The sequence below is a fragment of the Poecile atricapillus genome, chromosome W (genome assembly GCF_030490865.1).
Source record: "Poecile atricapillus isolate bPoeAtr1 chromosome W, bPoeAtr1.hap1, whole genome shotgun sequence".
NCBI lineage: Eukaryota > Metazoa > Chordata > Aves > Passeriformes > Paridae > Poecile > Poecile atricapillus.
In genome coordinates, this window is record NC_081288.1 from 21,048,521 (window position 1) to 21,297,420 (window position 248,900).

The window sequence follows — 248,900 nt, forward strand, 5'->3', positions numbered from 1 at the left end:
TGGAGAAATCCAACAGCAGCCTTTGGGAGTACTGCAGGGGAATTTTGGTGTACGTGTTTCTCCGAATATTTTCAGAATTAAGTGATGCCTCTGGAGGGAGTTTTTGGATAGTAACTGTTCTGTGTAGACCCTCATCCTGTTAACATCACAACAGTGGTAATGGCTGCTGCTATACAGAAGGGGCCCTGTTGAACATCTGAACGGGTGTGGTTGAGGGCTATGTGCATGTTCATTGTAGCTCTCAGTCACGGGGAAGAAACTGTTTTTTTCCCTGACACTTGAACAAGAACACTCTTTTGTTACCAAATGTACTAGTAATGCTTCCTGCTGAAGACTATTAGGGTAATGGAGCATGCTAGGAATATTGTTTTCATCAAGAAAACACCCACCACCCACCAAATGTACAGTTTAGCATGTCAGTTCACTCTGAGATGGGAGTGAAAGGACAGGAGGGGGGAAAGATAGAGGGGATGCTAAGGAGCTCTTGCAGCACTCCACAGCTATCTTCGTCCAAGAGCTTATTTGTAAAAGTGCACAATTCTAAAAGTATATCTATTACAGCTGAGAATAGTTTAGCTATTAGCTGTTTAGCTATTTACATGCAGTACAGAGGAAAATACTATCAGAAATGGGGCCATCAGTCAAAGTTTTGCCTGAATAGGAGTCTCACAGACAGCTCCCCAGAGCATCCTCCAGCACACAGACTCACTGCTGTGTAATAGCATTTGTTATGGCTGGCAGTTTTTCAAGACTGGTTATATTAAACTAGATTCCAATGTCTATTTATGTGCCAACATATTGAAACAGCCTGTTTTCTCCTCTTTCCCCCCCCACCCCTCCTTCTCTAGAGCTGGTGAATAGCAGAACTTTGTGGGTGCCTGCCTCTAAACGAAATTACTTTTACCCAGGAGCTGAAACATAGAATTAGGCTTTAGTGTCAGAATGAGCTAGAACTTTGGGATGATGTTATGACAGGGCAGAAAGAGGCTGGGAAATTCAAAGAGTCAGAAAGTAACCAGAAGACATTTTGGTGTGCATAACAAGGGAAGTACCTATCAGTAGAGATGCAGTAAGGGCAAAATGCTGAAGCTTGAAATAAGGCTAAAGTGAATTTGAGTTTTGTAGGTTTCTAATGAACAAGGCCTTGTCTGGTAACATAGGAATGTGTCAGTTTCCTAATTGGTTTGCTATCTAATTGAACATTTTTTAATTTTTTTTTTTTCCAGATGAACTTTTAAAATGAGTATTTTAAGGTTTTGCTCTTCAGGCTGTCCTCAGCCGTGATCCATGTGTTTCAATGAGGGTCATATATAGGAATTGTTCTAGTACCTGGTGAAGGTCCTTTCAAAACTTAATATTAAAGCTGAATTTAATGCTCTACATTCTTATTCCTCCTAGGACAAAACCTATCAATGCCCCAGAAATTCCCAAGGAAATGAGCTTGACATCCTTCCACATTGGGAAGGAATCATGCAGTCACAAATGCCACCAGGTGAGCATCCAAGTCCTTCTGGCTTTTGTAACTCCCCTGCAAACATCTGTGCTGTGGGTATTAATGAATCCATGGGTGCTTCAGGGCATGTTAGAAAACTGGGCATGCTCCTGAGAGAATTAGGAAAGCTGGTGGCTGCCACTATCCTGCTTCCAGCGAACAGCAGACAAAGCTGGCACCTCTGGGCAAAGCTCTCACCACAGAGCACGTCAGAGACCTGAACGTGGCAGAACTGAGGGGCTGTTAGCAGCAATGCTAAACTATGTTACTAAAAATCTTCTGGCACTTTCATCCATTTCCCTCCCTTATCGTGCCTAGCTAGGGTAAGAGATAAATTTTCATTCATGTGGCAATACCATAGACTTCTAAACCATACGAAAGCTTAACTTCAGAAGTAATGAATAATATGACCAAAATAGATTTGGACCAGTATCCTGTCTTTGATTTTTGTTCTTTTGTCTTCTTAAAGGGCATTACAATCCCTTTTGCCTTTGCTCACATTTTGATAGCTATCCCTGGGAAATAAGAGCCAATTGTTAAATATGCAGCATTGTGACTTTGTTCTTTGCTTTGTGCTGCAGCTGCCACGGGAGACTTATAGCCCCATTAAAATCCATTATTCCCCCTGAAGTCCTGAACTTTCTGGACCGAAAGAAATCTGTCTAATTGTCATGGCCAGCTGATGGTGTGCGAAGGATTTGGACTCACCAAAGAGTTTCTGTGTGATAGAGCACTCACATTAAGGCTGGAGTGAGAGAAATGGAGGAGCTTAACCAAGTTTTTTTTGCTGACAGATAAGGGATTTTTACATGGCGCACTTCCATGCTTCTGGAGGGATTTCTGATAACACTTGGAGTTATGTCAGCTAGCCTAAGACCTTTCCCTTCCTAGAAATACTTTTGCAATCAAAACTGTTGGATACGAAGTCCTAATCATGGCATGGTTGTGCCTTGGAACTGTGTGAGTCTGTGTAGGATACTCTTTCCCAGACTTTAACTTTCAGGAGGACAAATTTCAGTGTATGTCCAAAGCTGTTTTCCAAGGACAGCAGGTCAAAAAAAGGGGGCCAAAGCTTTTTCTACAGCTCTGCTGAGTGTGAGGAGGTACCTACCTGACTAAAGAGGTGTTGACTTGATTATGTAGGACACTGTGGGGATAGTGAAGCTGTACAAGTATCCTCTGTACATCAGAAGAAAAAGCATAGACTGGAAATCCCTGTCAGGGCAGGGATTTCTTCTGACCAAAGTGTCCAGACAGTGGGCATTTGCCACTTGCTGTGCTTACTATGGGTGTCTGTAACTATTTGTCTCTTTGAGGAAGGCCACCATTCTGGTTACAAGTATAACCAGTTCTCTTCTGGCCATGTCTAGAGCCTGATGCATGAGCCCAAAGCTCAATGACATGAAGATTTTGTGTTAAGGGTGTTTTAAAGAGGGAAATATTTTCTGACATTGCATTTTGAAAGACTGTCTTACAGCCCTCAAGAGAAAAAGGCTCACATCCCATTGTGGTCTTTTTTCCAGGCATCTTCTGTGGTTGGACCCTCCTGTCTGTCCCATAAAATCTTAAGGTTCAACAGTGACAGTGACCTTCCTTTAAAGGGCTGCAGCAGCCATTGAAGACTTTCTCTCAATTCACTCTACTCAGAAAACCATCTGGTAAGTCTGTTATGATTTTGGGGTGAGGATAGAGAAGTAGAGCTTAAAGTATGGCTGTTCTTTTAAAAAAAAAAATAAATCTGTCTTTTCTGAAGAGAAATGACCATTATTAAGATGATGATATCTATTTGAGATTTTGAGCATTGATGACTGAATGCATAAGTAGTGATCTAATTACTGTACTCATTTCCCAGTGTAAACCTGTAAAAATATGATACTGTCTTAGCTGTTGCTCTCTATCTGCCCCTTTCCATTCTGCTCTACAAAGCCAGAACCCCCTGTCCCCCTGCTCAGTCTGTTAATGCTGCTATAATCTCTCTTCCACTTCTTCCCCCAGTTAGGCACTAATACTGCCAGGTGCTGCTGTTACCACTGCTCACCTCCCCAGCCTCCACGTCTGCCACATGCTCAAGGACCCACACATTTAATTGGGCTCTGAGCTTAAAGACAAAAGGAATCATCCCTCACTCTCCTGTTTCCCAGGCAAGGGCACAGCTGGTGACATGGCTGGACAGTTTTCTCCGTGACCAGCAGAGCTACCTTGGCACCATTAAGCAAATTAGTACTTTGATCCCTCAGATCAGAGAAACTTGCAGCTTGGGAAGATGTGTCCAGTCTGTCTCTTCTGTTTTGTGGAAGCAAACTATTTTGCCTTTCTAGCAATTTGAGCCATGTCTAATCTTCCCCCATCCCCCTTTCTTCTGTCTTATCTGTGCTCCTCACTCCTGGGTGAATGAGCATGTCTGCTTGGGCAATTGTCTTGGGCTTCAGCAGTTAAAGCACAGCAATTAAATGTCTCATAGTAAAATGCATCAGACTTGCAGCTCCATCAACATAGATCTGTTTGCTTTTTCATTCACACATGCATAATAGGGTAAATTTCAAACCCTAGCTCTGAAAACGATGAGGTACCTTCTCCATTCACATATGCCACTGTGTTTCTTTTGGCTGGGGTAGAGTTAATTTTCTTCACTAGAAAGTGGCTAGTAAGGGGCCGTGTTTTGGGTTTATGCTGAAAAGGGTGTTGGTAATAGAGATGGTTTTGTTACTGCTGAGCAGGGCTTACTCAGAATGAAGGCATTTTCTGCTTCTCACACCTCCCTGCCTGTGGGGAGGCTGGGGCTGCACAAGGACTTGTGAGGGGACACAGAGCAGCTGATCCTAACTGACCCAGGGGATATCCCATACCTTGTGGCATCATGCTCAGCATATAAAGCTGTGGGAAGCTGAGGAAATGTTTGGAGTGGTGATGTTTGTCTTCCCAAGTAGCTGTTACCCATGATGGAGTCCTGCTGTCCTGGGATGACTGAATACCTGCCTGCCCCCGTGAGAAACAGTGAATGAATTCCTTGCTTTACTTGCATGCTTGGCATTTGTTTTACCCATTGAACTGCCTTTATCTCAACCCACAAGTTTACTCTCTTTTACTCTTCCAATTCTGTCCCTGATTCCTGCTGGTGGGGAAGCGAGCAAGTGGCTGTGTGGGGCTTGGTTGCCAGCTAGAGGTACACCATGACAGCCACAAAGCAGTGCTGCTGCTATAAAAATGTTTATGTGCTGAATGTGCTTTGCCTTAAGGTACTGTCTGAGATCATTCCAAGATTCTCTTCTAGCTCTGATGTACCTAGCACTGCAGCAAGTTAATTCAGTGCTCACCCCAGGCACTCCACATAGGTGGTAGTCCTCATATCACTGCAGTTTGCACTGCCACCAAGTCAAGTACAGAAACATCCCTGAGGAATGGCTGGTTATTTAAACTTGTTTTTGGGTTGGCTTGTGTTTGTTTAAAACAGGGAGGGATGACTGGTCTCAGCATGGAGCTGACCTCTGATTAATAATAACCACTGTGTGGAACCTGACACTCTAAACGGGAAGTGGAAAAGTAAACAGCTTATGCCATCTGTGCTAACTTTTTCTTGAGAGTTTGGCTGCTCTTATTAGATGGTTGTGCCTTTTCCTGGGGCACACAGAAAGGGTAGATCTGTGGATTTGATGTAGGCTCCATCTGTGTTGAGGTCTGGTGGCTGAGAAGGTGATAAAAATGGGTAAAAAAGGGATAAATAGCATAAAAAGGTGACTGACTCACCTCTGGACTCGCTGTGTTGATCATAATAGCAGCAAAACTTTAGAGTACAAGTTAAGGTTCTCTATCAGAACAGCACAAAGAGCAGTGACTGGGATCTCACTGGTATTCCCAAAAGTGTCCCCGTTTTGTCAGGTTGTAAGTGTTGAATCATGAATGTTTTTTGGCAGCAGATGTTAAAAGGGAAATTTTGACTCTTCCTGTTGTCTGAATTATGGCGGGGTTTAGACAGAAAGAAATTTATTCATTTTCCTTCTTCCTTGCCCAATGTCAGAACAGTTCTGGCAAAAGAAATACTTGTCAAATGTGAATGATGTCAATCCCCTGCTTGTGACACACACTGGTTTGGGTGGGTTTTCTCCTGGAAGTGGCCTGGCACCCCTGGGGCTGCAGAAACCCATTTGGAGTCCCAGCACATCCAGCTGTGCCAGGGTTAATGATTATAATAACACGCTGACAAGTGCTTGTGTGTGATGCTGAGTGAAATGAACAGCAAGCCTTTGGGCAGGCTTGCTTCCTATTATCTGGTTAAAACACAGTGTGAGGGTCAGGAATGTGACTTTAAGGTATGAGTGTAGGCTAGACATGATCTAGAGAATAGCAAAGATCACCTATTCCCAACCTGTCAGAGCTGTGACTATGACATTAAAGTTAATGAGCCAGAAATGAGCAGGCATGTCCCTAGAGAGCTTTTTTGGTTTTTTTTTTCCCTCCATAAAGACTGGTATGCACAGCACTAACATAATATACACCTCTGTGCTGGTACTAAATTAATGTCTGAGATGGCAGGAGCTGAAATTTAAAAGAAAGCTTTTAAGTTGCCTGTACCCATTGTCTAAACCCCAGGATATTCTTATTAGAGGAATATTTTGCTGTGGCATATAATTTAGAATATATATATATATATATATATATATGTAGTGCAAAGGTTGTACAGAGATGAGAGAAATTATCCCTTTCAGTTTGCTGTGCACAACTTGGGGCAAGACTTTGGGGAAAGAAAGAAAAAGAGCTGAAGACAAACATTAAGAGGCAGGGAAATGTGATCTAAACAGAGGCAGTGCATGAGCACAGAGCATGTGAATAAGGAGGTTGTAAAGCACATGGATTTCATCATATCCTCTTGGAATACACTGATGATGGGAGGCTTCTGCACCGAAGGAGTGATGTCCTGGGTCAAACTTGCCTGAGGAAAGTGTCTTCCCTCAAGTCCTCAGATCATGTCTCTTTGGAGGGTCTCACCTCTCATCTTCGTAGAAACTGCCTTCAAAATAAGTTCAGTTTGACTGTGCTGTGGCCCCAGACTATGGTATTAGGAGAAAGCCTGTTCTGATTCATTAAAACAGTGCTCTCAGGCATCCAGCAAGTACAGCAAGGGAATGCATACATTATTAAAGCCCTGTCTCATCTGCTCTGCAGTGGTGGTGTGGGATATTTGGTGGGAGGGAGAGATGAGGCAGTGAGCTAAGAAGGAAGAAAAGCAGTGGACTGTCAGAAGTAAGAGCAGGAAAGCTGTACCTGGGGTTGATGGGAATTTGCTTTCCAACACAGGCAGATCTGTGGTGGTGGGGATGAAGCAAACAGTGCTGTGAGATGCTTAACAGGGTGGGGAGAGACAGGAGCTGGCAGTAAGTATGGGTTGCTCTGACATGGAAGAGCACCTGTGAGTGATTGAGGGCAGTGACAGCTCAGACTGGGAGCACTGCCAAGAGAGATTTCCCCTGCTCCCTAAATGTTGCCTGCAGTGTGTGAAATATTTTTCACCTGGGATCCAGGCTGTCTCTGCTATTGGGAAGCTGGGAAATTTTGGTAAAGGCAAGGCCAAGGTGGAGGCTGAGCAAAGGACAATCAACTCAAGGGAGATGAGATCCCTCTCATGGTATCTCAATGCCCAGGGCCTCTGGCCCATGTCACCCCTGCTGCTGCTCAGCAGCATGGTCAGACACCTCGTGGTGCCAGTGTCTCCTTGGGACACCTCAGTGTCTGGAAAGGAGAATCCTGTCCCTTCATCTGCAAATTGAAGAGAGTTGTGCCACCCCCTCCTTCGGCACAGCTGCTGACCCTCTGCCAGGAGATGTGGGATGCACATGTTTGAGTGCAGCTGGCACTGAGCTGGTCTCTGCCCTGTCTGACCAGCCCCTGGGCCAAACTCTGGCCATCTCCTTTTCCTTTTTCAGGGAGGTTTTTGGTGGCCACACATGTGTTTGTTTGACAGGCATGACAAGCTGGCCAGTATTGCAGTCTGGGGGTTTTGTGTATTTTGCCTCAATGAAGACGTTGTCATGTGCACTGGGTAAATGTTGCTGAATGGGGTCACTTCCCTCCAAACCCTCCCTCTTTGGAAGTGCAGACTTGAGCACCCTGTTTCAGAAATTATCTTTTTACTACAGTAAACCTTGTGGTGCTGTAGTGCCCATATCTATTCAGTTCCAGGAAATACATCCTTCAGCATCTGGGTGCATGACTGGGTGCATGTGTGTCAAGTTCTGTTCAAAAGTGGTGCTCATCTGTCAAAACAGACTTGGTGGCCCTGTTCCTCTGGGATAACCTGAACTACCAGAGGGAAGTAGCTGCTGCAGCAGCATGGGGAGCTAAGATGGACTGCTCTGGCTGCAGTGCTATCTTGCTGGAAAGGAAGTGATCTGGAACTCAGTGTGCTGGCTTACCCACTGTAAATATGCCGTCAGGTTTCAGAGAGATTTATCTATGCCAAGCTCTTAGTCTTGTCTCTCACATTAGGGAGGCCGTACTGACAGGTTTCCAGTTACCAAATGGTTGTTTTTCCTCAGTTTTAAGTGGAAGGGTTTAGATTTACCTTCTTAGGGGAGGGAAGGGTGGTGTCTGACTCAAAGTTTCCTGTGAACTGGTAGCTAAAAGCTAGACTTGGAAGTGAAGAAGGATTTTAATGCTCAGCCCTATCAGCATGTATCAATGAATTACAAGCCAGTTAACCTCTGCTTGCATCCATCTCCTCTGGTTTCAGCACTTCTGTGCACTACATACACCTCCATTCTTTAAACAGGAGATAACAAGCTTTTCTCCGTCTGTCTTGCTTATCATGATCCATGTAAATATTGGAATATAAACATGGGAGTGTGTGTGATAAAGCAGAGTGATATCATTTAACCAAGTGAGCCTGGCAACCATCTGCTGCTGAAAGGCTGAGGAGCTTCAGCCTGCCCTTACACCAGGTCATTCTGCAATAGTTAAAAGATCATGTGGGTAACTTTTGATTTATTAGATGTACCAAATACTAGTGTCTTTGTTGCTTAAAAGAAACCCTTCTTCCTCCTATCCTCATCTCGTGCTGCTTTTGGAAAGAAAACCTTATATTCTAGTACAATTCAGAAAACATCAGTCAGTCCTTACAAAAATAATAGTTCCTCTGAACTAGCAGAGCTGTAAATTGCAGTATTTTGTCAGGCTGCTGTTGCTGATGACTGACTTGTTGTGTTATAACCAACTTTAAAAAACTGCTCTGCCATGGTGACAACAAATGTGTTTGGGTTTTGGCTTAAAGATGTGATTTCCCCAATGTGTCTTCAGCTGTGCAAATAGAGCAGCTTATTGTTTGCAATTTAGTGCTGTATCACAGAGCAGGGAGGCTTCCTGTTGTGAAAATGTGTGTGGCATTAGGGGAACAACATCCAGCAAGTGGGGGCAGGATGGGTTACCATGCCTGCTCCTCGTGGCAAGGAGCTAGGCAGAAGGAAACCTGTTCTCAGATGTGCCAGTCACTTCTCACATCTGGAAAGGGGATGTGCTGCCAAGTGAAGTGACAGCCTCATCCCATACATGGTCCTCCCCATGCCTTGGGAAATGGATGGAGCTGCAGGATGAAACCAGGCTCTCAGGCATACTTGTGGTGGTAACAGAACCCCCTGGCCTTCCACAGGGGACTTTATACCTCAAATTTCACTGGAGGAAGAGGGTCAGGAAAGCTGCTGCCAAAGCTGAAGGACAGCAATTAGTACTCTTCTGAACATTTTTTCTTTTCTGACCTAGAAATAGGCAGGCAGGTGCAAGGGGTGTAGCTACTGATCTGCTAAGGAAGGTGTCATCACATAAAGTAATTTGGACTTCCAGTGCAGAGCTAGAATTTAAATGCAGGTAGGGTATCTGCAGTTTGTTGTCCCTGAAGATCTGCTGCATGGTCTGCTTTTGGAGCATCTATTTGATACAGAGGCATTTGGTAAGAGAAGAATCACACACAATCCAGGGTGAGCTGCAGCCTTTTGTGCAGAGTAGTTTTCCCTCTCCACCTTTTTACAAGTGAGTCTGTCTCTTATATTCTAAATATACCCCAAAGGAAAGGGAACAGCAGAACCAAGAATTATTTACATTTTTTGAAGGAAGGGGCACTGCAAAACTGAGGAGGGAGCCATAAATTTTTAGGGAATGGAGAGCTGCATAATTTAAATGTGACAAGTAATTCCTGTTAGTGTGGATTCTAATGAGCTCTTTTCTCTAGTTCTAGACTTGTTTGAAGCAAAGGTAAAACATAAATTAATCTGCACAGCATTGTTGCCCTTTTTTTGTTTTTTAGAACAGCTCTTGACTGCTGGACAGCAGCTTTGCCACACTGCAAATGTTGTTCCCGATTCATCCTTTCAGAAATACCTCATGCACAAGTCCCACAGCACTGATGTTTTTCAGCTCAGAGAGGGCACAGTAAGTGTTTATTGCACCAGCTGTAACTCTTGTATGCCATGTGACTGCAGTGTCAACACAGGAATTCAAAATCAGGAGAAGGTTCTTCTGACCACCAAATCCTCCACCAGCCCAAGCTGCAGCTCAAGCTCACCTGGCTCTCTGGGTCCATGGGCTCTGAAGATTGTGTACTAAAGCTGTGGGAGAGAAGAAGGGCTTCTGCCTGGCAATAGTTAGATTTGCTTGAAGGTGGCTTTTTTTATGATACAAGGAATATGACTATGAAATCCCAAATAGGCTTCTCATCACAATTTCTCAAGTAGCCATCCTGATTCTGCCAGGAATGTCCTTCTCTTTGCAGTTGCTGCATCAAGTTTGCTGTCCTACCAAAGAGGGAAGTTCTGCTTAATTGCATTAATCTCCTGATTAATTTTTCTCTCTTTGTGTTTTTTTTTTTCTCTTTGCTTAGAAGTAGCTTAGCAAGAAACTCCATCTGGTTTTATACGCAGGGGGTTTTTAAAATTTTAGCTAGTGCTGGATTAAGATGAGTGGCATGAAATTTTGATTACATTTTTTCCCTGGAATATCTTGTGCTTAATGTTGGGGCTCAGATTTCTCCCTTTTCATGCTCTACGTAGCCTATCACATTTGTATTTAGACTGAGAAGCCTCCAAGAAGAATCTGTAACATTGGCATAACTAAAACCTTACAAACTCAAAAGCAGATCAGTATATCCTTGAAGTAAAATAGCCTGCGCTGGTTGGAAGCTGTGTTTTAGCTTCCACATATCCTTGCAAGAACCAGTTCTTTGTATGTATGGTTTTTTTTTGGATGCAGAATGAATGCTCTCACACACCAACAAGGATCAGTTGCTATTTCCATCTCAGGACCCATACAGGGTTTGATCTATGCTGGCTGCACTCTCTGCTCTCCCTTAAATTAGTGGCACTGTTTATGTAATTGCTGCTTTTCTGATTAAAGTGCATGAGTACAAGCTGAAGGTTTGACACAGGCAGCCAAACTTTTTAATTGCCTTTAGCTCATTTGTAGCTGTGGCACATCTCTTTGAATGCAGCTGACTCACGGGAAGGTCTGGGAGAGAAACTATCCCCTTTTTATTTACGCTTTTTTCTCTTGCAAAATTGCTCTGTGAATTTTTATCACCTAATGGTTTCTCTAACACCTTTAAAAACTGTTCATCTTCTCACCATGAGACTTTTTATATGAGACTTGGGCTAGTAAACCATTTCTGTGATCTGGGAAGTGCTATGCTTCCTTCACAGAGCAATCCATTTCGAAATTAGCTGGGCCTGCCTGCTCAAGAGGAACTCACAGTTGCTTGGCTGCTAGTCCTGAATGGACCTATTAAGGGCCATATTTCTGTAAAAAAGCCAGGAAAAATCTATTGCTGACTAGCAGGTCCTGAAATTCATGCATGTCAAGGGTAGCATAAATAATTTCAACATGCAGTTTTGGAGACAATTGTGGTTTCTGGCTTAGTAAATAATAACTTACATCCAGTGTATTGAAAAAGGTGATTACATAAGATAGAAATCAGCCTGTGCTTCAGCAGAACTGGGAGGAACCAGCTTCTCTTCCATGCAAAATGCCTTTTAAAATTCAAAGCACTTAGTGATATGGATGTTAATTGATTTGCCCTGTCCTAACCTATGTCCACGCTTGTTTTGCTTCTCCCAATTGGTTCCAAAGCACAGGTGGATTGAAGCTCCAGCTCTTTTCACTTCCTTGTCTAAGGCATCTTACAGAAACGCTGTCACCCTATGTTGCCCCTTTATGCACAAGGGTGATGGGTCATTGCTGCTGCCTCTGACCAGCCAGGTGGAATTGTGCCAGACTTAATGACTTTGAATTTGGGTCTGAAATTCTGTGTGTTATCGGTAGGTGTCTGTTCACTACAGCAAATTATAATGGCAGGCTCCTGGCCCAAATTCCTTTGTAAATGTCTTTCTCCTCTCCCAGCAGATCCTCAGGAAATACAGCTCCTGTCAAAAGCCTAAGGAGTCCTTACTCTATCACTCCCTTTTCTAGCTCAGTTGAAATTCAGTGCATTCTTTTCATCCAAGGTTAAAGCATGAAAGTTGGCAAAAGTATATGCTGTATCCTGCCCCTCCTGGTCCCTTCTCCCTGGGAGATGTGCTCACAGGTGAGCTGGCTGGAAATATCCACCTGGCCCACTACCAGTTAGAAATCTGGGGACTTCTGGAGACCTGGTTTGTCTATGGGAGCCTTTCTAAATGGTGAGGGAGAAGGAAGAATGCATTCACCCAGCCTGCAAAAGGGAAAGCAGAGATGATAACTTTTTGAAAGATACAACAGACTCAGTTATACCACATAACTTCTTAGACTAGAAAACCATTATTTACTTGCTTGAGGGGTTTTTCTTGTCCACCCATTTTTACTAAGCTCATCTTTCTTTATTCCTGACCTGTGACAGCTGAAAGAGCTTTCCTGGGAAAGAGAAGATGAGTGTGGGCACGCATGTGCTGAGGAGCTGGGAAATAGTTGTTGTGCCAGCTTATTGTGTGGAGGATGCTGGACAGTTTAGGTTCAATCTAGACCACTCTTGTCTTGTGGTCTCCACATGAGGCTGTGAAGCCAAGCAGGTCCCTGCACATTTTTTTTTTTCCATCAGCTCTTCCATCTCACTTGACCAAAGGCAAGTGAGCTGCAGGTTTCCCTGAAGTTGGGATTTTTATTTCCCAGAGTTACAAGCAATAGCAGAGATTCCTTAGGGACAAATGCCGCGTTGCTAATATATGTGGCAGGCTGCACACCTCACTGTGTTTGTACCTCTGGGTACAGAGGGAAACTCTGGCAATCCTTGCTGCCCTTTGCCTGCCCTTGCTGCGCAGTTTCCAGCTGAAATCTCTGCCTGACTTCCAGGTGCTGCTGGGTGTTGGGAGAATCTGTGAGGCACAGGAAGGAAAATCAGCCATAGAATGGTTTGGCAACATTAAAGCTCCATCTTGTTCCACCCCCTCTGCCAAGGGCAGGGACACCTTCCACTAGAAGACCAGGTTGCTAGAGAGCCCATCCAGCCTGGCCTGGAACACCTCCAGGGATGGGGCATCCACAGCTTCCCTGGGCAGCCTGTGCCAGTGCCTCACCACCCTCTCAGTAAACGTGCTTTTATGGCTGGTGGCATGATGTTCTGCAGGCTTAGACATCTGCCTTCCCTCTTTAGGGCAGCTTCACACCTAAGAAGTGCCAGGTGAAGATGTGCTTGTTTATTGCAGTGGTGCTGAGACCTCAGTCTTCCAGCTGGGTTTGGGCAGTCACAGGTGCCCACACGCTGGATCACAGCCCTAATTTTGAAGTTAATCTTGCCCTTAGCTGAGAGATGCTCCAGCTCAGGTTACCAATGTGTCTTCGACCTTCCCGTACCCATTTCCTCACTTTTCTCCTCTGCTGCCACCGCGTGGGCACCTCTCGGTGTTCATTTAAGATTTGTGTTAATCTTTCAGAAGAGTAGCCTCCATCCTTGGTTGTGCTGCAGTTTTCAACTGTGCACAAACATGTTTCTTAATTTTCCATGAAATTCAACAGGGGGGAATCTGATACATTAAAATAACAAAACAAGGAGAGAGAATCTCTATCAGGTCTTCTTTTCCCATTCTTCTACTGAAAGGCTTGCAGGTGGTGTACATTTTTCACCTCTAGAAGAGGTTGTGTAGAAGTAACTAAATGTGCATGGAAAGTGACAAACCTCAGACAGAAGTTTCACAGATATTTCAATCAAAAGTCAGGCTCAAGCCTTAGCAAAATTTTTCCAAAGGGCTGTTCCTGAGGAAGTCAAATGTAGAAGACACTGTGTCACTGAGGGCTGGTTGAGTGGCTTTCATGTGCCATACATTCCACTCTGAAAATTGCACTCGGGACTCAACACTATTTATGCACTTCTGGAAATACTGTTTTGAGAGCAGAACTCTATTTAAAACTACCAAAATGGAGTTCTGGAGTGGAAGAGGGACTATTGGAGCAGCTTGTGCAGTTTCATGACAGAACAGCTTTAGAGCAGCAGTTCAACCTGGATCCTGTTCACCCCGGGGCTTAATCAGGCCAGAGCCAAGTGGATAATTGCATTTGAAACTGGACACAGACAAGGATGGTCTAATTTTAGATTGCACTATAACTTATTTTCCCTTATTTGTCCATTAATATCTTTCAATTTATTGGTTCATCAATAAATGAAACATAATCTGCTGCTACATAAAAAAAGCAGCATACAGATGCAACTCTGTTAGAAGTGATGCACTATGCTGGAGCAGACCCTGCAAATTCAGCTTTTGTGAGGTTAATTTGTATCAGTATTGCATAGGAGCAAACCACTCATGAGGTCCTCACTTTGCCAAGTGGTTGGGCTTCAGAACAGTACTCTTTCCCTCTGCCATCAAGTGTTGAAAACAATGAAAATTTGGGGTGAGGGAGTGATCTTCTCCGCTGTCCCCTTTCAGTCCAGGGATAGTTGCTGGAAGTAAACACCTGAGAGTGCTTTCTTTCTCTTTGTATCAGAGGAAATCCTTGGGAATGGCTGGGGCACATTTGATCATATTACATTTTTGTTAGGGGGAAAAAGGTTTAAATGAAACACAGACTTTAATGCAACAAATGCAGCTCTAGGTGTATGGAAAACTGTGCTGAGTCTAGTTTTCCAAAGTAATAGGTCAGCTTCCAGGACAAATTACAGCTGGATTCAGTCCTTGACATTAGCTACATAGCAGGATGTTCAGTGTGATAACAAGAGCTAAAAGAATGACTAAATATCATGTGGTTTTTATCTGTTCAAATGGCTCTGACAGAAAAAGTTTGGCCCCAGGGCTACGAAATAATAGTGCCTATTTGATAGAGAACTGCTGTTCAGCCTCAGAGAATCAAGAATGACTTTCTATTTTCTATCTCTTTTCTCCCTCTACTGGCCAACAGAATAGGAACATAAAGCATTCAGAGTTTTTTTTTTTGGTCTTCAGAGACATCCTAATCCAGAACTCATCCAAACTTCCAGCTTTGGCTCATCTGGAAGGTAGAATTAAATGAGCCAAAACAGCTGCATCAAGGACCTACACAAGGTGGTACAGAATATGCTGTTCTGAGGATAACTTTGTTTTTAACCCTTGACTAGCAACTGTTGCAGGAATATTCTGAAAAGCTCAGTGTCCATCTGTGCCTTAGAAAATTCCCTGAGAGTGAGTCTGGGATGTCTGGCTGCCTGGGGCCAGGCTGACCATTATCCCCCTGGCACTGCAGGGCCACCTAGGTGTGGAGCCCCCTCTGGAAGTCTCCAGTCCGACCCCTGCTCAGGGCAGGGTCACCTGGAGCAGGGTGTAAAGGGCTGTTTCTAATGAGGTTTTGAATACCTCCAAGGATGGAGACTCCACAACTTTGGGCATCCTGTTCCAGTGTCTGGCCACCATTGTGGTAAAAAAGCTTTTTCTTATGTTCCATTGGAATTTCCTCTGTTTGTGCCCGTTGCTTCTCATCCTTTCATTTGAGCATGCCAAAGGGAAACATCACAAATACCCAGTATTGGTGTTAAATGCTTTTGCACCCCAGAGTTTTAGCCTTTTCCTTCTAGATTGCCTACTTCTTTGTATTTTCTAAGAAGCAACCTCTGATTATAAAATGAGATTATATATCAGCAGACTTTTAAAAAAGGCTGCTTCTGCTGAAAGAAAGCCTGTCCAACTACATTAAGAGAAATATGAGCCTCTTAAAGCTGCTCACCCCTCAGACAGAAGGAAGCTATATTCTGTTCAACCTTAGACAATTTAGAGCAGCCATTTCAAAAACAGCCTTTAGCATCTTGAAAGCAAACATGCTCTCAACAAGGCTTCTAAAAACCGAAAAGGACCCCCATAAAAAGCATGAGTAATGAAAGATATTCTCTTGAAACAGCTGGTCAAATAATGGGAGGCATCCTGGACTAGAGTTAGATTTTGCTATCTTTTTGACTGCTGACACCTCAGTGGATGGGGTTTCTCTCTCTCCTGGACTGTGGAGGAATAATCTGGGCCAATCCTGCTTTAGATTAGCACACTTTTTATACTGACACTGAGAAAATCCATCTTTAACCATCTCTCTCATCCTTAGGAGGGCATTTTGTCTTTCTTCACAGCTTCTTGGAAGTTTTTCCTCTGTGGCAGACAAAATGTTTCACAGCTTTTCTTCTGAAAGACTCTGAAGTATCCCATGTATTGTGCTAAGATGAAATCCTCTGTCTTGCAGGTTCACCCCACTGAAAGCAGTTTGGGGTTGTAACAATACTTTGGCTATATTTTATATGGTGATTCTAATACAGCACTTAGTAGCTGCTACCTCTCCTTCTCACCAAACTGCAGTCTTTTACAGGACAATAGCCCTGCCTCCACAGATCACATGAAATCCTGTGCATGAAGTAGGAATATCCTGTACAGTCTACACAACTGTTTGAGACTGGCATAATTTTCACCACTGCAATACCCGTTGCTCTAAGGTATTTTTTATTTTTCTGCAGAGTTTTTTTGGGGGACAGTTCAATTACCCTCTTTGATTTGATAAAAATCAAGTATCTTGGTACTGATCTGAAATGTTGCAGTGAAGTGCTGCCAGTAGGATAATTAGTCAGAAAAATAAAACGTGGATATTCATAAGAAATGATAACAAATTTGTTGGCCTTTTTTCCTGGTCAAGTATGAAATGTAACTGCAATGTAACAGCAATGCAGTGGGCACCTGAAACACTGGCTATTCTGCAGTGCTTGTTGTGGCTTCAGAAAGCTGAATCCTTTGGAAACTTTCTGCATAAAAAGGAATACAAAGGATTTTAAGATGCAGCAGTGTCTGTGAGATGACATGTGATGAAAAATGCTGAAGTTCTATACAGAGCTTTCAGGTTCATTTCTCTCCAAGCACATCATCCATCAGATGATGAGCTCAGAAGTTATGGACTGCCACATGAAACACCGGAGAAGCAATCCCTGGAGAACTAAACAAAATCCATGACTGTTTCTTACCTATACAAGAAAATATGAAATACTCTGTTTTCCAGTCACAGGGCTGGTGTGTTTCCCTTAAACTGGCTGCCCAGGAGATCCAGGGGTATAATGAATTGTACTGGAAAAGCAGGTTTGGCATTTTGTTGGAATACCCAGGTGCAAGGTCTGGAATACCAGATTTTTCTGGGAAGAGTGATGGAAACCTCCCTGTTTCTGGAAAGCATTGCACCAGAGTGTTGCAGCCATGGGAAGAACTCACTCTTCCATGTGTGGGACTTAGGAAGTCATTCCAATCAGCTCATCAATAACCACTGCTTTCTTTTATTTCTGTTTCTAGAGGTGTGGCCCTCTGAGTCAAGCAAACCTGATTTGTACTTCTTCAGGGTAAAAACTCTTTGCTTTCCCAGTCCCCATCCTGCTGTCCATCCACTTGAGAACGGGGGGAAGAGAAGCAGTCATTGAAGACAGGTAAAAAAGCTGTTCAGCCTTCTCCTGATCTATTGTTACCAGTTTTCCAGCATTGTTTGTATGGGGGAGAGAGCTTGATATCAGTGAACAGTTGTCCATAACCTTACTCCAATGCATTGTTCCTTTGAATTTAGAGGACTTCATTTGTTCCCACATGGTCCCTTTTCCTAAAAATACAGAATATCTCTTTTTCCCAAAAAAACCACCCAACTTCCCATGAGTAGTTTCCCAAGCCTGCTGGGAGCAGGAGGTAGCTGCACCCTCAAGGCTGCTGTATGCACTTCTGTGAGAGCTTAACTCTGAGTTGTGATCACTGCTAATGCATCCATGGAGCAAGAAGTATTGTGTGTGGTAAAATACCCCTGCATGCTAGATTTTCTAATGCTGTTAAATTGCTTTAGAGCATCAGCTTTGACTTTGTTATTAGCAGAAAAGGAGTGAATGAGATGTTTGAGCATTTTTTCTTAAAGACTCGTTTACAATTCTTTTAATCTAACTGCAGTAATTTGTGCAAAGAGGGGCCTGCCTAAGTAGTGGCAACACAGTCTTCTTTCTCTGCATTTATCTGAAGAGTTTAGCTTAGGAACAGTAAGAGGGAGCTGCTACCACTGCTGTGATATTCTGAGAACCAGCCAACCCAGCCCACTAAAAGTGTGAATGTCGCACGATTTCTCCCAGACCAAAGCTGTCAGCAGCTAGGAGTCTGGCTGCCCTTGGAGCCCTAGATACTACCTCTGAGCTCACCCCAAGACACTGGGAGAATGAGTATTGTTTCCCATAAAAGGGCCATTGTTGGTGCCCAGACACCTGTGGCCTAATGTGGGGCTGCAGCCACACCAAACCCCCTGATCCCGCTGCCTGGGGGTCCTGTGCAGGACAGGGAGTGGGGCAGGAACTGCTGAACTGAGCCTCTGCACTCTCCCTGATCAATGCCACAGCCAGGAGAGCCTTGTCCCAAGCCAGGGACATCAAGGGGTCATCAAGTCCTTGGGAATTGTTTGAAGGTGGGATTGAACTTGTTTCTGTACTTCCTGTCAATTTCCCACATGAGCCAACATGTTGGGTCTGGGGAAAAAGAGTGATTAAATAGTTTTTCCTGTCTCACAGGTGTGTCACAGGTTGGCTTAAACTTGAACTGAAATCTCAGGCAACTCTTGCCTGAAACTGGGTTAAGGAAAAATTCCTACACACAAGCACGTTTTTGCAAGACTTTATTAAGAATACTGTCGAGCCATAGGATTTGAGTTGCCTTAGACTTGGAAATAAGTCCATGTTTTAGAAGCTTTCAGCAAATTACTGAAGTTTTTCTGAGATGCAGCTTGTCAGTAGCAGCTTCCCATCCAGCCTGGGAAACTGGGGAGAGTTTTTCCCTGGAGAGATGCTCCAGCAGCACTTGGTAGTGAATGTTGAGGATTAATCCATAGGAAGGGTTAAATCCATTATCACTGCCAGGCTCTTGGGAGCACTGAATTCCCAGCTAAGAGGAGAGGAGCCACCAAAGTTGTCCCTTCCAGTGCAGCAGCTGCATTGTGCCAGTACCTATAACCTGGGTTTTATCCTGGTTGTCTGACTCTGGAGTCATTGAAGTGCTGGAGTATGGAAAACAGGTAAGACAGTGGATCAACCACTTGTGTCATCTGGTGGGTTTTGGGCAGGGCATGGCAACTGGCTGTTTAGGGAGAGGAGCCACTGCTTCCCAGTGGGGTATGGGAAAGGCAGCCCAGAGGATGGAGGAACTGCCAGCTGTGAAATGGCTCAAATCCACCTTAAACTCCTGAAATTATCTGTGTTGGAAAGGACCTTGCAGATAGTCCTGTTCCAACCCCCTGCCACGGTCAGGGACACCCTCCTGGGATGTCCATGGAATACGCTCTGTGCCAGGCTGTGGAACAGATGGGGTTTTCTCCCTGAGCCCAGTCCCAGGCGAGGTTGGGCTTTCCATGGGAAGAAGCCTGTGAGCTGCATTTCTGGAGTACCTGGAAATGTTTCTGGTACTGCTCTTTGTTTTTTTCCAGAACTGGGCATTATGTCTTTCCCCAGAGAAAGGTGGGCTGAATCCATTCCCTGGATTGTTCGGATTACACACTGGGTGTTCAAGGGCTCTGTTGTCTCTTTCTCCTGAATGGAAGAGTGAGGAAACAGGGATGCTTCCGACTGTCACAGAGATGTGGGAACACCCCAGTCCCAGTGAGGAATGTGATACCCAGCTTGTGGTGTGTGCCGAGATGATCTTTCCTGTTGTTTATTCTTTAGAGCCCAGTGGATTGGATTTTGGAGGAGCTGAGGTTTTTCCTGTCAGAGATCCATGATGGGGATATTTTTCCTGGATGTCCCAAAGGGAAGGAGCAACTTTGAAGTTGTTGCAGCCACATGCTGTGGATGCATCCCCTGAAAACCAGTTCAGGATTGTTCATCTGACTCTGACCCTGATCAGTGGCTTCCAGGGAGTCTTCTGGTGTTCTGAATATTCCCAGGAGAAAGATATTCCAGCACCTGCTTTTTAAGCCAGGAATTCCACACCCAGTAAGTCAGTCACATTCTATGTGAGCTGTCCCAGTGGTGGGATAGGAGAGGGAACAGCCCACACTGCTGTTTGAGGCATTGCTGCCTGGGAATTGGGGCCAACTGGGCATTTTAGAGCAGTGAGGCCACAAGGTCAGCCTTGAACTGCGTCCCCAGGGAATGCTGAGGCATCCCACATCTGTGGCACTTGGCAATACATCCCTGATGTGGAGCAAGAAGAAGAGGGGAAATTTTGGGTTAATGGGGGGAATGGAATTGGGATTTCTGGAATGGAATTGGGATAGATGCTGATCATATGGAATCATGGTGTGGTTTGGCTTGAAAGGGACCACAAAGACCTTCTGGACTTTGTTATCTCATCCCATGGCAAAGAACACCTCCAAAACTGCCTCGTCACCTTTATGGAATGACAATGGATGTTGGGAGCTCTGGCAGAAGCACCTGGAGACCAGGTAAGAATAGCAATGGGACTGTTTTGGCTGCTGTTGGATGTTGTTTTCTCTTTTCAAGATGTTCCTCTGAATTATGTTTCTACAGTAGTTTTCTAGGCCTCATTTGAGGATAACTCCAAGAATTTGGAAGTAGGTGGAAAAAACGAGGAAAAAAGGTGAACCTGATCAATTTCTAGTAATTCCAAACTTCTCCTACAACATCATTCTGGGGGAAAGCTAGTTAAATGATAAAGGTACAGAGGAAGAAGTGTTTTAAACCCTCCTGGCTCTGTGACAGAGCAAGCCTTCCTGTAATCCCAGTAGGTATCTCAGAGAAACTGTGGGATCATAAGGTTTTCCAAGAAAGGAAAACAAGGACAGAGGTGAGGGAATAGGCTTCCAGTTAATAATGATTTGATGAGTGTAGGAATGATTGTTGCATGTTTGATGCACACACAACCCCCCCTTTATTTCCCTGGAATAATTTTAAATTATTTCTTTTAAAAAAATATTTACATTTGGGAGTTCAAATTTGAAACGAAATTATTCAAAATGAATGCAGAGAGAGATCATGGAATCATCCTGGAATCATGGAATGGTTTGAGTGGGAAGGGACCCTAAGGATCACTTTGCTTCAGGAGGGTAACGAGCCCTGCTAGTTGTGTCGAGCAAACACATCTACAAGCTCCTTCCTGGGCAGCCATTAATAAGGAAACATCAGAGACTGAAAACAACCTTCATGCGGGACACCAAGCTCCAGCCTTTTCCTTGAGAAGCAAATAGGGATAATTTGGGCCTGCTCAGGATCAGAAGGAGCAGCTGATCTCCTGGCAGGAGCCCAGGGTTCAGCAAAGCTGGGTCTCCATGGTGGAGCCCTACCATGTTCTTCCCCACGTGGCTGCAGAGTCCCAGGAAGTTCCCCTTCACTGGGTCACCTGCTCCCACTTCCCATTCCACACTAATGTTTCATCTCTTCATTTCCAATGCTTTGCATTTTGGTGGGAGCAGGGAGCCTGTCTCCCATGGCAGCAGTGCCAGGAGCCCAGGGCAGGAGAAGGAGATGAATGGAAGCACAAACTGGAGAGGTTTCTCTCCACAGCTCAGCTGATCGCTGCTACTGAATCCCAGTTCTTGCAGTAAATCAATCTCAAGTGTTTGCTCCTCCATTCTGCCACAGCTCATCTCAAATACCACTGGATCTGGAGCATTTCAGTGGCCAGGGCAGCTGCAGGTGCCACAGACAAGACCTTGGTGGGGACTTTTCCTTGTCAGCAATTTGCCAAGGGACCTACAAAACACCTACCCTGTTGCTTTCATTCGTGGAACCAGTGGGGTTCTCAACCCTGCCAGAGGCAGAAGCAACAGTATCCTGGTCCTTCCTCGCTAGGACTTTCAAAACAAGGCAAGCTTTTCTGTGTCTGTTCAAATTACTTTCAAAGGCACTGATTTAACTGAGAGCCAACTTGTGACACCTCTAACAATAATTCATTTGTAGATTAGACATTGTTTGACTCCTATACAAAAAATTCTCATGTTTGCCTGCCTGTCCAGTCTCTTGCAAAGATTTAGGCCGATGTTTTTTGAGGTGACTGAGCTGATATAAGGAGCAGTTTTGTCTTTAATTTCTGCTCCTCTGTGTGTCCCTGGTTTGACATTTTGACTGTTTCCTGCACATTCTCTCCTGCTTTTGATCAGTGGTGGAGCCCTGGTGTGGGGCTGTGCACAGAGCACTGAAGAGACTCTGTGCCTCTGCCGTGTATGTGTGGAATGAGGAAAAGGCCTGGTTTTGCCTCTCACCTGCTGAGTGAGATCTTGCCTACCTGTCTTTGTCATAGGGTGGCACTGCACGCTAAAATATAGAAAAACACTCAGTTGTGTTTGCAGCAGGCCTTTGACATAACTTCTGATCATGTGGTGGATTTTTAGGCTGCCCAGAGCCTTTTTCATTTATTTGTTTGCTTTTTGATGTTGCTGTTGACGTTGTTTCTGTAGTTTTTTTATGGAAAGTTTTTACTACCTGAAGAGAATTGCTTGTGAGACCATCCCAGAGTACCAGAAAACAGTAAAGAGAAGTTAAGGAGCAGAACAAAATAGTGAGGGAGACCATTCTAGCAACATAGGTGTGATCAGTGCATACTACAGTAGCAGAGAGTGAAAAAAATAAAGAGGTGCTGCCACCCCAACACTTGAAGTCTTAAAGATCCAACTTCATACTCAAGTTGTTCTCCCAGTGGAAAATGCTGAGGAGAGAAGAGTGGATGTACTCTGTATCCAGTTACTTACCTGTCTGCTGTAAACTGCTTGGAAATCACTCTGTCTAAATAATCCACTTGAAAACATCTGACTCACCTTTCATTTTGTATTCTTAAATATCACCATAACAATGATCAGAAATCATCACTGCAGTGTGGTTTGAGATCCAAATTTTACTACTTCCATGAGTTGAGGAAAGTACTATATCCTTTCTAGCTGTATCTGCTTTGTGTATTTTTTCCCTTTACCTCAATTCACCTAATGATTTTCCTATTTTTTTTAATATTATGTATGCAGTGTCACTACTGATAGCACTAGAAGTAAAGAGTCTTCTCACAGGAAGGGTAGAAAACCTATGTTTATTGAATCATAGGAAAGGTCCTTGAGAAATTTACCATTTGTCTACACAAATCATAGCTCTTACACTGTTCAGTTGTATTTTTTTATTTTTTAATAATGGAAACAGTATGGAGAAGCAATCAACATCAAATGCAGCTCACAGGAAGCAACAGATTCCAGGGGTTTCTTTTTCTTTTCTACCCAATCCAACATCAAACAATGGGTCTCATTTTACTTGCTAAAAAGGGGGAAAAATAAGACATAAAATTAATAAAATGCACATAAAACCCAACAGGAATGGATACATGGAAATTAATGTGTTTGGGTATTTGTGACAAGCAAGCCCTATGTTTGTAGGGATGGGTTTTTAGATGTCTGGTTTGGAAGCCTTCATAAACCTAGTTTGATCTGTCATGCTCTAGGCTGCTAAAGAATATGGATTATTCTTAGCCTGTGGTCTTGTGGTCTGTACAGGTCAGTCTGCAGAGTGATGCAGAGTGGTGTGATCATGCTGCTGCTGCATGCTGAAAAAATCTCAATGCTGCTATAGCTGAATTTATTGAAATCACAGGACTGTTCACCACCTCCTCTAATTAAACTGGTGTGACTTGCCCATGGGAGACTGCTAAATTTAAACTGTGCCCCTTAATCTTTGGGCTTAGTGCTTTGGCTGATTGCTGCATAGAAAACACTGACCATAAGGTCTTAGCTGGTAGATGAAGGTGAGGCTCTTGCCTTGAATTTGATTAAGAACTTTGGTAGTTTAGGTGCTCTGTACATCTGCTGTCCCCTCTCCTGGCAGAGCAGAGCATGTGCCTGGGAAGCTGCACCTTTAAGTCAGGCTTGGAGATAGATGTAGAGAGGGGCTTGCACGAGCTAAAGCTCACACACATGAGGTGGCTGGGGCTGGCAGCCTGGCTTGTTCTTTCACGAGAAACAAGCTTTGGATAACTGGGATAAGAGCGCTTGAAGCTGCTGCAGCAGCGCGTTCCTGTGAGCGCCTATCAGGCTTGTGAAACCTCAGGAGAGCTGGGTTTGGATTCTGGCTGCATCATCCCCTAACAGCATTTAGATCCAGAGGAGCTCCTGGCGTGCTGGTACCCACCTGCAGGGCCCTGCCCTTGGTCTCGATGGGCAGTGTGATTGCAGAGATGGCACAGGTGATGCACACAGAGGAGAAGAGACACAGGGCCCCCATGAAAGAAGCGCTCATAAGAACCTGCAGGCCAAAGAACATCAAACAGGAGCTCGCTGGTGCGGGGGACTGGCACTTAAGTAGCAGTTAAGATGGACAAAAGGTCATAAATGCCTGAGAGATTCCACAATAGAAAAAAGTATCTTGTGAACCTTAAGTGCTTTCTGAAAGTATCAAATGCTAGTGAGCCAAATTCAGTGATGAGTTACTCAATGCTACAGCTGGCAACGACCACCCAAGTACTCTATGGGGTTGGGAGGGAATGGATTACATCCTTCCCTTTTTTTGGATGAATTTCAGGGACATCTCTCTGTATTTGATGGCAGTGTGCAGCATAATGTTTACCAACATTATCAAGCGTGCTCTTACTTGTGATATAAATGGAGCCACCATTGCTCCCACACGGCACAATGACCCACTTGTCCCCATCCCCAGCGCTCGCATTGTGGTGGGATAAACCTAAAAAAGGCCAGAAAGAAACTGGATTAGTGCAACAGCAATCCACAATAGCTGTACTTCTATTTAAACTTTTTTTTTAATCAGAGAGACACATTGTGTTATCAAGGGTACCTAGTGGATAAGATATGAAAAGAAATAAAAGCTCCCTCGAGCCTCATTTGAGCCATTACAAATCTGTCGGTTTTTTGCCCCAAGTAAAGTTTTAGGGCAAGTCAAAGCTAGATGTGATTATCCTTTGTTTAGCACCACTACAACCACTTTGTCTCCTGGCTCTATGATCAAAGTCACATAGGTTAGGTTGGGTGCTAAAGGAAAAAATCTGTTTATACTGCTAGGCCCTGTATCTGCAAAGCAGGAGGAAAAGATATTGTCTGCGGTTCTCAAGTCTGTCCATTAATTATTATCAACAGCACCTTTGTTTAGAAAGAATAAAAAGAAAAGCAGATCCTCGTAAGAAATATCCAGGCTTAGAAGAAGTGCTTTGTGTAGTTTATTTTTCACACTTCCCAAACATCTGTGCCAATGAAACACTTAAATATAAATTTTACTGAATTACCTCGTAATATCAACAGATTTTAGCAAGCATACTTGTATAAGTCTTTGTTTAAATACTTTACTGAGCCAAGAAAATTGAGTAAGTTAATTCAAGAAGAGTCCAAGCACTTGGCTGGAAAGATTTTGATCATTGATTAAATTGTGAGTAGCACTGATTTATGGTACAGCAACGGTCTTTACATCAACAGCAACTTATTCAAGACTACTAAAATTGTGGTATTAAAACAGGTGCAAATTTAAATATTACACTCTTAAAAGTGCAAGGGAGCTACTTCTGTTTGCTTTGGATGATTTTAGTCAATTAACAAGGAAATCCATTTAACTTCATACAATTGATTTTTTTAAAAAAAGAACAACGCAACCCCCAACAATTTATACTTAACTCACAGAACTCATGGCTCCAAAGTTGTACGAAGGAAAAGCTCTTTAAAAGATTAAAACTTTTTCCAGACAGAACATAGCAATTTCCATTAAGGGAAAATAATTGTATGTATAACCCCATATACTACCTCATACAGACCCTTAAGTGCTGGGAAATGTGCATTTTAGTGGTAGTCTCTTTTCTCACTGTGGGGGTTAGATAGGAGGAAGATTGTGGCTTTTGGAAGATAGTGGCAGCCAACATCCTCAAAGACAGTGTTTTATAGGAGCTGAGCAACAGCTGGCTTAGTAGGGCACTCCTCTTCCATCTACTGCTGTCATCTCCAAGCTGGTTTTCTGATTCCTTCTCTTATCTTGCATATGAAAACACTGTCACCAAGATGCCAGAGACACATAGTTCAAGGAAGGTAACTCTTAACCAGTCCATAAACTAGCAGTCACCATTCCTGGGTATATACAACTAGTATTTGAAGCCTCCAAGCAGCTGAACACACCTCAAGGAGAACCCACCTCTGCTGTGTAAATGTAGATGGTGTTGAAGTTTGCTGAAACCAAGGCACGCAGCATGAAGAGAAAGCCAGCCATGCCTGCACTAGACAGAAATTCATGTGGAGCAGAGTTAATGTCACTGAACAGCATCAGCAGAGATGCCAGAAAGAAAGGAAGAGGAAAAAAATGAATGAAAAATATAACTTCTTTCCAGTGCATGTTGTTCACACTTTTTTCAATTTTCTGGACTGTGCTAGAAAGCAGCTTGTTGGATGTTTAGGGGAAGCCAAGTGGGCTCAGTCATACAAGTGAGCCCCTCTGCACACCACTGCACCATAGAATCTGCTGCCACAGCTTTCCCAGGAAAAGGAGAGCCAGTCAGAGGCTTTTCTCAGACCTACAAGAATCACTGGCCTGAAAGACTAGTGACCTGAGAATACCTCAGCATTGCATACCCTCAAACAAGACCCATAGTCTGAGCCGGAGTACCTCGAGGTGCAGATATTAAGAAGCAGAAAGAACAGAGCTGTACATCCCATGGTGATACACAGGCTTAGACGTCTTCCAAGGAGATTGATGCTGAGAATGTTCACAGGATTTACTGGAAAAAAGGAAAACCATAAAACATTTGATGATCTCACTGCAGTGATTGCCTGCCTTGACAGACCTTATGCAGTGTGACTCAGAGATACATGGCTGCATCCTCAGTGCCCACCAAACATCCCATAAAATGCACAAACCTTATTGTTCCCTTTCTGCACTCAAAGCCTGTGATTTGCCCCCATGCCCCTTTTTTTTCCACCCTTCCCCTCAGATGATGAAGCCTGTGCTTCTCTAAAAGTGGTTGTGCGGAGACAGGACACCAATCTGTCCTGAGCCATGCAAGGAAGGCAGGCTGCGTGAACAGCTCAGGCCTGGGTGATTTTGGTTCCTCTGACCACAGCCCAGGCAAACACCAGGGCCTGAGGTGTGCCCCACTGAGTGCCCTGCTGAGCCAGCAAGCTGCCTGCAGCACCCAGCTCGTGTGGGCCACCGTCACCAAGTGCCTGCACAGCTTGAACCCTTGCAATGAGCACTGAGAGGGGGGTGGCAGGGCAGGGATGGGGGAAGAGGTTACGTGCGATCTCCCCGACTGTGCTGATGATCATGGTCTGATAGGCAGCGGGCCCAAACAAGTGGCAGTGGCAGGGGCTGTGGCTCTCCTCAGGGTCACTGCTGGAGTCCTGCAGTGGTGGGGCTGTGGAGCCACAGACAAGGTCCCTCTCCAGCAACTCAGCGCTGGCCAATATGACACCGTAATAAGCGAAAGCTATGCCGAGCCTGTGGAGAGAAATATTGCAGTGAAAGGAAGGTGAGGAAACTCAAATGCAGCAGGTTTTGGGTGCCCTGGAATCTCTGCTGCTGCTTGCACCAGCTGTGCATGATAGAACCCTTTAGCCTGAGCAGAGAGGTGGCTTGGGCATCCATCAGGCTACTGGTCACCTGTGCCATGGAACTCCCCTCCTACCCCTGTCCAGGCACTGCTCTTTCTCAGTAAACCTCACCCCAGCTCATAGTTCAGCTTTGTATGGGGTTTGCGTGGCCAGGTTTTGGTAGTGGGTGGGGACTACAGGGGTGGCTTCTATGAGAAGCTTCTGGAAGCTTCCTCCATGCCTGACAGAGCTGATGCCAGCTGACTCCTTCTGCTGACCAAGGCTGAGTCCATCAGCAATACTGGTAGTGCCTAGGGGATAATATTTGTCAGAAGCAGAAAAAACTGTGCAAGAGCAACAGTAGCCAGAGAAAGGAGTGAGAACATATGTGAAAAACACCTCTGCAAACACCCAAGTCAGTAAAGAATGAAAGGCAGGAGGTGTTCCAGGTTACAGAACAGAGATTCCCCTGTATCCCGTGGTGCAGACCATGGTGAGACAGCTGTACCCTTGCAGCCCGTGGAGGTCCACAGTGGAGCAGAGATTAAACTGCAGCCTTTGGAGGTTCTCATGCCAAAATAGCCTGAAAGAAGCTGTGACCCCATGGGAAGCCCATGCTGGAGCAGGTTCCTGACAGGACCTGTGGGTCCATGGAGAGAGAAGCCCATTCTGGAGCAGGTTCCTGACAGAACCTGTGGGTCTATGGAGAAAGGAGCCCACGCTGGAGCAGGTTTGCTGGCAGGACTTGTGACCCCCTGGGGGATCCACACTGGAGCAGCTCATAAAGTACTGCAGTCCATGGGAAGGACCCACAAGGGAGCAATTCATGGAAGACTGTTTCCCATGGGAGGAACCCTACACTGGATCGGGGGGGAGTGTGAATGTCCTTTCTGCCTAAGGATTTTCAAGAGGAGTTTTCATTAACTGGCCAAAGAGGCTCACATTGCACCCTGTCTGACTGTCAAAAATGTCACAGCATTGGTGGTGGCAGCCTTGCTTTATCATTATCAGATAATTCAGAATACACCAGATCATAAGCAGGCTGAAAAGTAATTTTCACTTTTTTACCCCCCCCAGGCAGTTTCAGAAATGAGCAGCAGAATTTGGGCCACCTGGGAAGGCAGGGAATGCTGGGGGGGGATGGGAATGCAGACCTGGGAACATGCCAGGAGCTCCCGGGATGACTAGGAGACAAAGAAGGATAAAAAGACCAAAAAGATGTCTTATAACACTCATAGAAATTAAGGGGGAAAAAAAAACCAACATAAAAAATTCAAGGCCTGACCTCACAACATTTTGGGTCAATGGGTTCCCGCAGACTTATTATTTATACATTTCCATTCCAGACAGCAAAGTCAATGAAACATGTATTACCCTTGCATGCAGCTACTGGGAACACTGCATATGAAACCTGTCTCCTCAATCTTAATTTACCCCAGGGAGTAGCACTGGCAATGGAGAAAGTGTTTCTGTTGGAGCCCTATCTCACTGGTCCTTTGGCTGCCCTTGGGGAGAACGTTTACCCCAGGCAGGGAAGGAGAGCTGCAGGCACATGGCTGGTCCCACTTCAGTCAGGTGTGGGCTCTGCCCCGTGGCTCTCCCCTGGCTCCCAGGAGCTGCCCTGTCCTGAGGAAGGACTCACAGCACCATCCTGGAAGTCCAGCCCTTTTCTGCCTAATTCAACAGCAACCAGGCAGGGTGTCTGAGGTGTGGTCTGAAACAGGACAAATCTATGGTGATCCATGTCCTTCCAGCTGCCAAAGATCTGCAGCTACCATCAGAGGCAGAGTGGTGTCCTGTTAAAGGCAGAGTCATTGGGAGGCTTCTGCTCCCTGCACGCTATCAACCAAGAGAATTAACAGCTAATCAAGAGAAAATAAATTACCATATAATCCATATCTGCAAAGTGGTTCTGAGGTATTTGGGGTGGATGAGGTCCTTGAATCTTCCCCTTCTTTCCTGCAAAATCATACAATAGAAATAGAAGTTTCTATAAAGGCATCTTTGATATAGGAGCAAGAGTTCTGTGAGAGCACTTGGTGCTCCTGTGTCCAGTCCTGTCCCCAGGCCGCTTGTGGCACTGACAGAGTCACACATGGTGCAACACAGCACCCACCAAACCTCCAGAGAGCAAAGCCCTGCTTCCCGAAAGATACCCACAGGAAGCTGCACTGTAGAAGGATGGAGGAGGGGAGAAGAGAACATCCTGAGCTCTCCTGGCCCCAAAGGACCCCCAGATCTGAGAAGTCTGGTCCCATTGTGACAGTAATGGTGCCAGAGTGGGGGCCCCTGATTGCTGCTGGGGGGCCAGCATTGCTGGGGCTTCTGTCAGCTCCCACTGCCCCATGTGTTGCTCTGCCTTTGAAGAAAGTTTTGGGACACGTGCATCTTTCTGGGAGGCCTGAAGTGCCTGGGGGCCCTGCCTGACCTGCTTCTCCCCAGGGTCCTACCACTGAGAGGAGACAAGTTCACAGGGATGGTCTGGGTTGACTTTATTTTTATTTTCCTCATCATTTGTTAAGCCTGAGAGAGGGGAAAAACTAACAAAAGCCCTTCCCACATTCAGTGTGGGTCCATCACATAAATTCAATTAAATTACAGGGAAGCTTTAATCCTAACTAATTCCAATACAATAGCACCACCTTGCATGAATTGCTAATAACAATACTTGGTGCCTGTGGGATTGAATATGCAGGAAAAAGATCCAGGAAATGGATTTAAAAGAGCTGAATAATTCTGAGGCCCTGAACAATGGACTTGTCTAATCTTCCTGTCTTGAGGGGTCAAAGGACCCATCTAAGTCCTCCCACCCACGAGTGAGCAGAGCCCAGATTGGGTGAGAGGGGGAGAAGTCTGGGAGGAGACTGCCCCCCCTGCAGCACCCACACGTGTTTTTGGGCATTTCAATCCAGCAGCGATCCACTCCTGAGCTGCTCAGCTCCTTACAGGTACAGGTGGCGGTACTTGTGAAATGGTCTCTCCTGCTTTGACCCTCTTCTGCTGGTCTGTGGCTCCACACTCTGGGATCTGGGGTGCTGGGACACAGTGGGGACAAAGGCAGGCCAGGGGCTGGGAGAAGCCTCTGGGAGCACTGGGTTGACCTTATGGCAGGGATCCTTGCAGCCTGCCCAGTCACAGCCCTGAGAGACACCCCAAGGGACAGTTCCCCAGATCTCATGACAGAGGGAACACCCCTGCAGGGTGGCTGGGCAATAAGGAATAATGCTTTGCCAGTAGCCCTTTTCGTGGCAAAGGAAGCAAATATTTTCTTAGCCCGATATTTTTGTGAGCAAACACAAACTTAGGAGAAAAAAAAAAAAAGCAGAAAACTCCATTCCATTTTGAAGGCCAAGAGTACTGTTTCTCCAAAAGAAAACTGACATCTTCATCATCACTTTTAGCAGTTGTTTGGAAAGGAGCCAGGCAAAGAGGTGAGAGAGGCAGCGCAAGATGTGGTTGGCAGTCCCACCCCCTCCCTGAAGCCCTGCCTGGGATGGATGGGTTGGACAGCCTCAGCTTACCTTGGCAGGCTCCCTCAGCTGTCCCTGTGGCATGGCCACCCCGTTCATCCTGGCTATCCTCTGCAGCGTGGCCAGAGCAGCCCCCGTGTTTCCCGTGGACATGTTGTACCGTGCTGACTCTGGGATGAACTGAAAGCAGAGCAGGAAGCCTTTCTGCACCTCTCTTGTCCTACTCACAGCTTCACATCATGCCCAGGAGCCTGCTCAGGTTGGCACAGGGCACTCCATGAGCTGGAGCAGCCTTTTGCCTGTTCTTCTCCCCAGACATGCCCTGGGGTACCCTGTGTGTCCCAGCCCCCCATTCCCCATGTTGGGGGGCTCACCCTGCCCAACAAACCCCTTTGTTGGTCCAGCTCCCAGGGGTCTGCCACTGAGCCATCTGTGTCAAGCGCTTATGAAAGGTGAAACCAAAGACACAGGTTTAACAAAAAAAGCCCTGAATTAATTGGCACTCTAAAATGAGATGAGGCACATATTACTTGCTCAAGCAGAAGGCACTACAAGGACATTTTAATAAAAAGGAAGAAGGGGTTGAAATGCAGCTCATCACTAGCATTTGATGCTCTTTCCAAAGTAAAATACTTTTTTTATTAAATGGTAGCTCTACTAAATTATGAACAACTACATCTATTTCAAATATGAATTAAAGACTCCTCTTTTAAAGCTATGTATGCTAACTCAGTCTTTTCTTTCCCTGGATTACAAACTTTTTCTATCCAATTTTTCTGGAAAAATATTCAGGGAAACTAAACATCCAGGTTATACGAGGGTATACTCAGAGCAACTTTACGTTTGCCTGCCCAGATGGACTTGTGCATTCACTCAGCTGCAGGAAGAGCTTTTACATCTGCATAGCCTCCACCAGCCACAGCTCAGCCCATGAGCACTGTAAGCAGGGATTTTCCGCATCACCCTCCACAAATCAGATAGTGCTCATGTCCAAAGCTGATTTTTCTGAAGCAGAAGGAAACCTGGGGAAGCTGTGGTTTACCCTGGCACTCTGTGAACACTTTACTGAGGCTACTTTCCTCAGCCCTAGAAAATATAAAGGCTGAAGAGCATGTGCTGTGCCCAGCCTTAGACTGAAGGTATTATTTGTCTTTTTTTTTTTTTTTTAATACGCTATCTAGACTGTCTTCCTCTTGGTGCCTGGCCTGTCGCCACAATCCCTGGGGACTGCTGGAAGCCTGGACACTGGAACCTGGGCTGCTGGAGGGCTACAGCAGACCAGTAAAGCCAGGCCATCACCAGCAGGGTAGCATCTCCCCAGCAGCCCCACCAGGACTTCCCTTACCGAGCCGCTGTGTGAGAGGACTGAGGAGGAGAAAGGAGGACACAAGAAGAGCCCCAGGATGAAGGGGATGGAGGACGATGGTGCCTGGGGAGACATCAGGCAGTACAGCAGGGAGTGGGGAGTGGAGATCTTCCTACCTTGAACACCAGGACGAGAAGGATGCCAGGGATGGAGGCAATTCTGATCAACCACCGCCAGCCGATGGTTGGGTTCACCACTGATGCCAGGCCAATGATTAACAAGGATCCTGCCAGCCAAAACACCTTTCCAAGAGAAGGAAAGGGGTTAGAACATGAACACATGGCAGCAATTTGTTTATTTTCTTCTCTTCTGGTGTGGTTCTGTGGATAGATGGGGAACTGTGCTAGGGAATGCTGAGGTGCAACTAAGCCATCCTGTGGCTGTATGAGAAACTGGGCTTGAGTGAGAGGAAAGAGGGAAAGGCAAGAGTTTGGGGAGGGACAGTGAAGGTAGTCTTAATTAGCTCCAGGTAAAAAACAATTTGCTATGGATACAATTGTACTTAAAGCCACTTTTGTTCTTCCAGTCACTTCTCTGCTAATGCTTATGCTCATGAATTTTCCTGTTCTCTAGGTCTCTTCAGGGAAGCAGCAAATTTACAATCTCAGAAGGCAAAACCAGGCCAGATTTTCACTGCTGAAAATTGGTGGCTCTCCAGTAGACTCAATGCCAAGCTACACCAACAGAGAGTCTGGCCTCTGATCTGCGAGTACATTCCCTTCTGAAGTTTGCTTGTTGCCATTAGGAGACACATCCCTTTCCAGGGGACCACCCAGGGGAACTCAGCCAACACCAATCACAAAAGCTACAGCAAGTTCATGAATAGCCTGTGGGCAAAAATACTAAATTTCTGGGGAGAAATACAAGATTGTTCTTCCATACATCTTTGTGTTTCTGATGACGCTTTAGTAATGATGCCCTGGGATCAAGGAGACTGCAGTAGGAAAGCAAATAATGCCTGGCATGAAGAGTCTGGTTCAGCAGTGGGATGAATTTGTGCATTCAGAGGTGTCACCACTGATCATGTGCACATGCAGCAAGTGCCCACTGCAGAAGTCTGCAGTAAGCAATGACCCATCAAGTGGGCACAACCCTCCCAGCATGTGTCAGGACAAATTTGGGACTGACTGTGCTAACCCTCCCCTGTGCAAAGCCCCTGGCAGAACCTGGACAGGAGAGGACTAAGACCTCACCTGGGTGTCACTGCATAAACCACTTGTTGTCTCTGGGGGTCAAAAGAGGGGGGAGGGGGGATACACCTCAGGTGGGAGTGGGCAGAGAATGCCACTAGATCCAGCGCCTGCCAGTCCATCAGCACTGGCCCCATTAGACCAGGCAGCCCCATTGTCAGTAGGACAATCAAGAGGCTGGGTGTCAGCCATCTCTCAAAGTCCCCATACAATGTTGGGAGCATCAAATCATTTGAGAAGATATTTCCTCTTCCTGTTTATGTCTTTAATGACACAGATGCCACACTCTGAGGCACAGGAGGCAGTGGACTCTTGCACAGACCCAGACAAGTGTGATCAGTCTGGGAGAAGTGTTGATGTCCTGGAGATGTGGCTTCCAAACTGCAGTGGGACAAATTGCCTGGGACTCAGAGCTAGAAGAAACATTGATGTGTTCACTTTTACCTGAGATAAGGGCAACATGTATCCCCGGTATTTGGTGGGCAAAAACTCAGTTTTTATGATAAGTCTAGCAAAAAAGGAAAAAAAAGCAGAAATATAGCTGCAATGAGAATTTCCATACAAATCAAGTAACAGTTCAGCTCAACTCATAGAATGAATACCATCCCTCCTCCACCTTGAGCACCCAGAGACAAGGAATCCCTGTCCAATATGCCTCCCACTCTAGCACCAAATTACATGCAAAGGAAACACAAGGCACGAATGCTTTCCAGCCCATGACTGTGGGATACAAGGAGGTAAACATTGCAGTCTATGCATCAGGAAACCTATGGGAAGGTCCTGTGGGGTGACTGAGGTGTCAGCACAGGCATAGATATGATCATAGAAATTAACATTTTAGTAAAGCATTTTTTTCCATGAAATAAAGAAAACTCCGTTCCGCTTTTTAAACAGTTGGAGTGCCTTTGGGGCAGGGGGCTTGTGGCACAGGCATTTCTCAAGGACCCCAGTGTGACTTGTGTTTCCTTATCTGGACAGAGAGAGAGGTGGGAAGAGACCCTCAGCGGCTCCTTCTGTCTCAGCCATTGAAGTGTTTTATAAAATGCTCAATTTCCTTCCATCCTCTTGAGGCTCATGAGCAGCCTCCATGGCCAGGGAATGGGAGCTCTCCTGTGAGGGAGACAATGCCAGCAGCACAGGAGATGCATGACTCAGGCACAGGTACCTTCTCCTCCCAACAGCACCTCTCCCCCCCATGTCCTTTCTTTCAGAAAATGGCTTTTGGGTCAATGTGACCAGTTTGGGGCTTTCCTTTGTGGGCAGCAACCAGGCTTTGAGGAACCATGGAAGGTGCTGAAATGTTTCATTTGTTTCCATAAGAGAGTCAACAACAACAAAATTTCCAGGCCCCTGGTGAAATGTTTGTTAATATTGTGAATTTTTCCTCCCCACATCCTCCTTTCTGCCCCAACAAGACAAAAATTTCATTTCAGTGGGAACGTTTTACATAATTAAAAAATAATTTTCTACTGAAGCAAAATTGCAGTGATTTTTTCTTTTTCCTTAAGGAGGAAGCAGCCTTTACTCATCTATTACCTGTCTAATTGTTTTTTATATGTGCTTAATAATCCTTCTGTCACCAGCTTAATGTAAACCAGCTGCCCCCTCTATTCCAGGCCTCGGGAGTCCTTGGGAACTGCAAATTAGGTCAATTGACCGGGATTTAGTGAAATTACAGAATGGCTTTTTGTTTCAAGGCCGGGAATTTGGTCCCGTTTTCCCTTCCAGCCCCTCCATTGCCTTCTCTGGGAAGGCAGCTTGCACAGCCTTACCCTTGCGCGTGGCCTGACACGCCACCGCCTACCATGGCCCGCAGGAACACAAACCAGATGTAGGATGGGGCAAACGAGGTCAGCAGGGAGAAATAGGCTGCCCAGAGGAAGGAGAGCAGTAGGATCTGCAAAAGGGCAAGAATTAGGGTCATTAAAGCGCAGGCTCAGCCAGGTGCACAGCTCCTGTGGAGCGCAGGAAAAGGACGCACAGCCCCCGGCAGTCACTCACCTTCCAGCGGCCATACCTGTCGGCCAGGAGCCCGAGCACTATGCTGAACACCATGTAGCCAAAAAACACCATCTGAGGGGAATTGAAACACAGCTGTGGAGGGCCCATTCCCAGCTACATGGGGCAGCTCTGCTCTTTGAGCTGTGGGTGAGCTGTGTGTTGTCAGGGCAGCAGGATGAACTGCAGTGCCCAGAACCACAAGTGAGAGGCTTTTGGGGGATGGCTTCCTTTGTGTAAGCACTCACTGCTGCAACCCTCAAAGCTGGGGGTGGATGGCAAGGTTTTCAAAATAAGAACCTAGAAGGGGGGATTTCTTTGGCTTTGGCATTACTTGCTGTGGGTGTGGACATCTGTTCTCATCAGCTTAATTTCTGATGTCTACAGTCGTGGCAGTCTTCTTGTCCTGTAAGGGAGCCCTAGGAATTTGTTTGGTTCGCTGGGAAATGTGTTTTCCAAAACCCGTGGTGGTGCCCATGACTATGACCACGTGGTGGATGAGCTGTATGAGAGGAACACGAGTCACTCACTGTTGTCACTAAAGCCACCTGCCAGTCTTGTAGCTGCCACTCGCATCGGATGAGAGGGGACACAACAGCTATCAGCATGATCTCCATGGCTTCAGCCACCTTTGGGAGCAAGTGTGTGCGTTAGCAAGAAGGGAAACCACAAGAAGCCCACAGGGGAAAGTCTCTCAGTCCTACAAGGCCTGCATGTTCCACCATGGCAAGCCACCATGACAAAACAGTCCTGTGAAGCCATGGTGCTTCTACAGAGGTCTGAGCCCTGTGCCTGACCTGGAATATCTTGGTGACAGGGAGAGGAGGAGAGAAAGGTGCACCTAGAAAGCAGGTACAGGTGCACCGTGTATCTGGGAAATTTGGAAAGAGTCATCCTTGGCAGAGAAGACTCTTACCCTGCTGTGTTAATAGAAGATCTTCAACTACCTCTGGAAACCAAACTGCTTGGCTGGGTACCTAGCTGTGGATTCAGGCATCCAACATGAACTCTTAAAACTGTTTTTGGTTAAAAACATCATTGCTCCATTGGCTGCTTGCCCCAGCAGCTGGCTTCAGTTAGGAATGAACTGACTGTTTACACACAGCTTCAGACTTTTCACCTCAGCTGCAGCAATCTTCATGGATAGACCTTATTACATCTTTACCCCAACCTGGCTTTTGCTGAAGTTCCAAAACAGGTACACCATTAACCCCAGACCATGGAAGTTAAGAAGTTTTTCAGGCAGGCAAGGGTGAGAAGATGTCAGACTTTCTGATCCAGATTGCCCAGGATTTGGGTGCCATGGAGATGACATGAAAAATACCATTGTGAGGCTGAACCTAACCTTCAGGCACTGAATGAAGACATGCCCTGACAGTGGCCAGGGACAGGGACAAACCATGATGCTCTGGGCCAGCCTGCCCTGAAATAGGTCAGATATCAATAGGGCCAAAATCTACTTTCACCAGTGAAGAAAATAGAAGAAATCCTGCTTGGAAAGGTATGTGTAGGAAAAAAATGGGCTGGCAGCAGTATGTGCTTATGGCTGTTACTGCATGGTGATAAGAAAACTGAAAAGAAAGCTTTTTTCAGGCCAGCACAAATGGCTGCAGATACCTACCCCAGTGCTGCCCATGATGAGGAAGAGCATGATATGGAACCTCCCAAACCCAATGGTTTCCACAGCTTCTTCAACTGTAAATGTCTTTTGCCCTACACATGAAAAGAAAATTAAGACACAAAAACTGTCAGCAGCCAAGTTGTGCCTCCTCTTCATAAAATAACATTTTTCATGCTACTGTGGGACTGCACCAGGAAAAGGCCTGGAAACACCTACCAGCTGTATGTCCCCTGACCAGCCCCTGGATGTCCTGGTGGCAAGTCACAACAGGGGGTTGCTGAAACAGCAGCCAGTGCAAACAGAGGAACAGCCTTGTACAATTTAAAATGCTTTTGAAACAGAGTAACGTTAGACGAATTATCCCAAGAAAATGAATCCTCAAATTACCAATATAATAAAATGTTTACACGAAACAGAGGCCTGAGAAAAGCCAAGCCAGCCAGCTCTTCTCACTGTCACAAGCAGCAGTCACCGGCCTGGCAGGTGTGGTGGGAGGGGAGCGCAGGATGCTGATGTTGTGGCTCCATGTACAGAGGTTTTAAGTAGCTGCAGTGGCACAACTGAGGACCCTCCCTCTACCCCAGCTAAACAAGGAGCCAAATGTCTAGTCCTGTCAATATAAACCCACCTTTTGGTGGTTCTTTTCTCTCTCTGTGGATTTCCTCCAAGCCAATAGCATTTTCTGCCTCTTTTGGTGCAGTGGCCATCTCAGCTCCTGCTGGGATCCACTGTCTCTGTGAGCAAGGCTAGGATTTATCTGTGAAACCTCACAACAGTCATGAAGTCACCTGAGCAAGAAAACAGCAAGGCAGTTTCTCACACTGGAGTGGAAACATTCAGATACAGTAAAATATGAGTGTTCCATGCAGCTACTGGAAGATACCCCTTCCCATTAGGGTTTTGGTGAAAAACACGTAGAAACATCACAGGGTTAGTTGAACTGAGAGACGTCAGTCATCACATCACACTGGCTGTTTTTATGGGAAGTCCAGGGACTGCCTTAGGGAAGACTGGAGACCTGCTAAGGTAAGAGAGCATGTGATGACTTTCCCAGCCCAGAGGTCAGTGAAATGCAGTCCAGCCTAAAAGATGCTGCATCTCCAGGATCCAAGACATGATACAACCAGTAGCTGTTGCCCCTGCTGGAGGCTCCCCAGTGGAGCTGGGTTTGAGTGGGCAGTAGAGGTGCTGTACTCTGCAATTGCTCAGCCTGGTGGGAGCCCCCACTGATGCAGAGCCAGGTGACCCAGCCAGTTCCCTAACCACAGGATCTTGGGGGTGGCAGGGGTAGCACTGAGCTCCACACCCGAGCAGCACACAGCCTCCTGCTGCAAACCAGCCCCTCTGCCTCATCCCTTGCCACGCTAATCCCCATCCTCTCAGGGCATCCACAGACACAGCCATGCATTCTGCATTGCAGCTGGAAGCTGGATTCCTCTGCCAATGTTTCTGGCTTTCAGCACTAGATCTTTTGGCCTTATCACTGTTGCTTTTCCTCATCAGAAAAACTCATTTTAATCCCAGGGCAGGCATTAAGCACACTGATTGCTTAAACCCACAATCTTTCCTGCTGAGTGCATGCTCAGGCACTATGGAGGGGAGCTGAACATATCTGCACTTTGCTGACACCCTCTCCTTTGATTACCTCCCTTCAGGAGTGCTGGGCTTGGCCCAGGCTGCGTTCACAGCCAACCAGCAGAGACCTGGGAGGCTGCAGAAGGACAGGAGCTGGAGGGAATTAATGGCTGAGAGCATCTAATACATAGATGCTCTCTAGAGCATCTGTGAAAGGTGCAAAATTCCATTTGAGAGGGAGGGCAGTGTGAACACAGAAAGCATGGAATTACAGTACTCCAGGATGGATGCCTTGATCCTATACTGAGGTACAGTTAGAAGGAGGTCATTAAGGACTAATGGCAGATTAGATGGTCACATACACTGACCTTGCTGTCACAGATCATTACAGTGCAGCACCCTGGAAGATGCAAAGGATATTGGTTACATCTGTCAATCAGCAATGTACTCAGAGGCAGCAATAGCTGCCAGCAGCTGATTATGATGGCCAACAGCTAGGGACTATTTCCAAGTGGAACTGTCTTAACAGAAACCAAACAAGGTGCTTGGATGAGCCTGTGGGAAGAGGTAGGGATTTAATGTGTCTGAATCGCCAAAGACTTTGCAATAAAATCTGGGCACCTGTTTTTCTCTGTTTCTCTGCCCTTATGATTAGGGGCCTGCAAACACGTTCTGCTGTAAGCTGCCACATCACACCTCTGTCAGGTTAAACAGACACGCTCCTCCAAAACATCTGTGGCAGGCACAGCCCACGGTGCCAGCAGGACAAACATCAAGCCCTGGGCCTTTTCCCACGCATCCTGATGCAGGGATCCCCTGCTACTGCTTGCTGAGGGGTGTTGGAGCATTTCACTGGTGCCTGCTCTGGGCTGCACGCCTTCTTGCTACAACCCTTCCACAAAAGGGGAGGGAACCCTGATCCCTGGTGCTGCTGTGCAGAGCCCACAGCACAAGGCACAAGCACAAGGCTGCAGTGCCACCTCCAGCACCCCACAGTAGCCAGACACCCTCAGAGGCAGCAGGATGGTGGACAGCACCTAATGTGAGAACCACACTAGCCTCAAATAGCAGCTGGTAAGCAGGTGGGATACACTCTCCAGCACCTCAAATAACGCCAGAAATCTGTGCAGGCACAGTAAACCTCCTAACAATTCCTACTAAACCTGTGTATTGCTCATCCCAAACCTGTGCAGCCCTGTTTGCCTTGATGGAGCAGCTACTGTCTATCTTCTGGGAGTCACAAATTTCCCTCTATTTGTAAATCCAACAAAATGCCAATTACATGAGCCAAAAGAACAGCAGTGACAAAGCTGCTGCTGGCAGGTAAAGTAAAAATTCTCCAGTTGAAGGGAACAAGCAAGAGTACATTGAAAGTGCTGCTGGAACCCACTGGAATGATGTTGTGACCCCCACCAGAGGTCTGTGAGGCACAAAGGCCATACAACATGCAGTGCTGCCTTGTGACACCACCTGGAAACTTTGTCAGTAAGGTCAGAGACCTTCTCTGGCTGAGAATTTTCCCTGCAAGTGAGAGTGGGGGTATCTGATCATACAAATGATCAGATGTCCCAACTATTAAGCAAGATTTTACTGCTTTCTTACCTCTGTGGTGTCTCAGGCTCGGGGGAGAAGAGCTTTTCTCTTTTCTGACCGTTTCTCCTCTGCTATTAACTTTTTACAGTGTTGGCAATGCTGTTTGTTTGGGATCCAGGTCCCAGGAGTCAGGTTTCCTCCTTGCTGGGCACAGGCAGGTCCCTCTCCGCCCACCTCCACCACCCAGAGGTAGGTGCTGCAGGCAGGGTGCCCAGGTGCTGACCTGTGCTTGTCTCATTGCACCTGCAGGTCCTTGACAGGCACTGCACACCACGGGTGTTGGTGCTTACCCATCCCTTCTTGTGAGCATGACTCCAAGCAGGTGGAAGGAGGGTGCTGGGACACATGATTTTTGAAACAGCAGCACGATTTTAGCTCATAGGTTTCAGAGGTAGGTCCTGCAGCAGTCAGTGCCCATGTAAGGCACCTTTGCCATCTCTTACCCGGGCACTGCAGCCACCAGCTCTTCTTAGGCCAGATGAAGCCAACTCAGGCACCAGCATCATGAGAAAAATGAGGCCTGCTTCATCCTTCTAAATTTCTTGATGCGGTAGAAAAATGCAGGGAGCATTCATGGCTTTAAACTGCTGCAGGGATCCCAACCTTGTGCAGCAGATCTCAGTGCCATGATAGGTGTGGGCTCTAGGAACGTATGTGCTGACCTTTACTACTCAGTGTTGGTCTCACAAGGGTTTCCAAAATCCTTCTGTTTTGAATACATACACTGAGCTGGCAGCAATGGTGCCATAGTTTTACCAAAGTAACTCCCACGCTGAATCTCATGCTTCTAAGCATCTGGAAGATATTTGCTACCAACCAACATATGCTATCTCACAGCTTTATTTTGTATCTTCTTCTTAATATCTAATATTCAGCTGTTATTGGCATCTGCTGAATGAGCTACACGATTCAAGCTGCCAGATCCATACCATTATGTTTTCATTGCAAAAACTCAGACAGCGTGTGTGCAATGAGGTGAGGTTTCAGCATTCCAGCTCCCCAGCAAAGAAGGGAAAAAAATGACCAAAATTCCCGTAAAGTTCTAAGCCACAAGGATGAGCTTTCAGGCCCAAGTGTTTGGCATTGCTCAAAGGGATATTATGTCCATTACGTTTTTTCAACCACCTCATGGTATTTTACTTATTTGCCATGGAAAGGCACAGGCTGATAAGAGTGAAGAACAAATGGAAATGCCTACGTGCATGAAAGGTCCAGGAGAATCTAAAGAGTGGGAGAGAGAAAAGAAAGGTTTCTATGCTAGCCCAGGACATGATGGAGAGCTATTATATAGGTAAAGATTGAGGAAAGTGCTGAAAACTCAGTCTAAAAGCTAGTTCATTATCACCAGTCCAGAGGACCTAAGAGACTGGACAAGAACTGACACCCGGCTTTCTTCATCTTCCACATCACAGAATTGTCCTGGTAGGAGGGCACAGACACACACAGCAATGGCTCTCACAAGAAGGAATAAAAACTCATGAAAGAATGGCTGTGACTAAAACCAGTTTGCTTGACTTCCTTTCTTTGCCTTTCCTTTCTACAAGGTCATTCAATAAGTTTTGTTTAATGTTTGTTCCCTACAAGATGACTGAACTCATGCCACCAATTCTCAGAAACAAACTTCTCCCTAGAAATGGGATGAGCTTTGGATACAGAAGCACCCATTCTCCCCAGGGCACAGATCCTGAGGGGCATGCTGGGGTCCTGGCTTGGGTCAGGTATTCACAAGTCACACCTCTTCCAGCACTGGGTAAAGTTCAGTTAAAGACACTGGGCTGTTGTACCAAGCAGGTCTATTAGTCTGTAACAGTGGTCCCTGCTGGACCTGACCACACCCGATGGCCACATTCACAGAACCAGCTAAACGACATGTTCCACTCAGCTTAGCAGCTGTGCTCTAAGGCACACTAGACAGTCACTGCTCTACTCTGAAATCCTCCTCATCTTCTGCAGGAAAACCTTTTAAAAGCAAAGAACTCTCTGGAACTTTTCAGGCTTTTTAAAGAATTCTTAAAAAGAACACAGATGAGACCCAGGGCTCTCTTCAAAGTGTATCAGTGCAACCCTGCCTCTCAGCAATCTGAATGCTTCCTGAATATCAGTGGGCTTGGTCCTCTTGTGGAGTGGGGAAGCATCAATCCCATATCACAAATGCTCAAGTGAGACACAAGCTGTGTTATTTGGTTGCACACAGAAAGAGAGAGAACTGAATACGGAATTAAGCCCAATTTTTGAGTTGCTGTTCAGTACAATAAACAACAGACCATCTTGTCACCTGAGGTATTCACGGGATAACTTGTTTTTCTTGCTTAAAATGTAAACCTTAGACAAGGAGCAAACACCAAGAAGCTCTGAAAGGGTCAGATAATCTGTTTCTGGTAATCATCTTCTCAGTTACATTGCAATCACATGGAAGGCTGCAATTAAGATAAAATATGTGTTTATGCAGAAAATCCACTCGCTGTTCCATACAGCAAATTGTTTTCTCTGCATCTGATAATGCATCAAACTACTTTGGCCTTTCTTTCTGCAAGACAGCTTTTCTCCTGAGTAGGAATAGACAAAACAGGCTGGAAGGAAGAAACAAAGGTGATGTGCATATGCTGAGCAGCTGTGACACCATCAGCAGCCTTGTCTGTGTGGATTTTCCTGTACCATAGGTTACTAACATCCAAAGGACTGGTGACCTGGGGCCACACACGGGTCATGGACACGCTCCTGTGCCCACCTTTCTCAGCTGCAGCTGCTGCTCCCAACCCAAGCTGTTGAAAAAGCCTCGTTGTCACTGCTGCCCAACACCAGTATGGCTTCTTGAGGCCACAAGGGACAAACTGGGACAACTGCTTGGCTTGGGGCTGTATTTTCTCCCCTGTCACTGTAGCTGGAGGAGACTCTCAAGCCTGACTACTGCAGAAACATAACCTGTGATGACTATAACACTGTGTGTCCTGCTGGGAACACTCCCACGTGGGATTTTTGGTGGAGCTGGATATCACGGCAGTGAGTTTTGAAAATAAGGGCTTGTTCAGTCACACCCCTTGGAAGGGAGCACTCTCCACTCCAAATCCCTTGGTGTACTCTGTTTTCTTTACATAGTTCAGGGTTTAAAAAAACATAGCCTGTTATGATTAACACTATTCAGTTTGAAGGATTAGTAATTCATGAATATTTCAGAAGATCACAGTACATCAGTACTTCAAATTCATGCCAACTGTTTTGATTCCACTTTTCTTTCTGATCATTAGGTATTAGCATTTCTACACAATCTGCTTTAACATCTTGAAAAATACAGCACAAGGGGAGTCGTCTTGAGTCTTCAGTGACAAACAAGTTAATAGAGATAAATAAAATGGCTGCCAATGTGGAAACTTTTGTTTACACAGCACAAAACTAACACTTTTGTTAAGTGATGATGTGTGTACATTTCTATAATCCAGTGCTGTCAAGCCCTGGAGCAAATCAGATGAAAAAGTGGGATATTTTAGTAGAGCATGTAGAAAATTGCAAGCCTGCAATACGATATGTCTTTGAGATGGTTTGCATTGTGTGCTAAATGAAGGGCTGAAATCTTATAAGGGACTTAATCACATCATATGATCAACCACAGACAAAACATATTTTCCTTGGAAGGAAACATACCACTATGAAAAGGCAGCAAATGGAGCAAAATGCATGTGAGTCGATTGTTAACAACCAATTTAATTCCAAAACTGCATCTCCTCTTTTCAACCACGCAGTAGGCAGCTGACCCCATCAAATGCTGAGGACCAGGTACTTGGCAGACATCAGTGGAGTCTCAGCCAAGGGTCCAGCCAGCCCAGCCGATACAGGTCAGCTCTTGGCTGATACAGCAGTATATTGGAGTGTAGCTAGGACATATTCATCTACAGCTCTTCTTTCAAGGGTCATGTCCCATTCTCTTTCATCCCATGTACCCTACTCTGTAGAGTGAGCCACCACAAGGAAGCAGAGCCTGGTCTGAGGAGGGAAGCAGTGATGCACTGGTTTTACTCTTCTGCAGTGCCATTGATGATGTGACTGAAGGAGAACGGAGAAAATTTGTACCCAGCTCCCACGTAGAACTTGTTCTGAAATTCCACCCTAGGGAGGAGCAGAGGGAGGCATCAGTGTTGCCTGAAGGCAGGACTTACAGCCAGCCAAGAGACTGACACATGGTACCCATGGGAAAAGGGAGGCCACAAGATGTACTCTAAGCTGCAAATTTAGGCCGTTTATGGGACCAGCAGTGAGACACAGGCAGCCCAGGGAGCAACGTGGCACACATCAGCTCTGACTTTCCATCAAGCCAGACTGGAAATGCTCATCATGAGGCCAGTCAGCAGAACCTTGCCTGGCAGCCTGCCTCTAGCAGCTCTGAGAGCTGGGATAACCACCTGCTGGTTGCACACCGGTGGGAGACAGACACCTCCTCCTCCCTGCACAATGCCCAGCAGCAGCAACACCATGGTTTGCATTGGCAGTGTTTATGACTTGTGCTGGGACATTACTCAGTGAAAAAGACCACAGCCTGGGGCTCAGGTCCCTAGCTGAGGACTGATGATCAGTCAAGGCCGACATGGCTAACTTGGAACTGGTTTGCCACGAAGCCTAAGCAGGCTGAAGCTCACCTTGGGCTGATGATGCAAGCTGCCCTTGGCAGCTGTCTTGTAAGATCCTTGGGTGGGATCCACAGCCAGTGGTGTGGCTGTGCTGCCTTTGTGCCTTGTCATGCAGCTCAAAGGGGTCTCAGTGGCTCTGCATTTTTCCTGGGACAGACCTGCAGCCTGCCATTTGCCTCACATGCTGATCACCACCACACGTGCAGGAAGACAAGCAGGTTGCTCCAGGGAGCGGGTCAGAGCAGGGATCTCTCAGCTCCCTTTGGAAGAGTCTCCCTCACTTCATTTGCCAAAGGCAACTAATGGTCCAATGCACTGGCACAGCACGTCTAACACTGTGCCCACCTGTTCCCACAGCCTGTTCTTTCCCAAAGACTGATCTGGAAAAGCTCCAGAGGACCTCTCCACGTACCAGTGCAGGCGCAAGGCGTGTAGGAAGGCTGAGAGCCCCTCCATGACCAGCAGGATGGCTACTGTCAGCACTGCAAATGCTGCGAAGATGATGAAGATGGCGATGAGCCCTGCCCAGCCGCTGCTGCTGAGCCCGTTGTGCATCACCATGGTCCAAAGGACCTCTGACAGCTCTGCAGGAGGAAATAAAGGGAAAACAGTGCTGAGCAGTAGCTATGGACAGACATAGCATGCAGTCTGCCAGCTCACCCATTTTTCCCAGTTTGTAGAACATGTATGCCCTTAAGTTTTTTAGTTGCTTTATTTTCTTTAGGTCTGTTCTTCATGTAAAGCTAATGTGTATCAGCTTTCACCCAACTCCTACTAAGCTCAATTCTGTGACAAGAAGTACAGCTTGCACCTGTCAATCCATGGCACACCACACCATAGCCCCCCTCTTTCTGTTTTCCTTTTTTTGTGTGCACAATTCTTTGGGGCAGGTGCAATTCCTAGCCAGAGGCATTACAGCAATATTAATAAAAAACATTTCAGAAAAACTAGAAGCACTGAAAATCTAAGTTCCAGCCTGAGGCAATTTCTAGTATTTGAGCATCTATTTTTAACAGAAATCAAGACAAAAGACATTGAAAGGTATTTCATTGAAATGAAATATTTCTCATGGAATGTGATGTTCCACTGAACGTTTCTGGTAAGAATCCCAGTGAAAATGACAAATTCCAGAAGCTCTTGAGCCAGACCTTTTCTTTCTTTTTAGCTGAACAAAATGGAAAGAACTGTCTCAATTAATTTTGGCATTCATCTGCATACCCTAAGGCTATAACAAGAGCTTCTTGGGAAAAGCAGCTATGGCTCCCATGCTGTCTTCACCTCCTTGGACTGGACTACACAAGTGGGCTGCGCCTCTCACCGTGCCACACACCATGAGGACTATTCCAGAGGGGTGCCTACAGAGCAGCACAGGAAAGGGGCCCCAGCCAGTGAATGTAATTAGAGCTGTCAGGGATCACCTCTGAAAACTGAGATGCCCACCATGAAAAACTTGGAGTGATCTAACCAGAAGAAAAACATCCTGACACATAAATGTCCACAAGTAGAAATTTGGATTTCATGAAGAAATTTGCAGGAATAGTCAAACACCAGCAGAAGCCATGTCCAGCATGAGGAGACTGAAAGGGGACAATCACTCACGTGCATGGGCCAAACTCAGCGCCCAGAGTCGCAGGTAGGAGGCTGTGTTGGAGATGCAGCCAAGGCAGTATTCAATGGTGTGGATAGCTTGGTGGACAAATATGTCTCCAAAATTGAACTGAAAGAACACGAAACCAAGAAAGTTTTAGTAGTTCTCACTTCAGGGCTTTCTGGCTAACAGCAACACTCCACCAAAGGCTCTTCGTACTCCTTTTCTTGGTATGTCCTCAGCAGCACAATGGTATTTCCCAGGAAAAGAGACTGCTCTGAAAAGTGCCAGTTCTGTATGATCTTCCCACACATTCTCGCTGAAGAAATACAATTCCAGTGAAAACTAAATGTTTGGGGAACAGCTCATGTTCCACTCTTACAATTTAAAATCCTTAAATGTCAATCCAGTTGCTGCCAGACTGTGATTTCTTATAGAGACAGAAATTCTTATGTATAATAGGGGCTTTCAGACTATCTGCCTATGGGCATACACATTTTGGGAGATATCACTGAATAACTGTATCTCATGATAATGAATAAGCAAATCTGTGAAGATTCCCTGTGACTGGGAACAGCCAGCCATATCCACACTCAACATTGTTGATACTCCCAAGTGCTACAAATATTTTTGTCACTTTTTCCTGTGTTGCTTCCTAATGTAGAAGCTTTTGACAATATCTGCCAAAGGAGGGATTCTCTCCCTAGTCAACAATTTTGTCTGCCAGCTTTAAATGCTCCTTCGCAATTTCGAGGTAGGAAAGCTCACTGACTCTTGGTAAAGGGTTGACCTTCTCTGGGTGCAATGTGGAAATGAAACATCCACCCCTGAGGAAACAGAAGCTTTAGGTTTGCAAGAATGCCTGCCACCACCAGGGAAAAACAAAGGAAAAAATTAGAGGAATTAATTCAATGGAAGTTCAAACCCTACTCTGTTTGGAAACACAAACTGTTACAACAGCGTGTGTTGATATCTTTTTAGAAAGAAGGGCGGACAACTCTGCAAAAGTCTTCTGCTTGACTTTGTGTCTTCTACTGTTGTGTTTGTCTGATCAATTTTCTGTCCAAATTTTCTTACCTCTTCATCATCACCCTCGTGTCCTTCATGGCCACCACTGTGGTCTCCCTGGGAAGCTTTCTTGGAGTGATTAGTCTCTGGGACATCTGCCTCATTTTCACCTCCTGAGTTTCCTGAGATGGCTTGAGAATGGATCTTTCAGAAACAAAATGCAGCATGTTTGGTTGATACCAAAATGAAGAAGTCCATGGCACAGAATTCCCTCAATAACCTCATGATGGGTAACAGATGGAGGATTATATCATGAAAACTAAAAGTTTCAGCAGTAGTCATCATGGACCACAGAAATTGAATATTCCCACCAAATGGCTAATATTACCTAAATATTTTCCATCCTAGAGCATATTCCAGTGATTCCAACTATTTTGTAGCTAGTTTCTAGTGTCACAAGGCACTCTTTGTTCCCACCATGAGAAGATCCATCACTTTTATCACCAAATGAGTAAACTGAGTTACCTTTAAAGCTGGTGATCCCAATTAGATGGGTGCAAATCAAAGGAATTAGTGTCAAGTGAAATAGCAACAAAACCTGGGAGGATCATATGACTTGATGAAGGTCACACAGTTCTTGGAAATTGGCAGAAATAAAATTCAAAGCTCTTGACTCATTTTAAATTGACAAAAACCTCATGGCAACCTCTCTGCAATTATTATTTACAGGACTTCTAGAGGCCTGAACAACCTGATCTAATGGTCCTATTATACAGCATAACCAAATAGAGACCTCATGGCTTCTGTCAGGCTCTGCCTTGTCACCCTTTATAGCCTCCAGGAGGTTTCATGGGAAAAGTCTCCTGACAACATATTGTTTCCTATTACAGCAGTAATGATTGTCACACCTGCTTTATCTTTGCTTAACCTGAATGTCAGCATAGAAAACAGACTTTGCTGCAAACATATAAATCTGGGGGAATGTAGGATATGATCAGACAGCTAACATATGAAAATTAGGAACAGAAATATGGGGGCACAACAGGAGGTGGGTGAAACCTGTCAGATGTTCCTGGCATAAAAGCAGGAGATGGAGCCAGCCATGTCAAGCCTTCATCCAAATTCCAGAAGAATGAAAGAAGAAATTACAGAGCAGAGGAAGGGCTGAAAAGGTCTCCCAGGGACATGTCTTTCAATTATAGGTCAGAAGTGACTGGGTTGGAAAAGGTCAAGCAGCAAAACCAGCATCTCCTTCTTCAGATGGAAACATCTGTGCCCTATAAAAGGTACTCCAGGCACTAACTGTGACTATAAAGAGAAGTAAATCTTGACTGACAAGGAAAGTCCTGTTAGTGTAATAAAGGAGAGAATTAATGATCAGCTGGGAAACTGCAGCTGCTGCAGTTGTGTGTTGAGAAGCTGTAGGCAAACCACAGAGCCCATGGGAAGGAGGGCTCTGTTAATGTGAAGGCAATCACTTAAGGAAGAAAGAACTACTAAAAAGCATGCAACAGCTTTTAAATCAAGCCTCTCCTTCAAGCACTGTTGCTCTCTCCAGGGCCAGGACTTTCACAGATGCCCCATTTCTACAGAGCAGCAAACTAATGGTTTGTGGAGATTGTGGACTGACATTTGTATGAGGTATTTTCCCTGAATTGACTTTACCAGCACTTCAATCTTCATTGAATCTTCTTTGATTTTGGGTACAACAGGTGAAAGAGCTTGGTGTCAGCTTAACAAATAGGGTCCGCCCTTGCCAGCAAAGCTCCTGCTTCCAGGGAAATGTTTCCTTCACTGGAGATACTCAAAAGCTGTCTGGACACAAACCTGAGTAACAAGCTCTAGGGGACCCAGTTTGAGCAGGGAGTTTGGACCAGATGACCTCCAGTGATCCCTGCCAAATTTAGCCATTCTCTGATTCTAGTTTAGATAGTTTAGACATGTCCATACACATGTCCTGGGCCTATGACTTTGAAATGGTCAGAGAAAGCCTGAGGTCAGAGAAACACAGAATTACATCACTGCAAAGAGTTTTTGGGGTCTGTCTCCCCAGCTTTTTCTTTGCTGTACTGAATCACCCCCTAACTGATCCACATCCCTTACCATGCGCTGCGCTTTCTGGTGGTTGGCTCTGAGGATGAAAGGTTTAATTAGGAGCATCCAGGGAATAGCAATCAGAGCAAATATGACCAAGAAACTCTGCACTTCTTTCTAAAAGACAAAACAACAAGAGCAAAATGTTTCTTTACTGCCTTTAGCCAACATGTTTATGGTTTAGAAATCTGAGTCTATATAATGGTAATTTTTTCTAATATAACAAATACAACTCCCTGTTGTATTTATTGTATTTGGCTGTGCATCCTCTGCTTGTGAGAAAAGCGTGTTCAGCTAGAGATGGTTGGAGACCTGGAGATGAAAGGCTTTCATACTGAAAAGGGTTAATTTACCAAAATCCCATGCTATGGACTTGAACCTGGCTGCTCAGTGTGCCAAGTGAATGTCCTAACTCTGTGTGAGTCAGTCAGTCTGCCTTGCTCTGATCAGTGTAGAAAGGCTGCAGTAAGAGCCAAGTCACTCGAGTCTTGCCCTGGATTTACTCCACATCTGCAGTTCCAGGAGGAATTGAACCCCCACAGCTTAGGCTTGGTAACAGATTGTCCCCACAATATAAGGTGTGCTTACATTGCAGTATGGCACCCCTATTGCTGTCCTGACATAACTGTCTGTACTTCCAGAAAACAACAAAACAAACAAAGGAAACCTTAAACCACAACTTCTGCATTTTTTCAAAGCTGGTTCAGATGTCTGATCACCTTATGTTTGGGCTCATACAATATTTTCATTCAGACTATCCAGGCAGATAGCACATTCTGTTCCTGGTGGGGCAGGGGGATAGGAATATGAGAAAAAATTGCCACCTTGGGAAAGCTTTGGGTTGTTACAAAGCACAATGTTACCTAAAGACCTTTGAAGGTTGGCAAGGCTGTGTTTTTCCAAACTCCCCTGAATCCTTAACACAGCTACTTGGAGCTGATCAGGGCTGTCTACTAACTCTGACTCACCAGCTTTCCCTAAAACTGAGCTCATGTTGGAGTGCCCAGTATGCAACTGTGTAAATGTGGGTGCACACATGTGGCTGGATGCAGCACTTGCTTGCAGATTTCTTCATTGATGCTGCTGACGTAAAATCAATCAAAGAAAGAAAGGAAAAAAAAAAAATCCATGTTCTGAGAATATAAATAGAGATGACTTTAAAACAAGTTTTCTCTTAGGGGAGATTTTTTTGCTTGCTTTTTATTTTTTTTAAAGTGAACTCCCAAGAGGAGTTATTTCTGACAAAAAGCTGCCAGAAAATCCTCTAGCTACTTCCACTTTAAGTGAAAATATAAAGTATTAAAGTTTTCCAAAGATGAAATAGGAACTTATCAAGAAAGGGAGATGTCTCTAGCATTGTGACCAGACTGCAGGACAGCATGCCTGCAATACAGCTTTGTATCTCTATTCACACTTTGATTTTTTCCCCCAGTAGTATCTGCAATTGCATCATTATTCTTGTAAGAACAACACTAGCAAAGAGATTTCCTCTGCATCACTGACTGATAGCTGCTCTCTCCTCCCTGTTGACAAGGCCAACACAAATATCAGAAGAATAAACTTCATTTCTGTGACTGACACTTGTGATTGAACTTCTGAGCCTGTATCTTTATGCCCACTCTCCACAACACCCACTGCAAACACAAAACCACAGGCTGCTTGATCCATACCTGATGCAGATACAATGGAGCATTTGAAGTGTCACTATAATTGAACAGAAACATGTTGATAAAGTGGATGAGGATGCTTGGTGCACTCTGGGATGAATGGACATCAAAATGACACCATTTGAAAATAATCATGAAGACCAGGTAGCCAAAAAGAGAGATAATAAAAATCATCTCTGGAATGAACTGAAGGATGATGTTTATGTATTTCCTGAAGTAGCTGAAAAGAATCAAGAAAGGAAACTACAGTTAATACACTAGATATTAATACAAGTTTACACCCAAGTCTGGCAGTACTTAGTTTTTGGAAAATAACCTAATAAATTTACAACTACCACTAGCCAAGAAAGAAGTCCATAATTACAGGCTTTATCAATGAAAACCATTGTTTAAATACAAAAGCTCTGTTATACTGATTATCTTCAGATTTTTGTACTTGACCTGCCAGTCTCAGCACCCCAAAAGATTATTACTCTGAAATAAAAGGGTTTTATTTTCAATTAATAATTATCCAATTTTCAAAAAATGTCATATTCACAAAGTTGAGCATTATATGCTGAGAAAGGTGTAGTATCAATCCTGTAGGGTCCTCTGAAACATTCTCTGTCCTTGAAGGTCACTACACACATTGCAGCTTCGGAGAGCCTCTCAACACGACAGTGTCAGCCCCTGCACTCTATCACCATTTTATATTTGTTGTTGCAAAACACAGAGGCAGAGATAGAGAGAAGCACACCCACAAATCCTGACCAAGGGCTGCTAAGCTAGGTGAAATGCACATGCACACACTCTGCAAGATTTCAGTGTGTTTTGGTTTAGGCCAAAAGAGCTTGTCTTTCAAGAGAAAAGTTATCGAAAGTGGGAGGTGCTACATCTTTTTAATTTAGTGTCCTTCAATATTTCTTCAGAATTGAGAATAAATTGAGGGGAAAAAAAAAGGCAGTAAGCTAAAAAGAGAGTTTATTGAAGAAAATACAGCAATGTTATGGCTGTGCTTTGGACTTAGCACTGTATCAACCATTGTGTGAGTCAGTCAGTGTACAAGACATTTCTACTCACACCGGGGATAGGTCAAGTCATAAGTCCAAAATATGGGGCTTTCTCTGAATGAAGGACACCAGTTTAGTGATGAGGACTTGTGTGCTGCTGCAGCAACAGGCTTGGTGAAATGAACTTACATGTGGTTGAAGAGACTGAGTATCACCCCAAAAATCATGTGCACAATCCCTATGACAACCGACATCTTCATTTTGTAGGAGTTCAGGAAAGTCAGCTTGTTCGATGCAACATTCCAGATCTTTGGGTAAAGAAACAGGGAGAGAGAGAGAAGAACAAGATTTGCAGCTGTTTGATCAATAAAAGGTTTGTGGAAGTTGTTGCTTTCACACCATCAATTTACTCCTACCAGTTCTAGGGTAGCAAGGCATGGAAATCTAGATGTTCCTTTTATTACTTTTCCCTCTGCCAAAGTATTCATCTAAAATGTATAAAGTATTAGACTTTGTTAAACAAAGGAAATAACAAGGATTTAAAATGATCCTATGACTTTGCTTCAGTCCTCCAGAAACCACTGCAAAGGCTGGTAGCAGAACCTAAATCTTTTCTGTGTCATTTCCTGTCCTTAGGCTGAGTCATCTTCTTTAGCAAAAGTGGAAAGGCATGAGAAAATCCCTCCTGCTGCAACCAAAATTAGCTCCACCCTCACCAGAGAACTACTGAGGACAGAGCATTTTCAAACTTTTTCTTTGAACAGAAAAAACTCTTTCCAACTCTTCGGCCATGGAGTTCAGCTTATTGCCTGCCCCTCAGCACTACCTTTTTAGTTATGCTAGGACATACATCCCTTCTCAGTCCTCCCTTTTTTATGCTACAGAGCTTCAAGGTTGCTTCTCCTTTATTCTCAAACTTCCTAGACCCCAAAGTCTTCTGTCCTCAGAGACAGTAAGTAGACATCCCTTTTCAAACACTGACTACAATACCTGAAGAGAAAGGAGGAAGACAGGATTATTTGGAGGGTGAAACATTCACTTTTGCATGTTTGACGTGCTTTGCCTCTTTGGATACCAAAGAGACTGCCTAGCTTCCTCATTTCAGGGTGACTTTTTTTCCATAAAGTCTGATACACCTCAGTCATCCCAGCAAGATTTGCAAAATGCAAAGAGCCATCAGGGCAGATGACACAGATTATCTCCTCAGAGAGGGTCAGGCAGGGGCTGGTGCTTCCAGTCCACCTCTTTCCTGCCAGCACTTGTTCAGCCATTCTTCCCTCCCAGACAAGACTTTTACACTCTTAAACAGGGAGAAGCCAGGCTGGAAGAAGTAGTCTAGGTCAACCTAAATTAGCGATGTATCAGGGCAACATGCAGAAAACTCAGCTGCTTCTGAAGTGATTTTCTGAACCAGACTGCCCACATCCTGGGCAGAGCTTTCAAGCTGAGTTTATAAAAAAAGGGACTACAAGGTCAATGTCTCTGAAAACAAGGGGAGGACAGAGTTTCTTTGGGTGACCAATTGAAATGAGAGTGCAACCAGCAGGGGTAGGGGTTATTTGGCTAATATGAAGATTAAAGCAGGAAAGCTTGATGCTAAAAAGTACATTTCAATACATGCTAAAGACAGAGCAAAAAAAAGGGAAATAGGACACAGAGAAGAAAATGTGGCTAAGTTTATATATACTGGCATTTAGTTTACATTCCATGCAACAAACAGATTGCAAGAAATTTGAAAGTTTGCCTTCAAACTGGCGAGGTATCTCTGGAATGGGTCAAGTACTCAAGTAAGGAAACAGAGTCCAGCAGATGTGTGGTGGAAAAGAGACTGCAGCACAAGACCACTCTCCAGGAAAATCAAACTTTCTTCCTACTTAACATATTGCTGCTGTCTGTGCAGAACCAGCAATATATTAATTGCTAAAGGAAAGCATCAGAAGGACTGATGAATGGGAGAGTAAATGGTGCTTAATAAAGTTGTGTTGAATAGTGTGGAACCTGAGCACAATGTAAATAGTATGGAATAAGGGGTGGAATGTGCTGATTTTGCCTGGGTTAGAGATATTTTTCTTCCTAGTGGCTGGTATGGGGCTGTATTTTGGATTTGTGCTGAACACAGGGTTGATGGTGTAGAGATGTTTTTGCTATTGCTGAGCAGGGCTAACACAGAGCCAAAGCTTTTGCTGCTTTTCATGAGGCTGGTGAGGAACCCGGGGGTGCACAGGAGGCTGGGAGGAGACACAGCCAGGACAGGTGACCCAAACTGACCAAAGGAACATTCCAGACCATATGACATCATGCTCAGTGTACAGAGTGCAGGGAGGAAGGGCAGGGGATGTTTGGAGTGATGGCATTTGTCTTCCCAAGTCATCCTTGGATGTGATAGGCCCCTGTTCTCCTGGAGAAGGCTCAATTCCTGCCTGCTCATGGGAAGAGATGACTTGATTCTTTACTTTGCTTCTGTGCACAGCTTTTGCTTTCCCTGTTAAACTGTCTATAACTCCACCCACGAGTTTTCCACCTTTCACCCTTCCAATTCTCTCCCTGATCCCACTGGTGGGGGAGTGAGCACGGGGCTGCATGGGGCTTGGCTGCTGGCTGGGGCTAAGCCACAACAACTGTGTAAGGAACAAAGAGCAAGAAGTGAAAAGCACAGCTTCAGGAGAGAGTATAGGGAACTACTGATGTACCTGATATGTAGAAACAGGATTGAAATACAAATTATCTTAGAGAAATTTAGTTTAATTACCGGATCTATTCCAAATGGATATGGATTTCCAGAGTAGACTCCTGGGACTGCTGGATCCAACTGCAGCACTGTGTTGTCTAGAAGCACATCCTTACTACAAGAGGAAAGGGAAATTACCTTTGCAGCTTAATCTCTCCATTGAAGCCCACGGTATATTTATGTGAGGTGTGCTGAGGACTACCACAGGATATCTGTGGCTGACCCAGCCTTTCTGTGACCTGTTATCCTGCACTTGTGTGCATGTAAATGGGCCCCACACAATGGCAGCCTCCCTCACACTGGTAATTCTCTGTGCATCAGTCCTGGACACCTGCAGATTTTTATGCACATCAGTGCCTGAACAAACAGGCGTGTTCCCGGGGACTCTACATTTCCATTTCAATAGTGAGTTCATCTGTGTGTGTCAGACAAAACCTCTGATTCATTCATGACTGCATCCACAGCAGGGAGTCCTTCCCTTCCCCACACAGGCAGTCTCTCTTTCCAAGACTACATGCTCCATTTGGTGTGTTTTTACTTCCCTCTTACATTTAGCACTTACTTCCAAGTGTTATTTTTAAACATGGGGATGATATGCCAGGAAGAACCAAAGAAGTTGAACGATTTGGAGAAGCAGTCATTGTAGATGAAGCCAGTGTACATGGAGAAAATGCCCATGAGCAGGATCAGGTAGCGCCCGCTGAAAAAGGTGTTCCAGATCTGCAGGGGGAGAAGGCAGTGCCAGTGACCTGTAGTACCTGTAGGTCCATCAATTGTGGGCCTCAACCAACAAGTAGACTTGATTGTACTAATTTGTATATATACAATTATTCATAGAAAATGTTGGGTCTCTTAGGCTCTCTGTTTATAAATAGGTAGAATTGTCAAACCTCTGCCTCTCGGGTGTCTTTGAGCCATCTCCACACAGCCTTTGGGAGGCTGGATGTCCCCTTTATCAGAGGGGGCTGATGAGCCTTTCCCCATGCTGATAGGGCGTACCAGTGCCCTGGTACTCACCTCATTAGTGCTTTTCTGGGCCAGAAGGCTCTTCTCATTAATGACCATCCAGAGTGCGAAGCCCAGCATGACAGCACCATGGCCACAGTCCCCAAACATCACCGCAAACAAGAAGGGGAAGGTAATGATAGTGTAGGGAGCTGCAGGAGGGAAAGGTCAAGAAACTCAGCTCCCTCTAAACAAAAAGGGCTCATCAAAGAAGCACTCTACCCCATCAGGCTGTTCCTTACAGGTACTGCCCTCAAAGCAGGCAGTCAGATCTAGTGCAGAACTAGCTTTACCATCACAAAGAATGTTCAATTGTATGACCTGTATCTTCCTTGAAGTTTTATCCTTTGTTTGTTGTCTTACCATAATAAACATCATGTATAGACAACTGCATTCTGTTTTGTAACACAAAAAATGTATTTAAAGGTTATTATCTTGTTTCTCAACCAGCTCAGCCTCAACAATCTGAGTTAATCTCATCCTTTCACATAGGCCCCCATTTCTAGGTTTCTATTAATTCTCAGTGGTTTGTCTGAGAGTCTCTACCATTGTTTCAAAATTTTCTCAGTTGCTTTTGGCCTTGTTTGCCTGAACACAGTGAGCTCAATTTACATTTTCCTTAGGAGTCTGGTTCTTTTCCTCAGAACAGCTACCTCAACATTTGTTCTCCATCCTGTATTTGTATAGTTCCTTATTTCCATCACAATCATTTACTGAAGACCAGCAGCCAAATTATTTGCCTGAGAAAATCCATGCCTATGCACCAAACAACTCCAATATGGCTCAGATTTCTCAATCAGCAGCAAATATGTTTTTTAGGATAGTGAGAGAGCTCAAACACTTTGGCTCATGCAAACCAGATGCATAAGTTGAGCTGAGTGTTTCCCACCTGGGTTCATCTCCCTGTAGTTGCCCACGCCATATGCATCCACGATGTTCTGAAATCCAGCTGTGAACTTGTTGGTCCTGTTGAAGGTGGGTGGTGCCATCCTGGTGTGTATGGCAGTGAGGATGGGGGCAATCGTGGAGCCACTGCGTTCCTGAAAACCCAGTGACAAGGACAGACACAGAGTGGATAGAAGAACTGGCCCCACAACACCACTTCTGGCTCAGAGGTCTGTCACAAACCTGCTAACATTTAATGTTGACCTTAAGCTCCGTCAAAAGATGAAAGGTCAAACTACAATGGGAGAACTTCAACTTAAAACAGAAAAGGGAGCCCCATATTACAGTAACAGACCTGTCTGAACATATGCTCAACATGTAAACAATTCAGTGCAGGTGAGAGCTTCAAGGACCCAAAATGTTGCTCTCTTACCATTCCTTGATGGAGAGCTTTTTTTATCCGGTCAGCGTCAGCCACCGGGAACCAGATCTCTGCAATGACACACTGCTGGGTGACATCGATGTTACAGCAATTCAGGATGTGGTAGATGGCCTTGATTTTCTTCACCTTGATACCCCAGGACCACAAGTTGGCTGCTGCCTCATGCAGCAGCCGATGGCGGTGGGACTCAGTTTGTGTTATCACCTGTAAGCACAACACAGGGCACCACTCAGGATAGGGAAGCACGGGGGGCATGATCTGCTCAGTTAATTGGAGAGGGCAGGGGGAAGAGGGTTGATGAAGAGGAGCTGTTTGTGTGAATGCATGGGGTATCCTGGAGAGCAGCATGTGCAGGTGTGGACACAGGATCACTCGAGACCAGGTGCACAGAGCTGCTCACCAAGGACTGTCCCTGCATAGTCCTGAGTCACTCTAAGCGTAGAGGAGACCACTGGGAGCTGCTGAGCTGTGGGATTGGCTCCCTACTCAGCTGCTTACAGACTGGCCATATCTCACCACATACTCCCAAGCTGCCATCTCCTGCAGGCAGCTCTGTGCCACAAACTTGGGGCACGTCACACCCAAGAGCAGAACTACAGTTCATGGTCTTGGGACTCCATGCATCACGTGGCCACCACAGTGCTGCTGTGTAAGTGAACGATGGAGATAACAAGACAAGGTGTTGGGAAGACAGCCTGCGTGGTCTGCAGCATGGCTTCAGGCAGGACAAATATCTGGGCAGGTCCCACTTGTAGGGTTTAGTCCTCAGTAAAGCCACTTCCACTCACTGTGTTTAAATCCTCGATCCTTGTGTTGACTCCATCAAGCATTTCTCGGCGCTCGGTGGCAGACTCTGGACAAGGATAGACTGTGGCACGAAATCTAGCCTCAGTAAGAGAGAGTTGAGAAACAGCTGTTATTTGACTGAGTTTTCTTCCTCTCTACTCTTCTCAGCTCAAAGGCAGAAAAACTGGACTTCATTCCTGACCCAGCAGGATAGTCTTATGTACCATGAAGTCAACTTGGTCTCGCAGAAAGGTGCAAGTAGCTACCTTTATCCCTCGGTGAGAATAGGGATCCCTTCGCCTTTTCTAGCAGAAAAACCCTCCTTGTCTTAGGTGATACAGAGGATCTGATGTCATACAGAGGTCAGCACTAACACATAGGGACCTCCCTTCTGTCCACAAGCTGCTTGACTTTCGAGAAGACTCAACAAAAGCCCATCTGGCAAAGGCAGCCCTGCTAACACAGCAGCCAACAGATGTCCCTCTTGCACCGAGGCTGGGAAAATACCATATCCCTGTCTCTGCACTGCTCTCCTGCAGGCACTGGGAGAAGGCTTCAGCTGAGCTACTGCTGCACTGCAAGCAAACTCCCTTTGTGCAGGCAGGCTGCATAAGTAAATAACCCCGTAAAGACAAACAAAAGGACTACATTTCCAGGATAAAATAGGAGAATGGCTGCCTGCCTCTGGTCTACTTGTTTGGCTACACAGCTTGGGAGCAAGGGAAGGATAGGTGAAGGGTTTTAAACACCTGAGAGTGGTATCTGTTACATCAGCTTAGAAAAACCAGCATAGAAAAAGCTTTTATAAGCTTACTCCCAAGGTTCTGCTTGGAAGATTTAGGGGATTTGTTTAGTGTGGTATGACCAATGTAGGATTCTAACGTGAGTGAAAATCTTAGCTCCATGCAGTTACTGCTTCAGCTGTAGCACACAACTTGACCTTCTCTAGCCCAGCTGCAGGTCACTCTGGAGTAAAGGTGTTCCCACAAGAGCACACTGCAGTGTTGTACAGCCACTACACAATCCCCGCACAGACAATTAGAAATGCATGCCTCTCTGAGAAGTGTGCAGCTACCTGTCCTGCCTGCAAAGCAAGTCCCAGAGGACTCTTTGTGCACAACAGCCAGCACAAGGAGCTCCCCCCAGGACCTTACAGCCACTGCTGCTGCTCTCTCCCTGCAAGCCTGAACTGAGCTGAGGTGCTGCAGTAACTAAAATAGCAGACATCCCTCTTTTTTCTCTTGCTTGGCTTGTTCAGTGATATCTAGTGCATGTGCCACTCCTGCCACTTTGATACTGCCCATCGGATCTGCAGGAAGAGATCCCTCCTCTTTGCAGAGCAGGTATCTCCTGCCCCTGACCTAAGGCAACACATTTCCACCATCCTGTCATGGATACACTGAGTTAGGGCTGCTAAAATGCTGTCTTTCTGCATATGAGATGAATTAAAAGATGTAACGGGGTCATAGGGATCTATCTCTGCTTAAAAGACAAAAATGTGCAGGCTCTGTGTACAGATAAGCATCATATTCTGGCTTTGTCTGAGTGCAGGATATTTCACCACCTGCTCCAAAAATCAGTTCCAGCACACATATAAGTGAGGACAGTTGCAAATTGAGCAAAACATGCTGCAATTTCCTAGAGATCAGCCCAGAGCTCTGTAATGACAGCACGTGGTCCCCAGCTAAACTTCCCTTTCCAGGATTGAATTTCTCCTCACTCAACACCTGGTATTCATTTCCAAAGGTTATTCACCCTACCTAATTATTTCCATCTTCTTATTCTTCACAGCTCTTAGTTCATCTTTAATAAGGATTTTTAATCAAACTTGAAAGCTTATTCCTCCATGCTGTACAGTTCCCCCATTCCCAGTAACGTTATTGCAGCAGTGCTGCTTTGATCTTTTAACAGCCATTTTGCATACTGAGTATCAGCTTTGCCCTAATGGCACAGACATCTCTGAAAGCTCCAGGAGAATTCAGCAGGGAATCCTTACATTGATAAACCCAGTTTAGTATTCACATTAGTACTGAGGCAGCCGCAAGAAAAGAAGGAAAAGAAAAATTCTTACGTTTTCCTCCTTCCTGCTCCCTCTACACCTTTCACTAATAAATTTGTGCATGGACTTAATGCTCATGAAATTGGCAGGCTAATGTTACCAATTAGAGTCAAGCAGGGACTACAAGTGTAACCTGAGGCACACAGCTCTGCAAACAAATCTTAGCCTGCCTTGCAGGAGGCTGGCTTAGACCAGTCCCATGATTTTTGCAGGATATTTACTTGTCATGAATGATGACTTAGTGCTAAGCAGAAATATCCTGCTGGGGCTGGAATGACACTGCCATCTGCTTTAGGTATAGTCAACCCTGCCTTAGAGGTGGACTAGACTAAGGTGTCTTGGTCTGGGTACCAGGGGTGGCTGATGGCCCACAGAGCACAAAAGGAGTGTCAGAGGATTAATACATCTAGAAATCTGCCACACAGGAAAACGTCTATGTATATGGGCATATTAGCAACCAAAAAATTTGAAAGTAGGAAGGAGCATAAAAGATGACTTCATTAGCACTGCAAAGAGTGTTCTGTGGATTTGTCTTTGGTAGGTGCATTTTCCTTCGGTTACAAGGAAAGAGAAGAGACAAAGAGAGAAGAGAGACTGAGAGAAACCAGCCTAAGTTCCTTTCAACAAACCTACCACCACACACATCTGCAACACTAGCTCCTAGAAACTTTGCACATCACAACCTTCCTGCAGGGATCTGCTCATATTTCCAGCACTGCCTGACCCCTAGATGCAGAAGATTGTGCCTATGGTTTGGGTGATTTTGGTGTCAATCAACAATGAATACGTTGATAGGCATTGCATCGCTTGTCCTTCTACTCTCATCCCAGAAAAAAAATTTGACTGCAAGGAATTTTAAATGCTGCAGGGGAAAAAAAAATACATTCAAATGAAGAACTTCCAGCACTCCATGGGCAACCCCAGCCAGTTCTAAATGTATGACCTGCTGACTCGCAAGGCCATCGGCACAGGGGAAAGTCCAGTGGGAAACATTCACCACCAGCAGCTGCCCATGCTGAAGAGGAGAAGGGTTCTGAACAGCTTTTAAAATGCAAGCAAAGAAATGAGACATAAGAGGGACGTGGGCCTGGTGAAGCAAGCCCAAAGGAGGGCCATAAAGATGATCAGAGAGATGAAGCACTTCTGCTATGAGGAAAGGTTGATAAAATTGGGGTTGTTCAGCCTGGAGAAGGAAAGGCTCCAAGGAGGGCTTTTCACACAGCCTTCCAGTACCTAGAGGCCTACAAGAAAGCTGGAGATGGATGTTTTACAAGGGCATGGCCAGGTTGGATGGGGCATTGAGCAAACTGGTCTCCTGGAAGATGTCCCTGACTATGGCAGGGGAGTTGAAATTAAATGATTTTTAATGTTCCTTCCAACCCAAGCTGTTCTATGATTCTATTATATGCAGGAAGTTGTAATCCAGAAAGAGAAAAAGGGTTGCTGAAAACTCAAAGACCACTGGCAGCAGCAGACTGATCCTGCACAATGGCTATGGCAGAACTCCCTGGATGTCTGAGCTTCAGGATCAGAAATTAATGACTGAGAGCTTGGAGCCTTCCCTCATGTCCATGACTGCTTTATAGACATATGCCCACCCCAGGAGGGCTGAACTTCTCTCTGGATGGGCATTTCCCTCCACAACTCATGGAAGGTATCTTGGAGGGCACCATTCCAATGCAGGAACTACTAACAGACCCCAGGGTTCTGTCACTTCTTGGGACTGAAGTCAGTCATCCCAGCTGGATGAAAGATCTACCTGCTTTTATTCTGATTAAAGGCAGGATGTAAGGAAAGACCTGCCCTGAGTGCAGATGTCAGGGAAGAGCAATTCCTCAGCCTCTCCCTTCAGGCTCTTGGCTTGTCCTGCCTGGCTGAGGGGCTATACCTGAAATGGGTTTGGTGACAGCAGACAGATCCTCTCATCAAATCTGATTTTCACTGAAACAAAGATCACTGGTCATCAGTGTTGTGAAAGAGTAACAAAATATTCAACCTGAATTATCTTTTCACGATGCTTAACAGGGTGGAAACAAGTCAGGTTGTATGAAGCTTTCATTTCTCTCCTGAGCTCTGTCTCTGATTACACAGATTTTGCTCAAAGACCTTGGAGAAAGGGTTGAATAAACTACAGCACCATCTTTTTATGAAGAAATGCAGAAAGGTTTGAGAGCAAGTTGAGGATTACCATGTTTTCGGTCCTCAAGTTAGGGCCCCTGATTTTCAGGGGAAGAGTGCTGAGTATTTTTTTAAAAACAGTCCCCTTTTAGATGCCCCAAGTTAAAAACCTAGCAACTAAAGCTCTCAAGAGCTGTATGCCACTTTGGAAAATGTAGGATCTCAAGTTCCAAGTGCCAAGGTGATGGATGTCTTTCATGACTAGGAGCAGCAGAGCTGAGGAGTGGAAGGGAGGTTGGTTGCAGAGCTGACAGCTGGAGAGCTGGAGATCTGGTATCTAGTTCCAAATTCAGCCAGCCTAGACTGCCAGTAACCACCTCTATGGGAGTCTTTGTGACTTGCCCACAGGCCTGCCTTACCCATCACAAATCTTCTTGATTTTTAGTTTAAGCTGCTCTCCTTGGTAGAAGATAATGAACACATTCTTCTTCACCTCTTCTCTCTGCAACACACAATTCAAGCAGAATTTAACACACCCCTGGTCCAGTGCAGAAAAGCTGGTACCTTTTTTTTTTTGCAGCCTCTCCACTGGTTGCCTTTATCCCCCATCCCCAGATTCCCACCAGCAGTGTTTTCCCCACGTGCTCTTTCAGGAAACAGGCATGGGCAGCAGCTCTGGGTTATGGGGGAAGGAGCGATGTGGAGCAGAAGGGACAGAGTTCCACTGGGGCATGGGGCTCACCCCAGAGACACGAAGGGGAATTGACCCTCCATGGCTAACTCCAGGTGGGCACAACCACAGTCCACTTCCATGGTGGTCCCTGTAATACAGCTGCCCTGTGAGGCTTCCTGTGCCTCTTGACAGGCGGGAAAAGGAAACCACCTCAACAGTAACAAATGGGGAAAGCAAAGTCAAATAAACATCTCCCATCCTCAAACCATCCCACCTTTCCCCTCTCTCATCTCACCCCTGAGGGTGTCTGCCCTCAGACACCGAGCTCTGGAGAGGCAGCCAGTGCTGCAGCACAGCCCAGCTCACCAGTTTTCTGTCTGCAGGTCACAAGCACCCACACAGGGCAGAGGAAAGCAAGCCAGGTTGGTACCTACTGTCACAGGGTCCTCCATGGGGGTGTCCATTTCTGTGTATCTCAGGTAGATGTTTCCCCTGCAGGCTCGCCACAGTAAACGCTCAAAGGGGATCATCCTTTCCCTCTTTATTACCCCTGCTGTGAATCTGAGCAGAGTTACAAGATAAATAAATTATAAGCCCATTCTATGCCTTTTAGGACCTGTAGCACACAGGAGCCCTTGTTTTCTAGTCTGTGCTAGCCAGGACTCTGCTGCTGCTGCAGGCACTCCTAGGAAAACCTTCCCTGCTCAAGCCTGGCTTTCATCTCAATCTACTGGCTTTATCCTATTGTTCTTTCTTTAAAGAAAACTTTCCTAGATCTTCACCTAGCAGGTGAAGAGACAATTCTGGCTAGAGATGCAAGAATGGAGAGATGTCTAAAGTCACACAAACGAGAGTGCCTGAATGGCACAGGCAGGAGGTGGAAATTTTGAAGTGGTGGTTTATCTTTATTCTCCTGTTTTCCTTTTCTGAGAAAGCATCAGACTGCAGCCCAGTGCAATACCATGGTTTTTTCTGTGGTTGGACATCCATCCATAAGGACCAAGCTGGTAGCCAGATGCCTGAGCCAAGAAGTCATGGGTGAGATGTCTTAAGATAACAATTTTCAGTCAATACCTACTGAAGGATCACTGGAATTGGTGGTCGGGAAGTAGAAGTCTATTTGTCCCACTGACCCATAACCTGACCAGAGTTTTGATGATAATTTCTGAGGACATTCACTCTCTTATCTTCATGAAACAGCTGTGCAGAGGAGGCTGGTGAGCACTCTCTGCTAAGAAGATGAAGGAAGCTGTGCCAGTGCCACAGCAATGCAGCACAAGTGGGAAGGCCATCACCAATACACACCCCAGCTTGGCAGCTGCAGCAGCAGGAGTGCTTCTCAGCTCCAGCAATCCAGATGTGTCTTCACTGAAGAAGTCATCTGGCAGATTGGTTTCTGCCTGGAAAACACGAGTTTTAAAAAACGCTCTTCAGCATTGCCAGTTTGAAAACTATTTTCACATTTTTTCTCTTAATGATTTTTCCCCAAAGGTAGCTTTCCACAGAGATTCAGATGGAAGCAAAACCAATAAAAGTAAGCTATATATTAGCAATGGAAAAGTATAAATGGTATTTTCAAAGAGATTTGTGAGCTAAGGTTTTGAGCCCCACTGACTCACGGAGCAATGCAGACTCCAAAGTGACTGAGGTGTTTTTGCAAACTTCATAATGGCTTGTGGTAAAGACCTCTAAAAGCAACATATACCAAATGAAAGTGCAAGTATTTTTAAGAACCTCTGTTGGAAGAGCCTCTCACCTCAAAGAAGTCCTGGGTTTTCTTCAGCAGATGTTTGAGCTCTGTCAACTCAAGGAAGTTCTGCTTCAGTGTTTGCTGGTTCTGGTTGGCTTCCAGCAGCTCAGCTTCAAGTTTCTCCAGTACTGTCTGTTTAGGGTCCAAGAACATCCAGAAAAACCCTGAAGCAGATCAATGGCTCTTTCCCAAGCTGATACCAAATCTCGAAAAACAATTTTTATTTTTTTTTCCAAGGGAGAATACAGAAGCGTTCAATAAACACTTAGATAAACACTTTTTGTAGGAAGATATTCATCAATGCAAATGCATCATTTTTCCATTGCAAACAATCCCTGATGGGTGTGTTGTCCTCTTCTGGCATTGAAGTTCTGATGCCCCTGACCCAAGCATAGGCAAGTAGGTGTGTGTGTGTGGTGTAGGTGTCTCAGCCTGCCTGGGTACCTCTGTGGCTCCTCAAGACATCTCACACCCCAGGCTGACTGGCTGTCAGCTTACTGACTACAAAAGAAATCTACATTAGTTTAGGTTCCTTAGCTATAGGCCAAAAATTAGGTGACGACATGAGACCAGGAACACACCAGGAAACCAAATTGCTTGTGAAGCTGAAGCCCTTGGAAAGCCTGATTTTCCTTTCTGGTCACCTACATACGCAGCATTTTAAAATTACCCTGTCAGTAAACTGCTCTTCCAGCTGGGCTAGAATAAAGCATCCCTTGCACATCCAAAAGCGAGACCCAAGTATTTGTGTCAGGCCCCAGTATCACAACCCAGCAGGACAGGCAGTCATGGGTTTTTTATGCAGTGAAGTGGGTTCTAACATCAGGTCTCTTGGTAAAACACCAAACCCTTCTTATTCTCTCCCATAGGATGATGGGGACATTCTGTGAAAGCAATATTTTTCATTAATATGTGGGACCAGAGGGATGTTTCACAGGGGATGGTAAAAAGCCTGGGCTCCTTTAGGAATATGCAACAGGACCGGCCTCAACCCAAGTGCTGAGGCAGCAACTTGGGGAGCCCCTCCCTGGGCAGGGAGAGTTGTGCCAGCCTCAGGCACCAGATTCCTCCTTGCAGGGAGGGCTCTACCGAGCACATTACACAGACAACCTGCTGCACAGCCTTTCTCTCCCCTGGCTCCACTCCAAGTTCTGTACCTCCATATCAATCATTTCCCGAGGTAGGGGGGTCTCTGGGTACTTTTCTCCTTGGACTATCTCAACATTCTCTTCCATCTCATTTTCCAGAAAGCCTGCAAGGAGAGGGCACAGCAGTCTCAACATAGAATCATTCCTGCTGCATCATCCTGGTCACCAGCTTGTTGCTCAGCCAGGGCCAAGGCATCCCGTGGAGGTGTGACAAGATTAAGTGATATACAAGGGCCATCACCCCAGTGCATATACACAGCCACCAAGGAATGAACACCCCCAGCCCCCTTTCTCAGTGGAGATGCTGTTTCTTCTGAAGTCACTGTACCCACTCCCCTGTGGGCAGCCCTCAGCCCTGGCACAAGTGGCCCCCTTTATTTGGGGCAATGAATAAGGCATGCAGAAAGCTCGGGTTCCACTGCTTTCCCACCAGTGCCAAGTCCTGCAACCATGGCTACAGCGGTGGGGAGAGTGCAGAGCTCCCAGGACACACATCCACAGGACAGTGGGAATCACAAGCTCTGCTGCTTGGGTTTCAAGGATTTATCCCAAGGCTGAAGCCCTTGGCCACAAGAAGTGCGTGCCAAGAGCTGGTGCACTGGTGTAAGAGTCAGGTTATCTGGACCAGCCTCCTGCCCAGCCCCAGATTTATCTTGTGATTTTATAAATGCTAATTAACCTCCTTTCAGTTCAGTTAACCATTTTCAAAACAGGGGCAACAATTTATTGCCCATATGGGGTGAAGTGGTAATTAGCTGACGCATGGAAAACATTTCCAGGGGCTCAGATGAAAACATCACCATTTTGTCACTAATTCTGCTCCCCAGTGTGAGAGCACTTAAAGAAATAAATCCCACACCACCAGTTGGCAGGAAGCCGATTGCATTTGACAAGCGTTTACTTACGCAGGATTCTCTCCAAGGATTCGCACCTTCTCACTTCATTCACAAACTTTCTCTGGAAGCTGTTGACATTCACATTCAGCTAAAAACAGGAGGGAAAACAAGCCTGGGGCTGAAGGCTGCATAGTGCTGTGCTCATTTTTAACATCAGCGGAGAACGAGTGCCTTTGGTGCAGATGGCCAACACCAGTGTGTCTGAGAGGGTCCTGCTGGCAGGACAATGCCTCATGGCCTGGGACCTGGTGGCCTTCCACACAACCTGGCTGTGACAGCAGGAGTCACACAGGGCCCTTCATGGAGACACTTCCTGTGTCCTGGCGATGCAAAGGATTGTTCTCAGGCTGTGCAGAGGCCATGCAGAGCACTGGATGGGGACTCAGGGGTGGGTGAAGTCTCGGCACGATGTTTGGGTTTCAGAGCAGCCCCGCTCTCACTATGGACTTTTTGGCCTCCCTACAGGTGCATCTTTCCCCAGGAGCTTTGAGGTAAGGACAAGCACACCCTGGGGCACATCTCCAACAGCTCAGCATGCCAGCCAGGCACTACTCACATCTCTGAACTGGACCAGCCCCAGCTCCCCGAGCTCAGCCACGCAGCAGTAGGCAGCCTCCACCTGCAGGAAGAGCTGCCTCAGGCTCATCTCCTCGCTCCGGAAGACAGAGACCATCTCGCCCGTTCTTCTCTGACCTGGAAGGCCCTGGGATTCCTTGTGGTAGCAGCACCTTCTTCCTTGCCCAGGCAGGAAGGAGCCAAGCTCTGCAGGAACATTGGAGGTCACTGAGTGAAAATGTTGGAAGATAACCCAGTGCTACCCATCACGTCCTCCAAAAGGGTTTCTTCACCTTCTAAGAGCCTCCTTGAACCCACATGAGGCTTCACCCCATCAGAGCAGTGATAGATGCTGAAGTATGTGTGTGCCACAGGGAAAGAGGAGGGTCACCAGTCTCCTGTGACAAATGAGCAAACACCCTGCCCTGTCCTCTGCTGGACCTAAGCACTTCAGACCACTGCACTCAGGCTCTGTATTTTGGTTTTGGATGCTGTGATTGGAAAGAACTAGATTTGTCTTTGCCTTAAGCACACAGACAAAAAACAAACAAACAAAAAAACCACCAACAAAACAAACCCAAATAATTTTACCTTGCAATTAAAGTGAAAGAGGCCTGACTGGTTTTTTATCACTTTCATTGATAGTGTGAACATTGCAAACCCATCTGGAGCATGTTACACCGGCGTGGGGAGAAGAGCAGACTCTTTTCTTTAAATGAAAACAAACTTCAAGTTTTCAAAAGAATTTTCTCCCCATAATGTATAAGGGACTGTTTTCAAAATGAGATACATGAAATAACATGCATTGCACAAAATTTCCTGTCATCTCTATGCTTATTATTATTTACTTTGAATAACCTGAATATAGAAATTGTCTTTAGTTGTTCTCACACAAAATTTACTGATCAGCATGCACAAACACCATAATTATCTTTTTCCAGAGGAAAACATGCAAGTAGATACACTTCTTGCATGCATTTAATTTGGTAGCAAGCCTCTGCTTTATAAATAGAAAAACAAAATCCCTTAATAACCTCACTTCTTGTTGACAAGGGTAGCAAGTCAATTGTGTTTAACCCCCTCTGTCTCTATGACCCTTGTCTTTCAGTATTTTTTTATACATTGTGGATCCTATGAATTCTCTTTATAACATCCAAAAGATTCATCTTTAATATAAGAGAAGCATTTCACAAGATATTAAAGGCTTGATTAACAGGAGCATGATAGTCACAGGTCTGTATTTGCTCAAATGTCCTGGGAATTTTCCTTCTCCTATTCTCTGTACCCATTCACTCAAAAATTTAAAATGCTAAAAATACAATATATAATAACTAATAGCTTGTTTAAAGAAAATATCATGTGCCAGCTTAAATGGATTAAGTACATACATTTTAAATTTGGTTGGACATTTTTCAGCAAACTGTATTTTTCACAGGAAAAAAAGACAAAAGCTGCAAGATACTCACTACTCATGAAAGTAAATCTGCAGCAGGTGAATCAAAAAGTTTAAAAGATCATCAAAGTGTCCAATCCTAATTTCTTTAGACTGAAAAGTGTGAAGAAACTATAATCTAAAGCAGTTTGTATTTCTGAACCTGCAGTTAGCTTCCATCAAAAAAGTGCTAAATCCTTAGAAGTAATAGAACAAAACTCAAATAAAATATTTACAAGTATCTTAATTAAGCTGCTTCAAACCATCCAAAGTCAGGGTTCTACTCTTCCTTGGTAATTTGTCAGGGAAAACTCCAAAAGCTCACTTTCCTATTGCTTTGGAATGACAGAAATACCTACTCCAAGGAAGGCAGAGCTTTCACCCCTCAGCTATTCCTGCAGACGCAGGAGGCTTGTCCAAAAGCACCTGCTGGCCACCGATACTTCTGCCAGCATCACCCCCCACCCGCCCGTCCCTACTCTCCCTCGCCCCCAGCTTTGTCTTTGGCAGAAAAAGCGAATTGAGAAATGCCTGTCGTTTCCCATGGGAGCGGGTTAAACCGGGCCGGCCTCGGGCGGGTCCCGGCGCTGGGAGCCGCCGGCCAGAGGGCTCAGGAGGTGTCACCGGGCTTTACCTGCGAGCACCGCGCTCCTTTCCCCGGCCTCTCCCGGCCACCGACCGGCGTCCCCCGGCGTCCCTCCCTCCGCAGGTGGCAGGGACAGCAGCGCACGATGGCCCTTGCCACACGGGACACGGCAAACCTTTGCTTTTAAGGTGAGAACTGGTCTGGACCAGCGGAGGGAAAGCCTTTCCGTCCCAGAACAGCCCCCGGGCGGATGGGACCGAACGCTTTGTGGCTCGGTCACCGCCGCCGTGCGCGGTGTTGTGGCAGCAGGCGGCTTGTTGGGACTGACAACAGAGGGGACAAGCTGGCTGTCACCACCCCCGGGCACCCGAGGCACCAGCCGTGTGCCCAGCCGCATGTGCGAGCTCCGGATGGAGGCTCGGCTCAGCGCCGGGCAGGTGGAAACAACTCCTGGCGGTTCCTCAGCGGATTTTCCTCGCTGAAGGCAGTCTGGGAAGCACAGGGAAACAATGGGAGATTAATGATTTTCCTGGCGCAGGGGCAGAGCGAAAGAGCAGCGAGAGGGCTGGGAGGGCAGGGGCTCTGCTGAGCAGGGGCAGCGCTGACAGGGAACTTGATTCCCACCCCTTGACATAACAAATATTGGGGGGAAAGGGGCTGTATAGATTCTCTGCCACTTCAGCCGCTAAAACAAGGGCTCCAGAGAGGAGTTTGGCCCCTCATAAAACCAAAGGCTTATCTCCCGCTGATGAGGCAGGGTTTCACGGTGTAATAAACGGAATTGATTCGTGCTGACTAAATTGTAACTATTTGGAAAGTTTTTATTAGCAGCAATCAAGAGAATCAGTGTTACAAGGCAGATGTACCTCTTTGGAGATGTTACATACTATAATTGAGGTACAGGATGTGCTTTAGAGGTAAGTGATGTCCCGAGAGGAAATCGACCTTGAGATGGACAAAGTTGGGACAACTTTAGGCAATGGGCCTAAAATTCATTAAATATAGGATTAATTAGTAGACTTACATAACACAACGCTTAGTATGCACATGCAAACCTGTGAGGCCATCCAGAGGACAGCGAGGATGAGTGTAAACCTTCATCCAAAGGCCAGCAAAAGAAGACTGGAGATCCCCTAACAACAAGTGAAGCATGCAGCATAAGGAATAGTGACGTAAAGTCAAAAAATCGGAAATAGAAGGAAACTTACGGGAAACATTAATGAATATGTATAAGCACATAGTATATAAGTTTAGTTTTAGTTGTTTTTTTTGTACGTGAGGCAGGGTAGGAAGCCCCCTCTGTACCCTGGTCATTTTTGCTTATGTTTTAATCATACTTAATTACTGGCAAATTACATATATAAATAGCATTTTTTATTAAATTGTATTCTTCTACTAAATTGTATTCTTTTACTGGCAAATTTTTAATTAAACTGCTGTTAACTCAAGGGACCTACTTGTCAAAATTCTAATTTCATTTATAACAACCCCAATGAAAAAAGGCTGTCTGGGACTCTACTAAATCCAGCACTCAGAAGAAAAATTTCCTCTCAAAAGAAGAACTAATGAAAATGCACAGCTATATGCAAATTGTGAAGTACCCTTAAAGAAATCCTTTCTCAGACCAGTTCTTTTGGAGGTACCCAGTAACCCTGGCTCAAGCCAAAGGGTTTAGTTAGTCCATGGGAGCACTGGCAAAATACAAGCAACAGCAGAGGGTTTCCCAGCCACAGGGGTTTTCAGTTCAAAAGCAACAAAGAGTTCCCCCACTTCACAAGGTCAGCTTGGTGAGAAGGGTCCTGCTGCTTGCTCGAGTCTGGCTGTCTCAAGCTAGGTGACCCAAAAAAGAGATATTAAAAATTACAAGGTAATTTTAGGAGGTGGGCTCAGCAATCCACCCAGATGAACTGGCTGTGGGGCTCCCTGGGCTCCCACCCACTTTGGCTGCACTGTGCTTCTCCTGGACCAGCCATGGTCAGCTCTGCTTTCTCTGTCAGTGCCACCAAAGCAAGGGATTAAAGGCTGATGAAAGTCAGCACCCTCTTCTGGGAAACTGGAAATTTCCTTGATAGGGCAGATGTGAAGTCACTGCCACTGACCATGAATGCCATGCCGGGCCGTGGAGATGCTGGTGCAGCAAAGGAAGGACTTTGCCTTCCAACCCATGCAGTGATACTAAACAACAGGAGTCATCATTCAGCTTCAAGCTGGTGCATATTGCCAAAACAAAATGAAGCAGCCTCTCAGGCTACTCCCCTCACCTCTGAACCACAGCACATTCTTCCCCCTGTGTGCATTTGATGACACCAGGCTTTGCTTCCTCTTTGCTCCTTTGCTGCTCTTACTCAGCCCCCCAGTTACTCTCAGCTACTCCTCAAAAAGCTTTTGGGACTGGGGGAGCGAAAAGGGCCCCAAAACCACACTTCATCACCAAAGCAAGCTGCACTAAGCTGGCTGCTCCGTCCTGTTAGCCAAGGAGTGAGGAGGGCAGCTGCCTCTGCACCCTTCTGGGGTGAGAAGCAGAGAGGAGAGAAGAAGAAAGCATATCCTAATTCCATGCCTTCTGGCATGTGGAAGTAAGAATATTATTTTATAATAATCCTATTAACGCAAGATGAGATGATGATGGTTGACCATGAGGCAGCAATTGGAGAAGCCCCGTCAGTGGGCTCTTTGTTGGTGCAGGCAGCTCTGCGTGGGTGAGCTGAAGGCAGCCTTTCTCTGAGCCCTTCACTGCCTGCCTGGTCTCCAGCCCTCTCTCTGGGGTCTCCAGATGAACAGCCTGGGGTCACAAGTAGGGCCACAGGCTCAACATTTGTCTAATACCAACCCCAGCCTGGACTGGAAAACACAAAGGGCAGGGTTCTGCAGTTTTCCAAAGTGCTAGACTTGCTTTCCTCTGTGTGACAGAAAGCACATTCCCTCTCCCCTTTCATTTAAAAAGTAAAACCTTAGTGGTTTTGACTTTTTTTTCCTCTGAGTTTTAACAATCAGCCCCCTTGTTCACAGGTAGCTTTATCTTAGCTTTTTTTCACATCAATGAAGACAGCAAAGAAATTTTCCCCCTCCCTGATGGGCACATTATTGGCAGCAAGCTTAAGATTTGAGCTTTTTTTGCAGCAGCAATCAGATTTCATTTGGAATTAAAAATATCAACCAGTTGCCTATGTAAACAGAATTTATATATATATATATATATGTATATGTATACACACACAAAGTGAGTGTGTGTGATAATGGTAATAACTTTCTGAGAGCCACACCTGGTGATGTGTCAAGAGCAATACACTTTGGTCACCGGGCAATCTTAGCCATGAAGCTCTCTGTGGCACAAAATCTACTGAACAGTAAATATTGCCTCCTTCATAACCATCAGGGAAAGCTGCCCAGCAGCTCTACACACTGTGGAAGAATCTCCAAGAGGAGAGCTGGGGAAGTACCTAATTTTAGAGTAAACAGTCTTGTCTTGAGAGCTGCGTATGAAAATGGGGGCCCAGGGAAAAGAATCACCATCTCTGCAGGGCCTGCGGTTGTGCCTTGTGCCAGGGCACCCTCGTGGAGGGAGCTGAAATTAGGGGAAGGCTCTGGAGCAGTTATCACTCTTTGGGCAGCCACAGCACTGAAATACAAACGTGTTCCAAAGAAGAAATGAAACAAATCCAAATCTGCATCAGGAAATGATTTTGCAGGGCTCCCATTGTGTCTGAACTTATCAAGCAAAGCCTTCATTTCCAACCTGATCCAAAAATCACTGAAGCCAAGCGCAGCCTGTTCGCTGCTTCAGGAGACTTTGGAGCAGCCCTTTCTGAACCACCGAGGGAACATGTTTTGGAAAGGGAAAGAAACACATTCTGTTAATTGTGCAAATACATTTTCAGTGTCCCTTACAAATGGGGACATTTGCCTACAAGCCAACAAAGAGTGTTTAGTTAATAGTTAAAATTCAAGAGATTTCATTAAAAATTGAATCATTCATGCAATAGCAGAGCAATTTTGTATTTTTGTTCCCCCTTAAGCATTTTGTGCTGCACAGAACACTTTTGAATTAATTTACTTTTACAAAATTAATTGCCAGGTCAATTTTCAGTGGGAATAGAAGGTGAGAAATTCAGAAGGGAAAGGTGAATCTGGCAGACAGCAGAAGGCCTTTCCCACTCAAAGAGTTGAGGTTTAGTTTTGATGCAACAGGTAGCTCAGAAAAGCACACAAATAAAAGACAACCTCCACAAAAGGACAGAGCCACTGAAATGAGCCAGAGGTGGTGATTATGCCAGAGGTGAATTTCAAGCAGCTCTGAGCATTTTGCAGCATTTCTCCTGCTGTGACTACCGAGGCCAAGAGCGGTGGGGTCACCTCCCTGGCCCGGCTGCCAGCGCAGCACACCTCACCTCGTGTCACACCTCGGGTGTCAGCTGAAGGACAGGAGGACGGGGCTGTGCATCCCAGCAATAGCAGGAGGTGGCTGTCACGGACCAGCCAGCACAGCCCCAGCTCCACCAGCACTGGTGGCGTGTTGACATGAAAGCAGGGAGACAGGGTGGGTAAACACGCCCGTCTCAGCTGACCTGCCTCCACCTGCGGCTCAGCGTGCCCTCTGGCTGCCTTGTCCCGATGCTTCGTGCAAATATCCACAGCTGGCTGGAAGCAGAGCATTTTTGGTGGCCAGGAAAAGTGGGTTCACCCCACAGAAACACTGGGCAGGGCTAAGCCTACGTGGGTTTCGCTGTGAAGGTTTTTCTTAAATGAAGGGAGACCCAATCAACCTCATAGGTTTGCAGCGCTGTACCCTGGTGTGTGCCATTAATGTGGGAAGCCTGTTATGTCCTTCCCTGTGGGTTTCAGCTGTGTGGAAGGGAAAAGAGAAAATAGTTAAATGCTTTCCATCCTACAAGGATGCTGCCCCACATGCCTTGTCTTGTCCTCCCCTTCCCTAAGATGTCTGCAAATCCACAGCAGACAGGTCCCTTCTAAGATGAGCACCCAAAGCCACCAGTGACCACTGCAGAAGTGCACCAGCAACCTGCTCCCTGCAGTGCTCACCTCTCCCAGTGCCTTCTTGCCTGATTTAATGCCTGATGCTTTCTCTAACAAGGACATCATCACGTCAAAGATAGGAGCAAGCAGCCAACAGCCTGGGGAAGAACAGCAATGTGTGCTGCTCATCAGAGCAGGATAATGCCACATGCACTTCAACAATGTGGCTTTTGCAGCCAGGATTGCAGAAAAACTCCTGCTCTCCAGTGAGCATCATTTTTGTATCAACCCTCCTGGTCTACAGAGCTATGCTTGCAGAAAGGCTCAGCTTCTGGCTCTGCACATCTGTAGTGGGAGGTGCAACAACCACCAGAGATGAAAGAACAGCTTTTCCAGAATCACTTTGCAGAGGGTGGTGGAGGCAGGGAGAGAGCTATGCTCACAGGGAAAGAACAGCAGCAGACCTAAGGCTGCTGTTTTTTGGGAGTCCACACAGCTATTCCAAAAACCATCACTGCTGAAGTCAAGCCAGTGAACATGCAAAAAAAAAAAAAAAATAGCTAAACTGGGAGACAAAGTCTCTGCTCCAACCCTCTACTCCTTTCCAGCTCTATTAAACCCTCTTCATAAGATCAAAAAGAGACTCAAAAGACAGAAGCTGTCTGGGACCCTGTTGGGAAGGGCTGGCTCTGGAGGCCTTTCCTCCTTCCAGCTGCAGCATATCCTGGGGAGAAACCTTCAGGAGCCACCTCCTGGTATCCACCTCCCACTGAAGCTGTTTTGGTCAGAGCCTTTCCTCACCTGGTTGTTGCAGGAAAGTTCAAGGTGTCCTGGCAGCAGGAAGCTCCCTTGCTCCACCCTCTGCCCAGCACAGCTCTCCCTGAGCTCACCGAGGATTTGCTGCACCAGACCTGCCAGCGACAGCGACCTGCTCTGTGTGGACACCCGGGTGGGAGCGGGACCCCCGGCATGAAGCACCTCTCCTGTGAGCCCTGGGCAGCCCTCGCTGTGCTCCTCCTCACCGCTGCCCTCTGGGACTCCTGCTCCGCAGGTATTTCTCTTCTCTTATGCTCCAGTTTTGATACCCTGCCCTTTCCCCCCACTCCTCTCAATGCCTACAAGCATTGCCCACCGACAGCAATTTGTTCTTTAAAAATGAAGGGGCAATCCTTGCTTCACCTAAAAGGTATAAAGAGCTGGAATTAATTAATGCTAATGAGAGTTACCAGACATGACTGATCACAGCATCACTGTAAAGGGATGTTCTTTTGCCAGCTATTTACAGAGCCACTGTAAATGTGACTGAGTTGCAGGTTGCTCCACTGAACGGCAAGGAGACAGGAAACACTCGGCCTTCTTCTTCTTGCTGAGGCAAAGGACCATCTGCAATACCACCCATTAGGATCACTGTAGCCCGATTTAGCTTTCATTACAAGCTTTTTGCAGAAAACGTGGCTTTGGTACCACCTTAATTGCAGAAGTTGCCTGAAACCAAAATGTAAATGAGACCTGTGAGCTGCTCCTTTCCCACCACCAGGCTACTGCCTGCATTTGTGTATCAGCACCAGATGAGACCTGCCAGCTGTTTAAAGATGGGCTGGCTTTGACAGCCTGTTCTTTGGGCTGTGGGATCTATAAACACAAACCAGCACGCGGCATTCTGCAGTACTTCCTTCCACAGGTCACACACAGGTTTTAATGATTCCTCCCAGTGCTTCCGGGAGGTATTTATTAACTGAAAAAACAAGCTGTGGGCTTGGCCAAGGTCATTCTGCAAATCCAACGGGAGTCAGACAGAAGAGTGGGGAATACTCAGACCCTTCCCTGAAGCAGGTTTCCCAGGGGCCCATTCTGAGCATGGCAGATGCCACAGGCAAAGCTCTGGTATTGCTGATGGTGGGTCAGCTCAAAACACAGAGCTAGGCAGCAGCAGGTGACCCCCAGGGGAACATGTCCCACAGGACAACTTCAGTTTACTTGCTGTTACTTGGAAAACATCAAATTCAAAGCAAATCTTTGGTCAAATGTCTCATTCTGTTTTGTTTTCCTCAGCTGAAACTAATCCTGAGCTATTATTTTACAGTCTTCAGTGAAATCAAGCTGGAGCTGATTTTCTCTATTACATTCCAAATTACCAGCTCAGAGTGATGGCTTGACTGGAAATAATTCTCTCATAGCTTCTGCCTGGTCTGTGGACCAGCAGCGCATTAGGGCTTCTCCTCAGGAAATTTTTCATCTCTCTGTGCAGGGGATACTCTACCCAGCTGAACTTGAACTGTGCTGCAATAATCCCTTCCTTCTGCAGCAGGGGACAGACAGGCGCTGGTGCCCAGGGACCAGTGCAGCTTGTGCTTTTACCCCTGCAGGCAGCCTGCAGCTGTCCTGGTTTGAGGGAGCACGCTGAGGCTGAGGGGCAAGGCAGTATCAGGAGGAATAAGGAGGGTTTGGCCTGGACACCAAATGCAGATTTGGAGAGCTGGACATGAGCCATGGAGTTGTGTCTGTGTGTGTGTGTGTGTGTGCTGATTGTGTAGGAAGCAGGAAAAAGAGGCAAAACCTTCATCAGAGCTCCAGACCTCTCCCTCATGACTTATTTCTGCATGTTGTATTTTCCAGCCTGAGCTGGTTACCATGTTGTTGTGAACTGGAGTCCAGCCAGAGCAGTTTCGGATGCTCTGACCTGCAGCAAAGCCAAAGCTCCTCACTGGGGCCTTGGTGGACCTGCTGAGGCTCCACAAAGGTGGGCTCAGCCCTCGGCTCTGCCAGACTCCTGCACACCCTGGGATTTTTCCAAGGGCAAAAGGAGGCAGAGGAACAGCCTGCTGGCCATGGATCTCTCCATGCCACTGCATGGTGTCTCCCACTTGCGTGCTTGCACGTTCTTGTCCCTGCAGTCTGGGAAAGGACAGTGGTTAATTTGAGCTCCAAGAGAATGGCTCAGCAAGGCAGAGGTGCACTGACTGTCCTGCTCCTGAGGGATGCTGCTAGAGCAAGTCTCTGGAGCTCTGGTGTTAAAAGTGGTGGGAGAAAGAAGCATATCCTAGTGCAGCAATCTTTAGGGGCAGGAACTTACTTCAAGCTGTTTCCATCCCACAGACCTCTACAAGGCAAATGACTTTCAGATTTTCCTGCTTGATGCCAAACACTGTTTTTCTAATCCAACTTACCTTTTCTCCCGTGCTTTCCTTCTGGCAGCAGCTGAAGACATCTCCAATGCTTCAACAACTGAGTATGAACCACCATGTCTTAGTAAGTCTTCATAAATTATTACTACCTGTTAAAGTTAGGTGATGAGTCTGCACAGTGACTGAGATGCTGTCCTGGAAAGGGATCTATCTCAAGTTCTCCATCGTAGGTCAGCCTCCACTGTAAGACTCCTCCACTGTCATGGTATGATACCTTAGGTACCCTAAGGCAGACACATGGTTTGAACAGATTAATTGATAGCTAATTTGTGTCCTAAAGCTCCCTGCCAGACTGCCTGCCTGTAGGCATTACACAGGTTCCCAAGAGCGCCTCTTTCCCCTGCCCTACCAGGTCTTTCCCAAACAGCCAGCCCCAAACAACCTGAGATCCCACCACTACTCCAGAGTCATCCACCAGGTTAGGAGCCAGGTTTAGGGTAAAGGCAGAGGGAGAGGGCAGAAGTCATTTGCCTTACTTGAGCTCACTTCATTTCTCCTCCACCAGACGTGAACTTCTGCAGGCAAGCGGCCGCGTGCTGCCCTTCGGGCATGGATGACTACGGGTGGATCGCAGCGGCTGTTGGCTGGAGCCTCTGGTTTCTGACCCTCATCCTGCTCTGCATGGACAAGATCATCAAACTCCGGCCTGATGAACCCAAATACTTGGTGGCCTGAAGCAGAGCAAGCCAGCAAATGGCAGTGCTGGGGAGCAGTGAGGCGCAGGCAGACTGACAAAACATTTCTAACGCTTGCTAAGAAACAAAAAAGAATGGGAAAACACCTTCAGCCAGAAAAGGCTAGATCTAAGCAGGGCAGCTGCAGAGGCTTCACACTCTCTTGCTGGAGCTGCCAGCCAAGGTGTGGAGCAGGCAAGCCCCTGCAAGCCACCACATATGTGTCACAATGAAAAAAACCCCACTTTTCCCTGAGCCCTCTTGTGCTTGCTGTGAGCAGCAGGAGGAGAGGCTGAGGGCCACTTACTTACCAGCCTATAGCACATTGCCTCCACACAACCTGATGCATGACCTTTGGGTTTGACACAAAGTGGGAAAATAAAGCTATTTTCTGGAGCATCAGCATTACCAGAGCCATTAGTAAGCTATAGGCCATCAAGTACATCAGTAAGTGGAAGTAATTAATTGACTTTATCGAGTCCTTCTCACTCACTAACCTGCGATATTTAAAAGTCTATTAACAGATACATGGGAAGACTTTCTTATGGAAACTTAGAGATTGTTTGGGCTGGTTTGAAAGTAAAAGTAATTTTTCCAGAGCCATTTAGATGTGAAATGTGTTGCAGTAATTGAATATTGGTTTTATTTATTCAGCTTCCACCTGCCTGAGAAACTGAGCCAAGCTGAAGTGTGGTAAGCAGTTTTAAACCAGCATATCCAGTTCATACACAAAACTGTTCCTATTTATACGAGATGATAATAAACACTTACTGATTGAAAGACTCTCACTGACTGGTTTATATGGATAAAGCTTATATTGGCAAGGAATTACTCAACCCAAATTGCTAGAAAAACAATTCTAGGAAGACATATTCATGCAGGAGGGTTTGCCTCACTGCAGTCAAACTCTGATTTGGTGCAGTTGCACCAGCTTTATTTCTTTCTTCTATAAAAAAATAAATCAGAATTAAACTACATAGACCAACACAAGGTTAGCAAACCTGCTAGAGATCAACTGAAATGAAACACTGAAGGTTACTTTTAAATTTAAAAAGCACCATTGGAGATCTTTATTTAGATCTAGCTAGAAAAAATTATACTTTCCCATCAGCTCAAAAGCATGTAACTTCAGGAGTGAGAAAAGACAGAAATCAGTTTAAGACCCTTCCAATTGATTCTGGCACAATTAACACTTTGATCAGGACGATTTGGCCACTTCAAAGTGATGGGAAGTTGTCTCTGATCAACTATAAAGAGGAACAGGGATGAGTTAGACACTGAGGAAAGAAAATGAAAGGAAGTCATTTGATGGAGTCCTTCCCTATCACTACTATCACTTAAGAAGTCTTTCAGGCGAAATTTTGAACAGAGATGCTCATGTCAGGGAAGTAAGTTTTGAAAGGGAAGGACTTAATTCTCAACTTTTCAACATACAGAAATTAAAACAAAAAGTAATTTTCACACAACAAATCTCAGTGTTGGAGACTCTCAACTTCTTTCCACAAAATCTCTGACAACCAAGCAAAACAATAAAGTCCCTCTCATTTTGTACAAACTTACAAAATGAAGGACTTGCAATATGAAACAAAGGACTCTCAATCAACACCAAAATGTGAAGAGCAGTGAGTTGACTGTTAAACCACTGCAATCACTCCCATACTACAAATCTTCTACCTACATTCTTATTTTTTCCCTGCTATATTATTTCTAATAACAGAAAATGTTCATTGGTCTGAAAGCAATGTGAAAGATAATGTGAAAAAAAAATCTCCACTTACTGCCTGCATGTCTACCTTCTGCAGATCTCTTCCTACAGTTCTCCAGACTTATGGGCATTTTTCTCTGGGCTGGGAACACAGAAGTGCCTGCTAGATATGGCACTGCCCTTCATCTTTGAGGGCATATTTTCATAACTTTTGCATGTCTTTGGGTTTTCAGCAGATGATGCAAGTTCTAGACGTCCTACAAGAGCAACAGCCACAAAGAGCTTCCTCACAACTGAGCAGCTGTGGGGCTTCCTAAAGTCTGCTTTTGGAAGCACAGCTTGTTCATCCTTCATATTCTCCAGAACAGTGCAGCTACCTTCAAGGATTGTAGTAGACTTAAACCTCAGGTTTTGCTTCTTCCAGTTTCCTTTAAGAATTCCCACCTCAACAAAACAGGGGAGAAAAGGGGAAAAAAACCCCTATTTTGTCATATAATGTAGTGCCCTCAAGGATTTTGTGTGCCTGTGTTCAAAGGTGATACCCAAGTCTCCACAAAATCAGGTATAAAAATGGAGTACCTTACAGACAATTTCTGTTGTGAAAAGTATCCTCTTTCTAAATCAGTGACCTGTAAACCTCTGATCTAGTATGACAGGGTTGTTTCTTCCTGCATCACCTACTCTGACATCTGACATTGTCAGGTTTGATCTACAGCAGCTTCTTTTCAAGTCATTTGACGGAGTCATGTAGAAAAACTTAGTCCTGTAATGAATCTCATGAAGCTCCCAGTTGTGTCTGGGCTCCTGAAACAAGGTGGAAGCGTTCCACAGGTTCCAAGGCTATCAATGTAAAACATCTTATCTGCTTTTACATAATACAAACCCCAAATTACTATTTTAAAGGGCCTCTTTGAAGTGCACACTATGTGCTGTACTGATTCTATGGGCAATCACAAGTACAATGCAAAACAACCCACGCTGCAAAAGGAGAAAAGCCCCAATGGTGTTGTCAGTGTTCCACGGGTTTGCCCAGTTCCACAAAGCACTGAATTAAAAATTTGCATCTGAAAGACTTGAGAAATTGATATAGAGGCAGAAATCAGTAGGCAGAAATGGATTATAGATACCTGATTTCTAAATTGTAAAGATTATCTGTAGCGTGCTGTTACATTTCCTGGAATAATTTTAGCCAGGAAACACACAGGAGCACAGGTAGTGGGTTATAACCCCTCATTTAAGAGCAATCGAGTCACAGTCGAAGGCTATGGTCTGGTTTTGATGCACAAATTAAACATACAGATGCACAAATTAAACATACATGACTGTATAGTACAATGCCTTATAAAAGTGGTCTGTGAGCAGAACTGCAGACTGATGTTCTCATTCATTGTGTATTATTTAATATTATTTCACACTCTTAATATCACTCACAATTTAATACCACTAATCGTAGATCCCAACTAGTGCATTGCTGTCCAACAACCCCTGCTGACTTCAAGGGAGCTACAGAAACATCCAGCACGTGCCTTGTTTTGTTCTTCGGGGTTTTTTCCACTGTAATTCAGGAAGCCTGTCATTTTTGTTCCCACAGGAAACCTTGGAGGCAAAGCATAACCACTGATTTATCAGCATGCATAAATAATTTTTGTGTTAAACCTAGGTGCCCCATCAGACTGGTATAAACAACCTCATGGCACTGAGCTGGTGTAGGCAGCACATCTCCAGACATGTCAAAAGTAAGGTGATAGCTCCAAATGATGATGGAAATGTTAATGCTCCAGTCATTCATAGCTATTGTCTGTCCAGGACCAAGAAGTTCCTCACTGGAATGAGATGAAGAAAATAAAATTTAAAAAAAAAATCAGATTCCAGCTCTTATGATTTATGAAAGAAAACCAAGAAAGTTGTTGAAATCTGGATAGCTGGGAAAAGAAAAAAAAAAAAGTGTGAATAAAATTTGCAAGTTTGAACCTCAGCACTGCTGACCACATCAGCAGAGCTCTTCCTACTTTCTGCATTAAGTTTCTGAATCTGAGGTATGAAAATACGTAGTGCCAGGGAAGGGAAGGGAACTGCAGAAGGCACTTGGGAAAGCTGCTGGTCTGCAAGTGTTTCAGACAAACAGAGCACTGGGGATATGTAACTGAGCAGCACTTTTAATAACAAAGGAGAAAAACAGCAGCAGCACAGCATTGCAGGGTAACTGCTTTAATTTGCCTGGAGATAATATCAATCACATCCAACTAGTGATTTTTAAAAAAAATTCTTAATTTGAGATTAAATGGATTGGTACTCGATGCATGACTCTTCATCTTTTCAGATACCACTGCTCTGGTAATGACTCACATTACTCACTGCCTTGATCCTTGGGGTTTTAGTGAATGAGCTACGTATTAAGCAATTGCACTTCACAATGATTACACTTTGCCAAATCACCAGAGGAATGAAAACTGGCAAGCATCTGGGCTCCCTCCTCACGTGAAGCACACAGACAAGACAGAGGTTAAATTCATAAGAAAAGGTGTTCTGTACTGGGACTCTGTAGGAATTTTGATAAAGTCATTACAAAAACTAGGATTTCAAAAACTTATTGTCATTAATTACTGCCAAGGAATGGAATATAGGCATTCTTGGCAACCACCCATCCTCTCTTATCCTTACTCTCCAGATTCTGCTTATTTTGTGGCATCTGTGGTACCAGTATCTGTTGTGGAATTCAAAGCTCACTGCAGGTTTCTCTCCCAGAATCAAACATGTTCAATGAGCTAATTTCCAACTCCTAGTTTGCAATAACCATCCAGAAATAAACCATGACATAAAAAATTCAGTATTGTCTCCCAAGTCTGAAAACTGCTTGGAATTGAAAACAGCTCTAAGAGACTTGTGACTTTTCCTATCTAATGTGACAGTATGACCTTGACAGCATGACTTCTGGAGCAAAAATTAAGTACTTTTTCAGGTTTTCCACAGCTCTCTCTGCCTTGTCTAAATGGGAGAAGGGAGACACCTGCAAAGCCCCACCTCTGCTAGACTGCTACCCTTTGTGCCATGGCACTTCAACACATTGTGTATATAATCAGATCAGTTCAAATCAACATACTGTGCACATAATCAGTTCAAAAAGATGCAAGTTCTAATGTAGAGACCCTCTGGACTCACATGCATGAAGAAACCACCTTACTTTAGCTGAGCAATACAAACATCCTGTCACAATGTTAGGTAAGAGAGGTTAGCTCCTCCCTTAAGAAGACTCAGTAATGCTCACTGGCACTATTGAATGCTCTTTCAGCTGCAGGAAAGGGCACTCTGCTCTCTGGGTGAGCAAGATTATTGTAGGCAATGTTGTGTCAGTGATGCTGTCTGCTGGAAGTGACAAAAAACTTCTCCTAACCTCACTGCAGTTCCGCTCTGCAAAAGCAAGAACGCCGTTTCCAGCATCCCAGCAAATTTTCTTCCACACAGCAGTGAAGTGCAGGAGGAGGTAGCAGGAATGGAAGTACACATCTGCACATCTACAGATCTTCTGAACAGGAGATTCCTGTGCCATCAAGCCCGAAGTCAGCATCAAAATCATCCATGGAAATGCTTGACTGGGAGTGTTCCACGCAAAATACAAAGCAACTTACCTGAAACCATTTTATCCGGGACTGCATGGACACAAATTCAGCAATCAGTTCAGAAGTTTGGGGATGCTCAGATCACCTATACTGCACTGAATCTGAACTATTTAATATTTGCTGACTATGCTGAATTACTACTGACAGTGGCTAATCCACAACTCTTTCTCTTATTTCCTCAAGTCCAAGGATAAAAGCTTTCTGTTTTTTCATCATCACGTATTTTTAGAATTTATATTTCTTTAGTCAAGTTTCTTTCAGATCTGTGTTTCAGGACCAAAAGAGTGCTGTGCATTGCCAAATATAACACAGCATTAATTCTCCTTGAATACAAAAAGGTTGTTCCTGAAACACAAACAATATGCAGCTACTGCTTTTAAATCATGCACAGCACTAAAACCTTCCAACAGCCTGGATGAGGAAACCAACTTCTCCAAGAAGCCTTGGGATGGAAATATTTGAGAAGTCTTCCAGGGAGCACTACAGAGCTCTTAAGAAGTGTGTGCATTTGAATATATCTGGAAATGCAAACCAATAATTTTCATCTTTCAACTCTTTAGTTCTCATTTCATTTCACCTTCTCTACAAGTGGCAATAAGATTTCTGCAAGTGAACCTGAAAACCACCACGTCAGGGATCCAAGGAGGTTTAGCATTTGTTTCAAAAGATTCTTCAGAGCATTTGTTCAAATGTGCCAATACTTTATTCCAGTTTAGATGTAACAGCCTAAACACAAATTTCCAGTTATGGAGTAAGAACTACTCAAAACTAAACAGGAGTGGCCATTACAAAGGAAAAAAAAAAAATATTTGTTATGTAAAGGTACCAGGAAAAAGTAACACAAAATCAAGACAAAACATTCCATCTCTACAAATTACAAAGTGCAAAGAAATGTGTATTTTCCTAATGCTAATGTAATTTATTTTTTAATCTATCAGTCTTCGGTGGGATTCATGGGACTGCAGCTCTACTCCAGAAAAGTCTCTTTAAAAAGATAGTAAAACTCTGTGGGATTGTTGCTTCTCAAGTTTCTTACACTGTGTGAGTAAACTCACCTTGGGACTTGTAGGTCAAAGCTAGAACATCTTGCCAAGTGCATCCCAAACTGCACTGAAGAATCTGTAGGATGAATTCTTCCAAAGCACATGTGACCTACATGGTTTTCAGTGGAAGTCATGCAGATGCAGCCAGGGGCAACATGCAGAGCAATGTTTGGATCTGAACTGCCAATCCCATGTCACAAGCTGAGCATGCTCTGCCCTCACTGAAATGTGTCTGCTGGTGACAACAGCATACATCCCCATCCTGTCTCCTCCATTTCTAAACAATATCCAACAGGAAGAGAAAAACATATCCTCCACAAAAAGGAACTGGATTTTTATTTCCACATTTAGGCGATTCAAAGCTGCTGCTTGTCTCTAGGCACATCTAAACAGTCCTGCAGGAACTCTACAGTCATGGTGAACTGCTTTTGGGAGTCTCACTGATGAAAGGAGTTCTTCACCCATACAAATCAGCACTGCAAGTGATGTAGGACTGAAAAGAGGGGCTGTCATGGACTCTACTTGAGTGGGGTCAGGGGGAAACCCTAAGATTTCTTCTTACTGTCACAGGTAGTCCTGGAGACCTGGTTGCTGCCCTTGGCCTTCTGACAATCAGATGGCATCCTTTTTTTTTCCATCGATTTCCAGCTTTCTGTCCATATTCAGAACACAACAAACTGTGTTTGTTTTTGGTTTTGTTGTTTTTTTTTAAATCCATTTATTTCTTTACATCTGCAAAAATATGGCCCACAACATGTCCTCACCTCAAGGGCACAAATGTTCTTCATCCTGCCACTTCAAAGCTCTTGGCCAAAATAGGGAATTTTCAAGGACTGGCAGCTATTTACAAGGAACTGCTAGTTAAGGCATGCAACAGAAAATGCACATTTCTTCCTTTAGGTAAAAACTATGATAGCTAGAAAAGTGAGGAATGTAGTGAGGGCAAAAGTTAAAAAACTGAGTTCAGCTGCCTACTGTCATCCACATCACACAACTGGTGACTTCACTTGGGCTTGAATATACACCCAGCTTCCTTATCTAATCCATCAAACATGTTCTCAAGCCATGAGTTAACAACAACAGCGTGAGCTGTCATGGCTCCTGGGAAGCTACAATTACTGTGCACAGCCTCTTTCTAAGATAATGATGTAACCCTGCTGTTCATGGTCTAATTTAGAGGCACTGGCTTGGTAGGAACACGCACTTTTGGGTGATCACTCTGTGTGTTTACTTGTGTCCATAAATGTGCACCATACTGGGGTGGCCAACTCCATACCAGCCTTTTGGGGCAGGGTGATACACACAGACCTTGTCTGACACTGCTGCTCCCCAACCACAAGGTAAGAAGCCTGATCCAAACCACTGCAAGGACAGTACATTGCAAAGGGTCACTCAGATTCCACTCACTGCTCCCAAGTGGCCATATTTAACATTACCAGTCCAGCACCTATGCAATTCTTTCCTCCTGAAAACAAGGTTTTCTTCCCTGAGTCAAAAGCCCACAGCCACTGGCGCGACCATGAGTTACACCCTGCTGGAAAATATTTCATAGTACTGAAGCAGGCCCCACCTTCCACACTGAGTGTATGAGAAATAACTGCAACATTTCACTTAGCTCCAAAAATAATTGAGAAGCAGGCTGGAGGTCAACATTTTGACCACAAAAAGGAAACCATGCTAAATTATGTAGCTCTCATCTTGCCAAGTTCTTTTATATGCCAAACTAAACACAGACTAAACACAAATGTCAAGGAAAGTTGTGAAGAAAGGGAAGAGCCCGAGGATTCCATGAACCAGATGGTTTAGTCATGGAAATGGATGCAACAGTTGGTAACAGCTTTCTGTGCCTGTACCAACTTTTCATCTGATAGGTGTTTTCAGAAACCAGTAGATTCATTAACAGATACTTAAAACCAGGATACTTTAAGTTTCAGGGGAAAAAATGGTTTGTTTGGTTTCCCCCCCTCCTGCCTTTTAATAGGGCAATAAAAAAAAATTGGCAAAAGAACTCAAGGACATGGGGATGCAGAAGCTTACAGATTTTCTACCCCCAGAATTTTCAAGTGGAAACACACATTCTGGCATATGAATTCCACAGAATCCTTTTGTAGCACATGAAAAAAAACCCAGCCTTCCCTGTAGCTGCAAAAAGTGTGGGTCTCCCTTGTTAAGGCCGTTCTTGGAACTGGTGGCTGGTAACTCGTGTTACTTTTCTTCCTATATGAGGACACAGACTAGGCCATACCAATTTTTTGGACACTGGATCAGGTCTCCAGCCAATCTGAGAACATAACTTCCAAACACAGCTTTCTGACTTCTTATATTTTACTATCCTGTTGAAAGTTTTAAAGAGGGTTTTCCTCATCAGAAAGCCTCTTTTATTTACACGTGCATATTTGTCCTGTGTTCTTCATAAGATTAGGGACTGAAAAAGAAATTATATACATCCAAATATAAAAAGATGGAATTTCACAATAGCATCACCATTACCAGCAAAAAAATGAATGAGAAGTGGCTTAAATCTAAATTTCAAAGCTCTTATTTTACAAAGAACATATTGTTCTTAAATAGCTGGAACCAGACAAAATTAATTTACCTCCTAGAAGACCACATTTTCTTGAAATGAAGTCACAGTAATGTGCTAATATTATAAGCATTGGTCTCTGAGCTCACTACAGAATTAAACTGGAGAAGGATGTGGGGTCTGAAAGAGATGGTTTTAATGGGAACACTTAGCAACAGTCAGTCTTCAGCACTGTCAAAACGACCAAATGAACACTGCCTGGTACACTCTTCATTCTTCAAAACCTGGCATTTTGCAGAAGTATTGGCAACATTCATGTTTACAAAGTTGGCAGAAAACAAATGTTTATTTTTATCCTAGAATTAGCACACAAAAAACTTAAAAAATTCAAATCATAATGACCTGTTGGTACTGCTGTTACAACCGTGCTGGTGTTCTGATTCCTTTCAAACCTCAACCCATGCCCATGAGGGCTGTACACAAAGGCCAGGGAACTGGAAATTAATTTACGCTTCTTCATTACTCTGAGTCCCTCAAAACAGTTTCATACAGCATTTTGATGATCATAGGTAAACAGAAAAATAATTGAGCTTCCTAGTAAGGAGGAAAACATACCACCTTTTATTCTACACCACCGAGGAACTGAGGTTTGGCTTCGGCCATGAGTATGACGTACACACTTCATGAATAAGGGAAGGAGGTGACTTCTTCCACCACGTCCTCCCAACTGTTTTCACTTCAGTCTGAGTTAGTCCTGCTGCTCTTACTGAACTGTGCACTGGAGCCAGGAGCAGATGTGGTAGCCAAAGACCACCATAACATACCACTGTTACACACCTGTACTTCACCACTGCCACTTCTACCCCAGCCCCTGCCCAGCTGCCCAACATTCTCTCTGGCAGATCTCTGTTCCTTAGACCCTTGACCACTACCTCCTGCTCGTGTTTGAAACACTTAGACTGCAGCACCTAATTCTTCTGCTGTCCATTGCCCTAGGGTAGGGCTCCCAAGCCTCCTCACCAACTCTGAGCCTGCCCTCCATCTCTGTGCCAGTTTAGTAGCTTTAGCTCACTCTGACCTAAAAATGAAAACACTTCAAGCAATCATGACTTACGCAAAATGTCCGTATGTATTATGTCAGTTACAGTTATGCAATGGCCAATATTAGTAAATTCGTAGCTAATTTTAAATTAAAACTCTGAAAAAAACAGCGACAAAACAGTTCCATGGCACGTACCATTCTTACCATGGGATAATGCTTACCCTTTGTCCAAAGGGACAGTGGAAACAAGTATAAATATAGAAACTGTCTCAAAACTGCAAATCTAAGCCTATGTTAATGCTCTAAACTGTCACTGACTTCCACTAAAATTATTCAGATCCAAACATAAGCAATGATTTAGGACATCAATTTATAACATAATGCTGGTGACCCTGTACCAGTCAGGCTGGATTGGTTTCTGTCCACAAAGCAAACTACAGAGTGGCAATAGTTTATCGCTGGTCTTGCAAGAGCATTTAGTATGCAAAGATGTTTTTTTAAAGATATACATACACATTTCCCCAAATTCAACTGTGGCTGAGTATTCCCCTTCCAGTTTTCAATAATTTTAAACAAATTAGATACCAAGCCCTTTCTGTTTGGATGCTTTGCTTTGTTTTTCCAGCCTGAATGAGTCTACAAATATTTTCTTAATTATACAAGGCCAATGTTTCACTTTGCAAACATTGAAGATGAAGGAACACTTGAAGCTTCAGCACCAGAAGGAAAACAAGGAAGAGTGCAGAGGGTAGCTCCATTTGGAACCACAGAGCTTTAACAATTATCGTTCCAGTTTGATACAAGTAACTCATAAAGACTTTTATTCTAAGTAGTCCCCTCGTTCCTAACAACCAAAGTGATTCTTATGTGAGATCGGACCTTAAAGACCCTTCAGTTGATACAGTTTGTAATCCTGCAGAACAGCAACACAAACCAGTTCCCCATAAGCACTGGAGAGATAAGAATACTTGTAATCTCTTGCAAAATGTCATCTGAGTTCATTCAAAACTTCACCTACTTCCTTAGAAAAAGGAGTCTATCACTCTTCAAGATTGTTCCTGTCATTTTCTTTTGTTGTTGTTGAAGTACTGAGTTCTTGACCTAAGGTTTTATTTATGTGTTAGCCTGAATGAGGGTAAGGAGAGAAGAGGAGCACCATATTAGCAGACTAATTAATATTACTTGTGATGACACCGATGATTTTTCCTGTTTGTCCCCCATCTCTCCTTACAATTCTCATTTCGCTGCCTTTTTTGATTTTTCCAGAATGCTGTCAACAGAGTTGTGGAAGTTCCTTCTTTTGTGAGAACAACATTGCTGATTTCCTCTAAGTCTTTGCTTCCATAGGAAGCAGATACCTGGCAGATTTGCAATGGAATGCTAAATCAACTATGGAAGTTCTGCACTGTTGTTTGTTTCTGAGAAAGTCGCAGAAGTTCTTCTCTAATTGCTTTGATAAGAGAGGCTGACGAGTGACCTGGCTGGAGATCCTCAGTGGAACTGGTGGTGTAGCAAAGGCCCTGGCCCTGAAGGCTGTTGTGTGGAAGCTGAGCAGGAGGTGCTGAGGGCTGCCTGGCTGAAGTCCTCGGCATCTGGAATACTGGTGAGGAGGAATATTCTTGGTGTCCATGCATATGCGTCTGGAAAAAGGGAGAAACCGTTATTGTACTTTCTGAATAAACATGATTATCCCAGAAAAGACAAGAAAACAAAAAGGCAAAGAACAGGGGGGAAAGCAACATGGATATGCTTCTATCTGCTGCAACGGTTCTTCTGTTACATGAATGAGTGATGTCTCGTACAGAGCACAAAACAACAAGTGTACACAAAACTGCTGAACTGCCTCAAGTTCAGAGACCCCCTTTGCAATCTACAGTATGTTTAGGAACTGAAATGGAAGGAGGTGGGGAGAAACCCCACAGGACTGGAAATCAACAGAAATGGCTTCTCTTACCATCCACTTCCATCAACTTCCTAAAATACAGCAGGCAAATCACTTTTTTCCTGGCTGTCATTTTGCCATACTATTTATAAACAGAGGTACTACTATTTCCACCTTCCCTTTTTCTGCCTGCTTTGCCTGTTCAGACTACACTTTTGAGGACCCTGTGACTGATGAGTGACCAGTATAACACCGTCAACAGAAGAAGCAGCAGAAGAAAACTACTTGGATTTGAAAGATTAGATTTTTTCGTACTCAATTTCTGAGAAATGCTATCCCAGCTTAGGGACAATGATTGTTTCAGGGCAGGAAGGGGTTAATTCTGCCTGTGTTCAGTAACATACATTTTCTAACAAGACAAGAGAGACAGAGAACAGAAGCCTGAGTTTATTATGGCTTTTTGTTTTGCAAGACGACCTGCTTACACTAAAACAAAGCATGGATTTGCACTACACTGGGTGACTGCACCAACGCCCAGCGTGGACACAAACAAGGTGCATTTTGAAAATCTGGATTCCAGCTGACAAGCCTGAATGAAGCAAGTGTTTTTCCTCTTGCCTCATATTGCTGGAGGCTGAGACACAGCCTGAAGAAAACGCTGGACACAGAGGACCCGAACACACAGGTGGGAGCAAAGCAACATAATCCCCTCTCAGGGGGAGCAGCAGATTCAGACCACAGCCACCACAAGTCAGTGAGCACTACCTTTCTCTGGGAACAAGCCTTAAGGAGTGGCAGGGAGAGCAGCCTGATTGGGGAAGAAAGGACAGCAAGGTCAGCTAGAAGAGGATTTGGGAGTGAGGGGGAGGGGAATGAAGACATTACAAAGCAGAGCTTGGGAAGGATATGGGGGACCTAGAGTGACAGTGGCAGCGGTGAGCAGGGAACACAAAAATGCATGGGAGCAAGCTCCTTAACATCTCTCATAATACAAATGAATAAAATTTAAGCCATTTTGTATAAAATAGAATTAATAATAGATTCTGAGTCTCTTGTGCAGCTCATGTACAGCACTAACCCTTTACACAGTTAATTTTGGGACACAGATTAAGGGGAAAAGAGGCTTTAATAGAAGAACGATAGGCAAAGGTTTTCCAAGTAACATTCTGTCTTATTTCCTATAAAAGAGAGGTGATTTCAGTATCAGAAAGGAATGAATGGGTCTCTTGATTGTTCAGAATTATTCATTTGGCAGCAAAACGTGAAACTAATTCATATGTGCAGTCTAGAGTTTGCAAACCTGACAAGTACTCTGTGGGTTTATAGAGAAGAGATGACATAAAAAAATATTAAAAGGAAACACTCCTTGATACATGAGTCTTAACAGCAACCTAAATTATGTTCAGGTTACTTTCACATTAAAATGCACTATGTGATTCAACTCCTCACAATGCACTGAATTACCACCATAAGAATGGCCTCTGCAGGAAAGTTAGGGAGTCTGATGACCACAGGGTCTGTTTTTTACAGTAAGTTTATCGAGGTTTTCTTAAATATCTCCGAAAAAGAAAAGGGTGTGTTTCTGTGATTTCACATTAGCATCAGAATTAAACAGGCCTGTAAAATTTCAATACCACATTGGTTTAGAAACCTAACCTCTACTAACCTACAACAGCAGAATAACAGGAGCAAAGAGACTGAAATAATTTTTGCTGGTTTTTTTAAACTTCTTTACTGACAGAAACACACAGAAATATGTTATATAACATTATATATGCAAAAAGACATAGTTCTACATAATATCTATACATTTTATATTTTTATCTAGAAATTTCTGGATAATTAACAGCAGTATGAAACAACTGACAAAAATATCTTTATGGAATCTTCCTTCTTAAGGAATGAAGATTTTTGAGATGAAAGTGTAAATTAGTTAATCTCCATTTAATACCTGTTGAACTCTGGCCAATTTCAACTGAACTAGATGTATAAATACATACACAGACATACATGTGTATATGTGTGTGTGTATGAATAGATAAGTAAAATTCACAAAACCAGATAGCTAATTAGACATAACCTGATTTGTTATCACCTTATTTGTTATCATTGAATCTGCTTCTGAGGGGCAGAAAGGTCAAGTTAGGCTGTTCTCTGCTGGATCTCTTAGCCAGCATGTATCTCACAGGGCCTATCTTGGGGACTTGAGAGACAACTAAATTTGGTGAGATTTTTTAGAGACACTAGAGTGGGCAGCTGAGCAGAAGAATAGAGTGAAAGGGAAACACTGGAAACCTGGAGGAAAGCCTGGGAGAACAGTGGAAAGCTACATGGGACTGCAGGTGGGCAGGAGGTGATGCCAGGAGGAGGAGGGAGGTGGAGATATGCAAGACACTGAAGTAATCTGTAAGAAGCCCGGCTTCATTTGTTCTGCTGCTCAGATGAGCACTTCAGGATTGTTCAGGATTATATTTTGTGTCAGCTAAGGAAATGCTGTCATTCTCCTGGTTCTCCTGGGCCTTCTGAATGAAGAATTAAGGTGAACTGGTGGTACCCTGCACACTGGCTTTGGGCTAGGACATTCAAGTGAGGTCATATTCCAGCAGAAAATCAGGTATTGACTTCAGGAATAAAGTGGTGAAGATACTGTGAGGAAAAGCACTATTGCAGGAAGACAAATGCAGATCCCTCTCCAGTATGTGTGGAAGAAGAATTCTCTAGATTTCAATCTTCTCAAATGCAGTTTAATTTTAGAAACTTGCTCAGAATGAGGGAACAGTAAGACAAGTTTTGCATAGGACCAGTTGAATAGTGTACCTGAAGGAACAAGACCATCATTAAGTAAAGCCTCCTTGCCAAAACAAGGAAAGACAAATTTAGAGCTCTCTCCTAGTGAAAAAAATCCAAACTGTGAAGGTAATTATTTAACTACAGAAAGCTACTAGACCATGGTTTTGTGTTTTTTTTTTTTTAAAATAGGAAGACTCCTTTAAAAAAAAATTGCTCACACAAAAAATAAATTTCAGGCAATATGTGAGCTCTCCTACAAATGGATGACACCAAATTCAAGTAAGTTTTTCATGTTCAAGATCTCCCCCTTTAGCCTGTTTTTTAATAACAAACTGAAAAAAAAAAATCACATTGCAGTAACAAATGAACTGCAGCAACCAGTGAGCAAAAAGTTCTGGCAAAGCCAAGGAAATCTTTAAACTGACATGAACTGAAAGAAAAAGAGCCTGGTTTGAAATGACCTCAATAGGAAAGCACCCACAGACCTAGAAGAGCCATTTTCAGAAAAGAGACGCAAATGTAAAGAAAGGTCAATAAATGGTAACCCAGAGATGTCTCTGAAAATGAAATTTGAGTCACTGAGATCTCTCAAGCAAGTGCTCCTTTCGATGTAAACTGAAATTTTGATCTTTCATTCAAATGCCACCATTTCAAGCAGAGAAAGCACATTAAATTAAGGAAATAAATTTTTTGGCTTTGACAGTTGAAGTTTTTGAATAGTATCAAATGGTGCACCCAGTTCTCAAAAACTTTATGCTGCTACTCTTGACTTTACCTGACATGGAGGCAGCTCAATTTCATCTAAATCTAAATCCAATCTAAAAATAAGTCCATCTTGTTGTGTTTCTTTTCTGCAAAGCTATGTTACAATCATGCAATACTGCAAAACAACTTGAAGTTGTGTGAACACACACTGTCCTAAATATGCAAAAGGAGGAGATCCTGTCTTCTTTTCTCAAGGAAGAAACCAGAAAAAAATATAATTTAAACTAAGAAGCAGGGTAAGAAGCATAAAGTTGTCACTCTCAAGAGTACTGCAATAAACCTGTCACAGGTCAGTGTGCTCCAGGATGCAAGTACACCAAAGAGCGACTGGTAGCAGGCAGGTGTCTCTCTCCTGGCAAGGCCATATACTATCTTTAACCTCACACATCTGGTTGAATCAGAAATGTCAACCTCTGGAAGCACTGCTGCCAAGAACATGAAATCACCACGGCTGCCTGGGGAACACAGGTAAATGAGTATGGATTCATTTACCACATCCTGCTGACTTAGGCCAGGAAAGTAACTTGTTTAGAAACACCTCTAATATTTAATGCAAGTATGTACTTTTTTCTGCTGCCCTGACTCCTGCTGTCAGCACTGACACAGAAGATAAAAGAACTTTATGCATACAAAATAGGATGGTAGCCTGGGACAATTTAGTTCAATGTTTTCTAATGACAGTGATCTCAAAATACAGAGGCATATTTCAAAGAAGGAATGGAAAGCAGTATCCACCTCTGCTGGAGCTCAGAAGCAGAACTGGATGAACTGCAATTAATGGGTGAAGGCCTCAAGTGAGGAAAAAAAAAGGTTAGGGTAAAATGAGGGAAAGCATTTAGAGAAGCAAAGGTGAAAGAACAGCAAGCAGAAGTCAGAAGAGCTAACAAGGGTTTGAAGGGCAAAGCAAAGAATGTCAGAGAAGCAACTAAAAGTATTCCAGCAGGAAAAAAGTTCCAAACAGTAATGCAAGAAAAAAATACCCAAACATATCACTACTTTGGAAACTATGCAAATGTGTAACAGTACTCACTGCATCTCGCCTAGCACATTCATCCTCTCCACGATACTGGGGCCACCCTGGCCCCCCCGGCTGGCCATGCCCTGCTCTGCCTGAGGGGATCTCCACTGGTTGACCTCCGATCCTGCTAGCAATTCCCACCTGAGTGAGGTGCTGTATCTGAGAACCTTAAAAGCAAATATTGTTTTTTTTTCATCTTTATACACAGTCAAGTTCGCAGGGCAGACACATGATAACATAAAACTTTGTTGGAAGCAGGAGACAAGAAGAAAATGGAGCTCTGTTTCTGTGCAATTAATAAAAATCAGCAGAAAGAAGGCTGTAAGTGTGGAATAAAGACAGAAAAGTTATGTGCATTTTGTGCAGTACATGTGAGTGTGATGCATTTCATGGCACTGCACTGAAAGAAGAGGTTGAGACACATGCATCTCTGACATGGGCTACTCTTCATTCCAAAAACATGCCAGCCCCTTCCAAAAAACAGTGCTTACTGAAAGCTCTGGCAATGCTTTTGTGTCAGTTACTCAGCAGCAAAGAGAAGACATTTGCTCCTGTGGCACACCTTATTTGCATCACACTGGCAAGCAAGACCCTAACTGCTGACTGCCTCCTGTTCCATGGCTCTGAAGAATAAAATACACGACTGTGTATGAGTGTGCTTCTCTCAGCTTTGCTTTGTGGTTAAATATTAAACAATGCTGTCCTTAACTAACCAGAAGGTCAGAACACACTGTATCTCCTTCCAGCCTGAAAGCCAACCTCCTCCTTTCTCCTTTTCCTTCTCTTCCCTCCCTCCCACTGCTTTCAAACATATGCAAGGATAGCTGCCACCATTAATTGCAAGAGATATGTAACAACATGCCAGCTTTCCTTCTTCATTAATTTTCCCCCACAGGGAAATGTCATTTATATTTTTATTTTTAAAATTACTAATAATACTTTAGTATTCAATAGAAATGAAACACATTTAACCCAGAGATACATAAAACTGTGTGTATGTACAAAAGGGGAGGAAAAGACAAGGAACAACAGTGTGATTTACGTGATGGACAGTCAGATCACTTTCTTATTTTCTCTCAAAACCCCCCAATATTCGAGAAGTTCGATATTTACATGTAATTATGCTGAGGGACAGAAAATAAATATATGAAGTATTTCTAAACTTTAAAGCAGAATACCTATGAATGCTTAGACAATAGTGTGAATCAGAGAATAAAATAACCATCATTAGGCTGTAATAGTTACTACATATTCCTACTATTCTCATTCATTTAACATTCACAGGGAGATAGAAGCAACTATCGAAACTGGGCTCCTGACATAAGTATATGATCATATTTCCAGTCTTTTTCAAGGAAGAAAATATTTATCTGGGAGAAAATTAACTGTAACATTTGCATAGCAATACAATATTTTATTTTTAGAAGTATTTGCAGCTTAACTGCCATGTGATGTTACCATCTTATTCATGGTAACATTGGTGACTGCTATCAAAATTACCTCAACCAAATCAGGGAAGGTGATTTCATGTGGGACAGGAGAAATAGATAATTCAGTCTAAGAGATACTTCTTTAATGCATACAATTCTACAAAGAGAAATAGGAAATGCAGATGTAGAGAAGTATTAAAAAATGTTGCTATTTAGCATGCTGATTTGGGATGCATCAATTAGTTCATTTAGCACAAAAGAAGGAGTTCAAAATGCAAAGTTAGCATACATTGTAATCTCTAAAACAAGTACTTTTCCATTCTTAGAGAATGGGGCTTTGTGAAAATACGCTATGTGATAACATAGCAAGATACTAAAAAAGGAGCAAAGCACTTCCTTTTTCTGCAAAGTTCTATGAAAAGCAAATCTCACTTTGTGATCATTTTTTGGGGGGCACTGAGGACAAGGACCATTATCACATGGAGCACCTGAAGGAGAATGACGTCTTAATGGTGACCTTGGTGTAAGTACAGATACAGAAAAGGATCAGTTATTTTACTGCATATTCAACTGCAGTGAAGTGTACCTGCAGTGCTTCCAACTGGTCGTGGCCGTGCCACTGATGGCATTTCCTCTGAGTACATCCCTCTGGAGGAATACTGAACCTCAGCTGGTGGCTGCTCCCCGTGCATTAACTCTGCAGGCTGAAGGAAACCCGGCCCAAAGTTCTGCCTGTGGAAAAAGACTTGAGATTAAAATAAGTGAAATCCCTAATTAGAAACAATAACGTAGGTGTGCCTCATACAGCAGTTCTTCATGCCTTTTAATGTAATTGTAATCTTCAATGATGAGGAAAATATTTACATCTGAAGAATATGTTTTAGTGAAATTGTACGCAAGTGTTTTTCACATGTTGCAGTCTCCTCAATGCAGAGAAAAAAGTTTACACATCTCAAGATCTTGTTTTTCCCTTGGGGGAAGAAAGTATCTTGAATAAAAAAAAAAAAAAAGAAAATTAGAAAAGTGAGACTTCAGCAGTGATGTAGCTGCTTATCTCAGCAACAAAGTTGACTCTACTCAAAGAGTTTCTAGGCACTCTTGGTCTAAACCAAAACAAACTGCATTAAGTGTGTATTTTGTGAACAATTATTACTTCATTAGGTATTCTGATAATTTTTCAGGAAGTTTTCAAAATTGTGCTCTTTAAGATTGATGAAACTACTCAAAGCTGTCATTAGCACCTGTGAAGAAACACAATGTATACTGAAATTAATGTTTCCTTACAATCAGGCTGGTGCTGGCAGTCACTGTTATATATTTGCTAAAAAGAGTTAACAACAGAAACTGTAATCCATCTCACTTCACTAACTGTGTGAGTGTAAAAGAAGCAAAGTGAGACAAGCAGCCAAACTCAGGCACATGGAACTACACAAAGTGAGGGCTAGGGATGAGTTTTCCATGCCTTTTACCACAATGGCATCTTAGGCCTCCCAGGCTACAGTCTGCAGCGCATCCTATTCCTCAAGATCTCAATTTTACACCCCTTTATTTTACCACAAAATCCTGTGACTGCATCTAATTCAGACTATTCTTGATTTGTGCCTTATTTGAAAACTACCCACCTTCATATGACAGCAAAGACAGTTGACGTAATGAATTGCCTAATAAAGCACAAACAAGTAATTGTAAATAAAAGTACCAGCAATTTGGCATGCAGTGTTACTAAATGAAGGAGGTTTAAGGGCTTCAAGCTGTAACAATCCCATTGTGGAAGTGCTAGAATTTCCCCAGTTCCCTAACACACAATCCCCGCCTGTCCACTCAGCAGATCCAAAGGAAACCATTTCCAACCACACAAGCTAGTTAAAATAAATGCTTCAATGGGTAGGTAATGTTTAACAACATCACTTCTGTTATGTTAATCACTGTAATCAGTAAGGGATGTGATCATCTGGCCCTTTATGCCTGCAGTGTTTGCTGGAATTTTGAAGCTGACGAATTACTACAATTTTTTTATGTTCTCTAAAGAAAATATTTTCTCAACATTGCTCCAAATGTATTCTTTTTGTGCCAATTTTTCAGAGGACAGTAAGTAAATTCTTTATTGCTGATGTGTTTGCACTTGAAAGGTTCACATTTAATAAGGCTTCACCTTCTCCATCTTCTTTATAATAGATAGCTATAGCTTCTCTTTAAAGTCAAAGATCAATGTAAGAGTATAAAACCAGAATACAGCTCTGCATCTGTATCATACAGGCTTTCTAGTGCTCCATCCTATTTCCAGACTGAAACTCTGCTTTCAATTTTTTGTACACCCAAAAAACCCCCAAAATTATCTCCAGTCACTTACGTCAGGAGATACTGCTCCAAAAATCAATTTTACACCACTAATCCACTACAGCTCAGAATATCTATCTCTGCTGCATGATTCAATATCCATTTTCTGGCAAAAGTTGTTCATTATGCCTTTATAACTGCCTAGCTATTATGTGACCTAGGTCTTTTACATTTAATTTTTTTCCCCAGGTTGGTTCCGCCCCATTAAAGATGCTGATGGTGTTATTACAGAGAAGAGAACGGTATGCTCACCCAACTATTATTCCAAGCACTGGATATTTAACCCAATGGACTATGACATTGATACATGCCACCTAATCATGCTGACCTCAGGTTATTTTTCCTTCCTCTAACTGGTGCATTGCTTCTATCAATTTGTTTGTCATTATCTCCAGATTTTGAGAATAACTCCCACTGTACAACCATGACTACTGACCAAGCTTTAGGAAACCTTCTATTTTGATGAAAATTTAGAGGAATTCTTTCTGTTCAGATCAATGACTTTGTAGATTGTTAACTTAATCTGTTGACACTGGCAAAGCCAGCATTTGAACTTTTGTGGTTTACATAAATTCAGACCGCCTTCGCCAAAGAATGATAAACTTTTGAACAAAAACACATTGTGAGGACACTATCTTGCTCAGGTGTATCAACATGGACTACAGCAGTGTGATTAATTTATTTATGTGATTGATTTATCACATTTTCCCTGAATATGTAACAGGCCAACAAAGACAAAATCTCCTCAATAACAAGTAATTGGTTATGCTTTATACTGGCAGTCTCAAAGCTCATAACCTTCAAGGTAACCTAAATTACCAAGAGTACACCAGATGTCATACTGTGTGCCATTTCATCTATGCTTCAGTCACACTGAAACTCTCATCTCCAGCCAAGAACAAAGCAAGATGCTTAGAAACTCCTCCTTTTCGACTTGGTCTTCTCAAAAATCAGGTTGCAGAACAATAAATCACGGAAAATTCTTCACAGCCACTTTATCATCAAGTTTCAAAGGCAGTGAAAGGTGAAGTCTGACGAATGATATGAATATCTGTGGGATTTCATCTCATATGGTAAACTCTAAGGTAATGGGAGAGCAGCACAAGGCCACCATTTATTTCACTGCAGCAGCTTGGAGAGGGTGAGACAAGTCTCACCTCACTGAGTACTGTGACTCAAGTGTCCAACTTCACATGTGGTTAAAACACACGAACCAAATGTGAAATTAACCATCACCCAGACAACCATTTTCTCCTCTTTACACAATTCTCCCACGGCAAGGGCAGGAGAAGATGGAAAATTTGTTCTTCCCCTATTTTATAGTAATAGGGCTTCAAGGCAGACTTTCTCTGTGAGGGTCACTGTGATCTGTCATTTATTCTCAACTCAGTTAAAAATAGAATGAATCTGTTAGTCATATGAAAGCTGTTGTGAGTGAGTGTTGCCCTGAGGATACAGAAACAAGATAAAAGCAAGAATACTGGGAGAATTACATGCATCTGAGTAACTGTTTCAGGCTCTCCAAAAGCTCAGACTCGTGCTTTACTGAATACTGGAAGGACATCTCTATAGCTGAGGGGCTAGAAACACATTTCTTTTAAACAGAGGCTTGGATTCCATACAGCAGGCATATGTCATTTATGCTTCATAAATAAGTAACACAGACTGGATCTGGATTCCTGTCTCATTTATACAGTACTTTACATAACAATATACCAGTGCCAATAAGAAATCTGGAGTAACTGCGAGGAAAATAATTATTGAAAATTTTATCAGTATAAAGCTACCTTGGTAGGAGACCTGGTGCTGTTGGCGGAGTCATTCCAAATTCCATGTATCTCTGTCAGAAGAATGAAAAAAAGCACCAAATTAAAATAAAAATTCATACCTTGGGAAGTCCACGGTCAGTCTTTTAAGTGATGAATGGCAGAGATCACTAAGCTTGTATGTAAGACCTGATGTCAGCCATAAGAACTTCCATTTTACAAACAGAGGAGCACAAGAAGATCTGGGAATCACTGCTACAGCCTCTTCAGTGTGATCAGAGTCTTAATTTAAAAACCTTTCAGAAATACTTTTTCTCACTTGCAGAAGATCAAGAGCTGCTCCAATGTCTACTTAGCAAAAAACCAAGCTTTGCATTTGGAAATCTCTTTTGACCTCGAACAGCATCAGACTGCAGCAGAGAAACCACAGGGCTCAGACTCATCAGAGCTTGGGAATCAGAGCCACAAGATTATCCATGTGTTTCAGTGCTCCATCAAAAGTGAAAAATCATACACAGAAACACTGCTTCCCTATCCCTCACCTCCTGAAAGTTTTGGATATCCTGCTGAAAAATATGACCTAAGTCAAATAGATTCTTTTTTTTATTGTCAAAATAGGAACTACCACACATATTAAAAAAAAAGAAAAAAAGGTTTACTCTCAGACACAGCAAGACTGGTTTGTGAAAGACTCTGAGAAGAACTGGAATTATCCTAAAGGAAAACTCCTTGTGGCTGAGATGGGACAAGGGAAAAGCAACCAAACAGTGCAGAAAGCAAGTTCACCATCTTGTGTGAATTTCTGAATTCACCTTGTTCCAGGAATATTCCGCATTTGTGCTAAGTCCTGACAGCAAGGGCACAACAGTGGCTGTAGCTCAACTGGTGCTAACTCCCTGCCCAGAGACGCCTTTCAAGCTGCATCACAAATGCATCCTTTACCGCCCGAGCTGGCCCACGAGGTGATCCCCAGTGCCTGCAGGTGAGCTGGCCCACGAGGTGATCCCCAGTGCCTGCAGGTGCCCCCGGCCGTGCCCAGCAGCTCCTCACCGGCTGTCCCGCCGGCACCCCGGGCGGAGGCGCGGCCGTGGAATTGGCGGCCTGGCTGCTGGGAGCCACCAGCGCGAAGGCGTCGTCCAGCAGCGAGTGCATGGTCTGCCGAGCCTCCTCGATGGACGGCTGCGGGGGCACGTACTGCGACACCGGGTGCGAGGGCAAGCCAGGGAACTTCCCCAGATCCGCCGAGGATGACGTCTGGGGGTCGGGAGGCAAGTCTGGATCGGACTGAAGAAAATGGAAAGAAGGTGAAGGGCAGCCACAGAGAAGATCTAAGCATCTTCCAAGCCCCTGTGGGCCTTCAGTCCAAGCAACACTGTCTGCCAGAACCACAGCACCTGACCTTACCCTCCCTACTTCTGCATGCACATACATAACACCAGCAGCTCAAATACTTCATTCAGTGTGATCTGAGGGACTCTGATCTCAGGTAAGGCAGCAGAGCTGTGTGCAGGAGTTACTCAGCTGTAACAGTGGTTTGCAAGCACGTAATGAAGTCATGCAGAGAGTATTTCTCCATCCAGAAAACAAAACAATCAGCTCTGTCTACATCTCTGGCTTCTTTGCAGCTTTTGCAAGTCCAAGAAATTAATTCAGTCTTTAGCTTATAACTGACCACATCAGCAGTAACATTAAAACAATTATTACCTCCTAGAAAAACACAGAAAGGAAGCTGTTAAGTGGTTACCTGCATCCAACTTGAACTTGGGTGCATCACCTGAATGGGATTCATGTAAGTGCTTCACTGCAGCAATACCTTAGGCATGCATCATAATTACAACCTGGGATCTTACCACATGGGCTTATTGTTCATCAGTGAGAGGAAATTAAACGAGCTTTACAGCAGCAGACTTATTATCAGAGCTCATTCTTACCACTGCACGCAGACTGCAAAATCAGTCGTCAAGAGGCACAAGCTTCTACTTTATTAGGAACTTAGCATTCTGAGCAGTCTCACTGCAGATGCCAAAGGGGCTGAGCCTGCTGTGTGCCATGTCTTAATTAAACAGCTTCAGATGATAATTCATTCTACTGCAGCATGACATTAAAATCATCACACTCATGTTTGAAGGCAAAGGGAAACTGCAGAAATCGACATCAGTTACCTGACTGCATATGCAGCTAACAATGAAATTCTTAAAATTATCAAACCATCTTTAAAGATAAGAACTGTCCAGGGGCGTCCAGTATTAGCATTTGGCTTCATGAAATCTGCTTAGAAGTGGGTAAAGATGCCTAAATACTGTTTGTGACATGGATATGATTGAACAGAAGTATTCTCCAGCGTCTTTCTTTTTTCAGATGTGAAACAAAATTAATTTTCAAGACATTGCACTAGAATTGTTTCAAGTTAATGTAGTACAAAGACGTGTTTCTTTATCATTAATAATTAATTCCAGCATTTGAAAGATGAGAAAATTTCTCACAAAAAGACTTGAATCTCCCATTCTGTAAGAGCAAAGTATGAAATTTCCTGTAATATATGAATATATAACACCCAGCAAATTGGACTAGAGTGAAACTATGTTCAAGATACTGTGGAACATGTCATGCATACTTTCATGTGCATAACACAGCTGCATTGACGAAAACAAGGCTTTGGTTCTTGGCCTCTGTAGTATCAAGGAACACTCGGCAGAATTCTACTGCTTAATGACAGACTGTCAATGAAATCCTTATTTCACTTTGATATACATGCTAACTACATGACTGAAATGAACCATGTCATATGGACCATAAACAGTAGGCCAAAAACCTGCCAATGTCTCAGCTGTCATCACTGTCAGAACATTCCTGCCATTCAAGAGACATACATACAATATATGCAGAATTATTGACTCCTGGAGGCCTTTTGTACGTCCCATCACTGTCAGTTGTGATTAACCTGTCCTTTTCGGCATCAAGTGGACTCCCGTTTATCTGATGGCGACGGCGCTGCTTGGGAGAACGCTTTGCACGAGAACTTAACAGGAGAAAGACAAAAAGCAGAGATAGGGAGACAAAGGTAATCACATTTATTTTTGAAATTTTTCTTCTCATCCCACTCAAGCTTGAACTCCTCTGCCCACTTCCTCCAAGTCATCCTTGCCTCAGCCCCGTTTCTCTTCCTTTTCCCAGTTTTCTATGCCAGTCCTATTAGGTAGCTCAAATCTCTTTCCTCAAGCTTCTCTTAATAACACTCTCATTGGCAACTCTCCAAAACATCCCATTCTTCCCTTAAATTCTCTCCAGAGTCACCTCCCTCCTACATTCATCTGTCCTGTGTTCCAGCTCCCCAGCCCAAAGTGTGACACATCTGCAGGCACAGAACAGACCACACTGCCAACAAAGCTTTGTGCTTCGTCCAGAGGGTTTAACCCCACCAGCTGAGGAACCCACACCACTGGAGAAAAGCTACTTTCTATCAGTGCAGAAGCACCCACTGGGCATCAGTGCTCCAGGAACAAAGTGCCTGTATTCATAAGCCCGATACAAAACCCAGGAAAAACTCTCTGCAAACACAAGGCCAGGAAGGCAGGTCTGTGAGGCTGACAGATGTGCCTTATAACCTTTTATGTATTCCCTCAAGGTAATCTCATTGATTTGTGAATTTGCCTTTAACAATCAGAATCTTTATGGTTTTTAGATTGTTCAAGGTTTTCCTTATTTTACATATTCCCCACCCCCTCTTCTGCTTTACAAAAAAAAAATATTATTACTTGTTGGTTATATTACTCGCAGGTTTCTTTCTCAGTGCAGATATTGCAATTTTAATCCCTCTTCACCACACACAGGAATTATTAAAACAAATGGCAGAGCAAACACTAAATTGTTTTAAGACTGTTTTCATGCATTTGGGTTTATTTATCAAGAATTCACTGCTTAGAACTTGGAAAAAAATAATTTGAAATCAAAACATAGCGGCATATACTGAAATAAATAAAAGTGTTTAGAACAACCCAATCCTTTTCACCTAGATAACTCAAATTCAACTAGTGATCAAAATGATTTTAAGCTCTGACAGTTAAGAAGTACAGTTTTGATGTAGTTTGGGCACTGACTCTAAAAGAAAATAGTTCATTGCATCTTTGGAATGCCTACCTCTTCCTGGGCTCTATGAAGACAGTAGGCACACTGCCTCCAGGGTCCAAGATCTTGTCAATCTGCATCTGTGCCTTGCGGTATATTCTGTGCTGTTCTTTGGAGTCAACCACCACCACGTCATCCACCACTGGAAACTCATAGTGCCCTTTACGCTTGGCGCGGAGGCGAATCTTATTGCGGTGATGCTCGATCTCGGATTTATGCCTCAGGGCTGTTTGTATCTTAAGGAAGGAGAAGAAAAAAACAAGGAGGAATATTTTTTCAGCTGCATATTTTGCAAATTGGGTTTTGCTGCTCTTCTGCAAACCTCTCCTACCCACCTCTCTGCCTGCCTCTGCCTCCCTCCCCCGAATCTCTGAAGGATTAAAATAAGACACAACCATTTATGAACACGCTTTCCTTCCTGGATATTATGCAGTCTCCCCACTGTCTCCCCAGGTAGATGTACTATTATACACAACACGATTGCCAGCACAGCAGGTGCAATTAGAGGGTAGTGGCAGTTTGTTAACAAAAGGCAGGAGGAACACAAAAAACTCCTGCTGTCTGCCAGACGTAACACTGCTCTGAAAAAATAAGACTAACCAGGCTGTAGTTAGCTATGCTAGGCAAGCAGATAGATATTTGATCAACAGTGTTAAAATCTGCCACCCTTTCCCTTTAATGACCTTCATCACATAAGAAGCAAGAATTTCAAGAGCCAACTGAGCTCATAACTCAGTGCTTCTGCTGTGCCATATGCTATGCAGGAACACAGGAGCAACACAAGCGCCCAGATCCCCAGATGAACATGGCACTATCAGCTCTGCATCATCTTGGAGGCTGAGTTTTCAGGCCTCTCTCCCACCGTTTTTCAAATTTCATGGAGTGCATCTCATTATCTGGGTAAAGCTGTTGTAACACCACACTTTGGAAGTCCTGGCCCAAAATCCACTGATACAATTCTTATCACTGGTAAGCACTTAAGCACTAGATTAGGTACAACAACTGCACTGCCTGTGCTGGACTAGTTCTGGAACACATCTGCATCAGCAAATTAAGAACCAAATAAAAATTGATTTTTGTGCATTCTCTCATGAAAATCCAAAAAAACCCCAAAACAACCCCCATATATAGGACACAAGTCAGACTTGCTCTTTATGTTCATAGTTAGAATTGTATGTGTCCTGCCCATATAGACAAATTTCTGTTTTGTGGCTCCTCTTGCCTCTGTATCCTCGATTTACATATTCTCTTCAGTAAGGCACTGAGAAACAGATTCTTAATGAAGTTCAGTTACAGGTTTGAGTAATCTTCCACTCTGAATTAGGAAAAACGGTCATCTTACACCCAGTACCAAACCAGGATGCAGGTATGTGCTACTGTCAGGCAGTGTATGATGTGGTTTTACAGTGCATCATCTTTCCTCATGCCCCAGGCATGCTCATATTCTGCTTACAGTAGCACAAGCCTCAGAGAGAGCAGGAAATTTTGTATATTTACTGTCAGGTAAACACATTACGAGTTGAAAGCTATGAACTGGGCTGCAAATTCACACGCCAGAATGTTTTGAGATAACTTCTTTTTATAACCAACATCCTGAGTTCTGAAAAGTAAAAGAATAGTGTAGAATGAAAACCAGGGTGGGCCGTATGTTCCAATTCTCATACATTAATTAGCACAACTCTCTTTCAGTCATGTCCTGCTGACTGGCAAAAGGATGCTAATACAAAGGTATCTGACCATCAAATCCTCTCTGTGTTTAAATTTTGGTTTAGGCATCTCTTAGAAACAGGTCAGATAATTTCTCTGGATGGAAACAGGATTATTCCGGTAACTTGTCAAGATTTAACTCCTCAGGGATTTACAAGGAGCTCCTGACAACAAGAAACTGGATGCTTTTCAATTTCCCTTTGTCTAGGCATACACTCCTCCAAAAACATTCAAAGCATTTTCAAAAATACCTCTTTATTAATTTTGTTGGTCTCTGCTACTCGATCAGAGAGCACCGAGTTCTGAACCGGAGGTGCTGCCATGGGTTGCATGGCAATCAGCTGGATCTTGCTCGGGACCCGTCTGCTGGCATCTGAGGAACGGGACATCCTATCCACATGTTCAAAGATAGAGGCTGAGGAGTGCTGCTCGTTTCCACTGCTGGTCTGAGGAGGTCCTAAATCACCAGAACCAATACAGAGTGAAGTAGTGCAGACAGGGTTATCAAGGTCAAATGTTAAGCTCTACAGATGCTGTGCTACAAAACTGTACCCTGTTTTCCATCTGTGTCTAATTTGCTGTACAGGCCTTCCAGCTGACTCACATTTAGTGCACAACAAGTCTACTCTGTGGTTTGCAAATTATAAACATTTTCCCATTATATTTCCAGAAGGTGAGCTGTCATTCTTAATTTCTGTAAATCAAGCTCTTGGCACTTGCAAACCCCCAAAATCTCAATCTACTTTACTCCATAAAAAGCTGTTTAAGTGCATTCTGCTAATGATTCCTCTTATCAGTACTTAAGGAGATGCAAATTGCTAAAATGGGGGTTGAAAGAGCAATGAAAGATGTCTCAATGCAAAATGCATTTCTTAAGTGATAGGAGTGATACAGGAACAAACAAAAAAACCCTTAGAAATCTGCACAAAACACAAAGATTTTACAGACATTTTACTGATTAACGCTTTTAAAGCAGATTTTTTTCTCTGTGACAGGATAAATAGTTCACATAATAATAAGCAAGCTGCATAAATACTGTCATGTTGTAATTTGTTGAAGAGGTTAAACCAACTCAAATACAATCAACAAAAGACATTATGAAAACCAGAATGCATGGAAGTGCACCCCAGGTCCTGCCAACAGTTAATTACTTCAATAGAAACGGGCCATCTCCCTCAAAAGACTTGAAATGCACAGGATCACCCCAGTGATTTGCAGTTAAGCACAGATTTAGTAATGTTTTTTCTGAATTAACCTTTATCAGAAACTGCTATGCAGATGATGCTTGCAAAAGCTATTGAAAACTTTCAAAACCTTTTGTCTTATCCATGTGATAAAGCCACATATTCTCAAACTGCTCTTCACCACAAAATACAAGCAATGAGAGATCAACACTTGTGACTCTCCTTATGAAGGAACACAACAGTGTTGAGGGCCACAGTCACACATGTTTTCACACACTTCTAATAAGGGGATGTGGTTCTCAATACTCAAATCAGGAGGAAAATCGAATTTGATTCTGATACAGAATCAATGTTGTTGATCAACACGATCCCACTACAACAGACAGGAAGGGAAATAAAATAGTCACTGCTGTGATTCTGTGCAACGTGCTGGTAATGCAGGATAGAGTTCAGAAGAGGAGTGAATCCTATCTTCTGTGGAAGGTCACAGTAGAACACTTGCTCCTTTGCTTCCCTCTTCCAACACAACAAAGGAGCATGATAAGAAAGAAATAGTATGCTTTATTATAGTCACAGCACACTACTTCTGGGCTGGAAAGCAGTTTGGCCACAAGTTAAGCAAAATCCCTATTATTCATATTTCTCAAACTTAATCAAAGCATTGTCAAACATACACATTTATAAAAGGCATGCATCATTTATAAATGTGATTTCTATATATAAATGTTCTTAAAAAGAAGGTAAACAGCTCCATTCAAGACCTTCGTGTCCCAAATGTTTTGCAAGACACAGAGCCTAAATGAAATATATCCATATCTCTTCTGTAGCTATTTTTATCATCTTAACCATCTGTCATCTTCACAGCCCCATGTTCATGGATCTCTCAGAAGTGTGCAAGCATTGCCTCTCACAGAGAGGACACAAGATATGTAGAGTCAGTGTGAATCCCTCAGAGCAATTGTGTAATCAATAGAAATCTGAACTTCTGCATCCATCTTCCACATTAGTCATTTTTTCCTCACCTTTTTACTCTATGCACCGTTCCCAAGCTCACTGACCTCCAACATAAAATTTTATGGACATTTTCGTATTGCTTGGTTAACGAGGTCCAGTATCTTCAATTACACTGAGCATTCACTCTGAATCTGTGTAACTTCATCCATAACTTTTCCTTCTGCACACATAAACAAGTGCTTGGCATGGGCCTCTTAGCTGAAAGGGTTCTTAAACTTGTTTTGTAAAACAGAAGTCCCACTGACAAATTTTGGTTAGGCTCTACAGTAATATCATATGTTAAGTCCTTTTTGCAGAAAAGATACACACAAAAAAACCTTCATAAGCTGCATCTGAGCTTTAAATCCCATCTGCCTACATTCAATGTGTCTATAAATACAAACCAAGATGGAAGTAAAGAAAAGTAGATAAAGTCAGGAACAGCACAGGACTCTATACATACAGCAAAAGAAGAAATGGTTTCTAACTCAACACACGAACAAGGTCCTGTAGAAGTTTTGACGGAGAGAATAAGCATAATTTCTCATTTCAAAGTTTTTATATGACACTATTATTCACATTTAGACAATCTTCATTATAAAGCTATTGAATGGCACTATATAAATGAAATTCTGATTTCAGAATAATTTAGCTGAGGCTAAAAAATAATGGAGAGGCACTTAATACCCCAACACTGGTCACACCGTATTTTAACAACCAGTCCATATAGGTCACATGTCAGGATCAATGTTTATCACTGCTCCTTCAGTTGAAGCCATTAATTGAACTGAAATGTCAGGAAGCTATGATTTCATATGAAAATCAATACAGCTGGAGACAGAGAAAGGCTACTGCTTCCTGCACCCTCGAGAGACACAGCAACCAAGGTGCATAAGGCCTCATCCAAAATCAGATAAAGCCAATGGGATTCTTCAACTCATCCACTGGTATCTTAATCATTCCAGAGCATGCAATTAGAGATAAATTTCACACAGTTTCTGTGAATCCCAGTAGGTGACATCCCTAGGATGAAGCTGATGGCTCATTACACCCACCAATGGAAAGCAGCATAGTACAGAAGGATGGACAGAAGGTTGGCTACTATGAGATGTCAGTGCTATCAAAGGACACTTATTTTATCACTAGATGTGTTATACATTATCAAAGAAGGCATCAGGTTTCTGCTGCCCTATGTTTGCCATCTCTCAATCCTGGCAGAGAAAACGCTGGTTCACAACAGAATATTTGTGTTTCTTTGCAGGTAGCTCGTGTTTTTCTTGGGCTTCCAGTAATGACATTAATTCTAATATTATCTCCAACTTGTTTATACAAAGCTGGTTTCAGGACCAACAGCTGCCTTAGTTTTGCTTCTTTCATGGTGATGTTTTCCTCAATAATTTGAAAGAACTGGGAGGAAAACATTAGAAAAATGTGGTGGATTACTATAATTTGTGTTACTGAGACTTTTTTAATACTTCAAAAGCAATTTTATTTTCTTAGATTTAGAAGACAAGCTCTTCCATGCTTAAGACATAATTGCAGCTACCCCAACACCCCTATTCATATTTGTACTCAACTACCAGCTCTGGTTACTTACCCACTCTGTTTGCTCCTGACAACATAAAGGAAAAAGAAGAGACAACACAGTAATTATGACAAATTTAGCTAGAATGGCAACTGGAGAAAATCCACAGCAGTAAGATGATTGCATTTACTTTTGAATGAAATGCGTGAACTTGGATCAAACTGCCAAATCTCAGCTGCACAAAAAGGAAACTGAATCTCTCATTTAGTAGAGAGCTCTCTGCAGACAGTGCCTCCAATTCTGAATGCTAAAAATAGTCCCTATAATTTGCAAACCAGAGGCACCAAATGCTGAAAAAATAGTGCCTTTTACCCAGTAAGGGCATGATAGGTAGAAAGGACACATTTTACACAGTCTCCTTGCTGCCTTTACCAGGTAATTCAGATGCAGCATCGTGTAACATTTCTACACCAAAAGGAAATGTTAAACGTTACATAAAGTTTTAAGCCAGATAGAAAATTAGGAGATGAGTTTGGAGTCCCCAGGTAAGAAGAAATGGGATAACACTAAAACAGAGCAACAGAATTCAAGTCAGATAGGTTGGAGGCACTTAAACCCTCCTGAGATGTTTTCCCATCTTTTCAAATATACAAATATATATATTTTAGAGTATTACCAAGAAAAATACTGGCACTTTAACTGGAAGCAAGATGGTTCTTTATAAAAAAATACCAGTGTTATTAACACAGTAGCATTGCATTTTGATCATTCTAATGTACAATCATGCAGGCATTTTGATGACTGAATTACAACTCATTTGTAAAACTTTTACCTCTCTGGTGTCTTTTCTTTTCATATGACTTTTCAAGGGTACTGTTACACACACAGACCCGTGGCCTGAAGTCCTGCTGTGACCTCTGCTGCCCATGTAACTGTCTGCAATTCTGCTACCATGAGAGACACAATTAGGCCTTGCTGGAAAGAGTTTTGCTGGGGGTGTGTGTGGGACAAAAGGAGGCAAGATTCATTCTTGCTAAGCCATTTGTTTCAAAAGCTTGCTGGAATGAAAGGAATGTATAGCTCAGTTTCTACAGAAGAAACTAAACCAAATATGAAGGGATTTTCTGTGGCAAGAAGCAGAAAAATCAACAGCAAAAGATGAGTTTAGAAAAGTTACAGTACCAGAGTAACTCTTCAACCTGAGTAAAGCACTAGAGCACACAAGGAGATAAAAAACAAAATTAACAAACCCTTCTTCACTGCTCTGCGTGGCTTGCCCTCGTTTGCAACAGCTGATGGTCTTGCACTCTCCTCTCCTGTCTCTCTCCCGCTGGATTGCTCACTTGCTGTGGATTCTGCATCTGATGGGGAAATTCTGCCACAAATGTCACAAAACAAACAAACCAACATGTAACACAAGTTTGCAAGGGAGTATAATTCTCACACAAAGAATCCTGTGCTAAAATATCTTGTGAAGTCTGCTAAAATTTTCCTCTGTTTATAAGTAAATTTAGAATGCATTATCATAGCTGGATATTCATTGCCATGATGCTACTGTTGTTGTGTGTGAAAAATGACCTCAAAACGATTTACATGTAACACTTTTATTAAGTAATCTTTCCTTTAAAATACACTACAAGAAAAAGCTCTGCATTTCTAACTAGCAATTTACTTCTCAGAAAGAAAACAATTATATTAGGAATGTGAAACCTACAAAGGTAACTAGTTTAACATTCAGCCTTGCTAATTTGGTGTTCTCTTGCTAACAATACAAATCTATGTGAATATTTTCCTGACTAGTCAAATGTAATTCAAAAATTCAATTAAAAATGCTCCTTTTATGTATTTATTCCATTCAGTCACACAATTCTTAAGAACATTTGTTATCTAAAAATTACAATCTCAGTGCTTGCAGCTTTTGTAGGCAAGATAGAAAAATAAAAAAAATACCCAACAATATACTTCAGCTGTACTGAAGTATGAATACTTCATCTTCCCTAACAAAATACTTCAGCTGTAAAATTATTCTGATAGTATAAAAATAGAAAAAAAATACAGGGCCCACACCCCTGCCTGACACCAAAGCCCGTCTTTTCACATGGGATCAGCCTTTGTGATAGTGTCTCTAGTAACCATTTTGTCCTGTGAACACTCATATTCTATTCTGGCAGGGAGTTAATCATGGAGAGTGTGCACATGTCTGTGCATTAACCTCATTTGTGCAGGATTTGCTTGGGCTAGATGGGTATCTGAACTAGTTACCAGGGCTCTTGGCTAAACATCAACCTGCCTAGAGCTCACAGACTAAGATAACTGTATGAAGCCTGTCAAGTCCATTGAAGCTAAATCTACTCCTTGTAGCTCTGAATTCAACTTCCTTTTTCTCCTCCCTAAGCAATACCCTGATCTGCAGGACTGTAAGACTAATGTCATATCCCAATTAAAAAAAACAATAGCAGGGAAAAGAGGCTAAATGGTCCTCAATGAGCTTAGAGATCTCCATCACTGCACCTTTTTCTATCATCTCCATCAGCTTTGTCCTGGTTCAGCAGAGTATGAGGCTGGAGTTCTGTGTCCAGATCTCCTACTGACTTTCTGTTTCATCGCACTGTGCTCTGCATTTCCCTTCATACTCTTTTTTCAGCATATCCAAATTGTCACCAAGTTATAGGAACATAAATACTGTTGAGTCAACATCAGCTGTTTCTTCTAAGTGCTGAAGAATATGCAGTTGTATACTCTCAAGTCAAAACAGCAGGTCCAGCTCTCAGCTGGAGCCTAGGGATGCTGAGCTTTCCGAACTCAGCTGTTCTTGTTTGTTGTTTCTTACAGATATAGAACGTGTACTCACATCACCGCTAGATTCCTGGCATGTAACATACAATCCTGACCTGAACTGTGATGAACTGGGTTCTGTGTTTCCTCACAAAACATCAAGCAGCTAAACCCAACACAACCCAGTATGACACCATCTCACATTTCAACTTCTGCCTCGGGGAATAAATGTTTCAAACGGCAAGCTGACACGGGCACGTCAGCATGGCAGGGAGATGATGGCAACATATCCATAGTTAAACCAAAAGGAAGATTTGTTCTTAATGGAATATGAGGGAGAAGTGGGAGATGCTCTTTTGAAAACATTTCAAGTGTCTGAACTACAGGTCAGTCACCCTCACCTCTGTGCCTGGGAAGATCACAGAGCAGATTGTGCTGGAAACTACGCTAAGGCACACGGAAAATAAGAAGGGGCTTGGTGACAGCCAACATGGCTTCACTAAGGGCAAATCACCCTTGAATTACCTGGTGGACTTCTACAATGGGAAGGCTATTCATTAGAATGCTGGCTTCTGAAATTCCCCCTGCTTAATTTTCTGAATTATTCTAGAAGAAATACAGTAGCAACCTCAAATTTAAACTTATTTCTTATGCTTATCTGCATATAAATAGAGATGCTTTCCCTTCCCCCACATATCATCTCTATCTTAGGCCACTTCTGAAGTTTTTAAAAGAAACACAGAAACACTTGTCTTTCAGATTTATATTACTTTGTTTTAATTTATGTAAGCCACACCAACTAGTATATCTCATTTTTCTTCCTTTATTTTCCAGTTTTGCCCACCTTCCACTGTATCACAGTCTTCTACTTACAAGGCCTGTAGGGAGTTAGGACAGGCTTGGAAGGGGGAAACTGAGCTTTGTGAAGCCCACATGGGGAAGATGAAGCAAGGATCTTAAGACAACTGGGGCTTTGGACAAAGCATAGAGGGCTGAACAGAGGAGCAAGCCGTGTTGCAGAGACCTGCAGCTCAGTCAGAATAATCACCATTAGTTTCTTTCTCAGCTCATCCAACCCTGCCCTTGATTGTTTGTCTTTTTTTCCTCCCACCGTGCAGAATCACATAGGTATAGGCATAGGGAATGCAGAACTGGAGACAAAGAAGTGCGAGTGAGGGAGAAGAATTACTGGAAAGAGTAGTTCAGAGGGGGTCTTCTTAGAGTTCACTTCTTCTCCCATGTATTACCTTCCACATTTTTTTCTGCATAGATCCATCTCTACCACATAGCTTTGTTACATCATGTATCCTACAAACACGATTTTTTCCAGCAAGGGACAGTCACATCATGTGATTATTGGAATAGGTTAGGAAGATTCTGCTGATGGCTGACAACTCTCCTCCATTTGCACAGCTGTGAATTACCATTCCTGTTTCTGAATAAGGCTCACTTGCTAAGAGACCCCCACAGATAACCATAAATAAGAACATTTCTGCATCTTCCCTGAATTTTGGCTTGGTTTTGGAAATCCCGACTCTTCATACATATATTGATCATTATTAATGTGATTGAAACACATTATCCTTCGTCAGTGGTTTTCATTTGTTTTTAACCACACGTTGGCTTAGTAGCTAGAGATCACAAAGAGACTGCACTGGAAACCTTAGACTTGGGATTTCCAGTGAGCAGGCAATGACCCGACTCCAGTCAGCTCAGCAGTGTCTTAAATGCCCCTCTTAACTGGGTATGTTCCCTTTAAAAGGAAAATGAACACTAAATTCTCACAAGCAAGTACTAATGAGCAGCGAGGTGTAACAGTGGTGGCTCACTAGAAAATGCGAGTTCCGGAGCTCTGGAACAGTTCTTTCCACTGAAATTGCCCTAAGAATACAGCAATCACTAGCCCTTAATAAACTGTTGTCTACTACAATTTGTTTTTATCTCTGTGAACTGACCTCCCTCTGTGTCGAACAGTCTTTGAAGGCTTTGTGGAAGTCTTGGATTTGGGGCTGGGCACATCTCCGTTTTCAGATGGGGTAGTATCCTTAATAGGTCCTGGTAAAGGAGCTGGCTCATGGATAATCAGGACATCATCTTTATTGTGCTGGCCCAGATGCTGCTTAGCAAAATCAAAGCCTTTCACACTGGGGGCTTGTAGCTGTGAGAAAAGAACAAAGACAAGAAACAGGAACAGTAAGTGACAATGAGTACAAAGGCTTTCAGATCTGCAAACAATGGCCACTGAGAGGATGGTCAGGCTATGGCAGTCTCAGGAACAGAACATGAGTGCCAGGGAAAAGAAAAAGAAACTCTCCACAGCTCTGTCACCTTACTGAAGTATATGATACACAATTTAAAATTCCAAGTCAATAAATCTAGCTAAAAAATAGACTTCTGATGCTGCTACTATTTTTTACTGTTATTTCCTTAGGTTTAATCATTGTGTGAGGAGCTTTTTGTGTACTTATGAGTGCAAGGCTGTAGACACCTGTGTACAGACTGAAATGGCTACCACTGCCAGATAATATTTCCATTTCTTCCAGCCAAAATGGATGCAGGATTTTAAATAATTTAAATAATGTCACTGTTGATCTTTCTCATTTTGAGCTCCCCAAATCTGGGAGTGCTTGTACAAACACCTAGTTCATCTGATGAAAGACAAACACTGCAGATCTGAGTTATACAGCAGCCTGGCAATGACTTGTCAGCCAGTATTGATGCCTACAGAAAAAAACCTGAAAATCTCTTAGGAATTCCATACTGAACAGACAAAAAAATATGCAAAATGCTTTGGAATCTAGAGAAATTATCCTAAAGATCTTATTCTATGGGCACCTTGCTTGAGAAAGACACACAATTCAGCCTTTTTCTTTCACAACTGTATTTATAAAAAAAGCTAGTATCACCTTATCAATGCCTTGATTCAGATGTAATCAAGGCTCCAAGTTTCAAGCACTCCACTGATTTTTTGGGGGGCTTTGGAGTAATTGGAAAATCTGAAGAACTAATTAGGAGAAAGTTTTTCTTCAAACCCCACTCAATTTTACGTAGTTTGGAAGTTGAAAGTAGCAAGAAACATTAACAGCTCCGGTTTTGGAGGTGCACACACACACAGCCTGCTGCACACCACACGCACAGAATCCTCCGTGTGTTCCTAGAGCCCATTTCCTGCAAAGCAAATCGTGTGCTGGAGTGCATTTATGGGTGCGCCGGCTTCCAGATGTTTAAATGAACCCCCTTTCATAAGGCTTGGCACGACAACATAGCTAACTGCAAACAGACTCGTCTGATGTCATGCCAAAGATAAGCTTGCCTAAGGAATATTCTGAAACAATCTCTTCAAAATATTTTCTCAGTAAGCAAACATTTTCCAAATGGTTCTTAGAAAGGGCGATGCAGTTGAGCAAGCTGCCTATTTGAACCAGTAGATGGCAATAAAAGCTCTTCTGTAAAATCCAACAGCTTGTCTGCTGAGGTTTTGGAGTTAATTTCTCACAAAATGAATAAGCTTATTATTTGATCAGACCTGGATGTCTTCTGCGATGTCCATTTGTCCTGAGCTTTACAACAGTCCCTTCAATTCAGCATTATGAGTGATTCAGTTATTGAATTAATGCAAATAACTGCAACCACGGATTCAAAAAGGCACTGAGGAGCTACACTAGGTGAAGGTGTGTCTCCATTTTTTTGAGTCACTGTCATCCAGTGAAGCCTTCCTGAAATTTTCCCCCCTTCAGATGCTAAGCATTCCCCTTCAGGATCTTGCTTACTTAATAAAACCCCTCCTCCAAAACCCTCCAAAAAACCCCACCCCCTCCCCCAAATACTTCTGAAGACAACCTTTTCACTTCTGTTGTCAGAATTATCAGGCCAGCTTGCACCACTTTGATTATTCAAACTTCTTAGTTACCCCACCTCACTTACAGCCTGTTTCAAGTCATGTCTATTCCCAGAGAATATATTCCTCTATATGACACTCTTCCTTTGAACCTTCAGTGCCTTCCCTTCTTCTAACCTCTTCATACTCCCCCCTCCTGCCTGCACAGCCCTGCTGCTGCTTCCTGATGATCCCATCCTCTATTTCACTACATTCCCCTCCGCAGACTCCAGTCCCCTTAGCTCCAAAGATGATGACAGTCTCCACCATGTGCTAGGCACAATTCTTCCACAAAAAAACTGGTGGTGCTCTACCCTTTTCTTATCAACCTGTGCAGCTACTGCTGCTTTTTGAACAGTGTGATGGGTGAGGTGAGGAAGGACAACTGAAGAGAAAGAGTCCAGGAATACTGGAGTTACCAGTATGGTTTTACTCAGATTGCAGCATGTCTGAAGCATGAACTTCAACCTGTCTTGGAATCACTCTAGCAGACTGAGATTGTAAACCTGTTTGGGAATAAAAAAACCATATAAAAATATACATTTTTCATTTTTTAATTTTCAATAGTCTTATTCATAGTTGCAGTTCAACACAACCTTTTGTCAGTCACGGGAACAGATATATTTATGTGTACATGCACATGTGCCACAGCATATGTATCCATGAATGTTTATCTGCAGACAGACCACACAGCAGCTGAACTAAAAGGCTGTCAGTACTGCAAAGACCAGCACTCACACTGTAAGAAATGGCAGCTAAGATTATCTGAAACAACCACAACTGGATCTTCTCTCACACACAGGCATTGCAATGAAGCCTTGAGTTAGAACATCATAAATTCAGTTCTTCCACAGGAACAGTCTTGCTCTCTCCCACCCTGCTGAATCCTTGGCATAGACTGGGCCTTCTACTTTTAGTCAAAGAATCTAAGAATGTTCTTTGTAAAAGCAGGATCCTCACCTCACTTCACACAGAAGCTGGCAAACACACACTGAAAGGAGAAGGGGATGAATCTTTAATGCATGTTTAAAGCTAGGGTGGCTAAGACTTTAGGGTGTCATGGATGCTTGCTCGCAACAGAGGACTGGTCAATCTCGGCTATCATCACCCCAGGTACCACAGAACCTCTAGCTGTATTTTCCTTAAGTTGGAGCCAAGTAAACTCCTCAGATGGTCTTTTCCTTGACAGGCAGAACAATTCTCTCTGCCCCCCTCTCTTGTCTCTCCCTCTTCCTGCCACCTGCCAGTGCCAGGATGTTACAGCATCCAAGAACCTGAGGCTCATCTGTCTTCACACTTTTAACACCTGGTGTCATAACAAGCTCTGTGTAACACAACACAAAAAAACCCTCTCAACTTTACAGGACACACCTTACTCTACAGACCGTACAAGCGCAGAACTGGTGCAATCCTCTGACTATTTACCTGGTAAATCTCTAACAAGTCTTTGTCAATCCCATGCAAACATTTTCCTCAAGTTTTTAAACTTAAGTCAGAAACTGGCAGTTCCCCACAGAATCAGCAAAAGCATTTCCCTCATACCAAACAACCTTCTTGCTCTCTTTCCTCCCACACCCTACAGCCCCTAAGGTTCAGAACGTGCACTAGAGGTTCTCCAACACAATTTTTAAAATTCAGACAGAGCATTTTATTTTCTCTTAACCTTGTTCTTTGGAAAACAAACTCTTCTGCTCATCCTGAAGAATAGTTTCAGTATGAAACTGATATTGAATGGAAATGGCCCGAATGCTTCAAGTCTTTCGGAGTTCTGTACAAACATTTCTAGATATCTCCTGCTAAAAAACATTAAGTTGGCACTACCAGCTCCAGCCAATAGAGACTGTATGCACCTGTGTATGTTTCTGCATATGAATGAAAAAACGTGATAGAAAACTGTGACAATACATACGTATACAACATGTATATGTACACCGATATGTGACTGAATACGAAAAGATGGTCCTCAAAAAATTATAAAATCACTTATTAATTCACTTACTAAAATAACAGAAATACCAATAGGATTATTGCTGTAGAAATAACATTGACATAAGCCTGCTTTGTTTTCTTAAAAACAGTCTGTGCTTCTCTTACCTCTCCTCACAGACCACAGCAATATTATGACTTTTAACTGAGAAATTATAGCAGCCAAAGTCCATTTTCAGTGAGAAGTGTCTGAAGGACACTGAACCACAACTCTGCTTTCTTTAAGACAGTCAGATCACTGACTCAGTGAAATGAATGGTGTTAATCTTGACTGAAGATGTTTCCAATATTTTCTCAGAAATTTCTGTGTGCCACCTGCTGAATTATTTTTTTTCTTTATATCAAGTTATGTAACAGGTTGCATCACCTCTGCTCATCTTGGGACTGGTAGTCAGGATACCACGTGTGGATCTGTCATCTACTACTCATATGTTAATAACCACCAAGAAAAGAATGCACTATATTCCTAAGAGCACTTTTTAAGTTGTGCTGATATTGTTATTTGTTCAGGTACTGAAAATGAGCATCTTTTCACCAGCCTCAGGTGCCTTTACCCTGCACAAAACCAGTCTTGGCAAAGATTTCTTGTTTTAAATGTAAGTTGTTAGAAGTTTTCATTTATCTCTAACATATTTGTGAAAGGGAAAGAGATAAACTACTCTGAAGCTTGCCACCAAAATGAACATATCTAAATTACTGCACTGATAAGGAATTGTATTATTATACAAATGCAGAACCTGCCAAAATCTTAGAGGAAGATGATTTCATATTGCTAAGTTGAGAGTTTTTAATTCTATTGTTACATACTGAATGAAAAACAAAAAAACCAAACCAGTATTTGAAGCTTAATTCACAGAAAAATCCAATAATTTCTGCAGAAGCCTACAAAATCTGTACACCTCAGTCAATTCTTATTGCATAAAAGCAGATAATAGTTTCAGTGCTGCTCAAGACACTGAAATACAAAATGGTTGCCAATATATTGTTTTGTTGGATGCAGAGACACACCAAGAATGTCAACAACCTATCTTCTCAAGAAAGCAAATGCTGCTCACAGGTCAGTGAGTAATTTCAGCAGAAAGCAGAAGAAAAGAAATACACTTTACTCAGTATTCTCCCTGTAGTTTCTACAAGCAGCATCTGAATTTGGACATAATACGAAGAATAATGTATTAAGACCATTTTCTTCTATTTTTTACCATGGTTTTGCCTTGTTCCTTGTAGAGCCAGGTGAATTGGGCAGGGGCTGTTAACATAAATTTCTAAGGAAACAAAGGAGCTAAGCATGTACTTTAGTGTCAGTGCATAACCTGTGAACAGGACAAGAATCCCTGCAAGTCCTGCTGACTTACAACCTTACTATCATGCTACCATACAGAATATTACAGGATAAAGAAACCTTTCAGAAAAAAAAACCCAAAAAAACAGGTCTACAAGCTTAAACATAGCAAGAAAATGAGACACAATGTTCTTAAAATTAGTGTGGCTTGAAGATGTAAGTCAGTGATTTAGGACAGCTTAAAGCTACTGCCAACTGACTTCACAACCTGATATTCACACCACCAAACTCTTGTCCATATCCCCAGGGCACCATAACATGGGTTAGTGTGAATTCACTGTATTACTCTCATGACACATCAAAAAGGATAATAATTTGTAGTTGTTTGTGTGCTTGGTAGTGTCCTCTTAATTTTAACTCTTTTTTCACCATGTGTCTACTATCTCATCCAAGAAGTTCTCTACATCTTATTCCCACAAGGATTATTCATCCATATGGTTTGCAGACACTGTTCCACAAGATATTCAAATCACCAGCCTACCAAGAAGTAAGAATTTAGAAGTACTGAGGCATGTTCATCTTTCAGAGTGTCATTTTCTTACTCAGCTCATTTCTGTATTATCATTCCAACGTATCTTTCCACATAAGTACAACCTTTGTATTTTTATTTGCATTGCTCTCCTTCGACATAAACCCCTTTGGGATGATGGTCAGGGACTGCCTGTAAAGTAGGCATACAATTTATATGTGTGATTCAATAACAATAATGAATATCTGATTTAAGACACAAAACACCTTCATTCATGAAAAAAGCATATTAGAAGATCTCATAGAAGGAGAGTTCTGAGTCCATAGCCACCTTCAAAATACTGAAAAAATACCCATCGGTATCTCTTGAGGTCTTTTTGTGCCATTGTGTCTCTCTTCTGACATGGGATATGATGCAACCTATTTGTACCATAAGCCAAACTTCTTCCAAGTCTACTTTAAAAAAACCCCAACACTAAGCACAACTGAGAAATGTGCAGAAGGGTTCCTTCACTGTTGCTGGTTTAGAAAATATGTTTAGGGACCAAAACAAAAAGAAGTCTCTAATTTAAATACCTTCACTTATTAACAGTGTTTATAGGTAAAAATAAGTGCATGTGCAATGAGAGTTCCCTGTATTTATTATTTCTTACCACCCTTCCACTACAGACTGTGCCCTCTACGGCAAACCTCAAACCAGAAACAGAATTTTGAGACCTGAGGGCCCAAAAAAGAGGCTGCATGTACAAAACATTATCCAGTTTCTTATCTTGGACCAAGTAACTCTATACAAATTGCATTTCCCATTTGTCATCCCAATAGCACTTCGGTCAACTATTACCATTTCTGGGAATAGGTAAAGCAGCTGAGCAAACCTGTCCTTGGGGAAAAGAAATATGCTTACAGTTGCCTGGGTTTCTCCCATCAAGTTGGGAAAAAGCAGCACACTCTATGGCCAGCACTGGCACAGAAAATCAGAACAAGCTGGTGTACAGGCTCTGGTCCTTCCTCCCTCCACTGCAAAGTCAGAACTGTATCACTGCTTACCACCAAACAAATAGTAAGGAAAGCAGGAATACCACAGAAAATACCACCTCAAGAATTTTGCTTCTGGAGTAGGATTAAAAACAAATAAAGAAACCCCCAAACTTACAAAACTTTATAAAGCCTGAGATTCTCAAGACACCTGTCCTGAAATATTTTCTTAAGACAGATTCTTCCCGTGGATTTTCATCATCCCTCTTCTTCTCCTTTGTGCATTTCTTCCTGCCACACTAATATTACCATGACAGCTCAGTAAATTTCACAAAATACAAGAGGGATCATGTTGTTGAAAGCCCATAACTCTGAGTACATATATGCCCACAGGCTGCTGAGATAACTGCTGTAACAGGCAGAATTTTGTTCCTGAATCACACACAGTTTTAGCTTTCCTTCTCAGACAGAAATGCCGCTGGGTGGATACTATCTTAATCATAGTTTGTGAGGTTCCTTTGCACACTGGTTGGATGGAAGTGTCAGGCGTAAGCTAGAAGAAGACTGGCAACTTTATACAATAGACAGGTCACTGCTGCCTCAGTTTCACCAGATTTTCATCCCCAAGTTATATTAAACAATTACTCCTCTAAGGTCACCTACATAATTCCAAGAAACAACTGCAGCCTCTAAGAGAGATAGCACATAAAAAAATTACAAAGTCAGGGAACTCTTTTCTAAACTTGTGAAGCAAACAAATACCTTCTAACATGGCTCTCACCATCTGCACAGAGCATACAGACAACACAGTCAAAAACCACATCCTCTACAAATAATGAGAAAAGTGCTACCACTTTTAATTAAAGACTTCCAAGATAAAGCATAGGTCAGCAATTTTCATTTCTTTTTTCATGCTGGTATTTTGTTGTGTTCAATGATTCACACATTTATATACCTAAGAGGGGTTTAACATGCACAGAAAGTACATTCCCATATACTGCAGAAATATTCTGCTTGCTGAAATGAAACGGCAAGTTTCAACCACAAGTGGGTAGCACATTAAAACCTTAGGCAATAATGATTTAATGCTGGTGCATTTCCATCCTCCCAAAACAGCTAGGTTCTATGGCAGAGTCTCTATTGTCTTTTGTTAGGAGAGAAAAATTTATTTCCCCAGTATTGATCTCAGAGGTTTATTATGTTTAGCATGGCACAACATTTGCCTGTATCTTGAAAACAGATTCTTTTTGTTTAACTCCTTTTGAAAAGTAACCACTATATAAACATGACTCTATAAATCCACTGATCACCTACATTTTGAATGGCATATTCAATTCTACTTCCCCCCTCTTAAAATGAATTGAATAGAATTAGAAAATGTTCACGTTATTATTCAAAGTTGCAAATGCCAGTTCAAAAGAAGGGATTAGAAACCTGGGGCTCCTCTGGTTGGAAAAAGAGATGACAGAGGTAGCAATATGACAGAGGTCTATAAAATCAGGATTGGCAAAGATGAAGTGCCTAGGAATTAGCTGTTCCCTGTCCCCTCCAATGCAAAGACTAAGGGGCATCACAGAAAACTCAGAAACAGCAGGATAAAAGCAGGGTGAAACAAGATGATGTAGCACATAGCATGCTGTGGAAATCCCTGTCTGCAGCTGAGATGAGTTCAGAAGGACCAAACAAGTTCATGGGAAAGAAGTATATTGAGGGTTGCTGTATATCATCATTTCCTAGATACAGTCCTTGAAGCAGAAATAACTGGAGGCTGAAGAGTTACTCAACACAAAGCAATCCATATACTCGCCCTGTCCTTCTCCCCTTCTCTAGGCTTTTCCTTGTGGCATCTGGGCTAGCTGGCCCTTTGGAATGATCTCAAGACAAATACTCAAATGTTTCTAAGAAAGTATATGGAGACATTTTACTTTTTATACCTATTTGTATAAACAATATATCTACGTGTGGTATTTTATTTCTACCATTTATGAATAGTTAATCTTCATTACAGAAGAAGAGTTACTAAAAAAAAAGCTCTTTCAGAGGAATTGCCATCAGAGGAATGTATTGTTCAGAAGTAATTAAGATGTTGAATACTGCATCCCTTGTTAGCAGCCAGCTATTGACTCTGAAGGAGATCCTGTATGCCATCCCCAAAAAGACAACAGTTTGGATAGTTAGTCAAGGTAGCTATTAGAAATGAATGGTATTTGTTATGCAAACATGAATCTTTTGCATAAACTCATGTCAGTTTTCAAGTAGTTTTTGTAAGATTGGTGTCAGCTGCCTTTCTTAACATGAGTCTCTTTTGACGGAATTTTTCTGCAGTGCAGAGCTGTTGCCTTGACATTATACAGATGAACAAAAGGATTACAGGATATCAAAACATCACAAGAATTCTTAGCATCAGGAGCAGAAGCCTAGTATTTAGCCTCCAGCAGGGCTGGCCTCTGATCTTGGGAACATCCAAGAGATAGTCTACTGACTATACAATAATAAGCAAAATTCTCAGTTCAGAGGTGTTAAAGTTACACCTGACACATGACATTTGGATATCAGATATTCCTGTTTGGAGGGGGGGAAATAAAAATTCATGCAAGTGCCTCTCAGCCATCTTGCAGGAGGCATGACTCATTACCTGTGACCGTGAGTGGATTAGAGCGGACATGCAAGGGCTGGTGACAGTCCCCAGGTGATGATGACATTTCAGCTGAGCTGTGCTGGCACATGAGACAGACTGGCAGCACTCCAGCTCTGGCATTACCTGTGCTGCAGCTCCAGGAGAAGGTGCTCCACCTCTGCCACGTGTAAACACACACAGGAGGGACACTGGACCAGAAGGACATACTCAGTCTCTCAGAAGCACAGTGGCATGCAGAAGGCTCCAGAGAGGAGTGACATCTGACTGGAGAAGCAGGCATTCTTTCCCATGGGTTTTAGGATGCACCCTTGGATAAACAAGGAACTGAGCGAGCCACCCCAAGCTATCACTGCGAAAGCAATGACTTCAGCACACCCAGCATTTACAGGAGAGCACCCAAGACCTTCTAAATAAACTACCAATTAGTTTGTCCAGTTCTTGCCGCTAGGGCAGGGAGCCTTCATTATTCCCTGAATAATTGTCTATAGCTGAAATTACCTCTGAGAAGTCCTAGGAAGGGATCTGACACTTTTCTTCAAACGCTTGTACAGAGAAGGGGAAGTGAAACCCCTAGAGCACCAGGTTCCATTTTAATTTTTGGATATCTGCAGAGGAAGAAATAATACTGCTGACTCTGCTTCCAGTGTGGATAACACATAAAATGTTGTTTTGCTCTCTGGGGAAGAGGAGAGGAGTGGTTTTGCACAAAAACATCAGAAACCCAGTACAGGTACAGTGTAAAATTATGGTTTGGGCATTAAAGAAATTTAGAGTTTTTCATGAAGAAACCAATGGCAAAAATTCAGCAGCCCACAAAAGGCACAGCTTCTTTGCAGGAAAAAAAAGCTTGGGACAATGTTATGGCAGATATAGGCAATGGCAACAGAGAAAAATCTTGTTATTTAAAAATAACACTTGTGCATCTTTTTACTTCATAAGGCAAAGACATCTTAATCCAGTGCAACAACCCAGGTCACATCAAGGTGAATTTCCAGTAGGATGCTATGGCTTACAGAACAAGTCATGAATATTTGATGTGCCCTTTAAATATCTTAGTATCATCTCTTCAAAAGAATTATCCTTGCACAGACCAATGAATCTTGCATAGATTCATTGCTCTCCCCTGTTTCCTTAACTTAACTCTCTGTTTAAAAAGCATAAAAGTAACTTTGATCTAAGCATGTTTTCCCATTTAATCTCCACCATGGAGAAGGGAACCTAGCATTTTACAGGTATTATTAATCCTGTTTTGACGCAAAGGGATGGATTAGCAAATCATAATCTCTTCAAGAGATTTTTTTTTTCCTTTATTTTTTCCTACTTTATGATGGAACCTGGTTTTGCTAGTATCAGTCCCCACAGAGTTTTCTTTCCCACATATTTATGTTGATATTCACTGAGGCAGCAGCTAAGTAAAAAATCCCTCTCTATACCCTTTGCAGGAAGTGACATTATGAGCCTTTTTAAGCAAGATCCTTGTGCCATCCTGTCTGCAAGACACTGATCCTGTAATGAAGCAGGAAGGCCAGATGGAAAGAACACAAACTGGTGGGGTGGTACAGCCAATGTGCAGGACAGGCTTTTGCTGTATACAGTCCACTTTGCCCGTGTCATAATCTTAGAAGAAACATTATCCTTGCTATTATCTATATCACCTTTGAGAATAAGCTGCCCTTAAGGGTAGGGCCAAGCAGCACATCTGGACACAAGCCCAGCTTCAAGGCCACTGTGGCACATAAATATTGATGCAGTCCTGGGTACTTCTGTGGACTTGTCACCACAGGATCTGGGCATTTTTCAACCCAGCCATGTCCACTCAAGTGGGAAATCTGCTATTACCGACCATCACAAGTGAGGGACTGTGACCCAACTATTCTAAAGGGGTGTCCACAGAGCATTTAAGGGACCAAAGCTAGTTAGCTGTGCTGGCATGATATGCTGGCAGTATGACTGAATTGCTGTGTAGGACAGCTACCTCCTGACCCTCCCCTCACCAAGGTGTACCCAAGCAGCCATACCCCATACACCCAAAAGTCACGTAGGGTCTAATTGCCAGTAGATAATTGTACTGGGTTCCTTCATCAGAAGGAGGCTGTGAGGTTATGAAGCTTGTGACTTACTTTTAATGGCAGTGATAGGACCACAGAAATCATACTCATTCTGTAAAAGTAAACCCTTACCTATAAAAGATTAAAAATAAAACTTATATTGTTTGAGTGAATACTAAAACACTTCAGGAAAATCCAGGAGTTTCAAAGCAGAATGAAACAATTAAATGAAATAAGAGAAGAAACATGACTGAAACATGGGGCTCTAGAATCCAGTAAAATCTGTAGGTTCTAAGAATCTCTCTGAAGAGGATAATGCAACTCTGTAAGAGAGATTCTAACTAAGAATAATCCTGCACAACCTGTCACTTATTTATGCCATTTGCATTTACAGTACATTTACAGAGTTCTCTCTCTCAATGTTCCTTTTAGTCTTGTCTCTGTCTCAGCATGAAGAAAAAAAGGCTTTTCCCCCTCAGTCCCAAGCCCATTCCAGGTTTTAAGTCACAGGTAACATAATTTGCTATCAGCTATTACTGTAAATTCTAATGGATTATTATGCTGCCGACTGAACTGCTATGTTAAAGTGGCTAACTGAAGACACTGAAGAAAGACTGGCGACACCCCTGGAGATCCACCAGAGCAGTATGTCTGGTATCAGCTGAACAAGAAACAGGTGTCTCAGTTTCTTATCTGCCAATCAACACACATTTTCAAGCACAAAACACATTACAGACTTATTAAAAGGTTGAAAAGTATGGCCTATTTCCAATATGGATATGCCATACATATGCTAATGAAAAACTGTATTTACATGAATTTTTTGATAAATATTAATGGAAGTGAGAAGAGCTAGCACACTATAAATGCATTTTTATGTTTTTTATAAATGAAATATAGTTTCCAAGAGAAAAACTCAGATCTTTAACCTAAATACTATTTACAGATGTAGTGCATGCTTTCACCTTCCTTCAGTACCAAGGTCAAGCTCTGAAAATAGAGAATGGAAATGACTGTGGCTGTGGTGAGGAAGAGGAAGCCTAGTTCATTTTTATGGACTTTATTTACAGACATAAATCCCTGGCCACATGATGACACTCCTTTGATCACTTCTTTGCATTTACTCTAATAAAAAGTATAAAATACACAGGCAATTTTAGAGGGCAGGATCTGACCAAATGTCCCTAATAATTTGTATGCTGTTTTGACTGTCTGGGGGTCTTTGGTGGTAGTTAAATAAACCCTATTCCAACCCAAAATTCCAACCTACTGTTTGAAGACATGAAATCCAAATGACAGCTTGATGGTAAGGAAGCCAGAGCACTGCTTTTATTCTGGAGAAAGGAAGAAATAGTTTGCAAAGTAGGTTCTTCCAGTCGCTTGAAGTGCAAAGTGATAAAAATTTAAGACACTTTTTATTGCCTTACCTCCAGTGGCACAAGGATTGAACTAGATGTCCTTACTGGTTCTTTCTAGTTTGCTTACAGCGACTTTCTCAAAGAAGGCAAAGTGACAGGTTCCCTAGGCAATCCAAAATGAGACTTGCATATAAACAAGTTTGAGGCTTCTGACTCATGAATGATTAAGATGAAGAATATTGTGGAAGCAGTGGGGAAAAGCAACTGAGCCGTTTTCTTAAAAGGAAGTAATTATATAAAAGATGTTTCTGGCCTTACAGCCAATACAACCCAACTGCTTCCTTACAAAAAAACTTGTGATAGCAGAGAGGTTACTGAAAATGTGATGAAAGAGTGTACCAAGGGTATTGGTCCTCTCTTGCTTCTTTTGTATGACCCTTCTTCAATTAGTCAAAACTACTGAGGGGAACTTCCTCAGTCAAAAAAGGTGTGTTACATATTACCACAGCAGAGGTGAAACAAGATACCAGGGGGTGGTGTTCATCAAAGGGTACCACTTGTTGCCAGCCTGCATTCTGACACACGATTTGCAGTCACGAGACAAGTGGAAGTTACTATTGATTTGTTCTGACTGCTTTGGAAGTGCAAGCGCTTTCTGTTTCTCTCATCTTTCACATCATTAATTATCTTGAAAGAGAGCATGGTGTACAGACAAGGCTTGTTATGGAGGAAACTGTATGACTGAACATGAGGCCACAGTGCTGAACATGACTGCAGTACCACGGGATTAGCACAGGCAGATTATTTTGCCTTTATTAATGCCTCTGAAGATGTAGTGAGTAACAAGTATTTCTGACTCACACAAGTTCTCTTTGGTTGTAAAAGGAAAGCAACCTTTCAGGCACTTTATCATTCCTTTTATCAAATACATCCTTAGTGAAAAACCTGTATCACAATTTTTTTGATGTACAGTCTTGGACAAGAAAAAGACAAGAGTACTGAATTTCTCACTGTCCTAACCAACACTGGCAAACAAGCTCACTCATGCAGGCACACACAGATCCACTAATTAATGTTCTAGCACTGCAACAGGTTCTCACAATTTCAACAAAAAGAGCCCTGGGAGAACATGGAGCAGCCGGGATAGGTTCTAGCAAATTCTAGTTCCAGTATGACGTATGATGGGTGGTGCACTTTAGCTGTCAGATTTGGTTAGCAGAAGCTCTCCAAAGAAAAATTCAGCCTTCTGGGGAAAACAAGGTCAGTGATTCAAGACTCAGTACATTTCTTCTTATTCAGTCTCAGCCACAGCCTTGAAATGAAGTGATAAAGAAAGGTTCCTTTCAGCCTCAGTGCCCACATTTCAGAAGGATGGATCTATCTAATGCAGTATCAAATACCCAGGAGAATAAATAAAACACTATGGGATTCTTGAGTTCAACTATCATTAGACTACTTTCCTCCTTTTTTTTCTGCCTGCTCTAAGCTGGAATGCTCTGAAACTGTGTCTACACATGCTAGTTAAGGATGCCAGGTGTTCCCCAGAGTCTCACACTCGTTTATTCTCAGAATACTGAAGCTCCTCACAGCACAGCTTCCCCTTTTACCTTCTGTCGCTGCTGAATGTTGCTCACTGTGTCTGGCTGAAACTCCAGCTTGTCTGTTCGGCAGAGTTTCCAGTATAAAATAATAACAATCAGGAGCACCACGGCGACTGGGACTGCCACCCCAACGATAATCCAGAGGTTGCTGTTCTGTGTCTCTGAAGTGGACTCCTTCAGCTTCTCCACAGCTGCAAAGTTAAAAGGAAGACAGCAGTATTATGTGGCTGTGTTTTAAACCAAGGACATTTCAAGGTTATGTATTTTTCTGTTGTAAATGCTAGTTGAGGAATTTATCAAAAACCAGCTGCACATCACAGGAAATGTCATACCACTGTAAGTTAAGGTATGGCATGCTCAGGAAGCATGGGGCAGGAGATCAATCGTCCTGGCCCACCTTCTGAAGACCTGTGCTTAAAATACTGATGAAAATGGCACTTCTACCATATCATCCTGTAACCCAAAACTAAGCTGACATAGTGAAAATTGGTCTAAAAAAATTACCACTAGCAAGGGTAAAACAGACTTTCCAACACTGCTGCCCGTTTCCTGCTTTAGGCAGTACTACCAGCTGCCTCTTCCCTTTAACATTTTGTTATCACAAACAATTTGAACCTCCTCCACAAGGTGTATAGTTTTGCATTGGTGATTACTTTTTTCATCTCTCTGTTTCATTGTCAGTGTGTGAGATCCTTTAGGCCCAAGCAGAAAACAAAACTGCTGGAAAGTGTAATCAAACAAGTCATTCTTGTAAAAAGTAAACGGAAATAAATGACAAAACTTTTACTTGCTTATTTTGCATAGCGGTTAATTATGGAACTGAAAACCACAGCAGTAATACATTTCTAGTTAAATTGATGCACTTTCTAAAAAGGATGTTTTCAAGTTAAAAAGAGTATTTCTATTTCTTCTGTATGTCATTTTATTAGTAGCCATTCCAGTGATGAGCCTTGAACTTAAAGGAACATAGAATTCTTATACTTTATACATCTAACAGCTTATTTCTGGCATTAAGTTTACTGTTATAAAAATAACCTTTTTTTTGTCTAGTTTCTTCCAACAGAAGCATTTAAAGATTTTTATGACTCTAACTCTTAGAAGAACTTTCTTATGACAGGACAAAGATAACAAGTTCCAACATGCACAATAAGCTATCTTATAGCTTATTATATACTATGAAGTTTTCTCAACATTTATCATTTTTGTAAAGAGAATTTATTCTTGCAATTTTTTTCACTTCTATCTAACCAGCGTAACAGCCCATTAATGGATATTAAGCAGATGTATATGAGCTACTGACCTATCTGTACACAACTGTTTTAATGAGGGACGAAATCTAGAAACACAAACAGATGGTACAATTATTGCTATTTTCTTTCTTTACTTTCTGCAGAGAATTTTAAACATCAGACACATGCTTGTTCTGTTGGCAAAATACCCTGTGGTACCATGTAACTTATGCCTCCATATTGCACAGAAGTGAGGAAAGGTAATTAAGTATTCATACCAATGAGGTATTTTGCAGCTCATACTTGCCTGTTCCTAAGATACCTTCAAGTTTCTTTCCAAATTGTAACATGGAATTTTGAGTATGTATTCTGTCTCACTACTAACTTATGTAATTTATATATAAATAAGTTAGTTATTTATATACCAAGCCTCCTAAATAAAGTAATTATATGACTTTACATGCCCCATCCTATATATTCTGATGCGTATCTAGGAAAAAAATCACATTAATTCTATATTATATTCATTAAAACGATCATATTACTTATGTATTACCTATGGACAAACAAATAAAACCAAGATCAATCATATTCAATGGAAGAAATAAATGCCCCGACTACCCTTAGTGTACATCTTTCACAGAAAAAGTAATTCAGACAAAAAAGCAGTGACTTGTGTTAAACTATGACTAAGCTAAAGGAAACACACCAAAATGCCCTCCAATCTCACAACTGTGGGGTTTGTGCAAGCTCCTGGACAAGACAAACTGTAAAAAATATTGGCCTAGCAGGATGACATGGAAGTGGCAGGAAGCTCTTTAGTCAGCGCAGTACTTTTCCAGCACAGGATGGAATGAATGGAGTGCGGCTGGACTTAAGGACCCTGCTGCAACCCTCAGCTCAGCAAGGTCTTCAAGAGGCAAAACAACACTGCACAGCTCACTGTAAGGCTGCTGAAACTGATTTCCTCAGGAGCACCAAAGCTGCAGGACTCCAAGAAAAAATCCACTGCAGCAGTGGGCACCGTGCAGCGCCATAACCCCCGAAGCTGAAGACCCCCTTCCTGTTTGCCGTTGCTGCCACCGGTGCGGATTTGACAGGGCTTACGCTGGGCAACGCTGCCTTCAATGCGGTATCCCAGGATGATTGCAGCCCGCTGGATATCAACTCTGTTCATCAGGTCTGAGCACTTCAGAGCGCTCAGTCTCTCCCCATCCTGGTCCTCCACGAAATAGATCAGCTCCACGGGGTTATCAACACCAACTAAGCGTGACACGTTCACAATCTGAAAAGAAATTGCAAAGCTTTTACACTTTAAGTTGTATTTATTTGGAGCTCCCATACATTTGGTCTTACAGTTCATACTCTCTCTCCCCTATTTTAACTGAAAGGAAAATTTTAGCCTTATAAAGGAACATGTATTTTCCTTTAAAGGGAAATATATCCCTTATAAAATACATTTTTATGGCAAACCTTCCCTTTCCCCCCTGCCTTCTTGTATCATAACAATGTACATCTTACATCTGGTAAGCAAGAGAACTGCTTTCACTCTAAAGATATCAACACTGTGCCAGCCTGGAAGCCTCTACTGCCTTTAGCAATTTTTGTTTAGAAGATGTGTGACTGCACTTCTCCCTTCTCTAAATACCTACTCTAACTTTGATTTGTTATTCATAACACACACACCTCTTTGCTCCAGTTTTTCTAAATGTTAAGCAGCTACACAGGCAAATATTCTGTTACCATCAAATAAAACTGTTTGCTCTGTTTCAACTTAAGCACTTGCAGAGTCACCTTCATCCTCCAAACAGCTCCCCTTGACATCCCCCTTTCCTCAGGAAGGAATGTATTTGACGCTGTGGGAAGCAATTCTTCCTACCTACATCTAAAGACATTAATAATCAAAAGAATGCATGCTATGAGGAAGCCCTGTAGATACTCTCTAACCACCAAACATCCACATTGCATATGAGAACCACATAACTTTGAATTCCTGTAAAATTACATCTTTTTTTATATAACAACTCCCCTCTGTTTAACCATTTACCATGTAATGGTGAGCTCTAATAAGAATCAGGACAAAAAATAGTAGGAGGTATTCCATCATGATTTTTTTTTTTTAAAGGGTTTGAAGGGCTCTGGAAGGAACTGACATAAATAGAACAATGTATTTTACTTCCTTCAGAAATTATCCTTCTGCTATAAAGTACATATTTAATAAACTATAATCTCCAAAACTACCCATAGGCCTAAAGTAAAGCAAACACACAAATGTTTGCATGTCTGAGGCTTACAAAAGCAAATCTTTGTAATGTTTCCTTCCTAATTTCCAACAAAACAAATCACGCTGAAGGAATGAAGTACAATTTCTAGCTCAACAGGAATGATGTTCTGGTTTTGGGAAACAGCAACTCAACATGTCCTAAAACAGCATTTCCCAGGAATGGTAACAGCAAGATCTATATATAAATTTAAAAAAAAAGAGGGGAGAAAAATTAAACAAGAAAAAGCACAACTGTCATAAAAGTCTTCCAGGATAAATCAGAAAAAGAAAGCAAAGAATAATGTCCAGTGTCAGCCATATTTCATGCAAGAAACAGAATACCTACAAATAGAGCAGAAAAATGTGCAGATCTCTGAAAAACAGCAAGAGCTGCTAACAGGACCCATTAAATGATGCTGCTACTCACATGAACACCATTTACTCTTCTACCAGCTAAGGGGAAAACAAATCCCTGACTGAAGGTAACAAAACAGCATCACTAAATAAGGTTTCAACACACGTATTTGGCAGCTGTAAAGCTAAATCTGACTTCATGGATCTCAAATATATAATTACTTAACAAATGCCCACAGCTTTATATTATATCTGCTTCAGGTGGGTTGCTACAGCCTGGTCTCAGTGCACAGAGCAGCAGAGTGTACAGACTGGTATCTGCTTCCAGCACAGATGAGACCTTCCCACACAGCACTTAACTCACATGGAGGGTGAGGGAATTGAAAGGCCATGTGGGACTGAAAATCAATGGGTTCTTCATTTTAATTTTATGAAGCCCCTCTGTGCACAGCAAAGCCACAGAATCAGAGAAAATAAGAACATTGTTAAACTGAACTGTCATATATTTTATGGCCTGTGAAGAACCCAAGAAGCAGTACAATTATGTGTCTTTCACACATAAGGTAACAGTCCCAAGCTGACTGAACGGGTTAACAAAGGAACTTCTCCACAGCTGCCTTTAGAAAAGGCAGAGGGTAAGAAGGACAAGATTCCAGCGCAAGATGTCGCAAATGAAAGTATAAAAATTTTAACACAGAATTAAAAACAACAGCATATGGTTCTCTGTGCTGAGGAACAGGGATGAGTGAGAACAGTGAGAGTGGAGATAGGAAGAAGTAGCTGGAGGTATTTCAGCACAGTACAGAGAACATGGGAACAAGCACAAAAAAGTTCAGTGGAGGTGCAGGCTAGTGCTGATGAACTAAGCTCACTATTTTAAGCTAAATTTTATCTGAAATAATTCTCAATACATAGTATTTTATGACTGCTCACACCATACAAAGAGAGAAGCTTCACAAAGAGAAGTTGCAGACAAATTCAAAACCATGGGAAGATGGTTATGGATTTCTATTCTGGGAGAGATGATGACTAGCACGGTAGTCCCAAAGCAAATACAAAACTTGTACATAAACACAGTACCTGTGACAATATGAATACCTCAGTTTCCATCTCTGTTACACTGATCCACTGAATTTTACTTATTGATTTTTGTAACTGGCCTTTGAGTTTGCTGAAACACAGGAAATGACATACTGGGACTGATCTGTTTTAAATCCGGTACTGGAATTGAGGTACACAGTCACTGCACCTGTTTTCTATACAGTTTCTGTGTTCTAAGTTTTGTGACACATGGTTCCAAATTATACTCTTTGTGCAGCTTCAGACTGGTTTAGTCTCTGTCCTTGAGAATTCTAAGAATGCAAGCAGAGACAAATACTATTTGCCAGGCATCCAGCAAAGCAGTCCACATGTAAGGAAGCATTTAGGCATTTTACATTTATACTTTGGCAGTGAGGGATGAAATAGGGAGGGAGGAGATAGAAGAATTGTAAACGCAGGAGGCAGAAAGTGGAGGGAGGGGGGAACGTAAAAAAAAGAAGAAAAAAACTAATTCAACTTCTGTGTACATAAATGATATCATCTTTGTTGATACTAGATGTGCACTTAACCTCCACACAGGAAAGGCTTAACTGTGTTCAGGTGTCAGTAAATTTAATTTAAAAAGTGTTTTCAAGTGAATATCATAGGTCAGTGAACAGAGTTGCCTTGGTAACAAAATCTAGTTTGTGATTTCAAGCACAGAAATACAAGTGGTGGGGAAGCTTCCAAGGTATTCTCAGAGTCTCAGGCAGCCAGTGGGATGTCCTGGTCAGCAATCCCCACAGGAGCAAGGAACCCCTGGGTGAACTGTCTCAGGGTCTCAAAGGCACGAGCACTACTAAGAAAGAAGCAGATATGCACACACAATCTCCAATGCTCGTGGCATGAGGATTATTTTACTTTCTTTCCTTCCTACACATCAGGAAAAAAATAATTGAAAGATATCCTCTTTCTGTCTTATAGAAAGTAGGATTTTAGTGTCTGGGCAATTAATTCAAGCTGTAGCATGGTCAGCACACAGAGGTACGAACAGGCTGTGAGCAGCCTGACAAGAGGGGCCAGTTGCTGCCTGGGATGACTGCTGGAGGGGCCAAAAGCCTCAGAGGAAAAGGTGAAGCAGCAGCAGTGCCCAAAGGCTTTATTTATAAACCTAAAAACTCACAGCAAGACATGCTTTCCTCAGACAGGAGAGACACATAAGCTGTCAGCAGTAAAACAAGAGAACGAATTTTTGCCTTCACAAAAAGATCAATTCAGTCATTACATCCTCTCGTAAGCTGCTACTTCCTCACACACATTGCAGCTAAAATGTTCTTTAGCAGAATGTTCTGATGTTCAAATGTTTTAGCAGAATGTTCTTTAAATCAGAACATTCTGCTTTTTTAAATTTACTACCATAATCTTTTCACTTTCTATTAGGTTCAAAGGAGCAAGCGTGTTAAAATGAAGGAAAATTAATTTTTTTTATTAGCTGCTGGTGTACTTTTAAACTACAATTAAGCCATTTAATCCCTAAAAAATGTAATGAGAATTATTACAGTCAACTATTGACAAAATATAGCACAGGTCTCTGCAGATGCAATGCAAACCACAGTAAGCGTGTGCCTTCAAATCTGCAGCAACAGAAAATGCATATTGAAAATATGTATGGCTTACTCTGTGAAACATTAACACAACGTCACACAAAAATCAGTGGAACTATCAGAAGTGTAACAACCCAGTGTGAGGCTTCAGAGGGGTTTTGGTACATAGTGGTTACAGGCTTTTTTCTCTTTTTATCGTGGAGTGCCACCTGTTAACAGCACAGACAGTCAAACAGGAGGGGAAAGCCTGCTATTTGGGAACCCTCCAAAGCTCTTCTTCAGTGTGTCTAGGTTTAAAGCATAATTTTTAACATTCTTAGGTACTAGCACATGCCTTTAGAAATGAAATCTAAACCTCACAAGGTATCATTTCTATTTCCTGAGCATGTGAAAGGAAACTAATATGCCTGCAGTGACATTCACAAATAATTGCTTCACCTCTTGACCTACAGTCCTGATTTTCCACAGAGCTTAGAAATGTCACATTTCAATACACTATAAATACATTTCACCTCAGGAAAAACTCCGGTCTACAGGGTCATAACACAAGTGAAATGTGAGTCTAGTCCTTAATGGACATATATACATGGTCTGTTAATAAAACTGTGCAACACTTCTGGTGCTGGCAGCTTTTGTTCTTATTTTCACTTCATTGTCCTCTACTATCATAAGAGTCACTGATTTATGTGCAAGAAATATATACGGGAAAATCTGAATATAAAGCACAAGAAACATTATTAGCTTTCCCAGAAGACACAAACACATTTCAAACAGCTTATAAACTTGGCTATGAGGAACAGAATTAACAGCAGTAAAAGATTTATAGCAGATGCCCATGGACAAGATCCTCAGCTAACAGGGGAACACCCTTGAAAGAAACTATCCTTCAGTTTGGAGCCCACTACCAGGCACATCAGTCCAGCTGCACACAACAGCCTCTCAGGCTGTCTCACCTGCCACACACCTGAGCATCCTGCCAAGGAAGCTACCAAGGTACTGTAGCACCTGCAGGTAACCCGCTGTTCTCATCCAGAAAAGCCCAGCACACACACCTTGCCGCAAGGTATCTCCTCAGCCTCCCTTCCTGCACATCTCCTTTATTACAGCTCTAACCCTACCTGAGACTGTGGGCTGGGAGTGCCTGGAGAAGCCCTGTGATGGTAAGATGTGCTGACTGTAATGAATAGAATCCTCCTCTGCCCAAAGACAGCAGTTGGCAGGCTCTTTGCACTAATTAAGTGGCATAAATGAGCAGCACTGCTGTCTGGAACATGAGCTGCAGACCTCATCTTATGTCCCAGTACGTAATACAAAGTCAAAAGAAAAAATGCTGTATTTTCACTTTGCAAAATACTACTCCTTATCCAAAAAAGATATGCCCATAATTTTGTGCATGAAAAAATAAATTACCTGAGCTTTATTGTGCAAAGTCATTAAACTGTAATCTAAACATACACGTTTTATAGGCTGTGGTATCTTTGCTAGCAACATAAGGAATATTTGTTTAATTTATATGCAAAGGGAGGACAAAGGCATAATGAACAAAGTGCAATAAGAGGTGCTGGGAATAGGAGATCTGAAAGCAGACACCTATTTGCAGCAATTCAAAGCTGTACAGAAGAAAAATAAAATAAAATCTCTATTACTGAAACAGATGTTTCTGAGACAGGAAAGCAGAAGTAAGAATATCCCAACATCTGGAAATTTCAAGTGGTAGCAAAAACTGTAGAATTAAATTAAATAAAGACAATACGTCTGAAATGCAAAAAGGGCATCTGGGAGGTAAACCAACTGTCAACGGATTAGCTGGAAAAGGTAATTTTTAAGAAGATGAGCCATTAAAAAAGTACTTTGGCTTTCAAATTGTTGAACTGACTAAAAAGAACATATCAGAATTTAAAACTTTAAATTAAATATCCAAGTCCTCTTGGACTTTATGTGAATAAATCCACCCATGACAGAACTCTAAAGCAGCACTGGACTCCAGATAACAGAAGTTGCTATGTGTGCAAAGTTTGGCGTGATTAATAATTTCTACCTGAAATCCAAACATGTGACCGGGAGTATTGTGATAAATATGAAGGGGTAGAATGTAGTACTCTACTGCTGCATCAAGCCACATATGATTCTACTTTGCATTTCTACACCACTGCCAAAACATCACAGTGAGCTGTGAAGTAGCTGCCCCAAGAGATTAATTTTTTTCAGATGATCATCCTGTCTCCTTTTGCTTGGCACCTCATGTAAGCCAAACGAGATATAACATTTTTTTAAAAAGATGTTGGTAAAAAAATTTTCAATGTTCTAAGAAGCCATCTGAAATTTTTAGTAGACACTTAATCAGTTATTTGTATTTGTTATGTTTAGCTTAAAAGACATGTGGTGCTTAAAAGAACCACCCTATTTTATGTGCAAAACCCAAGTATCACCAGCTAGCTAAAGCTGACACGTGCTTTTGAGTTATACTTCTCAACTCAAAACCTGAACACTTTGTTAACACTGATGTTAACTTATTCAATAATTTATCATCCTTTATTTCTCATCCTCTGATTCTGAGCTCTTCATACCTGCACAATGTTGCTGCCTGCAAAACTGGCCCGTCTCCATATCCGCCCTCTGACCAGAGCCTCGTTTAACAGGTGAGCGAGTTTGCGCTCCATCTCAGCCCGAAACACTTCCTCCTGAATGCGCTGGTCCACGACACCCAGGAGAACTGCATTGCACAGAAAGCAAGCCAAGAAAACAAATTCATTAGTAAAACTTCTCAGTTTCTTCTCCACAACTTCAGTTGCAAGCTTTGAGTGTGACAGCTCAGGGACAATTTGAGAGCACCTGTATTTAAATGGGAATTCTGACCTGTTCAGCTGGAGGTTACTTATTGGAAAAGGGAGACATCTGGTAGGAAAAAGTCAAAATAAGTAATTTTGGGGGGGAAAAAATAAAAAATTCAGGCAAAGGATTTTTTTAGAACCTTAACCATGCTAGACAGACCCAGGATAATAAGGAAACTATTTCAGTTCTAAAAATGCATAAAATCATGAGCATTCAATGAATTTTTAAAAACTACTAAAAGAGAAAACTTAGTCTAAGTCGTCTGCTTCAACTAATTGCAATCAAAAGCGTTGTGCTCAGAAGTGATACAGAGTGGGGAGGGCAAGGGTTCAGTGATGGAGTAAAAGTAGAACAGCAGCACATGAACGAAGCTGCGCATTCAAGTGCAACTTCCCCTGATAAGATTAACAAGTATGCCAATCACAGCAGAAAAAAACTGGTTTGCAGCCTTGCTCACTTGGCAACCAGGTACCCTGGGTCACTGGGGCAGCTAACGCTGAGAGGGATCCCTGAAGGAAAATGAAAAAAAAGGTGGACTTTTACTAGCAAGATGGCATCCAGTTGGAGAAATGCAGAGTGAATGGAGCAATAGTCATTCAAATGATCCAACTGAACAATCCTCCAGGACAGCAAACCAATGCACTGCTGATGGCATCAAATAAATTCAATTTTAATTCTCCTCCACTAAAAATGTTTGCATTTTTTAGAAGCAGCTTTCTGTTTCCCCATTTTCTTTTAAGTGTAGTGCTTGATAAAAAGCCACCAATTAGACAAAACTCATTTAAATTTAATTTTTTTAAATTTTAAAATCAAATATATTAAAGCTACTTTTTAAATTTGAAGATTTTCACTGCAGATGTCAGAAAAAGGAAACATTTTCATGATTTCTCACTGAGATCAACAATATCTGTCTTCTAAATTCAATCACAGACTAAGTATCTCAGAATTAAATAGCAAAATAGACAGTGACTTAAGGCTATTATATACACCAAGCAGAAAACTCTTCTTGCCTGTGTATTGGATTTCAGTATCAATAAATTATGTTTAATAGCATGAATTATATTCTACAACAGAGGGAGAACATCGCATACCCCAGCTTTTTATGACTATTGGGATACATGCACATGTATCTGGGTAATTTGATACTAAAAATCTTTACATGCATAGATTCTATCACTTTCCCATGTCATGATTCATTACCCTTACAATACAAAACGCTGACTGAAAGCACTGACCCAGCCAAAGTCTACTAGCTCTCCCCAGAATCCTGCAAGAACTGAGACTACAAAAAATTCCTCTACAGCAAAAAAAAAAGAAGTTGCTGCAATTGGCTTTCAAAATCTTAGAGGCAAGAAGTTTGTCAAAACCCATGGGAATGCAATTTCAGAGACGGAAGAACTTTTTATTTTACTGCAGGAGCTAAGGGAATTTTCAGCAGAAATGGACGAACCCAAGGCTGAGCAAGAGAGGGAGCAGGTGTAGCCAAAAAAGCCAACACAAATCTCTAAGGAAGGATGTCACTGGTTATGAGACATGCATAGGAGCTTTTCCCACATTAGTGGGCATTATCTGAAATTCTAAATCTTTCTTCACTGAAACAAACCACATGGGGCTTCAGAAATTAAGGTACAATTTTGTTTTCTGCTTAAAGCGGTGACTGGTGAGAGGAGACAGGAAAACCTGGAAAAAAGAGCAAGTCCATACAACAGGTGAATCATGGGAGATAAAAGTTGTAGGAAGACAAGAGTGTATCCAGTGGGGCACCTGCACCCTAACAACAAGTTTGGTAGGCAAAGCCTCCTCACCAGTCCATCTTAAAAGCAGCAGGTAAGACCTAAAGCAGACAGGCAACCTCAGCTGCCTTTGAGTACCTAAACGTGACAGCTCAACCACACCTGTAAATTACAGAATAAAACACTCAGAAGGCTTTGGTGGGAGGGATCTTCCGTGAATGAATCAGAAGAGATCAATGAAATGTGATGAAACTCCTTCATGTACTCAGAATTAATCTATTTTCACTGTGTTTTATTCCAGGCATGTTTTGGTAGAAAGTGTCACACAAATAAAATTTTAATTTTCACTTAAAATAGATACCTAAAAATCAATGTGGCATATTGTCAATATGGAGAGTAGACACTTTAAGCCTGACAGTCTGAGTTGTTTCACTAAGAATGAACTGCCTTATAGACAAAAAGTGCTTTGTGTGCAGTATCAAGGAATTTCAGAAATTAATTCTAGACCAGGGATTTATATTTCCCAGATATTCCAGGTCACTGGGCCTTTGGTTTTATAATTTATTCAGCTCAGACATGTTATTACCTCATAAAAATGCAGCACCCCTAAGCTATTGATATTTACGCAGGCTAGTTATTCCACTAGCACAACTAATTGCACTTTTTCTTACTCACAGAGACCATACGTACCTGTTCTCACCCAGGAAGATTTCATCAGCTGGGACACATTAAGCTTAGGATAATGAAAGGCTGAAGGAAAAACAGAATAGAGGAAAAACATCAGTAAGAACAGTATTCTGAACAACATACACAAAACCAGAAGCCACTACATAATTTATACTGTCAGCAAGCATCTTATTTACACAGATGCATTACTGCTCCTGAGGCAACGCAGACACAATGGCAAGGGAAGTGCTCCGAACGTACACTGCTGAGTTTGTCTCTAACAAAAAGAAGCTAACTGAAACAGTCAGATTTATTACGTGAAAGACTTCAAGCTGCTGCACCGAGGTCATTGCTCCCAGGAATTTAAAAGCTCACTGTCTGAATTGTGACTCTTACTGAGCTAGCTGCAGGATCAGACTCTCGCTCAAAGGGCAGTGAGGTAACTTGTGAGCATCTCAGGATGCAAGTAAGACCTTCTCTGAGGCAGAAACAACAAGGAAACAATAAATGTAAAGCAGAGAACTAAACACATATGATTTGTGTTCCAGACTTGTGCAGGGGGAAGCATTTAAAAAACACCACCTCGATAATTGGTTTTTTTTTTTTACTAAACCCACAAATAACTGCACATAGAAACACTGCTGTAGACAAACCTCACGGATTTTCTGTTTGGCTTGCTGGCTCCAAGCTCTCTCAATATCTGAATTTTCAAAAAAAACCCCACCTCTGCTCCAGAGGGAAATCTTTGTCCCTGTAAGGAAAACTGTCTATTTTATTTCTACTGACTTCAGTATAGATAAGATTTTTCCCAAGGTTTCCACTGGAGAGCAGTAAAGACATGTTGGGAAAGAAGTGAAGATGGGGGCTGGGCCAACAGTTTCCTCAAGGGAAGTCTTAAGCTTCACTATGGCAATAAGGAAAAGAAATGGTCTTAACTTTCTCAAAATATTTAATCCAGATGCAGTTTGCTAAGCATTATACAAAGGTTAATTTTTAAGCCATTTCATGAACAGAAAGAATGCAGCACATAACAATTAAATGACCTGGCCCATGCTGGATCAATTTAGAATAAAGATGTCTATGGTTGTGGAACACGGTCTATGGTTAGCCACTACTCCATGTTTCAGAGAAGTAGAAAATTCAAGTTTTTCAAATTTAATGATGCAAGAATTTGTAGACAAGCTGTTCTCTGTCAACGTACCAAAAATCTGATTCTTTTCCCCCTTAAAAAGCTTAGCATTTTTTTTGGTTAAGGTAAATGCAAAAGAATCATTAATTATATTTTACCTTTTATTTTCACAGATTTATAACTAACTCCTATTGGGAAAAAAAAAATCATTTGTTATTCCACCTTTATTTCAATAATAGCACCACTAGCTCAAAGATGACCACCTGGCTGGTACTCTGTGACTGATTATTCAGAAGGGTGCTAGAACATGGTCCTTTTTTTCTGAACAGGAAACACTGGCCCTCTATGCAAGTGATCAGGATGCACTAAATTTCCAAAATTCTCAGACAAGCAAAAAGCACCTCAGAGTCCATTTAAACACACCCATTTATTTTTGGCATCCTGCTACTCGGTTCTTCTGACTGCAGCTTTTAGATTGAAATTCTATTTACTCTAGTCACGCAATTGTTTACTTCAATTTAGAAATGGAAGCTGAACAAAAAAAACATAAACTAAACTGAAAACTGATGCTGTTGTTTTCCAAGCATGGAAAGAGTACGATAAGGAAATCAAAAACCTTCCAATGACCATAATGCTTTGAACTCCTACCAATTTTGAGTTTTTTCTTCTTTAACCCAAAATCATGTTTCGCTTCAATACTTAATGTGCTCTTCACAATTTTTCTAATTAGTACTTGAAAATGATTTAATTCATGCAAATTGCTGGGTGACTATTCATTTAAACTTTCCATGGAATTAATGCAACTTAAAAATAAACCAACTTGAGCAGAAAATCTTGACATTGAAAAGGAAGATGTGCTGTGATCATTGCCAGCTAAGACTAGGTTCTAAAACCTGACAAAGAATGCTGAAAACTGTAAGAAGTCAGCAAATCCAGGTTCCAATTCTTACACCACAGGTCACTCAAGTGTCTCACTGACACACAGATCTTGAGAGCTTGTCTGGAGTCTCAGCACTGCAGCAAGATCCTATTTGCAAGATTTCTAATGTCTTCTGGAACTAACAATTATAAACAGCACTGACTGATTGTTATTCTGAGGGGGAAGCTGGATAGACAAAATGCAATTATTAGCTAGATTGCAGCTGGTCTGCTAATGACTCTGGATGCATTAATGAAGTAGATGCTGGCATCATTAGAAGATTCTAACACGCAGCCCTGGAGCACCATACCGTGTAAGAGCATTGATTTGATGCTGAATGAAAAGAGAAAGGTCACATGGCCACCCAGAGACCTACTGACAACAGTCTAAAGCACACCACTCAGGCAGTGTGGCCACTGCCAGATGTTCTAAGAATCTCTGACTGCCTCCTACAGATGTGTGGGACTATGTAGGATAGAACTGGTATCATGCTGATCCTTCTTAGTTCTGATAAATGGAGAACAGTAGCAGAAAGCATGGAGGGAATGCAGTATTTGAAATGAGAAGGCATTGAATGAAAAATAAAATTCCATGCATATACTGGGGTGTGGCCAATAGCAACACAGCGTATGTGTAAACCTGATCCAAAATCCACCCAGAAAAAGATTGCCAAATATTTCTGCAGTCCTTGGACCATATCATACAATTTTATATTTATCCTACTGGCTTTGCAACATCTCCAAGACAGCCAAAATAGATGACATGCATCAAAGTGCTACTTAGCACTGAAAAAATAGCAAGTCCCAAGGCAGCTCTCCCTGCTTAAAGTTCTAATAAAAACCAAGAGCTTTATTCAGGGTAAGTTCATGAAGGCAAATACTGCCATCTACTCCACAGCTAGCCTTTATCTATCCTCCAAAAGATCTGCTAGCCATAAAGAGATACCAAATATATAGTTTCCTGTTATTTTTAATGAACTAGCACCCAAACCCTGTGATGAGACTTGGTTTTCTTTCTGCTGACGTGTAGGTCATGACCATCTAACCAATTTACAATCTGAAACATGAGCTATAAGGTGGACAATGAAAAATAAGCATGGAAAAGGTGTCAACTGGACATTTGAATAGAAACATGTTGCTGAAGTCACCTAAAAGTCTTCTGAGGAAAGAAGAAAGTCTGGAAGTTTTCACGTTTGGCCATTTTCACAGCCCTATTCCTGCAAAGAACAGTCCAAATCTGTCAAACAGCTTTCACTCTTCATCCTGACTCTAAATCTACGACCCAAATCAACATGAGTGGGGGAAAAAAACCTGACAAAATTCCTGGTGTTAATGATGTGCTGCACAGGGACAAATCATACAGTTAAAACTATAAACAGGACATACCATTTATGTGAATATAAACCATGAGAGGACAGTGTGTGAAAGGCAATGCAAAGTGAACAAGTGGCAAGGAGCAAACACATTCTTTGTATTTCATTGTATTTTGCATCAACAAGGCTCATATTTCAGATACTGATGTCAAGGTCTCAACTTAACAATGTTGAGATGCCCAAGTAGTTTTTCTTGGGTATGATCAACTTCAACGCCCAAAGTTGGGGGTTGAGCCCTGGCACTCAGCTCACCCACAAATAATTTCTTCAGATGCAACTACAAAACTTACAAGATCATGCACAGAGTCCTTAAGGGAAAAAGAAAAGTCACCACCAAGAGCATTAAGTGTCAGTATGCCTGATAAACTAAAACACAAAGAGAAAGAACAGCACGGCACGGAACACTATGTATAAACGCTAACATATATATATATATTGTTTACATGTAAATATCCAACATCCCAAGAAAAAGTCACACTGAAAGCAGAGGTTTGCATATTAATTTGCACAGACCAAAGCAGATATATCAATCTAAGGTGCTGTAACACCTTCCCTGCTACAGTTACTCTGTAAAGCAAGGCAAAGCATGAATGCAGAGATCAGGGCCTAGAAAACAAAAACCCTTCGGCATCTCCCTGCCAAAGTAGCTTTGAGGATCTGGCTGTTGGTCACCCCTCAACAGTCTGTTGAATAAGATGTTTCAGGAAGGAACTGCCCAATGCTGCTGAGCCTTTGGACAGGATTTTTGGCTCTGAATCTGAAAATCTAAAACCCTGAGGCTCCAAATCCAGTCACAGCAGCAGTGTAAAAAAACTGTAGGAACAGCTAAAAATAACTGGCCATGGTTGTCTCACTGATACAGAGTCTGAACTACACTCATCATTTCTGTGCTTGCTGACAGAAGGACCCACAGCTCTAGTAATCTGAGAAACTATTGGCAAAACATAGCCAACAGCAAATAGCCAATAGCTACTTGCCAACTTAGCAAATAGTACCATAGCTGGTATTCCAGAACAGTGCCTACAGTGCGTATCAAAGCACTACTGAGACCAAACTAGACCAGCTCAAACCCAAATGTGCTGTCCTGCAATGGGCTCAATCAAACGTAAACGTGAGATCCCCTAAAAACAAGCAAGTCAAATGCTGACAAGATGTTCCTCAATTTAGGATACCTTATCCACCAAATTCTCATGTTTTCTACATTGCAGTCTTTGGGAAGATCTCCTAGTTCCTAAAAATCCTGACCTCTCCACTCATCCTGCTTGGTTTTGTAATTGACATCTGAGTGACCACAGGGCACTGGCACTGGCCTGGAACCACCCACACTGACCAGGCACTGTAGACATGCTCCTGATATGAGTATTAAAGTGATTTCAAATTTCCTAAGCACCATCAGGAAAGAAAAACAGAATCACAGAATTGTTTGGTCTGGAAGGGACCTTAGAGGTCAACTAGTTACAACCCCAAGGAGAACCACACACATGCGTGTATAAAAGGAATGTCTTGCCCCTATGACCAGCCTTGGTAGAAATTCTGTTATCACTTAATTGCAGTGTAGCTCCATTGCACAATCCAGAAGATGGATTCTCAGCAAGGGGCAACCTGCAAACGCACTACAAATATAATTTCTGAATATGTGGACAAAACTAAAAGTTGTAAGAGCCCGTGTAGTACATCACAGGAAAAAAAAGCATCCCTCAACGCCAAAAATTTTACCAGAGACTAAAAGCTACCTAACCTCAAGTGCAAATGAATAAAAGAGACCACACAGAACAAAGATAAGTGTCTTTCAAGCAATCAAGGTAAGAGCAACATTTTATTTGAATTCAGTGAGCAATAAAGACTATAGCCCACAATGTGAGATGTTCTGTGGCTTCCAAGATTTAAAAAATGCTAATCATCTACAGACAGGGATTCTTAAGACTTTTGGTTCTGGGTCCACTAAATTGACCTACCACTGCACATTGAACTCACACTCAATGTGAGACCAAATGAGAACAGAAATGAGCCAACAACCTGATACATTTTTAATTGATTATGGGAGTCGAGGCATTGAAAATGTTGAAAAAAAAATAAAAAAAGCTTCAAAAAATTAGTATGTTTCCATAAAACATAGTATGTTTCCAGTAAATGGGGAAGTATCCTCTGCAGTCATCTTACCTAGATTGAAAGCTGCTAAGGAGAGCAACTTTTCTGTTGACAGTGACTCTCTTTACAGTATTTTCACTGACATACACAGCTGCATAATGAACTGGCTACTATTAGACCTGATTTTCCACTACACGTTTAACTATATTGCAAAAGTCACTGTGTCAGATGCTATGCACCTCTACAGCTCATAGAAATAACTCTGAAAATTAAAAAGCACAGTGAGATTGGAGAAATGGGTTATTAATGGACTGAGTCAATAACACCCACCAGCAGGGAAAGGCAAGTACTATTCTCCCATGATCTTGCTTACATTCATGAGTCACCTGAAAAATCTAACCAAACAGAAGTTATCAAGGCCAAGTGTCAAGCAAGCTCTGTTATGCAGGCAGCTCCCATTCATCTATGCTTAGGATGCTGGTGGTCTGAAAACATTTTGCCATGCAAATGTACATAAAAAGTGAGAAAGGTAATACCTTAAAACATAACAGACTGCATAGACAAATTAGCTCAGACTATATGGGCAAATATCAGCTTATGTAGCCAGTGTCCCAGGATTTCTAGAAGTCAGAGACTCGGTTAAGAGCAGCACAATGCTGAAAAAGCAGTGAGCCCTCCTGAGAATTAGCAAAGGCCTCTGCAGACATAAGCACAGAGACACACCTTGGACTGCACTTCACAGCAGTACTCATCTAAGTGATTTTCTTATTTTTAGATCTGGACTAAGACCAGTGGACTGACAAAGCCAGGTTAAGAAGAACTGACCTAGCACAAAACGAAAGTATGATGACAAAAGCAGCAAGATGCTGTAGCACCAAAATGTGAGCAGAAAGAGGGACAGATTTGCTCTGCAGAACTCATGATACAAGTTAGGTACTTGCAGCTGCATTATCACTTATGCACAAAATTATCTGAAGATTGTAGAGAGAGAAATACTAAACACAAAAGTATTTTGCAGTATTGGATAACAGCAAATACTCACGTTCAGCAATCTGCTGCACAGGAAAGCCCAGATAGAAGCTGAATTCCACCACGGACAAGTTTCTGAGCCGCTCGCTGACTTCGGACCCATTTAGAAAACCGGACTTATCTCGGATGGCAAAAACAATGCTCACAGGGCCCTGTCGAAATGCCACCCCAGGCCTGCTTAGAGTTATATTCAGTATCTGAAAAGACAGTATTGAAGCAGGGTCAGCAAAATCAAATCACTGCCATATCCATCCCTTCCTTGACAGACTTTTCTTTTCCCTCTAAAATGAAGAGGGGGGCAATTCACATCAAGACACATGAACATCTGTTCAAGATTGGTTCAGCCAGCTGAGTCTCAGAAGAGGCAAAGTTACATATGAATTCCTCTTCAAAGAGTTATCCTTTAAGGTCAATCATAGTCCAGAATGATCTGAAAGCCCAGAAAATGATGAGGAGAAAACCACCTAGAAAGGCAGTCAGCAAAATAAATCTAGTCCTAAATAAGCCTTAGATGAATGCCAAACTGCAGGGAACAAAAAAAGGGACTGATTAGGGTAAAAAAAAGTTCTGAAAATTATGTTCTCTTGGTTAAAATCTCCTCCACCATGCACACCCAAAACCCACCACTGGTTAGAAGCCTTTTTGTGGCACCAATATACCAGCAATGGTATTCATGTAGATAAACCTCTTCCTAAAATAAGAAGTATTTAAAGTAAGTTGGCTAAGCTGATAAGTACAAGAAATTGTTTTGCATGTTCTGTCTTCAGTCTATGCAGTGACAGTGTGTTTGAAGTTCTTAGCACTTCTCTATATGTACTACTGTAGTACTTTAGGTACCCTAAAATGTACCTAATTTTTCTTCCTGAATTTATTTTAGGGCACCACAGATGGGTATTTATGGTGTCAGTTAAACAACATAATAAATTTTTTACTGAGTTTGTTATTACAACAAAGTTAGATTAAATTTAAGAATTCAAACAGAAGAGGGAGTTGGGTCTCATTAAATGGAATTACTGACTTTCCAGGCAGATATAAGCTCTACTGGGTGATTCAGGGCTCTGCACACATGCAATGCCTTTAATGTGTGAAGTTCCAGTAGCAGCTGACGCAGACATCATATACTGTAAGTATTTCTAGACCTCCAAAGCAACTAGCATGTTTGCTCACATGATGGCAGGGTCATGTAACTTCTATATTCCCTAACAGGGTCTCCAGCATTGCAATGAGACCTGAAAGCCTTCTTCCAACAAAAACTTTTTAACCACAACTTAATCTTTTAGTAAAGTATGATGGGAGTGACTCTGGTAAGGGTTGGAACCCCTTTGTTTAAGAAATTATAAACCCCATCATAATCAATAATGCTTTTGAATATAAATAATCACTTTTGATTATTTTTTCAAAAATCTTGTAATATTTGGTGCCATATTATTTTCTAAGGGAGAAACCCAACTGACTTCATGACAAAGCCTCCTAGTTCTCCATCACCTAGACTGCAAGTGACTGCCAGTGAACACCTAACTCATTTTACTGTCTGGATGAAACACAGGACGAATAAAAGTGAGGGGGGAAAAGGGACAGATTCAAAACATGCTCATCCTCTCACCTGCACAGTGAAGTTGTAGAACTCCTGGTGTTTGTTCACCTCCAGGAATGCCATTGTCAGCCCTCTCTCAATGCGCTGGCTAAAGGTGCAGAACCCAATATCCACATTCCGAGGTACAAACTGAAGCACTGAAAGCAAAGGGCAATTATTCCTACAGAAAAGTACTTCCATGAGAGAGAACAAAACAAGCAACAGATTTCACAGGGCTATCATTTTCTTCTCTCATGAAGATTAGGACACATTCAGGGAAACACCAGATAAAAACACACTAAAAATACATTTTGTGTTGTTGCAGTAAATTCTCTACTCACTAATATTGGTTGCAGCAGTAATTAGATCTCTGGAAGATACTAGTGACAAAATACTTACTGTTTCCTCTTGTGTACTAAAAGACCTTCACTATACACATGTGGCTAACTTCACCTGACCTGATCACTGGACTGGCCACACTGAAATCCTGAGTACCCAACCAATCCATGAAAATCTTCAGGAAAAAAAAGCAACAAATATCTCTTTCTTGTAGCCTGAAATACAGTACTTAGTTGTTCAGATGACTACATATTGGATCCATTCATGCACATTAGTATTGGTCTAGTACTTTCAAAACACTTAGCAAGCTATCTATTTAATTTAGATACAGACATCTTTAAGTTCAGAAGAAAGAAAGAGCACAAGATAAAAAGAGTGTAGAGGAACATGATCAAACACACAGACCTTAACTACATGCACATCTGTGGACTTCCAGATACAGTCTTACCCAAAGAAATGCTACAGTTCGCTTAGAGACCCTAACAGCAATGTCATACAAAACCATTGTTTGGCTCAAAACCAAAAAACACATCTACTGTCTATCTATAAAACCACATTAAGCAGTGGAAAAAGACATCACACCTGCACAGTTAAAGTGATGTCTTGCCATACAATTATTAACAGAGCATAAACAACACATGAAGTGTACCTGAACAAAAGTACCACGTTGACATTTATTAACTCTGCTTGTATGCTCAGTCCCTGTCACTACCTCATTACACAGTCAGCCAACCAGGCAAGCAGTTTTATCATGCAAACATGGCCCAAAGAAGATTTTAAATGACAACACTGACTCTTAAAATCTATTACATGGGTTCTATTTTGCTTCAGATTATTAGCAGTCAAACTTTGCATAAATCGCTGCAATACAGCAGCTATGGAAAGCTGAATACTACATAAGAAATCCTCCTGCTCATGTCATACATGAGCCATCAATCCTCCTGCTCACCAATTCTCCTACATCACGACAACACAAAAAGGCAGCTTTTAACATAAATTTAATCTGAAATTGACACAAGCATTACAAAGTAGCTGCACTGTGATTTTATGAAAAAATATTTCATGGATTTTTTTTTTCTCTTCTCACCTTCAGAAGCAAGAGAAAGAGCACACCTATTATGCAATGTACCAAAAAATATTCCTGCAAAAAACCATGAAGTGATGTGGTTAACTGTTTACAATTTATCACCTCTCTGCCACAGACCTGTAAATTATGTCATTAACAAAAAGAATTAAGATTCACAGCAGAACACAGGATTTGTGTTCTCTCTCAATCTTGCATGCCAAGGGGAGAAGCATGAGTCAGTAGGAAGCTACCTTTTCCCCTCTGTGCCAGGAAGAACTCACCTGTCTGAACTTGGAATCTGTTGTCTGGCATGGTGAAAGAAGGATGCAGTGAGAGGATCATGGGGGCCTCCCCACGAAGAAGACTGCTGTTCACAAGCACATTTATGACAGCTATTGCCGTGTAAACAAAGGGACCGGATGTCACCAAGAAAGCAAATTTAGGGGAAATTTTATAAACCTACAAAAAAAGAAAAAAATCAGAAATAAAAAAAAAAACCCCAAACACGTCAATGTTAAATTTGGCAACATTTTCAACCTACAGCCTCATACAGTTCAAAGCCACCTCATCAAGAGGTAGGAAAAGGCAGTCTTTATTTTTCAAAGAGCAGCAGAAGCACAGAAACTAGTGCTGTGCCTTGCAGCCTCTGCTCCAGTGCATCACAGGCAACTCCTCTGTGCCAGGTGCACCTACTGGAATCTCTTCAGTACAACACACCAATCTCAGCGCTTCTTGATTTATCACATTCCCACGTATTAGCACTCCCCCTCACCTACATTCCCCTGGTGTACATAACATTTCCCATACAAAATTCCTATTTACTTACTGAACTGCTTGCATACCTTCTGCATTTCAGTCATACACCATACAGTGAATACATCCTATACCATTTATATGTGGCACAGAAGGAGTAAAATAAACATAACCAACATTCTTTAACTATAATTTTCACACTCAAGAAAATCTTCTTTCAGGGAACACTTCTATCTGCTTGTTTCAACACAGTTACCACATTATAATTCATGTCCTGACTTTGAGTCTTCATAAAACCCTAAGGAGCCTCAGACATCATGTAAAAGAAATGAGATCTCAAGTTAAATATAAACCTTGAACCATGCAGACATTCTTACCCATCATTTCTCAGCCACCTAAGTAAAGGTGAAGGGTTTTATTTATTTAAACATATTGCAGTGTCTTCCCTCCTTCAGAGAAACTCTCAATATTAAGAACACCTGTTTCCCCACCATTATTTTCTTCCTTTTTGGTTTACTCCCCCAGTTTGCTTAATTTGCTAGTGGCAGTCAAATCTCAGGACTATTTTGGGATATCCAACATGATGGCCTCACAGATAAATGTAAACCAGACACTCAAAGTTTCTGATGAATGTGGACCTCTTCACTGAAGGGATGCTAGCACCTGGCAGAAGCCATGCTGGTGGAGGGATTTGTTAAGATAACTTCAGCTTCAGGAACAGGCTCACAGAAAACCACAGTGCCACTTAAATTGTGACCCACATATTCCTTACTGGTATTTCTGCTGTAGTGTAAAGTGATGGCAACTGCTGTTGAGATGAGACAGCAAGCAGCTCTTTCCTGTCCTTGAAAGAGTCTGCATTTCAGAGAGCTCATCTTCACCAGAAGAAACTACCTCAGCAGCAGAAGGAAATGAGAAAAATAATCTATGCTGCTCATTATGCCTTTCTTCTTTCTTAGCCCACAAATATATGCAACATCAAACTTTTTTTAAAAATTGATTTATATCCATAAAACTCAAATTTGTTTGATATGAATAATGTGCACAGCTCTTTTCAGCTCCTCTTATCTGAAATTTTATTCTTTTATCTCATGATGAAATAATCTCTGCAGCTTCAGTTTGTCAAATGGAAACAGCAGTTAAAATGGGTAACACATGCCAAAAGAAAGTTGCCCATTACTTGCAAATGCGACTACTTAAAAGGCAAGAAAAAGAAGAATTAGAATTACAAATCTCAGTGACAATTTTCTGGTGATTTCTGCAGTAATATATGCTGAGGAAGAGAGGCCTACTGCAGCCAGCATATACTTATGCACTCGAGATGGGTATTTCAGACACGAAAGCAAGCCTCTGTAACCAGCTCAGCTGCCTCCATCTCTGACTGGTTGTGCTGCACCACAGACAACCAGGAAAGTAGCCCACCCTGCAATTAACTTTTTTGGCTCAACAGCTAACACTGGTTGCCTTCTGTGCTTCACTGCATCAGAAAAGCAACAGCAACTTCAGAAGGGACATCCAAAATAAAAATCCACTTTTAACAGTAATTTTGAGGAAGGCAGATTAGAACCACTACAAGTCAAAACAATAGCTATTTCTGTTTGAGATATTGCAGGGTTGTCTAGAATTAGCTCTCTTCAGCCTAATCCATATGACAGAAATAATAGACCCATGACAGCATGATGCTATCTACAAGCTAATTCACAGAGAAGTCTACAAAGTTATCTAGGATAGATGAGCAGAGCTCATGACTCTGGAATCATGATTCATGAATGAGAATAGCTGCTCTCGGCACAGCTCTAATGGTTCACAAAGCCAGCCAGCCACCCAACTCTCTTGGAAGTTTCACCTCTACTGCCAGGACAGCTAGATGCTAAATTAGGTGGCTGAAACATCACATGTTAGAGTGTCACTATTAAAGCACACAAGCATGGATTTCTTATATTAAAAAGTACAAATATTTTAAGTTTAACACCTTGGGACAGAAAGCCAGAGAAACACACAAAACTCCATCTACAGTTTGGAGCCATCCCCACTGCAAAACCTTCAGTAGAAACAGAGAACTCTTACAACACCTTGAGTTAAGTTATCCCTGCTCCAAAGTGCAAGGATTAATCCAACTCTGCTGTTTTCAGGACACCACCTATCTCATTCCAAGCTACCCTCACAAGAGAGAGCACATCCAGTACAGAAAGTTTTTAAGCCTCGGTTTACTAGAGACTAGGGGAGTATTTAGGAAAAACATGACTGTATCCTTTCCCCATCCCTTATGATGTTTCCTACTGATAATTGTTTGCTAAAATACTTGATCAGATGCACATTTGCCAAAACCTAATCCATGCCTACACTCCTCTGTATTATGCTTTGTAAACATCTGGCAGAAAGCATCAACAACTGATTTTCTCACTACCACCTTATTAAGAATCCTATAAAGAGCCTGCAGAGGGTGTTTAACTTCCTGAAGATAGACTACAAAGGCTCACAGGTCTTAAAAATAAAATAAAGCTTCTTTTCCTATGCACTTCAGGATCCTGAGGCAACAGCTCTCACTGGCTTTACACACCTCTATGGTACCAGCCAGAACTTCAGCAGTGGAGAAGCAGCGATGAAGCCAGTGCAAGTCCACAAAGTGGCAACTCTGAAAGAAGCATTTACCTGGCAGTGACCTGAACTCCACACTTAGGAGGCAGAGTTCACTGATTTGGGATTATAGGAACCAGTAGGTTAAGGACACACCCCCAAAACCACATTAAATGCAACAACAAAGTGGGTAAGGTAAAAATGCTAAAATGCATGATGAAATTTCCAAGCACAAATGAGGCTGGCAAAAACCCTTTTCTTGTTGGCATGAACTTAATGGCACTAGGGGTCCTGGCAGTGAGTGACTGCCAACACTATTTTATTTCACACCCAGTGCAAGTCAAGTCAATAGAACATTGTCTAACAGATCCTACCCAAGTGTCATAAGCTTTACATTACAGAGCGCTGGCTAAAATTACTCTTACTCAGACAATGGAGTATTTTTTGCAGATGAAATATGTTGAGACCAACTAGAAAAAAAATTTTTTGGCTATTCTCACTTTGCTTAAAGATTTTTCTAGGAAAAACGTGACAGAAGTTTTTTTCATTTGGCAGGATTCTGCCTTCTCTTTTTTCCACTTCAGCAATTCACAATGTTTGAAATAATAAAGTAGCAGAGACCAAAGTTTCAACTAAAAAGGGTGAGGGCAAAAAATGTTTTAATCCTCCTTTCACTCCTATGGATTTTTAAAGCATACATTACTACAAAGTTAAATTTAACTGGACTGTCTCCTGATTTACTGTACATTACATCACAGTGAGGGAACATCTGTGAGCTGTAATAAGAGACACAGTAAAAAAGCAGCTTAGAGAAGTGCACTGCTTTACCATAACTTGCAAACACACACATGGTTTCTGGGTACTTTCAACTAACAAAAGTCAGGTCTGTTTGATTAATTACGTTTAGCAAGATAGAGCAATTATGTTTAAAATATTGCATTACATCACCGCTCAACATACTGCTATCATACAGTTCTTTTTCAAAACAACAGTTTTGTTAGTATTCCACAGTTAGAGGTGAAAACATATTTGCTAGTGGTTATTTTTAGTGCAAAACCCGTATGATGGCAGCATTCTAGAATAAGCAAAACTGATTCAGCAAACATGTCTTTCTTTTAGCTAAAAAAGATTTTCCAAAGGATGATGCTAGACTACCTGCATTATTTATAAAAACAGTTACTTCTGAGAAGCCTTAGGACTTCTTAGAAGCTTTCTCCTATTGAGAGCTTTACAAGGCAATAGTAGGCATGAAAGGCAGGAATTTAAAGGGAAAAAATATAAAGCAAGATATCAAATGCTAGTTCCAATTAGCCTCCAAATATTAAGCAACAGATTTCATCCTACTGCTGTTAATAGAAAGAAAGTAAGCGTTTCCATGTTAATGAGTTGTGTAAGGTCAGTGAAAATTAAGTGTGTTTCTATCATTATGAACATCTGACTTCTTCTTGACTATTCCAGTTTGCACAAACTGAAGGTATATTTTACAAACCAGAAGAAATATATATATATATGTAAAATTAAGTAGCTCATGAGCAGGTGTTGATAAAAGGACACAAACTACACATAATTTACAGAGGCAGCTCACTGTAGCTGAAGTTCCGAGGGAATTTATAACACTCCTATCTTCACTGAGTAGTAGAGATGTACATCCTCAAACATCAGACAGTTGTTTAATTACCGAGTGCAGTGATCATGGGAGATGCCAAAATTAAAGGCACCAAGCAATTCTGTGCACAGAGAAATACAAGCTATGTTCAATGGACTGCTACTTGAGTTAACTACATAACGAAAATGAGATCACTGACTCAGAAAAGATCATCTGGTGCTGGGCTATGACAACTAGATGAATACAGACATGCAAAACTGCGAATGCAGCTGAACGTCATCTACACCAATAATTCTACTGAAGTATTTCCTCACCACTGAAGTGTCTGATTACACAACAAAGGTACCCCCAAACTAACCCATATCTTTTCCCCTCAGAGGGTTTGTGACAGATGTGGGGAATAGAGCCTTTAACCTTTATCTCAACTAGACAATCACTTGGAAGTTAGAAACCAATATTGAAATCTTGTTCAAAGATGATTCCTTGACTATCAAAGCAGCAAAAGCTTTCAGAAAAACTCAAGTTATTCCTGTGAGGGGAGTAAGGACAGGAGTTACACCTACCTGAAGGCTTAGAAATAACATCTTACTATTGAACACCTGATTTTTTCCCCCTACCTTTTACATCTACCAAATCAGGCATTTGGTATTCCACCACCTCCCCTGCAAGTGTTGATGGTGTCACTTATAAAATAACACAAGGCACATGGCTGTGCAGAAGGTTTAATATTGTTTAAAGTGCTAAGTATGTAACTAGCTAGCAGAACAGACCTGCTTAATATGTATTTTGAAGGGTAAAAGTACTTCAGTTTCAATTCGCCAGGCAAAGGAGGTGGTGCAGTAGATTCTGGACACTGCCTGCTCACCTCTAGCAAAACCAAGAAAGGTCTGTCCTAGAAAATGATGGCATTCTAAAAGTAAAAAAGTTGACATCATGTTCACATTAAAAAAAACAAAACCAACCAAAACATGCCTAACATTTAAGTTAAAATAAAGCTCTCTCTGATACAGTATCTGTGGACTGTCTGAACTACTGTTTTAGCTTGTGAAATAAACCCCTACTGTATTACATTGATCAAAGAATACTTGTAAACACTTCATACCACTTACCTCTAGCTCTACTGATCTCCTGAACTGAACTCTGAGCACTTCTCTGATGGATTCACTGACATTTCGTAGAACAGCTCTTCTGGCCAGCACTAGAAATTAATGTCAGAAAATACATTAGACCTTCATCTCTTAGTTTTAGATCAAAGCTGCATTTTCAATTGTGCAGTGCATGGAAAAGCAGGTAGTGAGATAAGCTGCATCAAACAGGTAAGATGAACACCAATGACATGGGTGAAGGTGTGACTGTATCCTAAAAAGTGACTGTTCGTAAAGTTTAAGGAACTGTAAGTTTATTTTCTGTTTCATTTTTACACAGCTAATGTCTTTAGCATTCTGCTAAAAGAAACTTTTGAAGAGCCACTGAGGCACTCAAATGGGAAAGTAGCAGCATATTTGGTCTGACTTGTGAGTCTGCTGCCACAACACAGTTAAAAGTTCTGTAGGCAGCACATGGAATGCAGATAAGGTCAGAAAAAAAGCCACAGAAAATATGCATCTACTTTTCTCTGAAATAAAAAGTAAACAAACATGACATTAATTAAAGGGGTATCCATAGAGTAAGACAGGGCTTTAAAATCCCCACATCCCAATGGATGTCATGTCTGTTACAGTCACACTTGACACTGTGACTGCAGGTTAAGCAAACAACTGAAGTGTTGTGTTGTCATCCTGCATTTACTTTCCATGAGTAACTTGCCTACAAAAGTACTCAAATTACATTTAAAAAAAGTCTTCCTCATCACTAGCATAGCTAGATCACCCCACATATCTGGAGGATGAGATTATGCTCATTCTGCTTTATTTCTTGCAACTAAGTCTTAAGAGTAGAAAATACTGCTCACCATGAAAATGCAGCACTTCTGCAGCTGCCCTGGATTAGTTTGCTGGCACTGTTTTGTTAACAAGCTAGGAAGAGGCAGGAAAACACCAGGAAAGCAAATACAGATGCTAAGACAATTAATTTTGAAACACACTAATGTCACTTTTTCTGGTTACAAGCACACCAAATTCAATTGAAAGTAAGTATGGGAGGAGGTAAAATACAAACATAAGCTAGTAAGGAAATATTATAAACATGGTTGCAAAACCCAAAAGTTTTTAAAACCAATTCTCCTCTTACATATTACAACATTACCTCGCATGCAGGTGTTTTTTTTAATAAACAGCAGCAACAACTGAAAGGAGAAACTTACTCAGTCAGTACATTAAACAGTTTGGCAGAACAGTACCATGCAGTAACATTCATTTACAACCAATGAAATGATAAAGCAGTCTCTAACTCTGCACACTTGTACATATGCATCAGCAAGTTTTGAGGACAGTTTCATTCTCTGTGCAGTGTAATGTATTTGTAACACTCTCTCACAACGGACTTTGTTCAAGCGAACTCTATTATTTTTAACAGTAAATGATAAATCAATGCTTTTACAGATCTTTGTCTAAATTTATGCTGCATTTCTTTGAAAGGGTAACTTAGTTAATCCAAAATCTGTAATTTAGCCAGGGGCTCATATTACAATGAAATTGTAATTGAAATGAAATGAAAATGTTGGGAGTATCTTACCCGCAGTGACTAAGTAGGCGTTGGGAACAGTGATGTCGCAGACGTACGGCTGCCTGGTAGTAGTCACAGCAGAGGTTACAACCAGCACTTCAGACAGAGCAGTGGTCCTCAGAGGGGTGGAGGAGAATGCCCCTGGGCTGCCTGTAGCACTGCTGATAGTGGTGGAAGGAGATGATGCATCAGCACCAGTAGTTACACTGCTTCCTGATGGAACTTCATATCCAGGGGGAGGGCTAGCAGTCAGAGGAAATTGTGTGGGAGCAAACAACGAGGTCACAGACAGAGATGCTGTAGGAAAGGGCACTGAGCTGACGGGGTCGGCATCTGATGTGAGGTTGTCAACCTCTGAGGGAGGAAGGGCTGTGGGGGCACTGTCCCTGCTGCCAGATGTTAAAAGCAGTGTGGGGTTAACTGTAGCACCAATAACCTCATCAGAACCCAGAGCAGTTGAAAGTAGAGATGAAGATACATTTAAGACAGGAGTTGCTGGAAAGGTAGTAAACGAAGAGATCAGATTTGTTTCGCTGAGCAAGATGCTGCTGGTAACAGACTGGGTGTCAGAAGTGGGCAGCACCAGGGTAGGAACCACAGAGTGAGAGGTGGAGAGTGAAGGCTCCAACTGAGAGGTAGCTCCTGTGGCAGCTGAGGTAAACACAACTTCAGAGCCCACTGGCAGTACCGAGGATGCTTCCAGAAACACGGATGACTCCGAGTGAAAATGTGATGATGGCGTTATTTCAGGAACCTGTGCATCTGGAAGGGACGATGCATTTGAATAAAAGTACGATGTTTGGCCAAGATGTAACTGAGAAACCTCGGCGTCAGTGGCAGAGCTGACAGTGGTAGCTAAGTCCCAGCTGGTAACGTCCTCAGAAAGTACTGATGTCCCAGTCAACAGGGTCTGAGGTAAGAGTGTTGATAAATCACTTTGCATGATAGAGTATGAATTTAGCATGGTCAGTGAAAAAGATAGGTAGCTAGATTCAACAAGAAATGGTGTTGATAAAAGATTGGATGGAAAATCTGAAATATTTAAAGACGCTTCATCCCTTGTAGATGTCTTGCCAAGCAAAACCACAGATTCTGATGGCATTAATTCTGGCAATTCCAGCAAGGTTGTCTGACCGATTGCAAACGTTGCTACTGGCTCACTCGGGATGACAGTGGAGTCCAACGGAACAGTGGTGGCATCAGGAAGTTCTACATGAGTGGTTGGGGTCAACAAAATTGTTTCCAGAACATGGGGGGTCTGTGAAACAGAGATTTTCGGTGACATTTCCCCAGGGAGCTGATGGTAGGAGGGAGATATTGTTATAGGTGTTCTAGTGTCTGTAGTGCTTAATAAAAACATGCTTGAGTCAGGGATTTCTGTGAATCTTGAAGAAAGTGAAACAACTGGTCTTGATGGAAAAAAAGTATCAAAAATCTCAGGTGTAGGTTCCTCTAATTCATACCCATCAGTAATTATAGTTGTAAATGCAGTTATGCCTTTTACTTCAGAGGCTTTGATGGACAAAGTTTCAACATAATCACCTGAGCCCACATCATGTTCTGGGGCAAAGCCTGCCTCTGGCAGAAGTGAAACCGAGTCACAATACAGACAGTAACTGTATGATCTCGTGAAAGGCACTGGACTCTTGAGCTCACTGACAAGCTCTGATTGACTTGGTATTTCTGAACCAGCAGGCAAATTTGGTGCTGTAGTGGAGAATTCATGTGTAAACAGGCTGGCATTAAGAACTGTATCAGAGTTCATGGAAATGGCAGCTGAATCAAGGGGGAAAGACACAAGTGGAAGACTAATAGGGGAAAAAGCAGGCTCAGCACTGGCTGCTGAAGCTGGTGTGGGCCAGGGAATGCTTGGAGTGGGGTAAGTCCTTCGACTGAGAGGTTCTGCTGCCCTGCTACTCACATGGGTGTAAATATCACCATACAGGTCTGCACGTTGTGCTGTGGCTTCTGGGACCTCAGGGCTGGTTTCACCCAGCAGCTTGAGATGAAGAGGCGATCCTTCCGAAGCAGCCCCAAAAGGCAGAGCTGTTAAACTTGCATTAATGTTTTCCTGTGCCACAACTCCCGTGTCAGAAGGAATGGAAGTGAAAGGAACAGCTGTATTTGGAGGGTACAGCAGCAAGTCTCTGCTTGCTGTCAGTGTTTCAGGATCAGGTACAAAAGGCTTTAGTTCCATAAGAGTGTAGCTGCGCTCAGGGACAGCACTCAACGGAGTCTTCTGCCGTGCTGTTTCTGAGATATCATACAGTGAAGAAAGGACAGATAATGAAGGTGTTAGCAACACAGTTTCTAACATTTCTCTTGATGGCTCTACTGTATTAACTGAGTGATGATCTGTTAAAACTGCAAAAGACTTCACGGGAGGAGTCCACTGTGCCTTTGAAAAGGAGCTAATAAATTCATCATCACTCAAGAATGCCTCATTGCTCCTTACAGAGACATCTACCAATGGCGTACTTCTCCCTTCTGAAATCCTGTCTGTTTCTTCTTGGCTAAGTAAAGTCCCATCAAAGGAATTGGTAACTGATGATAGCACTGTTTGAAGAAAATTACTTTCTTGGGACTCCAAAGTACTTTTTGCTAAGGCTGTTTGTGTCCTGCTGCCTGATATGCTTTCATGCACCGTTGAGAAAAAGGAAAAATTCTGCTGTTCCAAGGATCTCTCATCTAAATCAAGAGGGAGAGAGAAACAAAAGCCAAAACACAGCAGATCAGCACAAGTAGTAACATTGCTATGAGCAAACCTCACACAGAGTATTTCTGGAGACAACTGCCCAGAATTCTAGGGCCAAGACAAAGCCTCCCATTAAGTAAAAAACCTCCACAAGCAAGTCAGCACAAACAGTAAGACTTCTTGTGAAATTCCATTCCTTGGAAACGAGCAGAACAACACAAGCTCCTCTCAATGCACTGACACATCTCTCTACAGAAGCACTCCAGTATGCCCCGTGGAAGAGCAGAAAGTAGCTCCCTCTTACCTGTGCAAGGCTACACTGCACAGCAACTAATGGTCTCACAAAGCAAACATACCAGAAAGGGTAACAAGGGACAATGCAGGGGAAAATCTACATTATTATAGGGGTTTTGCTTTCCTTCAGTATCCCTTAATTTCCCCTGATTTTATTGTTTCTTAATATTAAGATCACTAGAAGGTCTACTCTGTTTCATGGGCCAGATCCTCCCTCTCATCAGAAATGAGTGACACGAGAGATGAAGAGGGGTTCCTTTTTCATAAGGCAAATGTGGACCTGGTGTCAAAAAGAATTTGCCAACATGTTGTGACATGTTTGTAACATGTTATGTTTACACTGTCCACCATTCATCTGAAGTCTGGCCTGTTAGCAATCCCTGACAAATTGTTTCATTGCACAATTGCTGTGTTTATTCACAGCCTTCTATAGGACTGTTCTCTTTTTAGGCCACCTGTAATAAAGCTTTCACTCTTCTAGTTTCCAAAGTTCAAGTAGTAGTGGCCAGGTTCAAACATAAAGGAGAAAAAGTTGAGGATTCACCACATATTGCAACAAACAAAATACTCTCCTCTCTCACAAAACCATTCTTGGGTTACAGAGAAGATCTGTATATGATCTTTTCCAAGCACAGATGAGTTTGGCAGAGAAAAGGCTGACTACTTTCCTGAAATGTTGAGGCTGGATTAATAGCATTCAGAGCTGAATTATCAGAGGAAATCACAGAAAATGGGAGCAGTATAGTTTTCAAGGGTACACATAGAGCGTTCATCTTTAAGATATCTATTATGCCTGATCACCCCATTTTCATATGGGAGTGTGCAGCCAGCAATCTGGGGGGCAGCAATGACATCCAGTTAAACCACCAGGGACCAGTTTGAAGTAAAAACAAGCATACACAGCACGAAGTGCTGGAAAAACGATAGAGTACACAGCTCAACTGCAACCTTACATCTGTAACCCTTTAGAGGATGCCTTGAACTCAGTAACCCATGGAAAGTCCTGCAGGAATAGCTCACCTATCTGTTTCCCAGCATCTAACAGCACTTTCCAGACATGATAAACTGCTGTATTTATCCCTTTCTCCCTGGTCTGTTTGCTAAACTCCTTGACACAACTTTTCAAGCGCTGAAACACTGACTTGATAAATTTTGAAGGTGATGATCTGAAAAGTGCAACTAGGACAGTTAATGCTTACCACTGATCACACCTAGCCAAGTGAGTGCTGCAATTGTATCCTTTATATTACAAATTCCATGCACAACATTCTGCATAGTATCAGATACTATCCTCTCAAGCAGTCCCAATCCATTTTTTCCCCCTCAAACTCATGGTAGGCATTACCAGCTTTATGATGCTTAGTTGAGTCATGATGATAAAATTTACTGCCTTACAATGCTCCCAGGTGAAGAAAAAAAAAGACAAGAAAAAACATTCTTGTAAAAGCTATTTTAGACAAGTAAACAATTCCATCCTCAACCTCTTCAACAGAGGTCAGATGCCTGAACACAACACAGTGCAGAACAGTGCAGCCACCATGGAGTAACAACTTTCACAAGGAGTTAACATAAGTATCAGACAAAGCAGCTTCCAAGAAGCACAGAACCAAAACGTACCCTGACACAGCTCTGCCAGCTGACCAAAAGCTGCTCAACTTTCTTTTCATTGCTAGAAGCCTCCTTGGCCTCATTCTTTTCTTTGACTTACGCTTACAACCTTTACTGTTCTCTTTGTGACATTTTGAGTAAGCAGGGAGTTACTAAAGGAAGACTTACAAGGCTACGAAACAAACACTGTCAAAATGAATCACTTCTCATATGCATGTGCATTTCCTTTTAGGCAGCCCTGTAAAATCCTGCCCAAGCTGGTACTTTGGACAGCTAACCTTGGCTTACAGTGAATTCCAGTGTTTGCAGATAAACATGGTAGCAGAGAAGGTTACTCCTTGCTCACCATAGCTTCATGTTCTAAATCTCTGCAGCAGTACACAAGACTGCTGTGACAGCTTCAACATAATGAGCATGGTAAACGTGGAGCTGATACAGCTGACAGTTAATATGACCAGGCAGAGCTGAATACTAATTAGCAACTGCATTTTTGATCAGGTATCTCCACACATTTTTGACTCAAAGCTAGAGGTGATTCCACAAAAAAAAAACTCTACTGCCTATCTATGCATATGCTGTGTACCATCTTCTTCCTTCTCCCACAGAGAGCCACCTTATTTTTGTTCAACTTGACAGGGGAGCTGGCACATGGCAATATCCTGCTGGAAGTAAGTAAATGTCACAGAAAAGATGTTCTGAACAGTTAAGTTCATAACCTTAAGCTGTCCAATAGACATGCAGAACAGGAAAGGCTTTAAATTCTTTCAGACTTTAGATTATGGTTTTAAAATTTTTTTTGATGGTCTGATAATATTTTTGCCTTGAAAGACAAAGGAATAGTAAATAATAATTTCATCACACATTTGTGCCTTGCCTCTTAATGTAATGAATCTTGCCACGGTTGCCATGAAGGAAAGAACACAACTTCTGCAATAAATGTTTTATTTTTTTGAAGGAAAACACACTGTCTTGAAAAAGTTACAAGCTCTAAGACAAAGTAAGAGCACCGTTACCCATGGTAAGTAAAATGGGAAAAATGCACCTATGGATGTAGGATTTTGAAAAAACCCACCAGCAAGTTCACAAGTTGATGTTCCACCCTATTTACTTTGCTTAGTGTTTCAGAAGCAGAGAGCATTAGTGATACGCCATTAATAATACAAATTAGTGTTTTCTGTCAACTCCGCAGAACAGTGCAGCACTTGAATAGCGCTCGTCAGGACTGAGCGCCTCTCAGGGAGAGCAGATGGGACGCGTGGCAGATGTGTTTGGGAGCAGCCAGACAGCCCACAAAGAGGCAGGAAAAGCAAAGGAAAAAAGGAAGGAGGAGAAGGCACACCACGGCATGACAATCGGCCTCATCAGCACAGAGTGGCCGATCTGGCTGTACCGTGGGACAAAGGAAGCAGACAGATTGCACATGTTCTGCTGCATCTCAATGCCACGACTGCACAAAGCTATTGATGAATATCAACGCTGACTTGTTTGTTTGCACAGCTGGTACTGTCGGGTGACGGTTCCCCTGTTCCGTTCAGAGGCAACGCGACCGGCTCACACCAGACAAGCCAAACTCAGCCAGGCTGATAACATTATGAAAAAGAACAGATAGCTTAGCGAACAAAGCTGTGATCCCAAGCTACAGCAAAGGCGAGGAAACGTGAGCACTAGTGGCAGGGGCCACAGGAATCACAGATGGCACCAGTACAATGCCACAACTCAGACAATGACACTGGGACATGGGAGGAGCAGTAACATAGAAAATCTGCTGGTAGCCTTGGGGTGGCGAGCTCTCTGCTGCTCCTGCTGCCCCCCAAAACTAATAGGAGTCACAAGCAATTCACAAGTAATGAAACCTGTCACTGAACAGAGCGACCCCTGAAACTGCTAAATCCCTATCACCAGAAGCACAGCCGCGCTCTGCTAAGGCTGCCGCAGACACGTGTGAATTTGGGAAGGACAGAGCTTTCTCACCACTGCAGGAGGACTGCTGCAGTCCACAGACTTCTGTGGCGACAAAAATATACCACTTCTCCGTGCCAGAAAACTACACAAGTTCATAAACCAGGAACTAGACTAGTCATTTTTCCAGAAAGCAATTAGGGGGATGCAGATTGCATCCTTCCTGTAGCTGCAGTGCTAAAAAAGTAATGTCTGTTCTATAACCTCTAATAAAGAAAAGAAAGGATGTTTTAAATATATATCTGTAATAATATACATGTATATTGATATGCTTTTCTACTTTCTTCATTTATAACAAATATACCTCCATGTATTTTTTAAATGCAGGATCCAGATGTAATCTCATCTCTGCCACTGATGTCTCATGTGACTTCAAAAAAAGTTGCATCACTTTTCTGCACTTTGCTATTAAGAAATAGCAATTGTTCAGTACCACAATTCCCAGTAGTTACTAAAAAGTCAGTAAGTTTCTATATTATCAAGATGGTAAATCATAGACAGGTACAGGCATGACAACAAACACAGGAAACCTTTCTTTGTAATAAAAATTAAACCTTAACAATAGAACCCGTAATTTTTGTTCTATTATTTTTGAGAAACCAAGTTATGACTAATAAAGTTTGCGAACAACAGAAAATGCCAGCAGACTAGCAGCAAAACATTTCAAAACACGTATTGCTTAAAAAAAAATCTGTGTACTAACACAATGACCAAGAAAATTAAATTTTAGTAGCTATGTTTTTTGGGCAAGGAAAAAAATTGCTCTTTTATTGCTGCCCATTGTTCCAAACAGATGCATTTTAGGTAGAAAGGTAGAAATCAATACTACATACATTCCAAATATTATAATAAAATTCCTAACTAAATACATAACAGCAGCTCCCAAATCATTAAAATTAAAGCTATGAGCTCACTGGAAATATTCACCACTTGAAACATCTCCCTGATTATGGGATGGAGCAGCAGATCCCATTTAAGGGAAGCTTTTGATAACATATATTTTAACTTTTTTCTTCAAGAAATGGGCAGTACAAAACTGAATGCAGCATAGGACTCAAGACCACCCAAGGGTAGAAACAATGATAGATGCAAATGTATCTGAAAAAAATCCTAACTCTTTGTCCTACAGCTTAACACTTAATAACTTCCTAATTTATTTAACAGCATTTAGTTCAGCTTCCACCAAAAGAGCTTGTATGCATTAGGTCATTGCAAAAAATTTATATAGTTCCCTTGTGTAAGCCTCTAACTAAATTTCTTAGGTGTCTGGCTTGTAGGAAAATACCAGTCACAGAAGCATGTGCAGACAAAAAGCTGCCTGCTTTCTTCTCTGGGAGGCATTAAGCATGGATTGAACAGTGACAATAATTACCCCTGGCACACAAAAGCCAGGGAGAGGAGGGGATGGGAGCCTGAACTGTCCCTCCCTTCCCAAGCTCCAGCTCACAGCTCCTCTGCAGGGCTCCCTGCAGATTTTGGAAGGTTCTGTTCCCTGGAGCATATGCTGCACCCCTGCCCAATGCACCCTCAGGGCAGCAGGGGACACAAACCATACTAAATCCCAACAGCTCTTTCTCAAAGATGTTGATTTTCTTATTGTAAAAGAATATCTCATCATTTCCCAGATGAACACATGAATTTTAACTAATTAAGCTGCTTGTACCACCTGAAAGGCTAAAAGAAAGAGGAAGTAATGAAATTGAAAAATTATGCTGTCTCAGCCCTCTTTCTCACTGCAGTTAAAAAAAATTCAGGACAGAAAAATCTGTATTGTGAGGAAAATAAGTGTTACTAGGAAGCAGCAGGCAAAGTGAGTGCCTAGGTACACACATGCTCACTTTTACATATCTCAGGTTTGGATATGTAGCCAAAGAAGAAGAGGAACACGTTAAAGTCATTCTTCACCCACAGGCACAGCTGTGGCTCAGCTGCTGCCCAGGTGCAAGCAGACAAGAACCTCCCCCTGTTGCACAGCAAATAAGCACAAGCTTCCATCTCTGGTGCACGTTTTCTCCTCATACAAAGCACAAAGGGGCAAATTTGTGCCTGCTGGTCAGCAGTTATGAGGGCTTTGTAAAGAAAGAGTTTTAGTAGAAGGCAGCCTAACTTCATTTCATACTCCAGTCAAAAAATACGCTACAAAATCCTCATGAACTCTTGCATTTGGAGACCGATCCCACTGAACCTGTAATACCAGGCACTGGTATTGACATTTTCTTCCTTCTCCAATATTAAAGCCATCCTCAAAACTTCCTTTAGGATGTTTGCTGGTAACCATCATGTTAAAGGCCTTTGGGCAGTCTGAGCTTCCAACTCCCACAGCATGGCCGATGCAAGAGCTCAGGAGAAAACTCATGATCTATGCTCTGATCCAGGAGCCTTCCTAACATAGCCACGGCTGAAGCAGAACAGGACCCTGCAGTAGTCTACAGTAAATGGTAGATTAAAAGAGAAAGAACCCACAGGTTCTCTTTATTTCATACCACTAACATATTCTATTTTGCAAAAACCGTGCAACCCAAGGAAAGCTTTCTGTAACTAAAGGTGACAAAGAGACCACCAGATTGGGCACTAAGGGCAGGAGAACATACAGAGGTGGTCAGTGAGCCACCCCAACATCCGCTTCATAAACACGAGTGCAAAGCGAGATACGGCTCCCAAACATTATTACAACCTTTGGAAAACCGTGACTCAGCTAAGAAGTGGGCTGGGAACAAAGCCCATGCACAGAACAGTTTGTTATGCCTACACAACACCTGCAAACCCCAAGGATACAGAAATCCTCACTTGTGGAACTGCAGGAAGCTGTTACAGCACCAAGATGCCTCAAGCTGGCAGTCCCTTCTTTAGAACTCCTCTGGAGCAAATTAGCCGTGATTTCACACTCTTTCCAGCATCTCAGAGGGGAGAAAAGTAGATGTTTATGGCACAGAAGCTTCCATGGCCAGGGTGCCTTCCTGCAGACCATCACCCACAGCTGAGGAAAGTGGTGGCTTGGTGCAGAGCTCGGTGCTCTAACATGACCAGCTGTCTGGCCATGCACACACAGGCACAGAAACCGCAAACCAAGCCTTATTTCAACGTGTAGCTTTTGCTGGGAGCATTCACGCTTTTTTTGGCACCTAGTTGTACATGACATCATTGTGTGGGAAGCCATATGTTAGAGATAAAGTACACACAAACTTGAATTGACTTTACAAATGTTAATTCTAAGAAAAACTCTCATCAGATTTGCCCGTCGGGATAACCAGGTCACATTTTTAAAATGGGAAAGCTTTCCTTCCCCCCACTTTCTTTTTTTTTTTTTTCCCCTTTTTAATTGCTCTCTGCACAGAAACTTGATTTTTCGTCTCTAAGCAGACAGTGTCCATTTTCATCCAACTGAATAACTAGTGAAATGCTTTATTATGTTTATACTCAACACTGCAGTGTCCACCAAAATACAGATCCTGGAAACTTTTGAAAAGACCAATTAAATTTCTATTAGCCTCTTTTTTAGAGCAGATGACAGATCACTGAGTGGCATTTTGCACACATGCAAAAAATACATCCTTAAAACAAAATAATTTTACTTCTTACATTGCATTATCACACTAAAATCTCTACAAGCAATGAAGTGACAGAGAGCCTGAAGACAGGAGTAACTGTCTAATTAAAACAGAACACACGCTGTATCCTAGAAACCCAGTTATCCACGGGGACTCTTCATTGACACATATCCTTAACTGTGCTGTGCTACCGACAGAGGAAAAATACCCTTGACTGAGCTTTAAGTTGCTCAGGTCAGCAGGCTCACTGCTCTAAAATCCTGTTACTTCAAGGAATAAATGGAAGTTCCAACCTGCAGCACCTAAAAGCAGCTCTGACAAGAGGCTAATTCACAAGGCTTCCGCTACAGACACAAAAGCATGATGAAAAATCTGAAGATGAGATTTTCAGCTGGCAGGGTACCATCACTCTGTATTGAACTCAGAACAACAACTTCATTGCTCCAGGGCCAGATCACAACAATATGCCTGTACATGCTTAATTTTTCAAACAGTTGTATATGAATAAGCAATAATACCAAAAATCTCCTGCGCAGTCGGATATGAAGGCATTTAGTGGTACTCACAGCATGTATCACTTGGCAAATCAAGACACATGAGAGAGAATCTGTCAACGCATTTTCACAGGAAAAGAAGGTTTCAAAGAAAAGCTGGGAACAAGAGCAGAACAGTCCCAGCTACCCAAGCCTTTGAGGCTGAAAATAAGCGTTTCACCAAAAGACTGCTGAAAACATGGAAATAAAAGGGACATTCAAAGAAATGGAACAGAAATTCAAGAAGTACTCATGTACATTAAAGTAGAGGTTACCTAAGCTTTTTCTTTACAATGTGCAATTGTTATTGACCTTGACCTCACTTGGAAAAAGAGAAATTAAAAAAAAATAATCCCTGTAATAGAGTCACTGCGTCACACCAAAGATCAAGCTTCTGTCATAATTCATACCCACAGAACTTCCAGATGACTATTTCTTGGCAAAATTACTAGAAAAGTAGAAAGAAGGCAACAGAAGTATTATTTCAAACAATAAAACATGTACAAAAACTTAAACAAACAAAAATTATCTTCTCTATAGGCTGTCAAGCTGAGGCATCCATGTACAACATAGACAAATTCAATGCAGATATCTTTATTAGAGATTCTGGAACTGCACTGGCTTTAAGAATAATTATGGTATCAAGTAGTATGTTTTCCTGCACAAGTATCTCAAGATTTAGCAACTCATTCTCGTCTTTTTGTCCTCTTCTCCTTAGCAACATCCTCAAAAGATGACAAGTAAAGAAACTGCAGTAACTCACATCTGAAAAGAAATGAAACTTGCCCAAAGCCTTTTCTTCCACGTCCTTAATGCAATCCAACAGCTCTAATCAGTGCTCTCAGAGCACTCTGCTGGAAACACGTTATCCTGAGCTACTGCTGCCTAAGCTTCCAGAGCTGGGACCAACTTCATGAACAACATAAATGAGTTCAGCTCTGTCAGCTCCAGCCAGGTTTGACCCTCTTTTCCCAGCACAGAAGTTGGTGAAACTGTGACACCCCAGTTATCAGACATACCTACTAAGATATCCAGGATTCTAAGGTGTGAGTCTTCTATTTCTTAGTACTCTTATTTGCTTTAGAGTCATGTGGCACTCCAAACCTAGCATAAAGAAGCTGTGGATACTGAAGTCTCCAAGTCATGGCAATAAGACTAGCCTGCAATAAGAACTAGTTTCTCCATGGCCTTAGAAACTTCCTGTCTTCAGTTAACAACAGGAAAAAAAACGAGTAAACATTATGTTACTAAGAGCAGCGGAAATAAACCATAAAAAGATCCACTGGAGGAAAAAATAATATATAGATAATCCAAAAAGAGAATCTAAGCACAGATTACCTATTTCTTATCAGAGTATGTCCAGAAGAACCAGGAAGGTAACAAAACAACTGTCAAGAGAAGCATATAGGATTGGAAAGCATTTCATAGTCCTACTTTATGGGGCAGTCTGCTCACAGCATGTTTTACAGGAACAGTATCTCTTCAGGAACACCACAAAGTAAAACTTTCTAATTCATATATTGGGAAATACACCACAAAAACAACAATAAAAAGGGCAGGCAAGGAATCTCCTCTTACCAAAACTTAGCACACACCAGTCAAGTGAGAAATAATCTTGAGAAACAGATCCATTAATGTGCCTTTCTCAGGCAAGACTACCAGCAGTGCAACTGAAACACATTTCAGAACAACTGAGCATTAAAAAAGACAAGAAGCCACAGCACAGCTTGGAGAAGATGTTTGTGTTATAAGTGACATTTGTTAGAGGCATGCAAGAAAACATTTACCTTAAAACAGCAATGAGGAAAGTGGGTAAGGCATGATGCACAGGTGGATAAAAACAGCCAGACTGACACATTCAGTAATAATCACTGCACAACTGTCACCTTGGCTGACGACAACTCCTCAAGATCCTGTAATACAGCACCATGTTAGCTTGGCTGGGAATTGTTACCAAAGCAAAAGATGACACTGAAGAAATGATCCTTCTAAGTCCTTAACAGGACCCTTCCTGGTCCTTAAGCTCTCTGGGTCATCTCATCCCTCCACTACTGCATAAGGTTCCAAACTCCCTCCATTACTGCTCAATAAAGCTACAGAAATGAGACAGTGAGGGTTGTGAATTGCAGCACACATTAATCAAGCACAGGTCCACAGGCACTACTCCATGTACCACACATGGCACTGTTAAAAAAGTCTCCACTGAAAACAACTGGGCCAGGTTTAGAAGCTACTTAGGTGAATCTCACATCTGGTTAATACCACCCTCATTCCCCAGCACACCAGAGAAAGCAGCTGGGAAACAGGGCTGAGATGCATTCTGGTTGCACAGTCTGCAAGAAAAAGACAAATAAAAAGAGATATCCAGAATGGTAAGGTAAGCAAGGGTGTCATGAGAATAATACAGGCTTCTCTTGTATTGGTATTTCAACACCTTGGAATTTGACACAATCTGATCTACATTTTAGGACAACCTAGAAGTTTGAACTAGTTGGAAGTGTGATGAGTTCCTTCATTATGTGGGACCACTCAGGACAGTACTACTTTTTGAAGCCGAAGTACAGACCCCTTAGATTCCAAAGAAACTTAGAAGTGGGGTTTTTCTGTTTATCATGTGGTCAACCCTAATTCAATCGATCTACTTAAAAAAAAACATTGTCACATTGAACCTGGTGAAGTGCCAGGTTCCTTTCTTATGTGGCACACCTCAGGACAACATACTATGTTTAGAAGCTGAAACAGCTATCCATTGAATTCTACACTGAATTTAGAAGTTGGGGATTGATGTCACAAATAGCTACAACCTTTCTACTTAACAAACACCACTGCACTGAAACTGAGGCTGCCAGGGCTCTCCACAAGGTACCATTTATTTAAAGCATTTCCCTTCCCAAAATTTTCCAAGAGGAAGGAAGTAAATTCAGGTACATCTGAACTGTGTGAAAGCAAAAGTTCAGTTTTATGGGGAATAATGACCTGAGTTTCAAGCATAATAACACGAAGTAGAAACAAGACTGACACACATTTTAGTATTTGCAAATAGATATGATTTTCCAAGATAAAGAACAGATCCCTTTCTGATCACAAACAGAGCTATTCTGCTTTATTGCACGCTTACTACAATTTAAAATAATTGCAGGCTTCTCCTGTAGATTTTTCAACAAACCTGGCTTATCAATACAATGTCTCCAAAAAAAATGAAATGAAAATGACTGCACATATTAACTGCTTCCACTTTTATCCAAGCTAATGTTAAAATACACAGTATCACTGGATAAAGTAGTAACACTGATCAGATAATTTCCATAGTGTATTAGGTCTTAAGAAACTTACTTTCAGAAGAGTCCTATTTGAACCTGAAACAGGTTCAAAACAAAGGGGAAAAATACAGTAATGCTCTCTAATAAGTTATCAGTTGCTTGTGATGGAATATTTACAATGTACATTAATGCTCTTCCATATATCCCTTAGAAAGTTGGAAAATCCACACCTGCTTTAAAGGACAGAGCCTGCTAAAAGAGAGCACATCAGGTATAACCAAATATTCTCCTAAGAGCCAAACCCAGCCCTTTACATTGGGATCCTTCTCATTCCTTAAGATGGAAAGGCTAAACTGAAGATCCTTGTTGACTGTTGATGTATTTTTTTCTAACAACCTAATTTCAAGAAGCAACATTACACAAAATAATTATATGCCCACGCCTTAGAAACCACCAAAAGTGCTGAGACACCCCAAATGAAATTTTTTTAAGTGCTTAAAATAAATAAAATTATCTCATGAGAAAATACTTTCTATGGAGAAGAGCAACCACAACCAATTAAGTCTTCTGTATGAAGCTGATTTCAATTATTTAAGAGACTGTGCCATGCATATGGCTATTTTTTTCCCCTTACCAAAGCTTGGCTTTTCACAAGTCACAGTGCCTAAGTATCCATGTTCAAAAAAGGCCAGTTTTTATGGATCACAGTACACACAGTACTACTTTGGCCTCTATAGTCAAACTAGCATAAAATTTTTATTTATGCTAAACAAAAGCAGGTCAGTCTTACACAAGTTATGAGCTACAATTTACTCTATTTCATTCCCTGTGCTTTCAATTCCCTCCACAACAAAAGGTCACTTGGGAGTAGACATTTAGCCTAATTATCTCTAACTGCAATATTCCCACTATCCCATGAATACTCTCTTGTTATAAACTGACCTAATATAGAGACTGGAAAAAGTATCATTACCACAGACTTAAGACATAATTTCTCCACTCACTGGATAGAAAAAACACCACTTCAGCAAGGGTTTTTGCCCCGAAGAATGATCAGAATAAATTATTCTGAAAACATAGGGAAGTTTCTATATTCTTTTTAAGTGGACCAGATGGGGCTCCAAATGGTCTAAAGAAAAGACTTTGGAATACGTATTTTGGCTATCCTTTGCTTTTAACCTTACACAGGTATTGATACATCTGTCGAGTGCTGATATCCTAACCTAAGGAAGTCTGCACACTGAACTTCAACTACACAGAGAATTCAGTTCATTCAACAGCAATGCATTTGAAAGCAAAGCCCCTTGAGTGCTTTAGGAAACTGTCTCTCATCCAGCTGACAGCACAAGATTTTTCATGAAGGGATACAAACCCAAGTGGGTAGTCTCATACTAGAAAAGGAATTAAATGAGTTTTATGTCTGAATTTGTCTAGTTTTAGATGCAGCACATAAAGAAAAATATGGTCTAATTATAAAGAATCCAAAGAAAAGTACAAGAGTGAAGGGACAGAGGGGCTCCAATAAGGAAACAACTGGGATAAAGTTGGGATTAATTATCATAATATTAAGAGTCTATAGAGAAAGTGCAGAATAAAACATACCAATTGTTTTCAAGCTTACGTAAAATTATAGAAAGGAGAAATAATCTCCTTTCCACATCTGTACTGGACAGCTCAGCAATTCACTAACAGCCACGAGGATGTTTTCCAAAGGTCACTCTGTATTGGAAAGGATTGCTCCAGATGGTCGAGGAGCCTCCATCACTACAGGTCTTTAAGAACCGTTAAAACAACCACATCAGGAACTATGATTTCAGCTGATTCTTGCTTTGACACTTCTTTCAGACCTACTTCCTCTGATCCAGGCTGTTCAGATGCACTGTAGACAGAATGTCTACATTTTAAAGTTGCATGGCTAAACATTCTGTCCAGTTTCTCATACACAGCAAAGTTGTTTAAAACAAACCAATAAGTTGTGCTTATGAACATCCAAACTTTCTTGCCACTTCAGAAAGGAACCTCTCCAGGATAGGTGAAACCAAAAATATTATATATAGTGAGATACATAGATATAGATACTCTATATATATATATTCACCATAAACATGAGGTTGCCAAGGAAAAGGTAAACTAATACACTTAAAGGTACACTGAGCAGCGATTTTAATTAGTGACTATAGGGAATTCCCTAATCCAGTAACTGGCAATTAGTTGCCTGTGGGTAGTAAGCAAAGTGCATAGAACTATAAGAGCAACAGAACAATATGTTCTGTATTCAGCTGGATAAAAGCATATACAAACAACTTCACACCACTGAGGACTTGGCAGTGAAAGGGACCAGTGTTTGAAAGCAGTATGTGTAGGACTTAGTCACCAGTTGTGCATCCTTTGTGGTGAATGTGTTATTTACAGCATCTCTAAACAACCACAGAAACTCATTATAGAAGCACAACTTGTCTAGCTGTGCTGTCAGGAACCTTTCTCAAGTGAGGCAAGGCTCCAAATTCTCTTTCTTGCCTTCCAGCATTGCCCATTCCCTTTCAAAGGCCACACTGTTCAGTCCTTGATTACAACTGGAATAAAAAGTCAAATGTTATGAAAGAACTCAAATAAACCAAGTAGCATTTCCACCTGTAAGCAAATCACAGCTGATGCTCAGCTCCCCAAAATTTGTTTCCACACCTTCTTACAACCATGAGAAAGGAGAAAAATTAAAACCGGTTTCTTAGTTATAACCACAAACATTTAAAAAGCATTCAGTACAAACCTCCATAAAATTGTAAAGTCAAAAAAGTCATCCCTACCGCAAATTCTACTTTATGAGGCTATCTCACCCTCTCCTTCCCTCCCCTACTGCTTCCCACAATACCTACAGCAAGGATGAAACCAAAGTAATGAAAAATGTACTTTGAGCTGCTTTGGACTCCTACAGCTAGCAAAGAAGTTTCTTCAGCAGCCTAGGCTGTGGTTATCCTCAGCTGCACTCCCAAGACCTGCTTGGGCCTACAAAACTACACACATTTTAACTATTAGTGCTGCCCTGCTAACTGAGATTAAGAGCAGAGTAGGACAGCTCCTGCTATTGTGGAGTGCTTCAAATTCCTAGCAGTGCTCACAAAAATGGTGTGAGATAAATTTCCAAGCATATACTGCACTGGAAGCTGTCCTCCCCCCAAACTTATACAATATGATGCTCCCACCTGAAGAACTCAGATGAAAAATGGACATGGACAGTTACACTTCTGTGCTGTGGGATCAAGGCTCTGGCACCTGCAGCAGTAGTGGTTATTTCAGACTCAGCTGCGAAGGCAAGAGAGGCTGCTCTATGTGAAGTAAAACTGGACATCCACATCTTGCCCTTAGTGATAGAGCTGTTCTAACATTGCCATCCTAGGATCAAAGAAGTGTGGTTTGCCTCCTCTAGTACAATACATTGGCCCCCAACAGGCAGAATACTTAAACTGGGAACTCTTGGTGATGCTTCAAGGTATAGCAGGTGAAAGATATTTTGCTGTTACTTGCTGGTTTGTGGCACACGTACAGGGCCCCAACAGAGATCCAGACTCCAGGCCTTTACAATAGCTGTCCCATGAAAACCAGCTTCATGGAAGTTACACTAAGTGCTGGTAGGAGTTCTGTCTCAGTCATAATATCATAAATTAAATTTATTCCGAACTACTGAAACTAGACCCACAAGATTTTTTCTCTCACTTCTTATTTTTTCTCCTTCCAAAGTTAACTACCTGGCACCATTTCAACTTGAGATTATCCTAGATTTTATTAATTCACACACACACACACACACACATGTATATATATATATTCATTCTTTATTAATTAGGATTTGGAAAAAGCTAAAAGCATATGGCCATGTAAGCTTTCTACAGATTCAACAGTAACATATGAGATTATTTCCAGCAATATTTTCCATTCTGGCCCATCAGATCATTAAATAATTTAACCCACAAGTGGTTTTGCTTAGTATTTCCTCAAAATGAATGACATTAAAAAACTGGAATACGGAGTACCAAACTCAGCTGGGGGATACAAGCAGTAAAGTTTCTATCCAAGAAAACTTCATTCAAAAATAAACAGCCAGGCCTAGAACACATTTCAGTCAAACCACAACCTGTTTAATAAAGAAATAAAAACATATAGAAAACCAGCCATATTATCACAAGTATTTACAAAGCCAGAGTACCATGTGTACAAGAGATCAAAGTACAGGGAATCACATAACACTCATATCCAAACTCTGCTACAATTTCATGGAGACTTAAATCCTCCAAGTCTCTCTTCTCCCTCCAGTTCTAAATTTTCACTCAGCAACTTAAGTCAAGATGAAGATCTTAATATTGTTCTGAAGATTTAGAACATCCTGACCTACCTCTAAGAATTCCAAGGGCCTTTGGCATAGTAAGTGAAATGATCATCTTAAGGAAGGGTACAGAAAACCAGCCAGCAGTAACAACCAAAGGCACATAAAGAAAGCATGCTGCTCCTCCTGTCAGAAGGCAGCATTAGAAATGGGCAATTTGAAGAACATGATTCCCAGCCCAGTCTCTGGGAGATACTGCAGGAGCCTCCTTTGCAAATCTGTTTCTAACAGCTGCTAATGATGCACAGACCATAATCTAAAAATCGCTATACTAAGCCTGCTTTCCAAAGTGAGTATGGAGTAAGTTATTCTACTTCTGCCTTCTCCAGTAACTTCTGAATCCAACAGCCAATTCAAAATATACTCAATATAAGTCTAAAGACTCAGAAATAACCACTTTCATATTTCATGAACATTAGCATCTGAGATGAGGAAAGTATAAATTAATCATTCATCTGCCCTTCTCTCTGCTGAGTGAGGCTCAGGCAGAAATCACGCTTTTAAGATGCCTTTAGGGAGCAGCTGGCTAGCAAACTTGCATATCCACAGTTCCACACATAGCACCACATGTGCTGTTTGCTGTCCAGTTCAAATATATCTTTGACACTGATCTACTGCGACTGCCCTGGTTGGACAGAGATGAAGTGAGGAGAGGGAAACAAAACACTAATGTCAAGGTACTGGGATTCATAAATTCTGCCAATCATGGAATATATTTTAGATGACAGTGCCCTTCCATCCACCCACTAGGTCTGTCCTGTGCAGAAATCCCAAATCCACCTAGTCACAACAGTTTCTCAACTGGCTGCACAAAACACTGAACCTAATCACTTCAGTAACTTCCAAATTACTTTTGCACATGGTTTGAGCAGCAAAACTCTTCCAGACTCAAAGCTCAACCTGGCAAACAATCATAGAATTGGTTAGGTTGCAAAAGACTTTCAAGATTAAGTCAAACCATTAACCTAACAGTGTCAAGTCCACCACTAAACCATGTCCTTATGTGCCACATCTACAAGCATTTCAAATACCTTCAGGGACGGTGACTCAATGGTTTCCCCTGGCAGCCTGTTCCAGAGCTTGACAACCCTTTCAATTAAGTAATTCTTCCTAATATCTAATCTGAACCTTCCCTGGCACAACCTGAGGTCACCATTTCCTCATGTCCTGTCACTTGTTATTTGTGAGAAGAGACAAGGTGATGAGAAGCCTCCTTTTCTCCAGGCTAAGTATCTCCAGTTCCTTCAGCTGTTCCTCATAAAACTTCTGCTCCAGCCCCTACTCCAGCCTCATTGCTCTTCTTTGGAGGGGCTCAAGGTCTTTTTAGTTCAGAGGTTTATTGCCAAAGTCAGTCCATTCAAGACAGGCGTAAGAAGGAAAAAGTGCACAGGTTCAACCTATGGTGTTTGGATCACCCCAGGGCTGCCAAAGACAGCCAAATGCCCAACACAAACAATGGGTTTTCAGCCAATGAGAAGAGTGGCAATCTTGTTTTCCCCAAATAATTATTCACTTGTTAGGTAAGTGAAAAGATTAAAACAATTGCTTGAAAATAAATGATGATGATACTGTAAATCTGTTACATTATTCCACTTCTTACTCCTGTTCCCATTACAGAAAGAACTCACATGAAATGATGGCAGCCCTACAGCAGATTCCACATTACTCAGAATGGTAATTTTCATTGAAAATTTTTGTATTTGATAGGCCCCTCTTCCACTAAAACTAATTTCTGTATCTCTGAGAAACCTGCCCTCTTCTAAATCCTGTTTCTAGCTCTAAATACTGCAAAATCTCTACAATAAGCATGGTTTATTTCTTGGTTTAATAGAGGAATAGTAACACACAGCTCCAACATGGTCTACACTTCAGTCTGCAGCTTTAAGTCCTCTGAAGATTGATTTCCTTTCTCATTCTTATTGAATGTTTTGTTCACTTCGCAAAATAAATAATTAGATTAATACAAAAATGCAAAATGAGCATCCTATGCAACATGTATAAAAGAAAATCTACTGGAGAGGAGCATGGTTATAAACTAAAAACTAAAGCAGACTGAACTACAAGTGTAATTTGAGGGCTGCAACAAGGTAGATGCTCTCTTCAGATTTAGAGAGATCATGAGTCAGATTTAAGTAATAGCTGGGAATTGAATACATTACTGTGCACTAGTCAGAGCACTAAATTCAGCATCATTCAGGAGAGAAGGCAGAACATGCATCTTCACTATTCTCCAAAGCCTTCTGGCCCTAATTTATGTGCACAATTAAATTCTGTGTATATTAATGCATTTAAGTTATTTAATAATTTGACTTGGAAAATCTGTAATTAGGCTTAGCACTCCTCATTGGAGAATCGTTATTTCTGGATACTTAAAGGAGCACTGTATTTATTTGCACATTTGGAATTTTGTCAGCCCTCTCAGCATCTAAGGATTAGAAAATTTTACTTCTATTTCCAAACCATAAGCTAAATTCTGCACAATCTGTTATTGGATCTTGATAAATCATAGAATCATTTCGTTTGGAAAAGACCTCCAAAATCATTGACTCCCACCATTACCCAACACTGCCCAGTCCATCACTAAACCACAGATCTAAGTGCCACTTTCACATTTTTTTTAACACTTCCAGAAAGAGAAACTCCACCACTTCCCTGGGCAGTCTGTTCCAATGGCTGACCACTCCTTTTTTTTTTCTAATATCCAATTTAAGTCTCCTCTGGCATAATTTGAAGCTATTTCCTGTTGTCCTACCACTTGTTAGCTGTGAGAAGAGACTGACTCCCACCCTACTACAATCTCTCTTCAGGTGGTTGTAGGGAGTGATAGGGTTTCCTCTGAGCCTCGTTTTCTGCAGGCTAAACATTCCCAGCTCTCCCAGCTGCTCCTCATCAGACTGGTGCTCCAGACCCTTCCCCAGCTCCACTGCCCTTCTCTGGACACCATTCAATGTCTTGCTTGTACTGAGAGCCCCCAAACTGAGCACAGCACTCAAAGTGTGACCTCACCAGAGCCAAGAAGAGAGGGACCATCACTGCCCTGGTCCTGCTGGCCACCCTGTTTCTGGTACAAGTCAGGATGCCACTGGCCTTCTTGGCCAGCTGGGCCCACAGCTGCCACATGTCCACCTGCTGTCAAACCAGCACTCTCAGTTCCTTTTCCACTGGGCAGCTTTCCAGCCACTCTGCCCCAAGCCTGTAGTGCTGCAGGTTGTTGTGACCCCAGGGCAGGACCTGGCACTGGGCCTTGCTGAACTTCACACAGTTGGCATCGGCCCATTCTGCAAATCAACATTCCCACAAAACTTGGTGTTTCCTACAAACTGAGGGTGCACTTGATCCTCTTGTCCAGATCATCAATAAAGATATTGAACAGGACTGGCCCCTGAACACATCAAGAGGTCAGGTCTGGCCTAAACGCGTGGCATTCGGCTTTTCTTGTTCCTGTTACATTCCAGCTGAACAACCTGAACTTCAATACGCAGAGGTTAGACTCTGGAACTGATATACACAGCTGGGGGCAGGGCAGAAGTCTAAAATCTATGAGCTATTTTCCCAAATCAAGTCACTTATGTACAAAAGATTTATCTGTAAGCGATACAAAAACAAAACTGCCACCATCATTTTATCAAGGTCATGTCAGAAGACAGACTGTCAATACACCAAGCATCAAAACTGAATTAGCCTTTAAAGAGCATGTGCTAAGACAGCAAAGAAAGCATACCAAGCCTCTGCTAAGTGCCTGGTTAAAAAAAAAAAAAATCAAACCAGATCTTACCAGGAAAATATACAGTAAGTTATTAAGTAAGGTATAGTAAGTTATTTTACTTCTAATTACTCAGAAAATTATGTTGCTGCAATACTGTGATTAAGTAGGGCAAAGATCTTTTCTCCCAAAAACTATAGGATTTGGAGACCCAAGTTACATGCCAGCTTTGATTAGCATGGCATTCAAGAATCCCACTGTGGTGTACCATCCTTTCCAACAGTAATTTAATTCCCATAAGGAATCAGAAAGGCTAATGAATTAACCAGCTGCACAGCGCTAACTCCCACATTCTCAGTGCATGGTTCTAATACTGCTACTGATCTCCTCAAGGGCATTTCAGTGGGAGGAACTACATGAGGAGGCTGAACAAGGTCAGAATTTGTCTGTTGCACCTTGGCCTAAGAGAAAACAAAATTAGGTGAAAATCCAATTATATGTTGAACACTATAGTGACAAGAACCAGACTAAAAAAATCCTAGATCCTATAACATACTATGGTTTGGACTTTTGAAATAAAACAAAATTATTTTGCATTAGTAGCAGTTTAGGATTTAAGTTTTTCTTTTGAACACATGAAAAAAGCGTCAATTCTTGAAATTCAAGCAGTGATAGAAATTTCTATAACATATTGGGATTATTACCTTAAATGAATACTAGTATTCTGGTTACATTTGAAGGAGCAGTGCTTAAAACACTCCATACATCCACCCGCCGCAGCTTAAAATCATATGTGTAACCAAAAATGAAGACACTAATTCTTTCCCAAGAGATAATAAGGAGTAAGACCCAGCACAAGACAGAAGTCAAGGAAAACCATGCACCTTTTACATCATGGAGCAGCAAGATAAGATGAAATCCCAGGAGAGAACAAGACTGAAGAGATGCTCTATCAATTATGTAACTGAATAGCTAGCTAAACATAGGGATAATTTCTGGCTTGATATTTGCCAAATAACAACAGCAAATAAAGACAAATAGGATGTAATCTCTTCCTCATTTCCTTACACACAGCGGTCTAGAAGACATACAAGATGAGATGGAGAGGGAACATCACAAAATGTTTACTGAGGTGCCAAGAACGGAAGTACTGAAGCACTGCAAACAGAATAAATGTGAAGTCTGAAACTGCACATGATTTCAGATGACAGTAACCAGAAGGACACCAGGCTCAGTCTGGCTAAACTCAGTTATGAACGTGAAACAAACACAATTGGTGCTTTACTGATTAAAAGCATCTCCATCTCAAGCCTGCTTCTTCTGCGTTTGATTTCAGAAACTGAAGAATGAAATAACGTAAGGCTTTGATTTATTTAAGCATACCTGTAGCTGTTAACTCCCAATCTACATTTTTTTTTCATTTTCTGGTGCTCAGTTTTTAAAAATCTAAAAACTAATTAGTACAATTCCACAGCAAATTCCACTTGTTCTGCATGATCTGCAGTGCTCCTCAAAGTCAGTATAACTACTGCAAATTCTGAAATTCTGTAAAACAGATTTAATGTCCTGTCTCTGAAAGTGGCAACAACATGCAGGAACAAATAGGACACAATTATTTCAGCAAAATTCTTTGAAAAGTATTAAGCATGTCTAACAACAGAGCTGGTTTATACAAGCGAGGAGCCTACGAACAGCATAGGCCTGGCAAAAGCAAAATGGTTTTGCTGCATTAGTTGGATTAACTGGCTCAGTAGAGAGTCCAAAGTACAACTGAAAAAGCGAAGCTGGCCAACAATCAGAATGCTGGAAGGAGAAAGTCAAGTGAGATGTCCTGTTTCAGCAACAGTAAACAAATTCAGTACCCTAGCACCATCAGAAAGCTAACACCAAAAAGAGAGAAAAAAACCTAAAAAGGGAAAATTAAATGAGACCAGGATCAGATCATGTAGTTGAGCAGAAAAAATCTGTTTAGCTTATGTACTACCTCTAGAGAAATATAAGTAAGAATGTCTGATCTTAATAGCAGCAAAACTGAGCTGTTGGTGCTGAATGATTTATAAGTAAATTAAGTATTAAATTTGTCCTGCCTTTTGCTTTCTTCTATATCTAGACACAACACAAATCTAAACACCCCAGTCACAGGGTACAGTTTATTTCAGAGGACATCTTTTTCCATAATTTATTTAAAAACAAATAATTGACATCAGACTGACATTTAGTAGGACCACTGCGACAATAACACATTATCTGACCTTAACAATGAGGAAAACCATGGAGGAAACTGAGTGAGACTCACAACACTAAGACTTAAATTGCACAGACAATATGCAGTTTTGTATTTTAATATGCAAAAGTCCACTTTGATGATTTCACATTTTTTGGTAGATTGATTCATTGTGCTGTTGTTTTTCTTTTTCATCCCATTAAGCTCTGTGCTTGACATACTTTCTCTGTACCATAACTAAATTCTGCCGACCAATATAACCTTCAAGTGCTACATGGTTCAGCACTGACCTGGTTATCAACACAGCTCTATCACAGTATCTTCCTGCAGTTCTCATGTCAGGCATGAAGACTCCACATCATTTACAGTTTGCTGGTTTCTAAGTAAAAATCCCAGCCACAGTCTTCAGGGTATTGCTCTTGGCTAGCCCAGCAGTCCAGCTAAAAGTGCACCACATAGGAGTCTGCTTTCAGGATCACAGGTTTGTAGTTCATTAGCAAAACCCAAACCACTTAAATCCAGTAGATTTATCAGTACCTTGAAATCAAAACCTTGGAACAGAAGCATATGAATAAAATCTCTGCATTATTTGGACTTGCAACTCTCGGTACTCCTAGGTTCCCTGAACTCCACACACCTGGCAATAGGAAAAAAAACCACACCCTTTACACCTCTCCACTTCCTCCTCTTTCTCCATGTACCTCCATCCTCTCTTCAGATCACTCTCCTTTATCTCATCTCTGGGATACTTCCTTTGATTCCCTACTTAACTTCAAAAATTACATCCTGGTTTGGGTGATGCCAGCTCATTAAAGCTTCTCCCAACAACTGATGATATTTATTATTAGTGTTATTTTAGCCTCTCCAAAGCAAAGCTCCTACAACTACTCATTTTCACCACCATTTTCTCTTCTAGCCCTGCTAGAGTCTCTAGCACTGCATCATGAAAACAAGAAAAACCTATATGATAAAAAATAACACCATCTTTTTTTTTTGTCCAATTTGTTGCAATCATCCCAGAAGGGCTTAGAAATCTTTCTCAAGTCAGAAGTGCCATACAGGCTTCTCTAACTCCAGAGATTAACTTCTGTACATTCTACATTTAATGCTCTCTAAATTGTGAACACTTTATTTTGGGTTCTCATATTCCCCTAACTCCACAATGTAAATATTAAACACCTATTCTCTTTTGTTTATATTTATTTATATTTACTTAAATTTTATTTATTTCTATTTATATTTAAAGCTGTAACATGTTTTAAAACAGAATGTTAAACCCTTGGGAGCTTAAAGGATCACTTGATCTAATTCTTTTTCTCCTCCTGTAAAATGTAATCATGACACAGTATTGCAATGTAACAGCTGTGTTGATGATACAACAAGATGTAATCCCCAAGACTGCACAAAAACTACGTATTTTTCCTCTATAGCCTCCCGCATCACACTACAATTTAGACAGAAAAGGGAGAGATAAAATTGTTCTCTGAAGTTTCAGATCTTGAGATTTACCTGCCATCCCCCTTTTTTCTTTACTCTTCCACATGAACAAGAATAGTCACCACTTACATGTACTTATATTTATGTAGATATTCAACAATGAAGCACTTCATGTTTTGCAACAACTTTTCAGCTTTACAACATAAAAGAGCATTATTTTATCTATTTTTTTAATGTATTAAAGACTTTAATTATGCTACCCTCAAGCTGATAAAGTGATTCCAGAAGAGCGTACAACAAACGAAAATTAAAAGACACCACTCTTGGTTACCACAGTAAAGAATATCCTGATTATCACATAAATATCAAATATGGACATAATTCTAATGAATATATCAAATGCAGTTTTCACTTAAGTACAAGGTAACCTGTTTCAAATTAAAGGTTCCTCATAAGCATTCAGCTGGAAAGACAGCCATCTGAACAGAATGTACAAACAGCTTGCTACTACTCTGTGAAACCTGCAATAGCTCCTACTCAAAAAGATCCAATTATTAGTGGTTCATACACGAAGCAAGTGCCACTGTGCTTCCAGAAGACACACAAATCACTGCCTAGAGTGCAAACACGTTTCCCTTGGAGCTAATAAAGGTAAAACAAGATTGCTCTTCTCCACCTACATGATTATTTCATGACTCCATAGTAATACTTTGATATTCGTATAGTCCAAAGGGCTTCACTTTTAACAGACAGGATCACACAGATCCCAGCATCACATGGTCAGAAGTTCAGCAATCTGGCACTCTCCAAGCCCATTCCATTCTTCTGTTCTCCAGAAAAAATGAAGTCTTAAAAATGGGATTAAAGAGATGATGAGCATTTTGTTTCTTGATGTTTAGGTATTTATGTATGTTAGAGAAAGAATAAAATATCTGGAGAATTATACAATGAGAACCACATGTTATTTCAGAAAATGCTTTAAGTGAGGAAAAAAAAAGAAACAAAATTCATTCTATACTTGAACACCACATGCAACATTTTTGTTCAAGGCAGAAGTCTTTTAGTACATGAAATTTACTTGCATCCCTCTCCATCAACAATGGTTTGCATAACCAGATGTTCTTATACACTGCAGTTCAGAGCTGCCCCATATGGAACTGCAACAGTAAATATGCATAACTATGGAAACCAAAGCGAAGGTCAGAAAAAAAGTCAGCAGTTCAGTAACCTGATACCACAATTTTAAGTTACTCAAGACACATCTTTTCCAAATGAACCTGATTACAAAATATGTCAAATGCATTTTGCATTCGAATGCCTCTCTCTCTCTATTCTTAAAACCTAAAGATTACTTACATTTTACTTGGAAAAATGTAATTTGGTTTAAGACTGAGCTTCTTTCTACAAGCTTCCAAGTGCTCTCTGACAGAAGAAAGTACATTAAATACTGACTGAACATAATAGGTTATAAGTGGTACACCTCAAAACCAAGACCTCCAAGACTATTCCTGGATCTTACTGAGCTACATCTTCCTTTGAATAACCTGATGTATATATTGTCCATGTAGCAAAGACTTTGGTGAATAAGCATCACTTATTTTTTCATTTCAAACCATCTCTCTCTTTTGGCTGCAGAACAAGAAGTGGACAGTAGTGTTAACAGTCCAGTAACACTACAAACATAAGGTCTCTTGCCTTTAAGTTACACTAAATGTTAAATAGAATATTTGCATGCATCACCACATATTCTAGTGAGGAACAAAAGTACAACATACCTGCAAAAGCATTTACAGCTAGTTGGTTTATTTCCTAAATACCCCAAACCTATCATTTATCCTAAGCTAACAAAGGATCTAATTTGTGCCACCAAAAATATGTAGAAATTCCCTTTCTTGCTATTGGCAGGAGATAACATGAGGAGAAACAGTTTACTACAAAAATAATTTGCTCTTAGCATGGCTCATGTTTTCAAATGTAGGACTGCCAGATACTGTCCAGCTGAAATTGTGAAGGATTATTTATTTTTAGCAAAACTGTAGCTGTCTCAGCTCTGGTGTACATTACAGAATTAGCAAATAGCTAATTGAGTAAGGCTTTTAATTCTGAAACCTTTAAGACAATTAAACCACTTTACATAAAAATTGAGTCCTGCCCAATACAAATGACAAACTTTAAAAACTTCTCGCAAAGAAGAAGTTGGGGCACAATGGAGAAGTTTAAATATTTAATTTAGACTGAGCTGCAAGTCATTAATTTTTTATTGATGCAAATCTGCAATTCATCTACAGCAAGACAGTTGCAACCCATTCTGGATGAAAGGAGGGTGAGTTTTTCCAACACAGAATAGGATATAACTCCCTCTTTCCAACAACATCATCTGCTTTTCCATGGAGATCTCGGGCCATGTCAGACAGAGTCAGAAGAGCATCTGGGCCTGGATGAAGGTGCATCTGCTGCTCATCATTTTGCTCACTATTCAAAAAACATGCCTTGATCATGCATCTGGAATATGCAATTACAGCATTAATTTACACAACGCTGCTAAGAACACTCTGTGCTTTGAGAATGCCATAGGTAATCAGACGATACTTTGCACTTAGTCCTTGTTGATGGTGGCAGGATATTATTCATCCAAGTCAAACACTGAGGAAGTAGTGATATTAATACCGAAAAATGAAATATATCTGCATTTCTTTATGCACAGCAAGAGAGAGGTTTTAGCTGCTAGCACATCTACAACTAGAAGCAATCCGCTGAAAGCAGTTAAGGCTCACTAATTCAACCAACGTGCCAAAAATGGGAAAATTCTAACCTCTTCCAAGCCTAGCCATTATTAAAGGCAAATTATTATTTTATTTTCCTTTTTAGTATTTTTTAAATATTCTGATGGAAGTTTATCTTTAAAATTTAAGTCAGGCTTGCTGCAAAGTACTAAAAAGTCTTGACATTGCATACTTAATTAACTTCTTTTCTGGGAAGCAATGGGAACCTGATACCTGGTCATACTTTTTCAAACTAAGCCTTGTTCCAAGTTCAAAAGCTCTGTACTTTTGTCAGGATCAAGACTTTCAAGATTAGGTCAGACTGGTCATCCAGTTAGTAGTGAAAAACCTGAGCTGATGGCATACGGTACGCTGTTACGCCAATTTTTTATTCATCTCAATTCCTTCTATAGAGAAAACTATATGAGATTGCAATGGTGTACGTGACAGTATATCAAAGGTGTAGAAGAAATAGCAAATGCAGCTGTGGTAAGTGAATTCCAACTAAACAGAAAGGAAGAAGTGAAACTACAAAAACAAGATGCCTGTGAGAACTTCTAAAACTTAATCTTTTAAATATTTCAGGTTACTTACAAAAAAACTTGGAAATATTTTCAAGGCAAGAAGTTTTCAAATGGATAATAAATGTTTAAATTCATGAAAATTTACTGCATGCACACACTAAATATATATTTATACATCTGTATACATACAGAGACAGAAATATCTCGACAAATAAAAACTGAGCCATTGGTCTAAGTAAAACAAACAGAACTTTCTGAGTAACTTCTTTAGTCAGAATGACTTTTTTTACTTTGGGGATTCCATCTTACAATGTCCTGGTTGGGGGTAAGTCCTTAGATACTCTCAAGTAGCATTTCAGATTTACTGCTGAACTACAAGCTACAACAGGACATGTGAAGCATACCGCTGAGATAGAGATGACCCGATTTATTTTCTAATGTATATGGGCCTACCACCCACTGGAAACAGAAGAAATAGGACAGCTTTTTAAAGTTCAACTGGACAAGACTGGACCTTCTGCCTTGAAATCAGAACTCTGAAAGCTAAAATTACTTTGTTCATAACAGTTTGGGTTTTTAAAAACACTTTATATCTTAATTTAAAAAACAGGTTGCATCACAAGTGAAAAGCAATCTGAAATATTTACCAGGATTTAAAAAAAAAACCAAAATTTATCCCTGAAGGGTAGCAAGATTCCCCTAGTTAGTAAAAACCAGCAAAGCTTCAAAAAATTTAAGATTCGATAACAATAAAAACACCACATGAAGTTAGGCATGCTAATGAGAACAGTGAATAAAAGATGATGCAGCAATATTTTCACCACAATACTAGTCAGTATCTCACTGAGAGCCCCTCATCACTTCTGAGGTGTGATTTGGTGGTCAGCAGTCCCGGCTAACCAGCGAGACCCTGGGTGACTGAAGGCTAGCAAATGTGGTATCTGTCTACAAGAAGGGCCAGATTTATTTCAACTCAAACTCCTTTAAGGTTAAGCTGTACATTGTGGTGTAAAACCAGATTTTCTCACTTTAAATGGTAAAAAAAAAAAAATAGGCCACAAGCATTGAGGAGCTACATATGCAGTAATCCTCTTTTCCTTGAAGACTTTAAGATTGCTATTTTCCGTTTGGTATTTTTTCCGCATATGTAAAATGTATTCCCAAGCATTTCGCTCCCAATGCAAATGAACTAACAAAGACATCCACAACGCTGCTGAGCTGCTACAAAAGCCATGCTGCCTCCTCTGCAGCCCCAGCTCTTACCACAGACATGACAGACATTTTAGACCTCAGTGCTTATTATTTCTTCCTTCCTCACTACTATGAGGGTCTGAATTTGAAATCGCAGTGGAAACAATGCTTGATTGGATCATCTCTTCACTGAGGCCATCTCTATCCACAGGGATGACAAGAAGGTGATCAGGAGTACTCAGCACATATTCACTGAAGGTAATTCATGCTTCACCAACCTGATTTCCTCTCTGAGATCAACTACCTGGATAGATGAGGGGAGAGTGGATATTGTCTACCTTGACCTCAGCAAGGCTTTCAGTGCTGTCTCTCACAGTGTGGTCATAGGCAAGGTCAGGAAGTGTGGACTGTGGGAGCAGACAGGCAGATGGAGAGCTGGCTGATCCCCAGAGGGCTGTGATCAGTGGCACAGTCCACCTGGAGGCCTGTCACTGCTGGAAAACAGCTCTGCAGAGAGGGGCTTGGTGCTCCTGGTGGACAACAAGCTGCCCCTGAGCCGGCAGCGTGTCCTTGGGGCCAAGAAAGTCAATGGTATCCTGGGGGGCATTAGGAAGAACATTGCCAGCAGGTCAAGAGAGAGGATCCTACCCTTCTGCTCAGCCCTGGTGAGAAAAATCTGATGAGCTGTGTCCAGTTCTGCACTCCTCAGGACATGACAGACAAGAGCTCCTGGAGCAGGTCCAGCAGAGAGTGACAAAGATAATGATGATGGGACTGGAGCATCTCCCTTAGGAGGAAAGACAGAGGTAGGCCCATTCAGCCTTGAGAAGAGATGACAGAGGGGACATCATCAATGTCTCTCAGGATCTGAAGGGAGGGTGTCAAGACGATGGACCAGGCTCTGCTCCTTGGTGCTGAGCAATACAACAAGAAGCAATGTGGAGAAACTGATGCACATGAAGTTCCATCTGAACATGAGGAAGAACTTTACTGTGCAAGTGTCCAGAAACTGGAACAGATTGTCCAGAGAGAACATGGACTCTCCATCACTGGAAATATCCAAGAAGCATTTGGACACAATCCTGTGTCATGTGCTCCAGGATGACCCTGCTTGAGCAGATGATGCACTGCCATTGTCCTGACCCATTCTGTGACACCATAACATTAGAGAATGAAGCAAACAATATTAAAGGAGTCAATTCACCTCTGGACTTGTAAAGTTACTGTTGTTTGTACCTGCACTTATAAAAATACCATATGAAAAACACCCGTACAAAAATACACTGATGCATCAGTATACTGTCTTAGTGTTAATACCATGGCAGACAGATTGCATCACTTGTCAGTAAGTAGCTGCTTTTCTGTCAGTAGGTCAGCTCTACTTTGCACATCCACAGAATATCTAAGCTCCTGTGCTAGGAGATCGAGTTAGGAGGAAAGAGGGAATACAGCCTGCACAAACCTTTTTCTGGATACCACAGGCCCAGCAGGACATGTGAGCGCAACAGCAGTACTATGAAAAGAGAAGTGCTGGTTTTGGAACCAGCAGCAGAGCAGCTTTGCAAAGACAGCAAACCCTTTCAAACATCCAAGATTACTTTGCATGGAGCCATCTTGGACATAACCAAAATGTCAAACAATTTTTAAACTCAGCTATTGCCAAACTCCTCTCACAGAAGGAAAAAGATGAAGGTAAAAACCATAATAGGAAGATAGTGGTCAAAGTGACTAGCAAGAAATGTTCCCTCTCTCCAAGGTTTTGAACACCTTGGACAGTCAGGAGAGACATCCCGTGTTATCTATTTGGCACCCCTCCCTGTCACCCAATTTCTCAACAAAACGTCCATCTTGGAAAAAGTGAATCTCTATAAGGAACTCAAAATGACTTACAGAAGATCTCTTAAAACATTTCCATAAATGAAGCACATAGCTACTCCCACAAAGAGCTCAATAATTAACACCTGTAGCTGAAAACGAAGAAATTATAGGGAACAAGAAATTAAATGAGATCTTTTACTGCTAATGCAAAACTCTAGAAAGTGGTTTGTAAGATAATTAAAACTGTGAGCCCCACCCTGCAGCAAGAGATAAATAATGGAGCAGTTCTCTCCACTGCATTTAAAAACCAAGAAAGCATTATGTAAATCATCAATCTCAGCTCTAATTGTTTGTACACAAAAACACAAGTATTAAAATCTGTATTCTATTTCTTCTTTGCAGATTGAGAGAACTTCTCTCAATCCAATTACTAATGGAATAACAATTACATTAATAAAAAGCCTTTTAGAATAACCAATCTACAGAACCCATTTTCTGCCTAATTAAATGGGTAAAGAGTTTGAGGGGGCAGTTTTTCTTCCCCTGCTAATAATACATCAAGTGTCTTCTTTCAGTGCCATTACTATTTATTCACTGTTTTCATCAAAACAGATACTTTGGAAAGATGTGATTTGATTAAAGCAATAGATATAAATAAAGGGTTACATGGAGAGGTTTGTAAAATACATCTCTGTAAAGCCATTTTTGGGAATCAAAAGACCTAGAAGTACTGACTGAGGCATGCTGCTAAAACTTAACCACAATTTCTTCTCCAAAGATTATTATTTCATTTGAGTCTCTCTCATGTTTCCCAGATGTAAAACACAGTAAAAGACAAGAAGACAACAGGCTCTTCTTGAGGGATACTGAATTGTTTCCCTCACCTAAGCCAAGATGCTCACCAGTGTCAACTAATACACAAAGGCCTCAGCTCCACCTTGCTGGGAGCAGTGATTTAGATCACATTTAGTGGAGCAGCATCAGAACTACATCACATCTTACTTCAAAAGTGCTATTGGTCTACATCAATTCTTGTTCCCTCTCAGGTCTTCCAAAACATTGCAGTTGGCCAACTAAGGCTCAAAATTACTGCCCATGCATCTTCAACACTTCACCGCTGAGAAGAATTTCCTGTGCAAGTAGAGCAAACTAGCCACATCAAGTGAAATATAATTTACTATTTAGAATAGCATTGCCTCAAGAGCTAAGTCAGATGGAGTCACACAGCCTTCACCTCAAGATATTTAGAACATTAAAATAAACTTTATTGTGCAGAGAAACAGCTTTTACTCCACTGCTGAATCTCTCACAAGATTTAAAGTTTAAGTCAAGGATCTTCAGCTAAGATAAATTGTGGTAGGTGTAACTTTTCTCTAAAAAGTTCTTTTTCTCTGATTCTGCTGCACTTCTGTATTTTTCTTTCTCTTCTCTCTTTTCCTGAACTCCAACAGTACAGGCAATCTCCAGCAACTAGAGAGGTACAAAGCAAGGCCTGAAAAACCTAAGAGTCCTAGCACTGAAGTCTTCCAAGGACTCTGAAGAGCTAAGAAACGATAGCTGTGCTAAGATGTCTAACTCTCCACCATGGATAAGGGTGTCTCACCATTTCCCATTTACTATAATGCTTGGGTATTTCAGGAGCAACACAGTTAGGAGCATATAGACTTTTCAAAAGACACCATTATTTGGGAAAACTTCCCATTTTATAAAACACCATTTTCATAAAATTAATTCATTTAGTACCTGGAAGTCCATTTTTGCCACTAGCTCCATGACCAACATAAGTGAGCCAGCATTGTTTAAAATACAATAAGCTGATGAGAAAGGGAGCTAAACCAATCCCAACCCCACCCTCCCCTTCAGATTCCCCCGAGATAAGGTTGTGCCAAATTCCTCTCAGATGTACTTTGATCATTCTCAATTCTTCAGTGTTTCAGGCAGTATGAACTCGGGCACATCTGCATTTCTTTATTGTCAGAATAACGACAGGATAATGGTGCTGGCACTAGGCCAGCCACTTTTTTGAAACATTGTTGGCAGAGACCATATTTGCAGTACAGAGAGTAAATGGTCTTGCCTGACAGTTATAGAACCAGTCAAGGAAATATCGTAAAACAAACTCATCCCTAAGTTTCCTGCATTTGTAAATTACTCCTTATTAGTTAAAATATTTGTTATTAAGTAGTCTACATAACATTTTTAAGACTCTTCTGGAAAGTGAGGCCTCTTGTATACAGACCTAGCAGTCCTGTGAAAAAAGAAAAAGGCCCTCAACTTCCAGCACTTGAAAACTAAAGCTGTACCTGCAGAAACACTTGAACAAACTCCCAAAACACTTTTGAACTGACTTAATACCAATGTATTTTTGAGCTGCCTGAGAAAAAAGTTGAAAAAAATTTCAGTCACATACCGAACATGTCCTTGCAATGTACTGACAGCCCATAAATACATTAAATAAACTACAAAGTAGAAGCCACTCTCTCTTCCCTCACCATTTCAAGGAAGCACTTGCACACTTTGAGTTTGCTAAGTTCTCCTTCTGAAATAAGTGTATACTGAAGAGGAAATGGCAAATCAGTTAAGTTCAAATCAATACTTACTTGAAAGGCCACATGACTCTAAAATAGGAAAGTGACTGTGCCAAGGCTATTTGTGAAATTAAGAAAGTGACAGCCAGGCAAAGCCGATGCTTTTAGCACCACATGGCCTTCAGCCTTCCCCTATGTGAAAGTATTTCTTATTCATATAAAGGCTTTTAGCAAGTTATGGAGATACACAACCTAAATAAGCTTGAGAAACATTCATGTCTGGATGCTCGTATCTCTGACAGGTTTCTGCTACATCCAATACTCTAGTGCTCAAATAAGGCTGTCATGGAAAAGTCCACAAGTCTTACCTCATTGCTGCTCAGGCAAAATATAAAATTCAACAGTAAGTGGTTTGTTTTTTAAAATTAGATATTTAAAAGAAATATTTTAGCATCTTGTGGCTTCAGATGACGTTAAATATTACTGTGTTTAAGATACGAAGTCTGTCAAGACATCTGATCTAACGTAAGTGTACTTAATGAAATGGTATTTACTTGGCTTATGTTTACCTATACAGTCATACCAAAACTACCTGTTTGTTATAAATTACCTCAATACACTTCAGCTGAGGTCATTTCAGAAGCCACATGAGCTCTCTCCATCTCTTGAAATAAACAGGGATAAAGGTTTCCTGAAATAAATAGACTTACTGAGTTGTAACAAAAAACCCCTATGAACTCCCCACAGCCACCATACTGAGAGCAGCAGACGTAAGAATCGGCTGGAATAAAAACCCAACAGGATTCATGGAGAGAAGAAAAAAATTACCACCAACAAACAAGAACTAGCATAGAGGATCAAGTGCCATTCAGTCAGAAATGTCAGTATCATTGAACACGCTTCAGTCTGTGTCTCTCTGTCTGGTAAGGTGCAGAAAGCACATACATTTTGTGGAAGTTTCTCCAGTTTAGGCAGCATGAGAGTAGTACCTAGGAACTACTCCTGAAACAAATATATTCACTATTCCCTATCTTGCTATTTGAACAGAGTGAAAAAACAAGCTGCACCCAGTTTCATCACTCTGTCACCAATCATACAAAAGTATAGATTAGAGAAATTTCTGGTCTCAGAGCACATAACTGACCCTTAATAGAAGGGGGATAGGACTGGACAAGATCAACTGCCACAGCACTAAAATTATATCTAGCTGTGACTTTTGACTGCCCTTGAACCTGGAACCTGCTTGGCCTGGTTCTGCCAAAACACATCTCGAGCATCGTGCACAAGCACTGCTGTGGGGAAGAACAGACAGGCACCTGATACAGGTACTGCAGTCCTAGCTCAGAGAAACAAAATCACTTTCTTCAAGAATGGATAAAGGCTTTCCTCAGACTTACCCTTCAACTTGATATTATATGCTACACAGTTCAGGCACTTGGCTCTTCTAACTAAGCTTATGAACTTCATTAGGTTCCAAAATGCTCTGCTTAGTTTTGAATGCAGCTTTACATTGATTCTGAAGAAGACTAGGCTGGTTATTGAACATCTAAAGCTGGGTTTGATTCAAGATCTCTAAAGAATTACTGGTGAACTGGCAGTACCAGTGACAGATACAATCCTCCCATAAGCTGCCACCATTTTCAAACACAGTAGTGTTTACTTTCAAAAGCTCTCAAGAATTTTATCAAGATGAAGAGCCTGAAGATTTAGGACTAGCTGGAGCCATACTTGTGGCAGTACTGCAAGGTATTTCTAGCTCATTCCATGTAACATCTGTGCACTCCAACACAAGAAGCTTCCCTCTGCAATGACTTTTGGTGGTGCACATCTTCAGATCACTGCTTAGGACAGGCAACAGGGAAAGGGCCCATAAGACAGTGATAGAAAGACATTAAGATGTCCCACCATACCTGAAGTATATTGGTGGTCTCAGCTTAGTCCCTAGAGCTCTGCTGGCTGCTAGCTACAATCTTTTTTTGTCTTTTCAATTGGCACTTTCAGTTGAAAGCCTAAATAACAAATCTTTGGAGAACAAGGAGGCCTGACACTACCACTCCCACCCATCACATGAGGCGAAATTCCCGTCAGCAATGTCTTGCATTGGGGCATTTTCTATCCCCACTCTACTGCAGCTAGCTAGGAAGCATACTCTTTATTAATAAGAATTAAATTTTTGTAAAGAATTTACAGAAAAGCCAAAGTTAAATGCTGGTTATTGTACATTTAGAAATACACTAGTTGCTTTAAAATTTATTTCATTGTTCTATGAGGAAAGTGCAAGCTTCCATTTAAATAATATACTTCCAAGAAAGATCACAAACAGTGAACTGCAATTCTTCACTTAGAAAACTTTTATTGTACAGAGCTTTTGATGTATTTTTCTACTCAAAAAATACTTCAGAGTGGGGCTCTCAGGATGAAGAGGAAACCTATCAAAGCGTTTATTCATGTAACTGTGACAAACATGAACTCAACATTGACAAAGTGATACTGAATTGTTGGGAGGTACAGAAAACTGCAGGTCTTCAATCCCTCAGCATTTGTATGGTGAGAATGCTATGTTCAATATAGTCCTTACAAAGCCATGGCACATGCAGGAAATGGACAGTTGAAAGAGACCTCTGAAGAAGAAACCAGAAGTTATTGAAGTTACCCAACTAAGTGCACATGAAAACCCAATAGTAAGAATGCCTTTAATAAGAAAAGCCATGACAAATGTCTGGCTTTTATTTAAATAAATTCATAATTGAAGAATCTTTTCTGGAAGAGGGTAGAATGTTCATATTCAGTGAAGAGCAAGATGGCTGAAGATGCAGTTTATGAATATTTTTTAAATAGTCTTTAATGTTTACAAAGTTAATTACTCAGCCCCCATGCAACGTATTGCTGATGAAAATTTCACCTCATGTGATAGGTGGGAGTGGTAGTGTCACGGCCCCTTATTCTCCACAGATTTGTTATTTAGGTTTTCAACTGCAAATGCCAATTGAAAAGACAGAAAAAGATTGTAGCTAGCAGTCAGCAGAGCCCTAGGAACTGAGATCACCACTATGCTTCAGGTAGGGTGGGACATTCACAAATTAATTGCTTATTCAAGCCTTAGTCATGCAACAGCTGGATTCTTCCCCCCACCCTCTGAGCTACCACAAACCATGAATTTGAGATAGAGTTATGAAAATAAAATGGGTCCTTTTTTTATTGAGATATTTTAGTTTTTGAAAAACCAACTTGGACAAATTTACAGAAGCAATGATATAGTTAATATAAACACACATGTCAAATGGAACAAATCTGTGATCTTTGTTTAGGTGAAGTTTCTGGCAGAGTTTGAGCTGACAAGTTTAGAGAGCCACAAGAATGTAAAAGGCACTACTGGGAATTGTAGCTGAACAGAGAGCAGTAAGAATCTCTTGCCTACCTCTGAAATATTTATGTTATATCAAGAAATATCTAAATTAACCTCTCCAGCAATAGTCAGACAAGCAGGAAGTTACAGTTCCACAACACTGCCTGCTATAGAAACCCAAAAGACAATTTACCTTATCGTTTCCTATGTGTTAGGGTTTGTGCATTAGTCCCCCTGTAACTATAACATAGTAGCAGGAGAATTGGGATCTCCCTGGCAGATGAGTTTTTAATAAGGCTTCATATATAATATGGACTATTTTAATAGTCACCATTTACAGAATGGATCCTCAGACCCAAAGCAGTTTGTACAGAAATCAGGTTTCTGTATATGAAGTTTTGATTTTAGGTTTGATGACCATTTTATTTTCCCATGTTGTTAATCAGAAGACATTTTAACAGATAATTTTTAGAGGCAGGCTATACCCTGATGCAGAACACATACTCGACAGGGATATATAGAGCAAAAATTGTTCAAAGCTTTCACCAGGAAGGATGAAATATGTTGCTTCAGGCATAGAGGAATGACTTACCAGTTAGCTGAAGACATCCCTCCTATAACATGCTGTTTACTGTGCTCTAGTAATTCTGAATATAGTTTGCATTTATTCAAACTACACACAGTAAATGACTAGAACTCACTACAGCTCAGGTTTCAAAGTATTTCTGGAGTGCCAGAGAAACACATTAAGAGGAAGAGCAGGCAAAGAAGGGGGGGGCACATAGATGACAACCTCCCCCCACCCCGCTTTTACACATTCGATCAGGTCACAAAGCGCTGTAATCCTTTCCTCCTTCTTGAACTTCCATAACAAGGCAAAGGAAGGAAAAAACCCTACCAGCATGACAGTTCTCTCTTTTCTTTGCACCATAAAACCGAGCAAGTATGAGTGCAGACAGCTCACTTCTCATTATCTCCCAGAGAGCTGAAGTCAAGATAATGCTGTTCACCCCAAACAAACAAGCACTCATATGCTCCCTTGCCCAGCTCTAACCAAACCAACTTTAGTTTATAATACACATCTTGCAGGAAAAAATAAAATGACACACAAAAAAATTAAGGACTGCCATCCATCTCAACACTTCAGGAAGTTCTTAACTAAAATACTCCTCTGCCTTACAACTCTCTATAGAGCTGTCAGTACAACCACTACCACCACTCCCTCTCAGTGCTCCAAAGGAACAGTGGGATACATGTTGCAGATTACATACTTGGAACTACCACACCTGGTTTTACTTAGCCTGCTTTGGTACTCTCAGATCTAGAGTTGGCAATCTTATCCATACTGGAGTAATATATTAATTAGAAGATTGCTCTTTAAAAAAAAAAAAGAACATCATTTTACATGGCCTAACCTTAGATTAAGGCAAATATGGTCATTTCAAGCTTTCAAAAACCAGAAATGGATTAAAAGATGAGTTCTCTTCCTAGGAAAGCTATCACTTCTTCAAGCTTTCTTTTGCTTTGAGGCAACAAACACAAACAGAATGACAAATCTCTCCTTGATTAATGGTTCAATTTAACTGACAGCAAAAATGCACTGTTGTAATCACAGAACAGCTGAAGTTGGAAGAGACCTCTGAAGGTTATCTCATCCAGCCTCCCTCCCCCTCAAGCAGATTGGTGAGGACAATGTTCAGGCTTTTGAGTATCTCTGAGGATGGAGACTCCACAACCACCCCAGGCAATCTGTGACTGCACTCGACCACTATGGAGATACAGAAAACATTTCCTGATGTTCAGGGAAACCTCCTGTGCTTCAGTTTGTACCCACTGCCTTGGGTCCTTGGCCTGGGCACCACTGAATAGCATCTGGCTCAGTCTCCTTTGCACCCTCATTCCAGGCACTTTTATACACTGATGAGATTCCCATTCCCAAGACCTCCTGTCTCCAGGCTGAACACCCCCAGCACCCTCACACTGAGGAGATGCTCCAATCCCTTCATGAGCTTAGCAGCTTGTCTGCACAGGACCCAGTATTCCAGGCGTGGGATCCCTTGAGTAGAAGAAAGGATTATTCCTCTGGCCCACTGGCAACACCCCGAATGGAGCAGGGGAGACCAATAGCCTTCTCTGCTTCGATCTCAAATGCCAGCACCATCCTTTCCCTTTTCTGCCTGTGTAGTTAAAAAAATGTAACTACAGGAAAAAAGTTTTCAGTGAACAAACATCTGTGACTTTAATTTTCTTTAAATACTAGGCTTCCTTGAAAAGAGGGAAATTTTACCAGGACATTGCTATAGCATGCATCTTTCATATGCCTATACAAAATACAGTGCTAGTGCTCAAAGCTACACAAGAAAGGAGAAGAAGAAGCTGGCAATTTTTTCAATTAAAGAAATTCATGCCATATACAGTGAAGTAATACTCAAATGAAAGTGATTTGTAACAGATGACCGCAAAATTACCTTTGAACAGTCACCCTGTTTTTCATTTTGAAAAAAACAGAAATAAATAGCAGAAAGTTTACTCCTAAAGCAATCATTTTCTATTTAAAAAATGAGAACAGAAAACACCTTTGACAAATCCTCTCAGACTCAATTTTTCCATTAATTTCAAAATGTTAGTGTTTAGTGAATCCTTGGGCATGCAAGAACAAATGAGAGCTTTTACTTTCTAGCTAAGGTTTTAAACAAACAGAAGTGGCAAAAGATGTCTCATATCCTGTGTGTTCCACCCGTACACGTACTCTGTTTCACTGTAGGTTACTGTGATGCTTTTATCCCCACATCTTTTACTGAACTTGTTTGTTCATTTTAATTTTATAAATGGACTGTTGTGCTGCAACTAATTCCCTCAAGGCCAGCCACAAGCTAAGGACATTCTCCTTCTTCCACCTCATCTCTCTATTTCAATGGACCACTCTTGCTTATGAGCAGTACTACGTGAGGGAAAGCCTCCACAACTTTGGTGTTTAAAACTTGTTAATTCTTGTGAATTACTAGCTGCTGTTAAGCCATACATATGGCATTTAGTCATTTCATTTAAAAAACAAATCCCTGAAATTATTACCCTGGAATTAAGTAAATGCAATATTCTTTCACAGGAGTAAAAAAAAAAATAAAAAGGTAACAAAAGCCTGGTTCAAAAGCAACCTGGTGCTCTGACAGCTGATGCTGTAAACAAGCCTGCCATTAAAAGGGACTTACAGCCGCCAAGTCGTGCACAAGGGAGAAGCGTTTATTAAAGTACTACCTACAATTGGATGCACTTTTCTTTACCACAGTGTTGTGCTTCTCCACTCCCATCAGAAGGAGAAACTGGACAGGAACAGGACAATATAGTGTCAGGAGTCTTGCCTGATATGCCTTATCATCCAATGTGTAAAAGAGGCACAGCAAACTGCCTTTGTGTTGATAATTTGCCCCAAACTGACATATTTAATACTCCACAGAATTACCTGTTATGTAACATCATTCAGTCAAACCTTCCAAAGCAACATAATGTCTTATTCCAAAGTACTAAATAATTTGCTTTTTGCGTGCATCTCCTGTCACATTCAGTAAATCTACTTAAGGTTTCTCCCTGTGCAACAGGAAATTGCCTTAACTCACGCATTCCATTAAAGCAGACAGCCAGTGCTTGGCTTTCAATTGCGCCTTTGTAAAAAGTCTATGGAACAAAAATGAAAACTCTACTGTATCAACACGCACTCTACAGGCTAAAGGAAATCAGATTTAAGCAGATGACTCATGATAAAGTGATATAATATCAAGTCTGCTTTGTAAAGAAAAATGCAGTTTAAAGATTGCTATTAGCAATTTTATATATATATATATATATGCATGTATGTAGGCAGGTGTTGAAGTATTCAGGGTCTACAAGAGCCCTATTATGCCACATCCATTACTGCTTATTTTTACTGCTCAGGAATTCTGAGGACCCCAGAAAACCACTTCCAAATAGCAGATGGAAGCAAAACTTCAAAAAGGCTTCCCCCATACAGAAGCATAAATGTTTATGTACAATAAATTCTTGCATTTAATATAACCATAGCTCAATTTCACTATGGAATCAAAACCCCTATTCTCTTCCTAGAGCACAAGCAAGACGACCTCCTAGTTTACACTGTTCTACCACACACCAGCTGCCCTTGAGCTCAAACTCACAAGTCTGGATAGGCAGGTGAAACAGCTCATAGTAACTTTCTGGTCTTAGCTTTTTATATTTTAGAGTCCTGTGTTTTTGGGCATAACTATTACACCATATTTTTATGTATTTCAGAAAATACCAGTGAAAGGTTTTATTACACTCTGTCTTACATGCTAGGAAGATTTCCTTTTCAATCAGATTGATAACCACAGATTCTTTGGCCCAGCACTTCAATGTATTATGCAAATCAGTTTTTGCCGAGAACACAGCTTGTTTAATACTTAAAAATTACGTAACTCAAGTAACATCACCAGCCAAGACCTGTACAGGTCTGTACGCAGGTTCTGCCCAGAACCTCAACACAGACTGAGAGCTCAGCAGCATGTGTCCCTTCTGAAGTTTCACTCACAGTAGCATAATGTACTGAACACACCAACATGAACAACCATTCTCTAAAATTCAGAATATTCTGTTTCGTTATTAAGTCTGTTAAACTTAGGAAATTTAAGACATAGTGACTCATTAAGGGACTTAAGTGAGACCACAGGGAACACGTGACAAGGCCAATAGCAGTTCTTAGGTTCCAGCTTAAATGTAAAGACAAATCTTGAACACTGGATGTGAATGACAAGGCTCATGAAGTAGCTTACAAGCAAATGTCAATTTAAAAAGAGAATCATACTTCATATAAGCCTATGTATACTTCCTATTTTCCAAAGCTTATGACAGACCTGAAAGCAAAATTACTCCATTCCCTCCCTGTACATACAACCATTGCCACTTTTTTAATGTTGCTTTTAGCCAGACACAGTCCCCCTCCTCTTTCATTCCAAAAGCTGGAAAGTACATTTCCAGACACCACAGTATTTCACAGAAGCAATGTTTTGCAATTGCTTGTGCTACCCCATCATTCAGATACACTGATTTATACAAGGAATCTTAGCCAGTGTCTTCTGTTCTTCCAAATACAAAGGTACATTAACATCAAAATATTTTGATTGAAACATTACCTGTTTTCATTCATGACTCAGTTACAACGTATCATGCGATTTGCCTAACAATGTGCAGACAGTTCACACCAGCTACATAGAATATATAAACAACAGCTAAATTCAAGTTAAATTAGTTTGCCCTTGCCAACACCCCCACCTGCTTCAGGTTTACTGACTCAGGATAACTCATGAAGCCACAAGGCCTGGAAACATTCAGTACTAAAGACACATGATCAATCTGTTGACTCCACACCCTATCAGAAAACAGCTGCATTATAAGAGGGTATAATCTAACCAACATTTTGCCTGATGCAAAGTACCAACTGTCATAGCTAAGGTTGTGATACCAGCAATGCAGTCATCAGGAACACCATCAGGCAACAGTTTGCAATCCCCACATAACCCCCAGCTCTAGCCTCTGCTAAACAAAATTTACACTTGGATCCTTCAGAATTCACATGTACAAGTCTGTGACACACTCAAGTCTATTTGCTCTACTAATCAACAAGGATGCTCTCAGTACGACTCTTTCCAATTGCTATCTTTTGTTTTAACTCCCTAGAGGATGCAGAAATTGGTGTTCTTGACTGTACAAGGACACAATACGGCATGTTTCAGTCTCTAGCAGCTTCCACCACACACTCACACCAGAACCGATTCATAAAACTCTGCACACAGTAAGCAACAGCTGGGCAACCTGCCCAGCCAACAGATTTTTAAGCCTTCAGCAGTTGAGGCAGCCTTATACTGGGGCAATTAAATTCTTCCAAAACTTGGTGGTTTATAATCCAAGTTCTGGGAGGGCCAGCTTTCCCCAGGCAGCTGAAATTACATATTGCCTTCAGAGTAAGAAACCACAGCAGCACACCCCATGTGCTCCCTGAAACACTAAAGGGTAGTGAGAGGAGACATCTCCTGTCTGGGACCCTGGTAAAGTCAGGACAACTGTCACTTGTGATCAAAAGTCCATTTAGAAAGCACACACACAGAAGCACAAACATTTAAACTAGTGCTGCTCTGCATGTTCTCAGCATCATGGTAAGGTCTGTACTTTAAACAGCTGGATAACCTGGAATTTACACAGAGTTCTTCAATTACATTCCATAAGCTAGGAAGCAACCTAATTGAAGAGATTTCCATCAACACATTTTTGTTCCCAATTCTGAAGTCACTATTTATGCAAATAATCTTATCAGCTGCTCTAACAGAAGTCACTGTGAGACAGAATCAAGTGTTATGCTACTAAAACACAGGTCTCACTTATGTATCTCCCATGTTAAGAATACAGAACAACACAGCTAGGGAACCTATGCTACTAAACACAGCTGGGAAGTCTTAATTTCCTCTTGCTCAGGGGTTACAAAAGGAAATAGCACACTGTAATTATTGTACAGTATACAATATATATTACATAGTAAAAATCAAGAACCTTGTCATCAACAGTGTGATTTGGAAAGCAAGTGGAATGGCACCTCCGCAGAAGCTTAATGAGAAAAGCTACTCTAAGTCAATGCTTTAGGTAACACTGAAGTTTCATTTTACTGTTCAATTTAACAGCAACAATCTAATAAGCCTTATAATATTTATACAGAGCAGTGAGCTCATTCCCAGCTGAGATAACTAAAAGGTTCATCGACACTAATGAAAAATTAACCTTAATATTTAAATTCTAGTATAGTAGGATTCATTATGCACCCAGGGATATGCAAAAAGATTCTAGCATGATACCTTTCTGATCTACGTACTTTCATCAAGAAACACAGGAACATGTTGATGGTGCATGGCACCATGCTGGGCTGTTGCCTTAAAGAACATCAACCATCCTGAAAAAAATGGAAAGTCTTCTGTATCCTAAATGGAAATTTCTCTAGTATTCTAGCTGCAGACAGTTAAAAATATTTCCTTCAAAAAGAACTTTCCCATTAGGATGGACATGTTTTACAAACATTACATAATACTTCTGCAGTAAGTGTGGAAACATAGGAGGGACAAGGAACACCAACTTAAGATTTCCAAAATGCAGGTCAGTAAATACAGCTAGCAAGTCTACAGTCACATTACAGCTTCTGATGGGTGATGTTTGCCCCCGTCTTATTTCTCCTACAAAACCAGTTGCTGCCTGCTACCCTTGAGAACTACAGAATTTAGTTTCACCTCAACAGAGGAGGTTCAACACCATCATGTTGTTTCCGAAAAATACACAACAGTCACAGAAATAACTTGTAGAAATAACTCAGACCAGTTGTTCTACCACACACTACATGTTGACTTTACCACTAACAATGAGTGCACCTATCATTAGAACACTGGTAAGCACTGCATCAATTCTATTTTCTTTTTTACTTCCAAAATCACAGACTGCAAAAGTTGAAGATGGATATGTCACTCTTCCAGTATCGACTGCTCCCACAAACTGCACATGCAATATTTCATTCCATTGAAGAAGCCACTGAACAATTTAAAATTTCAGGTATGTGGTTTAAGTAGGGACTGCACTGTAACATTCCTCTTATTTCAGGCAGTCAGAATACACATGAAAAATATCTTCAGGCACTGACTCCTTGCACCAGAATTTTAAGGCTCCATTTGGCTGCTATGTGGAAACTGGAAAAAATAATGACAAACTGTACTACTAAATTAATCTTTCTTCTAGTAAATGCATTATATTCTTTGACACAGTTCACAGCTCTGTAAGAGCAAGGTCTTGAAGACAGAACAACAGAATACCTCTGATAGTTTGAGGACATTTTGTCTGGGATCAGTTTGCATTCTCTCATGTATTATATAAGTTTCCAGAAACTAAAATTTGAGTTTTATACAGACAGGTTCTGCAAAACTATGCATGAATGCAAAGATACTAAAAAAACAACCAAGATCACAACCAAAAAAACATTCAATATGCAAATTATTTTCAGAAAACAATAGTCAGTGTATTGCAAGTCAAGTTTTTTAAATGAACTTAATGTGTCAAGTGTTTTCTTACTGCCAGTCTTCTCCATCATACAAGTATGAGTCAGAAAAGAAAAGAACTTTGACATGATCACACATTTTCTTACATTGTCTGGCATCTCAAAAAAAAGTAAAATTCTTCTCAATTAGCAAATATGACAAGGAAAACAGAAACTGAGAACTCTGTATATCAAGTACTTCCAAGGAAAACAACGAATTCCTAGTTTCAGCTGTCTATACAGCATCAAGCCACAAACTCTATAGTCAGACTTAATTTAAAAGCCCTAAGTGAAATAAAAGCCTGCCTTAGCCAGCTGCATGGCTTATCAGACTGCTGTCATCTGCACAGATTGTAAACATTAGTTGGGATATTGTGTATGGTTTATAAGGAAATTATATGACCCTGAACATAACTTCCTCTGCGGATTTCAAGAGGAGAGTTGGCTACCATTTATACTGCTCTCAATCTTTGTTAATAAGCAAGAACACATGAAAGTGACAACTAAGTTTATTGTATGTGACCTTGTTCATAAGTGGCCTTGACAATGAAAACATTCAGTCTTTTCAGCAACCTTTCTGGTGCCTTCATGACTGAGATTATTAGAGTGTATAGAGTAGATTATTACACAATTTTAAAAAATGCTTGGCATACAGTCTTCACCTTTGGAATACCTCTAGCTACTTGGTCATGACAATCCACTACTTGCCTTCACACCTGCAACAAGTTTTGGTTGCTAACTGCAGCTACATGAATAAGCAAGACCTCCCCACTCCAAAGGCCACAGGAAACCATGTATAGCCAAAAATAATTAATCTAATAATGATGCAAAAATGTTAAGCACATCATTCTGAAACAGACAACAAATCATGGCTTCACTGCTTCCAGATACCTCCTCCTAAAAATTCCTCCACAGCAACAGTTGGCAAGATTTGGATCCTATGTATGCACATATGACACATATATCTGAGATACATGGGTTTCCTATATCAAGAGCCCACTCGAAAGTTGCAGAAACTATACCCTCCCCCTTTTAAGAGAGTGATTTCACAAGAGAAAATCCACCAATTAGAATGATCTGATGAATCACATCAACTCAGCAGCTTGAGGACAGACTGGAAGGTTATTAAACACACAATTGTTTGATTTTAAGCTATGAGTAAAAAATTAGATGAAAATTTATGGGTTTTCATACACAACTTTATTTTGTGGGATCTTAAATTTATGGGTCATGTTGCCTACTACCATACAGTCCTTAAGTTCACTGATAAATATTTATATTAGAGAAACACAAGAAAATCAATGATAGGATACTCTGAGCTCACATACATATGGTATCCTGAGGTCCAGCTATTTGCTTTTAAGTAATTCCAACTAGATTCTCAGCCCCCTTAGAACTGGTATAATAAATGTACTGATTCTTCACTTCTTTTGTTTCATGGCTGTACACACACACAGAAGAGGAAACTAAAACATTTTCATTCACACAGATCTTTCCTAGTGGTACAAGTAATTCCAAATTGCTTACCAACTGAATGCAAATAGGAATAGGATAAACCGAAAAATAAAACATTAGTAAATGGTTGCTGATCCCCAAGAAAGCCAAAAGAATAAGTAAAATTACTTTTCCTTCCATTGATAGCAGCCAAACACTTTGAAAGTAAATCTCACAAGGTGCTCTGCTTACAGACCCAAATGCTGGGTGTATAACAATGACACACAGCCTCCTCTTGGAGTTGGGTTTTACTGACAGCAGACAGAAGCCCCTAAGCTCATCCTGAGAGTACCTCCAAAAACACCTACTTTTTGAATGTAATCTTTATTACACTTAAAGATTACTCTTGTTTGAGCTGATGGGTTCTAGAGAATAGAGTTCTCTATAATCCATCAACATTTCTGTCTTGGATCTGTTACCTAATTGTGTTGCACAGATGGACTAGGGACAATGACCTGTCAAAAAGTTAATAGCTGTAATCTCAGAGGCTCCCAAATAATTTTAGTAGAAGTAAATTGTCTCTCACTTGTCAGTGACAGTACTATGAAGAGCAGTCTGTACACATTCTTAATCCAGCTGAAACAATTTTAACTGGATTTTCAGAGTCTTTAGCAGGGCTCTTAGTCAAAACTCTTAAATTTAACTACTATGGAGTAAGTTCAAGGTGTCATCAGGAACCAATTAAAAGCTTTAGAATGCAAAAATATTTCCAGCAGAGGTGCAGCTACAATGCTACATGTCCACAAAATGCCATTAGGAGCAAAGACGTAACGTTGGCACCATTTGCCAACAGTGTTTCAGGAAAGTCCCAACTGGAAACTGATGCTAAAAAACAGTGGAAGGCTCTTCCAATGCCATGGGTCTATATCAGGTTAAGTAAAATACAAGATTGGTGAAGGCAAAATATAGAAAGGAAGATAAACAACCCTACCTACAGATGCAACAATAAGCTCAAGTTAGCTACTCCTCATTTAGGAAAAGAGATTGTAAAGTATGATCCAACAGAAATTCAAAATGTCCATTTAGTGCTCATCAGAAATCAAAGACACAAAGCAGAATACTAAAGACTCCTAGGAAAGGAGCAGAGGATGAGAACAGAAATGTATTATGCCACACTATATGCAAACATTGTGATCTCATCTCAAGTGCTGCACAGTTATAATTATCACCCCCAGAAAAGCACAGAGAAACAGAGGTGTCACAAAGAAAATTAAGGATAAAGCGTAGGTACAGGCTGGCTCCATTGTAAAATTTTTCAGACTAGAGAAGAGACAACAGAAGTGAAATGATGAGAATGAGGCTTCTACAGCCACAAGCAGGACAGATGTGACGAATTTAAAAATTACAATGTTTAAGAATAAATTGTTAAAAAAGTCAGTAAAGGTACCAACTAGAGTAAGTTTAAGAGCAAGACATCAAATTCCCCCCAAACATAATGAAATTATGAAACCCAATGCCATAAGATGTTGAGTCCAAAGAGTATAGATAAGTTTTTTAAAAAAAACTGGACAAATACTTGGAAACAACTGTATTCATACTGCATTAAATTGCACAAAACTAGAATAAATCATAAGAGAAGAGAATACTACAGGCTTGCTCTGTTAGTTATGAGTAACAAGAATTAATTTGACCTTTTCTACAAAACAGCAGAGACAGGAGTAATGCAGGAACAGATTTCAGGATCTGCCATGTGGATAAAGCACGCTAAACACACAGCCTCGGACATCAAAATAGATTGGTATGTTATCAAAACACATGGTGCTTTTAAACTGTTTTTTAAAACACTTCTAACACTCTCTGGGAATTAAAGCTTTGCTGGTAAAATATTATCTCCTCCTAGAACTCTTTTCAGAAATTAATCTGAACCTTTACAGTAGCAGGAATAGAAACGACAAAGTGGAATCACAACCCTGCTTTAAGAAATTTGCAGCTGACGGATGAAAGTCAACATTCTCCTCCTTGTGACCACGCAAGGCTTGAAAACTTTCGCTCAAGAATTTCATCTAAACACTTGCTTGAAAACTTTGCCCCCACATCCATGGAAGTGCCATCATTCATCTCAACACCACAGATCTTTAAATCATATATATTCCATGAATTTACATTACTTTAGAATATGACGTTCTGTATGCAAAAACATATTGCAACATAAGTTACAGCCCTCACTTTAGCAGGAATTCAAGTTTCACCAAGTCATGAACACACCATATACCTTTAAAAGTTTGTCAAGTTTTAACTGACAATTAAGTTCTTTGTAATTTCAAGATAAATGGAAGAGACACAGACTTAAATTGGTTTCTTCCACACTGGCAGTTTTTCTCATCAAATGCTCCTATGAATGGCAATATTTTTTGTCAGACAATTCTTGTACATTAATGTATTTGGGTGTGGGAGTGGAGCTTTTGAATAATTTTACTGAAATGTACTACTACCTATAGAAATGGAGGCTTTTAATTTAGTTTCAAGGGAATACAGATTCCTAGACAAACTGGTTTTGAAGGTGCTATTTTTATTCTCTGTTCTTTCTTTTGTTGCTCTTTTTGTTCTTGTGCCACCTTTATCTGCCATGCCTTTTTCAAGTCTGTCCTCCTCTGCCCTGTGTTCAACCACACATCTTTCCCCTCCCACTTTTTACACTCTTGCCCAGAGTTCAGATTTCCTGTCAACTGTGAATGAAGGGCACCAGCAATAAAAAACACTTCTTGAGATACATTCATTTCTCCAAGGAAAAGCCATAAAAGTTGCCTCACTTTCATTCAGCTGGTCTTTTCCCCACTCACTGCTTTTCTTGGTCAACCACTGCACTAAGTTTGAAATCTGGTGTAAAACTGGATTTGTAAACCCCACAGAAGTCATTACAAGATTTTTCAACCATTACTTCCCGGTCTCCTGGGGAATACCATAAAACACACACAAAAGCAAACTCAGAAGGGAAAAGCCTATCACCACCAACTTTTCCTAGCTACTGGATGTCTACAAGTTAAAAAGAGTCATAGTTCTACTGCATATGGCCTGTAGAGCAGTAAACTGAGTAAGGATTTCTGAACACGGTAGATATTCATCAGTAAACAACTGAGCTGAACAAACACAGACTAGTTCAGCTAGCAAACAGTAAATAAGATTGGTCTGAAGGGTCCAGGTCAGATGATGCCAACTTCAGCATAGCAGCTACAAGATGAATAGGACTGTCCTCATAAGAGCACAGCAAGGCCCTAAGCTACCATTTAACTTTGCAGAGACCTTAAAGGTCACAGCTGAAAACTGCACAAAACCAGTGAAATGTTGCTGTCCCCCTCCAATCATGGATTAAAATGACAAATACTCCTGTTAAATGGCTAACAGAGCAATGAAGCAAAAGAGAATCATTAAAATGATTGAGATTGTTCACCACAGATATCAGCTTCCATAGTGCTGCCCTGAATTATTTATTAATAAGTTTCCATTGCTATAAAGTGCCAGCTCTACTCACTCCAGCTTCACCATTCCGTGCACACTAACAGTTGCCAGTGCGCAAAATACACTTCTACAAATAGTACTGGCCAGTAACACATAAACCTTGTTTTTTTAAAGAAATACTACAAATATTCCAAGCAAATTAAACTTTTGCTATAGAAGAGTCACTCTTCTAGTAAGGGAAGAAAGTGGTGTTGTCTGGTCTACTTCCAGTTTTATTTCTAGAGCTACCTCTTACTTGCGGTGGCACACATCTCTGGGGAATTTCTCGTTTGGTGGAAAAGTTGACTCCGAGACTTCTTTTCCTTTCCTTCTTTCTTCTTGCCTCTCCATGGAAATTCAGAATATCATCCAAACACAACCATCTGCTTCTACACCCACAGAACCCTTCCCGGCATGGGTACACAAGAGTCTGTGTAACACCTCTACTCCTCTCTGGCACCTCCCGGAAAAAAGGGAGAGGCACAGGCAGCCTGGGTGGTAGGGACCGAGCTCACCCCCAGCTCCCCACTGCTGAGGGGGCCACAGCACCACCAGCATCCATGTCATGCCTTGTCACTCTCCAGAACACTGTATGCTCCTGAATGACACAGCAAACTGTTACATAAACCAAAGTTTTATTTATCAAATTGCATATTATGCTTCGACATCCCGCCCTGTAAGTTTAGCACAATTCATTACCATCTTGATGTTTTTTGGTACACAACTGAATGTTTCCAAACCACTAAAACTTTGCATCAGTCTCCTCTAAATCCCAGCCAAGGGAGGCAAACACAAGCAACATCACATGCTCTTGGTTGGAGCAGGTTTTGTCATTTATCCCAGCAGAGGTGACTGGAGTCAAGGGAAAGGACAATTACATTCCATGCTACATGATTAGACTCCATAATGTCACTCTTTTACAACACACAGCCAGAGGTTTATAAGGACAGAAAGTGACAATGTGATCTTCCATCCCCATCTCTGGCCTAATTTGTTCATAAATCTTGCCTAAATTAACTCTTGCTTTTGAAAGTTTCCAACACAGTAACTTGCTCTACAGATAATTATTCCTCATTGTTACCAATCTTGTAATTTCCACTCTAATGTTCCTTAGCTCCAGTTTCCCCCCTGAAAATCTCTCAATTTTTCCCTGAAAATCTCTCCTATCTGGTCCAAGAGCCCTTCCACTACAGAATTAATATTTTCCACAACATAGAAATTAAGTCACATCTCTATTGTTTCTAGAGCACAGTAACTAGGCTGCTATTTTTGACATTTTCACCTGGAAACATGCTTTCCAAAGCATCACAGGGATATTCTCTGAACCATTCCCACTTAGTCAATCAACATCCTTCCTGAGTAGTTGACATTTGTAGCTAACACACAGCTGACATACAGGTGGGAAAACTTCCCAGCTTCCACTCATACATTTAAACTGTTTTCCCAACCACACCACTGCACAGTGAGCTCCTCTTCAACAGCCCACCAAACTCTTCCCCCTCCAGCCCCACAACTGGTTTTCAGAAGTTTTTGCCATCTTATCAATACAGAACTTAACTGTTACCTCTAGAGAAATCAATTCAGTCTCTCTGTGGTACTCATACAAAAATCTACCCACAGTAAAAAAACCTAATGAAATTTCCTACACATATTTTATTCAAAATATTAGTGAACAAAGCTTGGTATACCATGCTGATGTCTGTTCCATTGCCTCTTTAAACAAATGGCTTTAATAAGCTTTTTTACCTAAAGCTAATACCTTATCACAACAGATACATGTTTGTGGAGTACATTTTAAGGACTTGTGGAAGCCACATTATTCCCCACTCCCAATAACATCTCTGCAATCCAGAAAGTCATCTGAAGACTCTTTCACACTGCAGGCAAACCAACATCTCTGACACACTTAATGAACCCTAAACCAGCAACATCCCTCTCATGTTTTCAAAGCCGTGTCCTACATTTATCGTGCTCTGGCCTGGTACTTGGTGTGATAGTTTGTAATAGCTCATGACAGAATGCAGCAACACCGTAAATGACAATGCACAGAACACCTCCTGTAAAACACTACCCAAGGATTAATCTCGCAGAAACTGGTGGAGCTGCAACAGTAGGTCTTTCCATAGTCGTAAAACAAGAGGATCTACTTCTAAATATTAAATTGTTCATTCATTAAGCTGGGCTAAAACCACTTTAATACAAATGCAGATGCCGTTGTAGCCTAAAAACGGAATGCTCCTCTCCCCGCAGCTGAAGAATAGAAGGGCAAACACACTCAGTAATGTTTCTCACTATCAATAATCCAGTTGTGGTAAATGAAAATGTTTGTGGTATCTTTCATTTAACATAGTTAAGAATTGCTTCTCACAGCAAATATGAAATTGGATAATGCCAACAGAGACCTGCACAGGATTCCTTCCTTCTCCTCACCATCGTTTTTTCCTATCAACTTCTGTTACTGGGGAATAAAATCTCTAAAGTAGGGTGTTAAACAAGTTAGGAAAAAGAAAAAAAAAAAAAAAAAGAGCCTTCCTTCCTCTGTCACTAGGGATCTAAAATAGCCCAAGCCACACAACTGAAAATATTTACCATTTTTTATCGTAATGCCAAGATTCAAGTGCAGTCCATGCACTTTCTAGTAAGTTAAGCCAATTAACAAAATGTTTAATTTCTTCTACCATTCCTGACCTCTTATCCAGTACACTTACAAGCTAGAGGATTTTAGAAACACTGCCTTCTCCCCTTAATTGAGAAGCATTTCAATATATGTATCAGATACATTAATGAAAAGTAATATCCAGTTCAATAAAGACACCAGACCTTTGCACGGAAGACAGTTTCCAAGGGCTCTAAGATGGATAATATACTGGAGATTATTTCATTTTGAGGATTTCTGAGGTAAATAACATTGCTTGGAGAGTTAATCTCATCATAAACTATAAGTAAAGTGAAGGAAACTTCTGTATTTAACCAGGCCAAAACTACACTCCCAAGACATTAAGCCTCTAAAAAGTAGCATGTCAGCATCTATATGGTGGGTACCATAAATTGATGGTGCTGACAGAAGAATGAAGTTTATATGAAAAGTCGGCACCTGTGTTTTTGACTCAAGCTTGGTCTAGAAAGAAGAAAAATCTGTATATTAAAAGATAAGCTACTGATACCATTTTTTCACCAAACATTTGGGACATCTCATAGCATCCTTACTTTCATGCCTGCTCTGTAGAACTTAAGTGACCGATGAAAAGCACTTCACCACATAAAGCTTGTGCCATAATTCTTGTGCTCATAAATTCTTACCCCTTCCTCAATTTTGTGTCATGCATCACTATTTCTACAACGGATACAGGAACATGTCAGGGATTAAAAAAAATTTAAAAAGCTATGAACATCTGAATATTCACTACAGTACCACTTCTCAGCAAAGACTCTTTTTGGTGTTTCCTTTACTGCAAAAAAGGTTCAACTGAAGTCCATCTAACTCGCAAAAAATTAATAAACCTTGGCATTTCCAACACTTGCAGTTTTCTTTAAAATGTCAGCATGTTCAGATTTGTATAGTGCTCTTGAGCCTTGAGGGTTGCTTTTTTTCCCTTCCTTTCTCTGCAAGGGATGAGAAAACTGAGAACTTGTCAGTTCCCAAACTAGTTTACATAAACCAGCCCTAATTAGAGCCTAAATCTGCTAGAGTCAGCATCATGAGAGATGTCCACATTTCCCTGAGTATCTCAAAGTCTACACCACCAGACAGTATGGAAAGAGAAACACCTTTTACTGATCTTCAAATACTTACTGAACAGAACCCATGAAAATTTTCAGTGTGAATCAAATGAAATTTGACTGGGCTTCTATGTTTAAATATATACCTGCGGAAAATTTTCCTGCATTAGTTCTTAGTGGCAGCACAAAATTTTAGTACTGAAGCTAACTATGGAAAACAGCAAAAGGTCTGAATTTTTTACACCATTATGGAGGTGTATCAAGAAGCCTGTTTTTCAAATAAAGCCTATTCTGGCAAAAAAAGTCCTCCTCCATTTTAGGTACCACCGAGAACTGCAATCGTGATTTTTTTTTTTAAATTGGGTGCCAGAGATTCTTTAGAATTTTTAACATTTTATATCCATGTGATGATATTTAAATCATTATAAAGAAACCACATAGGCAACACTTTCAGTTTAACTCAAGTCTCTCTAATGTGACCTACAATATGCACTGCCTCAAATAACTCACTTTTATTAGCTTTCTTCTGATGAGGCTTCCTCTCCCCAAGACACTGTTCCATCATTAAGCCAACACACAAATTAAACAAAATACTGAGTTTTGCATCATTTGGTTTTAAAAAGACCACAAAGACAAAAATAAAAACCATTTACACTATAGTGAGCAACATGATGGCTTATCTTTTTCTCCACGATATTTCAGCATTCTTTTCTGCTCCCAGCCCTCGACACTATCACAACCTTCAGGAAGACTCATGCATTTTCAGTTGTAAAATACATTCATTTCCATCAGAAGGGGCTGAGAGCTGAAATGCACCATTCTGCCTGTCACTGTCCCTGCTGTCCCACACCATTAATTCAACTCTTCTGCTCACAGGAAAGTTGCCACCAGCAGCCACTGCCAGCAAGATCCTGCTGAAAAATCTCTGTGAAAGTCTGCTGGAATTGATGAGTGCGTTCATTACAAAATATTTTGTCTCCACTATTGACAGTGTTTTCAAATCCTGTCTCTCACATGGTAACATTGAGTCAGGCAGGAAAACAAACGTTTCCACTACCTACTTAAAGCTGAAGCTCACTAATTGGAATCTTGCTCTCTCTTGGATGATGCAGAAAACATCTTAAGCAGTAGTAGGCAGACAGCACGATGTATGACAGAATACCTGATTTCAGTCAGATGCTAGACCTTTACCACTTCACATTGGGTCCCACAAATTCACACTACTTTCTTTATATCTGCCCAAAATTTTCTTTTCAAGTGGTCCTGGACAGCCTAGCTTGCTGAATGAGGAGCACTGAGATCTCTAAAGATGTGTTTGATTCACCTCAGAACACCCAGGCATGTGTCTGCTGCCCTACTGACAAGCTTGGCTCGTTAAACCAGAACAAATTTCTAGCAATGGCCTGATTTGCACACACAGTAACGTAGGTGTAACTATGAGGTGGTTTCCTGTTTGATAACTGCGTGTATAGAAATTGAAGAGAGCCAAAGATGCAAGAGCAGCACTGGTTCAGCCAGTGGCCCAGCTAGTCCTCCAGGACCACAAGGCAGGAGCAGTGCTGTTGCTCAGGGCAGCAAGCAGATGGAGGGAAGCCGAGATGTTGGCAAAGCTCTCGGCCGGTGAGGCTGCACAGGGAGAGCACATGCAGAAACAGTGTGAAGAAGGGAACTATCACATGGGGACTGAACAGTAAATAATTCTCAGGCTAGGGCAACTGTTGAAGCCAGGCTAAAACAGAAGGCATCAACTGTCAGAAAGGATGTACTAAAAGGCATTAGCAAGAAGACCGACTCTCTATACCTGTCAGTTAGAAAGGGGAAAATTCTTTATACAGACAATTTATGGAGCTTAAACTTTCCATACAAATTATATTACTGAGGACCAAGAAGACATTTTAATTCAATCATTGATAAGAAGGTTTCCCTCAAGAAAAAGATTTTTACTATGTACTCTGAGTTGAACAAAGCTCCACTTCCCTTTCAGCCGATAAGACTTCCAGAAAGACCAACAATTCATAAAAATTACTAGTAAGTTATGCAGCTCAAACAAGGAAGGAATTGCTGTGAAAATGAAGGTTTCTCAATAGGAGAGGCTATTTAAGACCAAGCAAGTTCAAATTCAGTTGCTCCTTAACAAATTCATTTCAGAGTAAAAGAGAGCCGTGGTGCCATTCTGTCAGTGGCAGCTGTGTTTTGAAAGGTTCTTGCCGCTCCCTTCTGTCCCCTGATACTCATTGCTGCACTCCGAGGTGCCAATACAATTGTTTGCATGACTGTGCTCTATTCAGGGTTTTAAGATCTATCCCATTTAAAGGGATAAAGGCAGAATCAAAACTAAAAATATCACAATAAAGTACTTTAAAACAAATATAGCCTATACAACAACCATACAAAAAAACCAAAAACAACTTTAAGAGACAAGGCAGAAGTAATAGAAACATCTTAAATTGAATCATTCATGTCTGGCAAGAGACTGCACTCCTTCTTTCTCCTCCCCTTTTTTCCTAGTATTCCCTTTCCCAATTAAAAAAAAACCCCACCCATGCCTCACAAATTCTACTGTTAAGAGCTTGGAAGAAGTATGCAGAATGCAAAAACCAACACAAGATGGAATCAAGTAATTTCTCCTGGTCTTCATTAAGAGGTAAAATGGAACTCCCTGCAACTTTCCCTCTAAGATACAAGATGTAGCAAATAGGATAGAATATATGAAGGGAAATAAGCATTGAGGTAAGCATAGAGGGCAAAGTTTGTGCAAATAAACATCCCATAAAAGCCTTTTCTTAAAAAAAAAAAAAAAAAAAAAAAAGGAAAAAAAAAGGAATTGAAGTTTACTATATTGGTTAGAAGAAACCATATTACCACATTTGTGTAGCAAAAATCTCTTGGTCTTGCGTATCTATCTGAATAGGCACATTTTATGACAATTCAACATTCCAGACAAACATAAAACATTGATATGAAACAAGGCTGAGCTCAAAAGACTAGCTTTGACTATTATTGCTGTCTTCTAATTAAATATACATAACATCTGCTGTAATGTGTAAAAACAGAGGAAAGTCTAGAGGGTTTACTTATTTAAAATAGAAATTTATTGCTTCATGAACAGCCCACTTACCAAAACATGATTTTTATTTAGAAATGTGCCATTTTCCATAAACACCAACAGAGAATGGTATGAGGAAGCCTGCAATATTTTTTGGATGGCAAATAGACTATTGATATGACTATCAGAGACTACATCATCATAAGTCATACTACTCAACTCAATTACATGGCTACTGAACAATTTCTGCATGAACATGTGTGTTTTTAATTAAAAACAAAATACACTTAGCATGTCCTTTTCAACTGCTTAATATAAAAAAATCTCTTACACATTGAGGAAAACCCCCACCTGTTCCCCCAAGATACTGTGAACAGGAGTTTGAGACATGCACATCATTTATTGTTAATAACACATTCCATTGGCTTTGATATTCGTCATGAAAGCAAATCAGGAAAAAAACACCCAAAAAAACCACAAAAAACAAAAAACCAAAACCCTAAATGTTCTTTAAAAATATTTAGGTTTCAAATAAAACTTCTACTTCAATATTTTCCACCTGGCTTGAGACAACAGCTCAAATTTAAAGACTATGTTCTTTAGACTGGATGAGACAGATGAAATCCCTGCCTCAATAGTTTTGAAGCAGTAAGGAATCCAGTCCCAGAAGTTACAAAGGACACAATAATGCCATTTCTCTTATACTGCAGAAACAAATCAGGAAGCATTAACAAACTTACGGTCTTACAAAGTCTCCAAGCAAGATGAACCATACTAAAGTTAGCACAATAAATACACTGCAGGTTTTAGAGACAGTCCAAAGGGAGCTTTAGTCACTGGGGTTTGCCATCCCATGAACTTCACACGGCTCCCTGTTCTTTCCTGACAGACTGTGTTCATGCTCCTTCCCACTGCAGTAAAAGAAATTTCAGGAAGGCACTGTAGAATTACCAAACTCTTATCAGGTTACTGTATGAGGTAGCTCCTGAGGTGAGCTCAATAGAAACAGAATTTGAGACAGTGGTTCCAATTAAACTTTGGGAGAGCTCATACAGCCAAACACAGATAGTCTTCAACCTTTATGCACTGCTTAGTCATGAAAATAAAGTACCTGATTTAATATTTTCCCTTATCTCCCAAGGGAGGGGGAAGCCCCCAAAACAAACCAACCATAACACACACACGTTAATGCATTATAAACATAACCCGGCACAACGTGCCTCAGCCTATATGAGTGTTTCACAAACACCTGCTGTTATGGGTGGTTGCTTTCCCTGTCTACGACAAACTATACTTAACATGCACCTGTGCTTTTCACCTGTCCTCCTACAAATAATTCCATCCATAAGAATTTATCTGCACAGTGAAGAATCCAAATAGCTGCTATTTTATTCTCAATTTTTCCTGCTCTCTCAAAACTAAAAGCATAAAATCTCAAAATACATTTTCATAAACCCCTAAGTCCACTAAATCATTAGAAATGTAATTTCTGATTGTGAGAAGTGCAAGTAGGAGCTGTAAGTATTCACTCAATTCAGCATACTTGGCTTCATAAAGCATATTAAGTCTTGCACCTGCATTTGGAAGATGTAAAATACTTATTTCTGCTTTCGGAAATATCTAGAAAGCTATTTAACATCATATAAACATCTAAGTTTTAGATGTGGCCTCCAAGGCTGATACTATTTAGGAATGAAGGAAAGTACTGGGGAATATTTCTGAAGTATCTTACCTAAGTCACGTAGATGTTTTTACTGAATATGTGATCCAACATAAGTCTGCACTCTGTTCTTCAAGGGCTGAGTTTTATTTCCAAATAGAAAACAGTACAACCATTCTAAATTGTTAGTGCAATTTCACACATTAATAGCATGTTTCAATGATGGCTTTGGCTCGTTAAAAAAATACATCAAAACCGTCATTTGAGTGTTATTTTAGAAAAAATCTGAAAAAATCTCTTTCAGGTTTCTAGACATGTCTTCACCTGACTGCTCTGCTTAAACTTCATACATGGTAAATATCAGCAGTAAATTCTAAAGAGTCATAAGAATACATCAGTACAGAAATTATATTCAGTTTTGTTTCTGAGTTTCTAATACTCCCAGGAGTTAAGAAGATTATACCTTCAAGTGACACCGTCTGCTTGGAATCCAGTCAATTCAAAAAGAAAGAAACTGGCTTTACTTTCATTTCACATTCCTCAGCTTTCCTAATCTTTCTGACAAATTTTACAGTTTTAAGAATGTGGCTGTGGTAGAAGCAGCAAAGTAACAACTCACAGAGGCAAACAAAGTAAACAGACTAATACAATTTATTTTCTTGAAACTTCCTTGCTTGTTTTAATATTGGATAAAATATTTCTCGAGAAAACTTTGATTACCACACTGATAAGCACTTACGTAATTTTTTTAACAAGTTACTATAAAAAGCACATGTACTCTGAAAAGACAAAGAAAAATGATATTTTTTAGTTCTTTCAGAATGGAACAGATTACATTTACTAAAAATTGCATGTCAATGGCTGGAAGCCCAAATCTGTTTCATCTTTCACCATAAGCACAGGAAGTAAGGTCACTGACAGATTTTAATTGAAAACATCTTCAAACCAGACTTCTGCTCTAGATCAGGATTTTGTTCTGTGACGTGCAATTTCTATCCTAATATATCACACAATTAGTCCCAATTAAGCAGCAGCTTCAGTTTTAAATACAGCCACCACTGGAGAAGTTACCCAACCAGAATCCAGTGTAGCTGACAAACAACCGTCTGTCTCCCATTCAAAAAGTAACCTGATACTAGCCCAGAGGGGTCTGCTACATAAATGCTTGGAGCTTTGTCTCCAAGTAATGCTCAGCTGTATCGTTGTGGCTTTGTGGCTGAGCAGTGCTCACTGCAATCTGCATACATCAGGAGGAATTTATTTACAACAGAATTACCAGCCACAGGAAAAGGTGAGACAGGCTCAACATCTAATCAAGTTACACCCAACTAGAAGAATAAATGCTCTCCCCACCACCCTACTGCATCAAACAACTGCCTTTAAATGAGGAAAGAACTTTAGAGATTCTCCACAAACTAGTTCAATACACTACTAGCTGGGGAGCAAAAAAGGGAGATCCTTCTTCTCTTGTAAGAATTTATACCAGTTTAACTTCCTTATTCAGTATCAAAAGATTCAATAACAAATTCAGTCCAACAGGGTGTGAATTAAGAAAAAAAAGGCTGAAAATAAAATCTGTAAATTGTATCAATAGTACTGAAGAAATAAGATCTTTACCTGTACTATATACCTGTCATGTGCATATAGAATTCTCAAATTTATCCTACCAGACATCTGAAAGCTTTCTATTAAAACTGAGGCTGGGTACTTATTTAGATAACTCTCTTCTCCACAGCTCTAAGGCAAGCTCTAAAGCAAGCAGGGCAGCCACAAAAACCTCTCCAAATCTGGAACATAAAGAAGCCCTCCACTTACCACAAGACTTCACAACTCAGCCTTCCATTATCGATACCCTAATCAAATTTCACCTACTCTTACCACAGCTCCAGCCCCAGTGTCGTCCCTGCTGTTCCTTATTTCAGTATCCTCCTGACCAAAGTTTGTGTCACCCCTTGTTCTCACCCTGCCACACCATCCAATTTCAAACAGAGGGCACAAAGACAGCTCCACACTGCCTTAACTGTCCAGAAAAGCTTTGTCAGAACACACTGCAGAGCTGGGAACTGCACACACCTGAGCCGAGCCCAGCAAACTCACAGCTCTGACCTGGACAGTCCTGCTGATAGGATACCAGGTGAGAGACTCCATGTCTCTCAGCTACTGAAGAACCAAAGATTTGTCTTCTCCCTTTGACACAGACCCACAGCCAGCAGCACACAGAACGTGGCAACTGAAAGATTTGGTCTGGTGCCATTTGTTTGCCCAGTCTCACAACTGTCTTGCATCCCCTTAGGACCTCTTGCTTGCACCATCACTCCCTTTGCTAAGGACGAGGGCAAATCCTACATCCAGCGCCAAGATGAAGAAGCTCCCAGCTTTTCCAACTAGACATTTCATAGAAACAGCAATGAAGTGTTTTGAGCACAATACTGCCTCTCTCTATCCCACCTCTGTGATATAAAAATGCTAGTAACAATTCAGTTGATGAATAAAGACATGCAGACTCACATCCATACCACTTGTAGCTGTTGTCACAGTGATAACCTGTGCAGCATTCTAAAATGCTTCACAAACTGAACTTGCATGGAGACCAACTTACAAAGTTAGTGTGTTCATCCTGCCTGTTAGTACTATGAATAACAAAGGTACTAACCATTTTGCAAAGATTACAAAATGTTCTCTGAAACCTTAAAAAATGTTAATCCTAAAAATCAACCAACATAAAAAACACAGATCGTTTCTTCACTTGATCAGTACACCAAAGTTCTCACTAATGAATAATATTGTTATTTATTATTTGTAGTATCTCACAAAAACAGAGCTGCAAAGTATTTCATATCACTGTTATCACATACCTCTTCTGTTAGATCATTATACAAGCTCATCTGTCAACTTCAGTGATACATTACACTATTGCCCCAAACCATGCAATTCACGGTTTCATTATCCCCACTGTTAAAAAAGATCAGCAATTAGAAAATCTGTCTCGTCCACTTGAATAAAGTCTTCTTTTCTTATTCAACATAAACACCTATTTATTACACTTTCCTTTATGTTTAATCTTTTATTTGTTTGAATAAAGTCCTGTGCACCTGGCATGTTTTCTAGATTAGATGGTACCAACAGTTCTGCCAAGGCAACTGTCTCTAGTAGCCTGTCTCTTCCTTGAAGGACAAGGCCCTTTTTACTAGGCACATTCCAGCTGGAGCTCTTCTGCTACTGAAGAAAATAAATGAGATAAATACACAGGATATGCCCAAGTTCAAAACCAAAGTGCTCACGAGGTCCAGCACTACGGTGATCCTGTGGAATCCCATTCTGTCCACGATCCCTGATAAACACCAGCCCCCTTAATACAACACTACTGCATTGTCTAGTCCCCATCCTAGAGCTATGCAGGTTTTCAAGTCCTTCAGTATGACACTACTATGCATGTTTCTTACTGAAAAGCATGGATTTCAGGCCCTTGATTTACTGTGTTTCCACCATTTCTCTCTCCTCTTCCCCTTACTTGCGGGTGAATTTTAGCCCCTTATCTATTTCAAACCACAAGTCCTGACATGCTGTCTCGATCAGATGGCTAAAGCCAAATCAAAATTCTATACAGGATATTAATTCATAAAAGAGTAGCCTCTCTAAATCAGAGGGGAGAATGGAAAAGGACTAAAAGGATTAGAAAACAGTTTGCAGATTAAGAGCAAACAGGCAAGGGATGTAAACTGAAACTGCTAAAACTCAAAGTGAGCAAACATCAGTAACCATGATTTCTTTTAAAGAATATTTGATTTATAAAAAACCTCAACATCAAAATCCTACTGCAATTTGATACAGCATAGTGCATCTTCCTACCTCTAAAGCTAGTTAACTCACTTAAAAAGTCTTACTATGGTAAATACATCATGTTACACCACCATTGTTACTTTCTATTTGCTTACAACTAGCGTATTTCTTACACTTGTTTTCTGTAGAGTCAAGTTCTGCAGACTGGTTTATCATCTAATGCATCTTTACTGTTCTCCAGACAAAAGTTTGGTTTTCTGATCAACTCTTTTGCTCACTGTTATTGCATCTGGACATTCCTTAGGATCTTGAAAATCCAATGAGGAACTGCATCTGAGAAATCACATTTTACAAATGGTGAAACTAAGGAATAAGGTCAAATTCTGAGAGCCTAATTTGAAACATTAATCAGTATTTAGAATTTCAGACACAACATCTATTTAAGAACAGCTTCCCCTGACTTCTTTGGCAGCTGGAAGCACTCAGCATTTCTGCAACACAGATCCCAGAGGTCTGACATCCTGTAAATGTGGAACACACACAGCTAGTAACCACCTGTGGGAAGCTTGGTTTAAGCAACTTGAGCATCACTGAAACTGCAACAGCAACACAACTCAATTGTCTAGGACAGCATTTAATTACATTAACAGTGAAACCTTTACTCAAACTTCCCTGTCCTCCCTTCATGTCACACCTTCAGACATCTGCTACAAAAGGAGCAAAAGTCCTGCAGATAACTTCTTCATTTGCTATCCAGCTCCCCATTTTTCCCCCAGAGCAGGATCAGTCACTGAGCACAACGAAGATCTCTTCTGTAGGTAGGTGTGCGCACATGCAGATAGTTAGATGCAGGTGCCTCTACAGCTATAAATATTGTCTACATGAATACACACTTCGTGACCACATGAGCACAGCTGTACAACAGCTTACAGGTATAGAAGTTTAAAACTCTGTGGGTTAATAGGTTATTTTAATGTCAATATTTCCAACTTGCTGATTTTTTGCCTCTGCAGTTTTCATAAGCCGTTACAATTTCTGTGGAGGATTTTTTTCAGTTCTTAAAACAAACTTAGAAAAACACTTCTGTCACAAGGCTGATTCATGCACATTCATGAACTGCTCCAAGGACCAGCAGCAGATTATCATGCTTCTGGCTAAGAGGGAAAAAGGACCAACACTGAAGCCCTGAATTCTGTGCCAGATTCTGAAGGAAGTGTCCCAGAGCAGCAGGCACACATTTTCCCATTCCTAAATTACAAGCTTGATGCTTTTGGTCACATCTCCTCCAGTCTTGTCCCAGTACCTTGTCTTCCCCACTTCTGATTCATCCTTTCAACACTATTTTTTTGACGCTTATTTTCCTTTTTTAAACCCAGTCCATCTGTGTTTCCCAGTGCAGTTATCCTACTACCAGACTGCACTGCTTGCTTCATCTAGGATTAATTTCTGCATTGCAGCTTCCCTCATCTATAGACCTATTTCACACTGTCCTGCATCCTACTCTTTGTGCCCTGCCAGTTCCAGTTTCTTTCATCTGACAAACCCTCTTGCAGTTTGTGCCTCTTCCCCTCCTACAACTTCCAGGTTTCTGGACATATCACATCAACAAGCAGAAGATTGACTGGAAAGATCCTCAGACCCTTACTCCAAACTAAACCTAAGTCCCATGTTGGCTACCTTCTAAAGCCATCTTTCTGTTTGCCCTCTTGGGCCTGATGCAATCAAAGACCACCACACAACAGTGCACCAGAAGACAGATGCCGAAGACACCCTAAAGAAAGTAAAGCATTACATAGCAGACACATATCTTTAAACACACAGCAGGCAGGTGTCCAGTTCTCAGTCCTGAAGCTCAATCCAGTCTCACTTCTAAAGCAGTTTACCTAGATTTTCACAGCAAAGTCCAATCTTTCACGTAACATTTTGGGCTATGGGAAGAGTGCTGAGTACATCTGCCCAGGCAACACACATACATCTGGTCAGTACTGACAGGTAGATGGGGTCCCACAAGAATAGGCCATATTCAAGCTTCAGCTGACAAAAAAAAAAAAAAAAGTCATCTTCTCTATCACAGCCATATCTATATAATTCAGTCATTACAAGATTTCAAAAAAGACAAATCACTTTCAAAGCTGGAGTGGACAAAACATCCCCTTCAGAGCAGATACAATCCAGCAAAGTTTAACTGCATGCTCCAAAGCATAAGGGTATTAAAGTTGTTCAGAAAAGAAGCTGGCAGAACTCAAAGCAGAAGCCATTGTTTTCCTCTTGCCTCAAGATCAGAAGCAGCTGAACTCTTTTAACTAGTATTTTGCAAAGAAGAAAAAGCTTCAGCCCATAGCTAAATGCATACTTTACAAAATTACTATTGAAATATTTAAGTTTGTTCTCAACTCCACTGCAAAGCAGAAATATTTCTTAGACACTTCTTATAACATCTTACAGCTTAAGTAAGATCTAGCACAATCAGGCCCATTTTCCAATATTTATTTGGGAATTTTACATGCCATTAATTACACTGAGGAATGAGTGATGTGAGTACTGATGGTCAATTTTATTTTTTTTTTCCCCTAATCTCACGTGTTAGGAAAAAAGTTAGACAACACTAATGCATTGCTCTTACAAAAGGTTTTCTCTTAGTCTTCTAAAACAGCTGTCTCCAGTAACATCAACAGCTGAAAACAGTACATATAGGGAGTATCAACCAAATTTGTTATTGAGCTCATGTGTGTTTGGCAATCACTGCAGAAAAGCATAGAAATTTACGACTTTTCAAGATAAATAGAAAGGCGTCATATCACGTAACTCCAGAGTGAAAAACTGCCCACACTTACAAGGACTCCATGAGAACAAGATTCTTATACATTAACCAAAGCAGAAATTGTCTGCATAAAAAAGTTTATTTAATGCTACTGTTTTACTAAACTATGGGATTCTAAGACAAGATTTAAAAGATAACCATTTCCTTGCAGCTTTTTTTCCTTATACTCAGGCTCCCAGGACACACTGAAATTAATAACTTTTACGCAATTAGCATTCATCATGCTGTATGCCACAACAGGCCAGGCTGGAGAGACACTGGTACTTAAAGACATCATCCATAATAACTCTTACACAACCAGTGTTATTCATACTGTCTGCCACAATGGGCAGAGCTGGAGACTCTCTGGTAGTTTAGGACATCAGCCACAAACAGATTTACTTTCAAATGAAGAAAAGCCATGTCTCCCACAGCTGAAGTGAGACTGTATTATTAAGAAGTCTTTTCTGCTTCCTTTCTCTCCCAAGCAACTCCCACACACGCACACGCATTCTGAACTGACAAGCAAGAACAGGGATGTCAGAACCCACCATTTACTTCAATCACCAGCTTCCCAAGACTTCTTGGAAAGGATTTGTGCTGCAGCAAGAGTCAGTGCTCTTTAATGTGCCCATTTCCTGAAATCTGTCACCTAAGGTAGGTCAAAACTGTTAAAGCCTGCTTTGCTGAAGTCATGCTGTATTTCAAGTCCCAGCCCTGTCTGAGAAGTCTGAGACCTTGCTTCACAAAAAGCATTCACAGACAGACACCACTGAACAAAAAGCTGCACTGTCCACTAGCTTTTTTAGCATTCTTACTTCTTGAAAGAACATGCAAACAAAAAACACATTTCCTCTGGCAGGACTACAAGAGTAGCTTGTAGACACGAGGCTGACATAAATAAAGCTAGCACAGCATAGAAAGCAGTCATAAAGAGAATCCTCCAACCATATGGGTCTTCTGTAAAAATGAACTGGAAGCAAGCTTGACAAGCTCAACCGGCCACAAGAGACATGATGCCAACTCAAGTGTTTGCAACAGACTAATGCAATTAAGTTGAATAAACAATATCCTGCAACTGTCCCATAAGACAGCTACATCTGATTCCCTGCCTGACCTCCACAACTTGCCTTTGGTCCCCGAGTCTCTGAGGAGACTCACCGCAGTCTTTTCAGAGTCCACAACACAAAGTTCTCCTCCCTCTCATGAAAACACCACAGTGAGACAAGATAAATCCTGATTGTCGGTGCGCGGGTTGCACAGATTGTGCAATGGAACAGAAGCAAAAACACAGCCTGTGCTGAGCAGCAAGACATTCAAATAGCCTGACCAAGGCTCTGCATCACTGAGGTGCTCAAAAGCAAAACTACCTTTAGCACTCTGGCAGTCCAACCACATACTACGAGTTCAGCATCTGCTTAACTGGGGAAGCTGAAGCCCTGATTCAGCGACATGTGACTTTCGTGGGAGCTGGATAAAGCATTCCAAAACCCAAGCTGTTTAACTACAAAATTTTCTTAAGTATTGTCTTTGCTATATCAACTGCAAGTAAGCAGCCATTCCACTCTTACTGTATGTCTCTTCTGTGTAACTCAGAGCTGTAGGAGTTTGCTCTTGCTGTCCCCAGACTGGTAAAGACCATATGGCACTGAAAGGCAAATGAACTGCACCCTAGAGAGATTTACAGGAGTTGTAAATCTGTTGATCAGTTAACTGAATGCTGCCCAATTCGACAGCATTTGGTCAGTACACAGCTCTTCTGTTTCACACCACCCATTACACCATCAAAACACTTCAAGACTAAAGACAAGATTCTGATAAAGACTGTTTTCTAAACCTTATGGGCCCCAGACAGAAAAATCAGACTCCTGTCTTGCTTTTAAATAAAGCATTTCACCTTAAAAAAAAGTAATAAAACATCCCTGTTCTCTTCAACCTGCAAACTTTAAATCTCTGCAATCAATGGACCATTTCTGAGATGCCAATAAAAAAGCATCCTCTGAAGATCAAGTTTACTCTTAGTATCCTCAAGTTCACTGCACGTGATTCACATGCCCAGTGGAAACTGAAAACATAGAGGACTCTCAAATCAAAACAGTTTAAAGGTTCCTGCCCTAGACTGAGCAGGAAAGTCGCTTTGGGCAAGATCTGTTGTCTCTGAGTCCGCTTTTCCAGCAGCTCAAACATTGGCCGAGTTACATAATATTTCTACTGCTGTTTTTAAGTTATACAAGCATGCACAATAATCACACAAATGTTTACAGAAATTCACAGCCATGTTTAATTAAAAGCTACTATGTATCAGAAACAAACAAGAGCCTTCACTGACTTACTATTAAAGCACAGAAGAAACCCAGCCATTCTCAGATGCAGAAAAACACAAGTAAATTTCCAACTTAGGAACCTAGTGCTTTGCCTTCTACTTGTATGCAAAACCTAATCTATTTAAGAAAAATCACTCGAGTTTACTGTGAACTATCAATTTTCATATAGCCTGGAATGGAACATCTCTCACAGGCTACGATGGGAGCTGGAGGAGAGCATAACTTCCCTGAAAAGCTTACTAGTTACCTCCAAAACACAAACTATTTTCTGAAGGGGAATAAAGGATTATTATAAAGAGATAAGCATGTTTTATAACACCAAGGGTTCTTAAGCACCCAGCAATAATCACCACAATTCCTGTGTTTGAACAAAAGAGTCAACACAAGTTGGTCCGCTTCATGAAACAGGTTGCTGAAGGTTCTTATCACTTCTTGCCACTTATCAACAACTTTCTGATGTTGATTAAAATGTAGTATTTTATACCTGTTATCTACCAACAAGAAAACTTAATCACAGCAAAACTGTATCTTTCCATGAAATTATAGTTGTTAACGATTATAAGTATTAAAGATGAACCAAGAAGTGCTATGGGACCAGAACCAAATGAGATATTTTTGTGATTAAACTATATGCTTAACTACAGACTAATTTTGATACCGAGAGCCACAAGAGAAAAGACGAGAGGAAAAAAAAGGGGTCACTGATTCATGGTTTTTCAGAAACACCTACTGAATACACCACCCTCTGAAGCCCGAACCGTTCTCTCCACACACAAGTCACACCACGGCGGTGCTCGGAAAGTCGTACTGAGCTTTTTGAGAGGCTCCCAATGCCTCCTCACTCGAAAGGTGAAGGAGAGCCAGGCTGCCCCGTACGTACCCCGCAGGTGCTACCGCAGCCCGACACGGGGCACCTCCAGACGCCCCGGGCGCTGAGGCCACAACGCGGGGTGACCCCTGCCAGGCACAGGACACCCTACAAGCCCGAAACGCCGGGTGCCCCCTTTGTTCCCGCACCGCTTCTCTGTTTCTCTTTCCCGGGTCGGGTCCCAGCCCCTGAGCCTGGGGGCTGCCGCGGCCCCGCACCGGAGCGTCCGCGGTCTGGCTGCGAACAATGCGCGCCTTTTCTGGCGGAGCGCCGCGCCGGCCCCCGCCCGCCGGCACCGCCGCATTGTTACCGGCGCTGCCGCCCCCCGCACCGCCCCGCTCCCGGCACGGCCCCGGCCCCGCACACCTGCCCCCCGGGCCCTCTTTGTTCCCTTACCTGCGGCGGGAGAGCCCCGCAGCGCCGGCACGGCGAGCAGCAGCGGCAGCAGGGCGGGCAGCGCCGGCCGCCACCGCGACGCGGCCACCACGAAGCGTGTCATCCCCTCCATGGCACGGCACGGCCCGGCCCGGCGTCAAGTCATCGCGGCGGCCCCCGCGTCCCCCCCGCGGGGGGCTGGAAGGGCTGGGCGGGCTCGGCGGCTCCTCCCGGCCGCATCCACCGCCGGCTGGGCTGGGACGCCCGCGGACGGGAGGCCGCCGCAGCACCCACCCTTCCCCACGCCCACCCCGTGGGGAGCGTTCACGGGGGTAGCGCCGCGGCGCCTCCCAAGAGCGGCGGTGCGGGGGCGAGCGGTGCGGCTCGGCGCCCGGAGGGCAGGCGGAGGGGAGGTCCTCGCACCGCGGGGTAGCGGGGCTCCTCGGCGGGGCGGCTACGGCCCTTCACGTGTGAGAAGGCGGCCGTGGCGGCAGCCCGGACACGGCACCCGCTCGCTCCCCGCCCGCCGGCGACGCGCTGCCCCCGGCGGAACCCGGCGCGCGGCGGCGCGCACAGCCGGCCCGCCCGCCACCTGCGCGCTCCCGGCCGCGGCTGCGCGGGGGCGCGCCCGGCCCGCCCCCTCCGCCGGGGCTGTGGGGAGCGGAGGGGCGGGGCGGCTGCGGCTCCGCCCGGCGCCTCCCGCCCGCCGCGCCCCGGGACGGCGTCGGGAAGTGCCCTGGGGCGGCTGCTGGCTGCCGCTACCTTCTCCGGGAGCCGGGGTGCCCTGGGCCCGCCGCTCCCTGATTGCGCTCGCCCCGTGGCGCAGCGAGGTTGGGAAGCTGGGAGTCCCGTCCCTCAGCCCTCAGGGCAGGCTGAGTGCTGCCTGGGGTCTGCCCCCGGGCTGTTGACGGCGTTTTGAGAGCTGAAACAGTAACAGACGTCCCAGCGGGAAGAGGGAAGGCTCAGCACTCAGGGTAGGGCTATGTGGCACGACATCCATGCTGCGTTAGTGTTGCTCCAGGAGATTGCGAGCATAAGCACAAGGAAACCTTTCACCTTTCAGGGTTTGTTCTGAGCCCTGCCCTCCTCAGGGGCAGGGATGAGTCCAGCAGTCGTAGAGCCACAGAATATACTGAGCTGGGAGTTGAACCTTGTCCAAACACTTCCTCAGCTCTGTCAGGCTCGGTGCTGTGACCACTTCCCTGGTGACCACTTCCCTGGTGAGCCTGTTCCACTGTATAACCTTCCTTCTGGAGAAAGAACCTTCCTAATATCCTGGCCAGACCTCCCCGATGCAGCTTCAGGCCATTCCCTCGGGTTCTGTCACTGGTCACCAGAAAGAAATCAGTGCCTGCCACTCCGTTTCCCCCCACAAGGCAGGTGTAGTGTGCTATGAGGTCTCCTCTCAGTCTCCTCCAGGCTGAACTGACCAAGCAACCTCAGCTGCTCCTTGTATGGCTTCCTCTCAAGACCCTTCACCATATTCATGGCCCTCCTTTGGATGATTTCTAACAGTTTTAGATCCTTTGTTATTATTGTGGCACCCAAAACTGCACACAGGACTCAAGGTGAGGTTGCAGCAGTGCAGAGTAGAGCAATCATCTCCCTGGACTGGCCAGAGATGCTGTGCTGGCTCCATCCCAGGACATGGACGGCCCTTTTGGCTGGCAGGGCACACAGGCACTAAGGAGCACTGCTGACAGCTGGGAGAAGATCGCACTACAGATTAGAGCTGGGCACACATATTTTTCAGCTGCACTCACAATTAACCAGGGTATCAGTTCATTGGAAACACATCCATTGCAACAGAAACAACTCACTCCTAGAAAGGGATGGAAGGAGAGAAGGATTCATTTTGTTGACACACAGAAGTAAAACAATAAGCGATACCTGTACCTCACACAATGAACATCACATGGTAGTATCACTCAGCAAAGGAAAATAAAGCATGGTGAGTCCTTGGCAATGGAAATAAGCAAAGCTGAAATCACATCAGCTGAAGATGTGGCTCAATATAGACACAGTGAGTAAAGAGAGGGTGTGAAATCTCAAAAAAAAAAAAAAAAAAAACAAACCTGGTTTTACATTAGACATGTTCAGGGTCAAGAAGTCCACAGATGCCCTTTTATCAAGGGCAATCAACTATGATGAGGATTTCAGGCCTTCTAGCACAAGACCTATACTTTCAATATAAAAGTTGTTCTTGGTCAGCAAGATAAAATTTTCTTTTAATTTGTACAGTGGAGAAACATTTTATAGAATATATCATGGATATATCTTCAATCTAAATTAAATATCTAAGGTATAAAATCCCATGCAAATATGTTAAACGTTGGAAAAAGAAAATCACAGTAGGACAAAAACCCCTCCATCCCATAGCTTTTGAAACATCTAATAGAAAACTGAATGCAGAAAAACCTGCATCACGCCACCTTTTTTCTTTTTCAGCTGAGCAAATAAAAAAATCAGGGCCTGAGGATTGCTTCTGTTGCATTAAATTGCTGATAGACGGAAGAATGTCTTTGATATTCCTTTTAATTTACTAAAACCAGAACCCATTAGGACATAATTTTTTTCTTTGCTAGTTGCCAGTCCCTGAAAGCAGCTCAGCTCAAAAGAGCACTCTCGTCTTTTGTTATAATTACATAGCCACCATTTGTGGCCATCTCTTTCAGTTACTCTTGTCCTTCCTAACCTCTCCTGCAAATCTGCAGTGCAGACTAAACAATAGCCACCAAAAGCTTACAAAACTCCACATCATTCCAATATGATTTCATTGTAAGCAGTCGTGTGCATGCATGTTTGGCATTGAAGCATGCAGTCACATACTCTTTCTGTTTGCAAAATGTGGTTTTCTTTCTCTTTTAATAAGCTAGCCCTCAATAAGTGAACAGGAATCTGTATCTCCTTCAGATTCTGTGTGAGTTTTGGCAGTTAAAACCCTGGAAATGCTTAATTACAAAACATATTTCCGACCCTGCCTATCATCTTCACCTAAAGATACCACATTTCATTGTTGTCCTAACAGTGCCTCTAGTAACAAAGCATGTGAGGCTGCCCTTAGTACATTTTATATTGCCTGTAGATAATTTTTTTCACCAAGATCCAAAGGTAACTTTCCAGACTAAAGTGTGAGACTTCTCTCACATTTCTAAGATGTCATCCATAATGAAATACTCTGCAACCGCTAACTCATTCACTGTTTCACCTAATACGATTTCCTGCTCCAGTTCCCAGAGTTCAGTTCACGAAAATAATCTCCTTGTCTTGTGTTTGGGTTCTTGTTTCCCAGTTTCTGTGTCTTTTGAGACCAAACTGGTATTTATGTTACTTTCCCGCTTCCTCGGCCAACTTAAGGACTGTCCCATTCCATCACATATTCTCTATTCCCTTGCAATTTCACACGTTCCACCAGACACCTCCAAACTAAGGTCCTGTTGTTAAACAATAACCAGCATTGAAAGAGGAGCTGGGAGGTGGTTACCTGTTATGCTACAGTTCATCCTCTGGTTTAGTCTGCTGTTTCCCAGAAGGTGTGAAAGAATTTCTCTAATCTTGGGTGATCCTCTGTCCTGTTTAGCCTCTTCTTTCACCAGAGCCATACTTTGGGACAATGCATTTGCAGTTGTAGGCCCCACTCCTCTTAATAATTACGTTAACTTTAGGATTTTTGTACTGTTGTTTAGGTTCTCTAATTTTTTGCAGGCCTTAGTCCCCCTTTTTCCTGGAAAGCCACATCAGTTGTGTCAACCTGATTGACATTTACTTCGCCCATTTGTCTTGATGGACCAGGGCAGGATTTATGCCTGTGAACTTGGCATCTTTGCAGTAGCTGACTCCCACCACCAGCTACCTTCTCTCTCTCTCTCTCATCTCCTTTTCACCTATTGGAGATGCACAGGTAAAAGGTGCTACAGAATAACCAGCAAGAACTTCACATAGGTATCCCTTGTTTAGATGACATGCTGGGATTTGTGGTGGAGGCTGTGTTTGTCCTTTCCCTTTGGAACAGCAAAAAAACCAAACCCAAAACACCTTACATGCTTCTAACAAGTATCTTAAGTCAAGAATGACAGTTAAGTATATCAATGTAAACAAAACAAACAAAATTCCCAAAGACCTATAGAACAGATTCCACTAAAACAGGAATCTGAAATAATAAGTCACATTTTGTTAGGACATTAATACAGACCAGAAATAGTGGAACTTTGCAAACTCACAAAGTGAAAGCAGCTATAATTTTAACTAAGTTTTATACTGCAGCTTGCAAATGCATTTATCATAAGAAGTAACTGACTTGGAAGGTGAGAAATTCTTTCCTGTGGTATCCTGCTGTGATCCATGGTGATATGGAGCAAGATATGAGACATCCTGCTCAAGGGGAGAGCAGAAGCAATCTTTTCTAACAGTGTGACTTGCAAGGGTTATTTACTTACTGCTGAATGACTTCCCATTGCACATTCACCAGGAAGCTTTTGACATTACTGAGCTTTCCACTACAGCGACGGCTACTCTGATTTATCACCGGGTCAAGGCTGAGGATGCAAAAAAAAATCAAAAGCTGTGCAAAGTATGATTAGATTAATGATGACAGGTTTCACCTGGAAACTGAGAGTTTGTTTTGTGAAGGATGTAAGGGGGGAAACATTTGGACAGGAGGTTCCTATCCAACATTTTGGATAGGAACCTCAGAAGTGAATACACACAGGGGGACATTCAGAAGCTCCATCCTCAGCTGTAGAAATGTGCACCCACACTGCAATGATAGAAACAATAGCGTCCTCAGAAGGCTCTTCTTGGAAGTGCTCACTTCTTGTTGCCTAGGTTTTGCTGGAAAGAAAGGTGTGAAATTAGATCCTCTTGCCTGAAGCACTTTCTAATCACCTTGCTTTTTGTGGCAAACATAATACCCAAATCCAGAAATACAACTCTCAAAATTGCACATCAGAACCCTGGTTCAGAGACACTGAAGTGAATCAGAAATCATCAACATCATTTCCTGTGGATCCAGACAACTGCCCAGTAATTTAACTTCCAGTTATTTCTAGTTTGGGACTCAGTGACCAGAGCTACTGCTGATATACTTTCCTTCTGTGAACAATACTTCTGTAAAAAAAAATAGTTTTTTTTTTCTCCTGCTCTTTTGCTGCTGCTGAAATTTGTGCAGCAATAGATTTTTGTGAATGTTTCCAATTTACTGAATTACCCATTGAAAAAAATATTTGAGGGCAGTGTTCTAGCCTGGTTTTGTGAAGACCATCAGACAGTTTGTTGGACTATTCCAACACTCTCAGACATCTAGTTTTCTCACCAACACTTCTGTTTAAGAAGCAGAAAATGCTTTTTTTAATTAATGTTTTTTCTTTCACTCTCTACAAAGCTGCATGCCATGGAAAGTCGCATGGTATGTATAAAAAAAACTCAAACCATTCAGAGAACAATACAGTTCAGTCTTATTGTGCTCTTACATTCTATTTCTGAAACCTCACAAATTGCTTGATGCAAACCTGTGTTCTGGGTTACTTCTGCCCTGCTCCTTTTAACTAGCTGAGGAAGTACAGTAGCAGCAGCTGCTGGCACAAGAAGAGAAAAAAACTGACTTAAAAACAGATTGGTTTTATTCTAGAAAGTCCAATGAAAGTACTAGAAAGTATTTTTTCTAGGCTAGAAAGTGAAAGGAAAAAACCCAAACTTTATAAGGGTATCAATGTTTGTATCCCAGTAGCTTAACAAGACTCTCCTGTGTAGTCTCATGTTGGAACAGTGTAAGAAGCAATATTGGGAACTGGCACCAGAAATGCCCATACAAATACCAGTAGCAAATACCAGATTCTGCCTGTGTTAAAAGTAAAAAGGCAAGAGATACATGTGTGCTCTGTTTTCAATCCTGAGCTTCTAAGCAGGAGAAATACATGAATATACAGAGATAACTCTGAGAAATAGCCTTTCATTTTAAAAAAAGTAGGTGTCTAACAAATGGCTTTCTTTCATATTTTCCACTACAAATTTCATTGAGACATTAGAGAGAGTGCCCAAGTAGATCTCTGTTTTCTGACAGGCTCATCATCTTCTTCCAAATACCCCAGGCTGTCTATTTAATCAAGTGCCTGAACCCCTGGCATTGGGTTTGCAACACGCCTCTGATATACGGCTTCATACTACTCCTAAGATTGGTTATTCTGATTGCCTTCTCTGACTCCCTCACTTTCACTACCTGCCAAAATCTCAAAATCTCAAATTCACGTCTCTTCGGTTTCAGAGAAAATACATTACAGTAACGGGCTTAGTGTTCCTCCAGTAGAGTTGTGTAGCTCTCTGAACTGTTGGTCTCTTTTCCTTCATACCTTCAACCAACCTCATCCTTAACTATCCTATTTTGTTCATAATCTATCATTTTGTAAAACATAGACACACCATATTCAGAAATTATTGCACCACAGATATATTTTGCTCTGTCAAATCATCCTTCATTCTTATTCACTGCAACTGCAAGTAATTCCATCTCTCCTTAGCTAACTTCCCCTGTTTAAAATAACACTGTAATAACAATAATGCTATAGCATTGATCATAACAGCAATTAGATTACTTTACTGTGTTATGAAATGACACACACATAAAAAAGAGCAAGCCAGATCTTTTCTGTTGTAACTCTGGAACTTAAGAAAAGTAATTTTCAACTACAGTAAATGTACTATAAAATATCCTTGGTAACCCGATTTTAAACAGAGTGCTCGCTGAAAAGGTCACTTACACGTATATTCATTAAGCTCCTCCCACAGAACAAAATAAATAAACCTTTCTGTCACTTTATGCAATGTCAATAAATACTTCTAAAAAATACCCAGACTTTGCAAAATCTTCCCCCACATCTGTTTCTAGTCATCACTTCGTAATTCAGGATGTATTTCCCACCCCATTCCAGAAACCATTTGAACTTCATATGAAAGACAAGGCTTTCTCCTGTCTGGCCCAGATAGAGTTTATACCAGAGATTAATCAAATGCTATCCTAATTTATATAATGAACAAGGCAGATCAATAAGTTTTGCTAGAGTCAAGGATCAGTGTCTTTTGGAAAGTAAGAATAACTAAAACAGGCAATCAGCAGATGCTTTGCCTGATTTTAGCAGGAACAGCTGGAAGAAACACTTTCAAAATCTTGTCCATGGCATTCCCCTCTAGTGAGCTTTTGCACCTGCTGACAGATGCTGCTGGCTTGATCTTCCTGAGAGAAATGCTTTAGCAGCCCTTTTCCCTTCCCTCAAATCTACTTTGGTTTCCTACTGTTGATGGTTTCTGGTCCCTTTAAAGTTATAACCCCAGGCTCCCTCCCATTCAATAGCTGTCACACAATACCTATGCTTTTGTTCTCTACTCTTTTTTCTTTGTTCACATTCATCTTCCTACAGTTTTCCTACCTTTATACCACCCTAAAGACCTTTTCTCCCCATGTTGCTTTCCCACCTTTCAGTGAAATGTCACCATCCAAATCTTTGTTAAGCAAGAAACTTACTTTCTATTACTACACTTGAGATCCAAATTCTGTAATTCCTAAATCCTGTTTCACATTATTTGCTTTGGCAGCATTGTCCCCCACTGAACACCCTTGGTTAGCATTGAACGCTGCAAGTCGGGGTGATGTGCAGCTCCTTGTTACGTTCATTACTTTTTTCCTTTTCCAAAAGTAGTGCTTACAAACCCTGCCTGCAAACCACGACCCCTTTGTATCAAATTCAACAGACACAGAGCAGAGTGAGCCAGAAAAGATGGTCCTTGTCTCTCTCTCTATTAAACACCCAGAGTACAAATCCCAGTTTTGGAGCTGTCTCATTCAGCTTTGCCTCAGGGATATTTGCACCATGGTGTGTCACAGTGCAGCTGTGCCCTAAGTAAACTTTAAAAGACCATTGTACAGACTTGTGGCAGGCAGGCATAATAGAGAGGCATAAAACACTTGAAAAGCCTTAATCATCGAGAAAAATAAGAGTTTGTTAAGGACAATGTTTGAAAGAGAAATAATTTGATACAAAAAAGGCAGACCTGAGTCAGAACCTCCAGGCAAAATTCTGTCAGTGGGATAAACCAGCATGGAAATCATTCTCCAAGAGCAGCAATAACCCCCTCTTCCTTTGGAATTTTAAGGCTCATGTAGACTGGGCACAGAGCAGAATCCGGGGAACAACATTAGATGCCATGAAAAGCTTACTCTGCTGCTAAAGTCAGAGACAGAGAAATGAGCTGAAAGCTCTGGTGTTACTAAGGTACCTCTTATTCACAGCTCAGCTGTCTTTTACGTTTAACATTCATTACAGGATGCTGACCTGGTGTTTTCTTCTATACTCTGATACAGATTTTAAGCTGAAACACCCTGTGAACAAGATGGAATTACTGATACAGATACATTAATTGGTTATTTGATATTATCATATTCTATGTTCATCACAGAAGTCATTAAAATTATTTTCCTTCCTTCAAAAATGGGAGAGAAGACATAGGCAAACGTGAAATTGCCTTTGAAGCACACAGAGATATCAGTGACATGGGTATTTGCCTCGGCAGTGCAGTGAGACGTGGCTGGCACATGCTCCTGAGCAGCCAAGTCTTCCATAAAGACTGCATAACTAATTGCAGTCTTCCTTCCCAGGTGCCATGGCATCAGGCATTACCCAGACTGAGGTTAAAGCATTAGAATAATTAGCCTGAGTCAGTGGTGGGCCAGTATTTGTCTGCTGTGATGACTTCACTGGAGTGGGGCTGCGTAGTCAAAGCTGCCTCCAAAACTGGCCTCTTTAAATGCTCCTTCTAAACACTGGGGCTGAGTCCCAAGGGAAAATATAGCACAAAAAGGAAAGACCAAGAAGTTAAGACAAAGGAGGACTTGGGACACATCTCCTGATAACCTTTCTGCTTAGCTAGGGGAAAGCCACAGGACAGTATAATCCTGTGCCACGGAAGAAGTTAAAAAGGCATGAGCTGCATCTGCTGCCAAAGTTTTGTTAGGAGAGCTACCGGAGCGAGCAGCTGCAATTTGAGACGAAACTCTTTCCTCCTCCAGTTCTTTTCAGCAATATTTTATGCAATGTTAAATTAAGGTCAGATAAAGGACATATTAGTAGTGTTCTTGCCAGTGAAAACCACAAGTTCACTACTGCTACTACATTATGTTTATTTACTTACTGTTTGATAAAAAGAGTTTCCCTTTAAAGGTCCATTTGAGGAACCTGTGAAACTGAGAACAATATTTGGACACAGCTCTGAAGAGTTAATGGAAGTTCTCTGTGCTCTGTCTGAAGTCAGTTGGGGTTCTCTTTCAGCATATTAGTTGAATGTATACACTGGGAATATTTTACTTTGTTTTATGTTATTGCAATTTACAAAACTTACACTAATAACCCAATTTCATGCAATTATCTGAATGCAAAACATTGTTCAGTTGAATTCCCATAACCTAATCCTACTGGTTCCCTTGGCTGTCTCACTTTCAACTATGAACCAAGGTCTGCGCACATCAGTTGAAACACTGCTATTGTAGAAACCTAACCTCTGTCTTCTGTCATACCGGCTGTTTTCATTGTCTGCAACCAAAAGCAGGAGGTTTGAAGGAAATCTGATTTTAACATCACAGGCTTGCAATACAAGTGCTTTATCTAGAGCTGTTTGTTGTGTTTTTGTGGTAATGACCCAGTTGTGTTTGCACCATAATTGTACCTCTAAATGTCTCTTGGGCTGCACATGTGGGGCACAGTGTGGCTTTATGAATATACAGGGGAAGTGGAAGAAAAGAGGAAGGCCATACAGAGAATTACATTCTTCTTGTCCTCACATATATATCTCAGCTAGCACAGTTTTGGAAGTCAAGCAGTGGATAATGTTAACACTCCATTAGTGCCAACTTAGTGTTCAAGTCTGAGTATTCAGATATCTGGAGGCTGGCTAAGGGTTCATACATGTTTGGTTTAGTACTTGCTTTTCCCTTTTCGGGGCCTTTACAGTTTGTATCTGCAAGTTTTACTCCACAATCTATGGAAAAAAAATAAAAATAAAAATGAGTTTTTCCTTCTCTTTTTAAGTATAATCCAGGATATATTAAATCACATGACTTCAGGAAATAGGACTTAAAGAAAAATACCAAAGAAGCTGAAGCTTATAAGAGCCAGGGACAATGTGCTATGTTCCCCAAATCAAGTTAATGAATTAACCTAGTCAACTGGCCTGCCTTTCTGGAAAGAAAACATGCATCTTGAAAAATGTGGATAACATCATACTGCAGAAAGTACTTCCTTGAAGCTTTGGAAAGTTTGGTTCTGTTTTAGTACATCCTTCTCTTGCTGTTCCTCTGAAATATCTATCCTGCATTTCCTCATTTGTGCTCTTTTACTGCATTTTGGGTAGGAAGGAACCATTCTTACATCCACTTTGGAGAGAACCTGCCTTGCTTGATTCAACCAGGACAGATGTAATAGATAATTTTTAACTGACGTTACCTACATACATTTCTTTGAAACTCAGTCTCTAAACTCCATTCCTTTGCTGTGAATTGAAAGATAGGGCAGACATCAGCCTCTGGCCTTGCCTGGCTCTCATTTGTCTATAGAGGAAGGCTTCCAGACCTAGGCTTTTCATGTACATCAATATGTTACATGAAATTAATCTCAACCCTGATGTCCTATTTTGGATATCCATAAGTCAAAATAGTAAAATTAAATTCCTTTTTCACTTTTGCTGCCTTAAATATCTTCCATCTTTTTTTTTGCCCTAAAGGAACAGCTGCCTCCTCAGGCAGTGAAATTTCTGTTCCTTATAAAAGCTACACATTTATCTGATATCATGATTCAGGTCTCCAAATGACCTTCATTAAAGAAGAGGAATTGGAAACATCATATTTTGGTTATTAAAGGGTGAAAAATAAACAGAAAAAGAGGTAAGAGAAAAAAAAATAGTAAGTTTCTAAACATGAGAGCAATAAAGAACAAACACAGTTTTACCTTTGCATTTCACCTTTTATATACTACTTATATAATCACACACCCTGATAAACACAGATACCCTGTTATCAATTATCTTTAAGGAATACTTCAGATAGTAAGGCAGGACTCTCCCATCTTATTTTGGCTGGCATGCTCTACACTAATCCCTTGTCACTGAATCTGCAAACATGGCCACTCTGGTATTTTACTTATACAGTATTTTATTTGTGAAATTACTGGTAGCCCAGAAAAATGTCCTGGGGAAAACAAATTTCATTTTTTGCTATATGCCTTCCATCCCCATCACAGATGTCAAACAATAAAAGAAATATATATCAGCTCTCGAAAGATCCTTTCATTTTTTCTGTCTGCTTTGTTAGAGCTGCCACAATCACTTGCTCCTTGCAGAGCATGAGACAGACACGTGTAACATCTTCACTCACTTGCACAGGGAATCACTCACAAAGCTGGTTTCCTCTCATTAAGCCTCTCTGAGAAGTAACTGATAGCAATGCAGGCCTTGGCAATTATTTAACATTTTGAACAGACAGAAATAAGTGGACTGGCTGCCTTGATGCTGCAGCACTTCATTCTCACATGACTGTCTGGAAATTCTGCTGCCCTGAATCTCTGGTTTCTAGTGAATGTGTAGTAATACATCAGCCTCTTCTCAGGAATGCCTTTCACAGGCGTGGAACTGTAGAAAAGCTTTCCAGCATTCATTTGTTATGTGCACTGCTGGCACAAAAGTTTTCATTGGAACAGGCAAGGTAATTAATTACTATTCTGATTTAACATTCCTCTGTCTTTTACACCTTTGCAACACTCATCATATATATATATATATATATATATATTTTTATATGTGTATATATACATGCATCCATACATCTATAAATATACAAGCATTTGATGCCCTATTTTTGGAGCAGAAATCAATACTAGCTGCCCACTGCCAAGTGGCTCCCCAGAATGTATGGCCATGAAATTCTGCTTTAACAAACACCTGCATGTGCAATATAGAGGAGAAAAAAGAAAAATGTTCAAATGAAGGCATCTTTCCATTTCCATTTCTAAAGCACTATATAAACAGAAAATTGGAAGAGATCAAAATACATTCTTAGAGCTTCTTGTGTATCACATATTGTATTTCATTACACATTTTTCAAAAGGCTCCACCTACTCTCTGAGACTAGAAATCTTTTAATAGCATGAAGTTAGTCAATCTTTCTTTCATTAATATTCATATATATGCCCCAGTTCTTACATTTAAATCCACTAATGAAGATTCACTGCTGCTGCAACCCAACACTGCAGGACTGGGATCCTTTTGTGCTGCCCTGTGTAGCACTGAACTACATGATGGGCAAACAGTACTTATTAAACAGCAACCACTTCACCTGCTTTCTGCTCCCTTAGCCCTTCTGCTAATTCCTTGGACAGTGCAGCCTCAATTGAGGGGGGTTGTGTTCTCATTGCAGTGATGTGAGAGATAGCAGAGACTTGTATGTCACTGTCCTCTGTGTTGAAAAGACATTTTTAATAATCTCTGCCAAGTTATTCAATCTTTTAATCTTTTGCATTATAAAATGTTCCCCATTTTATGAAAGGGAGACAACAGTGCTTCTCTTCTTCCCAAGGATTTCTTACAACCATACAGCTCCTGGTTTCCTTTTAGCACTAACTTGATCCCTTTATGCAGCACCACACTGTGATGTGTAAACTTAGCCTGGAACAGAGTCTGAAGGCAGAAGAGACCATTATGATCATCTAGGATTTTTCTCAGGGATTCCTGCATGAAGCTCCACAGTTTCAGTTGCCAAGGAAACAATTATCAATCTTTTCCATCCCTCACCATCCTTATGCCTCCTTTCCATTTTTCTGTTTCTTGCTACAATAAAAAGAATCTTGTCAAATATCCCCAGCCCTTGCATCCTGACCTCCTCCACAAAGAAAGAAAAGGAAATGGTGTTGAAGATTCCTGGCTGGGAGTTCAGTCTGAAGTTTACCTTCTATCCTTGAATTTTGTGCTGCAGGTGGACAGCCCTTTGAAAATGATCCTCTCAGCTGCAGATAGCTTATCAAATGCTCTATTGTTTGACTAACATAAGACATATTTTTTAAATTACCCAGTAGTGCAATTTAAATTACCATTTGATACATTTGTGGTATCTTTCCTTTCACCACAGCCTTAGCTTCACTACAACCTCATGCAGCAATGCTTTGGGGAAAAAATCACACTTTATTATAATATGCAACTGAAGAGCAAAAGCAATAATGAGGAAAAAAAGGAGGACGCAAAAGATGAGAAACTGTGTAGGAGGAAGATAGAAGGCAAAATCTCTGCATCAACTAAAGAATAAATTAGATGAAGTCACAGCCAGAGAGAAAATTTTGGAGTCTCAGGAGGTTAAACTTGGGTACCTTCAGGCAAGTTAGAGATCTGTGTGGTCCCCTAAGGTCTAATGAGTTCCACCTGGATAGTTCATAGCTTCTGACACTTGCACTGATTTTATGCCTTTAAATACAACTCTGATCATGGTGACTGTGTGAAGGACAGCATTACATCACCAATGTAATTTGTAATTGAGGTATTCCCCTCAAATTCAGTGGAATTATATTAGTATTCCGCTCCTCAGTGTGCACAAGAGGGAGGATGAACACAGCAATTGCAGGAAGGGAAAGAAAAGCCACATACACACAAAAACCTGATGGGAAAGAGGGCTGCCATTTGGCACGTTTTGATAATTCACCACTTTGGGTAATTGTCACGCTTTTATAAGTAGCCTAACAATAGCTCACTTAAAGGCAAGCAGACTTACCTTGCAAACCTTTGAAATATCAAATGACCAGAGAAAAGTCAGATATGTAAAAACTGAAACATTCCTCAGAGTATACTTCTAGGGAGAGAGAAACAAGGTAGACTACATTAATAAAACAATTGCTGCTTATAGTGAGGGAGAGATGCTTCAGCCCTTTCTCTTCTAGACACTCATTCTTGAAGCTTGCTGAAGGTTTTTTTTGTTCTGTGTGTGTATGAGCCGTAACAGTAAGATTCTGAGGATGGCCAAACCATGCATGTATACACAGAGGGTGTTCTCATCCAATCACCACCATGGAAACACTGAGCACATGTCCAGTAGATCTGGCATCAGAGACATTGTGCTTCTTCTAGGACCTCCACCAGCTTACGCCTCAGGACAGAGCTGGGCTATTGCTCACTACAAGCCTGGGAAGTCTGGATTTTTTGGCCATTTGGCTCCATTTGTTCAAAGCATTGCACCTAAATGTACCCCAGAAAGATGCACCATACTAAAATCCCTGAAATATTTTTCTGCTGAAATCACTTGCCAATGATTTGGGGTAGTTGTAACAGAAGTAGTAAGATCTCTGTGTGAAAAAAAAATGATGGAGAAGACAAGTTATTTTTATGAATGTCAACAATATCTCAGTTTTCTTTTTGGCTATTTTCCTGTCAGGCTGTGCAGAAGAATGTTATAGGGAAGCAAATAGGAAGAAAACAACAACAATGTACCAATGCAGTTTCAAACATCACAGTGCTGTTACAAGTAGTATATTGAGGAATATTTCCCACATACCTACAGGCAGGCAAGTGTTAATTTCTCCTGAGTCCAGGGAGAATAAAGAAGACATTGAACTGCTGAAAAGCACAGCTACACAAAAGGAATGGATAAACAGCAGCGTTGAGATGAGTCAGAAAATGCCAGTCTTTAAGAGAGAGTTGGGTTTGGCACTTGGCCTTGAACAGGTGTGTTTGTGCTCTGTGGAAACTGTTGAAACAAATGTGTTTTCTGGTAAGACTTAGATACAAATGCTGTCTCTTTGTTCCATCTTCTGATTTCCTTTGGCTGAATAAACATATTTTCTGGAATATATATATATATTATTTAGCCCCTGGATCAGCTGCTGGTCCCAAGTGTGTTGGGCCAGTGCAGTGCAAAGCAGGCACTGCTGGCTTCTCTATTCACATGTTGAGTGCTCTATTCAACTACCTGGAGGGGACTATGTGGACGGGAAAAGTCATCCCTGGCTGGCAGTGACATGACATGACTTAGCATGCCAGCTGCTTCACAAGCCTGTGCTCCTCCCCTAGGCAGCAGTACACAAGTGTGAGAGCTCATTATTCTCATACAAGAGAAGCAACTCCATAACAACAAAACAAAGCAAGCAAGCAAAACAAAACAAAATAAAGAAAACCCCCCCAACAAACAGGTAAACCTGAGAAAGGTTTACTGTCACTTGACTCTACTATTTCTCCCACTGGGTTGTGCTGCATATTTCCCAGGCAACCGCCCTCCTGCTGCTGCCTGCCCCTGCCAGGCTGATGGCAGGGAAGAGGGTATCAGTTTGCAAAAAGAGAATGATCCTACTCCTCACAGACACAGCACAATCTTCCCCTCTGGCAGACCTGAGCACATTAATCAAGCAAATGGCACCAGGAGGCAGAACCTGAAGGTGCCCTCCTTTTCTGTCCACATGGGCTTGCAACTATGCAACTGCTGTTGGCACTGTAGGAAATCATGGCAATGTGATGCAGGTAGCAATGTCCCCTCCACATCCCTATCTGCAGATGTACTGGGGAGGAAAAGGCTCTCTGCTACTTAGGAAGCTTGAGAGGGAATCAGACAGGGTCGTGATCATGGAGGTCTTGTGTCCTGGAGCTTGCCTCTGGATCGCAGACAGACCCTTTGTGCACTCTGGATCAAAACCTGCTCATTTCGCTAAATCTCCTCTCAGATCTTGGATGTTTCAGACTCATCAACACCACCCACTACGCTAAAACTTTCCTGTCTACTCCCACTCACATCTACCAGCTTTCCAAGCCTAAGTAGCCCCTTGCTGTCATGCTTGATCACTCTACATCACTGTCTGCATCACTGTCTTCTGTCTTGCTATTCATTGGCAACCCCTGCTGTTAGCAAGTGATTTCATGTTCACATAGATAATAAATTGTTACATTAATGGATTAAACAGATTCCAGTATTGCCATAATCTGCATGAGTCTCTCCTGGACTTCTCACTGGCTCTTCTGAGGTCTGTCATTCGGCCTCCTCTTGGTGCTGTTCACACAAGCTGTATTGATATCATTTTTAGACGGAAAATGCAGTGAGTGTATTGCTGACTCATGTGCCCAACACAGTTTCATACACATTATCACTATGCAGTTTCTTTTGTCAACTAAATGCATAGTCTCATCAAAGCACAAAAATCAGGTTTGTTTGACAGGTTTGCTTATAGGTCCCATAAACTCTGTCAGTGGCATTAATTGTATTCTTTCACTTAGTTCTTTCTTGACTGATCCATACAAGCTTTCCTTTACTTTCCCAGGAACTAAGCCTAGCCAGCCTTCAATTACAGGACTCATTCTCTGGGGCAAAATTATTACCTTTTTATTAACCTATTAGTCTTTTTCCTCTGTTGCGTGTCTTTAATGTGCCCTGACCCCACCTTCCTCTGACCGTCCCTGCCCTGCTTTCCTTCACAGAGTAGCAGGTTCTCCTTCACTCCTGGAGAGACTTCGGGGAAAGGGTGGAGCCTTCTTCCTCTCCCTTGCAGAACAGGGTAGGGCTACTGCATGTATCAAACCCTGGGTTCTGGCAGGGGAGACAGCAAGAGAGCTGCAAGGCTACAGTACCATCTCAGCACGTCCACAAAGTGTTGGTCTGATCCACAGACAGTCCTGGTCACAAGAGGGACCAGACTGCCCCAGAAAAGAGGGATGAGTGAGAAAGGCAGAGCTGAGGAGTTCTCCTGCCCCTGCTTACACTTCTGATCTTCGTCCAAAAGGTTTAACAGTACTGCCATGATTGATGATAGCATGGTATCATCCTTTTGGTTGTTATCAGAAACGAGGTTCAAATGATATCATTCCTCCTTACCTGCAGGCCTATTCCAAAGTCTGCTGGAGTCCTTTCATTAGCATCAATCAGCATCAGATCAGAGTTTATCCTTGCATTTCCCTGGAGGTGTAAAAGATGCCTGCACTCCTCCTCTTCCTTTTTGGGATGCTCAGCAGTGTCAGCGGGTCTCCCCTGCAGAACAGCAGCAGCAGCATTTGCATTTCCAGAGGAGTTACAGGGTTTCTTTGCACTCACCAGGCTCCTTTCAGGCAGCATGCAGCTTCACAGCCACCAGTGGGGCTCCTTTCCACCAAGCTAGATTCTCTGATTGCAGGATTCACCAGAGGATTAAAATAGATTTTCCCCACAAGTCCTGAAAGAAATCAGTGCTTATTCAAGAGGAAACAGACTCAAGATCATACAGCTGTCCTGCCCAGGTAACCTGTCATATAAGCCTGTATAAAGAGCGTATTTCAGGCCACAAAAAGTACAGGAGAAACACACATTGCGCTGTACAAAGGGTAGATGCAGTTGGTTTCAGATGAGGTTAGTGTACTCAGCAAAGCACTTCAAGTGCCATTTGCTGAGAAAACCTATTAATAAATGGAGACAAAGGCCATAATAAACTAAAAAGCAACTGCTTCACAGTTCAGAGAGTAAATACAGTGCCCTGGGCAAGGAAGCGAGATGGCTCAGTTACAGAGACCTTGGCACAGACCAGCTCAGACCATCGATAGTTCTGCTTATCACAAAGAGAAAAATCATGATGATGGGAGAAAATAAATAAAAGAAGGAAGAAGAAAAGTGAGAGAAGGAAGCCACAGAAATCTGAGCTTTATAGTAAGTGTGTGCATTTGGACACATTGACCTGTGACGCTGCCTGTGTATAGTTACAGGGCAAGGAGGCACGTGCCTTATTAACAATCTCTTTAACACCTCAGATCCTTTCTCTGTAACCTTCACTTGTTGTAAAGTAAGGTCACATATGGTTCTGAAAAACTTTCCCCAAATTTTCATTCAACATAAGGTGGAAACTGCAAGCAGTTTGCTTCTCAGAGATCGCTTTTAAGTTACACCTTTTCTGCAAAGCAGATCATTGGCTTCTCAAGCGTTTTCACATTGCTCAAAATCTTAGAGCATTTATTGGTGAAAGCATGGTCTCCTTTGAAAATTCTGAAAATGATAATGAGAAAAATCCAAAACAGACACACCTCTCCGCTCAGTTTTTTTTTTGTTGGTTTTTTTTTCCTCATGGGAAATCAGGATGCTGCCTTTGCAGCTGAAGTGAAATACACTGGGGAATGGGAAAAAGGTGTGCAGAAAACCCCAACAATCCAAAGAGCTCCTCACTTTCATCAGAACTTATAGTCTTCATCTTTCTTACTGCAGCCAAAGCATCTCATGAGAAATGGATTTAAGAAGCCAGAGACTCCCCTTTGGATTCAGAGGAAGGGCAACTGAAATGGATGAATGGGACCCTGTGACCTTTCCCCATCCAGACATTGCACTCAGGTAGTTTCATCATTTTGCCGTGAATCTCACAATCAGTGCTTCCAGCACTAGATGTGCCAGAGCTGTTAATATTTGATATCCAGCTAAGGTATTATATATCCTCTGCCCAGGCACAGAGCTGTTGCCTATGATCAAAAGCAAGCCCTGTGATCAAAGTGTGTGTTTGACTCCTTCTAGAGAAAAGCAGTAGTGATATCCTTACTTGAGTGCTGAATGAATATTCTGTTCATTTTTGCTTTCCCTCTAGTATCAACTATTTTTTGTCTGAAATATTTGAATTCATTTCTTTGTGATTGTATGTTCTCTGAATTCTTTTGCTAGCTCTGTTTCAAGGCCCCTGGATTATAATGTCTTTCACAATGTTTCCCAGCTCTACAGGGATTGGCTGGGATGGAGTTGATTTTCTTCACAGCAGCCCATATAGTCCCATGTTTTGAATCTGCGTCCAAAACAGTGCTAACATGGAAGTGTTTTGCCTGTTCTGGGCATTGCTTGCATCAGGTCAAGGCCTTTCCTGTTTCTTCCTCTGCACCCTCAGCAAGAAGGCTGGGGGTAGGCAAGAGGCTGGGATGGGACAGCTGACCCCAGCTGACCAAAAAGATATTCCATACCACAGAACATCACATTCAGCAATAAAAAGTGTGGAGAAGGGGGAGATCCCAAGGTAGTTGCCCAGGAACTGGCTGAGATTTGTCTTGCTGGTGGGAGGTGATGAGTGACCTTCCATCACTTCAGGTTTTCTTCTTTACTTATGAAGGTGTCACATTTCTTTCACTCCTATGTTGTTAACTACTTCCACCATGCTCAGGTCTTAAAAATGTCATCCAGCACCAAACTACTTTGTATCATACGGATGTACAGCACCCAGCATAGCACGCTGGCCAAGACGAACTTTCCAGTGCTCCTTAGTTACGGCTAAGGAATAAGTCAGGGTTTTAAAACCCCTTCACTTGTTGGTACTGACGGCGTGTGCCGTGCACTCACTCAGCCGAGCCGAGCCGAGCAGGGCCGGGCCGAGCCGAGCCGAGCCGAGCGGGGCCGAGCCGGGCCGAGCCGAGCCGAGCCGCGGGCGCCCTCTGGCGGCCGGCGGGTCCCTCCGCCTCGTCAGGGCCCAGCGGTTGCTCTGAGGTGCCGTGCCCGGAGGTTCCGCTGAAAAGAGCTGTGAGAAAAACACTTTATTCCAGCACTCCCATGAACTGCTGTGTGCCCAACCTACTTTGAAGACCGCTGCTCCATAGGCTGCATGGAAAAATCTGATGGCCAGAGGACCAGATTTTTCCACAGGTTTGAGCATACAACCTTCCCCTGCAGTCCCCCTCCCAGCAGTGAGAACTCGGAACGTCTAAAAATTTTCACTTTCCCATCGATTTTCAACTCCTCTTCAACCTATAGCCTGCTTCCCCCTCGGCTGTCTTTTATCTCCCCTCGTATCTACTCTCAAAGCATTTCATCCCCTTTATCCATCATTCCCAGTAATTCCAGACCTCCTCACATATCTTGTCAGAGGAGGCAGTCTCCCGCTCTTGAATGACCTGCAAACACCGTCATTCCTGGTATTATTTTAAAGTCTTAAAAAACCCCTAACCCAGCCCTGTGGGGTTTGCTTTTCTCATCACCCTCCACTACCCACAGCTGCCTCTCACAAGCCGCATCCTTCTCCCGGTGGCCCTCGGGTCAGCACCACACTGAGGGAAAGGAAAGCAAGCTCGGGGAGAGGTGAGGAAATGAGATCAATGCAGGACAGGGGTAAATTAAAAAAGGATGGGGTATTCCTAACCCAGAGAAAGCAGGGATAAAGCAGGGAAATGTGACCAGCAGACCGATAGAGGAGAGCAGAGCTCTGGCGTCTGCATCTCCATGTCACAAACAGGGTACAGGACAGACAAATAATCTGGCATATGCAGGTGAAGTGTTGTTGAACCTTCATCGATCCTCCTTGCAGTCTCCTTCCAGACCTGCCTTTGTTGTTCCTGTCACTCCTGTTCTGTAAACTTCTGAGGAGGCCTGTTGGTGTCTGAAGGAGAGAGGCAGATCAAGGATATTTGGGTATGGAAGAAACAACCTCAAGAGAGCCAAAGCAAGCTTTTCTCAAGCAGCCCAGCAGCTGTGCCCCAAACCCTGGTCATTGGAAGTCCAATTCAGTAGCAGCTTCCCTCTTTGTGGGAGCATGAATTCTTCTCTGTGGTTTTTCAGACTGTCAAGAGGGGATGAGAATTTTCATCGCAGGGTCCAGTCACAGTATTGTGAATTACAGTAAGCCCTTCTTTTAAACTGTAATTCTCCTTCTCCTCTGTGATGTTTCTACAGGTTCTAATTTATTTTTTTATGAGCTTGAAAAAAAGAAAGGGGACTAAAATGACTCCTTTGTATTTAAAGAGTTTACACACCCGAGGCAATATGCTGTCCAACTACAAAGGGGAAGCGTCCCAGATGCCTCCTGGACTTGCAGCCTCCTGCACCCCACATGCACGTGTCTGGATGTGCCTAGAAAAGCCTGTGGACAATTGCAGACTGGAGGTAAGTGTACTTAAGCTACCTGGTGTGCCTTTTTAGTGGGCCTCCTTGCACCATTAACACAGGGGTGACGAGTCCCCACGAGAATAGAGTGCTGCTCGTGCAGGGTTCCCAGGGCTGGCAGTGTTGCCTGGAGAAGTCTGCTCCTATCCCTGAAACTGCTGCTTTTCTGGTTTAAGTGTGGATCTGTGCATCGAGCTCCTCTTGTGGCTGCCTTCTTGTGAGCAAAAGTCCCAAACAGCAGAGCCTTTGATATATAGTGCAGTGCAGGGGCCTTTAAATAACAGCCTTTGTTGCCCATTATTTGCCCCTTGCAGGAGAAAATATAAAGAAAAGGGTGCATTGCAGGAAATGCTGACGCAGGCGTGTTTGGCTTGGCCTGACCAGCAGAGTAAGAGAAGACGTGAGAATTTACAAACTGCAGATCTACTGCTCCAGCATGGGTTTGCTGTGGAGATCCAACACGTGCACAAGTGACCAAAACACAGCAGCCTGTGTTTCACAGAGCAGGATCATTCTCCTTCTCCCTGACCCCCATTAACAGCTTAATTTGACATGAATGGTAACCAGGAGGGCAGAGCTGCACTGTACCTACGACAAGCTCTTCTTATATGTATAAAAACTAATTTAGGTGCCAAACTTCAGACTCCAATGAATTAAAACATAGCCACTGCACTGGAAAGCACAAGCAGCACATGCCAGGAACAGCAGCACCACTGTGCATACACCACATCCATAAGGCCCCCCCACCTTCCCAATTTTAAGAGCTATACACACCTAGAATAAACCAGTTAAGCTGACGTGAACACTGAAAGCATCAGCAGAGATTCCTTGTGGCCCAGAAAGAGCTGGATTTGCTCAAGTTTGTTGGTGGTAACTTCTACCATCTGTTCAGAATTGTGGTCTCCAGGTCTCCATTTACTGCAGCTCCAGTGGTTTGAGAAGATCCTACCCAGCCTCTTATATGGTGGCTGAACCCCTCACTGTTTCCTCTCACACGGCATTGCGGGCTCTGTTAAGAGAAACCCTGCTTAGAGTGCTGCTGCTCTCCCCTCCTGGGAAAAAAAAAAAGGGTCAGAAAGTACATTCTCCAACTACAATGCATTTTTAATGTGTTTTGGTCTTGGATACCAGAGTGACAAATTTTTTTTTACAGTTTTATTGATAAGTTTTACAAAAAGAAGAAACAAATAAAGAAGACACCATAAGACAACACACACATGGCGCAACTACACTAGGTAAGCTATCTGTTCTGGA

General features: G+C 41.9%; 4 protein-coding genes and 1 long non-coding RNA gene across 6 annotated transcripts; 2 read left to right on the forward strand and 3 right to left on the reverse strand.

Annotated features, from left to right (window-relative positions):
• Positions 1-3,022: 3,022 nt before the first annotated feature.
• LOC131592489 (uncharacterized) lies at positions 3,023-32,322 on the forward strand. Its single transcript, XR_009280628.1, has 5 exons — positions 3,023-3,150; positions 17,212-17,342; positions 19,596-19,865; positions 20,191-20,317; positions 32,031-32,322. It is a non-coding gene; the product is annotated as an uncharacterized LOC131592489 (long non-coding RNA).
• LOC131592488 (putative transporter SVOPL) lies at positions 22,993-37,731 on the reverse strand. Of its 2 annotated transcripts, XM_058864032.1 has the most exons (14): positions 37,653-37,731; positions 37,025-37,116; positions 35,934-36,032; positions 35,407-35,478; positions 35,178-35,302; positions 33,850-33,913; positions 32,332-32,457; positions 30,901-31,029; positions 29,265-29,338; positions 27,085-27,287; positions 26,457-26,568; positions 25,989-26,070; positions 24,453-24,542; positions 22,993-24,107 (listed from the first exon to the last, which is right to left on the reverse strand). In XM_058864032.1, exons 1-14 carry the CDS (start codon positions 37,729-37,731, stop codon positions 23,940-23,942), a joined length of 1,515 nt encoding a protein of 504 aa, XP_058720015.1. In that variant the 3' UTR covers positions 22,993-23,939. The 2 variants fall into 2 exon arrangements, with proteins under 2 accessions (XP_058720015.1, XP_058720014.1); XM_058864031.1 differs by lacking the exon at positions 35,934-36,032 and having other exon boundaries at positions 35,407-35,905; positions 37,653-37,687.
• Positions 37,732-42,217: 4,486 nt separating this feature from the next.
• On the reverse strand, positions 42,218-69,697 carry LOC131592252 (V-type proton ATPase 116 kDa subunit a 4-like). The gene is made up of 21 exons (XM_058863645.1): positions 69,269-69,697; positions 67,204-67,409; positions 66,657-66,735; positions 65,761-65,855; positions 64,610-64,735; positions 64,159-64,253; positions 63,288-63,414; positions 62,600-62,682; positions 58,006-58,099; positions 57,209-57,421; positions 56,780-56,930; positions 55,903-56,042; positions 55,448-55,605; positions 54,907-55,000; positions 52,347-52,465; positions 51,172-51,388; positions 49,511-49,618; positions 47,477-47,611; positions 46,411-46,528; positions 45,224-45,395; positions 42,218-44,293 (listed from the first exon to the last, which is right to left on the reverse strand). The coding sequence occupies exons 1-21, from the start codon at positions 69,615-69,617 to the stop codon at positions 44,200-44,202; spliced, it is 2,973 nt and encodes a 990-aa protein (XP_058719628.1). The 5' UTR covers positions 69,618-69,697; the 3' UTR covers positions 42,218-44,199.
• A 4,705-nt stretch (positions 69,698-74,402) lies between these two features.
• Positions 74,403-78,838, forward strand: LOC131591594 (transmembrane protein 213-like). Its single transcript, XM_058862433.1, has 4 exons — positions 74,403-74,460; positions 75,009-75,245; positions 77,390-77,443; positions 77,885-78,838. Exons 1-4 carry the CDS (start codon positions 74,403-74,405, stop codon positions 78,052-78,054), a joined length of 519 nt encoding a protein of 172 aa, XP_058718416.1. The 3' UTR covers positions 78,055-78,838.
• Positions 78,839-84,837: 5,999 nt separating this feature from the next.
• On the reverse strand, positions 84,838-227,336 carry LOC131592178 (UPF0606 protein KIAA1549-like). Its single transcript, XM_058863506.1, has 20 exons — positions 226,811-227,336; positions 157,397-160,075; positions 155,833-155,921; positions 150,069-150,246; positions 148,413-148,540; positions 146,823-147,006; positions 140,297-140,356; positions 137,609-137,754; positions 130,908-131,085; positions 128,578-128,762; positions 114,237-114,439; positions 110,757-110,881; positions 106,056-106,261; positions 104,110-104,333; positions 102,847-102,991; positions 101,023-101,256; positions 99,994-100,046; positions 96,456-96,601; positions 94,452-94,606; positions 84,838-89,624 (listed from the first exon to the last, which is right to left on the reverse strand). The coding sequence occupies exons 1-20, from the start codon at positions 226,920-226,922 to the stop codon at positions 89,370-89,372; spliced, it is 5,685 nt and encodes a 1,894-aa protein (XP_058719489.1). The 5' UTR covers positions 226,923-227,336; the 3' UTR covers positions 84,838-89,369.
• Between the last annotated feature and the right edge of the window lie 21,564 nt (positions 227,337-248,900).

Bases quoted from the DNA above. Each gene is read 5' to 3' on its own strand.
- LOC131592488 (XM_058864032.1), bottom strand. From the start codon at position 37,731: ATGGCCACTGCACCAAAAGAGGCAGAAAATGCTATTGGCTTGGAGGAA. The intron at 37,117-37,652 runs GTGGGTTTATAT...TTTCATGTGTAG, and splicing joins GAGAAAAGAACCACCAAAAG to GGCAAAAGACATTTACAGTT. The intron at 31,030-32,331 runs GTAGGAAGATCT...CTCTGCTTTCAG, and splicing joins TTCTCGTCCTGGTGTTCAAG to TTCATCCCAGAGTCAGCACG.
- LOC131592252 (XM_058863645.1), bottom strand. From the start codon at position 69,617: ATGCGGCTGGGCACACGGCTGGTGCCTCGGGTGCCCGGGGGTGGTGAC. The intron at 62,683-63,287 runs GTAGGTACCAAC...TGTGTGTTGCAG, and splicing joins CCATGGAGGACCCTGTGACA to AGAGAAGAGGTGAAGAAGAA. The intron at 57,422-58,005 runs GTGAGTGGAAGT...TTGTGCTTACAG, and splicing joins GGATCGAGGATTTAAACACA to GTGATAACACAAACTGAGTC.
- LOC131591594 (XM_058862433.1), top strand. From the start codon at position 74,403: ATGCACTTCAACAATGTGGCTTTTGCAGCCAGGATTGCAGAAAAACTC. The intron at 74,461-75,008 runs GTGAGCATCATT...TGGTTGTTGCAG, and splicing joins AGAAAAACTCCTGCTCTCCA to GAAAGTTCAAGGTGTCCTGG. The intron at 77,444-77,884 runs GTAAGTCTTCAT...CTCCTCCACCAG, and splicing joins GTATGAACCACCATGTCTTA to ACGTGAACTTCTGCAGGCAA.
- LOC131592178 (XM_058863506.1), bottom strand. From the start codon at position 226,922: ATGGAGGGGATGACACGCTTCGTGGTGGCCGCGTCGCGGTGGCGGCCG. The intron at 155,922-157,396 runs GTAAGATACTCC...ATTAATTTCTAG, and splicing joins CGCCTACTTAGTCACTGCGG to TGCTGGCCAGAAGAGCTGTT. The intron at 150,247-155,832 runs GTAAGTGGTATG...CTTTTTTTGTAG, and splicing joins GGAGATCAGTAGAGCTAGAG to GTTTATAAAATTTCCCCTAA.